The 243793-nt window shown below is 36.3% G+C and overlaps 4 protein-coding genes and 1 pseudogene across 5 annotated transcripts; 2 read left to right on the top strand and 3 right to left on the bottom strand.

Moving 5' to 3' along the window:
- Positions 1 to 11317: 11317 nt before the first annotated feature.
- Positions 11318 to 166886, bottom strand: UBR3 (ubiquitin protein ligase E3 component n-recognin 3; the record flags this gene model as incomplete). Its single annotated transcript, XM_084249572.1, is given in 39 exon segments — positions 11318 to 11435; positions 12009 to 12148; positions 12819 to 13028; positions 14909 to 15088; positions 17511 to 17636; positions 17777 to 17884; positions 22994 to 23118; positions 32750 to 32853; positions 48921 to 49026; positions 60161 to 60246; positions 65600 to 65736; positions 66956 to 67156; positions 73208 to 73318; positions 77529 to 77662; positions 78304 to 78453; positions 85922 to 86010; positions 86376 to 86836; positions 89155 to 89328; positions 91003 to 91107; positions 93479 to 93620; positions 104191 to 104287; positions 106972 to 107104; positions 108335 to 108426; positions 108887 to 109020; positions 109120 to 109172; positions 109797 to 109925; positions 110702 to 110791; positions 110874 to 110939; positions 113758 to 113844; positions 114587 to 114720; positions 115298 to 115477; positions 120539 to 120767; positions 121915 to 122045; positions 125310 to 125376; positions 133849 to 133898; positions 134424 to 134567; positions 137544 to 137702; positions 140388 to 140527; positions 166354 to 166886. Coding segments are annotated over 39 exon segments (5655 nt in total).
- On the top strand, positions 159077 to 160444 carry LOC311180363 (obg-like ATPase 1; annotated as a pseudogene). Its single transcript has 2 exons — positions 159077 to 159302; positions 159581 to 160444. The product of its transcript is annotated as an obg-like ATPase 1 (transcript).
- A 12943-nt stretch (positions 166887 to 179829) lies between the features above and the next one.
- On the top strand, positions 179830 to 190826 carry METTL5 (methyltransferase 5, N6-adenosine; the record flags this gene model as incomplete). The annotated part of the gene is made up of 7 exons (XM_084248500.1): positions 179830 to 179938; positions 181790 to 181904; positions 182624 to 182805; positions 185634 to 185716; positions 189021 to 189072; positions 189558 to 189607; positions 190788 to 190826. 7 exons carry the CDS (start codon positions 179830 to 179832, stop codon positions 190824 to 190826), a joined length of 630 nt encoding a protein of 209 aa, XP_084104626.1.
- A 6-nt stretch (positions 190827 to 190832) lies between these two features.
- Positions 190833 to 198917, bottom strand: SSB (small RNA binding exonuclease protection factor La; the record flags this gene model as incomplete). The annotated part of the gene is made up of 11 exons (XM_084248493.1): positions 190833 to 190990; positions 191258 to 191389; positions 191510 to 191696; positions 191940 to 192080; positions 192461 to 192503; positions 192780 to 192851; positions 194704 to 194804; positions 194883 to 194990; positions 195595 to 195769; positions 195865 to 195968; positions 198852 to 198917. The coding sequence occupies 11 exons, from the start codon at positions 198915 to 198917 to the stop codon at positions 190896 to 190898; spliced, it is 1224 nt and encodes a 407-aa protein (XP_084104619.1). The 3' UTR covers positions 190833 to 190895.
- A 19802-nt stretch (positions 198918 to 218719) lies between these two features.
- On the bottom strand, positions 218720 to 229210 carry LOC311174483 (kelch-like protein 23; the record flags this gene model as incomplete). Its single annotated transcript, XM_084238901.1, has 3 exons — positions 218720 to 219030; positions 223990 to 224142; positions 227998 to 229210. The coding sequence occupies 3 exons, from the start codon at positions 229208 to 229210 to the stop codon at positions 218720 to 218722; spliced, it is 1677 nt and encodes a 558-aa protein (XP_084095027.1).
- Positions 229211 to 243793: the final 14583 nt, after the last annotated feature.

Raw genomic sequence — 243793 nt, 5'->3', positions numbered from 1 at the left:
CAATTAAAAGACTGTGCTGAGGGCAACCCCTTTAATTTGATTTTTACTCTGAGGCAAGTACTTTCACAGAGGCTTTTCAGAGATTTTAATCTCATTTAACCTTTGCCACACAAATTTACTCTTTGTTACACAAATGTTTCAGTCTATCTTAGTGGTTGTGGTTAACAGCAGTTTAATTTCTTCAATTCCCCAACTTTTTGGACTTTGTTCTTTATTCCAGTTATAAAACTGCCAGTTCTTTTCTGTGCTCATCTCTTCCTTGTGTAATACAGCAGACAGCAGGCAACACACTCTATTTTCCAATCCTGTTGTCTGTAACTATAAATTCATTAGGGGTGTTATTCCTCTTATAAATTATTACAGACAACAGTTTAACAACTATTTTGCCTGGGTAATTTGGATCATCCTCTTTCATCCTTCAGTATCAGTTCTCTTATTGTTTACCATCAACTCTTAAACCACTGACACATAATTCACTTTTCTGTTATAAAACAACCCATTTCTTATAGCAAATTCTCAATGAGCATGGATAATCTAGGCTATGTTGCAATAACAAGAAACTACAAGAATCCATCAAATTGAAAAACCAAGTTTATTTTTGCTTGTGTTTATTTGGTTTATACAGCACAGGATGGACTTGCACTCAAACTGAGACCCAGGCTAAGAGTATCATCAGTTGCTGTGATAGTGGGAAAAAAATAGGGTATCATTCGCTGCATTTTAAAGATTCCACAACAAAGCACACATTCACTTCAAGTATGGGCTGAAGCAAGTTGCATGGCTATAACTAACATTAAAAAGGGGCAAGGAATTATAATCCTAACATGAACCTGAAAGTGATCTAGAAATATTTTTATGGACAGCAAAAAGTACTACTAACCTCCCAATATTTACTGTTTTGCTTTTCACATTTAGGGTTATAACCTACCTGGAATAGATGTTGTGTGATGAGATTGGATCCAATATGGATAGCAGTATCATTTCTTGGAAAGCCCATTCTCTCCCCTCTCCCATGCAGGCCTAGTCTTATCATAAATCAAGTGCTCATATATGCCAGGATCCATTTCTAGGTCCTGTATTCCATTCCTTTGGTCTATTTATCTGTTTTTACACCAACTGCACATTCCTTAGTTGCTATTGAATCACAATAGTTCTTGAAAATAGATGAGTCTCCCTACCTGTTCTTCTCTAAAAATGTCTTGGCATAACTTGGACTTCTGCATTTCCATTTAAAATATAGGATCAGCATATCTTTGAATTTTGATTGCATTGGTGAGTTTTGGGGGGTAGCCAACCTTAATCAGATTAAGGGAAAAAAGAACATCTTTTCAAAAAATGATTCTATTAATTTATAACAAGTAAATCTGTTTAATAAGATTCTTCCTATTGGTATCTTTGCTTCTCATTAAACTTATTGCTCCACAAAGAATTCTTTCAAATGTTTTGTTAGATTAGCCCATAGGTATTTAATGTGGATATGGCAAGTTCATTTTCTATTTAATTTTTTGATAAATAGAAATAATTGATTTTTTACATATTGAATTTATCTCCAGTAACCTATCCAAACTCTAACTGGTATACTATATCTGTAGATTCTTTTGAATCTTTCATGTCCACAATCAAACCATTGTTGAATACAGTTTTTATTTCTTCCTTTCCAACCATTATGCTTTTTCTGTCTTTTGCTTACTTATTGAACAACATATGTTCATTTTCTATTTAATTTTGTCTGACCACCTTCGCCTTAACAAGGAATTCAGGCCATCTGCATTTAATGGAATTACTATAATGATTAGTACATCTAGCACAATGTTCAACAAAATAGTTATCCAGAACATCTTGTCTTGTTCCCAGTCTCAAAGGGAAAGCATTCAATGGTTTACCCTTAAATGATTTTTTTTTTAAAGAGGCATGTATTATTTATTTGTTTGTTTGTTTGTTTGTTTGTTTGTTTGTTTGTTTGTTTGTTTATACAAGCACTGGGTACAATCAGAAGCACAGGAGGGTGAGAGAATTCACCAGAGCCAGAGCGGGGAGCAGAGCAGGCAGAAGGACCGAAGTACACTGCTGAGGGGAGCCGCAGGCGGCAGGAGAGGTCTGCGCGCCATGTGGGACCCTCCTCCGGTGGCCGGGGAGCAGCCGGGGATAGAACCGGCGCCGCAGAGGCCGCGGGCAGCTTCGCAACCCAGCGCTCAAATGCTGCGCCACCGGGGAGGCCCCTTAAATGATTTTTGCATTAGCATTACTTCGGATAATCAACCTTGATCATTAAGGAAATTATCTTCTTTATTAACAATTTAACTAAAAATACATGATACATTTTTGTCACATGCTTTTTCCCCCATTGAATGAGACTAACATTTTTCTCTTTCGTATGTTAATGTGGCAAATTATATTGACTGACCTTTTTTAAACAATTCTTCTATTATTTGAGAGATAAATCCAACTAGGTCATAATTTGATGTGGAAATTTTCAAGTATGTGTGAAAACTGAGGTAGAAAAACTCCCACGGACATATCCTCTAGCTTCAATAATTAATAGAACATGGCCAACATTTAGTCTGTATTACCATCATTTCCCACACTCACCCTAGATTATTTTAAAGAAAAACTCATACATTTTATCATTATTCCCATCGATACTTCAGTGTGTCTCCTTAGAACTTTTTCAAAATATAACCACACTTGTTTTAGATGTATCTCTTGCAAACACATTTGTTCATTTTCTGCTTAATCTAGTCTGACCACCTTCGTCTTAACAAGGAATTCAGGCCATTTGCATTTAATAGAATTACTATAAATATTGATTTAAATTATCTTCTTACATAATTTGTTTCTATTGGCTACATTTTTTTTCACTCTTATCTCAGTTTTTATTATTCCAGTCTCTAGTCCCATACTGTTTGGAAGTTTTACCACCCCTCTATTCTATTTGAAATTAAAAAAAAAATCCTTGAAATTTCATTCCAAGGCATATTTGTTTTCATTTAATGGACATATATTGAATATCCCCATATATATGGTGAAGAAAAAGGTACCAGAGATAAGTAGCAGGCTCTGATCCTAGAGGAACTATAATCCAAGTCAATGACTTCATTTTACTTTTGAATAATCTCTAGGTCTTCCAAGTTCAGACTATCTTTTTTTTCATTATGCAAATGTCATGTATTTACAACGAGAACTAGATATCTTATAAGCTTATTATAGAGACTGTCAGCAGTCTATTAAATCATTCTTTTTCACATACTGATTTTTTTGGCTTGGGTTCAGTATATCAGAGGATCTAGTTGCTCTTTATAAGTACATATTACACCTGTGTCCAGAACTTTAAAGTGAAATATTATCTTTATTATACAGATGAGGAAATATATTTCAATGACATTAAGAGATTTTCCCAGGATCACACAGCTAGTAATTGGTGGGGCTGAATTTAAACCCAGATCTACCTGCCTCTAAAGTGTTTTTTTTTAACCCCACCATATTCCTTGGAAGGATTTGTCTAAATGTAAGCTAGAGAAATTATAATATGTATTAATAAATTAAGAGTACATGATTATCACTTGAATTTTGAGATGTAATTCATATACCATAATGTTCATTTTTTTTATGTGTACTATCCAGTGGCTTTATATATCTTTACAAATTTATACAACTACTACCACCACCATCTAATTCCAGAACATTTTCATCTCCCTGTATCTATTAGCAGTCACTCCTTATATCTCCCTCTCCAGGATCTTGGCAAAGACTGACGTTTCTGTCTAAAAATTTGCCTCTTCTGGATATGCTGGCCTTTTTGTGCAGCCTCTCTGAATTCTTTCACTTAGCATCATGTTTAAAGATACTTTTCTACTGTTTTCTTGTTTTCAGTGTTACTAATGAGAGATCATAAAACTGAGAATACTTCATTCTTTCCACTGAACAGCTTTAAAGAATTTTTTTTTCTTTTCTAAGTTTCACTATGTTATCTACATATGGGTTTCTATATCCTACTTGGGATTTATTAAACTTTTGAAATTGTATGGTTCAATGTTTTTCATCACTTATGGGAAATTCTCACTGGTAATTGCTTCTATATCCTCATTATTTGATCTTTTTTTTTTTTTTTAAAGATCTGCTCTCTTTTTTTTTTTTTAATTTATTTGTTTATTTATTTGTTTGTTTGTTTTGTTTACACATGCACTGGGTACAGTCAGAAGCGCGGGAGGGTGAGAGAATTCACCAGAGCCAGAGCGGGGAGCAGAGCAGGCAGAAGGACCGAAGTACACTGCTGAGGGGAGCAGGGGTGGCAGGAGAGGTCTGCACGCCATGTGGGACCCTCCTCCGGTGGCCGGGGAGCAGCTGGGGATCGAACCGGTGCCACAGAGGCTGCGGGGAGCTTCGCAACCCAGAGCTCAACCGCTGCGCCACCGGGGAGGCCCTATTTGATCTTTTTTTTCCTTGTAAGTCCTGAGTACCTTTCTTTTTATTGTCTAATGGTGTTTCTAGGATATGCATTGGAGTTGATTGCTGAGGGTCAATTTTCCTGGTACTCTTCGGGCTCTTTCAATGTGAGCTCAGTTCTTTTACTTGATCAAAGTTTTCTTAAACCATGTCTTTTATTTTTCAACTTCTCATTTTGAACAATTTTACATTTACAGAAGTTGAGCCAATAGTGGTATGTTCCTATATATAGTTTTCAGTGTTTCTCCTATTGCTAACAACTCACATTAACAATAGTAAAATTGCCAAAATCACAAATTAACATCAATTTAATACTATTAACTAAACTATAGAGCTTTTGAATTTCACCAGTTTTCTCACTTTTGCCAATTTTTTGTGTCAAGATCTTGTCCCGAATTCCACATTGAATTTAGTTTCTTCTTAGGCCTTCCAGTCTGTAATCATTTTTTAGTTTTTTCTCATCTTTCACCATCACACTTTTGGAGAATATAAGTAAGTTAATTTGTAGAATGTGCTTCAGTGGCTTTATCTGACATTTCCACGATAGAAATGAAATTATGCACTTGCTGCAGTCTATAAAAAAATTATATATATTTCTCAGTAAATAACATTCAGGGATTCAAAAAGTTAATACGCTTTATTACTGGCAATATTAACTTTAATCACGGTTAAAGTGCTATCTGCCAGGTTTCTCTACTATATACTATCTTTCCCTTTGTGGTTAGTATCTTTGGGAGACATACTTTGAGATTATGCAAATAGTTTCTTCTTCAATTCTTGCCCATTCATTTAGCTTTTAAAATTTTCTTCAGTAAATGGGCCCCTTATTTACACTTTTGTGTAAATCCCTTCCACAATGTACCAGGGTTGTTGTGTGTGGCAGAAGTGATCACATGCCACTTCCAAGATTAGATTATAAGACACTGGGTTTTTCATCTTGGGCATGCAGTTTTGTGTTCTTGCTCGCTAGTGCTCTCCCTCTTCCTTCCCCTCCTCTCTCTGTCTCTCCCTCCTTTCTTGGATCACCCCTTCTGGGGAAAAGTGAGCTGCTGTGTTATTTAGCAGCCCATCGGAGAGACCCACACAGCAAGTAACCGACGTCACATGAGGACGTTCAGAAGCAGATCTTCCAGACCTGTTCTAGCCTCAGAGGACTGCTGCCCTAGCTAACACCTTACCTGCCTGAGATCGTGTAAGAGACTGACTTGGAACCACCCAGCTAAGGTACTTCTGGATCCCTGATTCACAAACTGTAATGAATATTATTTAGGTAATTAGTTACAGAGCAATAGATAACCAATACAGTCTGAACAACTTGATCTGCCATTACTAGAAGACATGAAGTATTTTCATCTAACAATCATGTGAAATATTGTCTGCATTACCAAACCATGACAGATACTGGATTACTTTCTAAAAGCTTCTAACAATCCCTTTTTCTCCTTGTATTCCTCTAGTGTAGGGCTCAAAAGCTAAACACTTAAACTCCCCCTATTTCTTTACGTTTACTGGCCACCTGAGAGCACTGAGTAAAAGCAAAAACTCATTGGAAGTAGGCTTTAATGCAAACATGGGTAGCTGTCCTCAAAAACAGACATAAACCCTGGCCATGCTAGGTAGAGAATTATGTTCTATTCCCTCACTTTAGGGTCAATTTTCTACTTTCTCACCTCCAGAAGTTAAACTCTGGCTTCTCATTCTATTACTTTATCTTAACCTCTCCAGCAGCAGTTGGTATTTATAACTTTTTCTCTAAATAGCCTTCCTTCTAAAATTTCACTTTTTTTTCTTTCTTCCGTTATTAATCAATCCTGTCCCTAGTCTCCATTATCTTCTGTCTGTTGTCTAAATGAAGATGCTCTGTAGGGTATTATCACAGGCCCTTTTCTCCTTCGATGATATTCCCACATCTTCAATTACAATTTGTGATGACTCCTCTTCTGCTTTTAATGCTTCAACCCTATTGCACTACTTTTCAGTTTGACTGCACCTTGCCCATGCTTATTTCAGGCCTTTAGAATGCCCTCCCGTTAGTCCCCTTCACTTAGCTCACTTATACCGTCTTGTTTGCAGATCTCAGCTTAAATATCACTGTGTCTATATAAACCTTCCATGAATTCCTTACACTAAATGAATCCATAGTTCCCACAGCCATCCGCATAACTTGCTGGTAACAGTCATTCACTTTTAGTGACAGAGTGTTTTCCACTCCACTGTAAGCAGACAGTAAGTTTTTCTGTCTCATTCAATATGGTATCTCTAGCAGTTAGCTTATTGTCTGGTAGGCACTTAACAGATTTTTGCTTACTTTCTCTCACCTTACTGAATTCTGTCAAGTCTCTGGACTCTAGATAGCCAGCAAGGCTTTCTACTCTGGATTTTTCTCCACATTGCAGCCAGGCTGATTCTTTAAGATGCAAATCTGATCATATCACTACTCTCTAAAACCCTAAAAGGGCTTCCCACTGTTTTCTGAACAAAATCTAAAATCTATAGAAGGTTAACAGAATACTGCACTTTAGACTTTACTTATGTCTCATAAGCACCTATGCCAGAGTCAGAATGATTTCAAGTCTGTAAAATATAAGTCCTCTTTCAACTCTGGATCTTTGCAAATGGTATACCTTTTATATGCCTGATTCACTATTTACACAATATTTCTTTCATCCAAGTATCTCCTACACAGTATTGAGGGACCATCTTAGACATCTCTATAGCCCTGGAAGTCTCCTTATACTCCTCAAGACTGGTTCAGAGGTCCTGTCTATAGTTTCTTCCACATGTTCTCCCATACTACGCCCCCCCGCCCCAAACACACACACACCCTCTGTAGCATTAATCACATAGAAAAAGCTATGGAAAGTAGGGACTGACTAGTTTCCATTATATTTTTCATTTAACACAGCATTTAGTGCACAGGGTAGGCACAATAAATATTTACTGAATAAGTGAATTCAAGTGCCAACACTAAAGCATTTTTTTTTCATAATTTCAAAAGAAAAAATTAAAAACTCTCATTCATTTCCAATCCTAGATCCCTCTACTTACGCAGCATGGACCCCACACTCATTTCAACCAGCAACCCAATTCACTTACAACTTTATATGCCACCCACCTCTCTAGCCCCAATCATGAATTAATTTAGCAGTCTAATTTCTATCATTCAAGTCCTAGACTGTTGATCTCAACGGGTTCATCAAAACATAAAATCTTTCTAATTGACTCTATTAAAATGTTATGGCTTCGAAGCCTACTAGGATTTCACTATGACTTTTGTGGTGCTTCTCATTTCCAGACTATTTCCAGCCTAAAACTTCTAAAATTTCACCACTTACCTCAAGCTCCCAGATGTTAGGCCTGTTTAGTCTCAAAAGATGATCCTGCTCCCCTGTCAAGAGGGAATCAGATATGAATTTCCTTTAATGTAGACTTTCTTTTCTTTGGGTCCTTTTTCTTTCCCTCAAGCTGAAGCCTTTATTATGCTCTAGACCCTATTTCTTCTGACCTGATCTTGGGCCATGTCACACCAATCTCGTGTTGCCACTTCTTACATTAGTTTAATTCACACAGAAGCTACTCTACATAAGGGGCCCATTATGTTTCTCATTGTGTCACATCAGTTGTAGTCACAGTCATTCCACTGTTACTTGCTTTCTGTAAATTAAATGGTAGATAATATATAGCTCTTTCATGCTTGAAGTGCCTCATTATCAAGGGAGTTTGAAGTACCGTAACTAGAAAAGTGATCATGTTACTGTCCTTCTGCCCACTCCAGCTCTTCCCTGACTACTAAGCAGTGTTGTATATAAAGTTAAAGAGCTGTGTTCTGTGAATGGGACTAAGAGAGCCACAAGTCTTCTATTTCCATTAACATTCAAGTGTCAGGCATAACACCAGTGAATGTATCTTGTCTTGGTGATCTGATTCTAATGGTTAAAACCATGATGTTGTTGTTTTGTTTATTTGCTTTCTGTTGCTGTTCTTCAACATGATCTCAAATACAAGCAACGATAGGAACATAAGAGTTAGCAGTTACAATCCTGGAGATGATACAGTACAGATTCCTGGAGATACTCCACATACTGTTGTTACCTCTAAGCTTTCCGTGCTTTTAGTTAGCACCTTTTCTAAATCACAGAAATCAATAGCCATAAAACAATTACATAAAAGGGGGGGAAAGGCTCATGAACACAAATGGATTCCTAACTGATAACTGGCTGGTGAACTATAGGGTGGATGGGTCAGGCAAGGGTCGTCAATTCAAAGACAGACCCCTATAAGCATTATCATAAAGCACTTTAAATTTCTAAAATCTAGTTTGGAATTCTTAGACTTCTACAAGGACCATAGCAGCGTTCCTCAGATCTACACACTCATTTCTTTCTTTCCCCTCCGTAGAAAGTACACACACATAAGGGTTTTGCATGGACTAAGAGACAATGATAGAACAAATGGAAACAACTCTGCAAATTAAAGGTAAAAGGAAAAGCAAACCCCTTATACTTAACTTCACCTTAAAGTAACTATTTGTTATGCTTTGTTATTTTCAGCTATAGCACTTACATATATTAGTGCCATTATCATTTTTAAAAAAATGTAAGCATTAAATATTTTAAGGACCTTTCACAAACCAAATGACGGTAGGTTTTTATTAACATATCTTACAATGTTGATTATTTCTAATTTTGTCATTTCTGCTTAATTATAAAGATTGACTTAGCATCTACAGTAATGTACTGTATTTAAATGATCATTCATACAAGATATCACACCAGTACATTTTTTAATAATATACACACATCACTCTAACTTGGACCTGTTATTTTTAAAAGTGGGTTTATAAATGGGACTTATAAAAGTTATGGGGAAAAAATTAAAGTTCTAGTTTAGCAGCATGCATGTATGTATTCAAGTACAATTTTCAACCAAGTGCTTTTTTAAAATTTACTGGTGACTAATTCACCAATATCAAAATAAACACTATCAATACCCAAATTTTAATGTTAAGGCTAATATTTTCACTTCACATCCATAAGCACAATCATAAAACATTCCATTTTAAATATGTAGTAATCAAAGTCTGAATACATTATACCATGTATATATAGCATCAGTTTCAAACTGTAGAATTATTCAAGTTCATGAATCCTGTAACAGTATGTACTAGAGATGTAAATTAGCATTTTGCTCTTCAACCACACTTACAAATGGCCTGGTATTCATATGACCAATGCAAAAAATATGACAGGCTGAACTTATGATACAGTATGTAAAAAAGTAGCAATGTGTTGGAAAGGACAGCTATTTAGTTAAACAGAATCATTCTAGTTTTTCAGAAAGTTATCTTAGTATTTTGGAAATGTATATAAAAATAGCAAGCTATTTCCATGTATTTTATTGTAGTGCTATAGGTAATTTTTGACGTTTTGAACATATTCAGATATGTACTGTTCTGTTCTATTTCAATGCAAGGCCATCATTTAATGTCCACTTTTTATATTCTGTAATGTGTCATTCAATATTTTTTAGAAGTGATTTTTATACTTCATCATTAGATGTTTTTAATTTTTACATGTAAAAATGTAATTTTATATAACAAGTCATGGAAGTCCAAAGTACCAAGAATTGCTTGATAACACTATATATGAAATAATCATCAAATTATGAATCATTTGGAAGAAAAATCTTGGTAGTAATAACATGCTTTTCTGTAATCTTCCTTTTCTACTTACAGAGTAGGTTTTAGCTCAATCATTCCCATTTTTACTGATTAAAAACCCATACAAATATAAATTGCTTTCACAGCAACTTCAAAGAACACAGATGCATTGCCCATTCATGAAGGTCATCACTGTGCGTTTTTTTTTTTCTTTAAAGAAACCAACCAAAAATAACAGTGATTACACTGCACAACTATAATACAGATGAACCTGTTGAGTTGATAGGAAAGTTCCAAAATTATGTTTCACTTGTAGGGAAGTTTGAGCATTTTCAAGCCAATCATTTAAATAAAAACTTGGTTGGTGATGAAAGGTGGACATGCACAGAATCAAAATCTGCCATGTGTATGCTCTCAAAACTTGACTTCATAGTAAAATCTATTTATTACCTCTAATTCATCCAACTGAAATGGCAAATTTTGACTTTTAAGGACTCCCCCAACCATACATATATCCCGCAAAATGTACTGTATTATATTAACAGCAGCTATCTACTTATTTTACAACTATTTCAATTATTTACCTGGGGAGAATATTTATGAAATTCCTGAGAATGAATTAAGTTTTCAGCAAAGCCTTAAACTTTTAACAGATTCCTCACAATAAGAAAAAATTTTAAGTTCTACTATTAGACCAACTTTTACTATACAATATTTCACATAAATCATGTTTTACAATTTTTTCTAATTACATACAGCAAAAATTTCAAATCAACACAAGAATGGCAAGGGAAAGATGCATTATGTTTAGAAGATGCAAATTAAAATACACAGATATAAAGAAGCAGTAAAATTTTAAATAAATCACACCCATTCTAAGTATCAATGAATAGCAGATATGCCTTGCTGGGAGAACCATTTTTAAATGACTTTGTCAACAAGTTGTGCTTCTTATTAATTGTGGACTTAAAAAAAAAAAAAAAGACCACCAAAGAATGATTTAACTTGTTACTTATATTCTGCAGATATTTAAAAAAAAAAAATTATTATACCATTAATGTGATTACCAAGCACCTAATTTTGGAAAGGCTTTATAATGTATATTTTCTTTTTTTTTTCCTCAGCAAAAGCGTTAATCCTCCAAATTAAGTTAAAGCTTATTGTTGATAAATTCTTAGTGAAGTTGATGATATAATGCAATGCTGAGGTGGTGAGTCACAGCCCATTGTAATGTGGTCCCCATCTTTTATTGATGTGATCAAAAGTATGAGAAATCCACTGCTGTTCAAGAACTTTGTATCTCTCCTTACAAATGTAGAGAGGCTTGCCACGCCTAGAATAAAAGGGAGAAAAAATGTTAGAAGTAATACAGAATAGGGGCCTCCCTGGTGGCGCAAGTGGTTAAGAAGCAACCTATGAAGCTATCTGCAGCCACTGCAGCACAAATTCGATACCCAGCCATGGAGCTACCCACATGGTGCAGCAGACCTTCTCCTGACTCGCCTAGTGCTCCCCTCAACAGTGTATTTCAGTCAGTCTGCCTGTTCTGTTCCCCACTCTTTCTCTGGTGAATCCTCTCATCCCCCACACCTCTGGCCTGTGCCCAGTTCTTGTATACATAAATAAATCTTAAAAAAAAAAAAAGTAGTACAGTACAATGAAGATTTCAAATACACACACACATTTTACAATATAATCTTATGCTAATCCCACATAGTAACTTGTTTTGAAATTTCCTTAGCATGTTAATGAAATACTTCAAAAACTAAACTATAGCCCTAAATTAATGACTGCCAGAATTTCTTAATATGAAAAGTAATAATTATCTTTACAAAGCCAGAATGGCACAGAATCTTTTACTGATGAAGTGTCAATGAAACACCAGATATATGCGTGCACATCAAACCTGAGATCCCGGTCTTCCTCTCCATGAGCATCCAAATACACAGAACCCCAGAGGCAGAAGCGGTGGCCTCGAATGATGATAATCACTGATGCATTGATCAAAAGAAAGATCCCCGTTCCAGCACCACAGTTCTGAGAATGCTAAAAAATAAAAAATATATCAATGAATTTCACAATCAAATGGATTTTTATTTAAAAAAAAATCAAGAAAGTCTCAATAAAATATCTTCTAAATTTCTTTTAATTTAATAAGATTTCATCTAAGTTAAACTTATATTCTCATTCATAACACTTTATTAATAATATGTTAGGAGGAATAAAGGTAAGGATTATCTAGGAAAGCAATTAAGAGTCAACCTAAACCTCATCCAGAGGCCAGCATCTACAACTGTGTATATGATTGACGTGGCCAGGGAGAGGAATTGGAATGGGAATTAAGAAAGGTTTTTCTCACTTACATAAAGCATTTGGCTGTGTGTTGTTTTTTTTTTTTAACACTTCTACTTGTTTAAAAATATAAACAAACAAACAAAAACAAGAACAAATTCCCTGTATGTATTGTGTATTTAATTCAGAGTAGTTAAATTTTAAGAACTGGTTTGATCATATGTATACACATTTCCGTATGATATAAGAATTGAGTTTTCGGGCCTCCCTTGGTGACGCAGCGGTTGAGTGCTGGGCTGCGAGGCTGCCCGCAGCCTCTGCAGCGCCGGTTCGTTCCCCGGCTGCAGGCGAGGGTCCCACAGAAAAAAAAAAAAAAAAAAAGAATTGAGTTTTCATAAACTTTATACTATTTACTACTGCTTACCAATACACATTCACAGTAACTTTGTTGCTTGCAGCAAAGTCCTTTCAGGCACACAAAAGTACCACAAACAAGGCAAACAGCAGGATCTTTAGGGACCTTGGTACAGACACTACAGGTTTTTCTGTGGTAGTATTGAAAAATGGTGTTATAGTTCTCAGGCAACTGTAGAAGATGTGGTAATTTCCATCTTGACTCTTGGATAAGCAAGGCCTAAAACATTACACAAAAATACTCATTAGTCCTATGCATTTAAGTCACTAGCACAAAACTCATATTTTTCAAAAGGCCCCTTATTTATTTATTTATTATTTTATAGAGGCATGCTTATTTTTTATTTATTTATTTGTTTGTTTTGTTTATACATGCACTGGGTACAGTCAGAAGCACAGGAGGGTGAGAGAATTCACCAGAGCCAGAGCGGGGAGCAGAGCAGGCAGAAGGACCGAAGTACACTGCTGAGGGGAGCAGCGGGCCGCAGGAGAGGTCTGCGCGCAGTGTGGGACCCTCCTCCCGTGGCTGGGGAGCAGCCGGGGATCGAACCGGAGCCGCAGAGGCTGCAGGCAGGTTCGCAACCCAGCGCTCAACCGCTGCGCCACCGGGGAGGAAAAGGCCCCTTTTTTAAAGAAAGGAAAAAGCTGTCCTCAAGAATGTGGCTTATCTTCTTCACACTCTTCTCATCTCCATTTTTACAAATGACTATTAAACAATAATTTAACAATTACTATTCTCTATTTTAATGTAGTTTCCAATTACATGATACCACTTTTTTGAGATTCAGCACCCTATTATTTATTCACCTTATTCAGCACCCTATATTTAAACCTGTTAATACTTTAAAAGAAAAATATAAATATAACTAAAGTATTCATGAAATTATATCTAGATGTACTTTGTTTTAAATATATTGAATACAAAATTTTAAAGTTACCTATTTGTAAAAACAAAGTTTTGACCTTTCTCAGATAATGAACAATTTATTGTTTTTTTTTCCCCTCTAAGGAAGGTTATAGTTACAACTAATGATTTCTATTTTAATGCTTTATAATCTAGAATCTCTTTCCTAGAAGATGTAAAATCTTCTAACACGACATTCTGCTAAGATCCATTCTATCCATAAGTGCTGGGGCTACAGCTCTTTTCACAATTTTTTTTTGCTGTAAAAATGAAAACAAAACCTAGTTAAATTCCCTACTTTTTTCAGTTTTGTGTTAGTATAAAAATACTGGTAATAGTATGAATTTTTTTTCTAGCTGCTATTCCATTAATGCTTAAAATGGACAAAATATAGTATGAATCTATTATCTTAAGAAATTGTATAGGGCCTCCCCGGTGGCGCAGCGGTTGAGCGCTGGGTTGCCAAGCTGCCCGCAGCCTCTGCAGTGCCGGTTCGCGCCCTGGCTGCTCCCTGGCCACTGGAGGATGGTCCCACATGGCGCGCAGACCTCTCCTGCAGCCCACTGCTCCCCGCCCCCCTGCTCTGGCTCTGGTGAATTCTCTCGCCCTCCCGTGCTTCTGACTGTACCCAGTGCTTGCATAAATAAATAAATAAATAAATAAATAAATAAATCTTTAAAAAAAAAATTTATAAAAAAAAAAAGAAATTGTATAGGTGACACGCAATTCGTACAGCCACAATTCATCTAAATCAATGCAGTAACTTAGCAGGTAGCTTTGTGTTTATCAGTAAGTTCATGGACAAGGTAGCTATGAAAACAAATGTAAGGATAATATATAGGTTTACAATATGCTATCTGCCAGTAGTACTCAGTGCTCAATCCTAGCATCCAAAGATTGCCTATTCGGTTTCTGTCTATTTTAAAATTCTTTTTATCTTTCAAGCGTAGTGCTGTGATTAAAGTATTCAACAAAAACCTGCTGGCCTAAAACATACTATACTTTAACTTAGTTAACTCAAACAGTTCAGTTTTTACACTAATAAACATAAATAACTGTAAGCAAATCATTTTAATATAATTAGTTTAACAAATACTGCAAAGAACCGATAACCTGAAATTTTAAACTCTTCATTATTCTCTTACCTGTTAGCATATTATCACTATAGAAAGTGAGTGCTACTCTTTTTTACATACCTTTCCTTGTTCTGAATTTCTTTCAGTAAATGAATTTATCTCAAAACACCACTGAGAAACAATATCAAATGCTGGAACCGGCCAATCCAGACAGGAGGCACTGATGAATGGATGTTCTGTTTGATAAAACGTTGGCAGAAGTCCCAAGCAGCTGGAAAGAACTGAAAATTCTTCTTCTTCCTTTTAGAGATGAAATGGAAAATTCTCAAGACATTTCATTTCCCATTATAGATATATTCCGTTTCATCCTCATCAATTACTTTTGGACCATAAGAAAACTCTTTCAAAGAAAAGTGAAGGGAGTAAGGAGAAAGGAACTAAAGAAAGTAGGAAAAGGTTTCCAGCAGTTATATCATTAGAATATTTCTCTTTGAAATTTAACTCCTAAGTGCCACTGCATTAATTTCTTTCGTACACTTATTTTTTTAAATAGTATTGTCATATCTGATGAACAAAGTGTACAGAACTTAGCTACACTATTATGAAAACAAATGGGGGCAAAGGAAAAGTGACTACTGGTTAAAAAGACATAGGGTTATCAGTGTGGGTGGAAAAATAGTAAAAACAGAGTTCACAAGAGGCAGCACTAAAAATGCGCATGGATCAATTCCTATCATCCTTCAAATTCCAGCTCACCAGGGAAGCCCTCCCTGATACCACTTAATGAGACCTTAGGTTATCCAGCTCCATTCAGATAAAAGTGATCCTGCCACACCTTGTAAACACTTTTCCCTTACATTTTTATTTTCTATTTATAATAGATACTTTAAAAATAAATTAGCATTTCCTATAGACTGCAGGAGTAGTCAACTAGAATAAGGCCTCTGCTCCCAGGACTTGATACAATATAGATATTTAATAAACATCTCTGAAAATCTGAACTAATTATGAAATTAAGTATAAAATTCTGAAATATGGTACAAAGAGGAAATAAAAATGAATGCAAAATGACAAGCAGACTTAAAAAAGATGTTGATTTTTAAAACGTCTTGAACTGGGAGTACACAGCTATATAAAGGAGGCGCGTTATAAAATGATTTCACTGACAATAAAATAGTAGAATAATTCAATTCCTCCCCACCAAAATTCTCTTGTTCCCCTATGCAATCAATTCTAGCCCCTATTTCTGGCCCCAACTAACCACTGATGTGTTGTCACTATAGTTAAGGATTTTAAAAAAACAATTCAAAAAAGATGGATTCATATAGTATGTATTCCTTTGTGCCTTGCCTCTTTCAGTTTGTATGATTTGAGAGTCAATCATGTTAATGTGTGTATCAGTAATTCACTCCTTATTATTGCTGAGTAGAATTCCCCTGTGCAGATATAGCACATTCTGTTCATGCATTCACTTGTTAATTTCTGGATTGTTTCTAGATTTTGCTATTACAGATTAGGATGTTAAAAATATTCATTTATGAACCTTTATGTGTACACATTTTCATTTCTATTTGGTAGATACCTAGAAGTAAAACTGTTGGGTTGCACAGTAAGTGGATGTTTAAGTTTTTTAAACTTATAGGCATCACTACATACCCACACTGAAGACCAATTTTCAGTGCCCAAGTCAAGAACTTTTGCCCTTTGACAAAATAAGCTATGAGGTAATGGGAACACAAAGAACCATGGCCTGTGGCTCTGAAATATGAAGAGAGCAAAGTTGGTAAAGGAAGCTGCAGATTTTGTTTGGTAAGCCATGCTACGGGATTCTCATATGCCAAAATGAAACACTTTTTTTTTTTTAGGTTAAAATTTTTGAATAAATAATTGTGAGAGAAAAAAATCTAATGGATGATTTTAAAATTGTTTAATATAACACTAAATAAAATGTTTTGGAATAAAACATGAATAGTTTATCCTGAATTGATAAAAACCAAGTAATCTGAACTATTTGATGTAAAATTCAATTACTTATGAAAGAAGAAACAATCAACTGGTTAATTCTGGTCTACTTTAGGCTTCAAAGACCATAAATATGAGAAATGTCTTAATTCCCACATCAAACTCTCTGGAAACAAATTGCAGATGTCAGGATCATAACTCCATAAGTATAGTTTGGTTTACTTACCTTCTGGTTTTCTTACTCTCTTGCCTAATCACATTTACCTTATAATTTATTGAAATAGATTAAACCAGTGATAACTCATTCATCTGAGTTTTAATATAATTGGCTAGAAATCAAATATTCTGCTATTCTGAAATTACATAAGTGCCATCATATCTTCAAACAACTAGCTTTCTCATCAATATAACTTTAAAAGGATATTAAAAGCAGATAATGGTTAATGATAAATATATTAATAAAAACAGTAATAAGTATATCAATAAAAATAGTAATAAATATACCCATATGAATACTATGGTCCTGATCAAGTTTTAGGCATTTACTATTATTGATCTTATTAAAACTTCATCAAATATTAGCAATATTATAATAAAAATGGGTAAATTTTAATAAATAAAATAATAAATATTCTAAATATTACTTTGCGATAGACTAACATAGCTTGTAAGGCAGCACTGTATACAGATTTAAGTACTATACCATATATCAGCATATAAGACAAAAATAAGTCTTCCTACTCTCTACTCCAAATTATACCTGGCAGCTAGGTAAATCCTCCCCAAAAAGGTGGTGCTGAAGAAGGCTGGAGATTCTGAGGAAAGGTAAGCAGAAGTCCTGTAAGTATTTTTCCATGGATTCAGGAGACCAAGCATTAGGGCTAGCCTGAAGTTAAAAAAGAAAATCTTAATTTATTCTATGATAGCTATAGAAGAGATATGTAAATTAAAATTTATATTCATGGTGGCAACAAAATCTAAAATTTTAACTAAACAACTCTAAATTTAGTTTTAGAGAGACCATACCATTGCACACTCCTGAGTTCCTTCTTCAAGGTATAACTTTCCTTTAGATAGTTCAGTTATTATAAAACTCAGTAACACTTCATAAGACTTTTCTGCATCACATGTGTTCTGGAATAAATCAAAATATTAGTTCCATCAGTCATTGAAAACCACAAAAAATTACACTGGAAGAAAATAATTTTTAAGGAATAGAGTATAGCTGTGAAATGCTTCCTCAAAATCTGTATACAACAGTATACTTCTGAATTCACAATGAAACTGGGAAGGTAATTAATGCTATTCCAATACTTCTTAAAAGTTAACATAAATTACATTAATGTAAGTGCACATAAAAACACGCAAATTTTATCATTTGACCAAATAATTCTCATCCCTGGAAATTCTTCCTAAAAAAAATAATCCAAAAGAAAAAATAGCAATCTGCCAGGACATTCACTGAAGCACATTACAACAGTGAAAAATTAAAAATGACTAACAAAAGTGAGATAGTTACTTAAACTATGACATATAAACCCAAGCAAATATTTTATGGGTAGCGAATATGACAAATGTGAGCCAAATGAAGAATGTCTGCAATACAATGTGAAAAAAGCTGATGGTACTATATATTCACTCATTGTAGTGGTACAAATCATATATGCATGAAATAGAAGAAAATACGGCCCACAAATCATTTTTTTTACAATTTCCCTCAAATTCCTTGGGTAGGATTTGTTAATATAATTTATTGTAAAAATAAATTAGGACAATATATTTATTACAGAATGTGCAGATCATTACATCAACTAACAGTCTACAAATAAATCAGGTTTTTATTATAGTGCTTTTTATAAGAAAGGGAAAAGAACTGTTATTTATAAAGTTCAAATTTATCTCAGCAAGATCTTTATAACACATAATGCTCTTTCTATGGCATGCAAAGAAAGTGTTATGCAGGGGATAACCTTACCTCCCTCTTATTTTCATCCTTCCCCTCAGTGTCCTGCCTGCCATTATTTATTATCTGCCACATGCTTGCCTCTTAGTAGACTCTTGTCACTAGTTGCCTTTCCCTGAACTGTAAGATTAGAAGTAGGGTAAAGAGTAGCAAAAGGCTGGAAGAAATGGGTGGAGTGCTTGAGAAAGAAGTACTTCTCAAATTAGTAAGGTTTATAGGAACATCCCCTCTTGTCCTACCCACCAATATGTTCTTTTTATATTTACTGATATTAGAAGTTGTTGCAAATTACAATAAAGTATAATCTGAGATAAAGTAACAACTTTGGGGGCCGCCCTGGTGGCGCAAGGGGTTAAGATGCAACCTATGATGCTATCCACGGCCACTGCAGCACAAGTTGGATCCCCGCCCAGGGAGCTACCCGCATGGCGCAGCAGACCTCTCCTGACTCACTGGCTGCTCCCCTAAGCAGCGTATTTCAGTAGATCCGCCTATTCTGTTCCCCACTCTGTCTCTGATGAATCCTCTCATCCCCCACACCTCTGGCGTATACCCCAGTTCTTATATGCATAAATAAATAAATCTTTTTTTTTTTAAAATAAAGTAACAACTTTGGTATGGTATCTTTATTCTACTGATTAACTATACTTTCCAAACAGTAAAATATAAGAATTGATAAGCACTACGAACTATAATTTTATTTTGTATTTTTAAGGCACTGATAGTTTGAACCACCGAGTTTACCTTATGATAGACAGCTTTTCTACTGTCCCTCAATCTCTCAGTCATATGCTCTCTTCAACTAGACTGTAAATTCCAAAATGTCAGGAACAGTGCTTTGCATTTAGCAATATCCCTTCCTAGCATAATAAAAATCTTAGTATTTAGTATGCTGGTATCATTGTGGTGATGTTGGAATTCTTGGCCTTGGAACCTGCCTGGGTGTGTCTCTTCTGATAATCAATTCTTTGCATTATCTTTAAATTACTCCCTCCTTTCTGCCATGTTAAATAAGTCAGGTAGTGTACCAAGTCATGATTCTAAACTATAAAACAAGAGTGTCCTTACATCATGTAATGACCTCAACACTTGCCTAATTAATCAAGAGGATGATCATTTGCCAAATATCATGACCTACAGTTTACATATAACTAATAAGAATATTCCACTGAATATCAAAACAGTAACATGGTTTTTGAAGTGATCTAATCAGAGTAGCTGTTAATGTGATATATTTAGGTTTAAAAATAACATTTCAATCTAAAAGTTGCCTAAATTCACTGTAATCTTTTGAATAAAAGACTTACAGAATATAACAGAAAACTATTTCAAGAAATAATACTTTCCAACTAATGGGGAAAAAAACACTCCAATGTAAACAATGATGTTTAGATCACCCTAGTAAGTTACTGAGTGATAATTAGCTTTTAAATTATTATCATCAAATACATCTTAAACATTTCTGCAGGATTCACTGCTTTGTATTGAGAATTTTCCCACCAGTGAACTATTAAATAAGAACATAATCTAATTTCATACATAAGTCATCTTAGAAAGCATATTTTATATAGGCAATCTTTGAATAAACAAAGTATGCTCAGAAAAGTTATGAAGAAAATTTCTCAGTCCATGAATGAAAGACAGAGACTCAAGATTCAAAGCGTCTAGGGGAAGGTGTTAAAAGTATGTGAATTTTTTTTTTAATAAATGAAGCACTTTTTTCTTACATCATTGTTAATTTTTGGACAATATATGATTTCTACCCCCTCAGGAGTGATAACCTTAGTTCTCCCATCACTAAAAGGTACATGATTAAACAAATAAAAAGATCAAGAATTGAGCAACTCATCAGATGTCCTGGGTAGGTGCTCTGTCTAAATTTTAGAGAGTCTTTTTTAAAAAAAACAGATTTATTTGTTCATGCATACAAAAACTGGGGTACATACCATAGGTGTGGGGGGTGAGAGGATTCACCAGAGACAGAGCGGGTAACAGATCCGGCAGATTGACTGAGATACACTGCTGAGGGGAGCAGCGGGTAAGTCAGGGGAAGTCTGCTGCGCCATGTGGGTAGCTCCCTGGCCAGGGATGGAACTCGTGCTGCAGAGGCTGCGGACAGCTTCATAGGTTGCGTCTTAACCACTTGCACCACCAAGGAGGCCCTAAATTTTAGAGCTTCTTAAACTTTTGGGGGATGACAGGTCCTTTGAGGGTATGCTAGAAGTAACTGTCCTTTACTGCTCTCTAATAAAATCAAAACAAAAAGGACCCAAGGTGGGTCTCCCCAGCGGTGCAGTGGTTGAGCACAGGGCTGTGAAGCTGCCCGCAGCCTCTGCAGTGCTGATTTGATCCCCAGCCACCTGTGAGGGTCCCACATGGCGAGCAGACTTCTCATGCCATGCCTTCTGCTCCCCTCAGCAGTGTACTTCATCAGTCTGCCTGTTCTGCTCCCCACTAAGGCTCTGGTGAATTCTCTCACCATCCCACGCTTCTGACTGTACCCAATGCTTCTATAAATAAACAAATAAAATCTTTAAAAAAAAAAACAAAAAACAAAAAGGATCCAAGGTTAAGAAATCCTAATTATAAAGACTCTTAACAGAAGTTGCACTAACCAAAAGCACATAATTTATACTAACTATACTGATGATTTTTCCAGCACAACTAAACCTTTTTATAAATAAACTCTAACAGCACTTAAAAAAATACATAGTACCTATAGTTTTATTGCCCTAACCAGAAGACATCTAGCCAAAATTTGCTTTCATTGGCATTATCATACCTAAGTATATGGACTTATAAAGATGAAAAGAGTGAGTGAAAAAGAAAAGAAGAAAGAGGGTGATAGGAAGGGAGAAGAAGTAAAGACAGAAAACTTTTAAAAGGAGAAAAGTATCATTTAAGAAGAGATGGTCTTTAGTATAAATCTTTGGAATTGAAAAAAATTAAGTTAAAAAGGAGGAAATGATGCAGAAACCTACACAGAAGTCTCAGTGATATTTCATTACTCATAAATACAGTTGCTGCTATTATTTACAATCTGCAATATATCTAAATGTTTAGATCTATTGTAGGAGAAACTAATAATGTGTGGCACACCAACCTACATATTAACATAATTTTTATTTTCATTTATTAACTCAATTTATATAGTTATAAACTCCAGTTTATATTCGAATAATCTGCCTCATTTAAAGTGCTTTATTGTTTGTTAAAATAGCTAGCAATTATCAAATTAAGAAAGAAAACTGACAGAATAGCTACCTAAATTAGTCCATGTTCCTTCCATTATACAATTGTCTTACCTTGTAGTTAATGCCTCATTTCAAAAAAGTCAGATGAAGAGATTTAGAGTCAAAAATATATCAGGAACAATTGTAAATGTGAAAATTTTCATGATTCCACAACTTATTAGGAAACATTTAAACAATGACATAGCATAAAAACCTAATGTAGCTGATTTGAATATTAACAATTCAGGTATCAGATTAACATCTATTCAGAGAACTTGAAAGAGTCTTTAGAAAAAAGGAAAGACAAAAAAAGTATTTGAGAATCAACTATGAGCAGGGAGGAAAAGTTACTCAGGGAAAAGACAAAAATACATTTGGAGATTCTAGAAAAACAGGATTTAAGAAATAAAGGGGTCCTATGAGTCATATGTTTTAAAACATTGCCTCTGAAAAAACTGAGGTTCAGAGGGTCTTTATATCTTGATCAAAAAAGTAATATCTCTATTTAGTGGCAAGAGGTTGGCCTAGTACTCAGGTTCAGAGGCCAACTTTTTTCTTGTTGATATAATTTTAACTTAATGAGGACCTAAATTTATTAAAAATGTAGCTATTCTAACATGGGAAAAAAGTAGTATTAAAAGTGGTATAATTAAGAAAAGGTTACTACTAGGCTTTTTAAATTCAGAAGTGGTAAGTCAAAGCCACCTTTAGGTCATGACTGGGGATAGGAACAACTTGAAGGAAAGATGACAGGACAGATAAGGAAAACAGGTAAGTATGGAGACATTGTATTACTTGTTCGCTGTGTTTGCACAAATTCTATAAGGACAGCAAAAGCAAAATAAACCGCCCAAATTTAAAGGAATAAAGGCCAGCATTTGGAGATAGATGCAGAAAGCCTCATTGTGCAGATGTTTTATAGTTTTTTAGTCTGAAGGTGCTCAATTTTCTATTAAAATACTGTTATTAACTCATCTAGCCTTTCAAACACCTAATTTCATTCACTCACCTAACTACTAACTGACAATTCAGACAAGATAAACTAACCTTTTTGAGTGCTCCCGTGTGTTTCCAGGCTGACCTATCTTCCTCGTTAGATTTAACTGAAAGTGCTGCAAGAGCTTGTGTATACAGCAGGGTAAAAAGCACCTTCACAATGCAGGTGAAATGGTCTACAAAAGAAAGAGAAGATCATTATTTTTTTGGAATCTGGACATATTGCACTAAAGATAATTTCAAAAACATGTCTTTTCTTGCATATGAAATTGGTTTCTGTTCAACACTTCAGTCAATAAAATGAGATTATTACATATATAATTAGTGAGATTACTATATCTATCTATCTACGTGCTACTCAACAGATCTGAATTTATTAAAACAAAGTATCACTGTTCGTCCACAGAATACTAAATGAGAGGCACTTAGCACAATGAAAAGTGTGCTGTTTCCCTAGTGCAAATGGGCCTTGGAACAGTTGTGAAACCTTGGTAAATCCCCCTTCTCCTCACATTAGAACAATCACCAAATCCTGTCAGTTGTGATTTTTAAATCTCTCTCCATTAGTTTCAACAGCCCACTGAAGAAGGTATCGCCATAAAGGAGGGAAGTACTATGTACCCTGTCCCACTTAATGATAGGCAGTGCTGAGCAGCCAGGTGAAGCTATATAACATGGAAGACAGGCGGGCTCAGGGCAAAAGGAAGAGATAGAGCTCTTGTTCCTGAAGCCCAACTTGCATCCTGGTATTGTTGGGAAGGAGGCATTGAAGCAGACACATGGAAGAGACATGTAGAAACACTTGGAAGAGACATGGGTGGGAGACACTTGGGGGATGACAATGGCAGCCATCATCTTGATGTGGTATCTCTCCTTTTGTCCCAACTTTTTGGGACCTGCTTTAGAATCCCCTTCCTATGGTTCCCTGTCAGAAAGTGCCTTAGATTTGTGGCAAGTTTTTGGTTCTCAGTGGCCCTGCTTTCAGGCAGGCCCCATTTTCTTGGGCATTTGCTCACAAAGGAATGGGTAATTTGGGGTACTTTACTGGAAAACTAATATCCTTTCTTCTCTCTGTGCACACTAATTCTATTAAAGTTCTTTCATACTAACAGTCTGCTTTGCCTTTGTGCAAAGATGGCAGGACCCCTTTGAACAGACAAGTTTGGGGATCCACGCTAACTCCTTCCATCCTTCCTTGCTTAGACATAGGTTCCAGCCTAAACCGTTGTGCCAGGCGTACCTAAAAATGCTTTCAGGTTTGATGATTCACTAGGAACTCAAAAGGCTCAGCATATAGTTTTAGGATTTTTTTCAATAGCAAAAGTATACAAAGTAAAATCAGCAGAAGAGAAGGTACATTGAGTGAAATCCCAAGAAACTTCCCGAATCCTCTTCCAGTAGAAACATGCTTAAAATCCAACAGTGATGCATTATAGTGGCATGTGTGATATATATACCAAGGAAGCTCATGAAGAGACTCAGTGCCCAAGGATTTTTGAGGGGGTAGGTCATACGTTCTCTCTGGCACCCTCTGCCTAGCACATACCTTCCTATAATCCAGGAGGAAAATAGAGTGTTCAGCATAAACCAACAATCTGTACAGTGTGGGTAAAATGAGCTAATCATCAGTTCTGGGCATGATAGAAACTCTTCCTCTCAAAGGTCTCAAATATATAAACAGTAAATTTCTTGGTAACTTTGACCAAAATGGGAAACAGAGGAAGAGAGCAAATTTGGATGAGAAGAAAATGAATTAATGTTGTATATGTTGAGGCTGAGGCAGGTGTAGGAATTTAGGCCTGGAGCTCACCAGAGGATTTTAAACTGTAGCTAAAGATTTGAGTCATGGGGGAAAAAAAAGTTAAATATGGTTGAAGCTATGAGAAAGGCAGAATTAAGAAAATGAAGGGACAGGAACTAAGGAACAACTCAGAATAGTGGAAGGAGGTGAATGAAAAGGAACTTAAAGAAGAAACAGAAAAAGATAAGAGAAACAGGAAAGGATAGTATCATAAAAGTCAAGAAAAGGAGTATTTCATGACTTAGTTGTTTTAATAGAATGATGAAAATTAAAGAATTGTTCACTAAGCACAAAAATTATCTGAACCAGGATAAGATTGCTTACATTGCTTGAAAACACCACTCAAACACAGCTTCATCTCATTGTAAGCGACAAATTATTTTTAATTAAAAAAGTAGTACCTTTAAAAGACATGACAGCTACTATAGCATAATTTTAATTTATCATTGTTGCAAAGTACTAATTTCTGTTTTAAGCCACTCTGCCTTTACTATTTTAAAATACTTAAATTACAGTTTAAAATCAAAGCTTAATGCTTTCACACTCACACATTCATTGAACAAATATTTATTTACTGAATGCTTACCACATGTGAAATCAAAGTCTTAACAACTTAGTAAAAAAAAAAAAAAGAAAGAAATCGCTCAGATGAGGCACTTTTTAGGTCAACAGGTGGCTACCTTCCAATGCTGTAATAGAAAGCAAAGCTCTTCGAATAGAATTATCAAAATTTTGAATGGAAAAAAATAATTGAATTACCCTCAGTCAATGTGTTAAAAAACACCAAAATGCAAAAATCCACTATCAAACCACCGAGGATGAACAAAGGAAAATCAATACATAAACAGTTTGTAAACAACAGCACAGGTTTTAAGCATCATGTTGCTATTGTGTAACATGAAAAGGGCTGGGATATAGAGACAAGATACTTTCAAGGCTCTTCAATAACTAAAGCTTGCTCCTACTAATAACACACAATAAAAGATTTTTTGTAATGTAGAAATGGTAGCCTTGGGCTCTTTAAAAAGTAGTATTTTCCATATAACTACAAATGAAAATTATATTCTTTATTTCCTCTTCTAAGGTGTGAGGTTTTAACCACTAAACAGCTCTTTATAGTCTACCTCATTACAATATTTCAGAAGATGAAGCCATCATTTTGTTATTTACATGTAACTCTTCACTTAAAAGATTTGAAACATAACTCATGAACTTAAAATATTCTAAACAAATATCATATGTAAATACTTGTCCATGTTCCTAATTTTTTATATTAAGATAAAAGCCCAAAAAAAGGACAACTAGGTCAAAGGCTACTGACATTAGCTACACTCTCAATGATACCAACAGAATCCAAGTAAACTAGATTTTCTTCAGTGGGTAAGATATCAAAACCTGATCAGAGGGCCTCCCCGGTGGCGCAGCGGTTGAGCGCTGGGTTGCGAAACTGCGCGCGGCCTCTGCGGCGCCGGTTCGATCCCCGGCTGCTCCCCGGCCACCAGAGGAGGGTCCCACATGGCGTGCAGACCTCTCCTGCCGCCCGCTGCTCCCCTCAGCAGTGTACTTCGGTCCTTCTGCCTGCTCTGCTCCCCGCTCTGGCTCTGGTGAATTCTCTCACCCTCCCGCGCTTCTGACTGTACCCAGTGCATGTATAAACAAAACAAACAAACAAACCAGCAAACAAATAAATAAAGCATGCCTCTATAAAAAAAAAAAACAAAAAAACCTGATCAGAAATTTTAAAAAATCAGACAACTAAATATGTAATTGCACCCATTCTATAAAACAGTTAGGTTTTGCAAGAGTAAACCAAGGAATCTATAATCTCCTGGGGAGATGAAGTTATTCAACAAAAATCCATTTCTTTACCGGCTCAGCTACAGATGCAGGTGCTTGGTGCAGGTGATAAATAAGATGACAAGCAGGATTTTGATTTATATGAGCTCCTTTTCCATAAACTATTTTAAAGTAATACAAAATGTTCAAAGTTTCTTTTAGGCAAAGTAAGTATATATAAAATAATAAAACCCTAAGGTGAAAATTGTACAAGTTAACAAGACATTATCTGAAGATGGTATCAGATATTTTATTCTTTTTCAAAAATTACAATTTTCTTTTTCCAAATGGATACACTATTCCACTGATTCCATAGAAGGCTTTACACATATCCATTCAGTCATCAAATCTTCATTTTCCCTTTTATGGTTGAATTACTAACTATACGTGCTCTGGCTCTCTTTGAAAAAGCATAACCTATAACAGAAAACAATTTGTGATGGGTTTTGTGGGATAAACTCAAGCCTATTTTCTATTTGATTAGTGAAGAACTCAAAACAATTTAATACGATTTTCTTTGTCTTAACCAACACAGAACTGAAAAACGATCCTAGGTCCATCTAACAACTAATAAGGTAGTTTAATGTTGTTCCTTTGGGTATAATTTAGAGCAATAGAGCTTTGGGTCTAATAAACTGCCAATATTCTCAAAGAACTAATATATAGAAGTAATCACAATATAAGATATAAAGATTCAATCAAAGAATTCAAATTCAAGCTTTCTTGAATTTCAAAATAGAAAATAAAGCAATTTACCAGAAAATAAGACAATTGGATATTTAACACATCTATTTCACAAACATTTACTGAGCATATTGTGCACTAGGGATACAGACATGATGGTGCTAGTCCTGGAGGAAATGACAGTCTAGCAAGAGAGAGATTAAAGAAACACTATTATGACAATGAGACAAGTAGTAAAACAGAACTATGGCCAAGTTATTATGGGAAATGGGACATCTAAGAGAAAGTCTTCCAAGAGAATGAAACACGTAAGGTAAAGAACCATAAAGAGTTGTTAAGTGAACAAGGAGAAATGACAAACATTTAAACATGCTCAAGACTGTATCTTATAAACAATCAACTAAAAAAACCTTTGAATTATATCTACATATGATTTCTGTTCTCTCCCCACATTCATTGACATTTCTCTTTGCCTACCATCTCTGTTCTCTCATCCATCTCATTTCTAATCCCACTGCAATGTACTTTTGATTCTACAACTACACAAAAGCAATTTCTTCATTGCTATTCTTTATTAAAAAATATTTAGCACAGACCCCCCACTTTGATACTCTGAAATCAGTTCTACAGGCAAGATCATATAGTGAAAATATCATAATGTAAACCCAACAATATCTATATTTAATATCTATAGATATTTCATAATTTGTTCTAAGATGGCATAATATGAAAATTTCAGCACATAGCAAAGTTTATATAAAACTGATTTATATATTAAAACAACAAAAATACTTAGAATTTCATTTTTATTGGCACTGAAAGGATGAAATAAGAATTTAAATTGGAAAAAGTTACTTAAAATTACAGAGTTTGGGGCCTCCCTGGTGGCGCAAGAGGTTAAGCACAGCACTATGAAGCAATTCACAGCCTCTGCAGCACAAGTTCAATCCCCGGCCAGCCAAGGAACAACCCACATGGCGCAGCAGACCTCTCCTGACTCACCCACTGCTCCCTTCAGCAGTGTATTTCAGTCGTCTGCCTGTTCCGTTCCTCACTCTGTCTCTGGTGAATCCTCTCATCGATCCCCCCTCCCCACACCTCTGGCCTGTACCCCAGCTCTTGTATGCAAAAATAAAAATAAATCTTTAAAAATAAATAAATAAAATTATAATTACAGTTTGCTAAAACCAAATTCTCATACCAATTCACTAACTTTTATACCATCATCATGCTTTTTTAAATTCTTGTTCAAGTTAATTCAAATTTTCTCCATGTCTACAGTATAGCACAATATTTTCATGCAATTCAACACAATTAATTGTATGGAAGGATAAAGACTGAAAAAAACATTTCTATATTAAAAACAAAACAAAACAAAACCCACAGACCTGTGTTACCAAAGATGGTCAACTGATAAATTCACCATGACTGGCTCATATGCTAACAGTTATTCAAATGCCCCACCCATAAATGCCCCACTGATATGGTCTAGTTGGTGGCAATCATGATATGACTATTAAGCTGAAAGTGATTTATTTTTCATAGGAAGGACCCACTGAAAAGTGATTTGATCATACAGAGAACTGCTTGTAAAAAAGAGGTCTAGTATATTTGCCTGTGGTCAGAATCCTCAGAATGTCTAAAAACTTTTGGTACCAAAAGCCTTTTAAAAATCTGCTAAGAGCTATTGCACTTTTTAGGAAAAAAGTGCAAATATACATGCAAAAATTTTTCTTATCATTTTCAGAGACTTACAGAATCTTTGAAGCCCACTAATGAACTCTTAAATTGTAGATCAAAAAGAGGTGATCTGGGCCTCCCGGGTGGTGCAAGGGTTTAGTCTCAGCACTGTGAAGCTATGGTCAGCCACTGCAGCATGAGTTCAATCCCCAGCCAGGAAGCTAACCCACATGGCACAGTAGACCTCTCCTGTCCGGCCCACTTCTCCCCTCGGCAATATATTTCAGTAGATTTGCCTGTTCTGCTCCCCACTCTGTCTCTGGTGAATCCTCTCACCTCTCCGCACCTCTGTCCTACACCCCCAGCTCTTGTATGCATGAATAAATAAATCTTTAAGGAAAAAAAAGGAGTTAATCTGAAGAAACTATCAAAGACTTCTGAGGTCCTATTCATAGGATATTAACACAAACCAAACACAAGTGTTTAAGTGGTTATTTATATCCCACTCTGGGGCTGAAAGACATCAAATGTGTTAAAATTCATGAATTAGTAATACTAAAAAACAAAAAAGCAATCTTTGGAGGATGTTTAAAAAAACATTCATTTTTGCAAAACTGATAAAATTAAAAACTCAAGCATTGAAGCTGCCTTTCCTATATCAACTCTATAGTTGACAAATACCTGATGTCTTTAAGAGACATGTCTTAAAGACATGTCTTAAAATGTCTTTAAGAGAATTTCACCTAATAAATGAAATAATTAAAAAATAAATTTAGGCAGGGCCTCCCGGGTGGCGCAGCAGTTGAGCACTGGGTTGAGAGGCTGCCCACAACCTCTGCAGTGCCAGTTTGATCCCCGGCCGCTGGGCAAGGGTCCCACATAGCGCACATACCTCTCCTGCCACACCCGCTGCTCCCCTTAGCAGTGTATTTCGTCAGTCTGCCTGCTTTCCCCTCTGGCTCCAGTGAATTCTCTCACCCTCCCATGCTTCTGACTGTACCCAGTGCTTGTATAAATAAATAAATAATCTTTAAAAAATAAATAAATTTAGGCAACTCTTAATTGTTTCCAATGTTACCAAAAGAGAGACAATTATGTCCTGATGAAAGTACACAATAGCATTTATGAAGTATTTTTGTCAAAGTAAAAGAAATAAGAAACTGAATCCAGGTGTCTAGATTTAACTGTCAAGTTGTAGGATCAAACAATATTTTGGGGATGCAATTAGCAGACAAAAGATTCAGATTCCTCAACAAATAAAATGTAAAGGGGTGGAGGAAGGGGGAAGGGGGTGATGGAGGGATGAAACACACAGATTTATAAACAGAAATACCAAGCAAATTCAATGTGTAGACTGTGTAGACCATGTTTGTGTCACCAGTCAAGCCAACCAAATGTAAGAAATCACAAGCAGCAACTATAAAAATCTGGACATTGACTGGATATATAATATTATTGCCAAATAATCCATTTTAAATGGGTTAAGTGTTGTGGGCATGTTTATTGAAAGAATATTTTTTAGAGATACACACTAATGACAATATGGATAAAATAATATGAAGGGCCTCCCTGGTGGCGCAGCGAGTTGAGCACAGTGCTATGAAGCTGTCCACAGTCGCTGCAGCACAGGTTCGATTCCCAGCCAGCTAGGGAGATTCCCACATGAACAGCAGAACTCTCCTGTCACGCGCCCGCTGCTCCCCTCAGCAGTGTATTTTGGTCATTCTGCCTATTCTGCTCCCTGCTCTGTCTCTGATGAATTCTTTCACCCTCCCATGCCTCTGGCCTGTACCCCAGTACTTGTATAAATAAATAAATCTTTTTTAAAAAAATGTATTAAAATTTTTTTAAATGATATGAAATATGGGATTTGTTTTAAAATAACCCAGAGTGGGAGGGAGGATGAAACAACCCAGTGTGGGAGGGAGGATGGACTAGGTGAAGGTTCATTAAACTCTGATCTTTACTGTTGTATATGTCTAAGGTATTCTAAAATAAATAATTTGTTTTTAAAGTCTTGGTTTTAAAAGAGCAAAACTGAGATATTGCCTTGAGTAAAATAATGAGAAATAATGGGTACCCTTCTATCTTTTTCATGGGCCCTGCTCATGGAATCCTAGAAGCTGATGATATCTATAATCACCAATACCAGATATTCCAGGAAATCCTGAAGTCTCTCTTCTATAAAGAACAACTGACAGAATCATAAAGCAACTCAATGACAGAGGTGAGAAAAAAGAGCAACATGATCCAATCCTGAGCAACTGACCCTTCCTAAAAAAGATGATTTTATATTTTAAATCTGCGAGGTTCAAAGAGATATAAATATAATTTTAGTCAAAGAAATATAAATTCGGTAAGGGTGAAGTTTCCTCCTCAGCTATTCTCCACTCTTTTCTTAAAAGAGAGGGTGAAGTTTTCTCCTCAGCTATCCATTCTGCTGACTTAAACAAGACCATGATGGCTGGAAGTCTAACAAATACCTTGGAACAAAGATCAAAGTCACACCATAAGGAACATGCTGCTCTTAAGTAGAACTATCCCTTCTATCTTCAGACTTCTTTCTACATGAATAAAAACAAACTTATGTCTTAATAAAGGTTACATTGTTATTTAGGGATTCTTCTCTATACAGCCAAACTCAATGCTGTAAGATACTTAATTATTTTTGATGCAATTATAAATGGGATGGTTTTCTGGGTTTCCTTCTCTTCTAGGTCATTGTATATAGGAATGCACTTGATTTTTCTAAATTGATTTTATAACTTTTTTGCTGTATCCCATAGGTTCTGGTAGTTCATGACTTCATTTTCATTCATCTCTAGGTATTTTTTAATTTCTTCTTTCCTCATTAACGCAAGTTATTCAGCAGTATGCTGAACATTCTCCACATAATAGAGATTTTTTTTTCTGCTTTATTTTTGTGGCTGATTTCTAGTTTGATACAAATATGACTAGAGAAGATATTTGATACAATACTTTCAATCATCATGAATTTATTGACACTTGTTTTATGACCCAACATGTGGTCTATTCTTGGGGGTTCACTAGGGGTTGATTAATTGATTAGGATAAATTTAGGAAAATATTTATTTAAAACTTATTAATACTGTTAGTAACCAAACCTTAAAGTATTATCATTATTTGTAGGTATTGTTTGGTGGACCAATTTATTTATTTTTGTCTTCCTCCCTCCCTCCCTGTATAACTGATAATAGCACAAAAACCTAGTTTTCTATCGAACAAGAATGGTTAACTATTTGATAGAATATTTTAAATATCTTTAAACAAAAACTATAATGACTATGGAGCAATAATTTAAATGTTGCTAATATAATATCAATGCTGTTAATCAGTATTATGATGTCAACACTACTTAAAACTATACGAGATATCAAATTTTGAGTAACTATGAATGATTACTACTGTATGAAAAAATGTAAGTTTGTAGATAAGGTAAAGGCATTAAAGTTGATAGTTTGCTTTATTTTCATATTTTGTACTCTTTCTTTTAACAAAGTTTTTTAGAGTGATTTACCTATGTTCTTACCTTATTACAGACTAAAAATCTGACAAGACTAGAATCAAAAGAAAAATAAAAAACTTTATTTCACTGTCATCTTCTTTAGACATTTGGTAACTATTTACTAATAATAGAACTACTTACTTCAAAACATTTTCAACTGTTTGAATGTAATGTCAGTAGCATCAATCCAACAGATAGAATGTTAAATTTGTTCCCACAATTTTTGTAACATTCACTAAATATACTTTATAATCTAAAAATCTGAATTATAAAGATATACCTTTGCGTAAGGGTTGTGGCATCATTAAGATCTGGATGAGCAAAAGGGATGTAACATCATGGTAAAGAATTGGAACCTCAGGCTGTTGCTCTTCATTTCCCAGTCTAAAAGAAAAATGTATAATCAGTTTGATGGTATTGTATATCTTCACTTCTAAATTCACTTTGTATTTCATATATGGCTTTGGAGCAGAAATCACTTTCATAAGCAATTGAGAAATCTCAAAAGAAAAAGTGAAAGTCCATTTCTTAGATCTGAAAATATAATCCTAAAGTAAAGAATTGGGAACATTAATTTGATTTTGCAATGCTGGTTATAATGGTAAACACCAGATCTTGGATGGGATAGAGAGGCATTCAAAGTGTAAAAGCAACGAGGAGGGGAGGGGAGGGGAGGGGAGGGGAGGGGAGGGGAGGGGAGGGGAGGGGAGGGGAGGGGAGGGGAGGGGAGGGGAGGGGAGGGAGGGGAGGGGAGGGGAGGGGAGAAGAGGGGAGAAGAGGGGAGAAAAGAAAAGAAAAGAAAAGAAAAGAAAAGAAAAGAAAAGAAAAGAAAAGAAAAGAAAAGAAAAGAAAAGAAAAGAAAAGAAAAGAAAAGAAAAGAAAAGAAACCAGAATATGAGTCTGAAAGACTAATTTGAAATACTAGAAATATTATTCATCCATAAAAAGGGGTGAAATCTTGCCATGCATCAATGTGGATGACCTTGAAGGCATTATGCTAAGTAAAATAAATTGGATAGTGAAAGATAAATATGCATAAGTGGAATCTAAAACAAATAACAACAAAATTAAAAACCAAGTTCAAAGACACTATGAGCACACACGTGGTTGACAGAGGTGGTGTGGGGACAACAAAAAGGTGAAGAAAGTCAAAAGGTAGAAATTTCCAGTTATAAAATAAGTGAAGAGGATATAGCACATGCCATTGGGAACAATAGTTCATAATAATGTATTGCATACTTGAAGGTTGCTAAGATAAAATTCCTTATCACCAAAACAAAAATAAGCATTTTTTTAACTATATATGGTGACATGTTAACTAGCATTAATATGATCATTTCAAAATCTATATAAGTATCTTATCATTCAGCTGTATACCTAAAACTGTAATATATCAATGATATCTGACTAAAAATAAATAAATACAAAAGAATCATTCAGGTACTTTTAAAAAATAAGATGTCAACAGAAAAATGAACAGATGTTCAGAAGATAAAATTCAGAGTATACATAATCAGCTAAAAAATATGAAATATGAAGTAAATTTCACCACAAAGTAAATATCTATTCATTTGGAATCTTATTTTTAAAATCTGTCAAATTAGTCCTAAAAATTGATAGAAACAGGAACATTTTTACTTATCAGTGAAAGTTTACATAGTCTTTGTGAAAAGCAATCTTGCTCTACAGAACACAGGTAACCGATACTTACTATTTATTAACTAACTGAGAGTCTAAAATATTTACTTGCTATTTCATGATATTTTATATTACATCTGACGTGTCAACAGCTGTATAATCCATCATCTGATATTATAGTGGAAAGGAAAAACAATTAAGTGATTAACAACAGAAATGACTTATTAAATTAGACTTTTCATTAAAGACTTAAATTTTAACATAGGACTTGGGTTGTTCTGCATTAATTTTGAAAAGCAGATTCTAAACCTAATACAATGTGTGTGTGTATGTGTGTGTTGCGGGGGAAGCAAATATTGTTTAAAAATGAACAATGATGTAAAAAAAATTTTAAATTAATTAAAAAAATAGAAAATAAAAATTTAAAAAATCTTAAAAAAATACTACATTTTTAAGTCATTGGAAATAACTTTTTTTCTGGTGTGACTATACCATTAAAACATAGGCTTGTAGGGGAGGCTTGTAGGGGAGGGGGTGGATCAACATGGCGGTGAGGAAATGCTGCGAGTAAGATCTCCCATTAAAAAAAAAGCTAATAGGGAGGAAAAGCAGCAGGTCCCAGTGAGAACAGGGACACGGAAGATAAATGGATGAATCCAGCAAACTACCCGAAGAAGAAAGTTGCCATAAAAGAGGACTAGAAGGGAGGAAAGCTTAGAACCCTGCTACCCTCCCCCACCCACAAAGTTGGCACTCTCCGACCAACAGAAAAGAGGAAAAAAACAAAAAAAAAAAATTAAAACAACCAACAAGAGCAAACTATGCATTAAGCAGGACTGTGAGTGGAAAGGAACTATTTCAGCCACCACACCCCGTGAACTGGACCTGTGGAGAACCCTGCAGGATTTGCTGCAGAGGTGAGCGAACTGCTCCAGGCGCCATTAGAGAAAAACAAAGACTCCCGGAGACCTACAGACAGCCCCAGGCCAGCCGGTAAGCTAGTGAGGAAAAGCGGCGCGCTTGAAAAGCAAACGCGGATCGCGGCTGCCCAGGGCCCCACACCTGCGACCTAGGCTTGTGGGGAGACGCGCAGGGCCCTCACTGAGGTGAATGTCCCTCACTGAGTAATCAGAAACCAGGTGCCCGGACTTGGGAGCGGGGTGCAAAAGGTGCCATTTCTGCAGACACTGAACTGGGCTACAGGCCGCGTCCTGTAGCTGAGGGCTTTGGAACTGAGACCCGGGGCACGAAATTCGGGGCGTGGGTTCCCCACGACGGTAGGGCACAAGGCAGACACAGCCCCCCAAAGCCGTTGAGGCTTTCCCCACCACTCCCACTCTTTTCCCCGTCCCACGGGGTGAAAAAAACAGCTCTCCAAGGACACTAGGAGAGATCTCTGGCGCCACCTAGCGACCAGGAAAAAAAAAGAAACACCTACACCCCATAGAACAGGGACCTTTCTTCAGTAAAGACTGCTTGAAACAAGCAAAAGGCTCCCAGAGGAGCCAGTGGTGAGCTGGGAAGTTCGCACATGCCAGGCCCCTTCTGACCAGCAGTCCAAGCCCAGAGGGGGAGCGGGAACCCACCGCCGGGGCAGACCGGGCGCAAGGGGAGTGTGTCCCTGCATCGGCATTTTAGAACAGGGACTTTTCTTCAGTAAAGACTGCTTGAAACTGACAGATGGCTCCAGGAGGAGCCAGAGGGGAGTGGAGAAGTTCACCCAAGATGCCGGCCAGTCCCAGCAACACAGTGTCCCAATGCATACGACAAATTAGAAAACAGACAGTAGGGCGTAGAAGAACCACATGCAACCTAGCAACTCCTCAGGAAAAAAGCACACCACAAGAAACCCAACCCCCAGATTGCAATGACAGTAACTTGGAAGAACTTCTGAGCCTTCCAGAAAGAGAATTTAAAATTGCCATGATTAAAAAACTGACAGAAGTCATAAAGGAAAACAATGATAAGGGAAAAATAAATCAACAATCAGAAGAATGAAATTGAGTCCCTAAAGAGGGAAGTAAAAGAAATGCAGGAGATCAAAGAATTAACAGAGGAACTAAAGAACTCTGGGAAAAGCAATGAAAGCAGAATACATAAAATGGAAGAATGAATAAGTACTCTTGAAGACACAGAAATAAAAAGAACCAAAACAGAAAAGGAAAGAGAAGTAAGAAGGAAAAAGACCGAAGAAAGACTTCAGGAACTACCTGACTCCATGAAGAAAGGAAATATAAGAGTTATAGGAATACCAGAAGGAGAGGAGAGAGATGTAGGAACAGAGAAAATATTCAAGGAGATAATTGAAGAGAACTTCCCAAACGTGAAGAAGGAGCTGAAAATTGATATACAAGAAGCAAGAAGAACACCAAACTTCCACAATGAAAGGAAAAATACAGCAAGACACATAATAGTAAAGCTCCCAAGAATCCAGAACAAGGAAAAAATAATGAAGCTGACAAGAGGGAAGAAACAGATAACATTCAAAGGAAAACCAATCAGGCTGACATCAGACTTCTCTGAAGAAACACTACGGGCAAGGAGAGAGTGGAGGGACATAGTCAACAGACTCCAAGAAAGCAGATGCCAACCAAGAATACTCTATCCTGCAAAGCTTTCCTTTCTCTATGAAAAAAGAATAAGGACCTTCCCAGACAAACAGAAACTCTGGAATTTCATTACGACTAAACCCCCACTCCAAAAATTACTACAAGGAGTCCTAAAGACAGAACCTCAGAGGAACGAATAACAATGAAAGAAGGCCCCCCCCAAAAAAAAGTTATTAAAAGAATAAATAAATAAAATCAAAGGAAAGACAAACACAACGGCAAATACAGATGCTAACATATCAATATTAATTCTAAATGGACTAAACTCTTCAATAAAACGACACAGAGTCGCAGGCTGGATTCAGAGACAAAACCCAACCTTTTGCTGTCTGCAGGAAACACATTTAGCTACAAAAGATAAAAATAGACTCAAAGTTAAAGGATGGAAAACAATCCTACAAGCAAATGGACCAAAAAAGAAAGCAGGAACAGCTATACTTATATCAGATAAAACAGATTTCAAACTCAAAAACATAAAAAGAAACCCTAACGGTCACTGCATTATGATCAAGTGGACAATACTTCAAGAAGAAATAACACTCATTAACATATACTCACCAAATGAAGGAGCACCAAAATATATCAGACAACTATTGTCATCTCTGAAAACAGACATCAGAGAAAACACATACATAGTGGGAGACTTCAACACACCACTATCAACAATGGATAGATCATTGAGACAAAAAAAAAAGTAAAGACACTAAAGCTCTAAATATGGACCTAGAGCGCTTGGGCTTAACAGATATCTATAGAACACTAAACCCCAAAAAAATGGAGTACACATTTTTCTCAAGCGCACATGGATCATTCTCCAGGATTGATCACATACTGGGACACAAGACAAACATCAACAGATACACCAAGACTGAAATCATACCAACCATCTTTTCTGACCATGAAGGAATCAAACTAGAAATAAACCATAAAAAGAAGGCAAGGAACTCTCCTACCTCATGGAGATTAAAATACACACCACTGGAAGACCACTGGACTAACGAGGAGATCAAAGAAGAAATTAAAAAAATTCTTTGAATTGAATGACAAGGAAGACACCAATTTCCTAAATGTATGGGATGCAGCAAAAGCAGTAATAAGAGAAAAATATATAGCAATAGATGTTCACATCAAGAAACAAGAAAGAACTCAAAGAAACAACCTAATCTCGAAGCTCAAAGATCTAGAAAAAGAACAACAAAAAAACCCCAAAACAGTAGAAGAAGAGAAATAATAAAAACCAAAGCAGAAATAAATGAAACTGAAACTAAAAAAACAATCCGAAAGATCAATGAAACCAAGAGCTGGTTCTACGAAAAAATCAATGAAATAGACAAACCCCTAGCCAGGCTCACAAAGGAAAAAAGGGAGAAAGCACAAAAAAAAAAAAGGATCATAAATGAAAGAGGATAAATCACAACAGACACAGCAGAAATCAAAAGAATAATCAGTAACTACTATGAACAGTTATATGGAAACAAGTTCAACAATCTAGAGGAGATGGACAAATTCCTACAACTCTACAATCACCCAAAGCTAGATAAAGAAGAAATAGAACACCTAAACAGACCAATTACAAGCAGCGAAATTGAAATGGTAATCAAAAACCTCCCCAAAAACAAAAGCCCAGGATCTGATGGATTTACAAATGAATTCTACCAAAGGTTCAGAAACGAATTAGTGCCTATCCTTCACAAACTCTTCCAAAAAACTGAGAAGGAAGGGACAATACCAAACACATTCTATGAAGCCAGCATTACACTAATACCAAAACCGAACAAGGACAACACAAAAAAGGAAAACTACAGGCCAACCTCCCTAATGAACACTGATGCAAAAATCCTCAATAAAATTTTAGCTACCAGAATCCAACAATGTATCCATAGGATAATTCACCACGACCAAGTAGGATTCATTCCAGGGACACAAGGATGGTTCAACATCCAAAAATCAATCAACGTTATCCAACACATCAACAAAAATATAAAAACCATATGATAATAGATGCCGAAAAAGCTTTCCACAAAGTGCAACACCCATTCATGATAAAAAGCCCTTGAAATTCTTGGGATACAAGGAACATACCTCAACATCATAAAGGCCATCTATGACAAGCGAACAGCCAGTATCATTCTCAATGGTGAAAAGCTGAAAGCATTTCCATTAAGATCTGGAACAAGACAAGGATGTCCACTCTTACCACTGCTTTTCAATATAATACTGGAAGTCCTAGCCAGAGCAATAAGACAAGAGAAAGACATACAAGGAATCCAAATAGGAAAAGAAGAAGTCAAACTATCACTATTTGCAGATGATGTGATAATATACATAGAGACCCCAAAAACTCCACAGAAAAACTAATTCAATTCATCAATCAGTTCAGTAAAGTGGCAGGATACAAAATCAACGCGCAAGAGGGGGGCGGAGCAACATGGCGGGAGGAGACGCTGCGAGTAAGATCTCCCATTAAAAAAAGTTAATAGGGAGGAAAAGCGGCAGGTCCCAGTGAGAACTGGGACGCGGAAGATAAACGGACGACTCCAGCAAACTGCCCGAAGAAGAAAGTTACCATAAAAGAGGACGAGAAGGGAGGGAAGCGCAGAACCCTGCTCCCCTCCCCCGCCCACAGAGGCGGCACTCTCCCACCGGCAGAGACGAGGGAAACAACAAACCAAAACGCCCAACAAGAAAAACGGATGCAGCAAGCGGGACTGTGAGTGGAAAGGAACTATTTCAGCCACCACACCCCGTGAACGGGAGCTGAGGCGAACCCTGCAGGATCCGCCGCGGAGGTGAGCTCCAGGCGCCATTAAAGAGAGCCCCGCCCACCAGGAGGAGACCAGCACCAGCACACAGCCCCGGCCGCCAGGTAAGCTTGCGCGAAAGCGGCGCTCGGATTGCAGCTGCCCAGGGCCCTGCGCCTGCGACCTAGGCTTGCGGGGAGACGGCGGAGGCCCTCCCTGAGTGAGCAGGAACCAGGCGCCCAGGCAGGGGAGCGGGATTCAAAAGGCGCCATTCCCGCGCCACTGATCTGGGCTACAGCCCATGTCCTGGAACTGAGGGCTTTGGAACTGAGACCCGGGCGGAGGCCCTCCCTGAGTGAGCAGGAACAAGGCGCCCAGGCAGGGGAGCGGGATTGAAAAGGCGCCATTCCCGCGCCACTGATCTGGGCTACAGCCCGCGTCCTGGAACTGAGGGCTTTGGAACTGAGACCCGGGCGGAGGCCCTCCCTGAGTGAGCAGGAACAAGGCGCCCAGGCAGGGGAGCGGGATTCAAAAGGCGCCATTCCAGCTCCACTGATCTGGGCTACAGCCCGCGTCCTGGAACTGAGGGCTTTGGAACTGAGACCCGGGCGGAGGCCCTCCCTGAGTGAGCAGGAACAAGGCGCCCAGGCAGGGGAGCGGGATTCAAAAGGCGCCATTCCCACGCCACTGATCTGGGCTACAGCCCGCGTCCTGGAACTGAGGGCTTTGGAACTGAGACCCGGGGCACGAAATTAGGGGCGTGGGTTCCCCACGACGGTGGGGCACAAGGCAGACACAGCACCCCAAAGCCGTTGAGGTGTACCCTACCATCCCCGCTCTGCTCCCTGTCCCACGGGGTGGAAAATCAGCTCCCCAAGGGCTCTAGGAGAGATCTCTGGTGCCACCTAGCGACTTGACCCCAGCACAGGCTACTGAAGGAGCTAGTGGCCAGCTGGGGAGTTAGCCCACACCGGGCCCCTTCTGAACAAGTAGTCTGAGCCCACAGGGAGAGCGAGCACCCACAGCCGGGGCAGACCAGGCGCGCAGAAGAGTGTGCCTGAGACCAGAAGCGCAGGGAGTGTGTCCCACATCACCATTTTAGAACAGGGACATTTCTTCAGTAAAGACTACCTGCAGAAGGCTTCCTCAGGAGCCAGAGGTGAGCGGGGGAAGTTCGCCCACGCCAGACCCCCTCTGGCCTGCAGTCCAAGCCCAGAGGGGAGCAGGAACCCACCACCGGGGCAGACCAGGCGCACAGGGGAGTGTGTCCCCACATCGGCATTTTAGAACAGGGACCTTTCTCCAGTAAAGGCTGCTTGAAACTGACAGATGACTCCTGGAAGAACCAGAGGGGAACAGAGAAGCCCACCCAAGATGCCGGCCAGTCCCAACAACACAGTGTCCCAACACATACGGCAAATTAGAAAACAGACAGTAGGGAGGAGAAGAACCACACGCAACCTAGCAACTCTCCAGAGAAAAAGCACACCACAAAAAGAAAGCCAGCCCCCAGATTGCAACGACAATAACTTGGAAGAATTTCTGAGCCTTCCAGAAAGAGAATTTAAAATTGCCGTGATTAAAAAACTGACAGAAGTCATAAAGGAAAACAATGATAAGGGAAAAATAATCAACGATCAGAAGAATGCAATTGAGTCCCTAGAGAGGGAAAACAATGGTCAGAAGAAAGAAATTGAGTCCCTAAAGAGGGAAGTAAAAGAAATGCAGGAGATCAAAGAATTAATGGAAGAACTAAAGAATTCTGGGAAAAGCAATGAAAGCAGAATAGATGAAATGGAAGAACGAATAAGTAATCTTGAAGACACAGAAATAAAAAGAACCAAAACAGAAAAGGAAAGAGAAGTACGAAGGAAAAAGAACGAAGAAAGACTTCGGGAACTATCTGACTCCATGAGGAAAGGAAATATAAGAGTTATAGGAATACCAGAAGGAGAGGAGAGAGATGTAGGAACAGAGAAAATATTCAAAGAGATAATTGAAGAGAACTTCCCAAATGTGAAGAAGGAGCTGAAAATTGATATACAAGAAGCAAGAAGAACACCAAACTTCCACGACGAAAGGAAAAACACAGCAAGACACATAATAGTAAAGCTCCCAAGAATCCAGGACAAGGAAAAAATAATGAAGCTGGCAAGAGGGAAGAAACAGATAACATTCAAAGGAAAACCAATCAGGCTGACATCAGACTTCTCCGAAGAAACACTACGGGCAAGGAGAGAGTGGAGGGACATAGTCAACAGACTCCAAGAAAACAGATGCCAACCAAGAATACTCTATCCCGCAAAGCTCTCCTTCCTCTTTGAAGAAAGAATATGGACCTTCCCAGACAAAGAGAAACTCCGGAATTTCATTACGAATAAACCCCCACTCCAAAAAATACTACAAGGAATCCTAAAACCAGAACCTCAGAGGGACAAATAACAACGAAAGAAGACCAAAAAAAAAAAAAGTTATTAAAAGAATAAATAAAATCAAAGGAAAGCAAACATAATGGCAAATACAGATGCTAACATATCAATATTAACTCTAAATGTAAATGGACTAAACTCTTCAATAAAAAGACACAGAGTTGCAGCCTGGATTAAGAAACAAAACCCAACCTTTTGCTGTCTCCAGGAAACACATTTAGCTACAAAAGATAAAAAATAGGCTCAAAGTTAAAGGATGGAAAACAATCCTACAAGCAAATGGACCAAAAAAGAAAGCAGGAACAGCTATACTTATATCAGATAAAACAGATTTCAAACTCAAAAAGATAAAAAGAGACCCCAATGGTCACTACATTATGATCAAGGGGACAATACTTCAAGAAGAAATAACACTCATTAACATATACTCACCAAACGAAGGAGCACCAAAATATATCAGACAACTGTTGTCCTCTCTGAAAACAGACATCAGAGAAAACACATACGTAGTGGGAGACTTCAACACACCACTATCAACAATGGATAGATCAACAAGACAAAAAATAAGTAAAGAAACCAAAGCTCTAAATAAAGACCTAGAGCAATTGGGCTTAACAGACATCTATAGAACACTAAACCCCAAAAAAACGGAGTACACATTTTTCTCAAGCGCACACGGATCATTCTCCAGGATCGATCACATACTGGGGCACAAGACAAACATCAACAGATACACCAAGATTGAAATCATATCAACCATCTTTTCTGACCATGAAGGCATCAAACTAGAAATAAACCATAAAAAGAAGGCAAGGAACTTTCCTACCTCATGGAGATTAAAAACCACACTACTGGAAGACCATTGGACTAATGAGGAGATCAAAGAAGAAATTAAAAAATTTTTTGAATTGAACGACAAGGAGGACACCAATATCCTAAATGTATGGGATGCAGCAAAAGCAGTAATAAGAGGAAAATATATAGCAATAGAAGCTCACATCAAGAAACAAGAAAGAACGCAAAGAAACAACCTAATCTCGAAGCTCAAAGATCTAGAAAAAGAACAACAAAAAAACCCCAAAACCAGTAGAAGAAAAGAAATAATAAAAACCAAAGCAGAAATAAATGAAATTGAAACTAAAAAAACAATCCAAAAGATCAATGAAACCAAGAGCTGGTTCTTTGAAAAAATCAATAAAATAGACAAACCCCTAGCCAGGCTCACAAAGGAAAAAAGGGAGAAAGCACAAATAAACAGGATCATCAATGAAAGAGGAGAAATCACAACGGACACAGCAGAAATCAAAAGAATAATCAGTAACTACTATGAACAGTTATATGGAAACAAGTTTAACAATCTAGAGGAGATGGACAAATTCATACAACTCTACAATCACCCAAAGCTAGATAAAGAAGAAATAGAACACCTAAACAGACCAATTACAATTAGCGAAATTGAAATGGTAATCAAAAACCTCCCCAAAAACAAAAGCCCAGGACCTGATGGATTTACAAATGAATTCTACCAAACATTCAGAGACGAATTAGTGCCTATCCTTCACAAACTCTTCCAAAAAATTGAGAAGGAAGGGACAATACCAAACACGTTCTATGAAGCCAGCATTACACTAATACCAAAACCGAACAAGGACAACACAAAAAAGGAAAACTACAGGCCAATCTCCCTAATGAACACTGATGCAAAAATCCTCAATAAAATTTTAGCTATCAGAATCCAACAATGTATCCATAAGATAATTCACCACGACCAAGTTGGATTCATTCCAGGGGCACAAGGATGGTTTAACATCCGAAAATCAATCAACGTTATCCAACACATCAACAAAAAGAAATATAAAAACCATATGATAATATCAATAGATGCTGAGAAAGCTTTCGACAAAGTGCAACACCCATTCATGATAAAAGCCCTTGAAGTTCTTGGGATACAAGGAACATACCTCAACATCATAAAGGCCATCTATGACAAGCCAACAGCCAGTATCATTCTCAATGGTGAAAAGCTGAAAGCAATTCCATTAAGATCTGGAACAAGACAAGGATGTCCACTCTCACCATTGCTTTTCAATATAATACTGGAAGTCCTAGCCAGGGCAATAAGACAAGAGAAAGACATCCAAGGAATCCAAATAGGAAAAGAAGAAGTCAAACTATCACTATTTGCAGACGATATGATATTATACATAGAGAACCCCAAAAACTCCACAGAAAAGCTAATTCAACTCATCAATCAGTTCAGTAAAGTGGCAGGATACAAAATCAACACGCAAAAGTCAGTAGCCTTCCTATACACAAACAATTAATCTGAAGAAGAAGAAATCAAAAAGACCATCCCTTTTGTTATTGAAACAAAAAAAATCAAATATTTGGGAATAAATCTAACAAAAGAGGTAAAGGACCTATACAAAGAAAACTATAAAACACTGTTAAAAGAAATAGAAGAAGATACAAAGAAATGGAGAGACATCCCCTGCTCATGGATTGGAAGAACAAACATTATTAAAATGGCCATCCTTCCAAAAGCAATATACAGATTCAATGCTATTCCAATCAAAATTTCAATGTCATTCTTCAAAGAAATAGAACAATTATTGATGAAATTCATATGGAATCACAAAAAACCCCGAATAGCCAAAGCTCTCCTGAAAAAAAAAGAAGGGAATGGAGGCATCAGACTCCCAGACTTCAAACTATACTACAAAGCCATAATCATCAAAACTGCATGGTATTGGAACAAGAACAGACATACAGACAAATGGAATCGAATAGAAAATCCAGAAATAAACCCACAGATTTATGGTCAACTAATCTTTGACAAAGGAGCAAAGAATATGCATTGGAGCAAAGAAAGTTTGTTCAATAAATGGTGCTGGGAAAACTGGGTCGCTACAAGCAAAAGAATGAAGCTTGACCACCACCTCACACCATACACAAAAATCAACTCAAAATGGATTAAAGAACTAGACATAAGACCTGAAACCATAAAATATATAGAAGGAAATATAGGCGAAACACTACGTGATTTGCACATCAAAGACATCTTTACAGACACATCACCCAAAGCAGTGATAGTGAAGGCAAAGATAAACAGCTGGGACTATATCAAATTAAAGAGCTTTTGCACAGCAAAAGAGACAATAACAAAAACAAAGAGAAACCCCACCAACTGGGAGAACATTTTTGCACCCAACACTAATGATAAAGGACTGATCACAAAAATCTGCAAAGAGCTGATGAGACTCAACAACAACAAAGAAAATAATCCAGTCAAAAAATGGGCAGAAGAGCTTAAAAGAAACTTCTCTGAAGAGGAAATGCAAATGGCCAACAGGCATATGAAAAAATGTTCAACATCACTTGTCATCAGGGAAATGCAAATCAAAACTACCATGAGATACCATCTTACACCAGTGAGAATGGCACATATTAAAAAAACTAGCAACAACAAATGTTGGCGAGGGTGTGGAGAAAAAGGAACTCTTCTGCACTGTTGGTGGGAGTGCAAACTGGTCCAACCACTGTGGAAAGCTGTGTGGAGATTTCTGGACCTACTAAACATAGAGCTTCCATATGACCCAGCAATTCCACTCCTAGGTATTTACCCAAAGGACACAGAAACATCAATTCCAAAGAACACCTGCACCCCTATGTTTATAGCAGCACTGTTTACAATAGCTAAGCTTTGGAAACAACCCAAATGCCCAAAAATAGATGACTGGATCAAGAAGATGTGGTACATATATACCATGGAATATTACTCAGCATTCAAAAAAGATAAACACATGCAATTTGCTGCAACATGGATGGAGCTGGAAGGGATCATGCTCAGCGAAATAAGCCAAAAAGAAAAAGAAAAATACCGGATGGTCTCACTCAAAGCAGGAATCTAGAAAACTTAAATAAGGGACCAGGAAAATGAATAACTATAAGAAAGTGAAAATCAAAATCAACAAAAAACTATGAACCAGAGACACTTTTAGGGGGGCGGGGGCGGGAGGGGAGGGATTGGGGTCAGAATGGGGGGCTGCAATTGTATGGGGAATATAACAATAAAATTTATAAAAAAAAAAAAATCAACGCGCAAAAGTCAGTAGCCTTCCTATACACAAACAATAAATCTGAAGAAGAAATAAAAAAAAACCATCCCTTTTATTATCGAAACAAAAAAAATCAAATACTTGGGAATAAATCTAACAAAAGAGGTAAAGGACCTATACAAAGAAAACTATAAAACACTGTTAAAAGAAATAGAAGACACAAAGAAATGATCCCCTGCTCATGGGTTGGAAGAATAAACATTATTAAAATGGCCATCCTACCAAAAGCAATATACAGATTCAATGCTATTCCAATAAAAATTTCAATGTCATTCTTCAAAGAAATAGAACAATTATTGATGAGATTCATATGGAATCACCAAAAACCCCGAATAGCCAAAGCTCTACTGAAAAAAAAAAAAAAGGGGGAATGGAGGCATCATACTCCCAGACTTCAAACTATACTACAAAGCCATAATCATCAAAACTGCATGGTATTGGAACAAGAACAAACACACAGACCAATGGAATCGAATAGAAAATCCAGAAATAAACCCACAGATTTATGGTCAACTAATCTTTGACAAAGGAGCAAAGACTATGCATTGGAGCAAAGAAAGTTTGTTCAATAAATAGTGCTGGGAAAACTGGGTCGCTACATGCAAAAGAATGAAGCTTGACCACTACCTCACACCATACACAAAAATCAACTCAAAATGGATTAAAGAACTAGACATAAGACCTGAAACCATAAAATACATAGAAGGAAATACAGGAGAAACACTACGTGATATGCACATCAAAGACATCTTTACAGACACATCACCCAAAGCAGTGATAGTGAAGGCAAAGATCAACAGCTGGGACTACATCAAATTAAAGAGCTTCTGCACAGCAAAAGAGACAATAACAAAAACAAAGAGAAACCCCACCGACTGGGAGAAAGCTTTTGCACACAACACTAATGATAAAGGACTGATCACAAAAAATCTGCAAAGAGCTGATGAGACTCAACAACAACAAAGAAAATAATCCTGTCAAAAAATGGGCAGAAGAGCTAAAAAGAAACTTCTCTGAAGAGGAAATGCAAATGGCCAACAGGCATATGAAAAAATGTTCAACATCACTGGTCATCAGGGAAATGCAAATCAAAACTACCATGAGATACCATCTTACACCAGTGAGAATGGCACATATTAAAAAAACTAGCAACAACAAATGTTGGCGAGGGTGTGGAGAAAAAGGAACTCTCCTGCACTGTTGGTGGGAGTGCAAACTGGTCCAACCACTATGGAGAGCTGTGTGGAGATTTCTGGACCAACTAAACATAGAGCTTCCATATGATCCAGCAATTCCACTCCTAGGTATTTACCCAAAGGACACAGAAACATCAATTCCAAAGAGCACCTGCACCCCTATGTTTATAGCAGCACTGTTTACAATAGCTAAGCTTTGGAAACAACCCAAATGCCCAAAAATAGATGACTGGATCAAGAAAATGTGATACATATACACCAAGGAATATTACTCAGCATTCAAAAAAGATAAACACATGCAATTTGCAGCAACATGGATGGCACTGGAAGGGATCATGCTCAGCAAAATAAGCCAGAAAGAAAAAGAAAAATACCGGATGGTCTCACTCATAGCAGGAATCTAGAAAACTTAAATAAGGGACCAGGAAAATGAATAACTATAAGAAATTGAAAATCAAAATCAACAAAAAACTATGAACCAGAGACACTCTACGGGGAGTGGGGGGCGGGGAGGGGAGGGACTGGGGTTTAAATAAGGGAGTTGCAATTGTATGGGGAATATAAAAATAAAATTTATTTTCAAAAAAAACAACATAGGCTTGTAAACTGAGGTTTGAATTATAAGTAACAGTTAAAATTCAAGAACTGTTCTCCTTTAAAAAAAATTCCTGTGGGCCTCCCCGGTGGCGCAGCGGTTGAGCGCTGGGTTGCGAAGCTGCCCGCAGCCTCTGTGGCGCCGGTTCGATCCCCGGATGCTCCCCGGCCACCGGAGGAGGGTCCCACATGGCGCGCAGACCTCTCCTGCCGCCCGCTGCTCCCCTCAGCAGTGTACTTCGGTCCTTCTGCCTGCTCTGCTCCCCGCTCTGGCTCTGGTGAATTCTCTCACCCTCCCGCGCTTCTGACTGTACCCAGTGCATGTATAAATAAATAAATAAATCTTAAAAAAAAAAAAATTCCTGAACTCTGTACAGTGGAATGATCTATAAAGAAACAATAACCCAGTAGCTATGCATAACATTAATACCCAGATTTTTATTTCTAAATATCATTTCCCATGGAAAGAACTACAAGGAAAAACAGCTGATTACAGGTATAAGGTAGACATGTACAAAATAAACCTGGGTCAACTTCTTATGCCAGAAAGCAAGGATATTATCAAAAAGAAGCTGGGTATCAAAGCAGAACATCAATCTAAATTAGGAATTACCACTAAATGAAGGGAGCAATTTGTATATAAAAGGATAGCTAAAAAGGAGTAAATCACATCTAACATATAAAAATTCACAAGATCATAAAATAAATGATAACTTAATGAACACCAGTGGCAGCTGCTAAGGAATCAACTCATTTCTTTGAAAATTTGTAGAATGTGAAGAATTAAGCATTCATTCTGCCAGACTATATTTCAAGGTAACTAAATATCTGATGCAAAAGTTCTCCTTTATAAAAATATTTTCCTTCACAAAGTTCTCTTTTATTAAAAAAATTAGCTAATAAATAAATCAGAAGGATTTTTTAAATCACTATTTTGTATCACCTAATGAAATACTGAATTTCAGGCAAGAATCATTAGGGATTGCTAGTAAACTTTCTAATTTTTATTATGTATGTCTGTGTTGCATGAGGAAAATACATATTCAAAAGAATTTAAACCATATTTTATACTTAAATATTTTTTAAAAACTGCTTAAATTGACATGAATCTTTCAGTAATACTTACTGTGAATTCATCTCCTCCACTAACTGTGTGAGCTTTCTCCAGGGATTATACTCAGAATCAATGCTGTAAAGTCGCATGTGCAAGGCTAATACATGGAACAGTTGATCTAAACAAAGTGAAGAAAAGATAATTAAAAAGTTCACATAATTATTCTAGAACAAAATGCTGGCAAAATTTCTAGTTAATTCACATCAGGAAATGTTTCTTATCTTTAAAACTATAATTCATACAGTTTTAAGTACAAACTATTTCATGTTCTCTTTTAATGTAAACTCTGAAATACATATCCAAATAATTTTTAATGGAATCTGGATTGTCCTTATGCTCAATCTTCATATAGGAATGGTTCTGTTTCCCTTACCTCCTATTATAAATCTACTCTTCTTTGGTTTTATGCTTCAACCTTGACAACTTGTACTTCTCACTACTGTCCTCTTAACCAAAATTTACTGTTATCTTCAATAAACTATACTCGATAATATGGACAATATCCATATAAATCACTGTTCAATGAAGTTCTCTCTTTGCTCTCTTTGCCTACTATTGTCCCCTAAATTCTCTTTAGACTGAATTGTGACTGCAGCAACTTTTGATTTGACATGAAAAAAACAATCTGAAGAAAAGATTATGTAGAACTACTCCAACTAGATTCATTTCTTCTGTTTGTACCATAATAACAATCAACTAGTTTTAGCTTTCAAAAACTGTTTTAGCTTTCAACAAAATTCTAGTTTTAGCTTTCAACAAAATTCTGCTCATGACATTTAGAAGAAAAACTTTCATTTAAGATCTTTTAATTACTAAAAATAATTGTAAATTTTGATTTTATTTGTTCATTTTTGGTAAAAAAGAGAATTTAAACAGATTAATCTGCCACAAATACTCAAAAGGATATGTGAATCAAAAGTTATTTTCTAGTAGGTCAGAATATACTTCTTGACATATGGTTAAATTTAATTCTTAAAACCAGAAAGATAAAAGCCCAATGACACATACTGTTATCATTTGTTCCCTAAATTAAAATAAAAAATAAACAAGATTTTATTTGAGCAATTATATTTTACATTACCTTAAAATTCATCAGTATGTTAGTGAGTGAGTGTATATATGTGTTTGTGTGTGTGTGTGTATGTGTATGGAGGAAGAGGAGTTGTTGCTTTGGGGAGTTACTATAAGACATACGAGAAACTGTGAGATGGACAAAATAGAAAATGAAGGTACATTTCAAACTGACCTCTCTATAACAAACAAAAGAATCTACATGCCTTATTCGGCTTTACCTCTTACCTATAAGACAATGTATAGTCTCAATTTTCTCTTAAAATTTCTTCAACTGATTCATGACTGTCAATAGCTGAATACATATTATGTGCCAAGCACTATGTTAATAACCACTTTACATAGGTTTGAGTTATTTTTCACAAAAATTCTAGCAGGTAAGTAATATTGTTACCCCCAATTTTGATATATGTAAATTTTTCAAATTTCCACTTTTCCCAACGACCTAGTTCCATTAGTAACACTATGAATACGGCATGTTTTTAGCAGTGAAATAACATGATAAAGATAGTTACCTTTTTTTCCCTCAATTCAACTAAGCGTAAGAGATTGTCTTTACTAAGAACATAATTTATAATTTTAAAAATGTGTCTAAACCGAGGGTCTCCCCGGTGGCGCAGCGGTTGAGCGCTAGGTTGCGAAGCTGCCTGCAGCCTCTGCTGCACTGGTTCGATCCCCGGCTGCACCCTGGCCACCGGAGGAGGGTCCCACAAGGCGCGCAGACCTCCCCTGCCGCCCGCTGCTCCCCTCAGCAGTTACTTCGGTCCTTCTGCCTGCTCTGCTCCCGGCTCTGGTTCTGGTGAATTCTCTCACCCTCCTGCGCTTCTGACTGTACCCAGTGCTTGTATAAACAATAAAAATAAATAAATCTTTAAAAAAAAATTTGTCTAAACCCAAAGGTGTTGAAAAACTAACTTTTCCTGGCAGAAAAATATTATCTTAAATGCAAGGTGGGGAGTATTGCATTCTTTTTATGTAGATGCTAACTGAATCAAAGAGCTCTTTTTTAATATTTTCTTTCAAGATCAAAAATGAATTAGCTTGTCTGATTTAAAATCAAGGTAATGGAAGTTGCAATTTTACTAACCTATTTTGCTTGGAAACCATCATTAGAATAGAAATAGTGTTACAACCTGCCTTTGTTCCTATCCTCTACCATAATTAAAGAAGTACAAATGTTAGAAGGAAATTTTTCATCATCTGACACTCTCTCATTCCATAGATAAAGAAAAAGATCCTAGGAAGGAAGTATATTGCCAGGTCACCCCAGCATTTATTGGAAAAGCTAAGACTAGAACTCAACATGTGTTACTTACTACTTATTTCGACCACTCCAGTCCTCCCTTGGGTGTTTATGATTAAAAGCAAAGTATGACATTCCATTTTTATCATACACACATTCCTTTCCTTATGTATGAAGAATTTAGATTGTAAGCCTGGGGCATCTTCCAAGATAATTAAAATAATATATAACAAGTCTTTAGTATTGACTTTAACTAGATATGTTACTGAAGAATCATACATATCCTATGAAATATATCTGCCTTTCAAAAACAATCCTGTTCAGTTAAGAAAATTGGACACAAAGTTGTTACATGTTGAAATCTTTCAAAAAATGCTTTGAAACAGAAGTTCACAGAGCTCAGTGCCAGCCTGGAAATTCTGTGTTTCTGTCAGTTATTTCTAAACATATAAGAAATCCAAAACTGGTATTTTATTGCTTTTGTATATAATTCATATTTATCATAAAGACATAAATACATATTAAAGAGTTATCCAAAGGACTTTCATAAATTGGTTCAATTTTAAATTGTACCACTGTTAAACTTTATCGAAGGTAAACTTAAACTGCATTCAAGATTTTAGTTCTGTCAGTCTAATTACCATTGGTTAAAAAATTGTTAATGAGGCCTCCCTGGTGGCGCAAGAGGTTGAGCACCGCACTATGAAGCAATGTTCAATCACCCGCCGGCCAGGGAGAAACCACATGGCGAGGCAGACCTCTCCTGTCTCGCCCGCTGCTCCCCTCAACAGTGTATTTTGGTCAGAGCACCTGTTCTGTCCCCCACTCTGTCTCTGGTGAATCCTCTCACCCCCCACATCTCTGGCCTGTACCCCAGCTCTTGTATGCATAAATAAATCTTTAAAAAAAATTGTCAATAATCTCAACTAGCCAAGTGATTCTCTGAATAATTACCATGGAGGAAAAAATTTAATTTCTCGATAACTTAATCAAAGTGAGGAAAAAGCTCTGACCTATTTATCCTAGGGAGAATTAATAGGTGTGAATATATTCCCCTTACAGCAGAGTCAACTTCCCCCAGTTCTTCTACACACTTCTGAAAAATTAGCAGTGGAAAAGTGAGAAGAAGTTCTTTAAGTGAGTTTTGAGAACAGCTCTAAGAAGAAGGTTCTAAGGGAAATCTTTGGCTCTAAAGATCTGTCGCAAGAAATGGGAGGGTCAATTCCATTAAGATCTGGAACAAGACAAAGATGTCCACTCTCACCACTGCTTTTCAATATAATACTGGAAGTCCTAGCCAGAGCAATAAGACAAGAGAAAGACATCCGAGGAATCCAAATAGGAAAAGAAGAAGTCAAACTATCACTATTTGCAGATGATATGATAATATACATAGAGAATCCCAAAAACTCCACAGAAAAACTAATTCAACTCATCAATCAGTTCAGTAAAGTGGCAGGATACAAAATCAACACGCAAAAGTCAGTAGCCTTCCTATACACAAACAATAAATCTGAAGAAGAAGAAATCAAAAAAACCATCCCTTTTTTTATTGAAACAAAAAAAATCAAATATTTGGGAATAAATCTAACAAAAGAGGTAAAGGACCTATACAAAGAAAACTATAAAACACTGTTAAAAGAAATAGAAGAAGACACAAAGAAATGGAAAGACATCCCCTGCTCATGGATTGGAAGAATAAACATTATTAAAATGGCCATCCTTCCAAAAGCAATATACAGATTCAATGCTATTCCAATCAAAATTTCAATGTCATTCTTCAAAGAAATAGAACAATTATTGATGAAATTCATATGGAATCACAAAAAACCCCGAATAGCCAAAGCTCTCCTGAAAAAAAAAGAAGGGAATGGAGGCATCAGACTCCCAGACTTCAAACTATACTACAAAGCCATAATCATCAAAACTGCATGGTATTGGAACAAGAACAGACATACAGACCAATGGAATCGAATAGAAAATCCAGAAATAAACCCACAGATTTATGGTCAACTAATCTTTGACAAAGGAGCAAAGACTATGCATTGGAGCAAAGAAAGTTTGTTCAATAAATGGTGCTGGGAAAACTGGGTTGCTACATGCAAAAGAATGAAGCTTGACCACTACCTCACACCATACACAAAAATCAACTCAAAATGGATTAAAGAACTAGACATAAGACCTGAAACCATAAAATATATAGAAGGAAATATAGGCGAAACACTACGTGATTTGCACATCAAAGACATCTTTACAGACACATCACCCAAAGCAGTGATAGTGAAGGCAAAGATAAACAGCTGGGACTACATCAAATTAAAGAGCTTCTGCACAGCAAAAGAGACAATAACAAAAACAAAGAGAAACCCCACCAACTGGGAGAACATTTTTGCACCCAACACTAATGATAAAGGACTGATCACAAAAATCTGCAAAGAGCTGATGAGACTCAACAACAACAAAGAAAATAATCCTGTCAAAAAATGGGCAGAAGAGCTAAAAAGAAACTTCTCTGAAGAGGAAATGCAAATGGCCAACAGGCATATGAAAAAATGTTCAACATCACTGGTCATCAGGGAAATGCAAATCAAAACTACCATGAGATACCATCTTACACCAGTGAGAATGGCACATATTAAAAAAACTAGCAACAACAAATGTTGGCGAGGGTGTGGAGAAAAAGGAACTCTTCTGCAATGTTGGTGGGAGTGCAAACTGGTCCAACCACTATGGAGAGCTGTGTGGAGATTTCTGGACCTACTAAACATAGAGCTTCCATATGATCCAGCAATTCCACTTCTAGGTATTTACCCAAAGGACACAGAAACATCAATTCCAAAGAACACCTGCACCCCTATGTTTATAGCAGCACTGTTTACAATAGCTAAGCTTTGGAAACAACCCAAATGCCCAAAAATAGATGACTGGATCAAGAAGATGTGGTACATATATACCATGGAATATTACTCAGCATTCAAAAAAGATAAACACATGCAATTTGCAGCAACATGGATGGCGCTGGAAGGGATCATGCTCAGCGAAATAAGCCAGAAAGAAAAAGAAAAATACCGGATGGTCTCACTCACAGCAGGAATCTAGAAAACTTAAATAAGGGACCAGGAAAATGAATAACTATAAGAAAGTGAAAATCAAAATCAACAAGAAACTATGAACCAGAGACACTTTTGGGGGGGTGGGGGTGGGAGGGGAGTGATTGGGGTCAGAATGGGGGGGCTGCAATTGTATGGGGAATATAAAAATAAAATTTATTATTTAAAAAAAAAAAAGAAATGGGAGGGTCATGACAGGGGGTACAAGAGCTGATTCCTCTTTCCCCATTCACTCCTCACCATTTCAGAAGAGGTAGGGCAAGAATAAAGTGGCAGTCATATACAGATACCATTTGGCTCTTATATTAACCATACATATATATGTGTGATAACTGGTGCAAGTATCATCATAACTCTTTTCATAATGAGGTAAAAACATAAGGTAACTTTTCCAAATGTCAATGGATAAGAAAGAGCAGACTGCATATCTAACTTCCACACAGTGCTCCTTCCAGCATTGTATTCTATGTTGCTTCAGGTAAATAAACATAAAAGTTCAAGGATAAGGTAGCCAACCTTGCTTCTTAGGAGAATGTTTATCTACCCTGTGAGAACTGGAAAATACCATTTGAGTATTTTCAAAGGCTGTCTGTAGTATTTTCTTACTTTCTATGCTGTGTTTCCACCACCTCTTGGAATTCCTATGCCTTCACTAATAGACACATTATATCATCATTCTCTTTTACCTAAAGTGTCATAGAATTAGTATTAGTTTCATGGAATTTATCTCCTACTTCAGTGTTTAAATGACTAGTAGGCACTTCTATTTCTAAATATAGGTAGTCCTAGGAAGGGTAAAGAAAAGGCCGATAATAGTCAAGATTCCTTATTTTGAAACTCTTTGCCAAAGAGGTAACACCATGAATTCAATTCTATTATAGAACTAATTCAAAACTAAGCAGCAAGGGAGAGGGTTCTAATGTAACTGCAGAAAAAAGAAGCTCCATGCCCTAAGTCAAGCAAGACACTAGTATGCCCTGATAGTGGAAATTATTATATATGATACTTAGTCCTGGAATATAGAAATCATAAATGAAGGAAAGCTGTCTAAGTCACAATGAACTAGATCTTCAGAAAGACATAAAGACATTATAGTTAGTTTATATTTCATGTGCTTAGTTTATATTTTATTTCCTACTCTTACCCCTCTGGCCTAGATCTCCCCAAACTGCCAATTTATTTTGTTCCCAAGATATAAATTGTATCAGTCTTTGAGAATAAATCCCATTTTTGCCCTAACCTCATTTTTTAACAGACCAATAGAATCTTTTTTTGTTAAGCACTTAAAAAAAAGGTAAAAAATAAATTTTCATCCTTCTGTTTGACAATAGTAGAGTTGAAATAGTAGAAATAGTATTATCAAGATTTACAATCTATGAAGACTCAAATAAATATTGTAAAACTGAATTCTTACAACAATCTTTTGTTAGTATTGTGAGGGACAGATTCCCATCTGGATACTCATAAAGAATGGAGTTAGGGGACAATTTCCACACTTTCACCATTATTATAACGTGGTGGCCAAAGTTTCCACTTTTAATGTAGTAACAAAAAGAACAGAACGAAAATTGTTATCTGACCAATCTACATTTATTTATAATTTTTAAATCTGAAAAAGATGTTATAAATCAAAGATAACAGAACTATACCACAGTGAAAGAATAAGATCAGACTACTTAAGAACAATTTCATGATCTTATTCAATGATACTGCTATACAGTCTTAATGCAGAGCAAGAAGAACATCAAAATTTTCAGTGGCTCTAAATTTACCAAAAAGAAAAAACTTTTAGCAACTAAAACTATTATAAGTTGCCCACAGGCATATTAGCTGGGCTGCTTTTTATCAATAACAGACATGTAGGGGGAAATTATTCCCTGAATGCATCATTTCTTGGTCAGATTGCAAATTATATTAATATAGAGCTCCCCAAATGAAAATGTCAAAGCAAGAGTTTGCTTAATCTCTCTTGACTGCAGTTTAAATTTTAATATCTCTCTAAAATCATGCAATCAATTTGTGATATAAACTGTGGCTTCTCAAACTACATTAATAAGCACAAAGTCTCAGGCCCAAAGATATCAAAAGATATCATCCTACCTAAAGATAGATATTTTTAAAAATTATACTCCAACACTAATAATTTATTAAATGACACTTCTTTCTACCCCACTCCCATTCTACCCTTTGGTTTCAACAATTTCTACTTGAGAAATACACTAAAAATACCACAACAAAAAATTGTTGAAAGCCTGTGAACTTCACTAGAATCTAAGGAGTTTCCTATCTACTCTCAAATCACTTGAAAGAAGAAATTAAGTACTCTTAATAAAATATTATTCTTAGTTAAAAGTTAGGCTTTCAATTATTTACATGTGCTTTGTCCTACAACTGTTGCTAACCAAGTAGGTTGTACTTTTCACTGTATATACCATTTTGTAACAAAGACTCTAAATTCACTTATCTTTCAAAGTTTTGTTCAAATGCCACATCAACCGAAAGTTTCACTTATTCTACCAAGTAGATATGATCCCAAACTGCCATATTTCCTCGAACTTCATTCATAACCCTCTTTAAAATTTAACATTGTGTACCTTTTATTAAGTTATTAGAACCTGCTTATCTGCTGAACACAAAGTCCCTAATGCCTGATGTTCTGGCGGATACATAGTAGTCTGACCCAGGAATCAGGAGCAGTTTTATATGGAAGCTGACGAGCATGGCTCACAATAAGAGCACAGGGAAATCAGCCAGCAAACTGGTGAAAAATGGAGAGTCAACTGGTATCCAAGGAAGAAGGAATTAGGAAGGACCTGAAAAAACACCTTGAAGGAGAGACCCAAAACAAAATTAGAATATACAGTGAAAGGTTGGGAAAAGAAAACAGACAAGATAACAGGCGGGGTATAGTGTAGCAGAACCTAGAAAGATCACAAGGGAACAGTGTACAGTAGGATGTCCTTGACTAAAACCCATAGGTGAAATTTCTTAAAGATTCAGCATCCTCTGGGACACTTAGGGCAAGAGATATGTCTTACATAACTGAATTTAGAATCAGAAGAGCTGGGTTCAAGTGCAAGCTCTGACATTTTCCAGCTGTATGACTTGGCAAGGCAATCACTCTGAACTTCAGTTTCCTTTTCTATAAAAAGAGATAACACCTATTTCACATGGTCATTCTAAAGATTAGGTAATTTATGTGAAAGTACTTTACAAACTTAAAACTACAAATGTAAGGTATTATTAAAATACCATACTATGCTGGTAGGTGATTTATTTTGTTCATTTTTTTACTATGGCAAATCCCCCAGACACATAGATACAAACTTCCATTCTCACTAAATACTATCATTTTACCTCAATACTTTAAAAACTGTCTGAATATGTAAATGCTTAATAGCATTGTTTCACCGTAATTTTATTTCTCAGTATAAATTTGGCAAGTAATATTTTCTGCTTCCATAGTTGTATAAAAAACAACCCTCTCTCCCATCCTCACCCCTGCTTGCAATTCTCTGTGTCTCTTTCTATGTATGTGTGCATGCATAATTATGAGGTTGTTCCAGACAAAATTCATTAAATCTTTTGCTAACTAATCTTTAATTCACCAAGAAGCTGTAGAGAAGAAAATTATTCCAAAAGTGTGATGATCCCTGTATGATAAAAATAAAAGTTCCTTTATCATTTCTATAAATATTATGAAACACAGAAAGAAACTTTAAAAATGAGATATTTAAGAGATTATGAAGAGTAATCAATGGGAAAAGGAAAATACTGACTTATGGGGACTCCTCATAAGTCAGTCCCTAGACTGACTTAAGTTTGTCCCTAGACAAATCCAGAATTTTTGTTCAATAATACCATCAAAGATTTTAAGGGAAGATTTAAAAAAAAAGTGTACACTGAATCTATGAATCCATGAAAAACCACCAATTTATGTTCTGGTTTTCAACTTAAATTAGGTCTCTGTTAGGCTTGAGTAAATAACAAATACATAAGTTATACCCTTGCAAAACAATAAGATCTTATATAAGATATAATATATTCTACATAAATGACTTATAGAGCTACTTTTATAAATATTAACAGAAATAATGAATAAGCAATTGAACAAAAAAATCATATGAAAACTAAATATATCACATTCTACAACCTAAATATAAATTATACCTCAATAAATATAAAGCACACCTCAATGAAGCTCTAAAAAAACCTAACATAATTGATAAGAAAAAAGGAAACTATAAATAGTATTAACAGATATTCAGGATGCACTTCATCATGATCCTTTCTATACTCACACTATAATTTCCTACTCATTAAAGAGGGAAATAAAAAGAAATGAAAATCGGAAGTATCAATTTAATAATTTAAATTGAAGCTTATAATTAAAGTAGTTGCTGCTAGAACTTTACTATCTTGGGGATTCTGGATAAATTCATCATTTACAAACCTTTGGATAAATTGAAGTACCACAGAAGAAAAAAAAACATGCAGTAGAATTTTTGAACATAAAACTGAAATTTCTTTTACTAAGCACTTTATAATGTAAAAGTTTAAAGAACTTAGCCAACGTCAAACATCACTGGGGAATAAATTAATAACAAAGAATAAAGTGTATAATAAAATTACTGTATCCACTAATTCAAACAGATTAGAAGATAAAAGTTCTATTTAGCAACAGCTACCCCTTTAAAACTTAAACAGTAAATCATTATGTACAAATAGATTTGAAGTGCCTAAATCAAGGGGGCTATAAGTATCAAATACTTGACTAAAAAAATAAAAATAACTTCCAAAACCTTAAACTTCTGGGAATCGAGTGATAACGCAAAATAAAACAAAACACTAATGCAACTAGTAAGAATTTTTAAAATAATTGAGTCAAAATTTAACATAAATTTCTATTTTTATGTTAGAAATTTCAAGGTGTTTTTGCTTAGTCCTTTGCTTTGAAACCATTCCAAATTTATATACATATTGCTTTTTAAATAATACACAATTTTATAAATAATATACAACTTTATAAAAATCAGTAAGTATTGATAATTTTTAATAATTACTAACATTTTTAGCATTTAAGAAAATAAATTCACTTTTCAAAAGAATACATTATGTGTATTAAATAATTTTTTGCCCATATCAATCACTTAGGTAATATTTTAACTCCAGTGATTTGGGACCAATAAGTAGTATACACATTACTTCTACTATTCACATTAATTCCCTAAAACAATGATAAATAGTGACAGCCTCAAAACCATGCTCATGACAAATCCACTCAAAGTTCCAAATTACAATCTCTCAAATATGCCCTTATAAAAAGAAACACACTCATTTTACAATATTAAAGTATATTTTAAACAAAAACAACATCCACAATTTTAATAAATTTTAATGTGTACATCAAAGTATAGTACAAATGCCTTCATTAACAGCAATTTTTAATACATACATATATATGCATATATATATGAATCTGTAGATAAAACAAACCATCTTCATAAAAAGATTTTAAATCCAAACAAAATTTATTTAAAAGAATTTAAGTTTGAAGATAACTTTTTATTGTTGAGTATAATACATTGTTTCAATTTTGAACCAATGTAATCTGATTAGTTAGCAGGGTATTTGCTCACTGTAATCACAGTATAAAGAACTAAATATTCATGATTCTTCCAAGTATAAGATTAACTATTTAAAGCATTTAATCACTATTAAAACTAGACAAAAAGAATTTGAAAATACACCAAAAACTCATGCTGTCTATGTACTTTCAAAATGACATAATTAGAATTTTTTCTAATTTAGTGCTGTTTAATACTTACTTAAACAGGACCTTTTGCCAGCTGTACTTGCACCACCTGAACACAAATTGCCTCCTCGATGAATTAATTCAAGTTCCAAATTGGTTCTGTAAGTAAAGCATTAAAAATATCGCAGTCATTAGGCTGATTTGATATTTTTAATGTATTTATTGATATGTCTGTTTCAACCTAAATAATAAAGTTCTTCAACTTCATTATTTGCAAAAGTATAGTTTATTTTTGTAAACTATACATATCAGTAATATTTTATCTGAAATTTAGAAATAAATGGGAACAATTTACCTATCCTTACTTTTATGGTCATATTTATATCTGCTAAACACTGCAAACATTATTTATTGCAAAGTCCCAACTGTGGTAAATACTAAAAACTAGGCCTAAAGGGAAAAAACGTATTTAATAAAACTGCATATGAAGCTGATGACAGAATATTTACTTCAACTGTTAGCCACTGAGTAGTCATATAAAGCACAAAGGCATACCAATTTTTCTACCAGAGAAATGGTTATCACTCATTGTAGTTTAGATGTATCTAGAAACCAATATTAAAAAACAAAATCACTAACATCAAAGTGGCTATGAACAACACATATAATGAACAGCACTCTTTTTTATGGACTTCTAAAATAAGAATTTCATTAAAATACACCATAATTATTGACATTGTTAAACATTAGTATTGTTCAAATAGATCTGAAATTACAATACAGTTAGCAATCATTAACTTACAGAATGGCAATAATTAATAAATTGACATTCAAATATCAAATTGATAAAGAATCTAAAGATTTACCCAAAAACAGTAACAGTAAAATATCCAATTTTTTCAAATAATAAATTAAAATTCTGTGACCATTTAAATTGCATTGTACTTAAAACAGTATTAATAAACTTAAATACACTGTTATTTGCCACAACTTAAATAAACTAGTTGTTTTCCAAGATATGCATTTGACACTAAGAGTAAGATATCCCCCATTTTAAAATAAAAAAGGCAAAATTTCAAGCTTATTCTCTGTATGTGACTTTTAGAATCCTAATTTATTTAAAACGTTTTGACTGGGTTTGGTTATATTTTGAACACAGAATATTTTGAAATGTTATTTTCATATATTTACTTATAAATGCAAACTGTTAAAAACATTAATATTCCTAAGTCTGTACATTTGCCACCCATTTCTAAAGGAATGCTTTAATCCTCTCTACTCAGGGGAGGGGGGAAAGCAATTTAACATTGATAATGTTCCTGCTCAGAGCTCCATCTGGTTGCTGCTGATAAGGGCATCTGTGTGACAAGGGAATTTTCCACCCTTCAGGCGATTTGCATTGCTCACTGAACTTCTAAAAACCTACCAGCAAGGAAGCAGGGACAAGGATTTCATATTAGTGGACAGAAAGCGAGCGGAGGCCAGCATGTGTTCCTTCATCAAGGGAATATAAATGAGATCAATACATTTTGTTTTCACAAATCTTCTGTTGCCTAATCTGTAGAAAAAAATTAATGGCTATATTCTCTTTAAAAAACTAAGATTTCCTAGATAGTAATTTTAAAAGAGCTAACCAGAAACACCATCAATTCTTACAAACAAATGTCAGAACCAGAATGTCAACTTTTATTTCAGCATAATTTGCTAAAATATCTATTAAAATATAAATACAAGAACAATTCTGTTTATTTAATCATCAAATAAGATACTTAAAAGAACACCAAACATGTTACCAGGAATTTGATGTTAAAGAGTATTTAAAATAAAACTACCAAATGTAATAACTTCAGATTATGGTTGGAAGATCTCCTATATAACATTCCTTCTAAGAAGAACATTCCTTCCAAAGGAAAAAAAAAAAAAACAACAACAACAAAAACCTACCTCTCCAAGGGTTTGGTATCATGTAATAATATCTAGGACTTTAAAAATGTCAGAGGTCCTAACAATTAACTTTTTCTTATTTCATTTACATCAAAATTGGACATTTGAGACTTGCTGGAGAAGAGAACACACAAATGGAGACCCATATCTGATCTTTCACTGTTGAAAAATCACAGCATGATATTGGATTTCTGCCTCCTAAATGTATGATGTAAAAACAAAGATGTGCTGGGGGCTAAATATTTTCTGAGTCTTTCTGTTCTTGGAACAAGACTGTACTGGCTGTATTTTCTAGCACAAAGGAAAAAAAAAGAAGAGACAATCTCTACAATAGAAAGAATTATGAAAAAGATTACTTACAACCTACCAATGGTGGCCACCTGGATATAACCATATAAAAACCCTGCAAGTTCCAATGTCTTTTTGCAAGACCTGCTTTTCCTTCTACCTCCCTGACCCTGGCCCTTGGCACTAACTTCTAAGGTTATTAGGTATAATTTGAAAAACAAATATGTATATATACATGCATAGAGAAAAAAGCAAGCACACATTGGTAAAGCATGGGTTCAAGACCCAAACCTACCACTTACTGATTGAGAAGTTATTCAATTTCTCAGAAAAATGTTATCTTCATCCATATCACCGCCTATATTACACAAAATTCAGATCAAGCTTTAACTCCGCTAGGAATCAGGAAGAACACACTCCCTTTTCTTGAGGGAGTTAAAGAAGCACTGTTTTATACTTCATATTTCAATTTGCTCATTTTCCATTTAGAGGTTTTATAGCACTTTCTCATCACCTTTTTTAAACAAACTGTATCATTTATCCAGGCCAATGTGTATGAGTTTTAACTGTCATTCCTAGAGAACATGAACTATTTCAGATATAGCTTCTAAGTCCTGGACAACACCTAGAAAAGTGCTCAAAAATTTCTTAGGAGCTTACAACTTTTTTGTCTTGTTATATAACCAATGATAAGATTCACTTTAGTTCCTGAAGTTAATTCTCTTCCTTTTGCTGAATCCTCTTGCTATTCCATTAAACCCAGCAGTGAACCAAAAATAAAGAAAAGGGATAGGGGGAGCCAGTGTTTTATGAAAGAATTTTTGTTTTAAAAAGGATTCATAATTTGGTATTTTCACAAGCATTCCTTTTATTTCAAACATAATTCATATGTAAGTTTAAATAATGCACCTAATCTATAAAGCAAGATCCATTTACTCTACTGAATAGTTTAAACAATTGTGATACAAAGATGTTTTCTAACTACATCTCAGTTACTCATGTTTCATCTACTTATCATTTCAGTTTTTCTCACTACATACAGGACAAGTGCTACTTACCAATACCTCTAGGTTATATGCAATTTGGTTGCAAAATTCTTGGGAAAAGATCACTATTAAATGGTGGCATTCATTGTTTCCATAATGAAATAATGAATTGGGACAGGAGTAAAGTAAGTTTTCTTCCCCAAATTAGTTGTTCATAATTCATCTGAATGAGTGATATATGCAACAGCATGCTTTTTGGAAATCCATTAAAATATGAATATAGTGTTTCTGATTTATTTTAATGCAAAGAAAACATAACAATTTTATCTCTACTACCCTCAAAAAATCCTCTAAGACTTTACCATGCAAATAAAAAAAAGGGTAGAGAGAGATACTGTTCCACAAGAGTTCTAAAATTATTATTAAAGGAAACAGATTTGAGCTAGTTAGCCACTAGAAATACTTTTTTTTCTAACATCTAAACATTTAGTCTCCCCAAAGAGCAAACAAAATTACTCATTCACCTGGGAGAAATTCAGCTCTGGGAAACTAGGACTGTATTCCACTTCAAATTACTATGGTCAGATACAAATAAATTTGCATATTATAATGATTATATATTTAATAACCACAACTTTTATTCAGAAGTTAAATAATTAAAAGAAAGTTTACTTTTTGAACAAATGTTTAAGCATTTTAAATATTGCTGTTCTGCCTGCTTTTTTGGAATCAAAATCTCTAGTCATATAATCTCTAATCATAACTATAATAATAATAATCTCTAATTATTAACTATTTAAGAAATAAGGTTATATGTTAGGCATAATTATAATTATGTTAGGCATATATATAGCATAACTTCATATATAATACATATTCAGTTGGTCTACATTCATCCCAATATTCTTTAATATCATGACCACAATATTGTATAGAAGTTTCATAAAATCTTGAAACCTTGGTAAACTGACTTAAGTTTAATTTGTTTCACATGAAGTGCTTTTCCTTTAAGAAGGCAATAATTGGTAACTATTCAGGGACAAATGTTAAATGCTGTATCTTCCCCCAAAGCATTTGGATAAATATTAGCAATAGCCTGGGAACATGCAGGCTACAAAGTTACTTTCCAATCCATTAGATCCTTGTATTTCATTCCAATAATCCAGCATTTCCATTCCCAGATCAAGAACTGATGTTTCCCTATTTTGAGCTCTAATTTGCCTGCTGTAATTTTTTAAACTCTGGTTCCATTTGTCCTGGGTTCTAAAAACTACATAGTTAATTTATACTCTTGTTGCCCTCTACTCCTAGAATGTGTCAGAAACAATGACCATCATGAATTGCATGCATATATAATCTATAAAAGCTGAATAGGAGAGGAAAAAAGGAGAACAGTAATTGAAAGAACACTAGACCGCCAGTTCTAGTCTTACTCTGTATCACTAATTTGGTGCATGACTTCAGGTCACATTCTCTCTCTAAATTGTACCTACTACAATATTACTTAGTATAGTGTGCTTCTAGAGGCATTCAGAGATCTATAATCTCAGTTTTGCAGAATATGTATACAAGTTCCCAGTTGCATCTGCTTCTCTCCTATTCACTATTTTCATTAAATTAATATTCACTCTCCTATTCTCTATTTTCATTAAATTAAGATTTCTAAAATTCCTATCTGGAACTATTCCTTGGGTACTGAACACCTATGCAGTCAATTAGACTAATCCTACCTGAAAGATGAGAAGTATTTACCTCTATTTCCTTGAGCACCCTGCTAGCTACTAATAGAGATTTAGATCATGCCTGATCTCTTGCTTCTTTTCCTTTATCTGATGTTCTAAATCACCGGTAGTCTTCTAGGGTATCATCAGATCCTTCACAAGCTTAAAACAAAATAAGTTATTCTTCCTGTTCTCATTTTTCTGAAAATTAAAAGTTTTTAACAATGTTTTAGTTCTCAGTATTATCACTTAACAGAACTTAAAACAGTGATTTCTTAATACCATTTATATATAACACCCACATGCTTTGAGGGAGATATCTGTTCCAAAATGTTAACAACATATTTGTTCCAAAATACATTATAATGTTTAATAACATTTATCCCAATATATCATTAAAATAAATTCTTCAAAAAAGAAGGAAAACTAAACATTTATAGCCCTTCTAGGAGGTTCTAAAACTAGTCATAATTTCAACCAACATTAAAAGTATACAACCATTCTTCAAATACATATGAAGCAAAACCAACTATCACAGTAAGTACACATAAAAAGCATACAATAAATACTTACCTAGCAACAGAATACATAAAGAGAAAATCATTGTCTGGTGAGCCTGGGGTCTTGCTATAGTCTCTATATTTCTTCTGAGTGGTATTTTTGATATCTTTCATTACAGATTCCATTTCTTTACTTAAGTTGGTTTCTGACTATAAAAATGTAAACATACAAAATTTATATTTATTTTCTCTAATAATATAATAGTATAATATAGTCTAATAATAATATAGTCTAATATTACAATGCCTATTATATGAACACACTAGGAAACTAAAATTGAAAAGTCAAAACAGAATTACACTAGTTATCCATATATTTAGTGCAAAAAGATAAATCAGATAAATAAATATTTTCTCCAATTTTAAGGACCCTTTTATCCTAATTCTATGTTATGACTGGTAACATTGTAATTCAACCATTAATAAACCACACAAACTATATTCTAAACAAATGAGTGGTTGTCATATTTTAGAATCATTTCCATGTTTATTAAAAACTTGACATTGATTTAAATTTATTTTTCAAAGATTAATACTGACATTCCTTACTTTAAGCATATTTTAAACACATAGGATTTACAAAAGGAAAAAATGAGATTTCAAAGTTAGTCTTCAAATGAGAAGAACTGCCAGGAGATGAAATCTTTTTGGGTAGGTTTAAACTATGAATTTTTCAAGTCAAATATTCACAGTTTTCATAAATTTACTATGTCAAACAGGCATAGCTCTCTCTTCTCCCAGGGACCATATTATAAATCTATAATTAAAAGTGAGATATTTAAGAATTTAAATCAAATAAATCTTACTAGATGGGTTCACTTACAACAAATAACTCATTAAAACTGACTTACTGTGAACAGTTTAATCACTTATATAGTATTTTCTCTATTACACAACATGCATACACATATGCACAAGTGCATAAAAATAAGATTCCGCACAAAATGTGTATGGCAATATATCATCTTAGTCCTAATAATTATAAATAATTTATCTAATAATAATAGGTATATTTTTACATGATTAGATTATGCTTTACACTGTAAGGTATATTTGTTTGTTTGGCTTTGTTTTAATTATTTCAATATTCTAAAAGAGTCTAACCATACCTAAGTTTGTAAAATTTCATGATCTGAAAGACACATATTAAAATTGTAACAATTTAGATAAGGGAAAGTATAGCTTTAGGTAATAATTTGTTCTATTGCTCTCATTTTTTAACTTTAATAAACACAAACAGAAGAAAACCTCTAAAATAAATTTCTACTAAATGTATTAAAGGTCCAAGTAGTTTAGAACAGAACAAAAATCAAAGTTGAAAAGCAGAACTAAGTTAATCAAGATATTTCTGCCTTACACTGATGCTTACTGGGAAAGCTCCCGGTCGTCCCTGCAGCTCCTTTACTTCCTTTATGAGATCTTGTATGCTTTTGTTACTAGGACGTTGCCAAGGATTATTTTCCACATTGCTTCCAGGATAACAAGGAAGAACACTGTTAGCAAACTGCCTACAGAGAGGACATGTGAATTCTCCTTTGTCCACTGAGAAGCCCTGAAGAACTTGGTCATTCTAAAAGATGAAATAAGCAGAGATGTATGATGAACAACTTTACAGAAAACAAAATTTACACCATCACATTTTATAATAAACAAACCACTGAAGAAATGATTGCTCCAGGGCCTCCCCGGTGGCGCAGCGGTTGAGCGCTGGGTTGCGAAGCTGCCCGCAGCCTCTGCAACGCCGGTTCGATCCCCGGCTGCTCCCCGGCCACCGGAGGAGGGTCCCGCATGGTGCGCAGACCTCTTCTGCCGCCCGCTGCTCCCCTCAGCAGTGTACTTCGGTCCTTCTGCCTGCTCTGCTCCCTGCTCTGGCTCTGGTGAGTTCCCTCACCCTCCCGCGCTTCTGACTGTACCCAGTGCTTGTATAAATAAATAAATAAATAAATCTTTAAAAAAAAAAAGAAAAGAAAAGAAATGATTGCTCCAATAAATGTCATTAAAACTTAACCAAAATTGGGCCTCCCCGGTGGCGCAGCGGTTGAGCGCTGGGTTGCGAAGCTGCGCGCGGCCTCTGCGGCGCCGGTTCGATCCCCGGCTGCTCCCCGGCCACCGGAGGAGGGTCCCACATGGCGCGCAGACCTCTCCTGCCGCCCGCTGCTCCCCTCAGCAGTGTGCTTCGGTCCTTCTGCTGCTCTGCTCCCTGCTCTGGCTCTGGTGAGTTCTCTCACCCTCCCGCGCTTCTGACTGTACCCAGTGCATGTGTAAACAAAACAAACGGACAGACCAGCAAACAAATGGATAAAGCATGCCTCTATAAAAAAAAAAAAAAAAACTTAACCAAAATCTCACATAACTGGTTTATCAAATCACTTCTTGCATCATGACAACCAAGCAACACTTGCCATTGCCAATGAACTTTTTAAATATCTTACTCTTCTCTCAGCATGACTCAAATAATGATGCAATCAATCTGAAATGTGGATTTTGCATAAAGAATAACTCAAAAAGACCAAATTAAAGTGCCAAACTACCTCAAGCCCCTGTTTTCATAATCTGGGTAGGACCTCAAAGTGTCCATGTTCTTTGAAGTACAATAAATAGCTTTTGCAAGTAAATTAAGTCTAAAAAATGTGTTGTGTCTTCTAAGGTATCTACCCACTGGACACAGCCAATTGGACTGAATGCAGTGGGTTTGCTGAGTGTTCAGAACATATTGTGATAGGAGGGGAATTGATTTAGCATCCTTTCCTTCAGATATTTCTGATAGGAAGATGAAGGAAAAGCAAGATTTTGAAACAAAGACATTAATGCACACATACCAAGGAGGAAAATCTTGCTCCCAGGAGACTGTGATACATGTTAGCTAACTAGACCACCGAAGGAGGAATCTGGGTTGCTACACTTTTTCCTTTCTTTTGCCTGCATCTATTTTGGTCTTTCAGGTCATTATTGTTGAGTCCTAACCTGAACATGATGCTTTTTCCCCAGCAGTCTCAGTTATTGTACCACTAACTTAATGCTTAGTCTCAAAGTAAGTTTTTTTTTTTTTTTTTTTTTTTGGTGGGATCCTCGCCGGTGGCCGGGGATCGAACTGGTGCTGCAGAGGCTGTGGGAAGCCTCGCAACCCAGCGCTCAACCGCTGCGCCACCAGGGGAGGCCCTCAAAGTAAGTTTTTAATCCATTGATATATGTGTACGAATGCACAATATGACCATTATTAGCAAGATAAAACTGTGAGGAAAAAAAGCATACAAAGAGAAAGTAATAAATTTACATGCCTGCATTACAAAGGCAGTTTACAATAATGCCGGGATAAAGTTAAGTTTCCCCAGTCTTATTTTAGGGCTGATTTCACTGGATCTTAGACTTAAATACTTTGACAAAAAAGAATGAATTCCAGGGGCCTCCCCGGTGGCGCAGCGGTTGAGCGCTGGGTTGCGAAGCTGCCCACAGCCTCTGCAGCCCGGGTTCGCTCCCCGGCCGCCGGGCGAGGGTCCCACATGGCGCGCAGACCTCTCCTGCCGCCCGCTGCTCCCCTCAGCAGTGTACTTCGGTCCTTCTGCCTGCTCTGCTCCCTGCTCTGGCTCTGGTGAATTCTCTCACCCTCCCACGCTTCTGACTGTACTTATTGCTTATATGAATAAATAAATAAATCTTTAAAAAAAAAAAAGAAATGAATTCCATTGATTTTATTTTTGACATTTTTCAAGTCCTTAAAAATTTAATGCCATGCCTTCTCAAATTCAATTTTACAAACATTTCCTAAGCTCCTATCAAGCATCAGATACTGTGCCAGATGATGATATAATGTGTTACCATGAATCTTCATTTAAGGTACTAGCACTGCAACAGCAAATAAATGATATAACATTGTGATAAATACAACAGAGAAAGCTTCCTAAATAAGATAGTTTTGTGAGCTAAGTTTTAAAGATACATAATAAGAGTATACTAGAAGGGTGGGGAAAGAGTCCTGGTCACAGAAGGACATTCTGCGATAAGGTTCCTTATAGCCTTAATTTTAAAGAATGCTAAGTCCTCCTCTTTGCCTTGACTAAAACTGGGGTTCTGTGGGGAAGCCCCCTCAATTAGGCACTGCTCATTCTCCCACATCCTTCGCATTTCATTCTTCCCATCCCCTGTGGTGGTTCAAGATCATTCCTCTTGCGTTCTCCTGTCTAGCGATAGTCACCAATTCCCCTCCTTTTGACTGTTATCCACCATACTCAGTCCCTGAAGGGTTTAGTATCTAGATTAGCTTTCTTCTTCATTCCAAGTCCTGCCACCTCCCTACATAACCATAGTGTATACAGACAACCAGTCCTGTATCTTGGCCCACAGCCTCTTGACATCATCAGCTCCAACTGCTTTAACCGCTACTCTACTCAAGTATCTGTTAGCCACAATCATACCTTTGCCTTGTAAGGACCCCAAACTGACATACCTAAAAATATTCAAATGTCTTACATTCCAAATGTCAAATCCTATCTCCTTTACTCCTGTCTGTGTCTCCCAGTTTCTCAGGCACTTCCTGTCCTGCCTTACATCACGATCTACCAACAGAAAAAATTTTAAGTCAATATTTCTCATTCCCCTTACTATACCTTTCCATCATACATACCTAAATAAAAACTCAATTCAAAACTAACCCACTATGACTTCTCCAATTCTGTACTCAAAGTGAGTGCTGTTAAGGAAAAACAAAAACAAAAACTGAAACTGCTACAAATGTTTGCTGCAAACTGTTTTCAACTTCAGCTAACCACAGAATATTGCCTTGTAGTCTTTCTCCAACATCTTAAGATGCACTCTTACTCTACCTCAAAGTGGTTTTCCTAAACCACCTCCTGTCTTGTCAAGTTATGACACCTGCCAGTCTTACCCCCTTTACTGTAGGAGCATAAAACTACACTATCTCAGAAGAAATCATGGCAAGTCCTTCAGCTTCCTGCCTTCTCCCATCCCAAATATCTGACTAATAAACCCTATCAGGCATTCCACCTACTTTCCTCTTTCTATCCCTTTCTATCCCTGTTGTCTATCTTTTAACTAGTCTTCCAAACCATACCACTATGTCTCCCAAATCATACCAGTATGATCTACCTAAGGTGAAACTCTTCTTCCCAATCATAATCTTTCAATGATCACCATCATCACTCACCTTGCTTCATTCTTCCCCTTTAGGCTCAACATGCACTCTTACCAGGTCCGGAAGACTCTTCTACACATATTTCAAATCTCTAACCTCTTTTCCCTTTCTATTGCCACAATTAACTACAAACTGCCACCATCTCTTACCTCCAAAATGATACAAGCACATTCTTTTTCTCCTGCAATCTAAACTATTTCCACAATGCCCTTTCTGAAAATGTAAGATCTTTGCTTTAATGGATCTCTGTAAGCAATCTGTATATAGCCCAAATTCCTTACATGGACTGTAATGACCTTTACAACATGACTCAATACCTCTCCATCTTCTCTCCCATCACTCAAGCACTTCATTGCATCTGATGCTCTGGCACTTGGCAGAATGTAACGATAAGACACTATGTATACCTTGAAGCACTTAGCACATATACTGCAACCTTTTGTTTATTTTTCTCTCTCAAACATGCATAGCAAACTTCTTGAGAGAAATAACTGTCTTATTCAGTATTTTATCTCCAAAGTGGGTGTTGGAACACTACAAGCACTAAATAAATATTTGTTGAGTAAGCAACTGAATACAGAGATATGAAAAATGTATAATTGGCTTAAGGTACTAATACTTAATTTATTTTATTTTTTTTAAGATTTATTTATTTATACAAGCACTGGGTACAGTCAGAAGCGCGGGAGGGTGAGAGAATTCACCAGAGCCAGAGTGCGGAGCAGAGCAGGCAGAAGGACCGAAGTACACTGCTGAGGGGAGCAGCAGGCAGCAGGGGAGGTCTGCGCGCCGTGTGGGACCCTCCTCCGGTGGCCAGGGAGCAGCCAGGGATCGAACCGGCACTGCAGAGGCTGCGGGCAGCTTCGCAACCCAGCGCTCAACCGCTGCGCCACTGGGGAGGCCCCACTAATACTTAATTTATTAATGCTGAATTGACAGAAGATAAAGCTACTGTCAAGATTTATTTATTTATTTATACAAGCACTGGGTACAGTCAGAAGCGTGGGAGGGTGAGAGAATTCACCAGAACCAGAGCAGGGAACAGAACAGGCAAACTGACGAAATACACTGCTGAGGAGAGCAGTAGACGTGGCAGGAGAGGTCTGTCGCGCCATGTGGGACCCTCGACGGTGGCTGGGGATCGAACCAGCGCTGCGGAGGCTGTGGGCAGTTTCGCAGCCCAGCGCTCAACCGCTGCACCACCAGGGGATTTAGATTTTAGAAAGGTCAATGTAGAGGATAAATTAGATTTTCGGTAAGGAAATTGATAAGAAAGTGTGACAAAAGTCAAGATGAAAGAGGAGAGTATAGACAAAAAAGGTAGACTTGAGAATAATGAAGCAGAATATAATCAAATGAAACAATCAAGAGAATTTGGTAATTGAATGTAAGAGGTAAGGAAGAGAAAGGAAAATGAAAAATTCAATGCTTCTGGGTTAGAAATCTATGAATAGAGTAGACTATGCTTTTAAGAAATTGAACTGAGATAAAGACTAACAACAGGAGACGACAAGGTCAAGAGAAAGAATTCTTCATGGCTTATTTTTTTATGAACTATGAAAAGAAAGGACAGGAGAGGCAGAAAAATGAAAGCTATATCACAAAAAGAGGTTATTTACTGATAGATCAAGTTTCCTAAGATGATAGGGAGAAAGGAATACTAGAATACAGACAGAAAAATTACTCATGAACATAAAAAGTTGTTCCATTCCAGAGAGCAGAAAAGAAAGGATTGGTTGGGATACAGAGCCATTTATCAGGGAATAGAAACAGAAAGTAATAAGTTATGGTAGTATGTGACAAAGAGCTGCTGTTTTCTTGGTGACATAGGAAGAGACAGAGTCTTGGGATGGGAAGACAAAGGTTTAGTATAGCTGCTGAGAAGACTAGGAGAGGGAACTGAACACAGAGAGGTAAATTAATTAATAAGAATTATCTGTAGTCCAAGATTCTAATCTAAACCATTACTATAAGAAACAATAAATTTATGGAGGTTATCAATCACTTAGTGATTTTTCTAGCAGGGCTAGTTGCCTGGATCTAAAATCAAAGGATATTGATTAAATGAGATATTAGGAACAGAATGGGGATAGTACAAGAAACTGAGGTTGGGAAAGAGTTAATGCACTAGGAAAAATGCAAGGTAGTAAAAGAACTAGAAATTTTGATATCAGAAGCATAACATATGAATGAAAGTAAGAATAGGAAAACTTTAAGAGTAATCATATAAAAAAGATATTAAAGTTTAATGTTTTAGATATAAGGTAGGAAAGTCTAAAATTACAGCCATGGAAGTCAACTGCTAAAAGAAAGAAAGAAAATGAAATCCCTAAAGCTGAAGAAGTCAAGGAACTATTAGGTTGTATAGTTCAAATGGCAATCAAGTCACCCAAGATGAATTAGGATGAATGTGTTATTAAAATCAATACTTGGAAACATACATACACCTTAAAAATATTTCAGTCAACTTACCCGTAATGATTCCATGTAAGATTTATGACAATCTATATGTAATGTGTGGCCACAAGTTTGTACATAAACACCACCTTCCCAGCCAATTGATACTGCCAAGAGACAAGAACTCTTAAAAAAAAAAGGCAAAATACAATTAACTTTAAAGAAGTATAAACATATATAAGAACATAAACACATAAACCTCTACATAATTCCATATTATACTAACGCAGAACTTATATTTTTGTAATATAAAGTTAACCAAACAGCCTTACAACAGTATCTTTAGGCTATAACACCTTTAAGTTTTAGCTTCCAAATATTTATGCTTCAAAAATGAAAGAGAATAATTATGAATTTAACCATTCTCCAGTCCATAAAATATATACTCGCAATATTATACCACAGCCAGGGTAAACTATACTGCTGTTGATTATTTTGTCTGTTCTGACTGGTACTTAAACTCTGTTATATCTGATATTAACAAATTCCCTTCTTAAAGTGGCTCCTTTCCTTGGCTTCTAAAATACTACTCTCTTGTTTTTCCTCCAGTCTCTTTAACCATTTCATTTAGGCCCACTTTTAAGACTCTTTTGTCTTCATCTGTCCCTGCCAATGTTTACATGTCTAACATTCTATTCTTAATGTTACTTTCTCTGCTCATTAAAACTAGACTCCCTAAGTGATTTACTCAGTAATACCCTCCAAGTCTGGATGTGTCAGATGCAAATACTCAGCTACCAACCGGAAATCACCAATTTGCTATCACTCAGATATCACATAAAACCACTCAGATATCACATAAAATCAATGTGTCAAAACTCATCCTTTTCTTTCTTTTCCTTCTTTCTTTCCTTCTTTTTTCTTTTCCTCTTGGTTAAAAAATTTCATAACTTATTAGTTACCAAATAAGAAAGCTAAAAGTTACTCTACATCATGCCCTTTCCTTCATACTATTCTATCTTCTAAATAACTCATGATTTTGGCTTCTCTTCTCACTATAACATTTAAATCAACTATCATTTGTTTTACGAGAGAAGGTTCTGAACTAAAGTTTCTTAACTGGTCTCCTTGATTCCAATCTCCTCTCTCCATAATTCATCCTCCACACATTTCTGAAATACAAATTTGGTCATAAGAATAAGCCCTAAAAGTGCATTAACACTAAGCCCTATACCTTAAAAGAGTTTAACAAAATTTAAAATAAAGAAGGGGTCAACATTATGTAAGCAAACTACATACCCTTCTGAAAGTCTTTTTAAAGTTAATTGCTTTAATCAGCTCTTTCTTGTACAGTTTAAATTTCTCTGCTAATTTATCCCCTTCAACCTATACAGGGGCTTACACTTTTCCTGCTGGAATAACTTTCCTTTGGCCTCTATTAAGCAGCATTTGGGTCTATACTTGAGCTACCCTCTAACGTGTATAGTAAACAGATGACCAAGCTAGAGCAATAGAAGGCATGAGTTAATTTAGTGAATGGCAGCATATAATGAAAGATTTGAGAGTCATTAAAACTGAGTTAACCTTTACATGTTATTTTTATGTTGGAAAGAAATTTATACATTTTAAGAGACCAGATTATCATCAAATCAATAGTAACCACACTTTATGAGTATAGAAAGTTGAAAATACTACACTGTGCAAGATGCCTTCCCAGTCAATTTAAAGTTGTGCAGTACACAAATCAAATTCTCACAGGGGGCAAGCTAGTTTCTACTGTTACAAATCAGAAAACCAATGGGATGCCTGCTCATCTCTTTTATGTTTTGGAGATGCTTGAAGTAGAAGCAGATTTTGGTGTTAGATCATTTTAGAATGGTTGGTAGTCAGTAGACAAACTGCTTTCTTTGGCAACATATTACAAAAAAATGTTATTAATCTTTCTTCTAATAAAAGCAGTTCACTTTTAAAACTGAAAATATTAACTCATGTGTCTATGTAACTTTTAGATGTTTTATTTTAATCTGCTAGAGTTAAAAAAAAGCAGATAATACTAATATATGAGGCCGGTATTTTAGGACAGCTTCAATGATATGCCCATTACTTTGCTAAGCACTTAACAGTGAATCTTCACAACCTCTATTTTCATTAAAACTTCAGTGATGTTATCCCTCTTTACAAAAAAGAATTGAAAAGTTTACCAAGATCACTCAGTTACAAGTGCTAGAGCCTGAGTTCAAACTCAAGTTCAATGTGACTCTAAGGCTCAGACTGTTTTATCTTTTATATAATACTTTGTTTCAATAGGAAACGCACTGTCTTAAACTACTAAAATTCTAAATGTCAATATTGTAAAAGGCATGTATTCGATGTGAAGAGAGGAAAATCTCAAATTTAATTCCATATTTAGTTTCAGTCATACTACTCACTGATGGTAACTCTTCTACTCTATACAATTTAGTATAAAATTTTACTCTATGCTAAGGTATTTCAGTAAGAAATCCAGTAAACACCTACCACACACATATTATGCACTATCTCCTGAAGGGACTATAAAACAAATATAAGAAATGGTCCTAGACTTCCAAAAGCATATCATCCAAGGGACACACACACACACACACACACGCAGAAATCAAATCTCAGTCACTAACAGAAACAGATTCAGTCTAAGTCAGATTTCAATTCAGTTTCTTACCAAAAAAAAAAAATGTTTTTCTAGAAATGAGTAATTATTCTGGGTGCAAGAAAGAGATATCTTACTTTTTCTCTCCTTTATTAGATTTTCTCTCCCCTCAAAATTATTAAACTATTAGGCTACAATTTAATTTGAAAGTCTCTGAAAATATATGGAAACATGATCCTCATTAAACTAACCAAAACCCTCATATGGCCAACCTAAGCACGCCTAAAAAAGGGCTAATTTGAATATTAAGCACACCACTTTACAATTATACTGACCTTTATTATGTGTAAAGTGATCTAAAGAAATTTCTAACCTGGTACATTCAGGCATGAAAGACCAGATCCTGCATAAAAGAGCCTTTATTTTACAGATAGGGGAATTGAGTCTTAGGGTATGTATATGGCCAAGTTCACATAGCTAAGAAATGGCAGAATCAGGGACAAATCCCAGTTTTTCTTTTCTCTCTCTCTTCTACATGACATATCCCTAGCCAAAGCCATCATCAACTCCAGAACCCAAGAGAAACTTTCTCCTAGGTCCAGACCACTGAACCACACTCCAATCTGATTTATTGTTACTCAGTTATTGTTTAATTAAATATTCTGTCTTCCACATATTCTACTAGTTTCCTCCATTTCAACCAGTGAATATGGGCAAGAAAAAATTACAATTGGAAATCGATCAAAATAATTACTCTATATAGCTAACTTTAAATAATGCTTTAAATTTTAAGTATTTAAAATTGTGATCATATATCTACTTTATTCAAGATACAGGAGATCCAAAAATACAAGTAAAAGGAAACCCTATTTGATAATCCACTCAGGAAACACTAAAATTGGCATAGAAATTTTACAAATAAAGCTGTTCCTACTAAATAAAGTTAATCTTCCAAGATTTATGACACCTGAGTGCCAGAGGCCCTAGACAGAAAAAGAACGGGGTGGAGGATTTACCAAGTTCAAAAGTAACTACAGAATCCCTGAATGAGGGACCTCCCTCGTGGTTCAGGGGTATCACTCCCATAGCCTGAGTTCGATCCCTGGCCAGGGAGCAACCCACATGGCGCAGCAGACCTCTCCTGCCTCACCTGCTGCTCCCCTCAGCAGTGTATTTCAGTAGCTCTACCTGTGCTGCTCCCCATTCTGTCTCTGGTGAATCCTCCCACCTCCTACACCCCAGTTCTTGTATGCATTAATAAATATTAATCTTTTTAAAAAAAAATCCCTGAATGAAATCTACCCCTACTTTTCATTTTTAAAACATTATAATGAGGCAGTTCTGCCCGCCTGTGACTACGCAGTTGCCTTTTTTTCTTCTTTTCCTAATAAACGTGTTCTTTCAGATTGTCAAAAAAAATCACAATGAGATTGTATTATATATTTTTAAATAAAAGAAAGTAAAAATCTTCATGAAAATATTTATGAGTTAGTATTTATCATTAATTGACTGAGTGTGTGTACCTCACAATAAAAAACATTTAAAATAAAAGTATCAAAAAAATAAAAGTATCATATTTATAACCTGAAATTTTTATTTATTAACAAATTTCCATTTCTTTATTATCTACATGTTAACTTTTTCTAATAAGCTTCCACATTCTAAATTAGAATGACATTTGGCAGGAAAAAAACATGTAAAATAAAACTCCAGAGAGAAATAACCATCAATTTGCAGGTAAAAGCATTATTTGGTAAACAGGGTACTTACATCCTTAAAGTAACGTTGTAATAATGAAAGTCTCACATCATGAACTGCTGCACATGTATCCCAAGGGTAAATCTGCTCCTCTTCAGTGATAGGCAACTTTTTTGGTTCAATGTTGTCACGGCACTGCCCCAAAACTACATTAGGAACAGAAATAAGAGCTCAAAAATAAACAACACATAGACCTGATTGGCCCAAAAAAAGCTGAATTATTTACCACACACTACACTCATTTTACCACTATTAGAATATTTTTTAAGTCCTAAAAAAAGGATAATATTGTAGTTTTCTTCTACAGAGTATATTACTCTTCAAAGATGCTATCTTTTTTTTAATAACAGAGTATGAATCAATCCATCTGGATGATGGATTGATGGATGATGCATGGTTTCCAAAATATGCCCACTGAATCAAGCCTAAAAACTGTGATTCTCAAGATCAATAAACTTCATTTTCTAAATATACTATTTCTCACTAAAAGGAAACAGAAATCTTTGGAGAAAAAATTAAGTCCACTGTTGGGGAAAGTGCAAAAAATGATGTAACACAAAACGAGATCTCACTGTTATGGACTTCTTTTAACATTCATGTCCAGGAAAGTGAGATAAAATCAGAGTAAGAAATATTTGCTATTGCTACGCAAATCTAAATGGTTCTTTGCTATATTAGATCTACTGTTCTATCTAGACAAGAAAAAACTTTCATTTAATACATATATTAATCTATTTTTATCATTTTGGCTCTAAAATGTTCCCTTGAAAAATCACTTTGATTTTACCTGAGGATGCTTGTAACAGTACAACCAATCCCGTAGGTCGGTCTTCAGAAGAAGGGCCACTCTGTCCACAAATAACACAATCGTATACTGCTTCAGAAACTTGAGGTTCCGCTGTGGCGATCTCCATAGGAATATCATTCTCAGGTGAATCTGATGGAAAAAGTTACACCTTCATTCTTAAGGGAAAAAAACCTCTGTTCAGTGGGAAAAAAATCAAATTCAAATAATTCTGCCGTCTATACCAATAAAGTTATATGGTAGTAATAAAACTACAAGAAAAATTAATTTGCTAAAATAAAATGCTTATTCAGAAAAAATTAGGCAAATGCAAATAGCTGTTATGAAAAATTTTTAATATTATATGGTTAGACTTTTGAATATATATATATAACTGACACCAAAAATCACAGGGGGCAAAGATATTTGCATCAAAAATACAACTATAAAATATTATAATTTAAGGAAACGAGAAGGTTGTTTCAATTTTCATTGAGACATCTCAGTAGGGAATAATGACAAGGCAGTTATTGGAAAGAAATGGCAGTACTTCCTAAGAGATTAAGGTGGGACAAATTATTTCTCCTTTATGATCAATTCTAGTTACTATAGCAATTAATATCAATATATATTGGTTTATTAGGGAAATCATTTTGTATGTAATCATATAAATAGAGCACAACTACTTAGAAAATAATAATCTTGCTCACCATATAATGTCATTAACAGCAGGAAATAAAATATTGAGTCAATAATGATATTATCCATAACAGCAATGAGCAGAGGTGATTGGAAAGACCAAGGAAATAGAAGTAACTTGTAATAAGTTTTTTTTTGCCCTTTTAATTGAGGTGACATTGGTTTACAATACTGTACATGATTTAGGAGAAAAGGTTCACACCTCTTCATATCTGTGTCACCACACCACACCCACCACTTTGTTAGCTTAAGTAGAGGTATACTGATTTTATTTCTCAAAGAGCGAAATTTTATTTTTTTTATTTTAATTTTTTTATTCCCCAAACAATTGCAACCCCTTTATTTTGACCCCAATCCCTCCCCCCACCACCCCCCTCCCCTCATAAAGTGTCTCTGGCTCATAGTTGTTTGTTGATTATGATTTTCACTTTCTTATAGATATTCATTTTCCTGGTCCCTTATTTAAGTTTTCTAGATTCCTGCTATGAGTGAGACCATCCGGTATTTTTCTTTTTCTTTCTGGCTTATTTTGCTGAGCATGATCCCTTCCAGCGCCATCCATGTTGCTGCAAATTGCATGTGTTTATCTTTTTTGAATGCTGAATAATATTCCATGGTGTATATGTTCCACATCTTCTTGATCCATTCATCTATTTTTGGGCATTTGGGTTGATTCCAAAGCTTAGCTATTGTAAACAGTGCTGCTATAAACATAAGGGTGCAGGTGCAAAGAGCGAAATTTTAGTTCCATTAATCTTTAGTTATGATCTTTTTGGTGTCTATTTCATTTATTCCCACTCTTATTTTGATTATCTTGTTCCTTCTACTAAATATTAGATCTTGTTTGTTTCTCTTTTTCAAGTTGTGTTAGGTGCAATATTAAGTTATTGGGATTTCCTACTTCTTAACATGGGTCTGTACTGTAATTATCGTCCCTCTTAAAAGTGCATTTGTTGCATCCCATACATTCTGATAACTTGTAACTCTTTTTGAGATATTTTCCATTTTTGCCTTGATTTCCTCTTTAATCAAATAGCTATTAGTAAGAACTATGTAATTTAGTCTCCATGTATTTCTAGTTTTATGGACAGAAAAGTTCAATATAGTATTTTTACTGACTACTCACTTATGTCCCAACATACGATATATTCTTGAAAATGTTTCACATGTCCTTGAAAAATATGTGTATGCCGTGGTTTTGGGGTGGGGTGTTCTGCAGATATCTGTTCAGTCTATTTGACCTAGCTCCTCAATTAAGGCTGTTGTTTCTGAATTTATTCTGTCGTGTTGATTTGTAACTGGAATATTAAAATTTGTTAATGTTATTGCACCATCAGTATATCTCTTCAGTTATATTAATAATTATTTTATATATCTTGGTGCTCCATAATTTGGTGCTTATGGATTTATAAATGTTATTTCCTCTTGCTGTGGTAGGCCCTTAATTATAATGTACTACCATCTTTCTTATCTTTTTAATTGGAAATCAATTTTACCTAATCAAATATAGCTATTCCTGATTCTTTTTGATTGTCATTTGCTTGTAGGATTGTCTTCCAGTCCTTAAACCTAAGTCCATGCTTCTCTTTGATGGTATGATTAGTTTCCTATAAACAGTGGAAGTTGAACATTGTTTTGCAATCTACTCAGCCACTCTATACCTTTGATTGAGTGAATTCAAGCTATTTACATTTAAAGGTCATTATTGAGACATAAATGCTTGACATTTTGCTATTTTAAAATTTTTTAGTGTGTCTTTCTCTTTTTTGACATCTTCCTTGTATGATTTATTTAGTTCCATTTTCATTATGTCTTATTTCTACTATTTCTACAAATTTCTAATTTGTTTGAAGGCTCTGTTGAGATTAATATATGATGGACTCTTTTTGTGGCCCATTGCATGGTTTGATCTTGAACTCATCCTGACAGACCACATTTTGTATAATGTGGTTTTGGGATGGGGTGTTCTGTAGATATCTGTTCAGTCTATTTGACTTAGCTCCTCACTTAAAGCTATTGTTTCTGAATTTATTCTGTCCATGTTGTATAATGTGTCGGATACCTCTATATTTGTTTTTGATATTGCTTTATAATGCCCCTTTTATAATGCTATAACATGCCTTCCCATGATCAGTGTGGTGTTGATGTAGTCTTTTAATTTTTGCTTTTCAGTGAAGTTCCTTACCCTTCTTTCTGTCTTGAGTTATAATCCTGGAAGATAAAGTATTCTAGACTGAAAGTGTTTTCCTTTAATACTTTAAATGTCTCTGGCCATTTGTTCTTGACTGCAAGGTTTTCACTGAAAGTTCATGGATGGTCTAAGAGGTGTTCCCTTATAAGTTACTCTTCTTTCTCTTAAGGTTTTTAATATTCTGTCTTTGTCATTGTCTTTCAACATTTAATTATAATGTGGCCTGTAGTGTGTCGGTGTAGTTATTTTGTTTGAAACTCTTTGGGCCTCTTGAATCTGAATGTCTGGTCTATTTCCCAGGAATTTCTGACATGTTTAAAATGTGGAAGCTGGGGCCTCCCTGGTGGCACAAGAGGTTAAGCACAGCACTATGAAGTAATCCACAGCCTCTGCAGCACAAGTTCGATCCTCAGCTGGTCAGGGAGCAACCCACATGGCACAGCAGACCTCTCCTGACTCACACATTGCTCCCCTCAGCAGTGTACTTCAATCAGTCTCTGCCTGTTCTGTTCCCCACTCTGTCTCTGGTGAATCGTCTAGCTGCCCCCCACCCCGCACCTCTGGCCTGTGCCCTAGCTCTTGTATGCATAAATAAATAAATCTTTTTTTAAAAAATTTGCCTTTCTTCAAGAAACCAAAAAGATCATGGGTTCTTTTTATTAATTGAAGTAAAGTTGACATAAAATATTATATTAGCTTTGGGTGTAAGTTTATTTCTTAAAAGAACAAGGAAATCACAGCTTCTATAATTATAGAGTGAGTCAAAATATATTTGGTAATTTATAATTGATTTTATTTTTACTCCATTGGCCAATTTTAAAATTTTATTTAAGATTTTAAAAGTATCTGCAACCAATAAAATGCCTCCCTGGTGGCTCAGGTGATTGAGCGCAGCACTGTGAAGCTGTCTACAGCCTCTGCAGCACGGTTCGATCCTGCTGGCTGGGATAAAACCCACATGGCGCAGCAGACCTCTCCTGTCTCGCCTGCTGCTCCCCTCAGCAGTGTATTTCGTCAGTCTGCCTGTTCTGTTCCCCGCTCTGTCTCTGGTGAATCCTGTCACCCTCCCACGCATCTGGCCTGTACCCCAGTTCTTGCATGTATAAATAAATAAATAAACAAATAAGGAAAAGCATCACCATTTGTGAATATTATAATTCTACTTAAGGGTTTTAAATTTACATAAAATTTCTTATTCTAATAAGGGTTAGAATTGCTTAGTCTACTTCTACTAATATTAATCTTTAATTACAAAATAGCTTTTGCCATTACTTTGAACATTTATACTTATATACTTATTGAATTAATTTAAACTAAAATAAATATTTGTAAAACAACCAAAAGGTTCATTGGTACATGTTTTGCTTCTGTGTTTATGGAGTTTTGTGGATGAAATAAGGAAAGAATGAACAAATGACATAAGGGTGATATATTTAGTGTTCTCAAAATCATGTGAATATATTTTTGTCTGAAAACATTAGGCCTCCTCTAGGAAAGTCAGCTGCAAAACAAGCATAGAAGGGTAAAGCTGGTCTGCAGCCCAATGGTAGGTATTGCATAAATTGCAATAAATTGATAAAATGTTGCATAAATTGATAAAATGTTGTGTTTTATTCCATTTTTAAGAATACACAATCTAATGTAGTTCATTTTTAATGACAACTTAGTAATACTTCCTAGGAACATATAAGGTGAGTCACTATTCATAAACTAAGTATACTACTAGAATTTACTTTTTTTCTAGGAAGTCTCTCTGCTCTGTGGTAATTGCAACAATGATAAAACTTCCACTGCACGATATTGTTAATTTTGTTAAGGATGTAAAGTACTGTCATCATCATTGGCCACCATTTTTATTGTGTCTTTCTTGTCTCTTATTGTGTCTTTCCTCATTTCTTCATATTTGGTGCTAAGAGGATATCCTTATTTTCTTTTTTTAAATAATCTCATTTTAAAATAATTTTAGATTTGCAGAAACATTTTGAAGCTACTACAAAGAGTTCTGACATACATCACTCCCATTTTCTCCTTACATTTTTTATGAGCCAATATTGGTATGTCATTGATCAATTTTTATTGACACAAATTTGGTATATTAAAGTCCATATTTTCCTCAGATATCTTTAGTTTTTACCTAATATCCTTCTGTTCCGGATCCCAGCTAGTGTATCACTTTACATTTAATAGTCATGTTTCCTTAGGCTCCTCATGGCTGTGACAGCTTCTCAGATGTTCTTTGTTCTTGATGATCTTGGCAATTTTTTAAGGAACACTATGGTGATTTATGCAACACTCCTCATTATTAGTTTGAGGTTTAAGATTTTAGGCAGGAAGACCACTGAAATATAGTCCCAATCTCATCATATTTTTTCAAGGGTCCATAATGTCAACAAGACATATATTGACACTGACCTTGGTCACCTGATTATAGTAGTGTCTGACAAGTCTTTACTGCAAAAAGTATTCATTTATATCATTCTAAATTGTCCTTTTTTGGAAGGAAGTCACTAAGCACAGCCTACATTTAAAGAGTGGGAATTATATTCTATACATAAACTATATTATTTGGAATGTTTCTACATGGGAAATGTCTAGTACCTCTCATTCATTTATTCAAATCATTTATGTAAGTATGACCTCATGAGTATTTATTTTATACTTAGGGTTATAATTCAATACTACTTTATTTTGGGTTTTTCGTTTGTTTGTTTTTAGATGAAACTGTTTGAGCTTGGTCACTGACAGCACTCTCAGTTGGTTCCTGTGTTCCTATGACATGCAGGGGACACACACACACACACACACACTCTCTCTCTCTCTCTCTCTCTCTCTCTCTCTTGGTTTTTTTTTTTTTTAGTACTTCCTAACTTTCTGGCACTATGAGATATTCCCAGCTCAGCTTGCATATTCCTTGCCTGGAATCAAACATGTTTTCAAGGAGGGATTTTATTTATTTTTTTTTTTTTTTGAGAACTGTATAAGAAACTAGTATGTGAACAACTGGGTATGCATGTTTCAACTGGAATATCATTACTTCTAAGCCCTCTTGGCTGATACAGGAAAGAACTATATGTCTGTATACTAACTCCTGTATATGCACATACCTATAAATATACATATGTAAATAATATCTGTGTCAGTATTAATCTAAACATGAGCTTTTGCTGGTATCTCCAACTCATATCCATACCACATGGATCACTCCTGCCTTTTATCCTTAATTGTTCAATCTCAGTATACATATACAATGGTTTCAGAATTCATAACCCATACTGCCAATGGTTATCAACTAGAGTGCAGTGCTTATGTATAACCCCTTTTACCTTTAGTCCTAAAGACCTCACTAATTTCCAAAATTATTTATCACATTATCTCCCAATTCTTTCAGTGAGGTTGTTTTATATAGGAAATAATATGTTAGATTATTTTGTCACATTCTGCATTCCATCATGGAATCCTAATTTCCTAAATGATTTTTAAAACTTGCATACATCAAGATTCACTCTTTCTGAAGTTTTATGGATTTTAACAAATATAATATATTATGCATCAAACTTTACAATATCAATGTACGTTTAAGATTTGTTAATGCCTTTTCCTAACTTGTTAGTTTGTCCCATTTTATGGTTGGATAGCATTCTGCTATATGCATGTACCACAATTTTTCTATCCATTCATCTACTCAAAGGTACTTGGCTACTTCCAGTTTTGAACAAGCGTGAATACATGAAACATTAGATACTGTGTGGATGTACAGTTTTATATCCTTGGGCAAAAACCTACAAGTATAATGGCTGGATCATACGATAAGAACAAGTTTGGATTTTTAGAAAAATGTCAAACTGTCTTTCAAAGTAGCTATAACATTTTGCATTCCTTCCAGTAATGAGTGGTAGGAATTCTTTTTTGTTCTTCATAATCGATTGGTAGACTCAAATTTTTGGATGTCAGCCATTTCAGATTTTGGATTTTGGCTATGTAGCTTTATCTCACTGTTGTTTTAATTTGCATTTCCCTAATGGCAATGATACTGAGCATCCTTTCATATACATATCTGCTACTTCTGTCTCTTCCTTCATAGGGTATTTGTGCAGATCTTTTGTTCATTTTTAATTGTGTTTTCTTATTATTGAAATCTTTGTGTATTATGGATAGGAGTCTTTATAAGTTACGTGTTTTCAAATATTTCCTCCTACTCTAGATAGCTTACCTTTTCAATCTCTTTACAGTGTTTTTCTCAGAGCAGAAGTATTATATTTTTTTATATATACATTTAACATACTGTGAAAATTCTTCCAAAATTTCAGATCAGAGAAAAACTTTTTAAATTTGCACTATTTATATACCTTGCAACATTCTTCAACATTATAAAGTGATGCAATACATGAAAGTCCAGTAATGTATGGATGTATTGCATCACTTTATAATATTCAATATAAAGTTTATGCTTCAACTAATTTATTTTTACCTTCTTCAATTTTTTTAATTTTTATTTAGGGATGTAATGGAACTCAAGATCATTTGTCCAATTAAGTGGGCAATATCCAAAAAAATGAAGTAAGTTAGCTTTCCAGAGCATGGAAATTTTCTATATCATGATAGAGATGGTGTTACATGATATAATACATGTATCAAAACTCACACTTTAGATTTATGCAAAGATTGAATTATGTTATCTTTAAAGTAGTAACTGAAATTATGGGAGTTCTAAACTAATAAATTTTAACTTACCAACATCCATTGCAGTTTCCATGAAGCTCTTCTGCCGTGAGGCAAACTCTGCAAGCAATTTCTGCTGCCTCTCTCTAGCCTTTTGTCGCCTATATTAAAAAAGAAAAGTGGTAAGTACGAAACATGCCTAAGACTTATTTAGCAGAGGAATTATTAGATCCCCACAGTAATAACAGAAGTAGCAATTTTTCCAAAAGGGTCTACAATTTTAGGGTGGTAATTTAACATTGAGATCAGAAATTCTTGTCTTCTTACCTTCCCAATAACTCAAGCATCCCACACAAATAAGCACTATGTTTTATTCCATGTCTCTTACAAACTAATCAGTTATGATTATACTGAATAGGCGCTAAATACCAAGTGACGGGCCTTAAGTAGCAAAAAAAAAAGGTGGGGAAATTATCAAACCATCAACTCTATCATATATATTTAAACATTACCAAAAAAAAATTACCTCTCTTCTTTGTCCAATGTTTTCTTCTCTGCTGCAGTGATTTTTTTGGGTGGCACCGGAGGGGTCACTTTTCTACATATCTCTTCAATGATACGTTTGTTCATTCTGCTTTGTAGTGCAGCTTTTAGTAAAATTCTTTCTACTGCAGTTATACCATCTCCATGACTGTATTTAGGAGTTTCTGGTTGGATTAAAATTTCTATGTCATCAAGCCAAGGAGGATAGTAAGAGTTCTGTTTTCCTGAGAGTTTGTGGTGAAGCTTAATTAGCAAAGACAGGATGCTTTCTTTAATTTCCAAGATGGCTGTCGTTAACTGTGGAGCTGAACCGGGAGCAGACCATTTACTTGAAGATTTAGGACGAACCACCTGATTTGCTTCACTGCTACTGCGATTGATGATCTCCTGAAACTTCTTTCTACGTTCTGCTACTAAGCTGAAAACTTGAGCTGTACCAGAATTCTACCATTAAAAAAGGGAAAGAAAGGAAAATCAAGAGAAGTTATACAGTATTAAACATATTAGTAATAAACTTTTCAAATGGAATGTTCCAAGTTTCATCTTAAGATATATTAAACAGATTTTTTCTTTTTTGATAGATATGTCCCTTCACCTCACTTTCTCCAATAAATTTATTGCTAATTTTAATGAGAAAGGAAAAAGAAGATTATCCACAATACCACCTCTTTTGCAAATTCAGCTCTAACTACCAGGGAAAAGAAACAAAGCATGAGTAGTAGCCATAGCCATATTAAAGAGGAATCATAAACTATTATTCATCAGTTTAAAGGAAGATAGGTAGTTCCATTCAGCATTAAAAATACTATCTACTGGGCCTCCCCGGTGGCGCAGTGGTTGAGCGCTGGGTTGCAAAGCTGCCCGCGGCCTCTGCGGCGCCGGTTCTATCCCCGGCTGCTCCCGGCCACCGGAGGAGGGTCCCACATGGCGCGCAGACCTCTCCTGCCGCCCGCTGCTCCCCTCAGCAGTGTACTTCGGTCCTTCTGCCTGCTCTGCTCCCCGCTCTGGCTCTGGTGAATTCTCTCACCCTCCCCTGCTTCTGACTGTACCCAGTGCATGTATAAACAAAACAAACAAATAAATAAATAAAACATGCCTCTATTAAAAAAAAAAATACTATCTACTAACTTCTAGAAGACAGCTACATTTTCTAGTCAATTATAAATTAACTTTTTTCTAAGTTAATGAATCTAAACTGTTAATTTCATTTTTAATTAAGAAATTTTAAATGTTTGAAAGTTATTGCTAACATAAATGCTTTAAGTTACTAAAATGAAACATAAAGATAAATCACATTGGTGGGTCTCATATTTGAATGTTACTCTAATTTATAATTGAACAGATATTTTTCTTGATAATTTATCTTCTAAATACCCTTTCTACTAAAGCAGTTGTTGGATTAGGCATCTTAGAAATTTTCTTTTAATTAAGATATGTCAGTTTAATGAATTTCATTGTTTTATGCAAGAATAGAAAGAATGCTCCAGTATCAGTTGAGCTTTCATGAGATAACAGTATACACTATCTCTTAATATCAAATTGCTTTTCAAAGTACTCTCTATCAGCATTAGAGGCAAAAGCTGCCTCCTTACAGAGATTCCAATATTTTAATCAAAATTCTTTATTGTGTTCACAGCAAAAACATACAGTCAGAGGCAAAGAACACTCCTATAAGTGGACTACACTATAAGAAATGTCTGATTCAATGGTGCCACACAAAAAATCTAGATTGGGGGCCTCCCTGGTGGCACAAGGGGTTTAAGCACCGCACTATGAAGCAGTCCAAAGCCTCTGAAGCACGAGTTCGATCCCCGGGCAGCCAGGGAGAAACCCACATGGCAAGGCAGACCTCTCCTGTCTCGCTTGCTGCGCCCCTCAGCAGTGTGTTTCAGTCAATCTGCCTAATCTGTTCCCCACTCTGTCTCTGGTGGATCCTCTCACCCCCTGCATCTCTGGCCTGTGCCCCAGCTCTTGTATGCATAAATAAATAAATCTTTTTTAAAAAAAAATATAGATTGTAGTGTTGAGAGGTAATTAACTTTATCATTTCAACACTTTTCATTTCTGCTTTTTAAAAATTAGTTAAGCTACATGCAATGAAATTATTTCAAAACGAATCAAAGTTTACAACATACAGAGCTTAATATTTTTGTAGGCTTATTTTATTGTAGTTAAGTAACTGTCATGCAGCAAAAAAAAAAGTAAATATGCATGCTAGTAGTAACTAAAGATTGTTTATTTAGGAAAGAGACATTCATTTTTTTAAGATGTTAGTAACAATGCCAGATATAAACAGATGCAAATATGCCACTTATAATTAGTCCAAAATACTTATAACACTAATAAGAAAAATCCACTATAAAATAGTATTATTTTATTTTAATAATATCAATTTTCTTGAAAATTAAGCCTAAGTCATTATATCGAAAAAAACCACGCACATACATTAAACTTTTTAATTTAACAATACTAAACACATACATACACACACACATACTTCAGAGCATTTTCCCCATTTCCAATTAAAGTCATATTACTAGTTAGTACAAATACCATTTATGTCTACCTCTCTTTGAAGAACTTTAGGCCGTCGTGAACTCTGGCAGATTAAAGGAAAAGATTAGTAAGGCAGAAGTTGCTTAGATAAATCAGAGGGAAAAAAAGATGAGGTTGCTTAAATAAATCAGAGGAAATAAAAGGCATTTTAAAGTTACCTACAACCTTGTTCATTTTTCCTTTTTCTTTCTCTCCCTTATACTTACTTGTGAAGAACCCAAGCTATCAGAGCTTGTACTTGCAGATGAGTCTCTCTTAACTTCTGGAGCAGTCTCTGGTACTCTCACTCTAACATAGTTTATAAAATGCCGCATGTTTGATACTAAGTTACTGCCAGGAAACCAACTGTCATGACAACGTTCTGGTCCACACACTGAAGTCTAAAAACATAAACACAATACCCATCAAATACTGCCAAGACAGGCTTAAAATACAATATAGATGGTAGAGTCCACATAATTATCTACTGATTGTCATATTCCATAATCTCTTACAGTCTCCTCCACAAATTTACAAAGGGCTAATAAAACCAAACACAAAATACAGAAATAAATTTCTCAACAGAAATATGGGTAAGTCCAATGAAACTCAGCTAAATTTCTCCTGAAAAATACATTTTCAACCTGCAAAAATTAACAATGCATTTTCATTTTTCATTAGTAATAATAGTGTCAAATAATGCTAATTTGGGTTAATTGTGAAAGAACGTCTGAAAAATCAATCAAAATGCTGAATTAGTATTAGAGAAATTTCAGTGGCGTTTTAATCTCAATGAAAGAATATATGTTGATTCAACTTAAGACTACAAAGTACTACCTACTCACAGTTGATTTTTTTGCTGTTTTCATGTTGTTAGATAACATCTTTTGGGAAGAGGGGTTGAGAACCTGACACTAATGTTTTTATGGAAATGTTATTTCTAAAGGCATGAAATAAATTATAGCTTGCCTTCTTAAGCATTTTAAATATTCTCTAATATATTAACATTTGCTCCATTACCTCAAAATATTTACAGAAAGAATTTTCTAAATTTTTTTTTTTAACATTTGTGTTTGTTTGTTTATTTATTTATTTATTTATTTTTTAATTTATACAAGCACTGGATACAGTCAGAAGCATGGGAGGGTGAGAGAATTCACCAGAGCCAGAGCCGGGAGCAGAACAGGCAGAAGGACGGAAGCACACTGCTGAGGGGAGCAGCGGGAGGCAGGAGAGGTCTGCAAGCCATGTGGGACCCTCCTCTTGTGGCCGGGGAGCAGCCGGGGATTGAACCGGCACTGCAGAGGCTGCGGGCAGCTTCGCAACCAAGCGCTCAACCACTGCGCCACCAGGGAGGCCCAGAATTTTCTAAATTTCTATTGAAAATCCTTAATCCGGGCCTCCCCTGTGGCGCTGCGGTTGAGCTCTGGGTTGCGAAGCTGCCGGCAGCCTCTGTGGCGCCAGTTCGATCCCCGGCTGCTCCCCGGCCACCGGAGGAGGGTCCCGCATGGCGCGCAGACCTCTCCTGCTGCCCGCTGCTCCCCTCAGCAGTGTACTTCGGTCCTTCTGCCTGCTCTGCTCCCCGCTCTGGCTCTGGTGAATCCTCTCACCCTCCCGCACTTCTGACTGTACCCAGTGCATGTATAAACAAAACAAACAAACAAATAAATAAATAAAACATGCCTCTAAAAAAAAAATAAAAATTAAAAAAAAAATAAAAAAAAAAAAGAAAAGAAAATCCTTAATCCAATTATTAGAATTTCTAGACTGAACTCCTAACTTTGCAATTTACCAGTAATCAATGTTAGTAGCATACTATAAAAAAATGCATTGACCACTTTTCTTATATCTATTATGAATTATACATTTAAATTCAATTATTTCCATAAGTGGAGTTAAATCCACCATAAAAGCTCTAAAAGAAAATGCCTTTGAAGATGAAAAAGTTCCTTTTCCAGTAGTTCTTAAAAAGATTTTATGTGCATGAATTCATCAACATACTTCAAGATGACATACTCCCTGTATTAAACCACTTGTCATAACTCTGACATATAAAAATATAAGAAATTACTTACTTCTTCCTCTGATTCCTCTTCAGCTGAATTTTCAAGTCCTAATTCAATCAGATATAAAACCATGCAGAGTACATGTTCTGATAGATTTTGATGATCCATCAAAATCTTCAAAAAGGAAAAGAAGCCTCATAATTATCTTTCCACAAAATACATTTCATTTAAATACCCAAATACATTTTAATGTTTTAGGTGAAAATAACATAATCACATACAAAAGTACACAATTATAGTACATATTATGTTATATTATATATTACATCATATTATATAGCATGTCAGATATGTTAAAAGTTTTATCTTGCTAAAAAGACAAACTTAAAACCAATAAAATAGGTTCCCTCTCAAGATCACATAGTATTTAATACAAATCTAGCTTACTGATTTTCTGAAGGTTAACACAATAAGTAGTCCACTAAAACCATTAATATTAGTATACTAAGTAACTTAATTTAACAAGTTATTTTAACAAGTATATTTTACAATAATAAATAATTTAACAAGTATATAAAGTAATTTAACAAGTATATTTTACATTCTAATTTGCTAACATTCCCTGCTAATGACAAGAGTATCACATAAATTTGTTACATAGGATGCTTCAGTCAAATGTGTTCACCCATAGCACCTGGCATATAAATGGGAGCATAATAAATGTTTAAGGAACATTAATGTTCTTAAATCTGAGCCTGAGGATTTTGTGAGGCTATGAAAAACGAATGCTAGTGTTTGGTTTATACAGATGAGAAAGGAAAAAAGGAATGTAAGCATTAAGAAAGAGGTTTCTCTGAAGAAACATTGATAGATCTGAACTTATACATGAATTACACAATCCAAGTCATCCATATCTTACACTTGATTTTTGGTGTTCTCTACAACAATGTCACTTAATATGATGTAACAAACTACTAACCAGATGATACCTAAAATACCATTTTTTAAAAAAGCCCTGGTAGCTATCAAGTTGTCTATCAAGTTATCATAAAACAGTCATCTGGATAAATGACAGGAGAAAATAAGAGGAGGAGGATCTGCAGGGTGTGAGACTGCAGAGAGCAAAAAAACAGGATAGGCTATGCTGAGCCTTACACAAACTGCCCAAATGGCTAAGAGGGCTGGGAAAAGAGGACCTAAGACATAGTCTATTGTGATCAAAGAATTAAAAACTTTCAATTCACTGACTGTTTAATGTTTATTTTGATTACAGAGAGGGCTCTTTCATTCATCAAAGTCATTAGCATAGACTTTCAAAACATTTTGAAAATCTGATTTTTAATATAAAAAAGAACATTTTAATCACTTTACTAAATGATTCCCCAAGAATTTAACCAAAATAAACCAACCAATATTTTTTGAGGTACATGTCTAAATCATAACAGAAAAAGACAAGTTTAAAAACTAGCCCTTAAAAGTTGGCTACAGAACTGAAACATCCAGAGAGGAGAAGGGGTAAAGGAGAGGTAAGAACAAAGAAGAAAGGAAGTCAATGAACTATGGTAGTGGACTGTGGGCAATTTGATGGTGGGTACACTATGGTGGTGATACCTGATGGAGGGATGGGGGATACTAATGTAACCTCATTAAGTAAAAAAAATTACTAAGTAAATAAATAAATCTTAACAGGAGTAACTTTTACAAGTTAAATGAAAAATTGGGCAGAGTTGATAATGGAAGTACAGAAATCTAAAAGTATTATTTTATTGCATAGCAAACATTAAGAAAAAAACTAAAATGTCCACTTATCTAAATTTAATGTATTCTTAATTTTAAAAAGTTATATGTAGTAATTAGAAGTTTCTATTAAAAATATGCTTTTCTTTCTCTTAATTTCTCTTAATTATTCAAATTCTAATTAGGAAGAGGAAGAAGTAACAGGTTTTGTCTCTAACCGTATATACATAATATTTACATCTATAGTTATTTTATTTAGATAAGTATAGTCCTTCTGTCTTTCATCACTTAGCCAAAAGAGAAATTAAGGTTTAACTTAAAAATTCGGGTTTCTAACGTATTTAACAAAGGTAAATTCTTAATGCTGCCCAACAAGAACTCAATCAAATCCCTCCATGTTACATTACTGATGAGAGGAAAAAAGAAAACAAAACAATGCTAAACTAAGGCTCTATGGCACCAATGGCTGCCATTTTGATTTTCTTGTTTTAGTGGATTCCGGTGATAGTCTTGTCTCTTGTTCATTCCATTCTCCTATAGGTCTACAACAGTTCGCTTCTTGTTCTACTTAAGCCATCAATAAATATTTCTATATGAAACTGGGTAAGAACGCTTTCCCATAAATAATGGTGTAATATTATGTTATTTTCAATGTAGAACACACATATATGTGATTAAAATATATTCTCATACATTTTAAATGTATAAATGTGTTTCACTTTATAAATGGCACTTTTATGTAAATATCCTTTGAAAATCATGGAAATAAATTCTAATCTGAGTCTTTCTATTCAAATTACTACTGTACCTTGTAAAGCAGAGTGAACAGCACAATGTGTAAAGTTTTACAGTGTAAAAGTCTCATGAGACCTTTATAGCTGGGATGGAGTGGAGTCCTTTTCTTATAGGGAGGCCAGGGATTTCCAGGGAATTTTCCACTCTGTTTTAAACTGTAAAAATAAAACAAAACTAAAATTAAATGGCAGACTTAAAATTAAACCATGCTTTAAACAGTGACGTAAAGAAATTAATTTTGCCACATTTCTCTACACAGTACAAATTTTAATCAAATTATTCAAAAAAATGCCAAACAGATATCTATTCTCTCCACATTTTCGTTTCCTACTAGATAAAAAAGAGTAGAGAGAGAGAAGCTGAAAACTAGAAATATCAACAGGAAAATGTTAACAAAGGAAAAATAAACAGAAAGAATACAAAGTAAAGTACTAAACAAAGACATTTCCAAACAAAATAGATAACTTAAAATTTTTTCCACTACCAACAGTTGGAACAGCTAGGTAAAATACAATCTTCTGAATGCACATTGAACTCACGAAAGAGAAAACAGAGTCCCTTCCCACCCTGCCCCAGGTACAGCAAGCACTAAACTGTTTTTGGTAATGGTTTTAAGGTTCTTAAACAGGCAGATCTCAAGGTGTTGAGCTCACAGAGGGCTCCAAGAGGGAATCAAGATTCTACATAAAGCTAAAACTTCCCACGAGAGGTTAACTCACAAGGAGAAATAAGAAAGATTTTCTGTCTCTTGTGTGATAAATGAACAATAGGATCCCTAGGAAGATAATTATTAACTTGAAGGCAAATAATAGTAGACTCAACACACAAAAAGCAAAATCAGAAGTACATAGAAAAGGTGACAAATCCATAATCATAATAGAGGACATTAACATACTTATAACAGAAAGTCCAAGAAAAGGGGCCTCCCTGGTGGTGCAACGGGTTAAGTCTCCACACTATCAAGCTATTGCCAGCCACTGCAGCTGGAGTTAGATCCCCACTTAGGAGCTAACCCATATGTTGCAGTAGACCTCGCCTGTCTTGCCTGCTGCTCCCCTCAGTAGTGTATTTCAGTAGATCTGCCTGTTCTGCTCCCCACTCTGACTCTGGTGAATCCTCTTACTCCCCGCACTTACACCCCAGTTCTTGAATGCATAAATAAATAAAAATAAATTTACAAATATATTTTTTAAAAGTCCAAGAAAATAAATTGCTAAGGATTTACAAGATTTTTAACAACACAATTAACAAAGTTGAACCTAAGTCAAGTAAGGAACATTTAATAATTAGAGAACACACATAATTCTTAAATACATTCAAAATATTTATAAAAATTAAAATACTAAGATACAAAGTAAATCTCAACGAGTACCAAAAAACAAATATATGGACTATCACCACTTGTCATAAGCAAGTAAAACTAGAAATCAACCCCCAAAAATCTAAAATTCAGACATATAAACACATTAAAACTTTGTGTTTTTATTATAATAATAATAGGAATATTTTAATATTTAGAACCTATACAGGAAAAAAGATTCTGATATACATCAAAAGCAATACTTGGGAAGAAATGCATACCCTTTTTCAAAAAAAAAAAACAACTAAGCATCTAAGACAAGAGAGGGGGAATCCAAACTAAGATGAAAGATGATAAGGGATAATAAAGGAAAAGAGAATGAACTAAAAAGAAATAACAAAATCAAAAGTTGGTACTTAAAGACAATAAAATTGATAATCCTGTGATTAGACTAATCAAGAATTAAAAAAAAGAGCAAACACAAATAAATAATAAATAGACCTCAGATAATACCACTATCCACAAATTATCGTTTAAAACAAATCTACAAATTAGGGTCTTCCTGGTGGCACAAGGGGCTGGGACTCAGCACTATGAAGCTATCCACAGCCACTGCAACAGCGTTCAATCCTTGGCCAGGGACCTAGCCCACATGGTGTAGACCTCTCCAGTCTCACCCTCTGCTTCCCTCAGCAATGTATTTCAGCCAATTTGCCTGTTCTGCTCCCCACTCTGTCTCTGGCGAATCCTCTCACCTCCCTCACCCACACCTCTGGACTACACCACAGCTCGTGTATACATAAATAAATCTTTTTTAAAAATCTACAAATCATTAAAACTATAATACTCCAACTGACATAAGATAAACAACAAAATCAATGGCATCCTTATTCACTAAAACAAACAAACTATAATTTTAGGAAATATACTACTATAATATCTACAAATATTGTAAGATAGCTTTGAATAAATCCCACAAAATAACCAAAACCTTTTGGAAAAGTACAAAATTTTATTAAAATTAAATAAAACCTAAATAAATGGAGATACATGCCATGTCTATACATGGATAGCATTTCTACCAAGTTAATCTATGAATTCAGAACAATTTCAATAAAAATCCAAGGTTTTGTTATTAAATTTGATATAGTATCATAAATATCTAGGCAAAAGGTCAAGAATAAATAATTCATAGACAGAAGACAAAAAGAAAAATAATAGGAGAAGGAACAAGAAGAATGAGGGTAGGTATTTATGAGAGTATGGTATTAATTTATAGAATGTACAGAAGAGAAATAGACTGACATACACAGAGATGCTTGTTACAGCCAAATATTAAAATACTACACAAAGTCACTACACACACCGAATTATTGTTCCTAGGGAAAATAGTTAGATTCCTGCAAGTCAGGTTCACAAAATTTTTGTCAACTGAAACATTATTTGCATTATAAAGGGCCATTTGTCAATGTCCTTATAAAACAAGTTAGTCCATCAACTTTAAAAACCTACTTTCAAAACCTTCTGTCTTCTTATCTGCAGAGCCTCTCTTGCTCACAATTTTAACATTTTCACACATATTACCTTTTGAAACACACAAGTCAGTCAACATTAGCCAAGAAAGCCTTAACACTTCCCTCACCCTAGGTAATGGAACAGTAAATTTCTCAAGCTTTTAGAATGACAACAATAATGTCCACTATGCTTTTTGTAATCAATCATCATCACAAGTCTAAATTTAGCATTTTATCTTTCAATATCTTCATCACACACCATAGTTATCACTTCAGCAATTTCTGGAGAGGGTTCATGTACGAATCAGTGAATTCCCTGTGTCTTTCAGGATGTACCATATTGTTTCATTTCCACTAAACTCACAGCCAATAGCACTATGACTCATGCTTGAACAAAACTAACAACAAATTTTGTCTATAAGGTCCATCAAAGGTTCTTGCCCTTTCTTAAACACTAGACAGCACTTCAGCACTACACTTGAGGGTCATTTTAAAAACAAAATCAACAGATCACAAAAAGGACACTTGTTTACAGTATTAGAGCAGAAACAAGGCCATGCAATGCTTTGTTCAACATCAGCTGGGTGCACTCTATAGATGTCCACACTTACCTGCAAATAACCAGAAAAGTGTTGTGATTATTAACTTTGGATTAAAAAATCAAATTTTAGCAAGATTCCTAATTTGCGAATACAAAATTTGCAAACAATGAGAATCAATTGTATCTGATGGGATTAGGATTACAAATCAGTGAGAAATTGTTCAATAAATGGTCCTGGTGCCTGGAAGTGACTGGAAGGTTGGAAGATAGGAAGCTAAAATGAAGAAAGAATGAAAACGTCCTCTCCCCCACTCCAAAAGAATTCCAACTGGAGAATTCATCTCTGGAGAAAGTAACGCAAGAACAGTTAAAAGTAGAATTGGGGGTTAAAGGCAAATGCATTTTTTTAAATAAAATGCATTTTTGATTCAAAGTCCCTAAGCCTTGTCTCCATTCAATTCACAGATCATTATTTTGTAAGCAATATGTTGAAGACCCTTCTCTTAGGAATCTAACCAGACTAAAAAGAAAAATCTAAAAAGTCTAACATAAGATTTCTCAACAAACCTGACCACTCTAATCAACCTACATTAAAACTCGGAATCCAATTTTAACCCTTACTTAAAACCTAGGGTCCAACCAAACAAAGTCCACAACAATTTCAAAGTTAAGCAGTTTGTATTAACTTTCTTAGACTTAAACATTTTAAGTTTGTATTTTTAAGTATTATTAATTGGTTTTACATTGTTTTGTCACACTGAGACTCCCCTGTTTACTGTTTATATGGACAAGCCTCGGGTGACCCTAAAAGTGGTAGACATAAAAATCACCTTTTTTGGTAAATAAGGGCCACTTACTCTGCCTTACTCCAATTCTTTGGACTGACCTACTGGTCAATTGTCCCCTCACTAGTACAGATGGCCAGCCTGAGCCAAGATACTTTATAGCACTGCTACCTTGCTGGCTACAAGGCTACTTGTTTATACATTTTTAGTTTTGTTTTCCTAACTATTAGGATGAAAAAAATTGTAACTAAATTCCAAACTAGCAGCCTCCACAGCCACTATTGGCTCTCCTAGCTGCTGCTACTAAAGTTAAAATGGTACTAAAGTCCTAAGTCTTACTAGTTTTGTCATTTTGACTACAACACCTCCAGGTGTTTGGGGCACTAGCCCAACATTACTCCTTAAAATCCCTAGTCTTAGTGGTAATATAAAATCGCAGAACCCTAGACCTGCCGATGGCTAAAGTTAAAGGAGTTTGTGCCCTCTTAAATAAAACATGTTGCTTTTAAATAAATACTTCTCATGAGGTAGAAGAAAATTTAAAAATACTGAAAAAAATATATTGTGGATGATCTTAAAAAAACAAACAAGACAAGGGCTTAGCTGAACACAAGCAATCTTTGCTTCTATAAAAGGACAACTTCTGTCCTGGCTACTGCCTTTTCTCGTTCCCTTACTAAATAATTCTCTTTATTGTTCTTTTGTTTGGGCCCTGCATCCTTAATACTCTCCTCGGAATCATCTCCACTAGCCTGGAGGCCATCAAGCTCCAAATGGTCCTGCAAATGAAACCCAAAATGACGTCTCCACGGTCCATCTTCTGGGGTCCCTTAAATCGTCATCCTACTGTGAACCCTAACTGTCTCCCCACATCGCCCACTCTCAGCAGGAAGCAGTCATTGATCAGACCTACGTCCCTTTTCCCTAACTGCAGTTAGGGCTCCATTTGTAAAAGGGGGGAATGAGACAGGGCAAGCTAGGGTTATTAGGCAGTTTTAGGACAGTGCAGGAGGGGACCTTTGAAGAATTCAGGAAGGCTTCAGAGATAAGGACAGCAAGGAAATGAAACCAATTCCACTGGGAAAAACAAATATCCTAGCACCACAGATAATCTTGTTAAGGATGGTCCTGGTTTTCTTCAGATGATAAGATAAAGTGTAAAAATGCTCACCAGGAGGGCTAGACCATAAAGATAAAGATATAACAAATGGGGAAAGACAGACCTGTTAGATAAGGAATGTGAAGATCTCCCACTCAGTAGCAAATTAAGTAAAACAGCCAAAAACTGACCAATCACAAAGAGACTGGTAGAGCTTTAGAATAATCAGGGAAAAAAAGTATATATTCCCTGAGACACAACTTCACTTTGGCTTCCTTGCCCCTCCCAGGCCTGGTTCCCTGGCCTGGGAGTCCCACTTTATTTCTGCTCTTTTTCTCCTCAATAAACTTTTTCTTCTTCTTAAAAAAAAAAAAAAAAAACTCGGAATCTACAAGAGTTCTTAAGAGTTCTTAGCCATAAGCAGCCAGAATGATCAGACATCCAAAGAAGACTAACATAGAAATTAGAAACTGAACAATAGAAACACAATTTAGAGGAAATGTATATTACGAGGCGGGGGTGGGAGGATGGGGGGGAGGGTCCTTAAAAATAAAAATTGTCACTCACATACCAGAGAAACAATTTGCACCTACACTCCAGAAATGAAAGCCATAAAATTGCACTTAAAAAGAGGTTTCTAATATAATACTACAGTGATACAGTACTAATTATTATTAGATTTAAGTATAATTTTCAAAACAACCCAACAGCACATGATAAAATATCAACCATTCTATTTCATTCAGCATAAAAAGCATTTTGTTTTTATTTTGTGTATTTATTTGCTTTAAGCACTAGCCCCTAAATACCCAGTTCAAAAATAAAGTTATTATATCTGTTCAAGGTAGCAGGTAATACATCATCTTGACTGCTCATTTCAAAAGAATTAATGGAATAATGCAAATGAAAAGCTACATGACAGCAAAAAAAAATTTCGTGACTCAAACTGACATCTAATTATTGACTAGTTTGAGACAAAAATGGCACAAATGATCTCGCATATTATACTTTCAAACATGAGGCAGTAGCCATTAACCTTCAAAGATGGAAGATGGGAAGCAACAGAAATATCAGAAACTAGAACATCAAAAACATATGCTTTTTAGTTGAATTTAAAAGTTGTGTTTTGGAATGGCCTTGACTACAGTTCTAACATGCTCATATGTAAAATTTAACACTGCATTGAATGGATAACTTTCAAATGTTCATTTGCTTTGTTGTTATATTGTTTTTGTTTTCTTTTTAAGACCTGAATTGCCGATTGAGAATTTTTGGGAAACTGGGGGTAAGTAAAGGAGGTAGAATGGGCCACCTCCACTACCAGACCTCCTCTGCTTATTGCTGAAACCCCTCTTAGGGTAACAGCCTTTGACATACTTTCACAAGATCTTTTGCGGAAGATCTTGAAGACCTTTTCGAGCATTAAGATCCCAAAATTCTGGGACCTCCCCAGTGGCGCAGCGGTTGAGCGCTGGGTTGCGAAGCTTCCCGCAGCCTCTGCAGTGCCAGTTCGATCCCCGGCTGCTCCCCGGCCACCGGAGGAGGGTCCCACATGGCGCTCAGACCTCTCCTGCCGCCCGCTGCTCCCCTCAGCAGTGTACTTTGGTCCTTCTGCCTGCTCTGCTCCCCGCTCTGGCTCTGGTGAATTCTCTCACCCTCCCGCGCTTCTGACTGTACCCAGTGCTTGTATAAATAAAAATAAATCTTTAAAAAAAAAAAAAAAAAGATCAAAATTCTAACCATCTAAAAATCATATAAAGTAGGGGCCTCCCTAGTGGCACAAGGGGTTAAGCATCAGCACTATGAAGCAATCCGCAGCTACTGCAGCACGAGTTCAATCCCCGGCCACGGAGGTTACCCACAGGGCCCAGCAGACCTCTCCTGTCTCACCTGCTGCTCCCCTCAGCAGCATATTTCAGGCAATCTGCCTGTTCAGTTCCCCACTGTCTCTGGTGAATCCTCTCAACCCCCATACCTCTGGCCTACATCCCAGTTCTTGTATACATATAAATAAAAATCTTTTTTTTAAAAAATCATATAAAGCAAATGGCTTATTGTCACATAAATTCTTAGCACAAACATTTTAAATTTACTTTTCAGTCATTTAACAATTACTGATTGGCTATACAAAGTACCTACCACCAAGCTAAATTCTGAGGACACAATTTTAATTTAAAATTTTTCAGTATTATTTTCAAAAGACCTTTTTTTTTTAAAGATTTATTTATTTGTTTATTTATTTATTTATACATACAAGCACTGGGTACAGTCAGAAGTGCGGGAGGGTGAGAGAATTCACCAGAGCCAGAGCAGGGAGCAGAGCAGGCAGAAGGATGGAAGTATACTGCTGAGGGGAGCAGCGGGTGGCAGGAGAGGTCTGCGCGCCATGTGGGACCCTCACCGGCAGCCAGGGATCGAACCAGTGCTGCAGAGGCTGCGGGCAGCTTCGCAGCCCAGCGCTCAACCACTGCGCCACCAGGGGAGGCCCTCTATTGCCTTCTTGAAAATAAAAAATGATCCCACTCAATTAAACTCAGTTAAGTCACTTTTTGTCCCTAAAAAGGAAATTAAAATGATCAGTAAGTCCTACAGTTTTGGGTTAACTTCCCAGCTGTGCTATAATAAGAACTGGAATAGTCAATTATATATAAACTATAAAGCAACTAAAATATATCATCTAAAAAAGCACATTTCACATGCAAAATAAATTTCAAAAAAATCATTCTACAAAGAAACTTTTCTTCACATCTATATTTTTATTTAAGAATACATGTTACTAAGTGTTACAAGTTACTAAGTGAATATAATATTTTGTATAAAGCTCTAAAGATTAATTTACAAGAAATGGTTCGGGGCCTCCCTGGTGGCGCAAGGGGTTAAGATGCAACCTATGAAGCTACCCGCAGCCACTGTAGCATGAGTTCAATCCCCAGCCAGGGAGCTAAGCCCATGGCGCAGCAGACCTCCCCTCAGCAGTGTATTTCAGTCAATCTGCCTGTTCTGTTCCCCACTCTGTCTCTGGTGAATCCTCTCCACCTCCCACACCTCTGGCCTGTACCCCAGTTCTTGTAGGTATAAATAAATAAATCTTTCAAAAAAATGGTTCAAAGGTTTTAGTCTAAAATGAAAAGGTATGTTTGTGATCTGTTACTATTATATATCTGTTGTTATTATATATATATATTTCTTTTAAAATATAGATTTTCAAACCACCACTTCAGAATACTTCTAAGAAACCATAAATAAGTTGCACGGGGGCTTGAAAAACAAATGGAATGAGACAATTAAGAAAAAAATGGAGAGCAAAATATGAAAGAAGAAAAACTAGTAAAAATAGCTCTGAGGATATGGTTTTCCCTATATGAAATAATCACAACACAAAATATGATATGGATCTAAACAACTAATAACAAACTAGATCAGAAAACCCATGATACCTACAAACAGAAAAGGTTACCTAAATGGTAATATAAGTCTAATCAGGTTTCCCAACTTTGACACTAAGGATATTTAGAGACAGATAATTGCTACTTGTAGGGAGTAGACGACTATTAGATGTCAGTAACAACACTCCCTGTCTTCACACAATGCCAAATGTCCCCAAGAGGACAACAGCCCCTGATTAGGAAACACTGTATTGAAAAGAGAGAAATAATCTGCTTGGGGCTCAATCAAAAATATGCTATTGAAAAATAAAATATACAATTCTGTTTGCTTTACAGAGTGCCTGGCATATATCAAGCACTCTGGATATGTGTATTGTTAAATAAAATTTCCCTTTTATGGTGAAGAACAGAATTGGACTGTTAGTGATGAATTTAATATAGTATACACACATGTTGCTTTGCAGTGATGCATATCTTAAACTTTTACATTATAGTGAAATGTTACTTCAATTTTTAAAATTACATTAAAAAATAAAAAAATTAAATTTCTATTTTAAAACTAATACATTGAGCATTTAATGACTCCTTAAAAGCTTTGGCCTAATCCCAGTCTGAATTTTTATTCATTATAAAGGAAAAAGAATAATATATTTCACTATGTATTTAATACTTAGAGCATATTCAGACAACTAGCCACTGCCACTGTCCCACCACCACCTCCTAGAAAAAAAGGTAAAGCCACTTAGGGCTACCGTGTTTAAGAATACCACCCAAGTTTTCATATGTCAATCTAAACTACTCAAACTTAGTTAATAAATATATTCTAAATATCTACTACGTAATACTAACACTGAGATACTAAAGATGTAAAAGAGATATAAAGATAAAATAGCTTTCCTCAAGGAGCCAAGATGCTAGTAAAAGTCTACAAATAATTGTAAAACCATATGGAAAAGCATTTAAAAGATGTTACTAGTAAAGCAGAGAAAGGAGAACCTCTGAAATCTTCCCAAGGGTTTTTAGAAAAAGGGGGAGAGAGAGATGCTGATGGCTGACATGGTTTTGTTTTTTGTTTTTGTTTTTTGTTTGGGGGTATGGAGGGGATGTTAAAATTCTATACTACAAACTTTCTCCAGACATATCTGTGATGAATCTTAAATTCAACATCTATCTATCTATTGTTGCTAAGGCTGGCAAAAGAGAAGTATCAACTATGTCTAATATCTGTATTTATACTTTGGTAGTTTTCTGGACAAATATTTTCTCAAGATCAAAAACATTTTCATTATTTTAAACTTTTAAAAAAATTGTTTAAGCTTTAAAAAAGCACAAATAAATGATATGATGTTCAGCAATATAATATTAATTACTGAAGCTTGAAAATAGGTAGAAATTAATCTATAACAACATACAAAACTGAATTGTTCATTCAAAAAAGTGTTCAAAGTATGAACCTCTACTACCAAAACATATACACTATTGGAAACTAATGTTATGTCACTTAAAAAAAATCTTCAAAAAAGATATCTTTCAAAACTTTTATTTCCTGCAGTCACCAACATTTTAAGCTACTTTATTACATATTTACAAATAAAATTGATTTTGTTTGGCTATTTTCCCAGGGTCAAGAACATAGCAATATGACACTATTTTTACAGATACCCATCATTTCTGATGCCAGACTATTTTATTATTTTAACTTGTGCCTCCTCTACTGGTTTAAAAGTAGAACAACACAAAATCCAGCTTTGAATTCCACTGGTCAAATAGCAACTACATAAGCTTATCATTTTTTTAAATTAAGCTTATCTGTGATGATGACTTATAAAATTTATTTTTATTAAACTAACAACAAATTTAAATTCAATCTTGAAAAAAACATACATCACAGATTTTTCTTAACTTAAAATATTTTCTCCTCTAAAAGCTAACAGTATAATGAGTACATATCACATTTGTGTTATAATGGAAACTTTTCTATGTAAATATGAAACATTAATATACTAATATACATTAATATACTAATCAATATAACAGAAATTTCTCCATGAAAATACACAAATACATCCATTATTATACTAATCAGTAAAACAAACTTACAATGCTGTGTATCTGTCCATTGCAGACTGCACATCTCTACGGTAAACAGTACGAAGAATGACCATGACTGGGTCAAACTCCTGATCCCAGACTTCAGCTATTATTCAAAAGAAAGTAGAAACAGAATACTGACTACTCAGGAATAAAGTCATCCCCTAATGAGTTAAATATACAAGTACATTTCAAATTTAAAAGATAAAATAGGTTAAATTTATTGTATATTTGCATTAATAACCTTGATGCCATGAATTTTTCTGTCAAAAATTAGAATTTCATCATTTTGAATATTCTTATTTCAGCAAGCAGTAACGTGATGATGCTTCATTGTCTTTTTTTAAATGCCTTTAGAAATTTAAAAACCCAACACATTATCACTTTTTGAAGTATTCAAAGATAAAAATGTGAGAACTGGATTTAAGAATTAGTGAGTATGTTATTATGCTAAAATTGAACAATGGTCTCCTTACCTTCTCCATTACTAGGAACCACTATCTTACGTGTACAACTGGTGGCATTCAGATGATTTTAAGTATTAAGCATACAAAGTTTTTTAATAATTATATAATTACTTCAATATGTATTTAAAAATTATAAACTGCAAATAAAATCTGTGATCTCACTAATCATTCTTAAAATGAGTACAAGTTCTAAAAAGCAAATCCATTTTAGAAAATAAATATAGCATAATATGTATATAATAGTAGAGATGGTATTTAGAAGTGACAAAAATCTGTAGGATAATAATTTTAGAAAGCATTGCCTTATCAATGTCCCTTTCCAACTATTAAAATTTTCCCCTACTCATTGTCTCCAGAAGACTTCACAATATTGGAAACACAGCAGGAACTTTTAGCTTCTCTCTATACATCTGCTACAATTTCAACTCTCCAGCATAAGAAACTTTAACAATTGCTCCTATTTCCAAGTCACAGTCTATTCATCTTAAATTATCATAATATGACTTAAGATCCTTAAGAAAGGTCTTCACAGGGCCTCTCTGGTGGCACAAGGGGTTAAGTCTCAGCACTACCAAACTCTTGCCAGCCACTGTAGCAAGAGTTGGATCCCGGCTAGGCACAGCAGACCTCTCTGCTCCCACGCTGTCTCTGGTAAATCCTCTCATCTCCCACACCTCTGGCCTACACCCCAGCTCTTGTATGCATAAATAAATTTTTAAAAAATAATAATAAATATTTTTAAAAAGAAAAAAGAAAGGTCTTCACAAAGACAAAGAGGCCTTTGTTATTTCTATTACTTTTTGGCATTCACTTTAAATCTATTAATTTGTAAGAATAAAATTTAGTGTTTTTATCAGAATTACAAAACAAACGCAGTGGAAAAAAATTAGTTCCTCTAGTCCAGTGGGCTTCAGTGTTTCATGAAGTTGGCTCTCCAAAGAGTTAGCAGGGACTACTTAGGAGCAAGGAGTTGGCAAAAAAGATGACAAGCTATATCTACTACCCACACCCACTTTAATAATATTAATAGTAAGGCTTTATTTCTGTATAAAAGATTCGCTTAAGTCTTAGGTCCCCCAGAAAGCTTTATTTCAACTACTTTTAAAAAGCTTAAAAACATTTATCTGCTCTCTTTATTTTACAAGTCAAATCCAAGGATTAAAAAACATGTTCTCAATATCCTACAACTAGCTAATATAATTCAGTATTGTATTTGAACATAACACTCAATCTCTTTACCCTAATCTTCAAACACCCAGTGCTTCATCTTCGTGTTTCAGTGTCTACTGTGCTATTAGGCATAGAGTTTTTTTTTTAAAGCAGATTCCCAGAACCCATACCAAGAAATACTGCTGATAGTAAACAGGCTGAGACATAGGAATCTGTGTTTTTAATAAAGCCCATGAGTGAGTCTGAGAGAAGTAATCCTCACATAATAGTTCAATTAGTACTATATTGTACTAAATGGTCCCTCAACTTCAAAGTTCATTTTAGATACAAAGTGTTCAGGCCAATAAAGACACACTGTGTTTTTTACTTTGATAGAATATATTCCAAAGAGACTCTGGATTATTCTTGCTATCTATGTGAGCTCCTTGAAAAATTCTAGATGATACAGTTCATTTTGCTTTATTTTTGCTGAACACAACTTCAATGTAAGCACCATATTTTTCATTTTAACAATGTGTTGAGGAGTCACGAAGCGTATAGTTGCTACTTCTTTCAAAATTTTAAACTAGATTAGTGAAAATGAAAAAAAAAAAAAACCAACTGTCAGAGTTTCACCTGCTTCTAACTATTGCCAAGCATGACATCTATAAATCTGAGGGGAACTTTACATAAACGCTCACTTAAGGAAAAGGTTTCTTGTATTAATATATATTTTTAAATGCAAGAAAGTATTATCATAATTCTATATACTAATTCTTTAACTGTTTCAAGTTAAAATTCAGGTAGTGAGAACTATTTAAAAATCAAATTTAGAGAGCAAATACTGTCAAAATATCTTTAAGAATATATTGTTTTCTAATTTCTCTTTCATTTACAGTTCCTTAACTTACAAAAAATGAACTAACGTTCATATGTAAAATCCATTTATAATACAGTCTTCTAAAGAAGCTTATGGTAGCATAAAAATGTAAATTTGTAAATAAAGGAAAGCAGTATCATTCACTGTTTACCATAAAAGACATACATCTATAGAAAGTTTAAGGGGGAAAAAAAAACCCAAAGTTTAATAAACAAAGGGTAAAACATTTACTCAGTTTACACAATTCTTCAAAAAAAAGTATTTCACATAACATGTTTATGTATATAAACGTACCTTTGGGAGTATACATGCCTTGCTGCATAGAACCTCCAGGTTCAAAAACAGGAGCCTTAAAATCAGCTACAGCTGATAAAACTGATTCAAAGCTATAACTCCCCGGAATAATGCCACTTTTGGGATTTGGATTTTCTGGAATATGATATATGTGTCAAGAAAAATAAAAGCCACTTTTGTAATAAAACAATCTTAACCAATATATGAAAGTTTATTTTTACTAAAATGGACCACTAGCAATTGTCTGTAATATATAACATTGGCCACAAGAGGGCTGTATAATACTGTAGCTCAATAATAACTTTTTAGTCATTTTTAAAATATTTTTAAATCTAGAAGTCTATTAATAAACTGTATGCTGACATAATTACCAAGTATATTTTCCCCAGAATGATATTTCAGGAAATAAAAAGAATTTTTTAATGATCACCATTTTCATTCTCTACAAATACTGTGCTTCCCCTTAGAAAATCAAAGAACACGCTAAAAACTAGTCAAGAATTTTATGAAGATTGTTTCCCTGAAACATAAATATCCTAGAAAAAAAAAAAGAAAAAGATGCTAAGAAAATTTAAGCAAAGGAAACTACTATATCACAAATTTCTCAAATGTTTCAAGTTACAGAGAATGCTTTGGCTCTGTTACAACATGCATGAACAGGATAAAATGGCTGAATGAAATTATCAAACAATATCAAATTGATGCTGCTCATAAAAATCTTCAAAGTATCAAACAGGCATTCCAACAGGAGTTATTTCCCAAAATTATAGCCAGTGTTTCTGATCATATCCATAATTTAGAAACAGTAAATTTTTATCACAAAATAATACACAATTATCTTCACCTCATTAACTATAACTTTAAAAATAATAGTGTCTGTAGCGTGTTCAGTGCTGTACAAATAACTGCAAGCTTTCAAAGTTTGTAGGCTATTGTATTTGCCCCTAAAAACTTCTTGGCTAAGACTGATTCTAAGGGGAAAAAATTCTCATAAACTTTAAAACTCTGCTAAAAACAATTTTAAAATATATCTCTAAGTTTTAACCACAGCTAAACAGATAAAGCTGAACAAGCTGCCTTTTAAGAAGTGTACTTCATTAGTGTTGTCCTAGGTCAGATCTTGTGGTGTCCAGAGTCATGACTCCAAGGCCTAATAAGAGTTTTCTGAGAGGCAAAAATCAGAGGCAAAAACTGATGGCACCAGTACTAAACACACCCTTGATCAAACAAGTGAAGCTCTTTTTCTATACAATCTTTCGACTTAAAATACCATTTTTAATAAAAAAAAGTGATATATCTTTAATCTGTAAAAATTACTTATTATTTAGATTCTAGACCCAGCAGAAAATTAAAACTTTCAAAAGGATATGAGGTCCAGCAATGAACTATGTGTCCTGTCATTCATACACAGCTGGGCTACCATCTCTGCTCTAAGAATCTCATCATCAGACATTCCTAAAATAATTAAAAATAAAATTAATATGAACATATATATAAAACAAAGAAACAACTTACCACATTTTATTAGGCTGTTTTATCAAGAATGCGATACTTCAAAATTAGTGAGCAAAAAATACAATGTAATTATACAATGTATAACTGAAGATTAACTACTCTAAGGTTAGGTTAGCAGTTCACTTAAGTAGAGGTTTTTTAAAGGATATCCTTAAAGTTGTAACAAATGCGAAATATATCAAGAGTCCGAAGCAATGTTTACATATATCTACATCCTTTTATTTTTCCATAAGTCAGTTACTACCATTCAGTCACCACTATAAATTAAAATCCCGTGGGTCCAAATGAGACACTTCTGAACCACATTTCAATTATCAATTTGGCTTACCTGTGTACCACAGGGAGAGGGGAAGGAAGGGAGAATAGTTAATACCCCAGTAGTAGCACTAGTGGTTTTTACCTAAATGTAAACGAAGACTCAAAAGAATCACAAGAAATGTAAGAGCGCCTTCTAACATCGATCTCTCATGCTCTGCATCAAGTACTGTGTTTTGATGTTGTGAAGCCATTGTCAATAAATCCACTACCTTAAATCTATAATAAGAAATAATTGAGATATATTTTTGTGTTAAATCAAAATTAACTAAATTACAAATACTTCCTGATACTGGACGTTAATAAAATTATTCTTACCGTTCAAAGACAGATGAAATAAAATAATCTGGGTCAAGTCTAGAAGCACAAACCTTTAAAAGACAAAAAAAAAACCCAACTTAATTTCTCAACATTCAGTTTTACTTCTTGTAAATTTTTTTTTAATTTTCAGTGTCTTACGATGTTGTGGCCTCTAGTAGAGGAGCTTGCAGATCCCAGGAGAGACTACCTCTCTAAGAACTAGCTAATTCCTAAATATAATAAGCAACTTACTTCTCATATGCAAGTAATCACTACTCTAATTCTCACACACTACATCAATATCAGTATTCCCCCTACCCTAAAGCAATGCAGTAAAATACCAGGCAAGTTGGGACAAACTACATTCCCCAAAGCACTTGAGAATTATTCAAACCAGCCAATCCTAAACTTCTTCTCAGCACTGCCTTGCCTTTCCCATCAAAATCCCAATAAAGGTTCTAGCAGAGGATTTCCCCTCATTCATACTTTTGCCTCCTAATCAGAATCTCATGCTTCCAGTATGCCTAGCATGTCACGGAATGCTTCCTTCTCTTTGGAAATATAAGTAATAAATTATTCCTTCAACAGCACTGACTTTTACAAATCACTATTTAATTCTCTGTATAAATTAAAATCCTGCAGGTACAAATGAAACACTTCTAAAGTGTAGCATCTGCATTATCAAACCGGCTTACCTGTAATAGGTAGATGTCAGGGTCAATCATGGAATTACAGAAATGAGACTGGACATAGGTCATGGCCTGTCCTTTGATTTGCAGACCATTTCTTACCCACATATTACTATGGATTTCAGCAAGACTTGCCTAGTAAAGTAAAAAATAAGTATATTAAACAAATAATAAGTCATTTAATATTTATAGAATCATGTTATATTGAACAATCATTTAAAAATATTTTACAATTTAATCATAATTTATGCCTGACGTTCTATCCAATATTAAAGATATTCAATTCAAATACACATTTTTTAACATGAAGTAATCATCATACTCTGTACAATCCATGGTCCCACCTTTTGGAGTTTATACATGAGTTAGTTTTCCATGATGGTGCCAGGATACATTTATAACAGTTTTCACAGGAATCATTCATGAGCAGTCATTGACATTTATATTTAACTCTTTCAAATAACAAACATATATGTAATGCCTTAAAAAATCAGGGATACCAAAAACAAAGCTAAATGTTGAAAGTCAAAAGATATAACAGAGAAACTAGGATCAACTAGGTAAATCAACTCAAACAATGTGGATAAGAAGATAGTGGGAACATCAAGGCTAGAATCTGCTGGATCTGCTGATACCCAAAACAGTGCTGTAAAACTCCTCCATAAGTTATAGTAAAAAGAATTCCTACGGAAATTGTAACTAAAAGTAAATCTCATAGAACAAATAACAAATAGCAAAAATATGTATGTCAAATATGTATAGAACAAATAACAAATAGCAAAAATACATATGTTAAATTAAAAAAAGTTTTTAAGCATTTTGGCTATAACAATAAAAGCATGCAAATAAAATAAAGGAAGACACTTAAACAAGGACTTTAATTAAAACTTTTTAAAAGCCTAAATACTTACTTGAATTTGGAGTGGGTGAATCATTAGTTTCATTAGCATTTCCTGATCTGGTAAAACAGAATCCAAATCTAGTTCTTGACATTTCACAGCCTAAAATTTGTGATTAAAAAAAGAGTTACTAATTTAATATGCATTTCCCAATCTTAAAAAATTTTTTGAATGACAATCTTACCTTACTCAAAAACATAGCATAGTAACGATGTAGTGGTAGATGAAAAGTGACTTGGTTAGGTGCTGGCTGAAATAAACAAAATCCACACATCAGAGAATGTTTTATAGAAGTTCAAAGGTTTTATAATACTAACACCACACTTTGACCTAGATTGTATTCCCATACTTTTTTATCAAAACTTCAAACTTGGGCCTCCCCGGTGGCGCAGCAGTTGAGAGCTGAGTTGCTAAGCTGCCCACAGCCTCTGCAGTGCCGGTTTGATCCCGGACCACCAGGCGAGGGTCCCACATGGCGCGACAGACCTCTCCTGCTGTGCCTGCTGCTCCCCTCAGCGGTGTATTTCGTCAGTCTGCCTGCCCTGCTCTCCCCTCTGGCTCTGGTGAATTCTCTCACCCTCCCATGCTTCTGACTGAACCCAGTGCTTGTATAAATAAATAAATCTTAAAAAAAAAAACAAAAAAAAAACTTCAAACTTTACGATATAGTTTAAGCAACCACCATAGATAAAATTACTCAGCAAAAAAAAAAGCTCCCTGAAGGCAGAAATTGTGTACTACTCAATTCTGGATCATCTGAAGCATCTGCCCAGAACAAGGGATGAAATATATTTCCCTTTAGAGTAAGCCATCTGTAACTCTCCATATGCATCCATACCAAACATGATGCTAGTTATAAGAACAATAAATACAATAACATTTATTGAGCACTTGTTATGTACCAGTCACTCTGCCAAAAACTTTATTCACATTACCACCTATAATCTCCTGAAGAACCCTATAGGGTAGCAACTACTAATATTTCTAGTTTTAAAGCAGATCAATATTAGACAATCTAAGTAACTTACTAAAGTTAATCTGAACTGAGGAGCTAATCTGAACTCCACTGTTATATCGATTGAGCATGATAAAAGGCAATGAAAACAGTTCTACACTGAGGTATGAATGAAGAGCCTCCCTAGGTTCCTTCATAAGCTATATTAATTGCTCCCATATCAGCACCGAAAACAGCTTTTGTAAGAAAGCATATGTCAACAACCATTGGTATCCTTGTGAATATTATAAAAAACTGTATTTTAAAGCTGTGAATCCCATGAGTCAAGCTATCACTATAAGAGCTAAACTATACCACAGCTGTTCTCTTTTAGCAAACAACAAAAATTACAAGTATTACTTGTTTTTAATGCTTTTATAAGTTTTTAGTATAGTTTTTTCCTGTAAAATTTTTATCCACAGTGTGCAAACAGAAGGATAGCCCCAAATAGTATGTCAGAGTCCATCAGGATAAGGAAGTGATCCTTGGTAGGGTATGATCTGGAATGAGGAATCAGAGCCTGACAGGTAAAGAGAACAATGACAAAGGGAGCCAGTGTGGAGTGCAGAAAACAATATATAAACAATAAAAAGATTATATGTGCAAAAAGCCCAAAATGGGCATAAAAGGCAAAGCAGGATGAGGAGGGCATCCAAAAGGAGGAAATGCCAAGTGTAAGAATTTGAAGCATAAATAGATTGAGAACAGTTTCTTCATAGAAGGGCAGTGCAAGATGGGGAGTCATGTGTCTAAACAGGATGAGAAGAGTATCCACATGTAAGGAAAGGGGTGGAACACTGCTATAGAAAAAGAGGGACCCATGCAGGGAAAGGAGAGCAACTGAGATGAGAAACTGGTTATCTATACCAGGACCAATCAAATATTTATTTATTTATTCAGGATAATGGAAGTCAGGTTTCTTATTATTGAAGAAACTAGAGTAAGTCCTAAAGTGTTATACTAAAATTGAAATTATCAATTTGAGCTCATATGTTTCAATATATAATAAATGAAGACAGAGGTGCAAATTTGTGTGTATGTATATACATATATACACATGCTAAACTCCTAACCTCTATTTACTGAGAGAGGCTGGGAGCAATAACAATAGCAATAAGCACACCAAGTACCTAGATCTTGCTTTCTAAGTGCTGTCCACTACAAAAAGTATTCAGAGAGCCTTAAAAAATGAATGATTCCAAAAATGGAATATAGAAAATATAGGGTGATCCTGAAACACCTTCTTGGGTCAGAGAGACATGAAGAATTAGAAAAATAATGGAACAAGTCTTGTGTTTAAGAATCACACACTAAAGTATCTGGGGTAATGAGCATCAAATAAACAATTTAACTCTCAAATGGTTCAAAAAAAGAAAATTCTCTGTACCCTGCTTCCAACTTTTAAATAAATTTGTGATTCCATCAAAAATTTTTCTTAGAGGAAATAAAGTCACCCCTGCCAAAATAAAATAAGATAACATGAGTTCTATCTGCCTAGGTTTCAGAAATCAGATGTGGGGGCTGATGCTGCCTATAACATGATCTTCCTTTCACACAGATCATATTTTGACTATTTCATAAAGGGATTACAGTGGCTTCTGATAGTAAACTTGGCTTACTAGTTAAAAGAAAATCCTTGTTTAGGTCATACAGAATATGTTCTGGACCAACCCTTCTCAATTTCATTATTAATAACAACATTGGCCAATTAATTAGGTGACACTCGTCTCATTAATCTCCCCTATCATATCTGCATTTGCACTGTCATTTTTACCACTTCAAATAAAACTAATTTTCACTCTGGAAAAATACTGAAATGTATACATTTGGTAAAAGAAAGAGATAATTAAGTCCTTCTCTAGGAAATATGCCAACATAATAATTAAAGCACTGTTAAATTTCCAGAACAGCAAAGAACTAATTTTCCCATTACTCCTTTTTTGAAGTCTAATGATAATATGTTCATTCTGATTTGTTTCCTTATCCCATGAAAAGATATTATTTTCAATTTCAAATGAAGTCTATACCTCCTTTCTTATATGTTTTTCTATACTGTTTATCGAAATAGACATACCTCATCTACGAAGTTAATAGCATCAAACCAGTCTTGAAGAGCCTCAAGGCAATATCTAACAACATTTCGAGTATATTCTTGAGTTTCCTAAAAGAACAGTTATACATTTTTCAGTATATAAATATATGTATTTTCAAGTTCAAATTACAGGCAATACATAAAAATACATATATGCATTGCATATAAAGTGGTAAAAAAAATTTCAACTAACCACATTTGCCATTTCAAGAAATCATTCCTTTATAAACTAATAGCAACAATCATTGACAATTATGAAAATTAAACAGCACAATATGCCCTCTCACATATTTCTGAAAATTAACCAAAGCTGAAATAGATTAAGATGATGTAAATCCAGTTCTAGTTCAAGAGCCCTAAAATATTCTAACTTCCCTAACATTACTGTTTGATGGGTTAGTTTTATGGGGGGGAATGATGAAAAATTCTGGAAATGGATAATGGTGATGGTTGCACAACATTATGAATATACTTATGAATATATTAAATAAGAATTATGAATATATTAAATAAGAAAGTCAAAGCTATTGTAATTGACGCTATTTGAAATTTTTACAAAGCTTCAAAAACTATTCACAATAAGGAAAGGTTGGAAATATTTGTAAGATATGTGAATTACAACCTATCTAAGAATAGTAATTATTTTCATGGGTCAGCTTTTACGGATCTGAATTCAATTTGAAACAGAATTAAACAGTATATAAATAAAAGTACATATTATTAAATATGAGTAAACAACTCAATATGTTTACAAATTTTTTCCTTATTTGAAAGATAAGTAAAAAAATTAACAAAAATATTTTCAACATACCCTAACTTTGCAGTGTGATAAGAGTCCCCACATTGGCTGTGCACAGGCCTCAAGTTCAGCAGCAAAGGCAGCATAATAGGTCTGAGACTCAAATTCCACATGTTCATTTAGTTCTCGCTTGTTTAAGTTCATACCTTGCAAAAATTAAAGCAGGTTATAAACCTTGTGAAATGGAAGCAACTATTTATATTAAAAATCAAGCGAAATACTTCCTAGTAGCAAACACACTTAACACACCCAAATGACATAAAAGGACACAATATGTATAGAAATAAATAATTAAAACTATAGTAACCCAGTTCTTTTGGAATTCTTTACAAAGTAGGCTTTCTTAGAAATACTTTATGAATTCTCTTTTTTATATAATAAATATATTAAATAAGAAAGTCAAAACTATTGTAATTGGTGCTAGTTGAAATTATTACAAAAATTTATAAACTTTTTCAGAGAATAAATTAGAAATTTAAAGATTAAGGACTTTTAATGCCAAAAAATTACACTTGCTTCCTTTGTAATTATTTAACATTTTTTCATAACATTCTAAAATGATTTTGTGAGTACTTTATTAATACTTGTAAGTATTAATCAATTAAAATGAGATATTTCAAATGTAACCAAAAGATGTGCTATTATCTCTTTATTAGCATTTGCTAGTTCAGATTCAGGCACTTTGTAAACTAAAAATATTTACAACAAAAGTAAAATTCATACCTTGAAAGAAAGATACAAAGTTCATCCACGTAACTAATAAACCATGGTCCTCCAAAAATCTCTTAGCCACACTTTGATGAGAAAGGATATTAATAAAATCACTAACAAGAGGCCAGTAAGTGTTATTCTTCAGCAATGCTTCTCCACAGTTCACTACCACATGTAAACTATTTTCTTCATCTAAAACAGATACAACCCAAATAAGCTTACTTTAAAAAAAAAACAACTTTACAATGATATATATTTTGAATCTAAGTTCAAACTACAGCCTGTCATTTAATACCTAGATGGCTTTAGGTGTATTACTAAACTCTGAATCAATTTCTTCACCTGTAAAATGGAAAATTAAAAAAAAAAAAAATCTAAGGGATTAAACATTAATATAAACCACTTAGCACATCATTATAATAATTGTTGCTACATATCCAATATATTACATATTGTTGATATGAAATAGTTATACGCTTTATAATATACAAGCAGCTTTATAAACTATATTGCTGTTCTAAAGGTAGAATGTAATATTTTCAGTTACAATCAATAAAATTTTATCCCTAGATTAATCTTGTACCATCTTATCAATCTGTATGATTTAAACAATATATATTTAACTGCCTTTTTTCCCAAAGAATATGTAAATATAATTTTTTAGCAAAAAGCATTTCAAGAAAGAACACACACGCGTGCACGCGCACACACGCGCGCACACACATGCACACTAACTTTTTATGCCTAAAAGCCAATCTTCAAACCATAAATACATTGTATGGTGGGGAGGGATTGGTGAGAGCAGAAATTAGACTTATACAAAATGTTTACTATTAGAAATTAAAACATATGCATTAGCCTCTCAACCTATTCCAACTTGACTGATTCACTAGACAAACAAATCCCCCATTCCCACTGTAAAACACATTAATATCTATAACACAGAATAGTCATGCTAACTATTCTTTTTATTATAAATATAAAATTTAAATTAGAAGTGTATAGTTGTATATATCTCTATATAAACTAATGAAATATGAGTGTATAAAAAATACTATTACAAAATCTGGTTAATAAGCTTTGAGAGATAACAAAAATACCTTTAAAAATACTAAAAAAATTCTTGAAAGAGAAAACTCACAAAAAATCTAGGGGATTTTATATTCAAATTGCTTCACAAAGATCTTTATGTTCTTATTCTAAAGAAACTAATAGTAGAAATCACAGATGATTCTTTACTGATGTGACATAGATGAGAAATATGAGGATGAATTCCAATCAAGGAAAACATATCTTAAAAATTCTTAGTCCAATATTAAAAGATTGGAAAGTGAACATTAATTATTGTATTTTAAATTAAAATGTACAATTTACATATATATCTTTTCAATGATTCCTCACTTTTCTCCAACTAACCATCTACTTATATAACTTCTGTACTTTTTAATTTCCAAAAATTAAACCGGGTTTCAGTTCATGAAATTATTTTACCCAATTTTTAAATGTAACCCACTTAATAAGTATGCTTTCTTTCCGTGCTTCCTAATAGCACCGAGATACTCCAGCATGAGCCAGGGTATAAAATGAATGAGGAAGTGGGTAAGGAATCGTTTACAAATTAAATATACCTGTTATGAAAATACCCTCTCTACAGCTACTGCTACAGGGAGTTGGTGAGTCATTGAATTGATGGGACAGTGAGTAGGGTTGTTGGAATTTTAAACTTTTAAAACATTAAGTATCACCATTCAAGAATTATATAATAAATAAATAATTTAAAACACAGTATGAGTTTACAAGAAAATGTACAGAAATCTACCTTAAAAGAATCACCATTCTATTTAATTAAAACCATAAGGTGAAAAAAAAAAAAAACATAAGGTGAGTAAGCAGAATATAATTAATCAAAATCACAATTTTTCTGACACTGCTTTAAATACTACTGTTCTTGTGAAAAACACCTTGGAATCATTAATGAAATAAAATTATTACAACTTCTATTTTTACCCAACTGGTACTTTCCTCACTACAGATATAGAGAGCAGCAATGGATTCAGTGTTAAATGAGATTCATTCATCAACAAATATATATTGAGCACATACTGAAAGCGAGGTATTCTACAAGCTCTGAGAATAAAGTGAATTATTATTTTAATCAAATTAAGTAAATTAATCAAAATTTATATAGTCTCCCTCCACTTAGATTAATACCTAAGAAGACAAGGGTTATAATAGGAAAAATACAAAGTTGTAAGAACAAATAAAGCTAACCAATAATTCAGGGACTCTCCTGAGAAAGCAATGTTTAAACAGATGTACAGAATGAAACAGTAATTAGGATTAACCAGAGAAGGTATGGATGAGGGAAGAAATAACGCTCTAAGTAGAGGAAGTATGAAAAAAAGGATGGACTAACTGGGACAAAAAATGCAAAGGATGGGTGGCAAAAATGAGGCTAGAAGGCCTTATAAAACAGCTGAGGGGAGCAGCGGGCGGCAGGGGAGGTCTGCGCGCCATGTGGGACCCTCCTCTGGTGGCCGGGGAGCAGCCGGGGATCGAACTAGCGCTGCAGAGGCTGTGGGCAGCTTCGCAACCCAGCACTCAACTGCTGCGCCACCGGGGAGGCCCAACAAAGTAAAAATTTTAAGGAGGATTTTCTCCTCTAAATCTTCAGCTATTGCTATGGCCACATGAATTTTCATTGTATCAGCGCCTATATTTACTAATAACATAGACAAGATTTTCCAATATTGTCAAAGGATAATTTATACAAAGGCTAGAAAGTAGTAAAAAATAAAAAGTACAAAAATCCTGTCTTAAAATCTGTGACTAGTTATGTTCAATGTAGTTTTAAAGCTCTTCAGGTAAAAGTGGGGAAAGTTTATGAAGCTCTTAGAAAACCAGTAATGTCATGAAATTTTATGCTACTTTTGAAAGAGGAACAAAACACTATAGCAGCTAAAGGTAATTTTAAACCTGGTTTAGAAATAAAATAATTTGCTACTAGAAAAATTGCATTTGTATTTAAAGATCTTAAGTACTGCTGCCTACAGCTATGTAGTTCCTGGAAAATTCAAAGTGTGTATGAATTTCCAGGACAGATGAACAGCATTAAAAGGGAAGTACATATAGAAACCAACTAAAGACCATGCAATATGATTCAGAAAATACAGGAAATGTAAGAAGAGCAAAGACACCAGGACCCAAGCCAAGAAACACCAACATTGAAAGAATCAATACAAAAGAGTTTGGGGTCACAGAGCTGAGAATTGAGCACGTGAAATTCTGCTGAAAATCAAACAAGATATGGCCTGAAAATGTGATCATTGGCTTCCTGACAACGTAGGTCATGGAAATGGTGACCATATAATTTATTGTATAGATTTTAGTTCTGAGAGTAAAGGGGATTGTATTAATTACTATATCAGAACAGCAAGCATAACTTGGAGCTATTCTGGGAGAAGTAGGACATGTGGCCTCTGGAGTCATGAATAATTTTAGAGAAAGCAATAGAATGACACTGAGGCATATTAATAAGTAAATGGAAGATAAGGAAACAAATACAAAAACTCTCGCAGGAAAGCTGGCTATAGAAAAACTGGGAGGCAGACTCATATATAATTTCCCAAAAATTATTCTTCCTTGAAGACCAAATGTATATCATACATAATATGTACAGCTACATCCCTTAGTCAAGAAAATAGTTCTTTTCAAAAGAACAGATATTTCTAAATTTTTGAAGTGTTCCAGTTTATAAATTAAAATACAATTTTTGTGAATCCTCTAAATATATAATTCCATGTGTAAGAATATCATTGCTACAAATAAATGATAATAGATATTATTTTTTAAAAGAAAGAGCAACATATAAGCTAAGTCTCTAAGAAAAGGTCATCTTCCATGAAGATAGAAAAACTATAATACAAAACAGCTTTCAAATTTTCCTTTAAATAAAAGAGATGTATTGTTTAATAAGCTGTACTAATTTCCCAACTCTACCTGCAATGTGAAGGTAGAGTCATATAAAATCATAGCCATTGAACTTCAACTCCCTAAGCCACAACTGCCTCATCTGTAAAAAGGAGAAAACAATGTCTACTCCAAGAAATTACTAATAATTAAATCAGATAAAGCATTAAAAATGTTGAGAAAAAGAGCACTGGTACAGTGAGTGCTCCAAAGATAGCAGTTACCAAAAATAGCCAGCTATAATTATATATAAAGCATTATGCCCTGCACTGAGCATATGTCAGTTTTCAGGCTATGCTGTCACCTGTTTCATATCTGAGAATAGATGGACAATCAATATAAAAAGAAAATAGGAGCTGATATGCAAAAGGAGACAAAAGTGGAACAGGGCAAGTCTCAGTAAGAAGATCACTCTTCCCCAGAGAACAGAAAGGTCTTAAGATCCAGATGCCAGTAAGTGAAGACACTGTCCTATCAATATTTGTCTAGTTGTATAATGGTTAAGAATAAAGATTCTGACATTAGAGACACAAAGTTCTTCTTGGTTCTGTCATTTCCTAGCTGTACAATCTATAGCACATAACCTAACTTTACTCTCCATTGGGATAATAATAATATCAATCTCAGAAAGTTACTAAAAAATTTGAGACAACATATGAATTGTATTCAACACAGAGTCTAATATATAGCAAATACTAAAAAAAACAAATTACAAGTTAATATTTGTAATAAATATTGCAAAGAGGTAAAGATAAAAGATCACAGAGATTAAGACTGGAAGGAGGTCATACAAATATATGAGTTTGAGGAGAATCAATTGCACAGTAGGCACAAAAGAAGAAAATCAAAGCTCTCACTAGGGAATGGAAGAGGAAAAGATTTATCCCATCCTTTAAATTATAAAATTTAGGCATATAAAAATGTCCAGGGTTGGCAGTAACAAATTTTTTATTTAAAAAAGGAACAGAAACATGTCTAATAACAAAATGGTTAAAGAAATTATGGTGAAGCAATGATATTAACACTTCTAATCTTTACATGTACACTATAGTAATATTTTTAAGTATGTATTTGTATCTATAAGTATACTCTTTTCAGACAAAAAATAAAATGTTAACAACAGTTATTTGTAACAACTATAGCTGATTTTAAGGTTCTTTAAATTTTGCTGAACATTTCCAAAAATTAACAAATATATATTATTTTATATTTATATCTATTCGTATAACATTAGTTATATAAAGTATACTAATCATAAAATCAAGTGAAAATAATGTAGTTTACCTTGTAGCTCACTTTTAATAAGGCAACTTTCCATCATGTATAAAAGCACCGTGACCATAATATCCAGCAGTTGACATTCTTCTGTTACCTGTCTAGCTAATTCCTCATTGCTGAACAACTGAACACTAATATGCACAATTCTGTTAGACATTGTATCTGATTCATGACTTTTCTTCAAAGTTTTCATAATAAAAGCATAATGTTGAACAAAAGTTTTTGTAAAAGCAACCTGTAAAATTTTTAAATAAGAAAAAAGCACATTAGTTTAAATCTGAGTTTCATAACATATTTTTCAACATATCAGATTGGTATTTTAAAACTTTATTAGCTTGTGATGGTGTCCACAGTAATTGAAAAAATAATTTCAATGATGTTGATATTCTTAAATTACATTTTCCTTTTTATGGAACTATAACAAAATACTTTGATGGTTAATAAATATTTTAAAAGGCATTTTAAATTACTGAAGTTTTAAAGCAATTACAAGACCATGGTTTAGAAACACAAATTTCCACTTTGCTTAGAAAGATAACAACTTACTAAATCAAAGTATGTATCTTTTTTCTGTGCTATGTACTTTAACAACAAAATCTAAAGTCTTAGCTAAAGACCATCATAAAGGATTAATGTAACTAAACAAGTGTGTTAATCAGATTACTCAAAAAGCTGTATCTTGCCCTATTAGATGTGAAAACAGACCACTAATCTAACTATCAATACTCTATGTATTCTTTGTAATAAGTAAATTCTTGTGTTGTTTTCTCAAGCAGGTGTAAAGACACAAAGCAATGGCAACATTAAAATAACACACCTAAAGAGGTTTTATTATTTATACCATAAGAACAAGAGCATGCTTTATTATCTTTTCATACAATAGGCTGTGGCACTTTTTCATGACCATACGATGGTAACAGGTGAGTCCTGACACTCTGGGACTATAGACACCACCTACTTACCTGTGTACATTGAGTCAGTAACTGTTTTGTCTTTAGCACTATGACCAAGAGCTACTAATTCCCTGCTACTCCAATGCCCTAAATACACAATCTAAATCCAACTGCCCCTGTGAAACAGTCTCATAGCACCCTGTACCTCTCCTTTTGAGAACTTAATACAATTTGCAAAAATATATTCATTTATGCAATTGTGTTTTTATTTGCAAGTTCCATGCAGAAAGGCAACCCATAGGAATGCTGTTTTGCCTCTGATCTTCCATGTTGCACTTTTTGTGCAAAAATGTGTTGGCAACAAAAGAAGCTAATGCTGTTTCACTGTGTTACATCAAAATAATAAAATGAGTCACAGCTGAGACATATATTTCAAGATAAAAAAAAGAGGAACAAGGTTCAGAAAGGAAGGGAAAAAAATGTAGATACCTTATACTCTTGATCTGGAAGCATGTTGAGTAAGAAAGTTACCATCTTCTGGGGAAATTCATATTTTATAGTCCAAAACAATAGTTCTTCTAGGAAACTTTTATGTTTCAAAACATCCATTATAGACTGATCTGCATTTTAAAAAAAAAAATCATCAAATGATTTAAGTTGCTCATCTCATTTAAAGCTTACTATAATTAATAACCCATTAACCTCAAGCACCTGACTGTATCTAAAATTTAAGGATACCCCTTCAATAACCCCAATAATATTGACAACATCAAGGTAGGTTTCTATAATCTCCAGAATATATAAATCACAAAATACTTAATTCTTATATTTAATATGAGGGTTACTAAGTAATTACTTGTCCTTAAAACTATCTAAAGTATCAAAAAATTATCTCATAAGGACAATATTCATGATACTTAATTTAATAACATATTTTTTAAAGATTTATTTTCATTTATTTATGCATACAAGAACTGGGGTGTAGGCCACAGGTGCCAGGGGTAACAGCAGGTGAGGCAGAAGAGGGTATGCTGCACCAAGTGGGTTTAGCTCCCGGGTGGGAAGGAGAAGAATAGAACTCTTGCAGCGATGGCTGGTGACAGCCTGATAGCACTGGGACTTTAACCCCTGCATCACCAAGGAGGCCCAAATAACAACATTTTTAAACAATATTTTTAAACTAAAAAATACTATTATGTAAATTTTTAATTTTTAGAAAGACAAGTTTTAATAGGATTCAATAATTTATCTATTTCTTTAAAATTATTCTTCATAAATCAATACTAACTTTACCATACAAAATAATTACTAATGCATTTTCTTACTCCAGTACATAGAAGCAGAAGCATTTTTTCTTCTGGTGAAACATATCAGAAAACATTAATAGGTGTTAGATTTACTTACTTGCACTAAACTCAAGATACCCTCTTTACACATAGGTGAAAAAGGAAATGGATGCCCTTTCTGACTATCTGTAAAGATAGTCAAAGAGGCATAAAAATACCCACAAGAAAGACTATTTCAGGGCCTCCCTGGTGGCACAAGGGGTTAAGCACTGCACTATGAAGTGGTCTGCAGCCTCTGGAGCACCAATTCAATCCCCAGCCAGAGCAACCCACATGGCAAGGCAGACCTCTCCTGTCTCGCCTGCTGTTCCCCTCAGCAGTGTCTCAGTCAGTTTGTCCTGTTCCCCACTCTGTCTCTGGTGAATCCATTTACCCCCGGCATCTCTGGTACCCAGGTCTTGTAAAAATTATTTCTAAAGTCAACTTCTATTCTTTGAGGGTTTAAGCTGTTTCTTGCTTATCTCTGCATCCTTGCCACAATTAACAGGTATTTGATGAACTGAATATTTTTGATCATTTCACTACCTCTTTCTCTATTTTTTCCCTAAAAATGAACTAGAAAATTCTTTGTTGGAGCATATGATCTTGATAGCTATTGCTCTAGACTAGCTTTATACAACAACATCAAGGGGATAATATAAGTGTCAACTATGAATAAGGTGATTCAGTGACAGCGCTTAATCAGGGACTATAATTAGATGAGAGATTTGAAAATAGAGTACTACATGAACCAAAATATTAAGATATAGCCCTAACTACATTACAGTTCAAGTTGTCTTGCAAGATAACCACAGTTCAAATTTCATTCACTTTGCTGGTAGCCCACAAATTAAATACAACAGGATAAGTAAAAGAAGACCTACAAAATGAGCCTCAACTTCAAAGTACCTGCTTGTTCCATCTTTCCTAAATATTCCATAAGATACACTTAATCAGCACCAGAAATGAAAATCTTTTCTTCATCAAAATCATATTTTAACCTCTGGAGACTTTCCAACAGACCATAGTAAGCCAGAAAATAGAACATGTTAAGATCTTGAAATCCGGGCCTCCCCAGTGGCGCAGCGGTTGAGCGCTGGGTTGCGAAGCTGCCCGCAGCCTCTGCAGCGCCGGTTCGATCCCCGGCTGCTCCCCAGCCACCGGAGGAGGGTCCCACATGGTGCGCAGACCTCTCCTGCCGCCCGCTGCTCCCCTCAGCTGCGTACTTCGGTCCTTCTGCCTGTTCTGCTCCCCACTCTGGCTCTGGTGAATTCTCTCACCCTCCCGCGCTTCTGACTGTACCCAGTGCATGTATAAACAAAACAAACAAATAAATAAATAAATAAAGCATGCCTCTATAAAAAAAAAAAAAAAAAAGATCTTGAAATCCATAGCAAAAATCCAGAGCACAGGCTGCCAACTAATAACAAGTACTGTAGAAAAGCTATTAGTGGGTACCAAGACAAGCTAGAAATGGAGACATAAATGCAGAAGAGGGGGTCTACCCTGAGGTGAGGGTCCCACCAACAGAAACTCAAAACTCCAGTCATCTTAAGAAAAGTCTTTTCAGACTTTTCCATTTATCAACTGCCTTATAAATAGCTAATGAACTTCAACCAAATCCACTCCCATAAAATTTAACTGGGGTTGCTTGCAACCCCAGTTCCTAAAACCTATACAACCTCACTCCCTTTCTTAATTTGTGTCTCCCAGCTCCAGCTGCTTTGAATCTTGCAGTAAAGGTCAAGAAAACAGTGGTTGAGAGTTTAGGCGCTAGGATTTGATATTAGTCATCTATCTCTCATTAAATGTGCTCTCTAACATGCCTCCATTTCTTCACAGATAAAATAGCAGTAATAATAAAACCTGCCTTATATGGTTAGACTGAGAATTAAATGAAACAATATATGCAAGAAATGCTTAGTACTATGACTAGCATAGTGAAAGGTTCAATAAATACTACTCATTACTAATGTATTCCCTCACTACAGACATATCTATTTTCCTTCTTTGAGTAAACATGTACTGAGTCATTGAGCCCTTAATATGTGTTAAGTGCTATTCATTCTTATTCTCTCTCTCCATCAGTCCCTTGCTTGTTCTTTTTTACTTTAGAACTTGCATAGCCCAGATTATAAAAAAGGTAAAATAAAACTTTACATCAAAACACGGGATCCAAACCAAAGAATCAATAAAGAGACTAAATTTTTTCTGGGTCAAATAAGATAACTCACATTTTATGAGGACAACAATGAACACAAACCCAATAATAAGGGCTTTACTGTTTTCGAGGTCCCCAACAATCATCCACTATACTTTTTTCATCATTAGACAAGTCTAGTAACGTGACTCTCTTTAACGAGGTTCCGCCAACCCTACCCCCGGCCCTGTTAGAACTGGGTTGTGGGCCAGGCCATAGCAGTGACAGCAATGGGACTTAACCCCTAGGCCACCAGGGAGTTCCCCTTTAAAGAGCTTTGATATCAATATAGCTGGCTAAGGACGTGTCCTTAATGATTAAGCATGTTAGGAGTCAAGGAAAACACAAAATATAAATACCTTTGGTGCTACTGCTAAGTTTGACCCTCTTTCTCTTGCCCAGACCTTGACTCCCATCTTGATCCTCCTGGAGAAAAACAAAATTAATATTATATATGGTCCTGTTCATTAATTTACAGACCCATACAAATACAAATGTTTCTAAATTATGTCAAGTATATAATATAGGCATGCTTCATATTATTAATCACATTTTATTTTTATGTATTTGCTGTAATAAAATCTTTTATTGCTACTAACTTTAATTAAAATATATGATGAAAATTCTTACTATTAAACTTAGTCCGTGCTTCTGATGAAGACTCTTTTTTTAAAAAAATTTATTTATGCATGCATACAAGAACTGGGGTACAGGCCAGAGGCGGGGGTGGTAAGAGGATTCACCAGACACAGAGTGGGGTACAGAATAGGCGGACTGACTGAAATACACTGCTGAGGGGAGCAGCGGGCGAGTCAGGAGAGGTCTGCTGTGCCATGTGGGTATTTCCCTGGCTGGGGATGGAACTTATGCTGTAGTGGCTGCGGAGGGCTTCATAGGTTGTGTCTTAACCCCCTTAACCACAAGGGAAGTCCCCTGATGAAGACACTTAAACATGCCAATATGCAAAAATAAAACTTCTCCTAATCTTATAAACATAACAAGTACTAAAAAATAAAGCACAGCATATTAGAAGCTGGACCTGACAATTAAAAAGTAGTAATAAAAACAAATTAAAATACGCTTAGGAAAAAACCCAAGACAGAAATGCAGGCATTTCTGTTCACATGTGATATATTCATTCCTTTAAAATCTTATGATAAAAATAACAAGACTTGGGGAGGGGGGTAAAGATAAGGAGGGATAGACCACTCACAACCTAATCAAGTTTGTAATTAGTGAAGTAACAAAAGTACCTAGGGAGATCATTTGGATGCCTGGGGAAATATCTTGAAGTGGTTTGAGATTATCTCAGGGACGGCAACACTGCACCACAATCACAACAAGGAAACAAGCAGGCTGACTGAACACAGAGGGAAGAGGAGCAGAGGCAGCAGGCTCCCACCAGTGAAACCAATGTGAGACTGGAGGTGCTCCGCTTAGGGAGGGAGCACGGATGTAGTTACTCATTTCTCATGTCTTAAAACGTTCAAGAGGTTCCTGCTCCCTTCATAGCACAGTTCAAAACTTTTTCCCCACAGCTAATGGTTTCTACCCCATCATCACAGTTCTCCTAAACTAGGAAAGACCATGTATGAATCCCAAACTTCGATGTTACACTGACATTTTTTTCCTATTTTCCAAATATATATCTGCCAACTGACATTTTAGCGACACATGGCAGTGTTTTGGGATACAGTCAGTTGTGCTAACAGTAGTGTTAGGAGCAGGTCAGATGTGTAAAATAAATTCCTAAATACTTTCTCAACCAGAGCCCATCAAAAAGCAAAAAAGTGACCTCAGGTTCATGCTGTTGCTCTACCTACTAGCATAGCTTTCTGGGCTTTTCTTGACCTAAACACCACAGCCTTAAGTTCAGAAAAAGTTTCAGACTCCCTGCTTGCAAAATCTACATATTTCTCCAGCCAAATTAATTTTTCTTTCTCTCTTTCATGGATTCACTAGGAAATATGAAAAAAAAAGTGAGATCCATAAAAAGAAATCAGTAATTTCATAGCTGGTTAAGGCAATACTCAAAGAATATTAAAACAGAATACAGAGGCTAAAAGGAATATTTAACATACCAGATTATAAAAATAAAACCCAAAAGAGATCTTAAAAGACTAAAACAACAAGATAAAATAAAAATTGATAAAAACCACTGTTAGCTGAGATTTCTGGCTATAAATCAACTCTACAAATATAAAGCAGAGAAGGAGCTCTAACTTGACAGCTAAAAGTTTGAGGGGCAAAAAAAGTCTGCACATTTCATTTGACCACTGGGACTCCTGCCAACATTCTAGCATTGCTACTAAAAGATGAACAAAAAACTTTGGGCCTTAATAAAGGCACAGTATGCTTATCCAAAGATGTGCCATCATTATACACTGAGTAAGAACATAAATTTTAAAAAGGAATGAACAGGTGACAGAAGTATGTAGAGCAGAGAATATTAAATAACCAAAGCCAAATATTTATAGGGATGTCATATTGAAGTAAAAGATAAAAATCATCCTAGAGGAGAAAGTTGAAAGTGTATTAACTACTTAGCACAGTATTGAAAAGAACTTCCTAATATTGAGTGCAATCAAACAAAGGAGCAAGTTGTTCCATAAACTAGGTAAGCTCCCTGAGCACTGGAAGCATTTACAGAGAAGATTACTATCAAGAATGTTGTAAAATCAATTCCTGCACTGGAAAGGAAATACATAAGATATTTCCGAGGCCCTCCTACCAAAAGTTTCTGTGACTTCCTACCTACCTATAATGATTAATTTATGATAACAAATTAAACCTTACAACACCAAAAATTAATTTTTCTTTTACCTATTCATTTATGAAAAGCAGCTCTCAGTGTCAATAATCCTTTTGCTACAAGTTTTGACAAAATTAGTTTTAACCATTCATTTGGATTATGTCTTGAATAAAGTCAAGAATTACAGAGCATGTCTACACAATAACTTACTTTATCAAGCGATTATTTCTCAATTATATAAGAGTACACAGGAAAAAGACTAGCAATAAACAAGCAAAATTAACAAACAATGCTGTTCTCTGGATAGTACCACTAAAGGTATATTTTCCACAATGAACATTTACACTTTTACAGTTTCATAAGAAGCAAAGCTTCAAATTATTTCAGTTGCATTAAAATCTAAGTAAATCAAAGTCACAGAGATTAATGACCTGGAAAATAGACATAATAAATGGACACTTTATGGCAATGGCCACAGTAAATATAATCTTCCCTCGAAAAGTTATCCTATCTAAAAGATCCTATTTTTCTCCAAAAAATAGTCACAAGCATAAATAGAGAAAATTTTCATTTGAACTTAATTGTCTGATGGTTTTAAGTAAACCTAAGCTCAAAAACCTGGAATATAAATTTTAAAACTTCATAACAATAAAATGTGCTCATATTTTCTTTTTGTTTTCATAAAGCACAAATAACATTTTCTACTTTTCTTTCATATGGGTTTATACCAAAAAAGAATAAGAAGTAGTATGAAGAATGCCATGTGAATGCTCTGCTCAGTATATAATGTTCTGTTTACTCTAGGACAGCAGGGACAAATAGCTACACAACTTATATGAATAAAAATTAGTAGACCACAATAAGCGCACACAAATAGAAATCTTGCTGCTTTACAGTTTCAAATCTATCTCTTCATTTTAAAAAGGAAATGGTAGGATTAGACTATTTTCAGGGCCCCTTCCCATCCTAACTTATGACATTTTTAAAAACTGTTCTAATTCCCTCTCTATAGGAGTAGGGTCACTGTACTCTTCTCATCCTTTTTATATCATGAAAAAGGTTTGTTCAGTAATCCCATGAGCCTGTGGGGTATGAGTGTGGGAACTCCAATTTTTAAGCCCTATCCAGCTCTTCATTTCAAATGTTATAAGCACTAAAGGCAAATATAGCACTTGTGCCTATAGTTGCAAAGAAAAGCATAAGGCTTTATAAAAGTCTGAATAACATTTAGGAAGTTCATCCCTTATTAAATCATTGCTTGCATTTTCAACCATTTTAATATATATATAAAACTGCTTTGAAAAGAACAAAAAGTAGAACACAAATTTAAAACACTGTCATTAGTTTTTAGGTGAGTGAGTGGAAATTCTTATATTTTCTCTCTAAATAAACCATTCTAAAACTCAACTAACTTGTTTCTTATAATACCTAGCCCCAGATTTTTTTTCCATTGGGTCACTGGTCCTAATAAAATGTTTCCCATTAAGAAATAAAAATAAAATAAAATAGGATAATAGATTCCAAGAAGAGACTAGCAGAAAACTTAATTTTACTATTTTATTATTAATAAATTCAAAGTATATTTTATTCCTAAGGCTATAATGAATGCTATTAAATTTTTAGTATATTCCCTTTTGCTTTAAAAGGTAAAAGTCAACTTTTAAAAATATCTTATAATTTTAAATATAAGCTTTCATTCTCTTGACATGCAATAGTAACAACTATTATACTTAAGGAAACTTAATTTTAATTCAAATCCTTAATGGTCATTTCTGGCTACAGTGGTATTTGATTATCATGTTACAGTTTTCCAACAGAGAACTACTACTGAAATAGATACAAAAATCTATAATCAACTGTTGATATGTTATCTACCTATAATCACTAGTCATTATCAGATATCAAAAGAACCCAGGGAAAAGAATGGCAAATGTCACATTCTGGTAGTAGAAGTCTGAAAATAGATTTATAAATTATTTGATGCTCCTCCCCCATCAAGAAATACAATCTACATCTCCTCCCATTTAATCTGCACAGACCTTAGCAACTCACTACAAATAAATAAGACACAGTGGAAGTGATACTTTGCAACTTCCAAGGCTAGCTTAGAGAAGAAAGCTCTAAAGCTTCTACTTTTGGGCTGCTCCTCTTGAAAAAAGCCATATACTTTGCAGAAAATCCAACAACTTGAAAACTACCATGCTGAAGAGGCTAGTGACCAGAGTCTGTAAGTAAGCCAGATCTGTAAGTAAGCCAACTTAAATCTCCAGCTCAGCTGAGTCTTCAGATGGCTGCAGTTGCAGCCAACAACTAACTAGAAATCACATGAGATAAACCAAGTGAGAACTGCCAGCAGCCCTGCCCAAATTCCAGAGTCATAAAGTTTATAAGCATTAAAAAGGGTAATAAGTCACACCATTTAGAATGAATTTGCTGCACAGCATTAGTAATAAGCATTAGCTTATCCACTTTACAAAAGCCAACAGACAGGATAACCTGGAGTCCATTTCCCACCCTACCACTAGCCAGATGGAATTCACTCGCCTGAGTGAATCAGTTCATTCTATGAATGCAGCTTGCTCACCTACAGATAAAGACAAAATGTCTCTTTTAGCTCTCATAATTTTTAAAATATTCAAACAGCCTCCTCTTAATTCTCATTAGTTTTTATAATATTACATGATTTTTCTAACTCAAGATTTGAGAATGTGTTCAGAACCAAAAAGCAAAAACTTTGTAATATATAGATGAATAAATATAAATATGCTATTATATAGAAATTATTAATACAATCTGAAAATAGAAATTCCTAACTTCATTTTTTTTAAGATTTATTTATGCATACAAGAACTGGGGTACAGGCAGGGAGGTGGGGAGAGAATTCACCAGAGAAAGGTGGGGAGCAGAACAGACAGATCCACTGAAATACACTGCTGAGGGGAGCAGCAGGCAAGACAGGAGAGGTCTGCTACACCATGTGGGTAGCTCCCTGGCCAGTTGGGGATCGAACTCATGCTGCAGAGGCTGCGGATAGCTTCATAGTGCTGTGCTTAACCCCTTGAGCCACCAGGGAGGCCCGAATTTCCTAACTTTATATCACTAAAAGTCTTCTATGATTGGCTCTGGTAATGGTCTTATCTTTATAATTTTCCATACACTCACTTTAAATATGTATGTGACTTATAATCAGAAAGAAATACAATATATAAAATTTAAAATTTGCATGTTTAATTCCACATCTTAGAGAACTATTTGCACATCTGAACAAAAAGAAATGTAGCATTGCATCTTAAAATAAAAAACTGGAAATGAAGGAATTATTGGATAAACTATATTCATATTACAAAATAGCATATGGAAAGAATACTGACAAAGATGGATTTGCACAACACATTATGGTGTAAATGGAGTAAAAAGGACACAAAATAGTGTTACATTTTTTAATTACTCATATATACACACTACATTTCAAAAAAATAGAAAAGGGTCTGTGGAGAATATCCAAACTATTAACTATAATTACTCAGAGTATTTAGGTATTAGGAAAGGGAGAGGGGAATTTTTATTTTATCTGAATTGTCTCCAAAACAACTATAGTGTATTCATGCTTACTTAGGTGATCTTCTAATTAAATTTTTAAACATAAATTTTATTAGTTTCAAACCATGCTTTATTAAACTATTTACTCTGGAAAGATGAGTAAAAATCCTTGCTACACATAAAGCACTAGGATAGATAGCATTCATCAAGAGCATAATATGTGTGTGGCTCATGATAGTACTTTATATATGCTATTTCAATTAATCCTAACATTAGAATTGTCACCATTTTTTAAATAAAGAAATTGATGTTCAAAAGCTAAATAACTGCAAAAAGCACAGCAATATTATGAGAGAAGATTCAAATTCAGGACAAATATTTTCATTGCTTTGATTTTGTAATAACCAGGGCAAGCTGAACATTCATTATAGTTAAGACCATATATGTGTCCCCAGGCCTATTTCTTACCCTAGGTCTGGTTTTATAAATGCTAAACCAAGTCTGATTTATATGATACATTTCGTGTGGGAAATGTCTGAAACTACAGATATCTTTGATCAACCTCAAGAAATGATAGTATAATAACTCAATGATAACCACTGCTAATTTGATGGCTGCAACCTGGCATTAAATGAATTGTAATATTACCGTGTTTTATTTTCTAGGTGACTCTGATATCACTAGAAGCATAACAGAACAGACTGGTGAAAAGTAAATCATGCAAAATTTTCTTTAAAAAAAAAACGAGATTCAAACTCAGGTTTGCCTAACTAAAACTCAAGTTTTTCTTAAAGAAATAAAATCGACATACCTTCAATCTACTTACAGTTAAACAACTCTACTTCAAATTCTTAAGTTTTCAAATAATCAACTCACCCCATTTCTATACCAATCAGAAAACATGATAAACTACAAAAGTACTTGTAAATACTTTAAAAACTTTATTAATATGATTTAAAGATCAGAGTCTAATCAACTCTGAAATATATCATTTAAATATCTCAGCTACTATCACAAAAATAGTGCATTATGAGGATAGGTGCTAAATTGAAGTATTCCGAAGTTGTCCATCAAAAGCATTTTACTATGATATTCACATTGAGACATAATCATAATTAAGAAACAAATGGTTATCATACTAATTGCTGAAACAAAGAATCCAAGAAGACTGAACAGAAGAGACAACCTAAGAAGAACAGATTACAAACAATGGTAATGAAAAAAGAAAGACCATTTTTCAAATCCTCTGATATTTCCCTGGGCATTACTTCAAGAAGAGATTCAAAAGACCCCTTTATCTACCCATCTGCACAAAAAAGAAAAGCTCCTTCTAGTCTCCTACTATAAAATATGGTGGTGTTATCACAACACAATGTACAATACAATGAAGTCTCCATTGGAATCTTAACAGCTAATCTGAAGACCTATCTATGGTCAAATTAAAAATGATTGTTATTTTTTTCCCTAGAAAATACCTATCGAAAATTATAAGAAAATGTTCTGTAAGATCATTAAACCATTTCATCATGGAATAGTTTTCTATAGTTTCTATTGGAAATAGATCCAATACTTTTTCCTGGCTGGCTGTCTAGCCAAGAAAGTGCCCATATACTCATTCATAGTCAACACCTAGCATTCTTCGCAAAAGGCCACTCAGCCTCCCCACAAAAAGTACTTTTTTTAAAAAAAAGAAAAAGGTCCTTAAAGAAAGCACAACAGGGCCTCCCTGGAAACAAGCACTGCCACACTATGAAGCAATCCACAGCCTCTGCAACATGAGTTCTATCGCCGGCCGGCCAGGGCAGAAACCCACATGGCGCAGCAGACCTCTCCTGTCTCACTCGCTGCTCCCCTTAGCAGTGTATTTCAGTCAGTCTGCCTGTTCTGTTCCTCACTGTCTCTGGTGAATCCTCTCACACTCCACACTTCTGGCCTGTACCCCAGTTCTTGTATGCAGAAATAAATAAATAGTAAAAAAAAAAAAAAAGCACAACAAATGATTTAAGATTACATGTCTATTATCTATCTTCTTTAACATCAAAAGAATTAGCATTCTTACAAGTCATTTTCCTCCCCTAGTTTCAAAATGGAATTATTAGCTCTATTTGAAATAATGTTTATATGCTTTTGAAAGTCTATTTTAAAAATGAGCAACCTTTCCCAATGTCATCACAACAACATTGTTCTTAGAAGTAACTAAATATAGCAAAAAATGTTAGGTATAACTTAATTATGAGATTAGAAAAGCAGTTACATTTCATATTCTTTTAACAAACTCTTGCAGACTTAGCTAAATTTTTAAAAATAATTTCACTAAATTATGATGACAATTTGAGTAAACTTGTGGAAATCTTCCTAGGATAAACCTCTCCTATTTCCACTTCTAAACTGTGGAAAGGGAAATCAATCATAAACAAGTACAAATTCTAGTTGCCATATTTGTTCTGTTATCAAATAACTGTGATCTTAGCTAAATTATTCCACTCTGGGCTACAGTATAATTGTCTATAAAAAGACCAATTTAAGCAAGGTAATATTCAAGAATCTGCATAGTTCTAAAAGCTTTTAAATTCTATTGCTTAAAAGTTTTATATTTTAAACCTCACCTCATCTGAAGAATCTAGTTGTCCCAATGTTCCTGCTGCACCTGCAAAACCTTTGGAAAGGAAAAACAAAGTTGCCGTTTATAGTTGTTATATGTTACTTTATTTTACAATTATTTTGAGACATATCGAAAAGCTAAGTTTTGTTATATTGACCCCTCATCATAACATTTATTTTGGCAGAGTTCAACACTTATCTTCAATATATTTGGGCCTAATATGTTTATACATCAATAGGAAATTTCCAGTAAAAACCAAGATTTTAATAACCACAAGTGATCTTTCAGAAAGATCTTTCTTTTTAGCTTTAAGCATGGTTTACTAAAAAATTGAGCTACTAAAGTGTGTGCTATTCTTAAATGATAACTAATACATTTTTTTCATGAGTTAAAACTAGAGCCTTATTAAACTAATCAAATTTGATTTAGGAAAAATGCATTCTTTGCTTCTAAATTTTACAGCTTCTTCCACTTTCTTTACAAAGAATGACATATTAAATTTCTTCAACAGCGAATAAAGTTTGAGTGTTATTTTGATACAGAGAAGTAACCACTGTCCAAATAAAAACTCAGACACACCTTGAACTGCCAGAGTGCTAGTACCAGCAGATGGCTCCTGTATACCATATACAAGCTTATCCTCAGGATATGTAAGTCCAGAGCTCTTCAAAGCTATAAGGTACTTTTCCTGACTTTTCTTTGCACAGGCATTTTCTCCAAGACCTAATAATTAAAACAAATTTAAAATCAGGAAAAAAATCCATTCAAAATATTAAGTACAGCAATCTTAGTAACTATATATACATATATAAAGTAGGTGAATATTTTTAATAAAGGAGAATTTTAAGATAAATACAAAAAAAATTTCAGATAACATTTTGATGTTCATGTTTGGCACAAATAATGCCACAATGCACCCTAAAACAAATAATGAAATCTACTAAGTAACTGAGCATCTGAAACAAACCAGGAATTATATGCAAGGCACATGAAGTGCAAAGATTAATAAGGCATGATTTCTGCCATCAAGGAACTTTAAAATTAGAGATAGAGAAAGACAGATGATATGGTAAAGGACAATTACGTAGCAGACTTCACCATCTGGTTTGACAATTTGTGCTCTACTAATACTGTTCAGCCAGACTTACTCAAAGCAGAGTACGGCAATCTTAGTAACTAAAACTTAGGAAAGATTTCCTGGAGAAGATAATGCCTGAGTAGAATTTTTAAATATTACAATGGAAATTATTCTTAATTCCTATTTTACCAAGTTTTTTATTACCACATTTAAGGAATTAAAAGTGTGATTCTACAGAACTATCAGTTAAAATATTTATTCCAAAAATATTGAAATTTTAGGTTCTAAAATCATACATTCTTAGAACTTTCACTTTCAGCATTTCAGAAAGCTTATTATTGCCAACTTTTGTTTTATTTTTTAGTATATTATTGAGTATGGGGTATCAATAAAAAGTAAACATTAATATATATTTCAAGAGTTTTTAAAAGAAAAAAATATTCTCTATGTGAAAACCAAATTACCCTGGCATATACCACCCTCTAAGGAAAATTACATGCTTTAAATTAAGATTTTAGTATGTGGGGCCTCCCCGGTGACACAGAGGTTGAGCGCTGGGCTGCAAGGTTGCCTGAAGCCTCTGCAGCGCCGATTCGATCCCCAGCCAACGGCAAGGTCCCACATGCTGCGACACACCTCTCCTGCTGCGCCCACTGCTCCCCTCAGCAGTGTACTTCATCAGTCTGCCTGTTCTGTTCCCCTCTCGGGCTCTGGTGAATTCTCTCACCCTCCCACACTTCTGACTGTACCCAGTGCTTGTATACATAAAAAAAAAAATCTTAGTATGTGATTATAAAAATATATAAATGAATTTCTTCAGTATTTGCTGAGGTTTTTTTCTTTGCTAACCACAATAATTTCAATAGAACAGTTTAGTTTTGTTTTATAAACCTCTAATTTCTGTGTAGGTTAATTTGAAGGGAAAAAAAAAAAAAAAGAAAAACCAACTCCAACACAGATATATAGGAATGTATTCATCCTTAGATTCAAGAAATCTGATATTTCAAACCACCACAATTAGTTTATAAAGAATAAAGAACCCCCAGAGTACTAATTAAGAAATGACTAAAATTCTCCTGAATAATAAAAGCCATGTATTTATCTCACTAGTGACCGATGAAATTTTTGTAATGCCTTTAAATTAACAAAATTGGCCCCCTCACAATAAACCTGAGAAAAATTAATGTATACTCACCACTTTTATAATAAGAAACTGAGGCTTAGAAAGATTACATGGCTAGCCAATGAGAAGGCAAGCAGTGATTACAACTGAAATGAGATTACAAATTTTTAAGCTTTTTAATCAAAACCTAATGTTAAAATTTTAAAGTTAAAAACTGATTCCTTTTTTGTTAACTTCAAGAAGAACTTAAAGAATTGTAGAAATAATAGAAGGCAATTACCACAAATAATTCTTAAGGCACGCATTCTCTCAATGATTATCATCACCCTGCTTTTCTCCTTCCCAACAATCGACAGTTTCTGAATAAAAAACCATTTTTGAGGTTGAAGAAATAACAGATCTCTAGAAATAATTTTTATCTCTCTCCAGTTTCATCACCAAATTCGAATACAAGCTACCATCATCTTTATTCCAGGTTGCTGTACTTGAGCTTCTGTTTTTGCCCCTTTTGATCTATTCTTGGCAAAATAGCAAGTCATCTCTTTAAAACACTTACCTGATCATGTCACTCTTAAGCTAAAAATATTTCCATGACTTTCTACTACATTCAGATATAAAATCTAAGATGGTCCAAAGGGCCTACCTAAGCAGGATCTAGCCTAACGTGGCAGCCTTATTTATGCCACTATTCCTTCTACATTCATTTCATTTCGGTCAGACTAGTCTTTTTCAGACCCTTTAAAAAAGTTCATTCGTACCCATAAATATTCTTACATATTGGTCCCTCTGCATGGAATCTAGAAGGCGCCTGGTTGTGCTAATCTTTATATTTATCCTGTTTGAAATTAAGTACCTTAGAGATATAATTCATGGTTTTCATCCAACTTGAGGAATTTTAGTCATGATTTTTTCAAGTTTTTTTTCTACCCTATTCCTACTCTTCTATCCTCCTGAGGTTCTTCTGCATGCATGTTATATCATTTCAATCTGTCTAATATGTCTCTGAAGCTTTATTGTGTTTTCTAGATTGAATAAGCTATCGATCTCTCTTCAAATTCACAGACCTACTGTCTCCAATCTAATAATAAACTTACCCAGTGAATTTTTCAATTTTACCATACCACTCTACAATAATTTTCAGTTCAAGAATTAATTAGGAATACAATATAAATGTGCAAATACATTCAAACATTATGACTATGTCACAATTAAAGATAGGAAACCTGTGTTCTAGCCACAACTCCAAAATAAGTTAATTGTGAAATCTTTAACAGGTCACTTAATTTTTCTGGAGCTCAATTGCCTCAACCATAAAATAAGTACTCTTAACAACTTCCACCTTCTAGCAATCTTTGAAAAAATTCTTTATTTTGAACTTCCAGCTTCTAGCAATCTATGAAAAAAGTCTGTATTTTGCTTATAAATTCTAAAATACAATTTCTTATGAGTACAATAATAAGTAAATTTTTATTTTTTCCTAGTCTAACATTTTACTCACCAGATGTCAGATCTTTGTAGTTTTGCTGGTTTGTCAAAACCTGAGTAAGAACAGACCGCATTGCTCCTCCCATTTTAGTTAGATCTTCTAAAAAGGAAATTTGAGGTTCCAATAACTGAAGGACTTTGTTAAGATCTTTTTCTGATGGCACATCAGCTGCTAAAAGAATATATAGACACACACATATATAAAATTAACTTTCCTTAAAATATTTTGCTAAGAACAACAGTATGTTATTTTCTTAAAATTACAATGACTCAAATGACAATAATTTATAATAAAAAAGGCTAATATAAAAACTCTGTTTAGAAAGTAGGTATCTGCCTAGCACTTAACCTAGGCTAGACCTGCTGAGAAATTGAGTTCCCTGAAAGGTGACGGAGAAAAGAAATGACTTCCAAAAGTATTAAGCATTTAATTTGCATAAAAAGCATTTAGTTTACGGACCCTGTACTTCCAAATATATAAATATAAATATAAACATAAGATCATTTCAAAATTAAAAAGTATTTTAAGAAAAAGTTAAGATCACTCCCTAAAATAAAACAAGAGTAGAATTCAAATAAATTGAAAGTAATGTAAAAATATTAGGACAAAATTATGTCAGCTCTAAATTTAAACCTGTGCAGCAAATAACCCATCCTCTGTCATAGTCCAAAAATACAGTCATGATAGCTGAAGGTCAAACCAACTAAAATGAAAAATAATTGTTTTGACAAACATGAATGTTTTTACTCAACAATTAAAAAATACTAGGCAAGATATGCCTACTAGAGTTAGAGGGTGAGAGGAAAACTTGGCCAACAACTGGAAAAGGATATTTAAAAGGAAAAGAGATGTTTTACAGAAATTGGGATCTAAAAGGAAGAAGTGAATGGAGAAGAGATTTAGAGTTTAACTATATCTGGTTTAAAGAAGAAGGCACATAAGGGAGTTAACAGGGGGCTTGTGTGCCCAGGAAAAGAGACATCAATTTCATTCAACATTTATTCAGCATCTACACTGAGAAGCAAAACTAAATAAGATATACTTCCTACCCAAAAAAGAACTCATAAACTTGTCAAGGATAATCCAATAGACTTGAATTTTTAGTGGTAAACTTAATGTAGTATACACATGTTGATTTTTAATGATGCACATCTGAAACTTAAAAGTTACAATGCAGTGTTACTGCAAAAATCATTCAAGCAAAAAAAGATAATCTGTAAATGAAATTTTAGATAAACCTGAGTCCTTGGGACCCAAACCAAAAAAACCTTACTTTCACAGTAAAGAATTAATGCTATATGTTAGTCATCTTTATAATCTCAGTAGTAAATTATGTAGTAACTTAGTAGTTATTTAAATTATACTTCGGGGCCTCCCCGGTGGCGCAGCGGGTTGAGCACAGCACTGTGAAGCTGTCCGCAGCCTCTGCAGTGTGGGTTCAATTCCCAGCCGGCCAGGGAGATTCCCACATGGTGTTGCAGACCTCTTCTGTCTTGCCCGCTGCTCCCCTCAGCAGTATCTTTGGTCCGTCTGCCTGTTCTGCTCCCAGCTCTCTCTGATGAATTCTCTCACCCTCCCGCCTCTGACATGTACCCCAGTTCTTGTATAAATAAATAATCTTTAAAAAAAAAATTACACTTGGTTTCCAAGTGCTCTGACAGGAGCTCTGGTGATGGTTTGAGAATTATAGGTGAAATGAGAAATGCAACTCAAGACAATTGTTGTATCACCGGATGTCTGAGCTTCTATTACCTCAGATCAGATGATCTTGTGTTCTTTAATTTTGAACAGTGATCGCTACATAAAAATAATGCAGTAATTTCTTCTTGCACAGATAGAAAAAATAAACACTGAGCACAAGTAGTAATACAGAGAGGAAAATTTGCAATCCTTTCATGATAAAAAATTAAAGTTTATTAGAAAGGTAAAAATCGGGGCCTCCCCGGTGGCGCAGCAAGTTGAGTGCTGGGTTGCAAAGCTGCCCGTTAGCATCTGCAGCGCTGGTTTGATCCCCAGCTGCTCCCCAGCCACCAGAGGAGGGTCCCACATGGCGCGAAGACCTTTCCTGCCGATCGTTGCTCCCCTCAGCAGTGTACTTCCATCCTTCTGCCTGCTCTGCTCCCTGCTCTGGCTCTGGTGAATTCTCTCACCCTCCCGCGCTTCTGACTGTACCCAGTGCTTGCATAAATAAATCTTAAAAAAAAAAAAAAGGTAAAAATCATCATAAAAAATAAATGTTTCATATTACTAATTGATACCTGTAAGTCCACAAAATCAGACTGAGAACAGTAATAGATGTCACCTACATGCAAATACTTCATTAAAATATATTAATCAAGACTGCAACTGAATCTTGAAAAGAATATCTATAATGTGCATGTTTCATTTCTCAATATTAACATGATGCTTATACCCATAAATCTATCAGTAATAAAGTGAGCAAGTTAACCCTCTCATAAATTTTACAAATGGAGGAAAATAAAAACCTCTAAAAAGAGAGATTAGTGAAATAGTAGTTTATCATCTGAAAATCTAAGTTAAATTCAAACATTGCCAGACTTCTTAATTCTGCTCTATGATGACATAATTGCAACCCCATAAAATGAACATTTCTTCATCTGCAAAAAGCCAAATAAATTTGACCAAAAATATTTATAATCTAAAGAGCAGAGAGTACAGAACCATGCCTATTACAAGATATCTATGAAAATACATAATTGATATTTAGCTTGTATTTCATGATCATCTCACAAAAAGTATTAAACATATCTGAAAAAAATTCACCTCATTATTAATGCTAAACTTTTTACATTGGGAACTTAAAAAGAGTACTAACAATGAGTGCATTAAACATACCTGGTTCATTATAGCCTTCTCTTAAGTACTGAATAAGACAAAAAATAAATCTTGGAAGAACAAATTCAGACATCATCAGTAAGTCTTTGGGAACACAGGGAATATTTGAACTTGATTTAATTTGATGTCTTTTGCAAAACCTGAAATATGAAAAAGAAAAAAATGTAATGTCTAGTTTGCCAAGAAAATATTACTTTTATTTACAATATCAATAAACTGAAATGGGCTAATATTGAAGCCAATGTATTATTCTTTTATGATTTTTAAGGCACCAAATTAAAAGATTATAATTTTAATCAGACTTTAAATTAATAATGGCATTGTGGAATATTTCTTCCCAATAAAATACCGTAACAGTTAAGTTCCAGCTACAATACAATAAGAAAATCTCATTACAGGATTTATACATTTTAACTGCAATCTATTACTTTAAATGCTACTTTATTACTTCTGCCCTTTATAAACCATTTAAATACACACTGATCATTTCCCAAGAATATGCATTTTCCATTTCTTAACTGGTTCTAACTTACTGTATAAAATAAGTGATATAAATACTTGAAGTTTATTTGACAAGTGTATACACTTAAGTATATACAAGCCTTCAAATTTTGTTTATACTTCAAGCATGAATGGTATGCCTGAGTAAAAATGAGCTATTCTATATTCACACTATAATCACAAATGAGTTATTTTGTGACCAAACATAAAATAATCACATGCAAAATGCCTAGAAATAAAATTATTAGGAAGGATGAGAAACTATTTTAGCTGAAAATCATAAAAGACCTGAATAGAGAAAGAAACATTCCCCAATGGAAAAGACAAATTTTTTTAAAAAACAAGTTCCACCTAATTTGCATTTAGATTTAAATCACATTGGAATTAATCATAAACTAAGTCTAAAGTTCAAATGGAAGAGCATATTATGAAAAAAAAATCAGTAAAATCTGAAAATAAAATTTTTCATTAATAAGCAATTTTAAAGTGTTAACATCTGTGTATGTTTGAAAAATTCTGATAACAAGAAAATGATTTTTTCATCTTGCAGATTAGGGAAAATTCATTTTAAAACCCATTATTGGCAAACAGGTTCAGAAACTTTTGTCATCAAACACACAGATGTGTAAAAAATCCAGTTTTGGTGACATTTTGATAACTATTAACACTTTATTTTTTTAAAAGAATTATTTATTTATGCATACAAGAACTGGGGTACGGGCCTGAGGTTTGGGGGGTGAGAAGATTCACCAGAGACAGAGTGGGGAACAGAACAGGCAGATTGATTGAAACACACTGCTGAAGGGAGCAGTGGGCGAGTCAGGAGGGGTCTGCTGCACCATGTGGGTAGCTCCCTGGACAGGGCTCGAACTCATGCTGCAGTGGCTGTGGATAGTTTCATAGGTTGCATCTTAACCCCTTGTGCCACCAGGGAGGCCCTAAATGGTCACAGTACTCATTCACCATTTCTATTTCTAGAAATTTATTAAATAAAAATACTCCTACGTTTGCAAGAATACTATCTACAATGATGCTCATTGTAAGACATTTTGCAAAGCAAAAAGATTAGAAACAAAGCATGGGTTCAGTAATAAATAAAGGCTAAACAAATTATGGTAGAGCCATAATATATTTTGCATTTGTTAAAAAAGAATGAAGCAGATCAGTAAGTACTATAGTAGAATCATATCAAAGGAAAGTTAAGTAAGAACTATATAGTAGTAGATACATTACAATCTCTTTAATCAAAAATATTTTAGAGGAAGAAGAGGAAAGAACATGCTAATATATATATATGGAAAATAGAGAAATATATGCCAAATTTGGTGAAAATTAACTAGGAGTGGTATATGGCATGCTTTTACTTTCTACATTAATTCTACCTGCAATGTTTGAATTGTTTATAATAAACATATATGTGTAGCTGCAACCAAAAAGAAAAAAATTTAAATTAAAACCAAACTATAAGTTATTCATTTAGTTTAGTTCCACAATTAAAAGCAGACCCTTTTGGATTATGAACCTCTTTGAGAATCTAATGAAAACCACAACTCTTTCTTAAGAAAAATATAAACATACAAAATAAAACATTCAAGAGTAAACACACTGCTTAAGTCTATCCAGTCTTTAGGCCAAGCCTCCAACTGTTAAATTAGCAGTTGGATTGGGATATCTTCAGTCTTCAAGGCAGACAGACTAGCTGGGTCTCAAAGCATCCTCAGTTGCTTCTGTGTCCCACCCAAATATCATTTTCCATATCTGCCATATTAGAAAAACGAAGTATTCTACTTTAAAATCTAAAGCTTGATTTAAAAGCAAGTATGAATTTAACAACCTCTTGCAGCTGTGGTACACAAAAATCTAAGTAAAATCAAGGAAGTTTAAAATGCTCCCATTTCTATTTTTAAAAGCTTATGAAGATTAAAAAAAAAAAAAAACTGGCCAGTGTGACAGTGGGACTAGTGGCAATCTGAGATAATTTAATTAGCGTACCTACAAGGGAAAATATGAAGAAAAAAATATATAAGCAAAGAATGGGAAAACATAGAATGAAACTTTCAATGAAAAACTTTACTGCAGAAAAGCAGAAAGAGAGGACTAGATAAAGGAAGGCTTAGAAAGCTCTCATATTTTCTGAGTAGGAAATAAACCAATTCAAAACAACTATTGGACACGAAGTGAAGAACAATTTGAACAGAGTGTCAAGTGACTACAAGGAGTGAAATTTCAACCTGGAACTAAGCCCAAAGGACAGCAATAAAGTTCTAAGCAAACCAGGGGCTAGGGTTACCAGAGTGTATTAGATGGTTGTGGATTGGAAAAATTAATAAACTAAAGAACCAAGTTCTGTGATCTACTTTAAATAAATGCAGGACTGTCTGATATTGTTGTAACATACCTTAATATGGATAAACAAAATTATTTTCTCTATTTCTGCCTGAACATAGCATGGAGGGAAAAGTCTCTTATGAAGCAAGTAGTTAATAATGAAGACTTAATTGATTAATTAAACTAATAGAACATGAAAAATTATTTCAATTAATGAATAACCATGACCCATTTAATAATTTCAGTCTTTCACATACTTTTTGAAAACTACGATATGCCTGGACTTAGGCCTGAAGAATATAGGGGCCTTGCTCTCATGGAGCTAACTTTTTACTAGGTGAAGGTGGAAGAAAGTAGAGAGAGGGAAAAAAACATGAAGCAAATTTTAATAAAATAAAATAAAAAATAAATATGAATCTAAGCTATCAGAAAATAATCTGACAACATAATTTGCAGAAAGTATTCACTATACTTGTCAGGAAAGGGGTTTCTAAAGAGGTAATATTTAGGTTACAGGGCAAAAGCCAAGGAGATAGCTAGGCATGCAGGAGGCAAAGCATTGTGTCAAGAGGCCTGACAAATGCAATTGTACATAAAACAGGCACTAAAGATCTCTCCCCAAATCAATAGAAAACAAGCTTTCTAGATAACTAATATGTTTCCAAAGAAAAAATGAGGCAGGAGTACTATACTCACATTAGCAGTTTCACAGGTCATAGAAACTTTCTTCAAGTAAACTAACAGTTTTGAATGATTAAAAGGGTAAATATGCCTTAGTAGAGGCAGAAAGTTATGACAATACCACAATGGTTAAATAGAATTACAGAAACAGTTGATAAAATGAGCACTCCAAATTTTATTTCACTTCAACTTTTAAAATTTTTTCATTTAAGTTTCTGTACAGCAAAAGAGACAGCAACCAAAATGAAGAGCACCCAACTGAATGGGAGAAAATATCTGCACACCATACATCTGAAAAAGGATTGATATAAAAGATCTACAAAGAGCTTACACAACTCAACAACAACAACAACAAAAAGCAAATAACCCAATCAAAAAGTGCAGAGAAGAGTTCAATAGATACTTCTCCAAAGAAGAAATGCAAATGGCCAACGGGCATATGAAAAAAATATTCAACATCACTTATTATCAGGGAAATGCAAATCAAAACCACAATGAGAAACCACCTCTTACCTGTTAGAATGGTACATATTTAAAAAATTGTAAACAACAAATACTGACAATAATGTGATCACTGCTGATGGAAAGGCAGACTGATCCAGCCACTAAGGAAAGCTATGTGGAAGTTCCTCAAAATAAAAATGTATCTACCACATGACCTAGAGATTTCACTCCTAGGAATCTACCCAAGGAGACAAAAGGAAACTTGTACTCCTATGTTTATTGCAGCACTATATTTACAATAGCTAAGATATGGAAACAATCTGAAATGCCCCAAAACAGATGAATGGGTTAAAACATGGAATACTACTCAGCAATCAGAAAAGATAAACTCATGCCATTTGCAACACAGATGAAGCTGGAAGGGACTGTGCTAAGCAAAATAAGTCAGGAGAAAAATGCTAAATGTTGAATAGTTTCACTTAAATGCGGAATATAGAGAAGCCAAACAAAGGGTCAGGAAAAGCAAACAAACAAAAAGAGACAAAACTTGCAAGCTGACCATAGATCTTCCGCAAGCAGCAGGGAGGAAGGAGAGGGTTCAAAACAGGGAAGGGGGGCCTCCCTGGTGGCAAGGGGTTGGGACACAACCTGTGAAGCTATTCGCAGCCACTGCAGCACAAGTTCAATCCCTGGCCAGGGAGCAACCCACATGGCGCAGCAGAACTCTCCTGACTGGCCCGCTGCTCCCCTCAGCAGTGTATTTCAGTCAGCCTGCCTGTTCTGTTCCCCACTCTCTCTGGTGAATCCTCTCACCCCCCACTCCTCTGGCCTGTACCCCAGTTCTTGTATGCATAAATAAATAAATCTTTAAAAAAATAAGCAGGGAAGGGAAGATCATGAGGGGCTGTGGTGATGGATCACAGGTGCCATGGTGTTGACAGAACCAAAGGGACTACAGTGGAGGGAAGAAAACAAATTCTATCCAAAAAGTAACAATGATGTAAGAAAATAAATAAATATAATTTAAAAATTAATAAAAAATAAAAAAGGTTCATTTAAGCACAATTGACAGAAAATTGTATGCATAAATAAATCTTTTTTAAAAAGAAATAATGGTTGAAACTTCCCAAATTGGGCACAGTAATGGAAATCCAGTTTCATGAAGTCAGAAAGTCCCTAAATAGGTTGAACCCAAAAAGAGAATCACTGAGACACATTGTAACTAAATTATCAAAGATTATGCTCCACTAAGGGCCTCCATTCTGTTCCCCATTCAACAGAAAGCAGTTTCAGAAGACAGACTTCCACCCATTGCCCTTCAAGAATGAGCAGGAAATAAACAGAGAAAAGTACTGTCACTACTCAGATAACCATGGTCCCTCATCCTTGTCTGGTTAGTCCCTGCTCTGCTCCTGTTTTTCAGACAAAATCAGAAAACCAATCAAAACACCTGAGTCCAAGATGGAAGTAAAAAATCAGACATGGTTTAAGCCACAACCTTATTACCATAGTAAAAGACACAACCACCAGTGCCTTGACAGATCCATTCAAGACCAAATTAGAAAAGAAAAAATGATGTGAATGCAGTTCCTGGAAATCCCCACCCATTTCACTGAAATCCTGCTGATATAGACCCTTTTAATCTCTATCCCCAATTAGCTCTTTGGATGTAACTCCCTGCTTCTCCCACTTTGAGGATATAGTCACTGAGACAAAGTCCACCATCAACTCAGGCTGCAAGCTCCCAATTAAATCTCATTTCCTCCCACAGCTCTTATCAATCAATTTTCGACTTTTAAGCTGCTAGCAGCCAAATCCTGACTCTGGTAACAGAAATAAAAAGTATTAAAAGATACTATTATAAACAATATATGCCAACAAACTGGAAAAAACCATAGAGCCTAGAAAAACCATAAATTCCCAGAAACATACAATCAACAAAACTGAATCAATGAAGAAACAGAAAATCTACACAGAAGAGTAATAAATAAGGAGACTGAATTAGTAATCAAAAGCCTTTCATCCAAGATATGTCTGGGACCAAATAGCTTTTCTTGATGAATTCTAACAAACACTTAAGCATCACACTAATATGAAAGGAAAATAAGGACACTAAAAAAGAAAACTATGGGCCAATATTTCCAATGAATACTGGTGCAAAAATTCTCATCAAAATTCTAGCAGACTGAACGTAACAGGACATTAAAAGATCATACACCATGTCAAAGTGGGATTTATCCCTTAGATGTGAGAACGGAACAACATATACAAATCAATCAACATTAATGAAATGAGGGATAAAAATCATGATAATCTCAACAGACAAAATTTCCATCTATTTGGTTTTAAAATTTTCAACAAACTGAGTATAGAGGTAAAATACTTCAACATAATAAAAGTCATATATGACAAGCACACAACTAACATACTCATTAGTGAAATGCTAAAAACCTTTCCCCTAAGATCAGATACAAAACAAGGGTACCCACTCTCATCACTTCAGTCTACAAAGCACTGGAGGTTCTAATCAGAGAAAAAAGGCAAGAAAAGGAAAAGAAAGGCATCTAAAACAAAAGGAAGAAGTAAAACAGTCTGTTTACAGGTGACATTATTTTATATATAGAAAACCCTAGGGATCCCACCAAAAAAACTTAGAACTAATATAACTAGTTGCAGGATACAAAATCAACATACGGGGCCTCCCTGGTGGCGTACACACAAAGGGGTTAAGACACAACCTATGAAGCTGTCCGCAGCCTCTGCAAGACGAGTTCAATCCCCGGCCGGCCAGGGAGAAACCCACATGGTGCAGCAGACCTCTCCTGATTCGCCCCCTGCTCCCCTCAGCAGTGTACTTCGGTCAGTCTGCCTGTTCTGTTCCCCACTCTGCCTCTGGTGAATCCTCTCACCCCCCCTTACCTCTGGCCTGTACCCCAGTTCTTGTATGCATAAATAAATATTTTTTTAAAAATCAACATATAAAAATCAATTGTTTCTATATACTAGGAATGAAATATATGAGAGAAAAATTAAGAAAGCCATCCCATTTTCAATAGCATTAAAGAACAATAAAATATCAGGGGATAAATTTAACCAAGGAAGTGAATGATCTGTGAACTGAAAACGATTAAGACATTGATAAATTGGAAGTCACAAATGAATAGAAAGATATCCCATGTTGTGAATGGGTAGGATTAATATTGTTAAAATGCTCATACTGCCCAAAGCAATCTATAGATTTAATGATACCCCTAACAACATTCCAATTGTATTTTTCACAGAAATAGGAAAAACAATCCTAAAATTCCTATGGAACCACAAAATGCCTCCAAAGAGTCAAAGCAGTCTTGAGAAAGAAGAGCAAGCTGGGCCGCCCTGGTGGCGCAGGCGGTTGAGCACCGCACTATAAAGCTGTCCGCAGCCTCTGCAGTGCAGGTTCAATCCAGGCCGGCAAGAATCCCACATGGCGAGGCAGACCTCTCCTGTCTTGCCCGCTGCTCTCCTCAGCAGTGTATTTCGTCAGTCTGCCTGTTCTGTTCCCTGCTCTGACTCCAGTGAGTCCTCTCACCATCCCGCATCTCTGCCCTGTACCCCGGTTCTTGTATAAAAATAAATAAATCTTTAAAATAAGAAAAAAAAGAAAGAAGAACAAGCTCTAGGCATCACACTTCCTGATTTCAAATATTAGAGTTACAGTAATCAAAACAGAATGGTATTGGCATGAAAACAAAAATCAATGGAAGAGAACAGACCTCAGAAATAAACTCATACATATATATATGCTCAATTAATATTTGACAAGAGCATCAACATACACAAAGTGGAAAGGATAATCTCTTCAATAAATGGGAAAATTAATAAATTGGGAAAATTTCAATAAATTAGGAAAATTAGATATTCCCATGCCAAAGGATGTAACTGGATTCCTATCTTACCATTCACAGAAATTAATTCAAAGTGGATGAAAGACTTAAATGTTACCGAAAGCCATAAACCTCCTAGAAGGAAACACGGGGAAAGCTCCGCTTTATTGTTCTTAGCAATAGTTTTCGTACTTAACAACAAAACACAGGCAACAAAAGCAAGAATAAACAAGTGAACTATATTAAGTTTATGTATAGCAACATAAACCATCAACAAAATGAAAAGGCAACCTAAGGAAGGGGAAAATACAACTGCAAACCATTTATCTGATAATACCCAAAATATATAAAAATCTAATACAACTTACCCAAAAAAAAAAAATTCTGGTCAAAGGGAAAAAAAAAGAGGAGGGAAGGATGGGAAAAAGACATGTTTCCAAAGACAAATAGCCAACAGATAAGTGAAAAAGTACTCAACATCACTCATCATCAAAGAAATCTAAATCAAAACTACAATGGGATATCACCTCATATCTAATGAGCATGGCGGGGAGGGGAAGACCAGAAACAATAAATTTTGATGAAGGCGTGGAGAAACAAAAACTTTTACACTATTGGTAGGAGTGAAAACTGGTGCAGCCTCCATGGAAAACAGAATGGATATTCCTTTAAAAACTAAAAATAGATCTACCATATGATCCAGCAATTCCACTCCTAAGTGTCTATCCAAAGAACATAAAAACACTAATTCAAAGGAATATATGCATTTCTTATGTTTAGTGCAGCACTATTTACAATAGCCAAGGTACAGAGACAACCTGAGTGCCCAACAAAAGATGAGTAGATAAAGTAGATGTGGTATATATATATAATAGAATACTACTGAGCTATTTATACACACACTCACACTCTCTTAAAAAATGAAATCTTGCCATTCGCAACAACATGGATGGAATTGGAGGGATTAATACAAGTGAAGTAGGTGAGAAGGAAAAAGACAAATACCAGATGATTTCACTCATATGGAGAATATAAAGAAACTAAGTAAAGGAACAAACAAAACCACAAAAACAAACCAACACAAAACCCTGAATTCTGACTGCAGAACTGAGGCTACATAAGGGGGAGGGTGGGAGATTGGACAAAGAGTAGAGGAGGTCTCCAATGTACTATGGTGGAGGGTTACTGGTAGTGTGCATAGTGTGGTGACACATTTGACTAGACGTAAATCTATACTCAAAAACATACAGTATTATAAAACATTGCCTCAATTAATTTTTTTAAAAATTTTATGTGTACATTTTCAAACAGGCAGTCTAAGATCTGAAGAGATTAAGCAATACTGCCCTCTGACAATAAATAATTACAGGCATATCTCACTTTATTGCATTTTGCTTTAGTACACGTCCCTTTTGCTTTATTCACTTTATTGAGCTGCATTTTTTTATAAGACCCTGCACTAGCAAAAAGATAATAATCACTCTAGGATTAAACTATAATATCTCAGATTAAAAATACAATGGATTAGATTGACAGACTGGAAAGGCAGAAGAATGCAACAGAGGATATGGAAAAAAAGAAACAATAGTAGGGGAAAGAGTCCAAAAAATGAAAAGAAAATCAGTGAGCTTTGCTTCATAAAATCTAACATGCCTGTGCTGGTCCCCAAAAGTAGAAGACAGAAAAATATATGAATAATCAAATTTTTTCCAAGTTTGGTTAAAATTATACAATCGTAGGTTCGAGGAGTCAACAAACCCTAGCACAACACATGAAAAGAAAAACTACACTAAGATACATCACAATCAAATTTCTCAAAAACAGTTAAGAGGAAAATCTGAAAAGCAACCACAAAACAAAAGTACAGAAAAACACAGAAAAGATTGACAACAGACTTCTCAGAAACAAAGCAAGAAAGACACTGCAACATCTTTAAAGTACTAGAATCCTGTTATCTGGAGAATTTATCATTCAAATACAAAGTCAAAATAGAAAAAGAGAGACATTTTAAGACATACCAAAAAATGAAAAAAATCTATGTGAATGACCAGAAACATTAAAGGAAGTCATATGGGCAGAAGGAAAATGATAGCAGATGCAAACATGGACCTATGCAAAGGAACAAAGAACCCTCAAATGATAACTTGATGGTTAAGATTTGTTGCTATTTTTTTTAATTTTATTTTATTTTATATATTTTTACGTAATTTTTCATTTTTTGCACAATGTATGCATTTTCATCTTGGTTATAGTCCCCATACAATTCCCACCAACCTTGTTTTGATCCTACTCCCTTCTCCGACCCCTCCACCCCCCACAGTAGGTCTCTGGTTTACAGTTGCTTGTTGATTTTGATTTCTACTTTATTATAATTAGTCTTTTTTCTGGTCCTTTATTAGGTTTTCTAAATTACTTCTATGAGTGAGACCATCCGGTATTTTTCTTTTTCTTGCTGGCTTATTTCGCTGAGCAAGAGCCCTTCAGCTCCATCCATGTTGCTGCAAATTGCATGAGTTCATCTTTTTTGATTGCTGAGTAATAGCCCATTGTGTAGAGGTACCACATCTTGATCTGGTCATCTATTTTGGGGCATTTGGGTTGTTTCCATAGCTTAGCTATTGTAAATAGTGCTGCTATAAACATAGGGGTGCAGGTGCCCTTTTGAATTAATGTTTCTGTGTCCTTTAGGTAAATACCTAGGAGTGAAATTGCTGATCATATGGCAGCTCCATCTTTAGCAGGCTGAGGACTCTCCACACAGGTCTCCATAGTGGTTGGACCAGTTTGCACTCCCACCAGCAGTGCAGGAGTGTTTTTATTATTTAAATCTTTTTAAGAAATTTTTGATTGTGTAAATAAAAATGACAATAGTGTACTTACGGGTAAATGATATATGTAAAAATAAAATAAAATGTATGGAAGTAGGATAAAAGCTGGGAGAGAAAAAAATCAAAGTATTATTATGCATGAAGCAGCATACACAACTGAAGATAGACTGTGGTAAGTTAAAAATATATACTATATGTATATAGTATATATAAATATATGTAGCAATCAGTAAAAAATAAATATAAAGCAATCAGTAAAATAAAACAGTTAACCAACAAAGAAGGTAAAATGGAAACATAAAAATCCTCAATCCAAAAGAAGACAGACAGTAACTTAAAAGTCAACAAGAATAGATGGGGTAAGTAGGAAATAAATAGCAAGATGACAAACAAATCTCACCATATCAATAATATCATTAGAAGCATGTCAAAACAGAATGGTGAAAAGTAAATTATGCAAAATTTTTCTTTAATGAAACTAGCCAGAGCTCTCGTTTAAAAACAAACTTAAGGGCCTCCTCCGTGGCGCAGCGGTTGAGCGCTGGGTTGTGAAGCTGCCCGCGGCCTCTGCAGCGCCAGTTCGTTCCTGGGCTGCTCCCCGGCTACCGGAGGAGGGTCCCACATGGCACGCAGGCCTCCCCTGCCGCCCGCTGCTCCCCTCAGTAGTGTACTTCATCAGTCTGCCTGTTCTGTTCCCCACTCTGGCTCTGGTGAATTCTCTCACCCTCCCGCGCTTCTGACTGTACCCAGTGCTTGTATAAATAAATAAATGAATAAATCTTAAAAAAAAAAAATTTAAAACACGTGGGGCTTTGGTGATGGGCAAGATGTGAAAACATACATTTGCAGAGGCTTGAACCTATAACCCTAAAACAAATATGATGATATAAACCAACTTTACCTCATTAATATAATTGGGGGGAAAGGGCAATAAAATAATTTAAAAACACAAACAATTTAAAACAAAGGTTTAAAATGAATGTATCCATACTAATTACCAAAAGGAATATGTGTGATTCCATTAATATCAGACGAAGTAGAGTCTGGAACAGGAATATTATCAGGAACAAAAAGAACATCATATGATAAAAGAGCAATTCACCAAGAAAAATGTAACAATTCTAAATATACACCTTTCAATGAAAATTCAAAATACAAGAACCAAAACTGACAAACTGTAAGGATAAAAAGATAAATCCACAATTACTTGGAGGAGACTTCAATATTTCTCTCTCAGATGAACAGAACTGGCAGAGAGAAAACCAGTAAGAATACAGAACTCAACACTACCAGCCAATGTGACGTCACTGACATTTACAGTATAATAAACCCAAGAACAAAATAATACTTTTTTCAAGAGCACATGGAACCTTCACCAAAACAGACTATATTCTGGATTATAAAAGTATCCTGGGGGGGGGGGGGGGAAGAAAACTTAGCAAATTTAAATGAATTGATGTTACATAAGTATATTCTCTGACCATGACATAATAAACCAGAAATTACTAATACGTAATCTGGAAAATCCCCAAAAGTTCTAAAAACTGATGGGCTGAAGAGGAAAACAGAAAATATTTTGAATTGAATAAAAGTAAAAACATAAAAATTTGTTAGCTGTCTCTAAAACTATGCTTAAAGGGAAATTCATAGCATAAATGCTTCCATTAAAAAAAGTCACAATCAATGTCTAAAGTGCCACCATAGGAAGCAGAAAAAGATGACAAAATTAAGCCTAAAGCAGGTAGAAAGAAAATAAAGGAGCACATATATATCAATGAAATTTAGAACACAAAAGGGGGGGAAAAAAAGCAGAAAACTGAGACAGCCTAGGGAAAAGAAACTGCAAGTTGCTAGGATGAGTTGTACCATGTCCTATTTGAACAGGGGGTCTAAATCAGGCGCTGATGACCCAAGTCCAAACAATTTAGCCCACCACACTTACCAAGAAACACCATGATAGAAGATCCTGACTTATGATTATCTCACATTTTCCTGGAGAGAGAAAGCTGCTCCAATGCATAGTTGGAATGCAACCCATCTGCATATGCTTGGGCTTAGTCCAACCCAGAACAAACTATATAAGGCTGCCCTCCTTCTCCCCTCCTCATGGACTTACCCTTTAAATATCTCCTCCTAACTCCCTTCAAGAAGCCAAGCTAGGGCTTCCCTGGTGGCACAGGGGCTAAGTGTCAGCACAGTGAAGTGATGCGCAACTGCTGTAACATGTTTGATCCCCAGCCAGGGAAGTGACTCACATGGCACAGCAGACCTCTCCTGACTCACCCGCTGCGCCCCTCAGCAGTGTATTTCAGTCAATCTGCCTGTTCTGCTCCCCACTCTTTCTCTGGTGAATCATCTCACCACCCCCTCATAAATAAAATACAAGTATTTTATTGCATAAATAGAAATAAAATAAACCTTTTAAAAAATACAAATTCATCTATAACAAAAGAAAGTAGATCATTGGTGGCTGAGTTTGGAAGGGGCACAGGAAAAGGCGGCAGTGATTTTAAAGAGGTCCTAAAACACTTTGAAGGATGGTTACTGTTTTCTATCTTGACCATGGTGATAGTTTTACTGTACATACATATGTGAAATTTTACCAAACAGTGCACTTTGTACAACTTATTCTAAATCAATTATACCTCATAAAGTTTTTCCAAAAAATGCCTTCAAAATCAGGTGCAACTGCATTGGTCAAGCACTCTAATTCAATCCTTTGATAAAAGGCCTTGTTTCTTACAGTTTTGTCCACAAGAACATCAGTATAATGGAATATTAATATGGCATTAGAACTCCCCAAGCCAGAAATTTCTAAATTGGCACTAAATCAATAGTGTCCGTGACTCCTGGTAGAAAACTATTCAGAGGGGTCCACTTCCAAACCCAAATCTCAGGCATTTTCTCTGAAAAAAATATTCCTATTCCACTCTATCTTAGATAAAAACACTAAAGAATTTATACTGCAAAATTCCAAAACACACAAATAATCTATCAAGAATGTCAGCAGGTACAATAAACAGTACTTTACTTCAAAAAAAAAAAAAAAAACTTTACAGGCTAGAACAAAAAATTCTGAAGACAAAAAAAGTTTAAAATTATTAAAAGCATAAAAGAAATTGAAATCCTAGTAAAAGAATAAGACATAAACTTTTTAAAGGTATATCTTTCTAGGAATGAAAAATACATTAATTCAAATTAAAAATTCAACAGACAATCTGGACAACAGATTACACAAATCTATGGTAATCACAATTCAGTAAAAAAAAAGAATGAACAGAAAATGAGTGACTTTAGAAGACAAAATGAGAAAATCCAATATGTTATAGCAGTTCAAAAACAGAAACTAAAGAACACAACTTCTCAACAATAGTGACCAGAAGACAACAGAATAGTACCTTCAACATGCAAGAGAAAATAAATGTCAATCAAAATGCTCAATATTGTAAAATATTATTCAAGAATGAGGGCAAAACTTCTCTCATACTTGATTACATGATGTCTTTTCACATCTATGAAGCTTTGTGTTTTCTGTTCCTTCTAGCCATAAGTATTCCTTCGACTCCAATCTTCCCCATCGCACTCAAATTCTTTGTAAAGTTTTTCTTAACTTACGCTAGTATGCAATATCAACAGAGGCATCAGAAACTAAGAACACAGAAGGTGGATAAAAAGGGATATCAATAATAGCTGTGTGACTGGATATGATGCTTCCCTGAGACTGTACTTTACTTATATAGATAATAATATCAATCCTTAGAGGTTGTTGAGAATGTTAAATAAGATACATGTAAACTAATGAGATATAATAAGCAGTTATAAGAAAATCTACAGGTTAACCAATAGAAGAGATACCAGATGGTTGTGTGATCAATATTAAAAAATGATAGTATTTTAAAACTTTAATAATATATGGGGGGAAATCAAAAACAAGTAATTAGAAGAAGTAAATTTAAAAATGATACCATTTATAGCAGAACAAAAATGGTAACTGACCCAAAAGCCAACCTAATAATCTACAAAAGATACACAATTTACTTTACTGAAAGGAAAAACAACTTACACAACTCTCATGGATAGGTAGATTTAATACTATAAAGATGACAGTACATGTATTCTACTGTTCTTCTACCGTAAATTATTCTACTGCATGATTAAAGAATAGTTTACTAATATTGCTTCCAATTTTCCCTACTTCAACTAACATTGCAATGTATATCCTTATACATATCTTCTGCAAATGTCCTCAAATTTAAGGTGATTCCATTCAATACCTAACAGGAATTCTCTACAGAATTCTTCTATGGCACTAGAAGAATTAGATCCTCATATGACAAAAGACAAAATTATGCATAATTCTCACATTATATGTAAAAATAAATTTCAAGTAAACAAAAGACCCTAAATATGAAGTACAAAATCTTAAATCTTTTAGAAGGAAAAAGTAAACATATTTTAAATCAAGATAAAGGACTGCTTTAAAAAGATAAATACTGGGCCTCCCCGGTGGTGCAGCGGTTTAGCGCCAGGTTGCGAAGCTGCCCACAGCCTTTGCAGCGCCAGTTCGATCCCTGGTAAAGGAGGGTCCCGCATGGCACGCAGACCTCTCCTGCCGCCCGCTGTTCCCCTCAGCAGTGTACTTCGGTCCTTCTACCTGCTCTGCTCCCCGCTCTGGCTCTGGTGAATTCTCTCACCCTCCCATGCTTCTGACTGTACCCAGTGCTTGTATAAATAAATTAAATAAATAAATAAATAAAAAGATAAATACTACCAAGTGTAGGGGGGAAAGCTAAAGTTTTAATTTAAAACTTTCCACAACACTATTATGTATTACATGGTTTAAAAAAAAAAAACAATCCTTAGCCTAAAAGATGAAATTGTAAAGCCGTATAACCAATAGACATACGTAGAATATACACAGTATTCTTAAAATGTAATAAGCTAAAACAAAAATAATAGAAAACAGGACCTCCCCGGTGGCGCAGCAGGTTGAGCGCAGCACTGTGAAGCTGTCCACAGCCTCTGCAGCGCAAGTTCGATTCCCAGCCGGCCAGGGAGATTCCCACATGGCACAGCAGACCTCTCCTGCCTCACCCGCTGCTCACCTCAGCAGTGTATTTCATCAGTCTGCCTGTTCTATTCCCCACTCTGTCTTTGGTGAATCCTTTCACCCTCCTGCGCCTCTGGCCTGTACCCCAGCTCTTGTATAAATAAAATAAATCTTAAAAAAAAGAGAAAAGAAAAAAAGAATAGTAACCAGTAGTTCAAAAAAAGAAGAGAGCCAATGACCTAAAAACATATTAACATATGTTGCAAAGGAAAATGCAAATATTAAAAATATGTTTCCATCCAGTAAATAGGTCAAGTGTATGTGTGTGTGTGTGTGTGTGTGTGTGTGTATCACAAGTAGAAAAATAAATAGAAAAGAAGATAAGGAAAACAACAGGAACTCAAATTCCTGGTGGAAGTATAATTGGGAGTAAACTAACTGATAAACCACTGGAAGGCAATTTTAACTAATCTAATAATGCTGAAAAACAGCACACTGTATAACCCAGCAATTCCTCTCCTAGAAATCTATCCTAAGGAAATTCTAATATATCTATTTAAAAAGAAAAGATATAAGCAAAGCTGTTTATGCAGCCCCTTGGGAAAAAAATGAAAAAAGTAAAACATCTAACTGCCCATCAACAAAGAAATAGATAACCAAAATAGGGATTAATCATGTTATAGAATGCTTAACAGTAGCTGGGAATTAAAAAAGTAGTCTATATTAGCAACATGGTAAGTGAAAAGGTCAAGTTGCAAAAGGTTACACTTATGTAAATCATTTATGTAAAATTATAACACAAAAACAATATTGTAACATATATACGTGTGCATATACATATATACTTATACATAGTTTAAATGTAATAAAAGTACAAAAACATGCAAGTATATGACACAGGAATTTAAGGATAATGGTAGTCTCTGGAGAGTTAAAGAGAAAGAGAGGATAACCTTTAGATTTTACTGGAAGAAAGCTCTAAAGCAAATATATACTCAGGTGAATACAAAAGTATTTGTTAATTATTTTCATACTTTTCTATATATTGAAAATGTTTCATATAGTTCAAAATAGTTTTAAAGAGTTTTATGTGACATAAAAAATGATTAGAATAAACAACTACAATCTAACAAGACTTCCAAATTGCTCTACTACAGTTTAAACTTCATAACAATGAAAACTAAGAATTACACTTAAAGTTGAAGTAGAATCCTCTATACCAAGTAGAATTTGTCCATATTATTCCTAATAAATTAGCAATGAAAAAAGGTATAATGAACACAAAAAAGAGAAAAAAAAATTTAACTCTTCTCCAAGCTCTTGAATTATGATGAGTATTGAATTCATAGCTTGATAGTTAGATATTGCTATAGAAAAAGCTCAGATTCATAAGGAAGAAAATTTCAAAAGCAACCCATGTAAATACATACATATGTACCCACATATAATTTAAGAGATTAGCTATAACATCTTTCCTACAAAAACAATAGAGTATGATTCCATTAACCAATTTACTAAAACTGAATATGTATGAAGAGGATATAAATAAAGGAGTTAAACAGGTCTTCATCAAAACTTGTTATTAATATAAGGACACAAAATAGACATTTAAAAAATTAATTTAGAAAATCAAATCCTGCACTATGGTGTCACGAAGTACTTATGCCATATGAGTGCTTATACTATATGAGTACTATATGAATGCTCACAGATGAGCTTGTCAGTGAAAACCCCACCACAATGGAAATGATAAGGCTGGCAATGTAAGTAGAGACCACATTGTGGAAAACTTTCACACCAAGCTAAAGGCTCTAGACTAAAGCCTATAAACAGAAAGAAGCTATTTTAAGCAAAGGAGTGACATATAAAGCAGAATTTTATATATGAGTGAAGGTTAGACTAGACTGTGAAATTATTACAGGCAGGAAAACAGTCAACTGTCATAGATTAGGTTATGACTTGATGAAGGCTTAAAGTGAGAGGAGAAAATGAAAAGGACAAACCTGAGACAAAACAAAATATTTTGGTACAAAACAGTAGCAGAGGGGGAGAAATGAAGAATGAAACTAACAGACACAGACATCTAGCCAACATTAACTCCTTTTTCCCTAATCATGAAACACAGACTGAAAGTATAAAAAAAGTTTTTAAAAACCTGGATCCCCAATGACAGTAATAAGCTGCTGATTAGCCCTGAGCTGCAAAACAGTAAATATCTTCAAGGTTTAAAGCAATATCAGCTAGAGTTGATGGGGGGGGGGGCGGAATACTAATTTTTTTAAGGAAGAAAGAAAAGGAAAATCTATATGTAACTATTTTGGGGAGACACATAATTATCATTGATATACTTTTAGACATTAAGGCAATGACAGGGAATTAAAGTAGGCAAAATTTCCCAAATTAGCATGACTCAATAACAGTTTTCTAGATTTAACCAATGAACCTTAAGCTATTCAAAGTTTCAGATTTCTTTACTATAGGACATTTTTAAGATATTATGTACAGTATTGTCAAGAAATACAGCATACAGTATTTCCCAAGTTTAGCCTGACCACAGTATACCCTTCAATAGAAAAATCTCTGGAAAACATTTCTAGATATAGATACAAGTGTAGTTGCTCTTTAAAACTTTTTAAGAGTACTGTAGAAGAACTCTCACTAAAATATGAAAGGATAACAGAGTTAGAATATGATCATTTTCTAAGCCCTAATAAAATAATGAATCTAGACAGTGAAAATCAATAGCTGCTAAAATCTTTACCATGGCAGGGAACTTTGTAAGAAACAAACTAGGCTCACTAATTCCACAGCAGCAGTAGCTGTGCGGGCCAGTCTACACTCTCTCCTCTTTCCTCCCTGCCTATCCTAGAAAGTAGGACTCATTTTCCACTGTACTAGTACACTGTGTCATCACCCAACTAAGCACAATGCTCTGCAAGAAAGGAAGTAATGGGAAAAAAATCACATCCAATCACTGGAAAATTTGGATCCTCAATGAAAAATGGTATTGCTAGATTACCAAATGTTGGGAAATCTACCTTCTTCAATGCATTAATCAATAATCAGGCTTTAGCAGTAAACTTCCTATTCTGGACTACTGAGAGCAGAGTACCTGTACCAAATGAAAGGTTTGACTTTGTTTGCCACCACAAACCAGCAAGCAAAATCCCTGCCTTTCTAAATGCGGTGGATATTGCTAGCCTTGTGAAAACCACTCACAGTGAGCAAGAACTGAGAAATGTCTTTTTTTTTTTTAAAGATTTATTTATTTATTTATTTATGCAAACAATGGGTACAGTCAGAAGCGCGGGAGGGTGAGAGAATTCACCAGAGCCAGAGCGGGGAGCAGAGCAGGCAGAAGGACCGAAGTACACTGCTGAGGGGAGCAGCGGGCGGCAGGAGAGGTCTGCGTGCCATGTGGGACCCTCCTCCGGTGGCCGGGGAGCAGCCGGGGATCAAACCGGCGCTGCAGAAGCTGCTGGCAGCTTCACAACCCAGCGCTCAACCGCTGCGCCACCGGGGAGGCCCTGAGAAATGCCTTTTTATCTCATATTCATGTCTGTAATGGACTCTTCCATCTAACCCATGTTTTTGAAGATGAGATCACACATGTTGAAGGAAGTGTAGCTACTACTGGAGGTACAGAAGTAGTACACGAAGAGTTCTGCCCAAAGCTGAGGAAAGGATTAGGCCCATTATAAACTAGATACGGTAGTTGTGTAAAGAGATTTAAAAAAAAAAAAAGTAAAGCCTAAATATGATAGAATGTACAAAGTCACATCCTGGATTATAGATCAAACAACTTTGTTCACATCTATCATGACTAAAATGACAGACTGAGGTATTGAATAAACACTTATTTCTGACTTCAAAACCAATGGTCTATTTGGTTACTCTTTCTGAAAAATATACACTGAAAAGAAAAAAGTACTTCATAAAAATTAAAGAGTAGGTGGACAAGTATGACCAAAGTGTCTTGAAAATCAAGTTGCAAGAATTAAGTGCTAAGGACAGACAGAAGTAACTGGAAGTGAACATGATTAAAGTGCATTGCAAAAAATCACTGAAGGCTGGATTTGCAGGAATCCAACTAGCATATTTTTTCACTGCAGGCCCAGATAAAGCGTAAGCATGGACCACTAGGAAAGGGAAGCCTCCTCAAGTTGCAAGAAAGATTCACACAGATTTTGAAAAATGATTCATTATGGTGGAAGTAATGAAATCCTAAGATTTTAATGAGGAAGGTTCTGAAAATGCAGTTAAGGTGCTGGAAAGTAGTGACAAGGCAGAAATTATATTGTGCAAAGTGGAGATGTTATCTTCTACAAATTTAACACACCTCAGCAACTGAAGAAAAAATAAAGTTTAGTTATTGCTCAGATAAAAGTTTAACTTTCAAGGGCCTCCCTGGTAGCACAAGGGGTTAAGTCTCAGTTACTATGTAGCTATTGGCAACCACTGCAGCATGGGCTCCATCTCTGGCCAAGGAGCTGACATACATAGCACAGCAGACCTCTCCTGTCTCACCTGCTGCTCCCCTCAGCAGTGTATTTCAGTAGATCCACCTGTTCTTCTCCCCACTCTTTCTCTGGTGAATCCTCTCACCCTACCCCCCATGCCTCTGGCCTACACCTCAGCTCTTGTATGCATAAATAAATAAATCTTTTTAAAAAATTGTAACTTCCAAAATGCATAATTTTTTAAGTAAAATTTCTGAAAACTGAAAGGACAAAGTTGGGAGATGGGAAACTTACAAATAGAATTAGTTTTATTTGTTTTAAACTTAAAATACTATGTACCACAAATGAAATACAAATGTGAACTAAACATGAACAGCTTTGCTTTTCACATATCTAAGACCTTACTCTAAATGGTAGAAGCTTTCCAGGAACCATATTGGTCTCATGATACTTCATTAATCTCCATCATGTATGCCAAGTTTGACACATTTGACAGTGAAGATAATGTGGCTTGCTCCTTTTTGAATCTACAGATAATATATATTTTAGTCCTCAATAAAACATTTGACAAAAAATTACAGATTGGGCTGAGAAATCAGAACCCACTGATCAATCCTAACATTAACTAAAGGAGAAGAGACATTCTGTAACTCCTATTAAGCTGCAACTAGAAGTATAAAACACCATTACAGTTTTCTTGCCCCCCTCAAAAAAATGAACCTAAATCTTGATCAAAATTCTAGATCCTGGTTTACCAAGAATGGGCAGAACACAGAGAGAAATGTAATTAGTAAAACTCATAATATAGGTTTCTTCAATTAACAAATTGCAGAGAAGTTTAAAGAAAAAGAAAAAGATGTGGGGGCAGGTGTACAAAGGGACCTAAAGGGTATAACAATCAAATGCCATATGATGACCTTTCTGCATCTTAATTCTAAATCACCCCTAAAAAACCATTTAAGAGGCAACTGGGAAAATCTGAACACTCACTAGATATCTGAAAACATTAAGGAATAATTTGAATATTTTAGGTGTGGTAATGGTAGTGGTTATGCTTTGACTTCTTTTTTTTTTTTTTCCCTCTTTTTTTAAGATTTATTTATTTATTATTTATACAAGCACCGGGTACAGTCAGAAACGCAGGAGGGTGAGAGAATTCACCAGAGCCAGAGCGGGGAGCAGAGCAGGCAGAAGGACTGAAGTACACTGCTGAGGGGAGCAGCGGGGCGGCAGGAGAGGTCTGCGCGCCATGCGGGACCCTCCTCCGGTGGCCGGGGAGCAGCCGGGGTCGAGCCGGCGCTGCAGAGGCTGCGGGCAGCTTCAACCCAGCGCTCAACCGCTGCGCCACCGGGGAGGCCCTGACTTCTAATAAACAACACAAATGTGTCACTTTAACCATCGGAACCCAAAATCAGCTCATCTATCCATCAATCATTTGTGACAATGATTGCACTTATTTAGTAGTAGTGAAAAATTGCTGTTATGTACACAGTTGTTATTATATAGTTTTTTTAACGCTGGATATTTTTATTTTATTACAATTTTTTAAATTTATTTTTTAATTGAGGTGGTATTTGGATACCCCATCAGGTACTGCCACCATACAACACCTACCATCAACTCACCCTTCCCTCTGTGCTTCCTTCCCTCTTTGTTATTACCCTTCCCCAGCTGTTTCACACCCCACCTTATGAGCTGCTTCATTCTTCAGTTATCAAGGGTTTGTTTATAAGTTAGCCTTTATCTGACTCTTAAGTTAGTTACTTTATATTCCATGTACTAGTGATACCGTGCAATTTAGTACTTATCTGTCTCCTTCTGACTTACTTCACTTAGTATTACTCAATACATAGTTTTCATAGTCCATGTGATCTTATCCCACAAATGAATTCTTAATTGTTTTCTTCCTTTGGTTGGCATATCTGCTCATATCTTCACATTTATTATTTATATCACTTCTACTAATCTAAAAACTGAATTCCCCACCCCATCATCTTTCCATAATTACAAATTTGGAGATCAATCATACAGGTTGTGATACATCACATCTTCAATCACACAGCAATCAGACACTTGAAATACATTAAAGCACAGCAGGATTTCTTCTCTTTTACTAAGAACACAAAAAGAGAGAAAAATGGAATCCTTTCTAAAATTTACTGAATAAGATTTACAAACTTCTATGGTAGTTGGAATAACAAACAAATCAACCCCCAAATCAACCCATTTTCAACCTCTAGCAACATAAAAGGATTTTAAGAAATACGAAAAATTGGGCCTCCCAGGTGGCGCAGCGGTTGAGCGCTGGGTTGTAAAGCTGCCCGCGGCCTCTGAGACGCTGGTTCGATCCCCGGCTGCTCCCCGGCCACCGGAGGAGGGTCCCACATGGTGCGCAGACCTCTCCTGCCGCCCGCTGCTCCCCTCAGCACTGTACTTCCGTCCTTCTGCCTGTTCTGCTCCCTGCTCTGGCTCTGGTGAATTCTCTCACCCTCCCGGCTTCTGACTGTACCCAGTGCATGTATAAACCAAACAAACAAACAAACAAATAGATAAATAAGACATGCCTCTAGAAAATTTAAAAAAAAGAAAAAGAAAAAAAAAAGAAATACGAAAAACTGAGAAATATTCTGTCTGTGCCAAGGTAGTCCAGTTTTATCCACCTCTTACACTGTTACAATTTGTTGATCATTTCCAATTATAAATAGGCTTCAGAGGCAGTCTTTTAGCACACACCTCTGGCTAAAATCACCTGAGTCTCTCAAGGCAGTAAATTAGATATGCAGTACAGAGGAATTACTCTAGCCAATCCAAAGAATTGTAAAAATTTCAGAATAATAACAATGTTACAATACTGTTACTGTTCATTCTTGTCCTGTATGAAACTGAACAAGGCAATTGATGGCACATATAAGCAATAGAGCTGCATTTCAGATAAATAATAATAACTTTAAATAATATGTATCAATTCACAGAGGATTGCCAGACTGGACAGAAAATAAACATCCACAAATAGTGATTTAAAGAAAATGCAATGAGATTATGGACTATGGGTAGCCTTGATGCCCTACTTAGGAAACTCACTGACATTTATCTGCTCCTGCATTGAAGCATCACATTTTGTTATATCCCTTAGGTGAGATTTGCATCTCACCTAGATGAACCTGATAATTACCCCTGTGTTCCAAAATTCAGGAAACAATCAATACTTTGTCCTACTTTCATGTCCCTTAGGGATCTTCTAAATACTCAGTCTAAGAAATAAAAATGTTTAAATATCAGTAAAGGATTGTTCCAACTCCTCTATGTTTTGAAAACTCCTCTTAATTAAAAAAAAGTTTTTCAAAAAGAACAGGAAACAATGGCTCCAATGATAAATTTAAAGAGAGAGAGAGAGAGAGAGTCCCAAGTGGCACAAGGGGTTAAGTCTCAGCACTATCAAGCCATCTCCAGCCACTGCAACGTGAGTTGGATCCCTTACCAGGGAGCTAACCCACATGGCGCAGCAGACCTCACCTGTTTCCCCGCTGCTCCCCTCAGCAGTGTATTTCAGTAGATCTGCCTGTTCTATTCCCTAAGCTGTCTCTTGTGAGCCCTCTCACCCCCCACTGCAACTCTGGCCTACACCCCAGTTCTTAATGCATAGATAAATAAAAATAAATCTTAAAAAAAAAATGACAAAGCACAATAGTAAACTGAAGCTACAGTAAGAATACTTTTGTAGAAGTAAGAGAGAAGTATCAGTCAATCAGTCTCTGGAAGTAGCCAGTATGCCTAGTTTACTACCTGAGCAATCCTGAGCAAGTTTTTTAAAGCTCTGTGCCCCACTTTCCTCATCTGTACAATGGGATAACAATAACGATCTCAGAGTTGTTAAAGATTAAATTAGCTGGATGATATGAAGCACTTAATACATACTGGAAACCCTAATATCCATTAAAAGTGATGATTAAATAAATTGGGTTTTTTCCATGGACTTAGTATATACCGATTTACTGACATGAAAATGAGATGTGCAAGATATATACAAAAGTGCATTTGATAGACACTGAAAAATCAATATACAGTCCAGTATTACTTATGGATAGAGATACATTCTGAGAAATGCTTCATTGCCAAATGAAGCCAACATCAATGTGCCAACATCAGAGAGCATAAGTACACAAACCTAGATAGTATAAGCCTATCTGTGAGCCTAGGCCATAAGGTATAGCCTACTGGCACCACAATAGTATATGCTGACACTGACTGAAAAATCTGTCATACAACTCTTCAAACATCTGTTAAACAACTCTATTCATCCTTGCTTATTTTTAGTAAAAAATAGTAACTATGGAGAAGAATAGGGGAGATGGAAGACAGGATAGGAAAGAAGCATCAAACTAATTCTTATTATTTTTTAGCATTTTAGCTATATTACTATTTTACCTATTTGAATATTAATTTTTAAAAGTAATTTTTAAATATCAAGCATATACTTTAAATTCTCAAACGTTAGCTACAATTACTACTGTTACTGTTATTAGTATTAGTAACAAAATGAGCAAGCTCAAAATACTTCCTTTCAAAGCCTTTCTCTTTCTCTGCCTAGAAGTCTCTTCTTTTCTCAGGCTTTTTAAATAATTTATTATGTTTTACACTAGTGTAGCGGTTTAAGCGGTAGGTCAATGTTTTGTTTGTGCTTTTAACATCCCAGGGCGTCGCTTGCACCTAACAGATAGATACAAACATTTTGGTGTAACAGTAACCTACAAGTACTCCAAAGAAGAAAATCAGTGAGCAATTCTAAAGGGATTATACTCTATCATTAATTATAAGATCTAAAAATTGAAAAACTTGAATAACTGGATTTGCTAACATACTTTCAACTACTGCCCAATCACAATCTCCTCTTGTTCACTGATTTTTTTCCCCAGCACTTTTCCAGACATTAATATCTTGTCTTAAGCCAACATATCATGTACTGCAATTTCTAAAAAGCCTTATGTCCTAAATGCCAACAATCTGGTACATCACTATTGAAAAGGAATTTATTGAGCGTGTCTCCTTTTAGGTAGATGTTGACCTATTAGTCAGTGAATAAACTGCCTTTTTAACTGGAGAACAGAGAAACTTGATTCCTAATTCATTCAATGTTTTTGTTAGTCCTTCAGGAATGAAGGATATTCTAACTGACTGTTCAGTAGCCCTAGCCTAGAAGTCATTCCAGCAGGCCAGATACTCCACTGACAGCTCAACAGTCACTTTTAATGCAGGCCCCTCCCCTTCCCTCCTCCCTCAACCCCGTTCAGCCCGGGAGCTCCTTCCTGACAGTTCAGAAGTCCTTTTTCCCAAGCCGTCCTCCCCTACAATTGCAAGACCACCTTCCCGATTCTCATCATCCCGCGGCCCACAATTCGATCCCCAATACCACCCCCCACCCCCAGTCAATCCAAATCTTATCAGTTTCTTCCCAAGACCCAGAGAGCTTTGCAGCCTTTCCAACAAGTACACAATTGACAGCTCGACACCAGATTCCCCAAGTATCCTTCCCACCCTCAACACCCCATGCCCTGGCTCTTTTCTGGGGTAACAACCGCCGTGGCTTCCCCAAAATTCAAAGCCGCGTTGCCTAAACACCCTCGTCTCTCCCCCTCCTCCCTCCTCCCCTTCTCACCACTGACAGCTCAGTCACCTCCATCCCATGCGGCTGCACCCTCCCCCATTTCTCTCCCTTGACAGTCCAGATGGGCCCCCGGGCGGCAACCCCCGGGGCCGCCCCGGGCCCGGGCGTGGGCCCCCGCGTCGCCCCTGCCCGGCAGCGGCGGCACTCACCCGCTCTCCCGCATCACGTTGCTGTCCCCGCAGTCGCAGGCGCCCCCGGCCTGGCTGCGGAACATGTTGAAGTCGTGGCCGGTGTGGTCGCCCTGGTGGAAGCACTCGGCGCACAGCGACATGCAGGGGGAGATGCCGCACGTCCGGCAGCGGTAGGCCACGAAGTTGGCCGTCCAGACCAGGCCGCAGAGCGCCGCGGGGTCGTAGGCCCGCACGGCCGCGCAGAACTCGTCGTAGCCGCCGCCGCCCGCCAGAAGGCACTTGCACCACTCCAGGGCCTCCTCCTCCGCCGCGCCCGGGCCGCCGGCCGCCGCCTCCTCGCCGTCCGCCGCCGCGACCAGCGGCCGCTCGGCGCTCAGCACCCGCTCCAGCAGCGCCTGCAGCTCCTCCGCACCTGCCCGGTTGTCCGGCCGGCTGAGGGCCGCCTTCAGGTGCGCGGCGGTGGCCGCCTTGTCCAGGACCAGCCCGGGCGCGGGCAGCTCAGGCTGGGGCGGCTGCGGACCCCCGACGGCCGCCGCGGCCGCCGCCGCCATGATGAGAGCTCAGAATTTGGAGCGTCCAGGGCCGGCGGTCCTCCCGGGAGGGCGGGGGCACGGGCTGCGGCGACGGCTCGGCCCGCCCAGCTCTCGCGAGATCCCGACGCTGCCGTGCGCCTCCGTCCCCGCGCCCGCGCCTGCGCGCGCCCCCGCCGGCTGCGGCGCCCGCGCCCGCGCCGCTCACCTAGGGCGCGCGCGTCCTCCCCCCGGCTCGGGGCTGAAGTTGACAGCTGTGCGAGGAAGGGCTGGCCGTGAATGTGTGTGCGCGTGTGTGTATGCGCGCGTGTGTGTTATATATAATAATGTGTGTGTGTGTTAGGTATATATAATCCCCAATTATATGTAATGGAGTTTTTAATCTGAACAATATGGGAAATCTTCAATATGCATATTTTTTCTTTGTTCTCCTGGACTAGAGATGTTACGTCGCACAGCATCTTTCAGATATATTCTCAGCATCTGCATTTCGTTTTGAGATGTTCATTCCCACTGTTTTCAAGCCCTGAGTTATTGTTCAATTACTACTATTAATGAAACAGCCTCCTAATTTTCCCCTCTGAATCGTTAACGGGTTAGTCTTCTAAACCACATTTTTTTTAGAAGATTAAATGAAATTCTGACTTTCATTCTCCAAGTCAAAATCTTTAGTGGAAACAAAAGCGAAACTCCACAAAGCCCTCAAAATCCTTCCATCTTTATCATCTGACTCTACTTCCAAGTTTACCATATGAAAAAAACCAATGGGTCCATTCATTATTTTCTGAGTATACTTTATCATTCCTTGCCTCTGGGTCTTTTTTTTTTTAAGATTTATTTATTTATGCATACAAGAACTGGGGTACAGGCCAGAGGTGTGGAGGGTGAGAGGATTCACCAGAGACAGAGTGAGGAATAGAACAGGCAGACTGACAGAAGTACACTGTTGAGGGGAGCAGCGGGAAAGTCAGGAAAGTTCTGCTGTGCCAAGTGGGTTGCTCCCTGGCTGGGAAGTGAATTTGTGCTGCAGTGGCCGCAGATAGCTTCATAGGTTGCATCTTAACCCCTATGCCACCAGGGAGGCCCCCTGCCTCTGGGTCTTTATTGTTCCTAATTCCCACCTGACTCCATTCCACATACTTAACCCACACCACTGTTCTAGCAATGTCTGCCCATGTCATTTCCCTTCTTTTTTAAAAAATGGCTCTGAACCCATGCTTATTATAGGCCCTGATCTTTATATTTTTCTTAGTCCTCTTAATAACTCTATGTATACTATTATAGAGGACACTAAATCTTAAGGAGATAATTTAAGTGCCCCAAAACATACAGCTGGTGATTGAATGAGACATGACTAGAACCCAGGACTATCTGACTCCAAAACCCTGCTTTTTTCTACTACACTCATGGTTCTCAAACTTGCCTGACCCTAAGAATTAACTGAAATCACACTCACAAAAACAGATCCCCAGACCCCACCTACGACCTAAGGAATCAAATCTCCAGAGGTCATACTGTCTTATCAGCAAAATCTGAATCTTGAAAGAAAGTATTATCATTATTCTTCCAGAATAAAAAGATACAGTTTATTAAATTTCCATAGTTCATCTTCAGGGAGTTGGATGTGCTATGCAAATAACTTACTAACATGACAGCCATAACTAAGAATGAAACAAAAAACTGTAGGAAGAGCAATTCAAGGAAGTAGAATAAGAGTATTTCTAATCCAAAAATCAGTGCTGAACGTACATAATGAAAACATACTATCTCAACCTTCCTGACCCTCTACATTAATAAAGCACAATCATCATTTAACAATGATAAGTAATTCAAAAGTTGTTCAATAATTTTCTTTATGAGACATCCAATATAAACTGAACAAAATCCAGGAACAAATGAAACAAAGGTATAACTGGTGTGTATTTGCTAATCAGTGTGTATTCACCAATCAATGTATAGGGCGGTTAAAGTCAAGAAAGAGGGTTGGTATATCTCCTGGATTGCATACCTGTAAAGAATAAGAGGGACTCCTGCTCAGCTTGACCATAAAGATACCTGCTGGCAAATTCAATTTTTTGAGCATTCCAGAGGTTCTCTCCACACACTCTAATTCTACAAATTTCTACAAAATTCCACCACTTGTTACTAGGGACTCTTCTGTTCTGTAACAACAAGAAAATGTTTAAATGTCACCCCCAATTTCAGTTGCATAGACATTGCAGTGCATGTGGAAATATGGACACTTGCCCAATTTACTGTGTATTCTGCTCATGAGTCTATAAGACCTGTTGAAAATCACAGAGCCACTAAAAACAATTAGTAATAAGAATACAAGGAACCCAGTTTTTAAATGTGCAAAAAATATAAATAAACATTTTACAAAGTAAGATTAAGGAAATGTACATTAAAACTATGCAATACTACTATACACACTCATTAGGTTGACAATAATAAAAAAGACATGTGATAGGGGCTGAACTGGGAATATGACCCTTGCCTTAGAAGTCATCATACTACAGTCCTTGATGATGGGTTGCCTAATATTTAACCAGATATGTCTGTTCCCTCCCAGTATGCCAGTATCACCAGTGCCTGACAAACACCTAAGAGTTATTTTATATTATCAATAGCCTTGTGATGGCCTGTGACAGACTGCTCAGCACCCCCATCCTCCTACTCCCATCAGAGAGTGAAGAAAGCCTCCCACTCCTGTATGTTTCCACATTCCTTTCTTTCCTATATAATCTTCCTTCATTTGCCACTCAGGAAGGCAGTCTTTTCTCAGTACTGATTCTGCTGTCCTCTGGATGAAGTGCCACCTCATGGCTCAAAGTCTGACATTCTGAGCACAAGCAATAAGACCTGCTTTGGTCAATAATAGACAATAACAAATGTTGGCAAGAATATGGGAAGGGCCTCCCCGGTGGCGGCGCAGCAGTTGAAAGCTGGGTTTTGAAGCTGCCCGCAGCCTCTGCAGCGCCGGTTTGTTCCCTGGCTGCTCCCCGGCCACCGGAGGAGGGTCCCACATGGCGCGCAGACCTCTCTTGCCGCCAGCTGCTCCCCGTCATCAGTCATGCTCTGCTCCCCGCTCTGGCTCTGGTGAATTCTCTCACCCTCCCGCGCTTCTGACTATACCCAGTGCTTGTATAAATAAATAAATCTTAAGAATATGGGAAATAGAAACCCTCTATGGAATGTAAAGTGGTGCAGCCTATTTGGAAAACAGTTTGGCACTTATCTAAAAAGTTAAACATAAATTTAGCACAAAGTCCTGCAATTCCACTCCCAGGAATCTACCCAAAATAATTTAAAACATATATACACACAAAGGTATATTCATAGCAGTGTTATTTATAATAACCAAAATAACTGGAAAAGATTCAAAGGTCTATCAGTTCATAAATGGATAAACAAAATGTGGCATATACATATAATGGTATATTACTTAATAAAAAATAACAGAGTGCTAATATATTCTACAACATGAGTGCACTTCAAAAATGTTCTGTCTATGAAAAAAGTCAGACCAAAAAAATGTATATTATATGATTTCATTTGCATGAAAAGGCAAATCTATAGACATAGAAAATAAATTAGTTGTCTGGAGCTGGAGTAAAAACAGTGAATGACGGCAAGTGGGCACAAGGAATTTTTTTAGGATAATAGGAATATTCTAAAGCTAGATTGTGGTAAATGTTGCACAACTATGTAAATTTACTAAAAATCACTAAAAACTACTCTAAAACAGGTGAATTTTGTTGAAATTATAGCTTAATAAAACAGTAATAATCAGTAATATTATTCATTATTTGAGATGAATAAAATAATCAAGTTTCTGTCCAGGTAGAAACTATTTTAGTACTTTCACCTTCAAAATAAGTATCAGTATGACAGGCTATCAAATGTTTACATCTCCTACTGTTTCTCAGGCTTCTATCTTTTGGATCCAGGAATCTAATCTAACTTTGTTGTCTTTTGATGCACTAGTGTAAGAACAACAAAAAACTCTTCTAACTTACCTCTCAAACACTGCACTATGCCATGAGGAATTCCTATTCCATAAGGGAAATTCAGCTGAAACTCCTCACTCACTCAAATTCTATACCTCATAAGGTTACATTTAAGCATGCTACTGTTATTCCATTGAAGACATTAAATAAATAACAGTGTAGCAGCCTCCCTGTGGCACAAGGGGTTAAGACGCAACCTATGAAGCTATCCACAGCCACTGCAGCAGGAGTTCCATCCCCAGCCAGGGAGCAACCCAGATGGGGCAGCAGACCTCTCCTGACTCCCTGCTGCTCCCCTCAGCAGTGTATTTCAGTAGACCCATCTGTTCTGCTCCGGACCCCCCACAATTCTGGCCTGTACCCCAGTTCTTGTATGCATAAATAAATAAATCTTAAAAAAAACAAACAGTGTAGCATACTGCTGTTACAGAAAGCTACAAAATAGTATTTAGACAACTGTGTTTCCATATTAATGTGAAAAAGAATGTTCTGATATTTCTAAATTGCCTTTTCAAATTTAAATAAACCATACAAATAAGGTAAAAGTTATAAATGATAGATAATACATTCAGTTCCAAAATTAAAGAAGATGCCCTTAAAGAACTTATAAATACTGCAAAGCTGTTTTTGTATTGAGCAGAGCACTCTTAGTTACAAGGGACAAAAACCAGATTTAACTTGCTTAAGCCAAAAAGAAAACCATTAGATTAGATGAACAATGAGGAGAAGGGGGAGATAAACCTGAATGCATTTCCATCTTTGCTTCTAGTGACATCAGCTCCATTATCTCCAAAAGCTTCTCTGTAGGAGCATCCCCAAGCCTCGTCCACTTCCAGATCCACTTCATACCTTGGTGAAGAGCTCTGACTGACCCTGCTGATGGTACATGCTGCCCTTATTACCAGAAGGGAGAGGAACAGGTAGCTGATGGGAACAGAAAGACACTTGATGCTGACAAGAGCATCTCCTGCTATATTTCTAGCTGGCTTCCAAATACACACCAGACCTTCTCTGTGTGCATCGCAAGCACACCAGTTGAAATTTAAGCCATAAGAAACATTATTCCTTCTATGTACAAAGAATTCTCTAGGTGACCACATTTCAGATTCACAACAATCCTGAGAGATACTTTCATTCCCATCTAACTAGCAGCAGTGATACTCTATTTCATAGCCTTTAAAGCATAGGAAAGGACCTTAGAAGAGCAATAATTCACTGTTCTTGCTTGTACTTGTCTTCCTATCTTCTCCCCTCCCTGTCTACCCAACTTTTTTTCCTTAATAACTGAATACTTCAAGACCTCCCCCACAATACTGTGATTTTCTCATTTATTTAATATTGATGCAAGGACACAGTTAACAGGTTTCTAAACTCAAGCTTTAAACATATTTTTTGGGGAAAAAGCATGACAACACATTAAGGATTCAACTTATATTAGTTCCCTTACAGATCAGTTTGTGCAACTTTTCCAAGGTTATGAATGTTTAACAACCCTCTAGGATCTTTTTTTAATCATTTAATGCCATTACAAGTCATCCTCTTTTTCTTTTTCTTTTTCTTTGCATTTTGACTTCTTTTATTTTTTTCCAAAGACAAAGAGAATGTATTTTTTTGGTCACATATCACAGTATATTTCATTTAAACTATAATATTTTAATTACTTTTTATTATTTTGTATACTTTTACATCATTCTTCACTTTTATGCAATGTATGCTTTATCATTTCAGCATCCTCCTTTTCTTGTACTCCTTTTTTTCCCCTGAAACTAGAGGAAAAACTTCTTCTCTTCATCTCTACTGAAAACTGGAGATTTTCACCCACTGCCTAATTCATGCAACAAAGTTGCTCTTTGCAAGAACTGAGGATAGCACTGTGAACAAAAGAGGCATGGTCCACAGCACAGTCTGGCATGGCAGAACTCCAGAGGGTGCCATTCACACAGAATATAATGTTCCTGACATGGCGCTTAAAGACTTTTGGAAGCATATTATAAAATATACTCTACAAATATTATTACTACTTGTTAGTTATTACTTCTGATCTTGCAGTGAGAAAATATTTTTAATAGACAGGAAAAGTTCTAATTACAAAAGATGGACTGAAAAAATAGAATTGCTTAAAATTTTTTATTTCTGTTCATTAAAAGACACCATTAAGTGTTATAGATTTTTTATTAGGAGCGATAGAAATATTTTGGAGATTGTAGTGATAATCGAACAAAACTGTGAAGTAATTATTGCCACTGATTTGCATCCTTAAAATGGTCAATTTTAGGCCAACAGGCATATGAAAAAATGTTCAACATCACTTGTCATCAGGGAAATGCAAATCAAAACTACCATGAGATACCATCTTACACCAGTGAGAATGGCACATATTAAAAAAACTAGCAACAACAAATGTTGGCGAGGGTGTGGAGAAAAAGGAACTCTTCTGCACTGTTGGTGGGAGTGCAAACTGGTCCAACCACTGTGGAAAGCTGTATGGAGATTTCTGGACCTACTAAACATAGAGCTTCCATATGACCCAGCAATTCCACTCCTAGGTATTTACCCAAAGGACACAGAAACATCAATTCCAAAGAACACCTGCACCCCTATGTTTATAGCAGCACTGTTTACAATAGCTAAGCTTTGGAAACAACCCAAATGCCCAAAAATAGATGACTGGATCAAGAAGATGTGGTACATATATACCATGGAATATTACTCAGCATTCAAAAAAGATAAACACATGCAATTTGCTGCAACATGGATGGCGCTGGAAGGGATCATGCTCAGCGAAATAAGCCAAAAAGAAAAAGAAAAATACCGGATGGTCTCACTCATAGCAGGAATCTAGAAAACTTATTTAATGGACCAGGAAAATGAATAACTATAAGAAAGTGAAAATCAAAATCAACAAAAAACTATGAACCAGAGACACTTTTAGGGGGGCGGGGGCGGGAGGGGAGGGATTGGGGTCAGAATGGGGGGCTGCAATTGTATGGGGAATATAACAATAAAATTTATAAAAAAAAAAAAAAAAGAAAGAGTGATAAAAGAAAAAAAAATGGTCAATTTTAGATTATATATTTTGCCAAAATTTTTAAAAATTGGTAATATAATACACCAAAAATCTTTGACTTTTAAATTGGTGAATTTTAAATTGGTGAATTGTATGGCATTTGAATTATATCTCTAAAAGATGCTAAAAAAATTAACCATTAAAAGTAAGAAGGCAATACATAGAGTGGGAGAAGACATTTGCAACATGTTTAATTCAAAAAGAACGTAACATTTATTTTTTTAAAAGAACATACATTTAGAACATATAGAGAATTCCTACAAATCAACAAGGAAAAGACTGTGACCTCAACAGAAAAATGAACAAGCAACTTCAACACACACTTCATGAAAGATATCCAGATGGCAAATAAACATATACAATAGTAATCATTGTTAATCAGAAAATGGACCATCAAAACTATATTGAGGGCCTCCCAGGTGGCGCAGCGGTTGAGTGCTGGGTTGCGAAGCTGCCCGCAGCCTCTGCAGCGCTGGTTCGATCCCCGGCTGCTCCCCGGCCACTGGAGGAGGGTCCCACGTGGCGCGCAGACCTCTCCTGCCGCCCGCTGCTCCCCTCAGCAGTGTACTTCGGTCCTTCTGCCTGTTCTGCTCCCTGCTCTGGCTCTGGTGAATTCTCTCACCCTCCCGCACTTCTGACTGCACCCAGTGCTTGTATAAAATAAAGAAAGAAATTAAAAAAAAAAAAAACAACTATATTGAGTGTCTACTACCCAAACAACAGAATGGTTAGAATTTAAAAGACTAATAATACCAAATATTGGTGAGAATGTCAAAGAAACTGGAACTATCAATAAGTGCTGATGGGCCTAAAGGCCTAAGTTCAATCCCCGGCCAGGGAGCTAACCTCTCCTGTTTTGCCCATTGTTCCTCTTAACAGTATATTTCAGTAGATCTGCCAGTTCTGCTCCCCATTCTGGTGAATCCTCTCACCCCCAACACCTCTACCTCATTTCTTCTACACAAAATAAATAAAATAAAAATCTTACAATAAAGAAATAATTATTTAAAAAAGAACTTAGTACTATTTTATTATAAAATAGAAAAATGTGTTAACAATTTATTACATTTAAGAATGACTTTTCTTTTTTTTACATAATTAAAGAACAGTTTATTTAACTTGCTTGGTATGGCTACCTTCAAAAATGATTTTTTTAATTTTATACATTTTTTACATCATTTTTCATTTTTGCACAATGTATGCATTTTCATCTTGGTTATAGTCCTCATACAATTCCCACCACCCTTGTTTTGATCTTACTCCCTTCTCCCCCCAGGTAGTGTGTCTCTGGTTTATAGTTGCTTGTTGATTTTTACTTTATTATAATTAGTCTTTTTCCTGGTCCCTTATCTAGGTTTTCTAAATTACTGCTATGAGTGAGACCATCCGGTATTTTTCTTTTTCTTTCTGGCTTATTTCGCTGAGCATGATCCCTTCCAGCTCCATCCATGTTGCTGCAAATGGCATGAGTTTATATTTTTTGATTACTGAGTAATAGCCCATTGTGTATATGTACCACATCTTCTTGATCCAGTCATCTATTTTGGAGCATTTGGGTTGTTTTCATAGCTTACCTATAGTAAATAGTGTTGCTATAAACATAGGGGTGCAGGTTTCCTTTTGAATTCATGTTTCTGTGTCCTTTGGGTCAATACCTAGGAGTGAAATTGCTGGATCATATGGAAGCTCCATCTTTAGCAGACTGAGGAATCTCCACACAGCTCTCCACAGTGGTTAGACCAGTTTGCACTCCCACCAGCAGTGCAGGAGAGTTTCTTTTTCTCCACATCCTTACCAAATGACTTCTGTTTTAAAGGAAGGAATTAAATCCATAAATATTGCTGAATTTGCTGTTTTCCTTGAATTTGTCCAGATTCAGTGATAAATAATCATCAAACATGATCTTATTTATTTAGCAATAAACATATTTCATGTTGAAATTGTCAGAGTATTAAATAACTTTCTTGAATATCATAATTTATACCAGAGCAATGGCATTGACATTTGCACTGTTTTTACAAAAGCAATGATGGATAAAACTACTTGTATTATGAATCAAGGCAATAGCACTAACTCTAGTCGGCATTGTATGTCTCTGCTAAATACTTGCAGAAAAACAAGCCAGTTATCCTTAAAAATACCTTAATAAAGCATCAAAAAAAGTTAATTTTATTACATTTTGGTCCATGAGAACACATGTTAAAATTCTTGATAACTTAGTTATAATACTCACTACTTACCCACAGGGATATATTCCAAAGACTACCAATGAATGCCTGAAACAGGGATAATAATGAGCCCTATATATACTGTTTTTTCCTATACGTACATATCTGTAATAAAATTTAATCTATAAATTGGGCACATTAAGAGATTAACAACAATAACTAATAATAACATAGGACAAATATAATAAAAATATTGTAATAAAATCTGTGTGACCATCCATATTTCACTGCTCCAAAATATCTTATTCTATCTAACATTCTAGGAGCACAGTTGATTCTGGGCAATTGAAAACAAGAAAAGGGAGGGAGGGAGGGAGGGAAAGAGAGTGGGAGGGAGGGAGGGAAGGAAGGGAGGGAGGGAGGGAAGGAAGGAAGGACGGAAGGAAGGAAGCTAACTTACCTACAGAAAAGGGGACACTAGTATATTAGCAAATACAATTCAATAATATATGAAAAGAATTAAACATTCTGATCAATTGGATTTATTATGTGAAATCAAGGTTGGTTCCATATTTAAAAAATCAATCAATATAATTTACCATATCAAAAGGCTAAAGAATAAATATCATATAATCATATGGATTTATGTAAAAAAGCATTTGACACAATTCAATACCCATTCATGATAGAAACTTTCAGAAAACTAGGGAGAGAGGGGAAGTTCCTCATCTCAAAAAAAACCCTGCATATAACACTATTCATAATGATAAAAGAATTAATTTTCTCCCTAAGTTGGAAAAAGACAAAGATAGACATTCTTATTACTTGTATTCGACATAGTACTGGAAATTCTAGTCAGTGCAGTAAGACCAGTGAAGAAAATAAAAGGTATACAGGTGAGAAGGAAACAAATATCTCCCTAGTTACAGGGGACATAATTTTCTAAATAAAAAATTCAAGGAATCTACCAAAAACAAAACAACAAAACTTCCTAGAACTTATAAGTAAGTTTTAGTAGAATTGTAAGATATAAGATAAATACAAAACAAAGACTATATTTCTTTATATTATTAATGGACACTAATATTTAAAATTTAATGCCACTTATATTTTCTCAAAATAAGAATAAATTCTTAGGTGTATTCTACATATACACATAGGATATACATGCAGAAAACTACAAAAATGTTAATGAAAGAAATAAAAGGAAACTTAGATAAATGGAGGACACTGTTTATGGGCTGGAAGACTCAATTATTAATAAAGATATCAGTTCTTATATACAAGGTTATCCTGTTAACCCAAGATAAGTAATCAGACTATAATGTAATTAGGAAAATGTTTGATGACCAGAATCATGACTTGGGCCAATGACAAAAGGGCAGTCTCAAGGTATTTTCCAACAGGATCAGGATATAAGGGGGTTTTAAAGGCTCAACTACTAGTTAACTGGCCATAATTGGTAGGCAAAAATATCCAGACAGAAGGCGGGGAATCTGTTATAACGATCAGCAGGTGGTCTCTTGCTTTTTTCTTTTTCTTTTTAAAGATTTATTTATTTATGCAAACAAGAACTGGGGTACAGGCCTGAGGTGCGGGGAGTGAGAGGATTCACCAGAGACAGAGTGGGTAACAGAACAGGCAGATTGACCGAAGTACACTGCTGAGGGGAGCAGTGGGCAAGTCAGGAGAGGTCTGCTGTGCCATGTGGGTCTCCTCCCGGGCCAGGGATTGAACCCGTGCTGCAGTGGCTGCGGGTAGCTTCAGAGTGCTGTGTCTTAACCCCTTGCACCACCAGTTTACATACTGTATAACTTCATTTATATAAAGTAGTTGAAATGACAAGGTTCTATCGATGGAGAACAGATTAGTAGTTGCCAGAGGTTAAGAAGGATGTGGTGACTGGAATCAGGAGGGTTTGCTACAAAAGGGCAAAATGAAAGATCTTAGTGGTGACAGAAATGCTGTTTGGACTGTCTCACTATCAGTAATCTGGCCGAGATACTGTACTATATATAGTTTAGCAAAATGTTATTATTGGGGGAAACTGGGTAAAAGACACAACATCTCTAAGTGCTATATTTTATGATTCCATGTGAATCTAATTTTCTCAACTTTTCTAATTTAATTGAAAATGGGTTAATTTTCAATTGGTTAAGCATGGGTTAAGCATCAGATGGGTTAATCAGATGGGTTAATTCTCTTCCCACTTATCCTAGTTTCAATTATTCTTTAGAATCAAACCTCTTATTTCAACCACCTTTTTCTCAACAGATACCACCACAACAACTAACATTAACAGGCACTTGTTATGTGACAAAGAACTTTATGTGCTAAGAATTTTATGTGCATTAACTTATTTCATTCTCCTAACAGATAACTTTTAATTCTACTTTTCTCAGGACGTAACAGTCCCAGACACCACCCTCTCTACTTTATCGTCATCCATTCACTCCATTTTTTTTCTTACCTTAGTAATGAAGAGATCTCCATTTCCCAGATCAGGTCAATCCTTTCACTTAAGCACGGAATCCTATCTTCCCAGGACCTTAACTCCATCCAATATCCTCTTTACTATATTTTAAACCCCTCCCTTCCTATTAGTTACATTCTGTCCGAACTGTTCAAATCTCCTATCACTCAAAATCTTCTCTCACCTTAGTATCAGCCATTCTCACTACCTTTTGAGTAGCCATCCTAAACATCCTGCTCCTTCTCCATGAAAGCCTGACCTCTTCCCAGCACTTGACACCACTATCGATCGCTTTAAATCCTCTCCCCTTTAGGCTTCTCTGACATCTTGTCCCTGTGAAAGTTGAGGTAAGTGACACTGGTGACCTAAAAGGGGAGGAAACCGACTTATAATAAAGGGGGGTATGAGAATGGCTGAGGAGGCAAGTGAAGACTGTTACATTTTTATTAGCACCACGCTCTAACCAACTGAGTCAGCCCTGACTGTTACATTTTCAGGGGGGTCTTGGGAGACCAGAGAAAGAGCTACACTGGGCATTATAAACAAAATGACCGTGATTTTTACTCTCTTTTCCCCATCATTTTCACTCTTTCCTGCCCCGGGTCTTCTGAGAGGCTGCAGAAACTCAAGGAAAAACTAGAAGGTAATCTAGTCATACTGAATCTTTGTCACACTGAATTTGTCATACTTGATCTTTGTCATACTGAATTCCCAAGTAACAGCCAGCGGGCGCGGCCGGGTGCAGCGAGAAAGGCGTGCTCTGCCCGCCGTGCAGACCTGTCGCGGGCGGGGTGGAGGCAGCCCTTTAGTTGCCTGCGGAACCCAGGAGCTGGGCCGCAGTGTACCTCCGCGCGGGGCCGCTGGGCGGCGGACGCGTGCGCGCTTGCGCGGCTGCGCTTCCGGCCCCGGCCTTGCGAGGTCCCGGAACTGGGCGCGGGGAATCCTGTTACTGGTCCGGACTTTGACAGCAGCTGCTCCCCGAAGATCCCAAGGTCGGCGCGGAACACGCACGAGGCGGTTGGAGGCTGGCGGAGGACCCAGGCCGTAGCGGCGAACGGAGGAGAGCTAGACCGGCCTGGCTGGCGGTGCCATTTGCTCTGTGCATCCACTATCCGGCCCCGGCCAGAGCTGACAAAGGGCGTGGGTGTCGGGTGGGGGATAGAGGAAGGATCTAGGTTAAATAAATTTCTCTGCAGATTCAGTGCCATTAAGTCCTGCGAGCCCATACTGTTTAAAAAAAAAAAAAATGAAGAAATTAAGGCTTAAGGAACTGGAGAGTCGCCTGCAACAAGTAGATGGATTCGAAAAGCCCAAACTACTTCTAGAACAGTATCCCACCAGGCCTCACATTGCAGGTAGGGCGGCTGGTGATCGCGCCCGTGTTTGGCAAGTTAGTCCTAACACAGCGTGATGAAAATAGTTTTTTGGATACAAAGAACGTCTAGAGGAATTCTGCTCTAAAGCTACTGATCATGTTAGCGGCACTGACTTTATATGCATTAACTCATTTCATTCTAACAGATAACTTGACTCCATAACTAAAGAGACTCTCTCTTCCTTCCACTACCCACCCCCCCACACACATAGTTTGGTTTTCTTCATACTCCTTACCACTTATCAGACATTTTTAATGTATTTGTCTCTTTCACTACACTATAAACTCCCTGAGGGCAAAGAATTTGTTGATTTTTGTCATACTGAATTCCCACTGCCTAAGAGTTTCCAGTACTATGAGGAGCTCAGTAAATATTTGCTAAATGAGGGTCAATTTCTTACTGCAGTTGTCAGTGGAAAGATTCCCATGCTATACTGCTCCCTAAAAATGACTACTAGAGTTTGTATCTGAGGGACTGGGTTTAACAAATTCACTGTAGATGCTATAAAAGGATAAGAATGAATTTCAATAATCTGAAGATCAGCAGTATTCCTTAATGTGAAAAGGGGAGAACATGGGAAGAAATATTTAATAAATTGTCAGATTTACTGGGGAATCTTAGAATATTTAATTTGTTGGGAACACACAGTGTAAGGAAGAATTCCTTTCCACTCCAACAGAGTTGTTTCTAAGTTCTGTTTCTTTTTCTGCCAATGAAAATCAAGGGAAATACATGCATACCTACATTTAACTGCAACATATTGTCATAAATTCAACCAAAAATTGGCACAAAACGAAGATCCATTAGTGATTACTTCTTTAGTGTGTTCTGACTAAAGGGTTAGTTAGTGGAGTTCAATTTCGTTTTTACCTAAGAGTGGCTTCACACCCAGTATGCAACATGTACATGTGTGTGCTCATTCTTTGAATTACCAGCTTCAAAGTCACTAACACCTGCAGCAGTAATCAGGACAGCACAGTCAGCCTGAGATGTCACTATAATTGTGTATTTGATAAATGTTCTGGATTCTGAAGTATCAATGATGGCCAGTAGTCCTTGCTGGGTTCAGATATCCACAGTGGTGTTACTCTTGCTTTACTTTCAGTTTACTTTAGACTTGTGTATTTGAAAGATCCCTTTCTGATCTCGCAGCTTCTATCCTGTTCATTTGTTTTTTAGTATCAGATCTCATTAGATTATGAATAAGTATCTGTAAATTATTAATATAATGTCTGCATATGTGTATCTTAAAAGCTATAGTGTGGATGTAGGTCTCTTTCTTTGATCTTCTAGCTTGAACTTACTGTAACTCTGCTCCAGTGGCAAACTGGTATATATGTTCTGTGTGATTTTTTTTTTTCCAGAGGCATCTTTTATTATTAATATTTGTTTAATATTAGTGGTTCCTAGCTTTACAGACTTTACAGGCCAGTAAAATTCTAAAAAGTAAAATTTTGGAGGCTGATAACAAATTGCCAAGAACATATTTTGACAAGGAAAAATAATTTTAAAACCTATTTATACTTACCATCATTTCATAAAAATATTTCAATATCAAACAAAGATCTTATTTTTGTCATTTTACCTCAAAGTTTTGTTATTCTTGGCATTGTCGGCAGCTACTAGTTTTGGGGAACCTCTGGTAAGTATTACCCACCTTTGGGGGCTTCTTATTACACACTAAGTTGTTATACCTTAATTGTTTTTAAATAACCTGGAACATCAATTGGAGGAGGATTAAATAATACAAGAAGCTGTTTTAGAATAATTGCATTTTTGTCCTCGGCTTCCTTACTTATTCCCTAATTTTTTTTTTTTTTTGTCTTTTAGCATGTATGCTTTATACAATCCATAACACATATGATGACATTGAACATAAAATGGTTGCAGATCTAGGATGTGGTTGTGGAGTGCTTAGCATCGGAACTGCAATGTTAGGAGCAGGGTAAGTGATCCAGTATATATGTATATATATATATATATATATATATATATATATACTTGTTGGGTATGGGGTGGTTATAATAAGCATAGATATAATTATATTCATGGGATTCTACAGTATGAGATGAGAGCAAAAAGCTGGCACTGAGTGCATTTTAAATGGACAAAACAAACTACTAAAAAGTCAAAACTAGTAACAGAAGCAGTCAGATGCCTACCTATTATACAGACTGAGTTTCCAACCCCTTCTAGACTGAGAGGTCATGCTTTTGAAAGGCAATATATAGCATGGAGACAGTGGCTCTGGCAGTTCAGCAACCTAAGGATATGATTCCAGGAGGGTGCTATGGTTCCATAGCCCCAGGTCCCTACTCTAAACAAGCACATCCCCAGTGAGCCATGTTTTCCTCATGATGAGCATTCCCACCATAACCAGACAGTAGCCAGCAACCTTGCCTATCTTATCTGGATTCATGTGTTCTGGGCTCTGATGCTGCCTTTCCTGACAGAGATGCCCCTCTTGCAAGGACCAGAGGAGCTGTTACAGTTTTGTAACATACTGAGTTGCAGGAAAATAGTTAATTGTAATAAATGAATTGTATGTAAAAATCTGTGAAAAAAAAAGATAACATTTAATTGAATTAAAAAGGTATATGGTTTGGTTTTGTTATTGTTTTGACATGGAGCTACAAGTAATCATTCTGTGTTTTGTATTTATAGGTTATGTGTTGGATTTGACATAGATGAAGATGCATTGGAAATATTTAATAGGAATGTGGAAGAGTTTGAGTTAACAAATGTTGACATGATTCAGTGTGATGTGTGCTCCTTATCTAACAAAATGTCCAAGTCATTTGACACAGTAATTATGAATCCTCCCTTTGGAACCAAAAATAATAAAGGTTAGTAATAATCAGATATACTGGTATATTTGTATATTTTTTAATTTTTCATGTTTTCTATTTATTGCTATCTATTTGATGAGATGTCTTCATCATACTGCTTTCCCTTTTTTTAATTTATTTTGAGGTAACATTGGTTTACATCACTGTATATGATTTAGAGAAATAGGTTCATACCTCCTCAGATGTGTATCACCACACCCCAGAGCACCCATATCACCCCCTCACACCCCAGTAGCAACCTTAATTCTGCAGTCATTTTATTTTGGTTTAGTTTTGTTAGTTTTCTTTGTTTTGTTTTGCATGAGTGAAATCATCTGACATTTTTCTTTCTCACTGTGGTTTATTTCACTAAGCATAATCCCCTGCATTTCCATCCATGTTGTAAATGATAGGAGTTCATCTTGTTTTATAGCTGAATAGTATTCTATTGTGTATATGAATCACATCTTGATCCAGTCATAAGTCACTGGGCATTTGAGTTACTTCTATAACTTGGCTATTGTAAGTAGTGCTGCGATGAACACAGGAGTACATATATCACTTCAAATCGTGCTTTTACATTCTTTGGATAAATGCCACATAGTGGAATTGCTGGATCATATGGTAGATCTATTTTTAATATTTTGAGGCACCTCCATACTTCCTTCCATACTGACAAAAAGTTGACAGTAAGTTCAACATTTTTTCATGTGCCCATAGGCCATTTGTAGGTCTTCTTTAAATAAGTGTCTGTTTAGCTCCTCTGCCCATTTTTGATTGTGTTCTTTGTTGTCTTTTTATTGCGTTGTATGAATTCTTTGTAGGTATTGGGTATTAGCCCCCTGTCCTATATATGATGTGCAAATATTTTCTCACATACCCTACAGTGTCCTTTGTTTTACTGACAGTTTATTTCACAGTGCATTTTAGATTGTTTATTTTTGTTCCTATTTTCCTTGATGTTAGAGTCCAGTCCCCAAAGACATCCCTGAAGCCAATGCTGTAGAGTGTTTGCCTATGTTTTCTTCTGTGTATTTAATGAATTTTTTAAAAAGATTTATTTTTATGTATTTATGCATACAAGAGCTGGTGTGTAGGCCAGAGGTGTAGGGGCATAGGACAGAGAGGATTCACGAGAGACAGAACAGGGAGCAAGCAGTACAGGTGGACTGACTGAAATACATTGTTGAGGGGAGCAGTGGGTGAGGCAAGAGGGGTCTGCTGTGCCATGCAGTAGCTCCCTGGCCTAGGATCCATAGCTTCATAGTGCTGAGACTTACCCCCTTGTGCCACCAGGGAGGTCCCGTACCTAATACTTTTTGATGCTAATGTAAATGGGATTGTTTTCTTGACTTCCTCCTCTTCTGGGTCAGTATTTGCATGTAAGAATGCCATTGACTTTTGAATACAGATTTTTTTAGCATGTCACTTTACTATATTTTTTGTTTCTAATATTTTTTAGTAGAGTATGAGCAAACCATTGCATCAGTTTTCTTTCTTGTGATATCCTTATCTACTTTAGGTAACAGTATTGTTGGCTCCTAGAATACGTTTGAGAGCATTCTATCTTCCTCAGTTTTTTGGAAGAGTTTGAGAAGGATAGGTATTAGTTCCTCTTTGAAACTTTGAAAGAACTCACTGGTGAAACTATCTGGTCCTGGGCTTTTGTTTTTGGGGAGATTTTTTTATTACTGTCTCAGTTTCCTTGCTTGTGATTGGTCTGTTCAGGTTCTCTATTTCTTCTTGATTCAGTCTTGGAAGGTTGTATGTAGAAGCAAATTTTAAAACTTTTTTCTCATTGATTGGGTTAATGATCTTATGACTGTTCATTAAATAAATCAGTTTCTTTACTGTAAAGTTTTATAATTTTAGCTTAAATTTAAAGTGCATTAATTGAATCACTAATTAATGGTTAATAGGAGAAATCATTAGTTGAATTGCTAGGGAATGGAATTAAAAATGTTTTTTCACTAATTTGTACTGACTATTCTTTTTTTCTTAATTTATTGTTTATATACCATCTGCTTACAAGAATGCTTTACCTAACACTTATGAATGGTTATAAGTACTACATACAATTTTATACTTTTAAAACCTCTATTAATGCTTTAACACACTGAGGATTTCAATATATGATCATCAGTAACAGAGACTCATTGTGGCTATTAATTCTGTGTGTGCTGTGAACAAGGAGGATAGTAAGAGGAAGAAAAGACATAGTTTAAAGTCCTTCCTCTATCCCCTGCTATGATTCTGATTATTGCTCTACTTGTTTCCTTCTCCTATCTTTGAAAGTCACTAATTTGGAATATAAAATTTTTACTTTAGCCTTATTTAACCAGATGCTATAATTCTGGTTTTATTTTTTTTTTATTTATTTTTTTTAAGATTTATTTTTATTTTATTTATTTATACAAGCACTGGGTACAGTCAGAAGCACGGGAGGGTGAGAGAATTCACCAGAGCCAGAGCGGGGAGCAGAGCAGGCAGAAGGACCGAAGTACACTGCTGAGGGGAGCAGTGGGCAGCAGGAGAGGTCTGCGCGCCATGTGGGACCCTCCTCCAGTGGCCGGGGAGCAGCCGGGGATCGAACCGGCGCTGCAGAGGCCGCGGGCAGCTTCACAACCCAGCGCTCAACCGCTGCGCCACCGGGGAGGCCCTAATTCTGGTTTTAGTCTATCAACCTTAAAAGATTTTATTGAGATATGTGTACCCAATCTTGTTGCACAAAGAATTTGGAATGCTCTTTTGGAGTTTGAAAAAAATATTTCTAAATACCCTAGTATTCATTTAATCTTGTATTTTGATAGCAGGTGAATGAGGAGTTTTTTTCCTACTCTCAACAGGAACAGATATGGCTTTTCTGAAGATTGCATTGGAAATGGCAAGAACAGCAGTATATTCTTTACACAAATCCTCAACTAGAGAAGTAAGTTCAAATCAGCATGCTGTTCTTTGTCACTTATTTTTAATTTCAAGACAGTTTTTAAGGATTTGTTGTAAATACTAAGTATTAGGGTATCTTCTTTCAACATTTGGCATTTAGGAACTGAATTTTCTAGCATTTTAACTAGCTTTCTTCTCGCCTATATAACGTCTTTCATTAAAGATTTAGGCACGGCAGAAGTGTGATATAACTAGGGTTACAATATGTCCTGGTTTGCCTGGGTAAGTCCCAATGTCTCTGTGTGGTCTGGTGTGCATAAGGGAGGAAGTAAGCCTTACTTTTTTAAAGAACATTGAGCTTAGAGCTAAACTGATTTGATCTCAGAGCCTACTTCTTCCATTATTCTTCTTGACAACATATAGCACATATAATCTCAACACTTCTGAGAGTTTAAGATTAGTCCAGGAGGTGGGAATGGGTTTTTTTTTTTTTTTTTTTTTTAGTGTCAATATAGTAAGTGATCAGAACAGACTGTGGTGCTAGACTCCCTGGGTTCAGAGTCAAATTGCTGCTTCCCAGCTGTGTTATCTTTGTCAAGGTACTTGAACTTGTTTTGTCATCTCACTGTACTCATAAGGAACTAAGAGTACCATATATTTTATAGGGTTATTCTGAGGATTAAATGAGTTAAAATTTACAAAGCACTTAGAAGAGCTTCTTGCATATGTACTTGCTATGTGTTAGCTACTATTTCTTTAACTCATACATTTATTAAAGAGATTTTAAAGTGGTTTTACAGGAAAAATATTTGTGTAAATTTAGTATACTGGAATCCATTTGGAAACAATATGTTTTGGATATATGGTAATCTGGTGAACCCATTTAAAAGTAGAAAGTCAAGGTTAAAAGTATACATACTGCTAACAATGAGGAGTGCATATAGATAAGCAGCAGAGCACAATATAATTTTACTGGTACATAAAATCCGTGCTCAGGTTTGATGATTCACAAGGAAGTCTCACAGGAGTTTATAATTCTGCTCATGGCTGTTTTATTATAGCTAGCTAAGGACACAGCAAAACAGCCAACCGGAAAGGTGAATGGGATGAAGTCTAGGTGAATCAGGTGCAAGCTTTCAAAGTCCTCTCCCAGTGGAAACATAGAGTGTACATAGTTCTCCCAGCAGCTAATTTTTGTAACAAAGCATGTGAAATGTTACCAACCTGGAAAACTCATTAAAGACCTGCTGCCCAGGGTTTCCTCTGAGGACTGATCATGTACCTGGAACTTAGGAAAATTCCAACTCCAGTAGCTAGACAGGTAGCGACATTAAAAAGTTTAAGCACAATGAGCCAATCTTATCAATTAAGGGGATCCACAAATCTAAGTTCCATTATTCTAGCCAAGGGCCAACGTTATAAGTAGACCCTTTTAAAGATGATTAATCAGGTTTGCTATGAACTCTTTTCTGCACAACTTGACATGAAATATATTAGTCATAGTTCATGTAGATTAAGTAAAATATGCCAGCAGCAACAACAACAACAAAAAATGCAATTAAACAGCAAAGAAAGTCTACTTACTTGAAGGTCCTGGAGCCACATTACCAAGGAACTCACATCTTGTTTGGTTTTGCCATGTTCCACCACGAGGAGGCAGCATTATCAGATTTGTCTTGTCAGGGTTACTAGTTGAATTTTAAGCCAATAGTTCATTAAATATATTTTTAGACAGTGCAAAAGTATTTCTATTAGTATAGTAATCCATTAAAAAATTAATCTAGTAGTATTATGCATATTTAAAGGGTATGATGAGGAATAAATGTTCAATATCAAGACTTTCTATGAACTGGTGATAATTTTGCTTGTTTTAATCTATGTGATTAGTAACATTGTCACTGGTCCTTTGGTTACCTGATTCCTTAACTATAGGCCCTTGTTTTTTAAAAGTGCTTGGCCCTCTATTCATTTCATAAAATTCTTTGATCGAAATATTGATATTTAAGTAAAATGTTGAGTATATCCTGGGACAAATATTAAAACTATGTTACTTACTCTTAAAGCTGTTGCCGAGTCTTCATTAGGCATTCTGAAAACCTGCTTTTGGCTCAGAGCAGAGTAGGTAAACCAGGCCACATTTTTTCACATATCCTGTGCTTAACTCATTCATTCATCTCTCAACCAACACCACACTCCATCATTTCCATCTAAAACCTTTTTCACAAACCTTAGGCTCCAATAGCAACAAAATATCATAGTTTATTGCTCACAAATTTATCAAGGATTCTAAGATTCCACTAAATTGTATTCCTCCACTGAAATCTATATCCTAATATAGGAATTCTATATCTCAAAGATTAATCATTCAATTTAGAAAAAATTATAAGCACAAACATTGTCAATACTTACCAGAAATATTTGAACCTAAAATAGTAGGGAAAGTTTATCAATCAACTTGATCCCAGTAACAGTGAATACTACTAACATGAAAATGCTTATACCAGACACTAAGCTCTTTTGTTGTATTCCTAGAAAACTATATACACACCTAATTTATTTAAGTGATTATGGGGAACTTTTTTCCCATATTCATTTATGTTACAGTGTTATATATAGTATATATTAATATTTGAGAATAAAGCAATTTTTTCCTGTCAAAATTAATAACCAGATAAGGAACATGAGGTAAGAATAAATTGCTCAGGGTTATATAGCTAGTAAATAGAAAAACAGCAGTTCAAGTGGAGGCTGTCTGGTTCTAGAAACATACAACTATCATACCATATTGCCATTAAATTGCCTCTAGATACAGATCTCTACAGATGGCTTTCAGGATAGCTATATTAATTTTATAGAAATCATTTTGACTACATTATTTTCTGAAATAATTACTTGAATTGTGTAATTTGGTTCAGACTGTTAACTATATTTAAATGGCTTGGTATCTCATCTTCAAAATAGTTGAAAAGTTAGGGGATCTAAATTCCTTTTCTTTTTTTTAAGATTTTTTAATTATTTATACATACAAGAGCTAGGGTGTAGGCCAAAGGTGTGGGGGTTGGTGAGAGAACTTACCAGAGACAGAGTGGGGAGCAGAACAGGCAGATATACTGAAATACACTGCTGAGGGGAGCAGCGGGCGAAACAGGAAAGGTCCGCTGCACCATGTGGGTCAGCTCAGATGACTTCATAGTGCTGAGACTTAACCCCTATGCCACCAGGGAGGCCCTAAGGGATTTAAATTCTAATCAGATTTTTAAGTTTGAAAACTTGAAATCAAATAATAGTAAAAAATTACTTTTTAAGAATTATTTTAAAATCAGCTCATGTTAACATTTTGTGTTCAGCATATTCAAAAGAAAGCTGCAGAATGGAAAATCAAGATAGATATTATTGCAGGTAAGACAATTTTTTAAATTTCCTACAAAAGCATTTCAATTCTAATTAAAGCTAACAATTTTATGTATTACTTATTAAAAAATATTGGTAGATTGATAATATTGCATGATTTAGGTGCACACCTCTTATGAGGTATGCTATCACACTGCACTACCAACGGAGCACCTATAATCCCTACCATAATTTTCATACAGGTGTTGAAGACTGTAAAATGTTATTTCTCAGTGTATGTACACAGGGCATGTGTGCCTTGGCAATAGGTAAGAGATGGAGTCAAAGCAGACTGTCTGTGTTGAGGCTATCCCAGTTTATCCATTTTATTGAAAATTTCTAATAGCACCCACATGGTCACTCCACATTCAGAAACACCACGCACCTTAAAAGCTTAGAATTGGGAGTTGATTAGATACACTTTTTGATAGAAGTCAACCGTGGTAAATGTTTGGAAATACAATTTTCATCCTTAGGTGGTTTTTGTTTTACAGAACTGCGGTATGACCTACCAGCGTCATACAAATTTCATAAGAAGAAATCAGTAAGTCTCTTGATTCTGGCTTCTTTACATTTAGTACTGAAAAACTTTGCAAGTTTTTTTTTTTAAAGATTTATTTATGCTTACAAGAACTGGGGTACAAGCCACAAGTGGGGGAGGGGAGGATTCACCAGACAGAGTAGAGAGCAAAACAGGCAGATCTACTGAAATACACTGCTGAGGGGAGCAGCGGGTGAGACAGGAGAGGTCTGCTGTGCCATGTGGGTTGCTCCCTGGCCAGCCAGGGATCGAACTCGTGCTGCAGAGGCTGCAGATAGCTTCACCACCCACGGTGCTGTGCTTAACCCCTTGCGCCATCAGGGAGGCCCCAAGTATTTTTTTAATAAAACTTTTATTATCATTGGTTTACACAGTAAGTTATTTCTATTATCAAGTTGCCTTGAGTAGCTCAGCAGACATACAGGCACACCTTGGAGATATTACAGGTTCAGTTTGACTATAGTACTTGGTATCCTAGTAAGTGTGCCTAGTAAGTGTGCAAAGCATGTCTTAAAAAAAAAATGTACATAGCTTAATTAAATGTGATAGACAAGAAGTGAGCAAAGTAGAAAAACAGACTTGCTAGATGCAGGGTTATCACAAACCTTCAATTTGTAAAAGAAATGCAATATTATGAAGCAAAATGAAACAAGGCATGCCTGTAATTAACCATGGGATTGACCCATAATTAGCAGCCAATATTCTGGTTTAAAATTCTTTCTCAAGGCAGGACATAAATCTGCTTAACAGTCTTAGCTTTGTTTATTGTGCCTTCCCTGGTAACCTCCTAACGCTTTTTATAGCCCCATCCCCCCTTGTTTAGCTAAGATTATTTAAGATGGTATCTGAAGTCATGTGAGCAACTTATGCAGTTTCTTACTGGGTCTTTCCCATGTACACAGGAAATATACTTTTTGACCTTTTCCTCTTAAATAAAATATTCTCAAGTGCATTGGGAAGGAAAAGGAAACAAAAACTAAGATTTTGCTTTTTATATAGTATATATTTTATTAGTTTGTAGTAATACATTTTTCATATTACAAAGGCAATTTAGTGGAAGAATCTTCCTTTTGATATTGAATCATCTGAAACAACACAAACAGAACTATACATTTAAAAAAAATCCTCATTTGGATAACAAAAAGACAAGTTAAACAACAAAAGACTTTTTTCTTTCTTACAGGTGGACATTGAAGTGGACCTAATTCGGTTTTCTTTTTAAAAGCCTTCAAAGACAAAAGCAGTCTAAAACCTAATTATTAAAATGAATAAAAAAATTTTTTTTGCTAAACTACTGGTCTCCAGCACCATTTTCTGTTTTCTGTTGTTTAGATGCAGGTTCGTGTATGTCTAGTTCTGGTTCTTCTCTTGCTCTTTTTACTGCTCCTATACAATAACAGAAGTAGTATTTGTTAAATTTACTATAAGCATTCTATTTTAATACTGAGCATAATTATTTAAAATGATTAATAACTTCCATCACTAATTAGAAAAAGCTTTAATCTCCTAAATATCTTTGTATTTAATTTGTGAAACAGCATGAGGTTGATCACAATTCACAAACATCACTTACACAAACGTGAAAAACCATGTCCATTCTCTCCCACAAATAATTCTTCATGAAAATACCAAAGAACTTAGGAAAAAACTTACCATCTGCATCATTTTCATCATGTTCATCATCACTATCAAATTTAGTTTTCTTGCCTTGAAACTGTACTTTTCCTTTAGCAGATCCACCTTGGGCAGCTTTATTTCCCTTTCCTTTTCCTTTAAATCTGCGACCTATAGAGACATAATTGAGAAATAAGTAAAGAAATGTTATAAATCTCTTGTCAATGTTTTTGAACACATATTAAAATTTTCACTCAAGCAAATGAGGTAGAAAAAATCACAATAAATGACCTTTTGATTTCCATTTGTTCAGGGACTCTTGTTGATCTTCTATGATTTTTTTCAAAGCTTCTTTTTCCACATCCCCTTCTAATACTTCCCATGTCACGTCTTTGTTCCTTAATTGTAAATTACCATTGTTTGCGTCTTTGGCTTTATCCAGAGCATCCTTAGCTTTTTCTTTAAATAGAATTATTCCCTATATCAAAGACAAAATAAGAGCCACACCCTTAAGTTCTTATTCCCACTGTACTTTTTTTGTTCAAAGTAATGTTTCCTACCCTGCAAATTTATGCCATTACTAATTTCAATAAATTTTACTGATTAGGAAGGAAATTACTACAAAACTTGCAGTTGTTAATACCAACTTACTCGTAACATTAATTCATAAAATATCATATCCAGCAAGAGCAACAGTGATCAAGTATGAATGTTTCCAAACCTCTTTTGCTCCTCTGACAAAGTCTATCCATTTTATTTCACCATGGTTTGAGAAAAGGACGTGCAAATCTTCTCTACAGGTCTGATCATCTAAGTCTCCAGAAAATTTCAGCAAACAGCCAATTTTTTCTTCTATGGATTTCTATTAAAAATATACAAGGCAATCAAAATTCCTTAAAGCAACCACACACAGAAATGGCTTATAACACTCAATGTATACAAGAAAAAAGCTATAACTGAAGGCTATTTTGAGTAGCATTTTAATAGTTGGTACCTTCTCTTTGTCATCCTTTGTTCTACAGTAGCTTCTGATTTTACTTTATTTAATTTCTCCATGAAGTAATACCTAGTTATATACAACTATAGTTATATAAACCTGGTTATTATCCTCTGAATATTTTCAGCAATATTTCGCTATTACTTTAATGCAAAAACAACTGTAGATTACTTAAAACAGCGTAATTTTTATTCTCTTAATAGTCTATCTTAGACTATTCTTAAATACCAGTAATACATACTCACCATTTCAGCATTTTCTGCTAACTTTTGTTTTTCTTCTTGCTCTCTACAAATAAAAATGCAATTAGAACATTTACAATGCAAGAAAACAAACTCTAATAAAACTAATCTTGATCATGACCACTAAACTACTTAATAACCAGTCAGAAATGAAGGAGTTTGCCTTCCCGAGATTAAAGACGTCAATGTTTCATTAGCACAGAAAAGGCCTACTGCTACTCATTTCAGAGCTCATCATCAGCTCCATTTAACCAAAACCACTAACTCTACCCTGTCAAAGTTTTAAAGAATTAAAATGTTATGATTATCTCAACGTACTTACTGTTTAGCTCGTAATTTGGCTTCCACCTTATTTTGCTTTCTTTCTTCATTTTTTTTGGCAAAGTAATCTTCCCTAAAGGACACAAAACATTGAGATCAAGTTCATTAGTACAAAGGTATGACTGCAAATTATTTTCAAAGATTTAAAACATAATATAAGAAGAAACAGTATATATATAAAAATTTTTTTTAAGGATTTTTTTTTTTAAATTTATTTATACAAGAACCAGGTTACAGACCAGATGTGTGGGAGGGGGAGAGGATTCACCAGAGACAGAGCAGGGAATAGAACAGGCAGACAGACAAAATACACTGCTGAGGGGAGCAACGGGCAAGGCAGGAAAGGTCTACTGCACCATGTGGGTTTCTCCCCAGCCATCCGGGATCGAACCCGCACTGCAGAGGCTGCGGACAGCTTCACAGTGCAGCACTCAACCACCTGTACCACCAGGGAGGCCCTATATACAAATTTTTAATTTTTTTTTATTTATGCATACAAGAACTAAGGCGTAGGCCAGAGGTGTGGGGGTGAGAGGATTCACCAGAGACAGAGTGGGGAGCAGAACAGGCAGATTTACTGAGGTACACTGCTGAGGGGAGGAGTGGGCAAGACAGGAGAGGTCTGCTGTGCCATGTGGGTTAGCTCCCTGGTCGGGGATTGAACTCATGCCACCAGCCACAATAGCTTGATAGCGCTGAGACTTTAATCCCTGTGCCACCAGGGAGGCCCAGGAATATTATATTTTTCTGTCAACATGATTACTCAAAAATATGCCAAGGAGGGCCTCCCCGGTGGTGCAGAGGGTTGAGCACAGCGCTGTGAAGCTGTCCACAGCATCTACAGTGTGGGTTTCATTCCAGGTCAGCCAGGGAGCTACCCACATGGTGCGCAGACCTCTCCTGTCGCGCCCACTGCTCCCCTCAGCAATGTACTTCAGTCATCTGCCTGTTCTGCTCCCCACTCTGTCTCTGGTGAATCCTCTCACCTTCCCATGCTGGCCTGTACCGCAGCTCTTGTATAAAAATAAATCTTTAAAAAAATAAAAAAAAAAAAAAAGCCAAGGAAATTATCTATTTTTCATTAACAGTTTTACTAATAATTCACATCCCATAAAATTCACCCCTCAAAGTATACATGTCAATGTTTTATAATATATTCAGAATTTTCAACCTTCACCATTATCTAATTTCAGAAAAATTTCATGACTCCACGGAGAAACCCCATATCCACTAGCAATCTCATTTTGGCATTCATTTATCATTTGGGGGTGGGGGAGCATCCCAGCAGCAGGCAGGCAAATAGACCGGGACCATAAAGCAGATGTTATATGAATACTTTAGTGTTTCCTGTAGTGTTAATTTCACAAAAGGAAACTTTTACCTTGAAACCTAAGAATAAGAATGATTACGAAAAATTTATTTTGAAGGATTAACACTGATAGCATGGTTCATCACACTGTCTGTAATGCAAAAATAGGGAACAAGGGCCCTACAACCAACTTTACCATGAAATTATCCTGGTGTGTCCTAATTCTTATATATAACTTACTGTGATCCAACTGTCATTAAGTAATGTTTTGTACTTTATAAAATACAGGCACATACAGATTATGAGAAATAAAGATATAGTTATACAGTGATTTATTCTCCAATCAAACCAAAAGACCAAATTTTAGTATCCAGCTTGATTACAAGATTTAGATGGAAAGTACTAAAACCAACCTCCTTTATAAGTTACTAACCAGTGAAAATGTAGTATTTCCTCACGGTCATGAAAGAATTAGTTTCTACTTAGCAAAATTCAAGCATTTCTCCAGGCCTCCTTGGGAATACTAAAAATACTGGCCTTACTCTACATTCCTTACCTCAATTTGTCAATTCCATATATCTATGTAGCCAAGAGAAAAATCAGCAGAAAGACTTACTTGAAAAGTATCAGCAAGTCTGTATCTTTGTACTTCTGGCCAGGGGTCTCAACAAACTTCTTAGCGGATTCAATGCTCTCAAACACAGCAAATATTGATCCCTATCAAAAAAGGAAAGATATTTTTAAATTATGCCTAATTTTTCAACTAGGGAAAGTTAAAATGTCATATAATTATACCTTAAATGCTTTGTGCAATGTTCTTCTCATCTGAATATTTAGTACTTGACCTTTATCTTCTAACCATTCTTTTATGTCATCAAGTGTTGCATCGGTTGGGAAACCTTTCTATGAAGAAGAAGAAATGTACAAATGACTTCTCAGGCAAACAAATCACCAGAAGTTTTGAGTCATTTGCCTTGAAGTGAAGCCGGGATATAACACCTATCTCTCTTTCTGCCTCATGTGTTTAACAGACACTGTTCTACAGTGCAGTACAAAGTGGCTCATTTATCTGGGTTTCACTTCAAAATAATCCAGTTAGTACAGAGATAAAAATAAGATTAGTCACACTAATATCTGGATAATGTCACCTTGAAGTTGGATAACGATACATTACATCAATCTACTTTTGTATATCTGAAATGTTCCAGAGTAAAAAAATCTATTAAAAAATTAATATGCTAAAAAAATTGCTATCAAGTTTTCCAGTTTTAACACTATGCAGTAAGTTTTGTCCAGCAGTATATGGATTTTTCATTTTTAATTCTCACAACAGTTTTATAAGGTAAAAAAAATTTTATCCCCATTTATGAAGATGAGGCTTAAAGAGGTTAAAAACACTGCCCCTTTAAGTACATAAGTGTGAAACTATAATTCGTGAGCCCTTATCCACTCTATGTTCTTTCTAAATAAATGTAAGTTATAATTAATGCATTAAAGGGCCACTTACAATATACACAGATCTGTTTTTTACATCATTTTTATACTCATCAGTCACTTCAGGGAGGGGTTTGCTTGGAGATCTTCTGATTTTAGTTTTATCTTCACTTATTTCCATGAGTTCTGCCTTTGATTTGCTCAATGCTTCTACTATTACATTAAAGTCTGTTGTTAGACGGTTTAACCTGAAGAATACATATACATATAAGCATTTTAAGACTTATTGGTAGCACTGTTAACAAAAAAAAATCTAAGGATGATTTAAAAAAGGCTTTTTTACCTGTTGAATTTTATCATTATCTCCAAAGGTACCCAGCCCTCATCCAGTTTGATTTGTTCCTTTAAAAATTTGTCCCGTGGTAAATTGAAGTCACCAAAATAATACTATAAGACAATTACAATTTATTTTAGAACACCGTGTAATACTGAATCCATTCTGTTTTTTTAACCATTATATCACCAAGCTCTATCCTATTAAAAAATATAAGTCATAATGTAAGAGGCAATAAACATCTTCTCTTAAATACACTATAATATTAACAATCAAAATTAACAATAACAAAAAAAAGGCTAATAAGATTCATTACTAAAGCAATGTAATTAACAAATGTCAGTTAAGAATAGAAAGTGTTAGGGCCTTCCTGGTGGCTCAGGGATTCAAGTCTCAACACTATGAAGCTATGGCCAGCCACAGCAGGACCAGTTCAATCCCCTGTCAGGGAACTAACCCACTTGGTACAGCAGACCTCTCCTGTCTCGCCTGCTGTTCCCCTCAGCAGTATATCTCAGTATATCCGCCTGTTCTGCTCCTTACTCTGTTTCTGGTGAATCTTCTCAGCACCCCTAACCCCACTCCCACACCTCTGGCCTACACTCCAGTTCTTCTTTCCATAAATAAACAAAAATAAATCTTTTAAAAAAATAGAAAGCTTTAAAACAATATATTTAAAGATCTGTTCAAAGGTTTCAAAAAGACTCATTTCAAATTTATGGAAAGAATAGATTGTTAAGTAAAAAGAACTGGAATATACTGATCATTACCTTCATTTTTAAAAGTTAAAAGGTAAACATTTATCTAATTTAAGCACAGTCCTTCTTTCTCAGTATAAAAGCAAAGAAAAAGACATGAAAATAATCAGGTGTGACTACCTGGAATGCCAAAAGTAGAATAAAAAGTAAATGACAAACACCTAAGCTTGTTAACAATTTCTTACAGATCAAGGGGAAAGTAAAGAAACCTGGAAACTATAATAATGGGTAAAAGACATTTAAAAAATCACTAGAGGGAACCTCTCTGGTGTCCCAAGGGGTTAAGTCTCAGCACCATGAAGCTATCCACAGCATGAGTGTGATCCCCAACTCTAGCCAGGGAGCTAACCCACATGGCGCAGCAGACCTCTCCTGCCTCACCTGCTGCTCCCCTCAGCAGTGTATTTCAGTTGATCTGCCTATTCTGCTCCCCTAGTGAATCCTCACACCACCACCCCTCCCCCTCACCTCTGTCTTATACCCCAGCTCTTGTACGCAAAAATTTTTGTAAAAAATAAAAATTTTAAAAAATCACTAGAAATACAAATTTACCATAAACATAAAAAAAGCTCAACCTCGTTAATCAAAGACATGTAATTCAAAGCAATGAGACGGCATTTCTCACCTAGCAAGATGGTAGCAGTTCTAGAAACAACAATATACTGCCCTGAACACAGAGATGCAGGTAGAGATGTAAACTGGCAAGAAGTATCAAACGTTTTTAAACTGGGCTTAACACTTGAGCCAGTACATCTCCCAGGAATTTCAATTTAAATAGATTAGTAAACTGTTTACTAAAATTTATATATAAAGATACTCATGGAATCACACAGCTAAGAAGATGGAAATAGCCTACATATCAAATAGGGGATTGGATAAATTACTGATGACAACAATCTTTACTCTCCTAAAATGCCACATTTGTTAGGAGATAGGGGAGGAAATAAAAACTGTTAGTATGTTCTCTGAACAAACTGTCAAAGAGTATACATGAGGTTTTTTAACCTTGATTACCCCAGGAGGGTGGGATTCACAAAGTAGGTTTTGGGAGGAACATTATTACCATTTTCTCTATATATTTTTATATTGTCCTATTACGCACAGAATGTATTACTTTTTCTACACACTTATAAAGAAATTAGTGCAAAAAAGATTTAACAGGTAATTTAAAATGGCAGGCGTGTAATTTTGAGAAAATATTTCTAAGCATTGCCAAAAAAAGACACCAAAAATAGAATTTGAAATCTTCAATAAGAATGTAAAAGTAGTAGTCGTTATTGATATCGTAAAACTTCAACTTAAATATAACACTTAAGTGTCCCCAAAATGCTAAAAGGACTTTGAAAACAGATAAAGTAAATCCTCACTTAACAACATTAATAAGTTGTTGGAAACTATGACTTTGCAAGTAAATATAACAAAACAGGTACTCTGTTTTGTTTGTTGTTTCCTTCCATGTCAGCCCCCATTTTTCTGCTTCCTCATCAATGTTACAATGAAATGACAATATTGGAGGAACAGCTGTAAATCAGAAGTTACAATAGGTGAAAAGAACTAAGCATAAAATACTAGGACTTTCACAATATAAAGTTACTAAACAGACCCTCACTTAACAAAGGAACTTTGTTCTTATTATGTGTAGTCTTCTGAATGTTTTACATATTAACTAATGTAATTCTCACAACCACCTTATTATTCCCAATTTTTTTTTTAAGATTATTTTTATTTATTTAGACAGGCACTGGGTACAGTCAGAAGCCCAGGAGGGTGAGAGAATTCACCAGAGCCGGAGAGCGGGGAGGAGAACAGCCAGACAGACAAGGTATACTGCTGAGGGGAGCAGTGGGCCGCAGGAGAGGTCTCTGCGCCATGTGGGACCCTCGCTGGCAGCCAGGGATTGAACCGGCACTGCAGAGGCTGCGGGCAGCTTCGCAGGCCTGCGCTCAACCGCTGCGCCACCGGGGAGGCCCTATTCCCACTTTATAGTCTAAGAAACTAAAGCAAGAAATAAAGTTAAGGGACACTATAGTGGTACCTTTCAAAATGTTTGTAGTCTTGGGTTTGATAAACTGGTTCCACCAATACAAACTTATACTATTATATGTTCATTTAATTTTAAGAATCAAGTCAAATATTGAATAAGTTGGTCAATAAGTGTTCTTTCCTGTATTTGTATTTAGGCCCTAAATATCCTTTAAAGGAGCCAACTCTTGTAATTTAATAATATAAAAATCATACCTCAATTTGATGACAGATTTTGGCCTCCAGGGCAGCCATTTTTTCATTATCACCATTTTCAGCCATTGCGGCTATCTGTAAATTTCCCCAAATTGGCACAAAGAGGTTATTTTCTCTTTTTCAAATACAACTCAAGACCATAAAAAGAATGCTTTAAAATTAACATCCCACTGTTTTCTTAAAAGTCATGAATTTTTAAAAAAGGATTTTTCTTTTCACAAGTTCAATTTCAAAAAACTTTGGAATAAGGAACTGAAGAGCTATTGATTATACCCACTTACACCTACTTCTGCCAGTAAACTACTGTTCCATCTTTTATAACGAAAGGAGTGCTTATCCTCATTTAACTGGTCAGGAAAGTTTTGAGGAAAAAAAACAATTCCATTCAATCACGTACCTACCGACTCTTTCCAGCTTTAAGCACATCACCATCTGTCAGTATACTACCATGAATCTCAATTCTATTTATTTGGTGTGGGTTGCATTTCTTTTAAAACTAGTCATAGCTGATTTACCAAAAACAAACAACAAAAGACCACCTTATCAACAACAGGTATAACTATTTTATAAGGTTAAAAAAAATGAAATATTACAGTCAGGGTTAAATGGATGCTGTATGTTAAGGAACGTAATAAGAAAACACTAAAGCGTTAAACTGGGGGGGGGGGTATGTTTACTAAAACACTAATGTATTGGTTGCCCTTCTAGTCAGTTTCCTGTTTCACATGCCTGACATTAGCACTGCAGGAAAAAATGTGGCTGAGGTTGCCTCCAGTACTCTATTAAACCACCCCATCACCCACATTGTACAAAATATATTTATAAAAACCCACAGGTATCTGCCACCAGTTAACTCCAGTGAGGGAGCTATCGTTGTTCCACTGCTAGGAGGCACCCCTTCATAATACTGCAACCGTCATGCAATAACCTGGATGGATGCACACTGGAAGCTCGTGCCCTAAGAATCTGCAGGACACACATCTCACTACAAAATCTACTCAATCTCATGCACTGGACCCCTTAATACAAAGCACACAGTGAGATGAAAAAACTATTTAGTCCTACAAGACTTCTCCGGCCTACCTAATTTTGAAACTTCGCTCCATCAAATGCTTTCCCAGAATGTACAACTCAGAAGTATGAGGCACACTTTTTAACATTTCACACGGTGCCTTTCTGGGAACGAACAAGGCCTCTAAACACCAGAGAGTGAGGCAGGGGGAACGCGGGCAGCCCGGTTCTCTAGCCTGAAGTCTGTCCCGCAGGATCCAGGGAATCATTCGGCGCTTAACCCGCGACGACCTCCCCAGAAATTGATGCGGGTGGCCCGAAACGTCAGCCCTTGGCCACAATGGAAAGCAGTGGAAGGAGGCACCGTGAGGGCGCCGCGCGGCTGCGCGCGGCCGGGGTCCAAACACCCCGCCAGAGCCGGGTCCCAGACCCACCCCTGATTGGCTGGCCAGGGCCCCGCCACGTGCGGGGACCCCGCCGCGCGAGCTCCAGCCCGCCCGGCCCGCCCGGCCGCGCGCCACGCCGCCCCGAGCTCCGCCGCCGGCTGCGGCCCACGCGGCGCTAGGCCGGAACGCGAGGCGGCGAGGGGTGGACGCCCCCCGCGTGAGGCGGCCAGGCGAGGAAACGCGCCACCGCACAAAGCAGAGCCTCCCGCACCTTCTCCCCATTAGCCACCAGGAGTTGCTCACCTTGAAAGTCTCAGCCCCCCGAAGCCGCGCCACAGGATCACTAACAGCGGCAGCAACAACTCCACGTCCAGCGCCGCCGGCTGGCCTAACGCGCGTAAAAAAGATGGGGGCCGTCCCGGCAGCCCTTGCGACCGAGTGGGCGGGGCTTCGGGCCGCTGAAGCAGACGCGGAGGCCGCCCCGTGGGCCCGCGCACCGGCGGCGGTCGCGGAGGCCGCCGAAACCCTCTCGCCGTCTGAGGAAATCTTGCCTTATAACGTAACGGAGGGATTTGGAGGTGCTGCTAATTTGCTTCGGGATAAAAATTTATTTTTTACTGCGACTCCTTGGTGGCGCAAGGGGTTAAGCACCACACTATGAAGCAAGCATCAGCCTCTGGAGCGCGAGTTCGATCCCCGGCCAGGGAGATACCCACATAAAGCAGCAAACCTTTCCTGACTCGCTCACTGCTCCCCTCAGCAGTGTATTTCAGTCAGTCTGCCTGTTCTGTTCCCCACTCTGTCTCTGGTGAATCCTCTCACCCCACTGTATCTCTGGCCTGTGCCCCTGCTCTTGTATGCATAAATAAATATTTTCAAAAAAATTATTTTTTACTATTTCTAGGTGGCATTTGTAGCTCCAGCCCTCTCCATTCATATGAAGTGTTTAAGTCATTTTTTCTTCCAGACTATACTTTTCAAAAAAATCTACATCTATACATCTGTCTCTAAACGATACGGTGTTGTAATAGTTCTCAAAAAAATGGCAAAAAACCAGAGATTTATGAAATCTTTGAGTTGAGGAAAAAATACAATAGAGTGTTTAAGAGCTGAGACCCTGGAATCCAACCGCCTGTGTTCTGATAAGACTCTCCTGGTAACAGACTGTGTGACCTCGGACAACTTACCCAACCTCTCTGTTCCTCCTGTTGAAAATGGGGCTGATGATAAATATCACCTATTTCATAAAGTTGTGAGCATTAATGTGTTACAGTATGTACTTTGCTGAAAATTGCTTGCTAGATTGTAAGAGAAGCAGTATATGTTAGTTCAAACGAAACAAAAAAACGTAATTTTAGAAACCCCAAATGCCATCTAGTGCAGAAACCTATGGCCTAGAGAACTTCCCTGTTAGTATACCTTTTGCACAATAATTCTAGTCACTTAAAGTTATGTGGTGAGGCAATTTTTTATTCCTATTTTCTTGAAAACTTGAAATGATATTGGTGAAATAGTTCGTTAAGCACATCAGAGCTTTTTAGCAGCCCTAAAACATGAAATAAATATATTTATTTGAGGAAAATACACAGTTGTAGATTCAATCCAGAGGTCAGCCAATGAGAGGAAAATAACGGTTATATTCAGGTAGTTTAAATTAAAATTACTTAGGCTCCCTTTTAGCCACTCAATAATTTTTTTTTTATAGTGGCATGTTTTATTTATTTGTTTGTTTGTTTGTTTTGTTTATACATGCACTGGGTACAGTCAGAAGCACGGGAGGGCGAGAGAATTCACCAGAGCCAGAGCGGGGAGCAGAGCAGGCAGAAGGACCGAAGTACACTGCTGAGGGGAGCAGCGGGCGGCAGGAGAGGTCTGCGCGCCATGTGGGACCCTCCTCTGGTGGCCGGGAAGCAGCCGGGGATCGAACCGGCACCGCAGAGGCTGCGGGCAGCTTCGCAACCCAGCGCAACCCAGCGCTCAACCGCTGCGCCACTGGGGAGGCCCTCAATAAATTTTTATCTAGTCTCTATGCCAGACATAATTAAACATTTCATTCTCTTTTTGGTTTGCTTAACAAAACAAAACAGCACATTGTTTCATTCAGGAAATTGTTTATTACATGCCTACGGATGTCCTGGTCTGAAACTTGGCATTGGGAGTAAAAAGAAGACCGAAACTCTTTCTAGATATCATGACACCTAAACAAATATAACTGTTCCTCTGTGCCTCACAATTTATAGCTAATACTGCAGCTAGAGTCTACCACCAGGAACCACACTTAGTGCAGAACATTTATTTAGTGTTTTCATTGGGTCACTAATATTTTCCTCTTCTTCACTTCCTCTCTCTTCCCCTCCCCTCCTCTTCTCTTCTCTCATCTCTCCACATGCATTGAAATCAATAAAACTCACAAACTTAATGTTATGCTAAGTAAAAAAAATAAAACCAAGTTCTGGAAGAAATATACTTAGCACCTCCAGTCATTGCAGCAATGAAAAATCCCAACCACACTTCTAAAACCACTAAGAGGTGATTATTGCTTCTCCCTTCCCTCCCCATATTCATAATTAATGTAGGATAATAATTTAGGATAATGTTTTTGACATTTATTTTTAAATATTTCTTAGGTATCTAGGTAGGGACATCAACTAGACCTTTAGTATATGAATTTGGAATTTAGGGGAGAAATCAGGGTTGGTGACACAAATTTTGGAATTCATAATTAGCCTATAGGAGACATGTAAAGTCATGGCATTGATGAGCTCTCTGAGAAGAGTTAACAGCAAAGATAAGAGAGCCCAGGACTGAACCCGTTAGCCTTCCAAGTTTTTGGATATTGAAGGTAAGGAAGAGAAACCTCTACAGAAGCTAGACTAAGCACAGACAGAGAGGTACAAGGAAAATAATGTGCCATAGAAGCTAAAAGGGGAGGACATTTCCATGAACCAGAGATCAACAGAATAAATTCTGCTAAGAAGGGTTGTAGACTGGTAGTAGGAAAAGACTGTTTTTTCCATTTCATATTTCCCCCACCACATTTCTCCTGGTGTCTGATATGGGCATTTTTGGTATCTGTGTCAAAAGAAGTTGAAGTGAGAATAAGCCAATATTATCTATAAACTGAGCAAGTGTTTTAGAACATTTTCAATAAGATGAGAGGAAATAATATTCCTGATTTACTAAAGAACTGAAAAAATTAGGGGCCTCCGTGGTGGTGCAAGGAGTTAAAGCATCAGCACTATGAAGCTATCCACAGCTACAGCAGCACGAGCTTGATCCCCAGCCAGGAATGTGACCCACATGGCGCAGCAGACCTCTCCTGACTCACCCGCTGCTCTCCTCAGCAGTGTAAAAAAATTACAAAATTATTGTTATATGAGGGCCTCCCCGGTGTTGCACCGGTTGAGCGCTGGGTTGCGAAGCTGCCCGCAGCCTCTGCAGCGCCGGTTCGATCCCCGGCTGCTCCCCGGCCACGGGAGGAGGGTCCCACATGGCGCGCAGACCTCTCCTGCCGCCCGCTGCTCCCCTCAGCAGTGTACCTCGGTCCCTCTGCCTGCTCTGCTCCCCGCTCTGGCTCTGGTGAATTCTCTCACCCTCCTGGGCTTCTGACTGTACCCAGTGCTTGTATGTATGTATGTATAAATCAATCAATCAATTAATCAGTCAATAAATCTTTAAAAAAAATTATTGTTATATGAAGTTAGTCAATTCAGCTTTAAAAAAGTAGGAAAAGTATTATAACATTGTTTTAAAAAAACACTTATTTAAAAATGTAAATGTTTTAATATTGAAACGTCATATTTTAATTTAAATGTTTAAATATTTTGATTTTTTTAGGTATTTGTCTTTTTTTTTTTAAAGACTTATTTATTTATTTATACATACAAGCACTGGGTACAGTCAGAAGCGCGGGAGGGTGAGAGAATTCACCAGAGCCAGAGCAGGGAGCAGAGCAGGCAAAAGGACCGAAGTACACTGCTGAGGGGAGCAGCGGGCGGCAGGAGAGGTCTTCGCGCCATGTGGGAGTGGCCGGGGAGCAGCCGGGGATAGAACCAGGGCTGCAAAGGCTGCGGGCAGCTTCGCAACCCAGCGCTCAACCGCTGCGCCACCGGGGAGGCCCTAGATATTTCTCTTTATCGTGATCAATTTCTCTATTCTAAAGAAATATTCATTTTCCTACCTCTTTCCTACCAATTTGATACTTTTTCTTAAAGACGGTCCCCCGGATTGCATTTAACATCATGCTCTACAAATTCTGATATCTTGCTTAGAAACATACGCTAAAGAAGCAGGTACCAGGCTAACTTAACAATAACAACAACAGCAATTAAATTAGAACATGAAGCACTCTCCCTGGGATGGAAGACAGGTCTATATTTAAGAGTCTAGAGACCTCATCAAGGGAGAAGGAAAAAAATACAAAACCAGGAGCCTCCCTGGTGGCACAGGGGTTAAAATCTCTGTGCTATCAGCACTATGGCCTGAGCTGGATCCCCAGCCAGGAAGCTAGCCCACATGGCGCAGCAGACCACTCCAGTCTGGAGCTGCTCCCCTCAGCAGTGTATTTCAGTAGATCCACCTGCTCTGCTCCTCACTCTGTCTCTGGTGAATCCTCTCACCCTCCCGGCCCCCACCCCCACATCTGCCTACACTCCATCCAGTTCTTGTATGCATAAATAAATAAAATAAATCTTAAAAAAAAAAAAAAACAGCTGAGATGATTAAGTTGCAATCTGTTTACATCCATGGCCAATAGACAGAGTAAAGTGTAAAATCATTCCAGAAGCAAAACTACTTTCAGCTTACTGTCATTCTGAGGATACCCAGGAAAACTCAGCGGCTACTAGAGCAGCATAGGAAGACCTGGGGTCTTTTACGGCACAAACTATAATAAAACTTTGAGAACAGCGCCTCCTACTGGGAGAATTCCTCTAATCCACCACCCCAGGAGAATAACAGTGCAACTAGCAAAAAAATAGTCTCAGGGAAGGAATTCTATTCTACTCATTTAAAAATAGAAGTGAGGCAGCAAATTAACTCCAAAGAGCCCGGGGGGAAACTTTGAGGCTCCAAAGGAAAGAAACCAGATGAACTATTACAACGATATTGTTAGTAAACCTTCCATATATTTTGGAAAGATTTTTCAAGAAGAGAGCTTAGAGAGTTGCCGGTTTTTTCTTTTGTTACGGAAATTTTCTATCATACTACAAAAGTAGAAAGGGTAGTATATTGACTCACCCACAATCTATCACCTAGATTCTGCATTTATCAGCATATGACCAATTTTGTTTTATCTACATGCCGCTTCCTTCCCTAAAATCCTCATCAGACTATTCAGAACAAATGGCAGACATCATGATTTCATCCATAAAGTCTTGCGTCTGTATCTTTAAGAATAAGAATTCTTTTAAATTCTTTAATTCTTTAAAATTCTTTAAATTTAAATTCTTTTAAAATATATAATCGGGCCTCCCCGGTGGCGCAGCGGTTGAGAGCTGGGTTGCGAAGCTGCCTGCAGCCTCTGCAGCACCGGGTTCAGGCAAGGGTCCGACATGGCACGCAGACCTCTCCTGCAGCCCGCTGCTTCCCCTCAGCAGTGTATTTCATCAGTCTGCCTGCTCTGCTCTCCACTCTGGCTCTGGTGAATTCTCTCACCCTCCCGCACTTCTAACTGTACCCAATGCTTGTATAAATAAATAAATCTTTAAAAAAAAAATAAAATATATAATCATCTTTACCATTATACTCAAAAATAAAATTTAAGAAAGTTATTTAATGTTAATATCCAGTAAACATTCAGATTTTATTGATTGTATAATAAATATTTTTCTTTTTATGTAATGAGACTCCAAGTGCTGGTCATCTATTGAATTGTTAACGTGGATCTTAAATTTCTTTTAATTGATAGATTCCTTTCTTTTGTTTTTCTTGCCATTTACTTGTTGGTAAAATCAAGTAATTTTCTTTAAGAATTTGTTACATTCTAGATTTGACCGATGCTTCCTAGGATGTTATTGAAAATGTTCTTTTCTCCCTGTATTTTCTATAAAATGAAAATTAGGTGTAGTGGCTTGACAAGATTCAGGCTAGATATTTGGGAGAAATATTTGATAGGTGATGCTGTGTTCTTACCACATTTTATCAGGCGACATATAATGTCTGTTTGTCTCTCTTTTTTAGCATTATGATTAATCAGTGGACTCAAATGTTATCAACCTGGGCAATCATTATAAAGTTCAATATCAGTCTCTCATTTATTGATTTTAACAGCTATTGGTCATCATTTACTAGATTCATTATACAATTCCTTTTTCATTGAGAAGCTCAAGCTTCTCTTCAAAATCCACTTTTTTTTTTTTTGTGGGTCCAAGAAACCCTAGATTTTAGTAATACCTGCAGTAAGAAGTCAGGCAACTTTGGAGATAGGGAGCCAATCAGGGAATTTTAGGCCAGAACCTCAGAATGAATACTTGGAATTAATCTTTTTTGGGAAAAAATCTTATTATTGGGAGAAAGAAAAGTTCAAAATTTTATGATTGTAGGGCAAACTAAGTAGTAATTTGGCAAAATTTCCTCCTCAGAGTCAAAAAAGCACTATAGCCTTCTAATGAAGATTAGTGATACCTAACAAAAGAAAGTGATAAGTGAGAAGGGTAAAACTAACTTAGGTCAGTTTATGTAAGACATCAGGTAAAATGAACAAAGAGAGTATCTTTTGAATTTGGCAACATGAAAGCCATAGGTGACTTGATAATAGTAGTTTCTGTTATTGGGGCTAGAAGTCCTAGAAAGGATTGTAACAGCAAATGGGAGGTGAGCGATTAGAAATAAAGGGGTTGACAACTTTTTTTGAGTTTTATTCTGAAGGAGAATGAAGAAATGGCTGCTCCTATAAAGAGATGTGGGGTCAAGTAAGGATTTTTTTTAATAATATTTTTGAGAATAGAATTTCTAAAAAAATCATTTGACTCTAAAGACAGCAAGTTCCATCTTTAGGAGAGAAGGTGGTGATCCATGGGAGAGGGGACATCCATGAGAAAGGGTAAGATCCAGAGTACAGAGAGGAAGACTTTCAATAGAGCAATGGCCCTTGTGTTGTAACAAGTGGGAAGACAGGAAGCTTTGGAAAAGATGTTGGAAGAACTGGTGGTTGGAAGAATAGAATCCCTGTTGAGTTGTTGTTTATTTTCAGTATGGTATGTAATATAAGAGTGGAGCCAAAAGAGGAAGTTTTGAAAATTTTAGGGAAAAACGAGAAAGTATAAAATATTAAAATCCCCAGCTTATTTTCAGGTTTTAGTTCAGGCTTCATTTCTTGTTGGAAGTTGTTCCTCTTTTACGCTCCCATAGTACCCCACAGTTCCCCAATTATAGCATTTCTTATTGCTTTATACATGAAATAAGATCCCCAGCCCCAGCTCTGGCATTCATCCCTTGTGAGAACCAACCTGTAAGTGTGCTGAGTAAAGGACACTACATCATATCTAGGACCAACACATTAGGGTTCATTCAACATATATTTTTTTAAGATAGATTGATTAATTTATACATTTATACAAGCCCTGGGTACAGTCAGAAGCGCGGGAGAGTGAGAGAATTCACCAGAGCCAGAGAGGGGAGCAGAGCAGGCAGAAGGACGGAAGCACACTGCTGAGGGGAGCAGCGGGCGGCAGGAGAGGTCTGCACGCCATGTGGGACCCTCCTCTGGTGGCCGGTGAGCCGCCGGGGACTGGGATTGAACCGACGCTGCAGAGGCTGCAGGCAGGTTCGCAACCCAGCGCTCAACCGCTGCGCCACCAGGGAGGCCCCAGGGTTCATTCAGTATAAACCCCTGCGTGTTCACAGTTCTGCAATGCTCATTCCCGGTGCAAGGGGCATGCTATCCTTCTACTCTCCTAACCATGGAAGACAGAGACTCTGGACCTCATCTCCATGAGCGGCCCCCCACCCCCATATTATATTCAGGCCAAGTAACGGTTTTGTTGCTGCCAGAGAAAAAGAGAGACTCAACACATACAAGGTGACTAATGAGCAGTTGAGGACACCACTGAAGGTTTAAGTGCTGTGGCCTTCTATTTCCACCCCAAATAAATATTGCGGTTGATGTAGAAGTATGTGGTATTGTGGTGTACGAATACAGAAGATCTAGTGTAGTCAGATTAAGTTCATACTGGGTAATATTTAATTATAATTAAAAATTCTATTAAAAAATAGGTCATTTGAAAAGGTAAGATTCCACATTATCAGTTTAGGTGGAATGAGTGAGTTCACTATAGCTTAGACACTGCTTAGACCTAATAGCTTAGACCTAATATCTTAGACACTGCTCTCCATGCGCAGAATTTTTATACTTTTTGTCTTCCTCACTAGACAGTCAGCTCTGTGAGGGCAGTCCTCTATTTTGCCTTAAAATAATACTGTGCACAAGTTTTCATCTTATATTAAGTGTTTATTATAAAAACAGAGTTAGACAATATAATGTCATCTGAAAACTAGCCCATGGCCTCAGGTCTAAGTTTAGGGACTGGAGAAAATAAAGATTTGGATTCCATTCAAGTTGATTTTACTTTGATTTAGTTCTGAATGAGCAAATAAGCAGAGCAAAGGAAAGAAACAAGGTACAGATACAGGCGGGTGAATGTGGCTACCTGTTGCCTCCCTTTGGTCTCTCACAGTGTGTCCAAAGTTTGCATTTCTTAGCAATTCTGCCGACCAGTATATTCACCAAATGAAAGGAACATAGGTCAAGAGGTTCCTTGCCTCCTATGCTTCTTGCTACATCAGCTTACAAACAATTTAGGCAACCACATAAAGGGATCATGCTGAGACTCAGCGAGCCATGCCATCTAGGCCTAACTTCCAGGTTCTGGATCTTGAAATTCTTGTGATACCCACAGTCAGGCATCTGCTGTGACTATGGGGGCCTAGGATTTGCCTATTTCATCCTTTTGAGTTTTTGTGGGAAGGGTTTGGAAAAAAAAAACACAATAAAAAAATCATCAAAAATTGAACCGAAGTTTCACTAGACAGTGTTTATTCTTCCATTTAACATTATTAATTTCACACACGTGGCATGCCTACCATGTGCTTGGCTCTCTAGATACAAAAGTACATAAAACTTAGGTTCTGGGGCCTCCCCGGTGGCGCAGCGGTTGAGCGCTGGGTTGCGAAGCTACCTGCGGCCTCTGCGGCGCCGGTTCGATCCCAATCCCCGGCGGCTCACCGGCCACCAGAGGAGGGTCCCACATGGCGTGCAGACCTCTCCTGCCGCCCGCTGCTCCCCTCAGCAGTGTACTTCGGTCCTTCTGCCTGCTCTGCTCCCTGCTCTGGCTCTGGTGAATTCTCTCACCCTCCCGCGCTTCTGACTGTACCCAGTGCATGTATAAACCAAACAAACAAACAAATAATAAATAAATAAATAAGACATGCCTCTAGAAAATTTAAATAAATAAATAAATAAATAAATAAAGCTTAGGTTCTGCCTCTGCCTCAGGAATGGTCAGAGCCTAGTTAAATTCATCATGCTTCTCTGATGGCATAATTTTAATAATTTATTTTCTTACATCATTGTTTATTTTTGTAGTATTTGATTTCTCCCTTCAAGTGTACTCCCCATAATTCTCTCACCACCATGGCACCTGTGATCCATCAATGTAGACCCTTGTGCTCTTCCCTGCCCTCTTTCCCCTTCTCCCCTGCTGTACGCCTCAGATCTACAATTTGCCTGCAAGTTTTGTCTTTTTCCTGATCTTTTGTTCGGTTTCCCTATAGTCCCCCTATAAACTAGACAGATGGCATTTCTTTATAGATGGGAGACAGGAAAAAAACAGGATACACTGGTTTGAAACTTTTAATAAAACTCAGTATTAACTCCAAGAGGTTGTAATAACCTTTGATCTCTTGGTTTTCCCCCATCCCTCCCTTCTCTGTTGTTTCCCTTAAAAATAACACTCAGTGCACGTACATGGTTTGTTTTCATTAAATGGACATGTTTGCTTTAAAAACAGTGTTAACAACTCAAAGAATTCTTCCTCCTTTGTCTCTGGACAAAGCAAATTATGGGGGACTCATAGAAGATTAAAAAAGATTTGAAAAGATTGCTTTTTACAGTCAGGAAAAGGGTTTCTGATAGAGAACTTTTTTTTTAAAGATTTATTTATTTATGCATGCAAGAACTGGGGTACAGGCCAGAGGTGCAGGGGGTGAGAAGATTCACCAGAGACAGAGTGGGGAGCAGAACAGGTGGACTGACTGAAATATTCTGCTGAGGGGAGCAGCGGGCAAGAGAGGAGAGATCTGCTGCGCCATGTGGGTCAGCTCCCGCGGATCGAAGTCGTGCTGCAGTAGCTGCGGATAGCTTCACAGTTCTGCGTCTTAACCCCCTGTGCTAAAAAGGAGGCCCCTAGAAACAGAACTTAATCATTTTAGAGATTCAGGAGTTTCATTTGGGAGACCAAGTTGATCTTGTGAATCAGACTCAGCCTTCGTACAATCCTAAATTTCAGATATATCTTGAAAAAACAAACTTGTTTTCATGAAATTCATCCTTTGCATTTCTTAATTAATTGCTTATATAAGGTCACACGGGGCCTCCCCGGTGGAGTAGCAGGTTGAGTGCAGTGCTGTGAAGCTGTCTGCAGACTCTGCAGTGTGGGTTTGATTCCCGACCGGCAGGGGAGCTATCCACATGGTGCAGCAGACCTCTCCTGTCTCTCCTGTTGCTCCCCTCAGCAGTGTCTTCCACCCGTCTGCTGTTCTGCTCCCCAATCTGTTTCTGGTGAATCCTCTCAACCCCACCCCCACTCTCACACCTCTGGCCTGTACCCCAGTTCTTGTATAAATAAAAAAAAATAAATCTTTAAAAAATAGTAAGATCACACATTTGTTACTGTCATTGTTTCTTTATATGGTAGAAGCAAAGCAGTGAACTAAATCTGGAAAAAATTGTTTTGGATTACAAGTGGACACAAGTTGTCAGAGTACCCATGTCTCACAGCCTTTGTACTTGCTGTTTTTAAGTTCTAGTCTTTCTTCCTTCAGGTCTGGGCACAAATGTCATCTTATCTGAGATGCCTTATATAAAATGGTACTGCCCCACAATTATCTCACTCCATCTTCTTCATCCTGATTTATTTTTCTTTATAACACTTATCACTACCTGGTATCTTATTATGGGCACCTCCAAGGTTTGTGAGGACTTCTTTAAGTGACAAAATATAAAAATTATAATTAAAAAATTAAGTGTGAAAGTGAGTATTTATGTAGAATGTGAAAAGAAATCACAGCAAATTGTTGAAGGCAGAGAGATTTAGTTCTTTCTTCTAAAAATTTTTTTAAAGCAAATAATCAGCTATGACTATCCTGAATATGGTGTAAGTGGTTGCAACCTGGCTTCTACTTCCCATTGAGAATATGCTCTATTGCTCAGGAATTACCAGCCCTTGCTGGCCTGTTGTGGTAAATCTGACATTGCATTTTACATATTAATTTGATTGTTTATTTTCAGTCTGCATCAATAGAATGTCTTCAGTTTCTTGAGGGCAGCAACTGTGTCTTCCAGTTCACTGTTTTATGTTCAGGGTCCCAAAATAGCTTTTGGCACAGAGGGATTTATTATGTATGTTTAATACATTTTGTCCCTGACAAAAACTTAATGTGGGAATAGTAGTCCCACTGCCTCTCACACTTTAGCCACTATTAGCTCTGCTTATTTTCTCTTAGCATTATCACTTTTGAAAATTACCAGCTTGCTGAGACATGTTGATGTTCTGCGTGCCTTGCTGGGGAGGCTCTCCTAAGAATAAGGACATGTCTTGCTTCCCTTTGTTTTCCAGAGTTTAGAGCAGAATCTGACATAGAAGAGACTCTCAATAAGTAGCTTCTCAATAAATGAAAATAAGAAGATAACTTTGTGATGAAAACTGTCATGTACCACAACTCTTCATGTATCTGTTTTCATTCTGTTTACTTGACTATTTGATTTAGGCACTCAATTAGATGATAAGTTATTCAACTGCAAATTAAGCTTTAAAAAAACAAACTATAATATTTGCTTCAATTTACATGACTAAATAAGTACAAGTGCATTTTGACTGACTGATTTAATGAGTAATACAACACATCTACTAACAAACAAGATTTGAAAGAATTATAGGTACTTACTACTTTGAGGTGTATATGTTGCTTTGAATTTGTCCCCCTGCCATTATTTCTGTTGTTTTAAGGAGCAACAGATATAAGATGTACCTAGCTATGAAGTTCCCTTCCCCAAAGGTAAAATAAATTAAGTAAATATAGTCACTACTTCTCCTTGTATAGTCTTCCTAAAATAGTCTATGAATGTGCCAGTAAATTTTTTTTTTATAATTCTTTTGCGTAGATCTTCGTAGTTTTATTTTTATTTTTATTTTTTTTATACAAGCACTGGGTACAGTCAGAAGTGCAGGAGGGTGAGAGAATTCACCAGAGCCAGAGCGGGGAGCAGAGCAGGCAGAAGGGCGAAGTACACTGCTGAGGGGAGCAGCGGGCGGCAGGAGAGGTCTGCACGCCATGTGGGACCCTCCTCCGGTGGCCAGGGAGCAGCCGGGGATCGAACTGGTGCTGCAGAGGCTGCGGGCAGCTTCGCAACCCAGCGCTCAACCGCTGCGCCACCAGGGAGGCCCTGTGCCAGTAAATTTTTGTATATTTTTCCTATCCTTCTACAATTAATAGTATATTATATTCACAGTTCTATACCTTGTTTTTGTTTTGTAATTTTGTATTTTTTTACACAATTTATTTTATTTTTAAAGATGTATTTATTTATGCATACAAGAACTAGGGTACAGGTCAGAGGTGCTTGGGTGAGAAGATTCATAGAGACAGAGTGGGGAACAGAACAGGCAAACTGACTGAAATACACTGCTGAGGGGAGCAGCGGGCGAGCCAGTAGAGGTCTGCTGCGCCAAGTGGGTTGCTCCCTGGCTGGCCGGGAATCAAACTAGCGCTGCAGAGGCTGCGGAGAGCTCACAATGCAGTGCTTAACCCCTTGTGCCACCAGGGAGGTCCCTTTTTGTTTACAATTTTGATAAATTTTTTTCTTATTGTCCTCAGAAATGTACAATTCACTCTCCTTCAAGGTGAGCATGAATATAGATCCAGACACATATGAAAGTGTAATGTTAGATAAAGGCTTCTCAGTTATCTATTGATGTCTCAATTCCTCAGAGGGTTTTCTTTAAGCTTACTTCTATCTTTTCAAATATAACACCCTGCAATTTTAATCATAGTAGTTGATGACATTTTAATATCTGACGGGGACTGTCAATGGCCCCAGAATTCACAGAAGCCCTTCTTTCTGCTTTTTGGGAGACTTTGAGCTTTCACAGGGCATCAGAGCCATGTTTATCAGACTATAATACACTGCACAATGCTGTGAGGACCTTGCCTTCCATTCTGAATGAAATAGCCTGTCGCTGCAGGGTTTGAACAGAAAAGTGGCATGATGCATGTATTTAAGAAAATCCTGGTAAAATACAAGGTTTTCTTTAAGAAAAGAACTGATCATCTTCCAAGACCAGAATAAAAGTGCTTCACAAGCCGAGGACTGCAGATTTATTTATGCATACAAGAGCTGGGGTACAGGCCTGAGGTGCAGGGGGTGAGAGGATTCACCAGAGACAGAGTGGGGAACAGAACAGGCAGACTGACTGAAGTACACTGCTGAGGGGAGGAGCAGGCGAGTCAGGAGAGGTCTGCTGTGCCATGTGGGTTGCTCTCTGGCGGGCCGGGGGATCAAACTCGTGTTGCAGAGGCTCTGGATAGCTTCAAAGGTTGTGTCTTAACTCCTTGTGCCACCAGGGAGGCCCTTTTCCCTCATCTTAAATTCTTCTATGTATTTGATTTTTATAGGCATGCAAGGGGAAAACAAAAGCAGACAGAAGCTCCAACAGATTGTGTTTCAAAGGCCTTCAACAATTATGAGGAACAAGTTACCCTAAGACAAAAGGAAAGAGCCAATGAGAAAGTTTCTGATCCTGAATTTATGAGACAGGATGCGGTGCTACTTCCAAAGATATTTTTGCAGGTTTTTTTTTTTTTTCCATAAAACTTTGAGCTTCCTTACTAGGGGAAAAAAAAAAAAAAGACTTCAAAGCTTCAGCTCATCCATTGCAATGACCAAGAATATCTTTATTTGTAATTTATGGAATAAAAACAGACTTTCACAGAAGGCGGATGTCATTAAAAGATGCCCAATTTAAGCAACTTTTCTTTTTAAAAAACATTTATTTATGCATACAAGAACTGGGGTGCAGGCCAGAGGTGTGGGAAGGTGAGAAGATCCACCAGACCAGAGACAGAATGGGGAACAGAACAGGCAGATTGACTGAAATACACTGCTGAGGGGAGTAGCGGGCGAGTCAAGAGAGGTCTGCTGCACCATGTGGGTAGCTCCCTGGTGGGGGATCAAACTCGTGCTGCAGTGGCCGTGGACAACCTCACAGGTTGCAACTAAACCCCTTGCACCACCAGGGAGGCCCTTAAGCAACTTTTCAAAAGAGATATGTAAGATGAAAATCTCAAATAGGGAATATGAAGCCACAAAATGCAATTGAAGACTGAAGTTGTACCCATCCAAGGGAATGATGATTTTTACTGGGCATTATTTAAATCTTTCAATAATTTCATAAACTTATGTTTGAGCTGTACTTTTGGTGAATAAGTAAATTTTTGGACCAAGGAGATGAACAGTAATTCCTGCTTCAAATATTCTCCAAAAGTTTCTACTTGTTCAAAGAGACAAAGGCTATATAGACTCTATCCTGCCTTCTTAATTTCTTTAAAGGCAGAAGTTTAATATATATATATTAGATCAGTAACTTTGGGTTTCTGTATTTATTAAAAAAATGCAAAATAATTTACATGTCTTTTGTTTCCACTAGACTTCCTAACTGACAAGGGGGAAATGTCATCTGGAAGAGTCCTTCTATAAGCACTTGGCTGAGCATCCATGAATAAATGCCTTATGTTAGAAAGAGGAGAATGAAAAAGCAGATGGTAATTCAGCAGACTGTGTTTCAAAGACCTTCAACAATTATGAAGTACAACTTACTCTAAAACTTTCCTACTTTTTATTTAGAGTCCCTCACTGGAATTCTTTACTATTCGTCTGACTAAAACTCCAAGACCCAGGTGGTAGTTAGTCTGTTTCATTTTCCTGTCTGGTTTCTGTTAGAAACCAGATTCTTCTTGTTGAAGAATTCTGAAATTATGGAAAATTCACACCCAAACTGGCTGCATGTTGGTTATTCTGAGAATGGGAATAGAATGAGAGAAAGAGGAGGGCAGGATGAATTGTGGACAAGGGAGCCCTCTCTGGGGTCTTTTGTAAGGACACTAATCCTACAGGGTTGTAGCCCTATGACCTCATGTAAATTACTTCATGAGGGCCCTATCTCTAAATAAATCATATTGAGGGTTCTGACCGTAACCTATGTGTTTGAATAGAGGTGGGAAAGGACATAAACACTCAATCCATGATACAGGCACATATTTATAGAATGTGGAAACAAAGGCTAATGGGGCATTAAGCCAAGGACCCTAGATGTTGATCTTTTTTCAGTTGCAGCTGAAAGCTAAAAATATATATATATAAATAAGACCTATGAAATAGCAACTTTTAAAATTTTGGAAAGATAAAGTCCTCATAATTGAGTCATGTTTAAAATGATCACAGCATCCTAATTATTTTGTAAAATAGTTTTTGCCCTCCCAAAGTAATGACTTGCATTTAATTATACTAAAATGTTTTTCATTCATAGAACAATGATTTGGAACTTGGAATAATTCTGACAGAAATGTTTTAGCTTTCCAATCCTTCCTCATGTACAGAAATCAAGACAATAAAATTTCATAGAACATAGGAACTTCAGACTAACTGCTACAAAATCAGTTTTCAATATACTTCAAGCACCTCTGGAATGTTTTGTAAAAATAATCAATACCATAATTCTTCAAAAAAAAGTACACTGGATATACAAATGAAACGCTAGACTTTGAGAATACTAAGATGATGTGATCCATGACCTCAAACTTAGCCAAGAGATAGACTATGCATGTATAAATGATAAATGCTTTAAATGTGACAGTTGGAGGATTTTTTTTAAGATTTATCTTTTATTTATTTATGCATACAAGAACTGGGGTATAGGACAGAGGCGCAGGGTGGGGGTTAGAGGGTACACCAGAGACGAAAATCTGCGAAACAGGCAGATCTACTGAAATACACTGCAGAGGGGAGCAGCAGGCCAGATGGGAGAGGTCTGCTGTGCCATGTGGCAGGGGATCAAACTCATGCCACAGAGGCTGTTGATAGCTTGATAGCGCTGAGATTTTAACCCCTGAGCCACTAGGGAGGCCCCTATGATTGCTGAAACAGTCAGGAAAGAATTCCCAGAGGTTGGATTCAAGTCAGAATTTTATAGGAAGTACATAATCTAAAAGGGGAAGGTGATTTCAATTATTCTCATCTATTTCATAAACTAGATCTCTAAATCACAATGAGAAACATATTATTGGTCCAATATTGTTAAATGCGAGTGTTACTCTGTAATTCAATTACAGAGTAAAATAATCTATAATTCAATTGTTTCAATAAGCCAGATTGTCTTCAGCTCAATAAACCCAAATTCAAGCAGTTTTACCACGTATATGATTTATTTTTATTGAAAATACAAATATTAAAGAAAAACATTTAAATAAATTAAAAATCATTCCATATTCCCCTATACCAATACAATGAATCTCAGTTTTGCATATTACCTTCCACATGCATAAAGATTTTACAAAGTCACAATCATAGTGTATACACTATTTTGGGTTGTTTTTATTCTACTTACCATATCACAGATACATCCATGTTTTTATACAGTCTTCCAAATAATTATTTTAATGGCAGTACAAAACATCACTATTTTCACCACTTACTTTCTTCTTTTACCCATAGATTAGTCCCAATTTTTTGCTATTATAAATAATGCAGACATAAACATCCTCATGCATTTGCCTTTAAATTTTTTTGTTTTGCTTTTATATTATTCTTTAGATTACAAAGCTAATAAAATTTATGGGGCAATGATATGGTCATTTTTATGGCTCCATATAGTACCATATTGCATTCCCCCAAAGGGTTGTATCTATTTAAGATGTCACTGAAATGAATACATTACACAGTTTCTTTCTAAAATTTAAAAAAAAAAATTCAGAATACCAACATAGTTTTTAAACTTTAGTATTTAAGGTTAAAAATAATTATTGTCTGTTAAAAAAATGAAGAATGTAAATAGATGGTCTAACAGATTACTAAAATTTAGGAAAGTTGCTTAATGCTTCCAACTTTTCTCAAGTAATGGCAAGTATGTTAAGAAATGCATTAGGCCTACTGGAGAAAATGGACAAAGGTGTTTCTGACTCACAAGGTCTAGCTACCAAGGCCACCTGTGGCTGTCCCAAAGATTATAGGGACCCAGACCTTGGCAAATTTAGAACCTGTGTGCCAATGTGTATGCACTGGGAAGCTCAAATCAAGGAGAGGCCAATGAACGCAAAGTTACAAAATTTATTTAGTAGCTCAGCTGAAAAATGAATGCAAATTTCTTTGCCTCATTGTGTTTTCTATGATATCACAACTTACATGCTTTCTGGCTCTAAAATTCAACTTCATTTGCAGACATGTACCTATAGTTAAGAATAAAAAGAATTTTCTAACATGCTTAAAGACACCTAAACTATCAATTTACATCAAAGCACAAAATTAAACAGCCCTTAGCATCAGCAAATGTTTGACCATTTTCTCCACAAATTTTCAGATTTGCTATTCTTTTAAATTTAGTTTGTAAACTCTGAACAGTAATAATCTTTTGCACAGTATATTGTATATCTCTGGTAGTCAGTAAATTAAAAAAATAATTATATACAATACAAAGGGAAAAAAGGACTTATTTTAAGCTTACATTCTAAATAAGTCTAAAGATGAAAAAAATTTTAAGTGTTGATTTTGTAGAGGTAGAGAAGATTCCCTCCATAAATTTCAAATTCCTGCTAGGTAAGCGGAACCTTAAGTATCCTATCACATTACAGGTTCAAAAGAGAAACTTCATTCCAGAGAATGGTATTGACCTACACCCAGTGTTGATGCTACCAGGAAAAAAATTCACTATAAAGGTATTTTACCTTTTATGAAGTGTCCAACATCTGATGTTATCTTTGAAAAGCAGAGACTGTAGGTGTTAACCCACTGATTCAACTGTAAAGATACATAAGATTTTTCTTAACCATGAATCATTGAATTTGGGATTAAAATGTGGGTTAGGAATGAGAATTTACCTATTATGTGCCAGGCACATTAATAAGTAAGGAACCCCAAACTCCAAATCCCACGTTCTTATTTACATCACCCAAACAGTGAGTAGTTGGTCATTTCTATGGATTCAATCAGACGTTATATACACAAACACATCCATGGGACCGCATGGCACTTGGAAGATTGCCCACTATTTCCCATTTATTAAGATCTGGATCATATTTCTCAATGCTCTGAAGATATGTTCCCTTTGAGTAGGAATATCCCCCAGTGACATAAATACACCCATTCATGATGACAGCACCACACTCCATCCTCCTTTCCATCATGGGAGCAATCTCTCGCCATTCATTTTGTTCAGGGTCATAACATTCTGTGATTGTAGTTTGTCCACCAACAAGGTACAGCTTGTTTTCAAAAGGAACTGAACATAATCCATATTCTATTAGGGGAAAAAGAGAGCAAAATTTATTAGGATTAAAAAAATAAAAGGGATACCACAGTGAGGTGATGTAAAAATCCTTTATAGTTTAGCAAACAAAGACAGAATAGTGGTGACATTTGGAATCGAGCACATACTACTGCAACCCTGACAACCTCTTCCCTGTGGCCCTATTAGGATGACCTGTTCCTGTCATTCTCTCTCAGGTCACCCTTCAGCTGACCTCGCAGATGAGGCACACTGTTAACAAGAGAGCACTGTGCTGTATTTGTATAAAGAGAAAAACTATTAAGAATCAGGTTTTGGGGGAAGAGGGAGACGGAGGCAAAATAACAAAGAGGGAAGGAAGCACAATGGTCTATGGTGGTGGAATATGAGTGAGTTGGTGGTCGGTGCACTACAGTGATAATACCTGATGGGGTACTCCAATATTACCTCAGTTAAAAATAAATGCATAGATATGAAAAAAGAAAAAAAGAATAAGAATCATTTTATTTTAAACATTTCTACTGTTATAGGAAGACTGAGATACTCCTCTTAAGATACCATAAGACTCACAAATCAAAGATTTTTGGTAAACTTTGAATAATTTAAGTCTACTAAGCTCACTGTTGAATCACTTACACCAGCTGATAATACTTCTGAATCATCATTAATTTTCACAGTTTGCTGAATGGATTTATATGATTTATATTAACTGTATTTTACAAGTACTTGAAACAGCTACCGCCGATAAAAATTCTACATAAATATAACTGGAAAGTAACATGGGGTTGGAGAAGTGGGAGAATTCTTATTTTCTTGGATATCAAAATTTGAGAACAATATTGACAGAGAATGGATAAAGACACACACAATGGGCCTCTCCCTCGTTGCGCAGGGGTTAAAGTCTCAGCATTATCAAGCTATTGTCAGCCACTGCAGCTTGAGTAAGATTCCGGCCAGGGCAGTGACGCACATGGCACAGCAGACCTCTCCTGTCTCGCCCGCTGCTCCCCTCAGCTGCTCCCCTCAGCAGTGTATTTCAGTCAGTCTGCCTGTTCTGCTCCCCACTCTCTCTCTGGTGAATCCTCTCACCCCACCCTGCACCTCTGGCCTGTTCTTGTATGCATAAATACAAATAAATCTTTTTTTTTAAAAAAAGACACACACAATGGAATACTACTCAGCTACAAAAAAAGACAAAGTCATGTCATTTGTGACACGGATGGACATTAAAGGCACTATACTAAGTAAAATACATATTGTATTATTTCACTCATATGTGGAATATAAAGGAATTTAAAAATGAGCAAACAAAATGAAACAAAACAAACTCAGATATAGAGAACAGATTGGTGGTTACCAGAGGGGAAGGGGCTGGGGGGGTATGTGAAACAGGTAAAGGGTGTCATTTGTATGATGGTAGATGAAAACTAGACTTTTGGTGATGATGGTGATGTAGTTAATATAGACATCAAATTATAACCCCAAACACCTAAAATTACACATTATAAGCTAATGTTACCTCAATAAAAATTTATTTTAAAAAGGTAAATAAAAATGCAGTAGTAAAAAACAGGCATTTCTTCACTGTCAAAGTTACGTATATGTAAGGTTGACACAAAACCTGCATTTTCATGTCCTCAGGAGGTGCTGCTGTACTTCAGTATAAACATTAAGTATAGCAGCACCTCCCTATAATTCAGCTGGATATAGACCCAAATGCCCTCAAGGGCTAAGAGATAACAGACTAGCTTAGTAAAGTAGGCTAAGAGTAAGAAAACAATAGCATAGCCCCCCTAAGTCTGTGATGTGATGAAAAGGGGAGAGAGTGCACTGAAAGGGAGAATACAGCCTCATCTGAAGTAACAGTCACTACCTGGCTCCAGTGATGGCTGCCAGCAAGGAATATGGTCCAAAGATGTCAGAACTTCCAGTTTTCCTAAAGGCCAGAAATCAGGGTTTTCATCTGTTATCTCCTGAATTTTAAACTGGTAACCAGCCAGTTCAACAATGTGAGAGCCAAACAGGATATAGGGTGCTAATTTGATAACTTTGTTCCTTATAGTATGTCAGGAAAAAGTCCAATGTAAATCAAAACTTTACAAATGTACTTATATGTTCCAATTAACTTATATTATCATTTAATATTAAGTTCTAATTGAGTTTTCAATTTTTCATGGCTTAAATTTCACTGCCTTTTAGATCTTCTTGTTATATCTAACTCAAATATGTTCTAGAACATTTATTTTTAAAGGACTTCCTCTATGAAATATATATTTATAATGTAAATGTTCTCTAATTTATTAATCTGACTTTTCATATGTTGGGTTTTCATTTGTTAAGATAAAGCAAAGTAAAATTTAACTCATAATGTTACCATGAGGAGCAAAGGAGATAACAGTGTAAACATTAAGGATATGTGATACTAGCCAGATGGCCTGAATTTGAACTTCATCCCTAAAAAGCACTAGCTAGCTGACCAGAGACAATTTATTTACTCTCTGTACCTCAGTGGTCTATAAAATGAGATAATAGTAGTATTTAGTTCATAGAATTGCTGTGAGACTTAATACATGTACAGTTATTGGAACTGTTAGTGCCTGGCACATACTTACTGAATAAATGTTAGCTATTACTGAAGATGAGCTGTTATTACTACTTTCCATTATAATGTCATTGGCATTAACAGAAAGTAGAATGGAGTATGGAATCACACATCTGGGCTACTAGGAGATAGAAGGCTACCCATTCCAAGATGTCTCAGAGCCAGGACAGCATGAAGCTAAAGTCTCTTCTCACGAAAAGTCAATGGCATAGGGAGATGTAGCACCAGAGTCAGTTCTCCAACACCTGCACTATGAGATGAGATATATAATATATGGTGAAACTAGCTGCACTGGTCAAAAGGGGAACCTGTTTCCTTAAAGAGAAGCAGATTGCTTAGAGGTTATAACAGATTATGCAATCAGACTGCCTAAATTTGAATTCTGGTCTATTTCTTCTAGACTGTGTGACTTTGAAAGTTACTTTACCTTTCTAAGCCTTCATTTCCAAACATGTGAAACAAAGCTAAACAATACCTATTCACAGGGTTGTGGTTAGAATTTAAGGTAATATTATATGCAAAGTGCTTAGCTAATACCTAACCTATGGAAAATGGTCAAGAAGATTGGCCATTACTATACTGTTACTCTCAGATGGTTCGAGTTTGTAAATTTCAATTATACTCTCCAGTGAGCTACACAGAAGCCTGATGCTCTACAGAAAATGTTTCAAATAGTCTAGTGATATGAATCTTTCCTAATGAAAAAAAATTGAAACATAAGGCATAACCGTAATATGCTATAGCTTATGTTTCCCGAGCTCTTCACAAAGACACAAGTAAAGGAACAAAAGACACCACAGAAAACAGGCCATTCTTTGTGGGCAGACAACATATCCCCTTTATGATTAGTAAGAAAAGGCCAACATAGAGCTCTACACATCCAGGACTGCTTGAAAGTTATTGAGACTCAGACAGAACATGCCTCTAAAAAAGAAACCATCTTCTGGGAGAGCGAACTCACACGGCTCAACAAAAACAAAACAAACAATTCAGTCAAGAAATGGGCAGAAGAACTCAAAAGACATTTCTCTAAAGAGGAAATGCAAATGGCCAACAGGCATATGAAAAAATGTTCAACATACCTTATAATCAGGGAAATGCAAATCAAAACCACATTGAGATACCACCTTCACTTTACACCAGTAAGAATGGCACATATCAAAAAAAAAAAACAAGAAACAACAAATGTTGGTGAGGATGTGGAGAAAAAGGAACTCTCCTACACTGCTGGTGGGAGTGCAAACTAGTCTAACCACTGTGGAAAGCTGTCTGGAGGTTCCTCAGTCTGCTAAAAATGGAGCTACCATACGATCCAGCAATCCCACTCCTAGGGATCTGCCCAAAGGACACAAAAACAGTGATTCAAAAGAGCACCTGTACACCTATGTTTACTGCAGTACTATTTACAATAGGTAAAACCTGGAAACAACCCAAATGCCCAAAAATAGATGACTGGATCAAGAAGATGTGGCATATATACACATTGGAATATTATTCAGCAATCGAAAAAGATAAACTCACGCCATTCGCAGCAACGTGGATGGAGTTAGAAGGAATTATGCTCAGTGAAATAAGCCAGAAGGAAAAAGAAAAATATTGGATGGTTTCACTTATAACAGAAATATAGGGGAAACAAATAAGACATCAGTATAAAAAAAATAATAACAACAACAGTACAAAACACAACAAAGCAAAACCAGACAATTATAAACCAGAGACATCCTGCAGAGGAGGAGGAGGGAGAGGGATCAGAGGGAGGGAAGGAAGAGCACAGGGGACTGTGGTGATGGTGCATGGGTGCCTTGGGGAAGGAAATTCTATGGGAACTCAATCTGAGGGGGTGGGGGGAAGCAAATATTCTTAAAAATTTTTTTAAATGATAAATGTTAAAATAATAAAAAGAAAATAAACCATCTCCTGAACTGAACCAACAGGTGCTTTTCTTAATTACTTGATAGAATGTTTTCTGTATATAAAAATTATGGGTTTTTTTAAAGATTTATTTATTTATACAAGAACTGATGCATGTGGTAAATGAAAGAAAGCACATAACAAAGACATAGGAAATACAAAAAGACTCTAAGTAAAAAAAAAAAATTAAGAAAAACTGCCACTTTTAATCACCCAGACTTAAAATGTATTTCATGCAAAGACATCAGGAAAAGTACTTATAGACATGATATAGTGAGAATAACCTGTGGTTTCGGTTAAATACATAAATATTTTTAATCTTTTACTTATATCCATGTATATTCTACTATAATTGAGCATATTTTATTTCCAGCTCATTTTTAGCCTTCTCTCATGCTTACAAGCTATACTGACAAAGTAGTATGCTGACAACACATACTCTTGACATATTTTGTTACCTGGATGTGGACTAGAGGTGATGAGGCTCCATTCGTTGATATCTGAGTTGTAGCTCTGGACCTTGTCATAGGTACAGCTTCCTCTGTAGCCACAGTGACCGCCAATAACATAGATAACTTCATGTAAAACACAGGCTGTAGCATTTCCCACGCCTGTGTGTTAATTAAAATCACATCTTTAGATTGATCTTTCGTTCTGTTTTGTAATGGATATTGAGCTAAATTTATGACTTTTTGTTATTATTGATAATAGATGCAAGGCATTGTGCTAGGTATTGAGGTATACAAGAAAGAAAAAGAAAAGCAACTTGCATTATTCTCAAAGAGGGTCAGACATTGACAAAATAATTAAAACACAGAGTACAGACTGGAAGCACCAGAAAATAAGAACAAATGAGCTACCATAAATGTTCAGAGCAAGGAGACACTGCTTTTTACTAAGAAAATCATGGCAAAAGGTGGCAGAATTTGACTTGGGCCTTACAAGATAGGACTTCAGCAGGTAGAGGTGGGAGGTGGAAGGAAGCCCTAAGAAGAGGGAAAGTGCAAAAGGCAAGGTCAAGTTCCCCAGCAGACTCCAGCATATCTGGGCTTGTTGGATGGGAATTAAAGCTGGCATGGTAAGTAAAGCCACATAGCAAAGAAACCTGATGTCCAACTAAGAAATTGGCACTTAATTTAACAGGACTTTTAAGATTTTTAAACAGAGGAAGGAAAGACTACAAAGGCAGAATTGGTCCGGGTGTCAAGAATTAAACGCCTGACTGATTTAGAAAAGCCCAAGGTATGGACACAAGGACAGAGAGGCAAAGACACAGGTAAAATTGAAAGGTTTTAGTGACAGAATGAATCAGAGACAAACAAGACTTATTCTGAGGTCCTGAAATTGGGAAATACTGATGCCACAGAAACATTGAGGAGGAGGAAGAAATGGGTTCAGCAGGGGGAGGTGGGGGGAAGAGGAAGATTAAAAAAAAAGACTCATTTTAGTTGAAAATGTAGGTTTGTTTAGTCTTTTAATCAACTTTTATTTCACACTGTTCTGTTTGGTATGGTTCAATTGTGTTAAATTCTACTCCAAAACCAAAGTAAACTTCTAAGCAGGATGTTTATGACAAGGGAAAAAGTTAGGGGTTCCTAAACTGCCAAGTGCATTTTTATTTCTTCTCTGCCCATCCTAAACCAAAAAAGGAAGTAAATTTGAAAAACCCAATTGAAGATCTCATTACAAGAAAAAATGATAATCACTTCATGATTACAACATAAAACAAACTGGGGAAATGTCATCCTTTCTAGGGAAAATGGAGAACTTCAAGTTCAGCGTGAATCCACTCATCAGAACCAGTACCAACCAAAACTGCACGTGACTGACAAGTGTTACCCTTCACTAAGGTCAAGAGACAGACACTAGAATCAAAACTTCAAATTAAAAGTAGAAAACTTGGAAACTGTATTCCTAGCAGTTAGGTAGGGAAGGATTTTGGGGTATGAGGGTTTCCCATTTCACACAAAATTAAGGCAAGATTATACTACACATGGCTTTCTTTTACACTGGCTATACCTTTGCAGCATTTTCTCTTTTGACAATGTTTCAAATTATTTTGTTTAATTTCAATAAAGTAATAAATTTTCATCCTCAAAGAAATATACTCTAACCTATAAGACCATTGAAACTACTGGCTCATTAAGAAACAGAAGCAGGGCCTCCCTGGTGGCGCAGCGGTTGAGCGTTGGGTTGAGAAGCTGCCCGCGGCCTCTGCAGTGCCGGTTTGATTCCCGGCTGCTCCCCAGCCACTGGAGGAGGGTCCCACATGGCGCGCAGACCTCTCCTACCGCCCGCTGCTCCCCTCAGCAGTGTACTTCAGTCCTTCTGCCTGCTCTGCTCCCTGCTCTGGCTCTGGTGAATTCTCTCACCCTCCCATGCTTCTGACTGTACCCAGTGCTTCTATAAATAAATAAATCTTAAAAAATAAAATAAAACACACTCAAAAATGTTAAAAAAAAAAAAAAAAGAAACAGAAGCAGGGCCTCCCTTGGTGGTGCAGTGGTTGAGCGCTGGGTTGCGAGGCTGCCTGCAGCCTCTGCAGCACCGGTTCGATCCCCGACCGCTGGTGAGGGTCCCACAGGAAAAAAAAAAAAACACACACACACACACACAAAAAAACAAAACAGACACAGAAGCAGAAATGTGTCCAGGTTTACAAGAGCTGCTAAAATATTTCAACTTTTCTTGTTTCTTTTCTTGGAAAGGTGTCAGAAAGGGCATTCAGAATCATCCTGGGAGGGGAGCAAGCCTCCCAGTGGAGGCCAAGCTCAGGCAGAGTCAAAAAACCAGAGCAGCGATAGCAGAGACTGCTGAATCCTTGGGTATATAGAGAGCAGTCATGATTTACTATGAAAGATATTTCTATACTATCAAAGCTGACATGTTCTTTTACAGTGATGTTCATAACAATAATGTCTAACATTTAGTGAGCGCTGACTCTGTCAGACACTGTTCTAAGTGTTTCACATGCATACATTTGTTTAATCCTCTCAAAACCCTAAAGTAAGTACTGCTGTCATCCCCATTGTACAGATGGCAAAACTGGGGCAGAAGGGGATTAAACAATTTGCCCACGCTCACCATCAAATAAGTGGAAAGTCAGATTTGAATCCAGGCAGTCTGGTTTCAGAAATAGTGCCCTGATGACAAGAACATTCTGCCTCTCCAGGCTTCCTGCTTGTCATCCAGATTCCCAGACCAGGTCAAATTCCCACACCCTCACTAGTATTAAAAACAGAAACAGAAAGGCCTGGGAAGAAACACTGGGATAAAATGACACAAATTTGGTAACAACCTACCAGTTGTTTTTGTGCAACTCCCCAGCACCAATGAATAAGTGTAGTTAAATAACATTGTAGTTTAACTTTTTTGCCAATAGGAAAGGAAAGCAAGGCTAACATAATACCAACCACATCAGAAAATACAGTGTTTATCACACCAATATTGAGACCCAGTAGTGTGCCTGGCTCTGCAAATAACTAAGGGAGGGTATGAAATCTAGCCCACTCCTTTTCCTAAGAGACAAGACTTGAATCACAAAAAGCAGAGACTGTTTGTCTTAGTTTCTGAAGAAATGTAATTTGTTACACCCTACAGGATCCAAACCTTTCAAGATTTTAAGGAAGGGCCTTTTAAGAGAGACATCAGATGATCAGAGGAGAAAAGCTGAATATTTAAAAGCAGAATCAAAACGGGCTCATTTTCAAGACAAGTCAAAAAAAAAAAAATTAAACCTGAACTAATAAAACTATCCAGTTTTCTCTCTTCATTTAGACTTTGGTAAATAAATTCTCAGGACTTGAAATAAGATCTAGACTCAAAACACTTTGTAAATAGAATAAATTATATTGCTTTCTTACATTAATACCTCTTTTCTAGCCTGAAAGTATACTCTAGCAGTATATCTCTCAAACTGGGGATTGCTATACTATATTTTTATGTGGAATAGTCTGTGTTACATTATTTGTATAATCCACTATAGTTCCCAGATAATATTCTAAAATGCAAATTATTTTAAAGTTACTTGAAGATCCTGCCATTTGTGACAAGGTGGATGGACTTTGAGGGGACTATGCGAAATGAAATAAATCAAACAGAGAAAAGAAAATATCTTATGATTTCATTCTTACATGAAATTTAAAGAAACAAAGCAAAGGAACAAACAAACCAAACAAATTCTTAGGGTATGACAACAGAACAGAAGTTATCACAGGGAAGGGGGATAAGGGTGATTAAAGTAGGTGAAAGGGATCAACTGCCTGGTGGTGGATGAAAACTAACTTTTGGTGGTGATCACAATGAGGCACATATAGATGTTCAAGTATAAAGGTTATCTATGAAACCTATACAGTGTTATAAACCAGTTTACCTTTATTTAAAAAGTTACTTGCAAGAGAAGCAAGACCTCTGGCCTAACGTGAAACATCTAATTCAAATACAGAATAAACATAATCTGTACTCACCTTTAATCATGTTTGCAATAGGAATCCATTTCTCTTTTAACGGATCATAGAATTCAGCCTCTTCTGCTGGAGCTCCTTTTCTGTAACCACCTAGAGCATAGACACAGCCACCCAAGGTGACTGCACAATGGTAATACCTAGCATTGAGCATTGGCAAACCTTCTGTCCATTCATCACTTTCACTGTTATAGATCCAAACTGTGTCAAGGGCTTCTATGTTATCTGTCCTATAACCTCCAGTTACATAAATGTTGGGTCCCAAACATGTAACACCATAGCTTTCCCTAGTATAATCTGGTATTTCTGCTCCCTGAATCCAAACATTTGTCATAGGATCCCATATGTGAACCTCTGATAAAGGATGCCAGTAATAGCCTCCAATGATGTACATTGTGGCTGTGGACCTCTGGGAAATCTCTTTATGCATGGGATTCAAAGCATTGTATATTAGAGATCGTATCTTATTTTCGGTTAGTAGGCAGCTTCTTTGAAGGCCTAAAGCTGTTTTTAAATACACTGGATCTATATCTATGTTTACATAGCTTAGTAGATTACATAGACATTCAATTCGATTTTCTACATCGTGAGCTGTCCACTTAATAACTGGCTCGATGATCGCTTCTTCTTTCCAAACACTGAGATTCTTTCTGGACAAGATAAAGAGAAACTTTTCAAGGCTAATTTCCAGAAATTCTTCTTGTTGCCACACTTCCTTAAACCTTGAGCATAGAATTCTTCGAGATTCCTTTTCTAGTTCTGGACATACATGAAATTCTGCAAAGGAGTGCATTCCAATACAATTATCAATATCCAAGTGCCTTACCAAAAACTGCTCACAAGCTTTCTTTACTGAAAGGAACTGTAGCAGATCTGCTGCTTCAAGCAGGCTTTGAACATTTCTTTTAGTTATTTCAATTTGGGAAGTATATGCATAATTTACAAGGCCTTCCAAAATATCATGGTGGATGCCAGAGATTTTTATTTTGTTCTTAAATTTTTCTTTCATGTCAGCTGTGAACATTGCCTTAAAATAATTGCTGCAAGCAGCTAAAACAGCACGGTGACAATGGAAGATTATGCCTGAAGGACACTGAAGGGTAATATCAGTAAATAATCCATCCAAGTAAAATGTTCTGAATGCATCCAGAAAATCCACTGGATGAGCTGAATCCTTGAAAAGATAAATATAATCTTCTTGTCCTTTCAGAGCCATGGCTGCAATAAATATGAAACAATAAACATGTTTTCAATTTTGCATACTCCTTCATATAAAAAATGGTACGTATCCCAATCATTACAATGATCCCTAAGCATCTGATATACTCCCAAACTAGTCTAAACTCAGGATTCTAAATAACATGCAAGATATGGATGGACTGTTTCAGAATTAATCTGATGGTCAATTTAAATTCAAGTAGCTCAGAGGCTAAAATGAGGCCCCCGGATTTTTCAGAAGTTCTCTGGAGAATAAATATTGATTTGCTACTCATTCATCCAGCCTCCGCAATCCGTGCCAGGCCAGCAGTTGGAAGGGAGATCTCACACATGGAAAACCATGTCCGAGGGGTCGTCCCACTCGAGACCGGACTCTGGCCGTCCTGACTCGGCCCCAACTCAACCTTTCCCCCCAGTTCTGTCTTCCTTTCAACTCGAGATGTCAAGAAATATTACTGGACAAGGACGACTCTCGAGAAAGGAAACCTTGTACCTTCTGGCCTGAGGAGGAGGAGAAAGGAAAGCCCGGCCGCGTCCCCGTCCTTCCGTCCCGGAGCCCCCGCCCCCGCGGCGGCCGCAGGGGTTTCCGCGCGCCCCGCGCCTGGGCCCCGGGCCCGCGCTCCCCCGACAGACCGCCCCGCGCGGGCCTGGAGCCGGGACTCGACTCGCGGGCTCTTTGCGCCGCCCGGCCGGCCCGGTGCCCGCGCCCCTCCGCCCCGGGACGCCGCGCAGGTGTGGGGAGGGCGCCGCGGGCGACCGCGCGCTCAGCCAGGCCGAGTGCCCGCGCGGCCATTGTCTCCGCGCCTCGCCGCGGGCGGGCTCCGGGGGCGGCGCGGCCTCGCTCTCCCGCGCCCCGTCCCGCTGGCTCCCGGCCGGCTGCCCTCGGACGGCGGGTCCGCCCCGCACCTACCTCCGGCGGCGGCTCCGGGACCCGGTGCTGGCCCGCGAGCTAGCGGCGAGCGGGGGCGAGGGCGCCTCCGGACCCTCTGACCATCTTTGGAAGAGGCGCGGCGGAGGCTGCCTGCTAGTGCAGCTCCAGCCCACAAGCGGCTCCTATTTTGGTGCCCCGGCTGCTCCCCGCCTCCAACCCAACAGCCCCCCGCGCGTCCTCGGCGCGGGGCCACTCGCGGGAACGGTGAGGCGGTGGGGGCGGTGGGGCTCGGCGGCGGGTGGGCGTGCGGCCGCGGCCCCCACCCGGCGGCTCCCCCTGCAGCAGGTGGGACGGCTTCCTGCGGAGCCCGCCCCGTGAGTCCCCTCTCTCCTGGGGGCGATGTCTCCGTCTCTCTCACACTCAGGGGCGCGTGCACACACACACACACGCATGCACACACAAACACACACGAATCTTTAGGCAAACTCTAGACTATATAATAATATATGGGGGGGGGTGGTATGCATTATGTGTGCACTTTCCCCCTCCTTCAGTAGCTCTCGCTAGCCGAGAAGGGCAAACTTAAAAGGTCAGGGGTTAGGGCGGCTTTCAAAATGCTAGAGGTAGCTGCCAGTTTCCACACAAACGCCAACCCACTCTAGAGGGGGCCCCTGAGGCTAATATGCACACTACGGGTTAACCTGGAAGCTCAGAAAAACTGGGAACTGCCAGGGCCAGGGATTCAAGTTACCATATTTAGAACCAGGACAACCTCCAGCCTTTTTTCCTGGTGACAACTATTCCAATCACATAAAGATGTCCCTGTGCTAGTTCATGTTCTTGTCCCAACAAAAGCCAATATCAAATAAGTTCATGTATCATTCATTTGCAAGATTTTATTAAGTGCTTTCTGAGTGCCTGAGAGGACTAGGCACGGGTCAGTGGTGAAAGACAGTCCAAAGCTCTAGTGAGTTTACAATCCAGCTACCTTAAGGGAGGAAAGAGACAAGATGAAACCCAGTTTATCAGATACACATCAGAGATCCAGTGTATTCCTCACACTATGGCCTGAGAGACAATATACAAATGGACAATGGCCAGACAATCTGACAACAAATCTCTGAACCACCTAAGAAACCCAGGAACTCAAACCACAACCTCTACAGCAACTGGAACAAGACAGTCAGGGCATGGTCAAGGACTACCGACTTCCCTATTCTTACCCCTACTTCCCACTCAGGCCCAACCAGAAAAACCAAGTTAAGTTCCCCCAGCCTATCACATAAAATATTCCCAGTTTCTAGTAACTGGTCTCCAGTTTTCCCAGGCCAACCACTTTCTCCAGAAGCACTGGAGACTTTGTTTTTAAAAATCGTTTTTCCTCCTCTGCCTGCCTTTGAGCCTCTGCCAAAGGCAAGTGGTGGTGGCTATCTTGCTATATACATCAAGACTTGAGTAAAGAACATCTGTTTGTTCTCATTTGGGTGGTTTACTTTAATTCCACATGATTGAATTGGGATGCTGGTTATGTCGCACCCCACAAATATCACCACCACCCAGACTTCTTTGGAGTGAATATCTGCATTTTATCAAGAGCATCAGATGATTCTCTTTGTTTTCTGATCTGAAAAATAGAAACTATAAATACCGCCTTAACTGTAACAAAGTTTTTTGAAAGAAATACGAATGTGAAAACATTTAGGACATGCTACATGAATATTAGCTATTACAATAAAAGGATATTTATACTTTATTATTCAATACATCATCAACTTGGAAAATAGTATCTTATTAACATTTCTTCAACTTTATATGAACTTTGCTAATTGTAATTGCTGTTTGTCCTTCATATCTGATAATGATATTATTGTTGGTATTGTAATTCAAGATCATGCTTGTGACTTACTGAAGATACAACCTTCTTTCCATTTTTGTCATGGAAGCGTGGAGATGAATGTGGCTATGATGCAAAGTTTGATGGATAGAAAATACAGATTCTGTCTAACCGAGAGTAGGGGTTTTTAAACTCAAAATGGATTTCACTATATTGTTATTTGTGCAGTTGTTTTAGAGTGATATGTAGACTAATTCAAAACTTTGCTTCCATTGCCTGATGTTCTCTGGTTGTGGACTATTGCTGAAAAGCATATATCAGTGTCTATTAGACTTGTTCAACTTGCCAAGGAAAGAGCAGGTCCTGAAGGGTACTGCCAAGAGCAGCTCTTTACCACATGCTTTATCAAAGCACCCACTGCAAATGCTAATAGATTTGATGCACTCAGAAACATGTAATTAGCATTCATAAGTTAAATAAATTAATGACACTGTTCAAGAAAACAGATGTGCCATCTGTGAGTCCAAGTCTTAAAGAAATAAAGAGACATCATGGAGATGAGATACAAATGACTCTTGGCAGATACTGACCTTGGCATGGAATTAGATGCCTTACTGACATCACACTTTGCCTTTCATAGGATTCCTGATTTCTAAAAATACAATTTATTGATTTTATCTTATTAGTACATCTTTCCACAAAGTATTTCTATCATTCAATTATATGATAACTGTGCTGTCATTATCAATGTAAATGGTAGGTACATTTAGGAAATTAGCTATACCTTATTTACATACTGGATTGAAGAAGATAGTGCTAAACAACAACAAAAAATAGGTATATTTATAAAGTCATCACATACAGTTGTGTAATTCCAGCGTGTTATACTTCAATAGATTGTAATGTGAACACTGTCCTCAGGAGTTGTAAGATATACACCCAGCACAGGTGTATATGGCTGCCCTGGAGTTGCTATGTCTTTTGGTATCCTTCCTGGAAAATAAGAAAATAGCATTCTAATGACTGGGTAACAAGTATTTTGCAAGTCAAAGTTTTCTAATTCCTTGTTTTCAACAAAAGTGTTATCATTTTTGATAACTTGGAAAGTATCCATGAAGTAAGTTGCTTTACTATAATAAAATTCTTCCCATTCCCATCTTCTTGTCTGTGTGAACACATTTTCTCAGAGATTTTATGTTTAGAAATGAAAACAGGAATATCACTGATGCAAAACTCTGTCTTATCCAGCAGTATGCAGTACTCATTCAAGGATAGGTGGTCTAAATGAAAGAAAATAGCCTGCTTCATCAAATTGAAATATTTTTTGATATTTTTTTTTATTTTTTATTTTTTTATAAATTTTATTGTTATATTCCCCATACAATTGCAGCCCCCCATTCTGACCCCAATCCCTCCCCTCCTGCCCCCGCCCCCCTAAAAGTGTCTCTGGTTCATAGTTTTTTGTTGATTTTGATTTTCACTTTCTTATAGTTATTCATTTTCCTGGTCCCTTATTTAAGTTTTCTAGATTCCTGCTTTTTTTGATAAATTTTTACTTTTGAATTAAACTACTATTTAGTATGATCAATTATAGTAAAAATTGTAATGCTACTCAGCCCAGAATTGTCTTACCATTTAAAAATTCAAGAATATAAAACAATTAAATTTATATATATATATATATTTGTTGCAGAGAAATTTAAGAGATGACCAGTAAATTATTTTCAATTATAAAATAAAAACAGCCTTTCTTAAAATGGTTCTAATATGTATGAATTTCAGTTAACTATGGTTTAGTTAAATAACACTAATCTTCTAAACAAGGTTCAAATTTCAATTACTATGGTATATTAACTATGAGTAATCAAATAACACACAAACTTTGCTGACAAACCCTTATTTTTTTTTTAAAGATTTATTTATTTATACAAGAACTGGGATATAGGCCAGATGTATGGGAGGGTGAGAGGATTCATCAGTGACAGAGTGGGGAGCAGAACAGGCAGATTTACTGAAATACACTGCTAAGGGGAGCAGTGGGCGAGACAAGAGAGGTCTGCTGTGCCATGTGTCAGCTTCCTAGCAGGAGATTGAACTCAGGTCTAAGTGGGAATAGCGCTTAGATTTAACCCCTAGACCAGTATGGAGGCCCCAGAACAGGATTATTAATCTCATTAGCCTATCTTTCTGAATATGGAAGAAATGGTGTGCCAGGAAGATGTCCACTTTGCATTTTGCCTTCTAACAGAAGGTGACTTTATTTAAGTAATAGGTCATTTCATTGCCAGGGTGTTATATTAGAAATCAGTTACTTCATTTTTCTGTAATAGATTCAACACATTTAGAGGGAGCTTTTCTTTTTAAACGTAAGACAAAATGAAAATATGAAAGTGAAATATTTTTGTGTTGCGATTTGAAATAAAGCATACTGAGTATAATTAAAAAATTAAAAATAAACTTTCATATGTGTTCAAGAAAAAAGAAATCAGACAGAGAAAGACAAACACATTATGATCTCATTCACATGGGATCCAAACAATAGAAACAAAAGAAAAACTAAACTCTTAAATATAGAGAACAGATGGATGCTTGCCAGAAGTGGGTGGGTGAAATGTAGTCAAAAGGTACAAACTTCCAATTATAAAATAAATAAGTTGTGGGATGTAATGTGCAGGGTGGTAACCATGGTGAATGATACTGTGTGGTATATTTGAAAGTTGCTGAGAGTAGATTTTAAAAGTTCTCATCATAAGAAAAAAAAATTTTGACTATAGAGTGACAGTGGTTAACTAGACTTATTATGGTGACCATTTTGCAACATATGCAAATATTGAATCATTATATTGTACACCTGAAACTAATGTGAATTATATAGCAACACAAATGTGCTCAAGAGCCCATACTTCTCCAAGAAATTACGCAATGATTTAGTCCAAAGACACTGTCCTGGCCTCCCTGGTGGTGCAAGGGGTTGAGACACAGCCTGTGAAGCTGTCCACAGCCTCTGCAGCACAAGTTTGATCCCCAGGTTGGCCAGGGAGCTACCCACATGATACAGCAGACCTCTCCTGACTTCCCGCTGCTCCCCTGAGTAGTGTACTTCGGTCAATCTGCCTGTTCTCTTCCCCACTCTATCTCTGGTGAATCCTCTCACCCCCCACACCTCTGGCCTATACCCCAGCTCTTATATGCATAAGTAAATAAATCTTAAAAAAAAAAAAAGTCACTGTCCTCCTACAGAGTATGATTACAACTTTTTGCTTTTTTTCATTTTCAAATTCAAAGCAGCTTGTTTATCCTTTTCATTCTGTGTGATATCATACTATAAGGTCATTATCACTTCTTTTTTTTTTTAATTTTTTTTTTTTTAATTTTCTAGAGGCATGTCTTATTTATTTATTTATTTATTATTTGTTTGTTTGTTTGGTTTATACATGCACTGGGTACAGTCAGAAGCGTGGGAGGGTGAGAGAATTCACCAGAGCCAGAGCAGGGAGCAGAGCAGGCAGAAGGACCGAAGTACACTGCTGAGGGGAGCAGCGGGCGGCAGGAGAGGTCTGCGCGCCATGTGGGACCCTCCTCCGGTGGCCGGGGAGCAGCCGGGGATCGAACCGGCGCCGCAGAGGCCACAGGTAGCTTCGCAACCCAGCACTCAACCGCTGCGCCACCGGGGAGGCCCTATAAGGTCATTATCACTTCTTACCTGGTTTACAAGATTTTCCTGTGGCAATCTCTCCCAAGGTGTACACTAACTTTTCATCCTCTCTAAACACCACTTCCTTTATGTCCTTTCCTTTTACTTGCTCCTAAGAGCTATCTGGAAAAATTTTAACTCTTCCGATTGGCATTCAAACCTGTCCATAAATTGGCCAAATCCTGCTAAATATAAAGTGAAATTTTGTTTCACTGCTTCCCAGTTAAATCCTTAACTTCATCAAGCCAGTCACTTCATCACTACCTTATGAACATGCTATGTTGATTCCCATCTTGGTTCATGTTATTCCCTCTATCTGGCAAGCTCTATCAAGTCCTTTCCATCTTGCCAAATTTGTCCCATACTTAAAAGGTATGGATCACAGTCTACCTCTTTCATAAAGCTTGTCTTGCATCACAATTATTTAGTTGACTGAGTACAAAACACAATGCTACATGATCGTCTATTGCTTCCTTGTCCTAAGTGTTTTGACTTACTCTAATTACTAAGATGCTTTATGAAACCTATCTTGATGTTATCAATAATTACATATGTAATGCCCTCTCCCCTTCAATGAAGAGTTGTGATTTTGTTATATAACATAATCCAGACTCTGCTTGCAAAATGGTAGGAAACTGAGTGAACAAGATTTTCATTTTGCACTGAGTGTAACATCCTTTGCATCAAACTTTATTTAGTCTAATTGTAAATATTTTTGCTGGTTGTTTAGATACATGGCTGAAAAGTTATTACTGAAATATAAAAGACTTTTTTTTTTTTGCTAAGTAACATCTTCTATAAACAAGGGTAGTTTCTAAGGATTTTTATGTTGGGAAACATCTATGTTAATATTTTGTTTCCATATGAACCATCATCACACAGACATCAGTTTGTACAACATAAACAAGTAGGTTAGATTTAACTTTTGGCCTCGAATATATTATTCCATAAACTCTTACAGAATACTCAGAAGAATCTGTCTGCAACAGTATTACATGGTCCAAGAAGCCCAATGGGTAGACGAAGTGATAGAGTATTAGGTAAAAGGATTTGGTGAATTCAATATTGTTTATATCCCCTACAACTGGTGTCATCTGAAGATGCACACTGGGGGGCTATTAGGCTAGAAAAAGGCCCTTTCTTTTATCTTCTGATAAGAAGAATGTCTGATTTTAGGGGTAGGAAAGTGGCTTAAAATTTCATCCCACTCAAACTATTAATAGAGCCACTTTATCTGATCAGGTGCCAATCTGCATTAACTGTTGCTGCCCCTTGAACCAGTTTAAGGGACTGTCAAGGAAAATCTTCTCAGACTCTCCTTTGGGGCAGATATAAGGCAGGCACTAAACAATTCAAATGCTATAAAAGTAAATGAATATGTGGGCATATTAGATAAAACGCTTTTAAAAAATAGAATATAATTAAAACTTGCGTTCTAAAAGACCTTTCAAAACAAACTTAAACTGATAGATATGTGCCTGATAGATGATGCATAAATACCTTGGTAAGAAAAGAAGCCTAAAATATATCAAACACAAGTAGCAGAAGGTGGGAATCCTATATTTCTGAATTATATATAGTGATACAAACCAATGCTACTTTAGGATGGTTTAACACACAAAAATCAATTATTGTAATCCAACACATCAACAAAAAGAAAAATAAAAACCATATGATCATATTGACAGATGCTGAGAAAGCATTCAACAAAATTCATCATCCATTTATGATGAAGGCCCTCGAAATCCTTGGGATAGAAGGAACATACCTTAATATAATAAAAGCGATATGTGACAAACCCACAGCCAATATTATCCTCAATGGTGAAAAGCTGAAAGCCTTTCCCTTAAGATCTGGAACAAGACAAGGATGCCTACTCTCACCACTGCTTTTCAATATAATACTGGAAGTCCTAGTCAGAGCAATAAGACAAGAGAAAGACATATAAGGAATCCAAATAAGGAAAGAAGAAGTAAAACTATCACTATTTTCAGACGATATGATAACATACATAGAGAATCCTAAAAATGCCACAGAAAAACTAATCAAAATTATAGACCAGTTTAGTGAAGTAGCAGGATACAAAATCAACACACAAAAATCAGTAGCCCTCATATATGCAACCAATCAAATAATTAAGAAAACCATCCCTTTTATAATTGAAACCAAAAATATCAAATACTTGGGAATAAACCTTACAAAAGAGGTGGAGGACCTATAAAAAGAAAACTACAAGACACTGTAAAAAGAAATAGAAAGGGTGTCCCCAGTGGTGCAGCAGATTGAGTGCAGTGCTATGAAGCTGTCTGAAGCCTCCGCAGTGCAGGTTTGATTCCTGGCCTGCCAGGGAGATACCCACATGGCATGGCAGACCTCTCCTGTCTCGCCCACTGCTCCTCTCAACAGTGCTTTCGGTCTGTCTGCTTGTTCTTTTTTTTTTTTTTTTTTAAAGATTTATTTATTCATTTTATACAAGAACCAGAGTACAGGCCAGATGCACGGGAGGGTAAGAGGATTCACCAGAGACAGAGCAGGCAGAGGAACAGAACAGGCAGACTGACGAAATACACTGCTGAGGGGAGCAGCGGGTGCGACAGGAGAGGTCTGTCGTGCCATGTGGGACCCTCACCGGCTGGCCAGGGCCGGGATGGAACCAGCGCTGCAGAGGCTGCGGACAGCTTCACAGCGCTGTGCTCAACTGCCTGCGCCACCAGGTGAGGCTCTGTCTGCCTGTTCTGCTCCCCACTCTGTCTCTGGTGAATCCTCTCACCCTCCCACGCCTCTGGCCTGTACCCCAGCTATTGTATAAATAAAAAATAAATCTTAAAAAAAAAAAAGAAATAGAAGAAGACACAAAGAAATGGAAACACATCCTTTGCTCATGGATTGGAAGAATTAACATCAAAATGGCCATCCTACTTGAAAGCAATTTACAGATTCAATACTATTCTGATAAAAATTTCAATGACATTCTTCAAAGAATTAGAACAAATATTGATGAAATTCATATGGAGCCACAAAAAAACATGAAGAGCCAAAGCTTTCCTGACTAAAAAGAAGGAGAATGGAGGTATCATCCTCCCTGATTTCAAACTATACTGCAAAGTCATAATAATTAAAACAGTTTAGTACTGGACCAAAAACAGACACACAGACCAATGGAATCGAATAGAAAACCCAGAAATAAGCCCACATATTTATGCACAACTAATATTTGATAAAGGAGCAAAGAATATGTAATGGAACAAGGACAGTTTGTTCAATAAATGGTGCTGGAAAACTAGACTGCTACTTGCAGAATGAAGCTAGACTACTACCTTACTCCATGCAGAAAAACCATTTCAAAATGGATAAAAGACCTGAATGTATAAATGTATAAACCTGAATGGATAAAAGATCTGAAACCATAAAATATATAGAAGAAAATATAGGTAAAACACAACATATGTTTCAGTAACAACTTTAAAGACACATTCCCCAAAGCAAAGAAAGTGACGGACAAGATAAACAACCAGGATTACATCAAACTAAAAAGGCTTCGTACAGCAAAAAAGACAGTAACCAAAACAAAAAGTCACCCTGCTAATGGGGAGAAAATTTTTGCACACAATACAACTGATAAAGGACTGCTCACAAAAATCTACAAAGCACTCACATGACTCAACAAAAACAAAGTAAACGATCCAGTCAAAAAAATAGACAGCAGGGCCTCCCTAGTGGCGCAGCAGTTTAGCCCTGGGTTGTGAAGCTGCCCGAAGCCTCTGCAGCTCCGGCTCCCTGGCCACCGGGGGAGGGTCCCATATGGCGCACAGACCTCTCCTGCCGCCCGCTGCTCCTCTTAGCAGTATACTTCGTCAGTCTGCCTGTTCTGTTCCCCGCTCTGGCTCTGGTGAATTCTCTTACCCTCCCGCGCTTCTGACTATACCCAGTGCTTGTATAAATGAATAAATAAATCTTATATTAAAAAAAAAGACAGCAGAGCTAAAAAGATACTTCTCCAAAGAAGAAATACAAATGGCCAACAGGTATATAAAAAAATTTTCAAGATCACTTATAATCAGGGAAATGCAAACCAAACCACAATGAGATACCACCTTACACCAGTGAGAATGGCACAAATTAAAAAAACAGGCAACAATCAATGTTGGCCAGGATGCAGAGAAAAGGAACTCTCATACACTGCTAGTGGGAATGCAAACTGGTCCAACCACTATAGAAAGCTGTGTGGAGGTACCTCAGACTACTAAAAATGGAGTTAGCATATGACCCAGCCATTCCACTCTTAGGAATTTGCCCAAAGGACACAAAAACATTAATTAAAAAAGATACCTGCACCCCTTATATTTATTGCAGCACTATTTACAATAGGTAAGATATGTAAACAACCCAAATGCTCAAAAATAGATGACTAGATCAAGAAGAGGTGGTATATATATACAATGGTATACTATTCAGCAATTAAAAAAGATAAATTCAAGCTATTCACAGCAAAATGGATGGAACTAGAGCGGATCATGCTCAGTGAAATAAGCCAAAAGGAAAAAGAAAAATATTTGGATGATTTCACTTATAGGAGGAATATAGGGGAACCAAATAAAGGGTCAGAAAAAAGAATAACAACAACAACTATAATAATAAAAGCAAAAGTAGTGTGCAACCATAAAGCAGAGACATTCTGTGAGGGGGAGAGAGGAAAAGGGACCAAAACAGGGGAGAGAAGAGCACAAGGGAATATCATAATGAGCCTGGGTGATTTGGTGGTGGGAATTTTAGGGGTAATACACAATGATGCAAAAGATATAAATTAGGGGCCTCCCTGGTGGCGCAAGGGGTTAAGACATAACCTATGAAGCTATCCACAGCCATTGCAGCATGATTCAATCCCTGATCAGGGAGCTACCCACATGGCACGGCAGACCTCTCCCGTCTTGCCCGCTGCTGCCCTCAACAGTGTATTTCAGTCAACCTTCCAGCTCTGTTCCCCACTTTGTCTCTGGTGAATCCTCTCACCGCCCACACCTCTGGCCTGTATCACAGTTCTTGTATGCATAAATAAATAAATCTTTAAAAAAATAAATATAAATTAAAAAAACAAATGCTACTTTAATTTAAATATATATATGCATACATAAAACTTCTATGGAAACAGACTAAGTGCTCAAGGACAGAAAAGTGAATCAGAAAAACATGATACACACACACCCCTATGCAGCTATAAAAAGAGATGAACTCATGCCATTTATGGCAACATGGATGGAACTTGAGAGGATAATGTTAAGTGAAATAAGTCAGAAGGAGAAAGACAAATGCCAGATGGTCTCACTTATATGTGGAACATAGAGAAACAAAATAAGGGTCAGTCAAAACCAAACATTAATAAACCCATGGCATCTGACTGAAAAACTGAGAGGATCAGAAGGTGGGAAGGGATGGGGGGGTTGGAAGTGCCCTAACTGAAAATGGTAGAGATTTATTGGGGCACTGGTGGTGAGCATGGTGTGAAAACATACATTTGTAGAGGTTTAAGCCCATAACCCCCAAAGTAGAGAACAATGATGTAAACCAACTTTACCTCAATAAACATAATTTGAAAAAAAAAAAAGTAAGACTTCACATAGTTCACATCAAAAAGAAAAGAAGTAGGTAATTAAGTTAGACATCAATATTTACTAGATACACAGATGACTGCTGTGCTAATAAGAAGGCTATGGACTTTGTGATAAGGACATTTCCATATGAGGAGAAATATTCTGGATCTGTGGCTTGAAGAGAAGTCAGTTTTTAATATGCACATTAAGTATGTCCAATGGCTGTATCTTTCACAAACAAAAGATATGAACTTTTAAGCATTAAGTGGGAGGTTCTCAAATAGAGGTGGTTTTATTCCTCAGGGAACAATGGTCAGTTTAGGATGTTTTCAGTTGTTATAACTGAGGAGGAGGGATGGCACTAATATGTAGTGATTGGAAGTAAGGGATGCTACTAGCTGTCCTAACAATGAATAGGAAATACCTACACTTTCCATTAAGTGACTTGCTGTAACTTATAAAGACTTACTTGCCTATTAGAGCACATGCCACTCTAATGATTCATTTGTGTGTTTATTAATTCATCTTTGATGATCTAGTGCACAGATTGGAATATTTCTATTTTGAAAGTTTTAAAGTTTTTATATACAGTGTTTAGTAATGCAAACACTTTCCAAATATAGTAACTATGTCATAATACCATCCTCTTATTTTACTGTATGAGTTTTGTATGAGTTTTGTAGAGGACAGTGTATTTTCCTTGCTTTTTTCCTCCCTTACTTTCTCTCTTACAATTCTTTTGTATGCTCACATTTCCACATAATTAAAGCTAGTCATGAAGGATCTGCTTATCTTTGGAAGAGACATGAGTATCCTTTTGTTTACAAAGAAACAATTTTAATGGACAAGAATCTTATATTTTAAAGTTTAAAGATACCTGTGAAGGGCCTCCCCGGTGGCGCAGCGGTTGAGCGCTGGGTTGCGAAGCTGCCCGCAGCCTCTGCGGCGCCAGTTCGATCCCTGGATGCTCCCCGGCCACCAGAGGAGGGTCCCACATGGCGCGCAGACCTCTCCTGCCGCCCGTTGCTCCCCTCAGCAGTGTACTTTGGTCCTTCTGCCTGCTCTGCTCTCCCCGCTCTGGCTCTGGTGAATTCTCTCACCCTCCCGCGCTTCTGACTGTACCCAGTGCATGTATAAACAAAACAAACAAATAAATAAATAAAACATGCCTCTATTAAAAAAAAAGGGTATTCTTAAAATAAATAAATAAAGATACCTGTGAAGCCAATGTTGAGGAGTGTTTGGCCCATATTGTCTTTCTTTTTTTCCCCCCCTCCCCCACCCTGGCCTATATTTTCTTGAAGTATTTTATAGTCTTAGGTCTTACATCTAAATCTTTAATCTATTTTGAGTTAACTCTTGTGAATGGTGTAAGATAGACATCTAGTTTCTATACTCCCAAATCATATACAGTGTCATAAACCAATGTTACCGCAATAAAAATCATATATACAAAATAGATATCTAAGAATGACAGCTCTAGGGCCTCCCCGGTGGCGCAGCGGTTGAGCGCTGGGTTGCGAAGCTGCCCGCAGCCTCTGCAGTGCCGGTTTGATCCCCGGCTGCTCCCCGGCCACCGGAGGAGGGTCCCACATGGCGCGCAGACCTCTCCTGCCGCCCGCTGCTCCCCTCAGCAGTGTACTTCCGTCCTTCTGCCTGTTCTGCTCCCCGCTCTGGCTCTGGTGAATTCTCTCACCCTCCCGCGCTTCTGACTGTACCCAGTGCATGTATAAACAAAACAAATGAACAAATAAATAAATAAATAAATAAAACATGCCTCTATATAAAAAAAAAAAAAAAAAGAATGACAGCTCTATACGTAAACAATTACATGGTTACTTCAGAATGAACGTTTTTGCCACATCATGCTGCATTTAAAGCATTCTGCAAAGGGACATACATTAAAGATGTTTACAAGAATAGCAGTTGTGCATATGAATGTGTACAGTGCTAGTTCAGTGACTAAATTAGCTTACTACATTATGCTGCATTTAATACACTTTGGAAAAAACACATGAGACACTACAACACTATGTAGTGTATTCCATGTCCACCCTTTGGTGAACACATTCATTCACTGAAATAACAGCAATTACTCACACCATGTAATTACCATTTTTGAAACATCTGTGACTATGCAGGTGTCTCTTTTTTTCCCCTTTTCCTAATAAACCTGTCATTTTAAAATGTAAAATAAAACAAAGAATGACAGAAAAACATTCAAGTTAGTGTACATCAATGTTTCATTAAATCTAAAATCTTGGAGCCTCCCTGGTGGCCTAGGGGTTAAGTCTCCGCACAATGAAGCTATAAGGAGCGACTTAAGGACAAGTTTGATCCCTGGCCATGGAGCTAACCCACATGGTGCAGCCGAGCTCTCCTGTCTCACCCTCTGCTCCCTTCAGCAGAGTATTTCAGTCAATCTGCCTGTTCTGCTCCCTACTCTGTCTCTGGTGAATCCTCTCACCCTCTCATACCTCTGGCCTGCACCCCAGATCTAGTATGCATAAATAAATCTTTAAAAAAATCTAATATAATTTTGTAACAAACTACATTCAATTCAGATATTTTACATTTTAAAATGAAGACTAAGA

This window comes from Talpa europaea (genome assembly GCF_964194135.1).
Source record: "Talpa europaea genome assembly, chromosome: 1".
Classification (NCBI taxonomy): domain Eukaryota; kingdom Metazoa; phylum Chordata; class Mammalia; order Eulipotyphla; family Talpidae; genus Talpa; species Talpa europaea.
Note: the sequence above shows the minus strand (reverse complement) of the source record. Positions and strands in the feature narration are given on the sequence as shown.